Source organism: Nothoprocta perdicaria, unplaced genomic scaffold, assembly GCF_003342845.1.
Source record: "Nothoprocta perdicaria isolate Ctin4 unplaced genomic scaffold, notPer1 scaffold_4, whole genome shotgun sequence".
Lineage (NCBI taxonomy): Eukaryota > Metazoa > Chordata > Aves > Tinamiformes > Tinamidae > Nothoprocta > Nothoprocta perdicaria.
Window position 1 is genome coordinate 10,678,813 of NW_020455643.1, and position 287,055 is coordinate 10,965,867.

General features: G+C 42.9%; 4 protein-coding genes and 4 long non-coding RNA genes across 13 annotated transcripts; 6 read left to right on the plus strand and 2 right to left on the minus strand.

Annotated features, from left to right (window-relative positions):
* The first annotated feature begins 21,998 nt into the window (after positions 1 to 21,998).
* Positions 21,999 to 24,282, plus strand: LOC112952559. The gene is made up of 2 exons (XR_003250420.1): positions 21,999 to 22,295; positions 24,011 to 24,282. It is a non-coding gene; the product is annotated as an uncharacterized LOC112952559 (long non-coding RNA).
* A 9,527-nt stretch (positions 24,283 to 33,809) lies between these two features.
* On the plus strand, positions 33,810 to 36,905 carry LOC112952560. The gene is made up of 5 exons (XR_003250421.1): positions 33,810 to 33,860; positions 35,252 to 35,379; positions 35,464 to 35,676; positions 36,147 to 36,278; positions 36,666 to 36,905. It is a non-coding gene; the product is annotated as an uncharacterized LOC112952560 (long non-coding RNA).
* Positions 36,906 to 37,539: 634 nt separating this feature from the next.
* On the minus strand, positions 37,540 to 43,271 carry GMNC (geminin coiled-coil domain containing). The gene is made up of 5 exons (XM_026045254.1): positions 43,194 to 43,271; positions 42,429 to 42,531; positions 42,252 to 42,325; positions 40,793 to 40,945; positions 37,540 to 39,579 (listed from the first exon to the last, which is right to left on the minus strand). The coding sequence occupies exons 1-5, from the start codon at positions 43,269 to 43,271 to the stop codon at positions 38,932 to 38,934; spliced, it is 1,056 nt and encodes a 351-aa protein (XP_025901039.1). The 3' UTR covers positions 37,540 to 38,931.
* OSTN (osteocrin) lies at positions 43,064 to 129,231 on the plus strand. Of its 5 annotated transcripts, XM_026045393.1 has the most exons (7): positions 43,064 to 43,142; positions 51,487 to 51,677; positions 62,029 to 62,078; positions 121,226 to 121,367; positions 123,775 to 123,992; positions 126,341 to 126,437; positions 126,751 to 129,231. In XM_026045393.1, the coding sequence occupies exons 4-6, from the start codon at positions 121,236 to 121,238 to the stop codon at positions 126,423 to 126,425; spliced, it is 435 nt and encodes a 144-aa protein (XP_025901178.1). In that variant the 5' UTR covers positions 43,064 to 43,142; positions 51,487 to 51,677; positions 62,029 to 62,078; positions 121,226 to 121,235; the 3' UTR covers positions 126,426 to 126,437; positions 126,751 to 129,231. The 5 variants fall into 5 exon arrangements, with proteins under 5 accessions (XP_025901178.1, XP_025901181.1, XP_025901180.1 ...); XM_026045395.1 differs by lacking the exons at positions 43,064 to 43,142; positions 51,487 to 51,677; positions 62,029 to 62,078 and adding an exon at positions 69,752 to 69,786; XM_026045392.1 differs by lacking the exons at positions 43,064 to 43,142; positions 51,487 to 51,677; positions 62,029 to 62,078 and adding an exon at positions 79,854 to 79,948.
* Positions 129,232 to 130,613: 1,382 nt separating this feature from the next.
* On the minus strand, positions 130,614 to 137,400 carry UTS2B (urotensin 2B). Its single transcript, XM_026045352.1, has 5 exons — positions 137,277 to 137,400; positions 135,394 to 135,495; positions 133,218 to 133,255; positions 131,765 to 131,858; positions 130,614 to 131,113 (listed from the first exon to the last, which is right to left on the minus strand). The coding sequence occupies exons 1-5, from the start codon at positions 137,398 to 137,400 to the stop codon at positions 131,088 to 131,090; spliced, it is 384 nt and encodes a 127-aa protein (XP_025901137.1). The 3' UTR covers positions 130,614 to 131,087.
* A 2,543-nt stretch (positions 137,401 to 139,943) lies between these two features.
* Positions 139,944 to 144,374, plus strand: LOC112952316. 2 transcript variants are annotated; one of them, XR_003250368.1, is made up of 5 exons: positions 139,944 to 140,260; positions 140,830 to 141,022; positions 142,023 to 142,209; positions 142,304 to 142,650; positions 142,753 to 144,374. It is a non-coding gene; the product is annotated as an uncharacterized LOC112952316 (long non-coding RNA). The 2 variants fall into 2 exon arrangements; XR_003250367.1 differs by lacking the exon at positions 142,023 to 142,209.
* A 4,007-nt stretch (positions 144,375 to 148,381) lies between these two features.
* CCDC50 (coiled-coil domain containing 50) lies at positions 148,382 to 191,429 on the plus strand. Its single transcript, XM_026045144.1, has 11 exons — positions 148,382 to 148,438; positions 165,912 to 165,974; positions 167,130 to 167,259; positions 171,563 to 171,653; positions 174,636 to 174,753; positions 181,785 to 181,891; positions 182,476 to 182,520; positions 183,110 to 183,214; positions 183,673 to 183,752; positions 184,418 to 184,515; positions 185,573 to 191,429. Exons 1-11 carry the CDS (start codon positions 148,390 to 148,392, stop codon positions 185,590 to 185,592), a joined length of 906 nt encoding a protein of 301 aa, XP_025900929.1. The 5' UTR covers positions 148,382 to 148,389; the 3' UTR covers positions 185,593 to 191,429.
* A 48,240-nt stretch (positions 191,430 to 239,669) lies between these two features.
* LOC112952528 lies at positions 239,670 to 250,535 on the plus strand. The gene is made up of 2 exons (XR_003250415.1): positions 239,670 to 239,787; positions 249,574 to 250,535. It is a non-coding gene; the product is annotated as an uncharacterized LOC112952528 (long non-coding RNA).
* The last annotated feature ends 36,520 nt before the right edge of the window (positions 250,536 to 287,055 follow it).

Here is a 287,055-nt window from a genome sequence, read left to right on the forward strand (position 1 = left end):
TATATGCCTGGGAGATTGTGTTAGATACAGCGCTACAGATCATGCTTGGGTGGGGCTATGGCTCTAAGAAGGAATAATAAATGTACCATCCCTTCTAAAGATATTAACAACACACAACTCTTACAACATAGTTTGTAGAAAAATATTACTTAATTCTTCATAAGATCAAACAGGTTAATGCCAGCACAGGGGACACTACCTTTACATTGATAGGCCTTTAATCAATGTAGTGATTTGTATTTTGTTAAAGCATACACAAAGTCATTTGATGTTAATTTGAAAACATCAAGGAGTTTTCAAAACCAACAAGTTTGTTCCAGTGAATAACTGGCCTCATCTTTAAAATCTTGTTTGATTTTTGTTTTGCTTGGCTCTAGCCTCAAGGCACGGTGGTTGTTTTACCCTTCTCTAATGCAGTAGAGACTTCCCAGAGGGTATTTTTTTCCCCCTGTGAGGGTATTTGCAACCAGTTGCCAAATCTTTCAGCAAACCTTTGCTCATGGGAGTTTTGTTTTGTTTTGTTTTCTTTCTCAAGCTTTCTAAGCAGTTTTATTCCTTTTTTTCCTTCTTAATTTTTCATGAAGCTTTTCACAACATGAGTGGCAGAGATTGCTCCTGTTGGCTGGGCAGTACAAGCAAGTAAAGTCCCTGATCCTCAGTTACTCACTGCTTCCCATTGACTCTCGTTTGTGCCACCACATCCCAGTGGGAAATCGGATTTCATTGCTTGTCCACTTCAACACCTTTCCCAAGAAGGTGTTATAGTTGAGGATGCACCCTGATGCTTTACTGGTATGGTCATACATGGTTGTGTGTTATTCTGCACAGTATTTACTCGAGACCAATCCATGAAGCAATCCAGATCACATTGTATGCTCAGTGAAGCAGGAAACAGTGGTGATACACAATCTTTGGGCCATCTGCTCCTGTTATTAGCAAACCAAGTTTTATTTATCTCCAAAACGGCCGTGAAGACACTGATTCCCATTAGAAGCATCATCCTTAGTGAGAAGTTTCCTTCTTTTGAGATCTACAGGTTAACTGGAGAAGAATAAAGGATCTGCCATTACATAATGTGTACACAATGTGTTATTGTATGTGCACAATGTTATGTTTACAAAACACTATCTTCTGCTTAACAGCTGAGCTGGTAATGCTGTTGAAGGGAAAGGTCATTTGGGAATGTCTACCTTTATAGAGCCATGTTCACTACTTGTAATTAATTATACTGCTACCCTGCAAGTATGAGAGTGGAATTTCATACTTCTTTTTCCATTACTTTGATTCAATTTGGAAATGAGCCTGTACAGAATCACAAAGAATCAGGGCTTCCAGTTCATAGGCACTCCCACTGCTTTCTTTTTTCTCCCCTGACATCAAAACAGAGCAAAAATAGCACAAGAGAACACCAAATCTTTCCATAAAGCAAATGTTTTCATAGCAATTTGTATCTATCATAAAAGGAAAATACTTATTTCCCATTTTAACTTATATTTTATTTAACACAAACATATTTTGAAGGTTTTTTAAACAAAGCTCATAGTGTGCTATATTCAGTGCCAAAAATATGTTGGTATTTCATTTCTGCTTTGTTTATAGCATGTTTTGTTGAAGCTAATCCCCTTCAAAACACATTCAAACAGTATTTTCCTTTAGAAAGCAAATTCAATTATAAATATATTTTCAGGTCTGCCTCACTCATCAAACTTGCCCTTTCCTGCATAGTGCCTCAGCATTCTCATTTTTCAGTATCTGTAATTTCCCAGTATTCTAAGACTCATTAAAGAATTAGGCCAGTGGTGCCATGAGCTCCTCAATCAACACCTCAGCAGTTGAAAAGCTTCCTCCAACCATATTTTTACAGCTACCTGGAATAAATCAACATGTTTGCATGCCAGTCCTCAAATCTCATTCATGTCTGTGTTTTGCTTCCAACAACATGACTGTGGGTAGTTCCTTATTAACTCTTCTCTGTTATATATTGCAATCAAAAATGAGGGTGTCTCTACAGGCAGTAATCCATGCATTCTGCTTTCTTTGCGTGATCTTTCAGTGCACATTGTTGCAAGTTAAAGAAAATACTGCTCCATTCATGCTCACTTCAGCTCAACATCAGGTTTTCAACAAACTTGATGTCAACAAGTTTACACAAACTTTATGCCTACAGAGACCCAAGGGCATTACCTTGTAAACTACATCAAGATTATTCAGCTTTTTATGTTCATTGCTTGTTTATCTGTTCGTCTTTCTTGTTTGTTTGCACATGAAACTTCCTGATGGTACTGCCAAGCATACGACAAGCATCCAAATATTTCCAGCTGCTCAACACAGCAGTCTGAATATTAGATGAAGACAGACTTGATAGGTAGGAACTCAGCATTTGGCGGTACTCCAAGCTGCCTGCTTTCTTTGTACTGCCCTTATCTATTTGTCACTGAAGTACAGGCATCTCAATCTTGTCTTTATTCTCCTATTATAATGATATCTAGACACTCCATGTGTCTTCATGTATATGTGTCTTCATGCAGTTTATTTTTTTCCTCTTCTCATATAGATAAAGAAGTGTAGGCCAAATTGATGTCAGGAGCTCTACAGGGCCTCTACTCTTATTTTATGGATCCTCAGTTACCATACGTAGGCTGACAGTTAAGCTCCTAAAGTCTTCCCAGTTTTACCCTACCTACAATGAAGAGGTCAACACAGCAGATGCTTTTGAGCAGTGACTTCATCAGCAAACATGGTCCAAATCTGTGTGCAAATGTCCATCTGCTGCTTAACAAGATAATGCAAAAGCATCCATTCCTAGCAGCCTGGAGGGTGTCACCTCCTTTCCCTGGCTGTTTCAGTTTGCTGGGTAGGTTATATTTAGTCTCTGGTAGGTTGCATTCTGAAAGGAGATAGGAAAAGGAAAGAAGATGGAAAAAGGAAAGAAGGTGTAGCAAAGAAAACAGATCCTATGTTTCCAATTAAAAATGGTTTAATCGAGGTATTTCCAGTAGTACTTTCATTTTTCAACAGAATTGTCTTTTGAAAAAAAAGAACAGCACTTGGCAGGCAAATAGCAGCTCTCTGTTACAGCACTACAAAATGAAACTTTGGCCACTTATTTCACATACAACTAACGTGCAATGCTTACCAATGCTTCTACTGAGATACCAGTAGAGGAAGAACAAATTGCTCAAGTGCGAGATATGTGGTTATAACTGAGAATTCACAGGTGTCTGACTTAAGCCTTGACAGCATTTCCCATTAGCTACTATCACCTTTATAACCCAATTGGAATAACTACTACAGTGTTTGGTTTTCATTACTTTCCTCTCAGGTTGGCAGCTGACCTTTCCTTTTAAATACCATGTGCTGTAACCTCCCTCCCCTTGCAAGGATGGATAGTTAGAAGCTTGCCCTACTTCCAGTCTGCCAGAAAGAGAGGAGCCGAAAGGAATCAATATTACACAGCGGTTATATTAATATATTTCTTCCTTTCAAATGATAAGATAGCAGAGAAAGAGTTCTAAGCTCCAAGAGCAGTAAGAGCATAGCTGAAAGGATCAGCTATCCTGACTCTCTATCTTTTACATTGCATTATCTCCTTTGTCAACGTATTACACCATCCAAACACACCAACAAGCCAAAATGGTTTGGGTTTTTATTTTTATTTTTATTTTTTGCAGCTAGCATCTCTCATTAAACAACATTACTAGCAGGAAAAAGCCTTCCAGCAAATCCTTTATTGCCCCAGGCAGCTCCCTGAAGGTTCACCTCCTTAACTCATTAGTCAGTACATGCTAATAACACCAGCTGTGTTTGAAAAACAAACCCAGGACTGGGTCAGGGACCTATCAATCACTACAGATGTCTGCTGAGTCTTTAAGGTTAGGACCATAGGAAGTGTTTTGGAAACAAGAGGTGAAAAGGAGAGTCATGGGAGATTTTGTATCAATCACTGATGAGGTTGCTGTCATCCACCTTGAGAGAATTCTTGGAGAATTGGATATTTAAGTTCTTCCAGGTACTGTACTCTAAATGATTGCTGCATAGTTACTTCAGAGCAGAGAGTTGAACTTTTGCATGTGATAAATAGCTTGTTCTGTTAGAGTACAGTTTCTTTTAAGGAAATACTAGAGGCAATTGCGTCAGTGCTTTGCTCTACCATTTCCAAAATGATCCCCTCTGCGTTTTGGCGGGTCTGGGTTCCCAGTGTTTGCAGAGCTGACTAGAGAGGTTGCTTTCTCCTGTGTATCTTCAAGTCCTGTTAGGCTGCAAGTGATTGCTTTAACTAGTGAGCTCTATAGTCCTTAGAACTGTCTCCCAGCTTTTTGTGAATCTTGTCAACCTGATTAAGCCACCCTTGACTAGCTGACACAATGCATAGGCTATTCTGAATGATTCCAGTCTGGATCAGCCCAAAATATTTTTTTTTTCTCATGATTTTTCTGACTGTCTATAGCTCCTTTGCTGTTAGCCAATTGGCTCTGGTGAGAGATGCATACAGAACCTTTCAAAGGTTTGCCATCACACTCCTGATTTTCTCTGCCCAGGAGCAGTTGTGACTCCGTAATTGATAAATGCTTTTAAAATCTGCAGCTTGTTTGTAGTTTTAGTACCTTTCCCCACTGTGCCATCAGCTAAAGCTAGCACTGGCTGATCACTATACTGGAAAATGTATTACACTTTTCCAAAGACCCTGGAGTGGTAGAAAGGGGAAGGGGTATTTATTTTTATTTTATTTTATTTTATTTTATTTTATTTTATTTTATTTTATTTTATTTTATTTTATTTTTTTTAAGAGATATCTGAGAGGCCCTGGGCTCCTAATATATATTTTAATATACAAAGATGATGGGTTCGGCTTTTCTCTTGCTGCTTGATCCTCTGGCAACTGTACTTCTCTGTTAACCCTTGTTTTCTTTCCGTGGCAGGGCAATAATTTACAGAGATGATGGTGTTTTCCTCGGATAGAATCAGACAGTGTCCCCTCAGGTCCAGACTAAAAGGAAGGTTATTCTCAGGGAAAATGTAACCAGCAGCTTATCCTTCCCTCCGCATTAAAGAAACGCCACAGAGGTGTATAAATGGCTGGCAGGGGGCCTTGCAGACATGATGGCAACACAAGGCTGGGCTGCAGAGTAACCTGTTCAGACCGCTCACGCTTACATCCACCTCTCAGGGGCACTGGGTTCACTCACGTTCCTACAACAGGACAACGTATCTTGCCACTCCGATAAGCCGCTCCTCTGAGAAGACTTGCTTCTTGCGGACACGTTTTCATAGCCGCGTCAGCTCCTATCGCATTAATGCGCGTATCAGGAGGGCTGTGATATTTGCTCTGTCCTTAGGACAGGGCCTCTTCAGGGCACCCCCACCTACTTTACACACAAACACACCCATTTTAAGCTGTCCAGGGCATCTCGAGAGAGCGGAAAGTATTGCTAAAAATACTTATGCCGAAGTTATTTACGGCCTGGCCCACGTCAGCCCTGTGGCAGCCATTACACAATGCTGCACAGAGAAGCCCTTATCTGGGGGTGCACACAGCTGGTTTTACAGCTCACAAGCTAGCAAGGGGTAATATTACTGACTTCTAAGTCAAATCCTAGATATTTGGGATCTGGACCTTCAAATCATTACACAGCAAACCTCAACAAGAGGTTTATTTTCTGGCACCTGCCTCCTGGTTCAGATGAAGTTCTGGAAGAACGGAATAGGTAACGCGAGAGAACAACTTCAAGGCATGGTGCCATCCCACCACAAAGCTGGGGTAGGCAAAGCATATCTCCCCAAGTGGGATTTAGTTTGGAGATTACCACTATCTATATTTTCTCTCTCTAAATTTGGAGAAAGAATCTTTGCAGCCTACAGAACAGGGAAGGCTTGGCTGCCAGCAGACACGTACCCACAGTGGTAGGCCCAGAAATAAGATCTGGGTTGCAAATTCACCACAGACTTCTGGAGTGCCTAGCTAACCTAGATGGTTTTGGCTTAAGCCTTAATAAAACTGTAAAAACTTTATAACCTCCTTATGTTTACCTGTATCTAAGTTTGAAGAACCAAAAATGATTCAAAATTCAGTAAAGGGGAATCCAACTTTTTGTTTGGAACTATCTCCACCTGTCTGTGGCTTCTTTTGATTACATTTATATTTTGCAGTGGCCTTAGGGGTGTTGATCTTTAAAAGTCTATAATAAAATTTTCAGTGTGAGCTATTATGGTGAGGATATGACAAGCAAACTTGCAGGAGAAAGAAACTAGAGTGTGTTTTTGATATAACGGCACTGTTAGGATTACAGGAATCGTAGCATTTCATTGCCCTGTTGCTCACTGCTGGTGCCTGTGAGTCAGCTATGATTAGAGAATAAATTGTTAATTTACTTCTGAGATGGGATGGCAGAAGGAAAAGGTACTGAAAGAGTTCTGAGTAGTGAAGTCAAGCTAAAATCACACAACATCATTTTCCCCTTCCCCATCAGGTCAGTTATCTGGTCCAGGAAATCAGATTGGTTTGACACACCACTTCTCATCAAATCCCTGGTGGCAGCTCTTATAAACTTATTAGCTTTTTGATACTAACAGTGGTAGGCTCAATAATCATTTGCATGTCCAGGGTCTTGGAAAGGTTAATCTCTAGAGATTTTTTTTTGGTCTCCCTTTTAGTATAGGTTTTGCACTTGCCCTTCTCCATTCCTTTGGGACCTCTGCTGCTTTTTATGCATCCCCAAGTGCAATCATTAATGGTTCAGAGATTTATTTCAGCTAATTCCTTAAGCAGTCAAGGGTGGAGGGGAGTTAACAGTTCTTGCCAGCTTGAACACAGAATTTCTTTAAGGCTGTGAATTTCTTTAACTCATTGTGTCCCTATGCTGCTTCAGTGTAACCTGTTCCCCTTACTACAATTAACTTGGCTAATTGCCTGGTCAGAAGCAACTTGTTTGTGAGGAATGAAACAAAAATTGTTTTGAGAGCTCCAGCTTCTTCTTGTTTTCGGTTTTGCTCTTCTTCCTCACTAAATAATGGGCCAGTAGCACCTTTTGCTGCAGTCTGTTCCTCTTTCCCATGTACCTCCATTCCCTCTTCGCAGATGGCCCAGCCAGGGCATTGCTTTCACAAGCCTTTTCAGAGAAGTGATACAGAAAGAAATCCTCAGAGGTGGAGATCTGGGACAGATCAGCTCCCAGGCAATTCTTCATGGCACAGCTGGATTTGCCAGTCGCACTTGGATACAGATGAATTCTTGGCCTTTTACGCATTTGCGTATTTTGCTTGCTCATTTTGAGCCTAGTCTTATCTCAGCTGCTGTCCATCCTGCACAGCTGGGACTGCCCAGGAATCCCCACATGTTTTGTAGTGAGAACACATCTTTACAGGGTATGGGCAAGAAACCACCTCCCATTTAGATGCACATGTGGAAACTGAGAAGCAATTGCTTCTGATTAACCCTTCCCATTACTGCCTGGCATTCCTTAGTTGCTCTCCTGCTGGAGGGTTATCAGCTGCTGCTGCATATGTTTGGAAAACAGCATCAAATTTCTTTATTTCTGATGTTTTTCTACCTTCTGCAGCTGTTAAGGAGGGCAAAGGAACATGGTGTCCATATATCAGATGACTCAGTTCTAGTTCTCCTAGTTTAAATCACTTGCCAACTACTGAGATCAGTAGTAAACTCATGCAAGAGAGATTATTATAGATCTGTTGCTGTGGTTTTCCTTCCTCTGAAGTGTTTGGTTATTATCAGAAACAAGATCTTAAACACTTGGTTATGGGTTATAAAACAGTCCCTTGTATGTCTCTAAAGGGTGAAAAAACAAAAACAGGAAACAAATTTAAAGTGCCTCCAAATCATTGTGTTTTAACCAATCATGATTTTCATACTAATCTCCTGATTTTAAAAGGACTGTCTGCATTAAGGTGCTAGGAGATGGTAATGCTAAAAATAGTTAGGCATCTGTGTGCATTGTTGATAGTGAAAGCAGGTAAACAGAATTTGCATGAGTAAGAGCAGTCTATGACTTAGAGATACCTTTTAGGTGTTTTTAGTCATTTTTAAGATTACTTTTGGTGCTCATAACAAACAGGGCCGTGTTCAAAAATTAACCACCTTTAAACTTGGCTTTCTTGATGCCATCTAGTGGTTCCTTGAAGAGAATAGCTCTTAGAGAGGAGTGTGTGAAAACTGAAAGATAGCAAACTATCTTTTCAAAAATAGGCACTGCAAGTAATAGCTATTCCTGGCGTTTCAAAGCTAAAATCAGATGAGATGGCTCCTGATTATCTGCTAGAATTAATAAATCCACCGCATTCACAGACGAGCCCCAGCTTAGGTTCAGGACGTTAGAGATTGGCCAGCTATCTCCTTAAAAAGCATGGCATGAAGCGATCTGCAAAAGCGAATTCCTCATGGAAAATATAAAAACACAGAAATAATAACATTCTTAAAAAAAATCCATCTGTGAAGCTCTGAGCAGCCAGCACAGGTAAAGAGGCAGCAACCAGACAATTTCAAATACAGAGTCCTCTCAGATCCTTCCAAAATATCCTGCAGTACATTCTTATACATAATTTAATAAGAGGAGCCAAATGCTTCTGCCCTACCAAGACTATCTCTGCTGATGATGTTGGCAAAGTCTAATAACAGTTAATTACTCAGGTGCAGTTGTAGGCACCACAATGTGCAACAGAAATATACTTTGAAATCAGCAATGAAGCAAGTTATAAATTAGCTGAGGCAGACTTCAATTTTTACCGAGTCCAGTGAGTGGTTTGAGAGAATGGATTTGAAACTGTACAGATTATTCACGTTGATATGAATCTGCACAATGCTCAAGATTGTGTGTGGGCTTTAGCTTTGCATAAAAAATCATTTATATATATATACTTTTTTTCTTTACAAATTGTTTTTGAATTAGTGAATGATAGGATTCGGAGTATATTTTCAAACTTCTTTATTTAAGAAATGGCTAATCATTCATTAGAATATCTGAATTTATGTATTTAGAATTTCTGTAAATGGCTAGTTTATGAATGAAAAAGATTTTTTAAAAAAAGTTTCTTTTCCCATGATATGATTATAACCCTATTTTCTAGTCACAAGAATTGACTGTACAAGGTTTTCCAAATGGGATAGCCTCATTACTTTTCCTACATGAATGTTAAGAATTTAATTTTCCTTTCATTTCAGTGTTATTGGGGAATCTAATTCCATTAGCTTTCTTGGATTATCTGCAGGAAAAATCTGCATTGTGCTCTTTTTTTTTTTTTTTTTTTTTTTTAAAGCAGAGAGAAACATTTGCTTAAAAAAAAGAGTAACATTTTCAAAATTTATAACCTTTATGTTTAAAGGAAAAGGGTTTGTTTCTAAATACTATTTTCAGGCAATTTGCTGTCCATACAGCTTAGCTACCTTGATACCCCGTCTAATCATTCTTCCCCTGCTGCTGTTTGAACAAGATCAGTGCTATTATGTTCCCAACTAAACTCTTTGAATAGTCTCTTACATAGACTATAGATCCCGTAGTCTATGACCCCATAGATCACAAAAAATGAGCTCATGTTCTGATGAACTGTCAATTGTTTCCAAACGGTTTGTAGGCAACATGCTTTTAGAAAGGAATGTGGAGTGGTTATATTTGCTTCCCTTATTCATCCATTCATTTTTTTCCCCCCAAATAGCCTCTTTTCAGTTCCAATGCATGTGCAGACTAGAAATAGCATCAGCCCTGGAGGATTTTCCTTTGCACATCACCCAGACATTCATTCCCCAATTTAGGGTGTCTGTTCCCAACTTTTCAGAATAGCGTCTCCTTCCCGTGTCACTACTGCATGCCTCCCACACACAAGCAATGGCCAAGCTGCCTCGGGAGAGCATTAATCTCAATTAGGTCAAAAAAAAGTCACAGACTCTTCCACTTGCCAGCCAACCAGCACATGTAGCAAGGGGCTAATTTTATTAATAAGGAGAGATGGTGCAAAATTGCCTGTTTTCTGCTTAATAGTCGCTAGAGGGCAAAGCAGGTCTCTGTAAGGCACTCCTACAACCAGGAGGAGTTTTACCTGTTGCAGCTCTCCCTTTTGGCTCCCAGGGTCTAGTGTGGGGCCTTTGTGCAAGGACTGACCTGGCTGGGCCCACTTTGGTTCTTGAGGGGACAACCCGCTGGCGAGCAGCCTGCAGACTGGCAGACACTGAGCAGCATCCAGGCATTACTAGGAGTAATTACTAGTGTTAACCAGGCTTATTTGGTTTGGGGCAACATCAGTTTTGCTTTTCTCTCATTTTTCTGATTTTGTGGGACAGCATCAGCATGGTTTGGCTTGCTTTGTTTATATAAGAACATTTTCATAAGGTTGGGGCAAGGGTCCTTTCAGCCCAGGATCCATTTAGTCAGGTGTCTCATAGTGTCTAATAACCAAGACCAAGAGAATAAAATATTGAGCTACTTCCCCAGAGGAATCTCCCAGACAACTGTGGTCTGGTACGTGAAGACTTTGGTACTTCAATCTGTGATCTTTATAGTTAATACTCTGGCTGAAGCTTTCTTCTTGAATTTATTCGATTGCCTTTTGCAGCAACCTTTTGAACTTATATATTCTTGGTCAGAAAGCCCAGTGTTCAGTCAGCTGGGCATTGTGTGAAAATATGCTGCTTGATCCTTTCATATCAAATCCTGCTGTACTGGTGTTTGAAGAAGTAGAAAGCTAGAGTCACCTTTTCATCCTTTTCATCAGCAGGCCCATCATGAATTGAAGCAGTTCTACCATATTCTTCCCCAATTATTTCTCTTCCAGGATAAAAGTTCCTAATATATCTGCATATGGGGTCCGGATATTCACTGAGTCATTATTCTATATTGTAGATCAAGAATAACCCCTTGAAGTCAATGGGGAACTAACAGGGGGAAAAGTGAAGTGAGAAGGCAGAGTAGGGGATTGAATCCTCAGCAGATGACAACTCCAGGAGCAAGAGAATATTCTTCTTGTTATGGCTGTATCTCCAACATATTGAGTAAACCTGTCTGAGCATGCCTGTGCCAGGAGGGAAAAAAAGATGTCTAAGTAACCCCAACTGTAGTATATGTAAGAATATATATTGTTGATATGGTCCCAGAAGTATACTGCTTGTCAAGTCACATGCCCTGGAATGCCTTTGGAGAATGGCTATGAAACAAGAAGCCCTGACTTTAAACCCAACAGTTGTGCTTCTGATCTTTCCAGATGCTCAGCATTTAAGAGTATTAAGGCTCCCAAAACTAATAACAGAAATGTTTCAGAGTTTCTAAAATAATCAGGGGATTTCTACGTCTGCTGACCAAAAGAGACTTCAACCCAAGCTCCTCCAGTTTTGGAACTGACCTGAAAATCCATTTTTCAGCCAACTCTTCTACAAGCTTTTAAGAACCAGGGGTCAAATTAATGCCTGCAATTGATCCTTGTCACATCATACTCTCACCTACATTCATCATGCTCATACAGTGAGTGGAGGCTACCAGGGGTCACCTTACAAAGGAGAAATGAAGGTTGACTATCAGTCACCTGCCAATAACTGATACACATGGAGCTGGTGATACACAGATACACGAGACATGAGAGGGAAAGGGTCTGCATTGGATTGGCAAGAGATTTCATAAGAATAGCAAGGTTTTCCTTTACAGAATATGAGTATGTGAGTGTGTGTGGGTATATATATATATATATATTTTTTTTTTCTCTTGTACAGTAAAGGCTTTCCAGGACTTAGTGCTTCAGCCTTGAGATGTGAAGTCAACTCATAAATAGCACTTTGGGCAAACCAATATATCTGATCCTGAGCCAAAATCAACAAAGCCTGTGCCTGAGCATTCCTGAAAAATGATAATTGCTCTGATTTCCACATACAGCCATTTATCCAGCCGTAAGCTTAGATCTGTTACTAGTTCAGAATTGGTGAGATGAGCAGGGAGCATGTAATGGCTAGGAAAGTTCTGTGGCAACCCAAATGGGAATGGAAATGAGGATAAGCCAGTCAGAGTGGCTGTGGATTTACACCAGTTTGGAATATAGCTCCAATTCTCACATTCACCAGAGACTGGTGGATTATCCATGCACAGGCCTGGAGGCACAGGGGTGTCAGAGTGGATAAAAGAGGTTGTAGATAGGTGGAGGTTGATCTCTTCTCCAAAATAGCTACAGATAGAACAAGAGGAAATGGCCTCAAGTTGCACAAGGAGAGGTTCAGATTAGATCTTAGGAAAAAATTGTTCACAGAGTAGTCAAGCATAGGAACAGGCCACCCAAGGAAGTGGTGGAGTTGCCATCACTAGCAGTGTTCAAGAACCAGTAGATAAGGCACTTGGGGATGTGGTTTGACAGGCATGGTGTTGAAAGGCTTATGGTTGGACTTGATGATCTTGAAGGTCCTTTTCAAACATTATGATTTTATGATCTCCTGATCCCCCTCATTGGAGCTAGTCTGCAAGTAGGATAAGGATCTAAGGATACTTTTTTAAAAATTACTATTATTTTTACTTTTACCTAATTAAAATGAGACATCTAGCCTGGACTTTAGGATTGCTAAGCAGTCACGGTTCATAGTGAACACAGGAATAATTTTAAGTTCTTACCACTTCTGGAAAATGGACTTCTAAGTACAGTACATCCACGGAGAGGGACCTGGGAGTCCTGGTTGACACCAAGTTAACCATGAGTGAGCAGTGTGCCCTCGTGGCCAAGAAGGCCAATGGCATCCTGGCCTGCATCAGGAGGAGCGTTGCCAGCAGGTCAAGGGAGGTGATTCTGCCCCTCTACTCAGCTCTGGTGAGGCCGCACCTGGAGTACTGTGTTCAGTTCTGGGCACCCCAGTATAGGAGAGACGTGGAGCTTCTGGAGAGGGTCCAGAGAAGGGCAACCAGGATGATTAAGGGAATGGAACATCTCTCGTATGAAGAGAGGCTGAGCGAGCTGGGCCTGTTTTCTCTGGAGAAGAGGCGGCTCAGAGGGGATATGATTAATATGTATAAGTTCAGGAAGGGAGAATGCAGGGAGGAAGGGGACAGGCTGTTCTCACTGGTGGCCAGCGATAGGACGAGGGGTAATGGCCACAAGCTGAAACACAAGAAGTTCCGTCTCCAGGTGAGGAGGAACTTCTTTACTGTTAGGGTGACAGAGCAGTGGAACAGGCTGCCCAGGGAGGTTGTGGAGTCTCCTTCTCTGGAGGTCTTCAAAACCCGCCTGGATGCCACCCTGTGCCACATGCTCTAGGTGTGCCTGCTTGAGCAGGAAGGTTGGACTAGATGATCTGTAGAGGTCCCTTCCAACCTTAAATATTCTGAAAAAAAAAAAAAAAAAAAAAGCATTAGCTGCCTCATTTCAGCCAAACAGGTTAAAGAAATTTGTCTGTTGAAAGGCAAACAGGGGCTTAGATTAGCACCAAGCGCAGACCGGCTGGCCATACAGCTGTTTACTGCCATACACATGGCACTGTAACATCATAGGCAAGCTGGGAGTCTTCAAACATATGCTATGAAGTCTGCACATGCATTTAATAATCTGCTTTCTCTGAAGAGATCAATTTTTTTCAGAACTTGTGTTTATAAAACATAGAGGAGATCCACAAACTGAGAGAACTTCTGAACATGGGAATCGGAATTTTTCATTTTTACACCATTGATTCATCAGTTCAGGTTGGAAGGCCATTCAAACAGTAGCTCTTAGCATCCTGCTATGAAGTGGGCTCACCGTTGTCCCTTTGGAGGCTGTCTGCTCACAGGAAAAGGATCTTGTTTTCCCTTCTAAGTGACCATCAGTCTTCTATGACCACGAGAGTGACCATATTAACTCAGTCCAAAGGCCCATCTATCCCTATATCTGTCTCCAGCAATGACAAAAGCTATCTCAAGGATATATGACTTGCCTAACTCCAACAAATTTCTGTTCAGGAACTGCCAGAGCCAGAAGGATTATCTGTCGTCAGTAACACTGAACGGATTTGTCTTCTAGGAACTTGCTCTGGCTGTCATTTAGACTTTTAGCATTTATAGCATCCTTACACGTGGATGGATTATATGAATCTAAATCAAAAAAAATTAGAAAGAGTAGGTAGGATGAACATTTGGAAGCAGTACAAGAAAGAAAGCTCCCTCTGTTCAGGTTCTTGGTGATGCAGTTCTAAGGAGACTTTCTTTGCACCATACTGGTTCCTTACCACACCTTTGGATTTGCTGCAAAAGTTTGTGAAGAATCAGGAAATTAGGAAAAAAAATAGTAGTTGAGCATTTAGCATGAATGTGAGCAAATTATGCCAACAGTGGGACTATAAAATGACTCCACCCAAACCTGCCTGTGTTCCATAGGTCCCGGAAACAGAACTGAAGGCTCAAATAGCATCATTGTCCTACAGTGAGCTCTCTTTTTTTGAAACATTAAATGATAAATGTTTAAACAGCTGCCCTCATATGATTCAGGGAAGGAGAGTGGTAAGGCATTGTCTTCTATTAAAGCCACAACTGGAGATTGGCCAGAGCTGAAGAATTTGTAGGTGACCCAAGTACATTTTTCATGCATTTTGCTGAATCCCCTGCATGGCGTAACTTTCTCTGTGGGAGATTTAGCCAAACAGTCCAAAGAAAAGAAAGAAATGTGGGCTAACCAGTTTCTGTGATTTATTGCATCAAAGCTATTCACGGCAGATTGTCCCAGCTGGGCATAAACGATGCATTTCCTACTTCAGTGGTGGGGAAGGAGGGTACTGGATGCACATTTTGCCCAGATAGAGATCTCTATTCTTTAATTTATCTCATAGATTAGGACAAATGAATAGTAGTGTTGATCTTATCCCCCACATAATTTCTCGTTTATTTTTTTTTTCCTTATTCCTTCTCCCCTACCTACTGCCTCCAAGGTCAGGTGAGATTAACAGAAAGAGGAATAGGCCCATCCTTTATTTAGTGAGATGAGAAGTTTCTTACATTAGTTTTATATGTGGCTGGTGGGTTGATAACACTGATGAATCAATAACCTCAGTACTTCAGGCAGAACAAAGCTTATTCATCTCAGCTACCTAGTAACTGTAATGTGTAGTCTGGTATAATCTCAAAGAATACAGATATTCAAAGAATGATTTTTTCTTTTACCGCCCTAATTCTGTAATTCTCCATAAATGTGTATTGCGATTACACATCTGTTAATTAGGACCATTGCAAAGACCTGGAATTGTGTCTACAGGAGTGTTTCAGTTCATATCAGGAGCTTGCTTTGGAAGTTGCTTTGCATTGTGCAGCCACCTTAAGAGTACTCGAGTTAGTCTTTGGTGGAAAATAAAGTGGAAGATAAAACTCTAAGTCATTCCCTAGTCTTTGGGACCTGCTATCAAAAGGGAACAAAGCTATTTTTCCTCTGGTAGATCTGCATGTGTCTCAGGCCTTGAGTAGAGTGGCGCTGCACCAAGTTTCACACCACAGTCCATTTTGCCCTGGGAGGAGACTTGCACAGAAATCCCTGCGCAGAAATACAAAATCGTGCTCTTCAGACCAACCTCAGAGCCGCCTGGACCAGCAGCAGCTACAAGAGTTCACATGAAGGGACGAGGTGGTTCTCTGTCACCCAGCTGGCATTACTCAGTTCTAAAAAACTACATTGGTTGGTTCGGCTCTAAAAACAAGCATATGCTTCATCCTAGATCATAGAAACTGTTCTCTTAGCTTCTGGTTGTGGAGTTCAACTGATTTATTTATTTATTTATTTATTTTTTAGAGAAGGACCTGTGTTTTCCCTTCACAGCCATGTTAATGTATCAAAATTCCAAAATATTGCTACAGTTTGCATTTTTCTTTTATTTTCTGCTGGCAATATACCCAGAAAGCCATTTAACATAGGGGCATTTGTTTACTTGGGAGCAATCCTGCAAACCCTCATCCCAGCAGTGCTGATGGCCATGGGTTTTGCTCTGCATTTGATCTTGGGTCCGGTGACCCCCCTGAGCAGCCCACAAACACAAATCCCCACCTCTGCTCACCTCCCACATTCTTCCCCTCTGCTGCCACTTCAGATGACTGTAATTAAATCCCTCATTTGTCAGAGTTGCTTAAGGTACAGTAATTAGAGCTTTACAGGGGCACAGAGGGTGCTATGTGACTGAGCCGGAGCTGTCAGGAGTGGGATTAAGTGTTCTTTGCCATCACACCTGAGCCAGCCAACTCTCTGCAAACCAACCTCTTACTCTCACATAAATGTACACTCTTTGCTTTTGCTGGTGGCAAATAAGTGAAGTCAAATCATCTGAGACTGTTTCTTTTGAGAGGGAAAGAAGAGATGCCGAGTAAGAGAAGGTGAGCCAGACCTGATCCTCCTGAAGCTGCCGGTGGGTAGGTAGCAACCGCCCAGCAGCAAGTCCTGCCCCAAACTGAGTGAGGATGTGGAGGTGAAGAAGCAGATGCTAGATCCTGCACATCACTACTGCCTATGATCAAGTGTTCTACAGAAATGAGCCGGGAGGATCATTTTGTTCAAGGACTGGCAAGATCTCTGAGCATACCATGGATGATTATGAAATGTTTCTTGGTTTCTTCCATAAATCTACTGAATACAAACTTCTCTCTCTCTGTCACACACAAACACAATCACACTCATGCACACACATAGAGTTGATAACTTTCAACCTTATTTCCATTACCATTTAAATAATAAAAGAGAATTACTTTATCTTAATGTTGTAGCCATAAGCAACCCAGCTCCAGTAAGCATGAATGAAGTTCATGATGATGCTGAAAATTGGAACAAAACTTGGTGTCTAACTCTGCTATCCATTTTTATTAGAATGTTTTTAATTAAAAATGACAAATACGTAAAGTGTGTTTTTTAAAAGATTAATGGTTCTGCTGAGATTTGCTTCTGCAATAACTTTAAGTTTTAAATTTTGTTTTCTATCAGCTTTTAAGTAAATTACAGACAATTAAACTACAAAGAATTTTTAACACTTCTGACAAAATGTTATCCTACCAATTCTCTTTTGTCCTTCTTTGTTTTTTGTATGTATGTATGTATGAATGTATGAATGATAAACTGCTTAGGTAAACACAGTGGGTTATAATTGACCAAATTCTGCAGTATTCACTAACCTCCTGCAGCCCAGGAGGTTTCCAGACGTGGTTTCCTACCTGAGCTCCTCTTAATTTGCTCTTTTCCTATGGGGAGGCTTGTAGCACCATAATGTCCATGATATCCTTTATCTAAGAGGTGATAATAATACTTTACTTCACAAATGAGCTATTTCTTAAAACATGATGAGATTAAGTAACTAAGTGGGAGGAATTAAATGTTAGGGGAGGGAGAGGAGGGCAGAGACTGACTTCTCAGAGAAATCCTCCACAGTATTGAATTATTTCTGGCAAAGAAAAAAAACCAAACATTAGAAAAGTGATGCTCCAGTTCTCCACTGTTGCATTATCATTTTTTTTTTACTGCAAGTAAAGCATACTACAAGTATGCTGCCCTTCTTGGAGCAGCCTCCTTGAAAATTAGGTGTACATTTCAAAGACTGTGCACAATATAATTCTTTGAGTTTGGCTCGGAGAAATATTTTTTTTGGGAAGAAGAAGAAAAAAGAACTTCAGTACCTGGTAATAATCAAATATTTTACCCCTGCCTGACCCAAACACATTGAAAGTAAGGACTGGTTTTGGCCATGCTAGACAGGAGTATCATCTCATGATGTTAGAAAAGATCTGGATCTCTTTACAGGGTGCTGCAAAATACTTATCAGACACACTTCAAGAAATAGGTAAGTTCAGACTTGTGAATGAATTGATGGCACAGAGATGACTGGTTCCTCAGCATCTGTCTCAAGTCCTGGACAGGGTCCTAAGCTCCATTTGGCTGACATGACTGCACTGCTGGATGGGCATTTACTAGGTTGTTGGAAGTGGTGTGGCAAGAAGCAGTTGCAGTTGTATAATATGTGTTCTGAGAATTCCCCCTTTCTGTTCCCTTCATGTTGACCTCTCTATCCTCTCCAATCTTCTGTGAGTCAGAAAAATACAGATATCCTCTGTATATAGAGACCCGAAGCCCAACTCAAAAGCTACTACTCAAACATTGCCTCCAGTTTATACACTAGAAGTAACTCCACAATATCTACTGAAGTTTGTTGATTTAAAAATAAAATATAAAAAACATTATCTTAATTCCTAACTTTGCTACTTGACATTAGTAATTTTCTAAATTCTTGTTTCTTGACACCAATATTTGCAGCAGGGTTCTTCTGGCATGCCGGCAGGAGGAATAACAATGCGCTCGTCTCCCAAATGACACACTCTACTAGCTCTAAATTCCCCAGTCAAATCAGGGAGGACAGCTAATTCTGCCTGGCTTTTGTTTGCTGAGCAGGGCACTGATGGGATTGATTAGCTCAAATGAGTGGGTAGGACTGCATTTCGTACTATAATTTTTTTTCCTCATTTCTTTTTGTTCAGTCTCAGGTGCCAAAGTCTGCCAAATACGTTACCATGATGATAAATATATTGAAATATTGGTAAATTATAATTAAGCAAGTGTATTTTTTGTAAGTTGAGACATCATAAAAAAAAGAGAACTCCAACACCAGTGTAAATAGCTATCAACCCACTTTTGTTTGTGTTTCGGTCCAGTGGTCTCGGTCTGTTGTGCCTCATTTTTTAAATAATACCTGAGCTGAACTGATGCCAGGCTACATCCCTCTCTTTTTCACAATGTGTAAGTAGCACATTCCAGCTAAGGAGAACAGGACAAGCACTTAAGTTCTGTATTGTCCAAAACTTTTCTTTTTGGTCCCTACGCATCCCTCCCCGTCACTTTGTGCTTCACCTCGGCACGGGGTGAAACACATCTGGCTTCAGTATCTTTGGCACTAGACAAATCAACAGGAAGGATTTGGGGGGGGGGTTGTGTGTTTGTTTTGTTGTTGTTTGTATTTTCCAAGCTGACATAATTCTCTGTGAATTAGCATTCTCTTGAACATGCTTTTGGTTAAGTTAATACACTGGGTTTTTCCTAAGCCTGGACCTGAATTCTCCCATCTACTTTCAAAGAGTATGAAAGACATTCCCTAACAAAGTTTACTTGGAGTCTCAGTTTCATGCAAACCTTGAGAACCTCAGTTTCACATATGGAAAATGAATGTCAGTTACTGTTGGAAACCATTTTTAAAGAATATGTTAATTTCTCATAACTTGTGTGACTTTTATCTCAGAGCAGTTTGAGAATTATCCATTTTTTGACTGATTATGACTTGAAGGTGTCTCAAAGCAGAATTGAACATTCAGAAGTCTTATAATTTCAGAGTGCTTTGAATTTCATTTTGAAAACAGATGTTGCTTCCTTTGAAACAACCATAAAATAGTTAAAATAATTTCATTTTGAAAGGTTACTTGGCAAAATAAATGTTTAAAACATCATTTCAACATTTTAGAAAACCTTCATTCTGTTTTTGCCTTTCCTACACCACTCTTCATTTAAATGAAAACGATATTTTGATTGACAAAACAGTCATTTAAAATTTCTCCTCTAGTTCACCACTTCTCTTTGCTTTGGAAGTGCTTATTCCAGAAGGCATCTCTAGGTATGGATCGTAGCACTATCTGCTCTCTTGTAATCATCAAAAGTTACAGGAACGTGCCCTTGATGTAGGCAGGCAGTCTGTGTCTGAGGTCTGTCCTTTGAAGAGGCACAAGGCTTCATCTTGCACCCTTTCTTTGACACCCATTACCAAGGACTGACAGCAGGTCGTCTGCCTAGTGATCTCTGAGTTCAATAGGAAATATAGCAAGAGATCACCAGGGAAATCAAAAATGGCAAGTTCAGAGCCAACGAAAAGAACTACTTTTCCATTCTAGGTACAATTAGACTGAGAACTTGATATAATTTGTAGTTGTTGTAATCAAGTATATCACAAAATACACAATAAGTCCTGGACTTGAGATGAATGCATATTGAGTGTATGTATTTCTGTATGTACATAATTACATATTTCCAGAGTTATCATAATGAGTTATCATAACTCATTCTAACACATTTGAAAGTAATATTAAACCTTCTGCCACTAGGTTTCTGCTACACAAATTTTTAGGTCCTAATCTATACTTAGGATCTAAGTCCCCATTGAAATCCAGGAGCCTAGATAGGCTTGTATCCAAATACTTTTGTTCTCCTGCTGTGATGTGTGCATTAATCCAGCTCCATTAATCCAAGTACTGTGGCTCCAAGCAACGACCTACTGTGCCTAACAGTCCTCTTGGAGATGCAAAGTCTAAGTTAAACCCTAGCCCACCTGGTGGCATGTGTTGGGGTGGGAGGGCAGGCTTGCTGACTACCCTGGCACCGTGTCCATAGAGCAAGAGGTTCCAGTGAAGTCAAGCGACTGGGAGCTGCCAAGGGTTGCGCACACACACCCGAGCTGCGAGTTTCGAAGCCATTGGGAAGCAGTGAGTCAGCAAAGGGAGCAGAAAGAATCTGATATATTCTTTGTCAAAGGCTCGTTCCAGTCCTAGTTAATCACATTCAATAACAGTTCAATTAGAGCCATGAGTTAAAAATTACCAGGCTAGCTGCGTACACGGAGATGGACACATTCAAGGCTGAGATAAAAATAGCCTGGCAGAAATGTGAGGCATTGAATAAAGCTAGAGTCTCCTGGGACATTTCTGGTGATTGTTCAGATCTGTTTTCTGTGTCCTCATTTTGCTTCTAGTATCGCTTTCCTTCTCTGACCTAAGCCCTCCACAGTTTGCCTCCCACACCTTAACTCTTGCTGAAGAAAGAGTGGGAGCTGCTTCTGGTGTAAACATGGCAGGTTGAGAGCTGCTATGATTAGGTAGGTAGGCTGGAGCTTCTCTGAGGAATTCAGTCTCATTTTGCTAATAGATCTCTGTGTCTATAACAAAAAATCAGAGATGGAAGGGAAGACTTGGGAAGATAGATACAGACAAAATAGCAAGCAAAAGAAATACAACAAAATAGGAACAGGTCCTAAGGCAGCCAACAGTCCCAGCGGTTCAGCAGTCAGTCCTTTGGTTGTTGGATATTGCCCTCAGATTTACCTGTAGGAAATATGCTTCCTTCTCACTTCTCCTGTAGACTTTTCTTTTTTATCTGTTTTGTCCTAGCTTTTAGGCTCTTGAAGTGTGTTCACTGTTTATACTAAATCAGATGCAACAGAGTTCTGACTTGGCCCATTGGCTGATAAAATACCAAGTAAAGTGTGTGTCATCATCCTGGATTTTATCACTATAAAAATTCAGTAATATAAACACACTAAAGGAGTAGAGAATTCTTCTACCAGTGCCGATCAGAAAACACCAGATGCAAGATTTTCAGGGATTCTTTTTATAAGAAAATAAAAAATAAACAATAAAAATTGTAATCCTGAAGATGGGTCCATATTCTATGCTGCATCTTTGAGGTAAAAACATTTTTGCTCATTTCTCCAGGCGGTTCTATTTTTTATCTTTTTTTAATCCCTTAATGTCAGAGAAAAATCCTTCATTGAAGGAAAATGGAGCACAATCAAAATGTCAAGGAAATCTGAATTATAGTATAAACACACACACACACCAAGATGTCCATGTCAACACACCAGCAGTGTGTCTATATTGTCCCTGTAAGTATGAGGCTGTTGGAGATACTGACTCCTGTTTCTTGTTCTCACATGATTCAAAAACCACTCAAATCACTGCAAAGGAGCATTCTGTCAATTCCTTTGAGCTTTATGTTTGACTCATAGGGCCCACTGTTTCTTGTTCAAGTCACAGATACATAAAAACATCTTGCTAGGATGAATTTTGAAGGCTGTACAGCAATAGAGTAGAAGAATGTGGGAATTCCTAAGTTCTCAAAGCATGTTAATCACCTTCTTCTAGCAGCTAATATTGCTTATGATAAACACAGAACTACAATCTTTGAGATCCATTCTCCTAAACAGGTGTCATGATCCCAAGGCCACTAATGGGCTTTAATGGCCCTGACCAATCTCAGCTGAGGACTCCATCCACACCTTTTGCCCAGGCCTAGAAGACTACTTAAGCCCAGGCCAAGAGTTTGGAACCTGGTTTGAGCTATGGTGTTTGAGCTCTGCTACATCTACGTACTTGCTTGGCTAGAGACCTTGGTTGGTCCAGCTCCCTGAACTGTTTTCTTAGCTTGAGCTTGGACCTACCTTGTCACTATGGACTTATGTGACAGTTACTGGACCTGAACTGTGGATTGGCTTCCTGGTTTGACTTGATAGATCACTGTGAACTTCTGTGATGCTTCTTGGTGGGACTTGGCTGATAGTACCAATCTCCCTGCCTCATCTTGTTCAGGTAAACTGTGCTTCGGTGTCTTGCATGTTCTCTGATAGTATGCTTGATGTCAAGGATATTGAAGGTCTCTATATGCTATTTGGATTCTCCTATATGGTGTTTCAGCTATAGCCTTTTAAGAAGTCTTCAGACTTGATAAGTACATCAAAGATAGGTCTCTAATTTTGAGGTTTCCTTTCCCTTAGAGTAGGAGGCAGAAACAGGTTAAGGTATATGTCCCTCCTGTCCCCAGGCACAGCACTGTTCTGAGGAAGAGCTGTCCCCGATTTTTCTCTTTTTCTTTTTCTTTTTTTTTTTTTTTACATGTTTCTCAGCTGCACATGCTGCAGAAAATTCAGGCTTGTTGCAGTCTTGTAAGCAGGTCTGGCCTAGCCTTCAGAGGACTCTGCATTCACAGAAGCCAGCTTTGAGAGAGGATCAGGGCTGTGATACTTGGAGATATCAGCAGCACGTTAATAGGCTTAAGCAAGACCTCATAGTATACTAAATAACAAGCTCTTTTTGGCAAGGACTATCTCTTCAGTGTGTATGGAGCACCTATTATTGTGTGGTCTCAGTCACACTTCCAGGTGCTGTTGGCAGTGTAAATACTCATTACAGTAATAGTAATACCCAAGTTCCAGATGCCTTTGTTATTCTTTCCATAAGCTCACATATCAGAGAGGCCTGGAATTCAGAGTAACAATAATAGACCCTATTCTAAAAGTCATGCTGTCATCACTGGCAGAGAGTGGCAGTATGCAAAGGTGGGTGAGGTATGTTGGCAGGTAGTAGACACGGTTGCTCTTGGGGAATAAATAGCAAGGATTGCTTCCATGAATGCCTTGAGGATTGTTTAACCAACATTATACATGCTGCTCACTTAAAATATTTAGCTCTATTCATTAGTTCAGGAGGAACCTGTTCTCTTCACGATTAGTATTTGCAAATCTAGGTCTTACCTGGCTAACTTGCGGACAAAGTTGTGCTGTTTGACAGGGTTGGAGGGTCTGTCTTCATGGTTAGTACTGAAAAAGTAAGGGAGTTAGTAAATTTGAAGCAAACTACAGCACAAAAAAAATCATTTGACCATCAGATGCAGTGAGTTAATACTGATGAATTTTGGCAACGGGGACTTCATGCTTGCAAAGTGCTGGAGAAGCAGAGAATATATTGACTCCAATAACAACAAAGGGACTCCATGATCTAAAATGTCTTTTCCAGCTGACACGATTCTATGAAAAACCTTTGCATAGGGGGGCTTAGCTGACTAGACTGGGTTGGTACCTCTAGACCAAGTTGATATTGGCAGTCTTAGAGCTCTCATCATTGTGCTTTGTGTTATAAATATAGATGATGAGCTAACTGGTTGTATCTTGCTGTCATGATGAATATACTCACTGGGCTCTAAAGCAGAATGAACTCCAATTTCTTGGGATGGCCACGCTACTTGATCCTAGAATTGTAAAGCAACCAAGAACACGTCCCTGATTTCATCTGGCACCCCTTAAACCTGACCACAGACTATATTAGTGTGGTCTTGAAAGAGCCACAGGTAACCAGTGCTAAAATGTCATTACTTGTGTAAATGAATTGTTCTCCAAGTGACTTTGCTTTTTTCCCCTCTGCAACTTCCATTTTATTTCCACCTCTGACTTGGAAGCTTATCTGGTCTTAGAAAATAAGGTTTTTATTTTCTACCTCTTTCTGGTACAATTTCTTTCCAAATTTTCCAGATATGGCAGACAGTCTTAAGAGGCTCTTCAGCATTAGCAAAGTATCACCACGGCAGCTGGAAATGGACAATTTTGGCATTTGGGTTTTGAATTGGAAATCTGTTCCACGGATTTTTTTTCACCTCCTAAGAATGTTTCAGATGCTTTGGATTTGCAAAAATATTGTGATTGCTTTTTGTGGTTGTGTGATGAAGTTCAGCACAAGTACCTGTGCTGCTTAAATTGTGCCCAACCTGTTATGATGTGGGAGGGACTTTCAGCTCAATTACATATATGATGTCAAAAAGCTTTTTCACTTTAGAATATATATAGGCCTGACCCTCTAAATCTGTTACATGTTTTCCCATTGGAAGCAAATGGCATTGATCAAATGAGCCAAAATTTGCAGCAAGTACTGCATGTGTGCATGTATATAAACAAAAGTGTGTGTGTGTGTATATAAATAAAAGCCTTTGCTATCAATGCTCATTATAAGAAGTTAAGAGTCTTAGTCCCTCTTGCTAAGAGAGAAACCGATGTGTGAATGGGTGAATAAAAATGAAGTTGTAATGGTCTGGATTTCATTGAGTTTCTTGATCACATTTCCCAATCCTGTTTAAAAGATTTCGGGAGTAAGCCCAGTATTTCTTCCAGAAACCCCTCAAAAATGACTTTGTGCTGCATCTGGAGATTAGGTCTTATTATCAGTTCCAGTGAGGAAAATACAGCTCTGGGTTAGAAACCCTGTGATTGCACGACATGCTAAATTTCCAGGTTGTCTTGGAAGGACTGTGGGGTTTAAAAACTGGTTTGTGTTTCAAAACTTTTGTTATATAATGAATTATTTCAAGGGAAAAATTCCTTCAAATCAATCTACTGTGTTTTTAGACTAATCGGAGCCCATGCTGTGCAAACAATAGACACTGCAGTGCCAGCCTGTCTTGCTCACTGTAATAGTGTGTGCACTTATACTAGTGAACTGGAATCGGAGTGCTCATGTTACTGAGTTGTGCCTAAACTAAATTTAAGAAGGCTGGTTGGTTAAGAAGGTCTGGGATTGGAGAATAAGGTGAAGCATTGCAGTCTGCAGGGTGAGAGGAAAAGAAATCTGGATTTCACTTCTGGCCTGGGAGCTTTGGTAACGGTTCTTGACCAAGCACTTCCATTAGCAATGGAGGGTTTTGGTAACAGGCCAGATGTGAAAATTTTATTTACTTGGTCTTATTGTAATTTGTGCAATGGAGACTATCTCTGCAAATGTAACAAAGGCTGTCATAATCTTAATGCTGGTTGATGTTCTGAAGCATTCTTCCAATAATATATTTTCGTGAGTGTGCAAGTTATTACCCTGTATTACTATTAGTTTTGTTTAATGTGAATGAAACCTCAACTAGCCTACCATGGCAGCCTTAAACAAGGGGAAAAATTGACTTTCAAGGAAAAAGTAAAAGGTAAAATAACTCCTGGCCTGGTGTCTCCCTGCTACTTGATTTCAACAGACATTCTCCTTATCACTGTTCACTGATTTCCAAGCTTAGTGGGTTGTACAGTTCCCATAAAGGGAATGTAGAGGTGACATAATCTGTTATTTCTACTCAGAGGAAAGTGAACTAAGGACCAAGTGTTATCGCTTCACATGATAACAGCTTTTCCTAGATGTAAAGGCATATTACAGTGATGATTAAGAGACAATTTGAATGTTTTACCTAGTAGTGCCAGCTCTAAGAGACTCCAGTTGTTTGGGTGAGATAGATATAATTACAGATATTTGTTTATAGATCCTATCTACTTAGATAATCTATGTCTTTCTTTGTCTACTAAACTGTTTAAACAGCTAAGAAGCCAAGGTGAAAAGGATTTTGCAAGTTGCTTGTTTTCAAAGCAGGAATATGCAATTAGTTGTCACTCAAGTCCAGGGTTCAGAAAAGAAACTTGTCTTTGAATATGCTTCATAGTAAGAGCCTCTGTAATCTGTTTTAACCAAGCTTACATGTTAAAACTCTTACAAATCAGAGATAAGAGCAACATAATCCACAGTTCAAATTACTGTAAGAACTGTGAAAAGAGTAGTCAGCCTGAGGATATCAAAGGTCAGCCCTGTCGACTAATACATGAAGAATAATCCAGGCATTGGGAAAGATGTGGGCGCCAGGCATTTAAACAGTGTAGCTTTTATTTGCTGGTGAAGAGAGGGATCAAACTGAAGTGAATGGGCAGGGGAGGAGGAGGAGGGTGACAAGGTCTCCACGAGGAGCCCTCTTGCTGCCTGCTTGTGATGATGCTTGAAAGGAAAGCAACTACTTTTGAACTGTTTTCCCTGGAGCAAAGAAAAGAAATGGGGCTGCATGAACAGCGTTTGGAAGAACATTAGCAAAATGCCCCTGCTGCCCATTGCTGTGGGAAGTGTGTATGGACCACCCTTGGTGTGCCAAGAAGAGCTGCCTGGAGCTATCTCAGACTTTGAATTTATCAGATGTGTTTCTCCAAGAGGGGCAAGGAACTTGGCTTTTACAAATAAAAACCTTGCTATCATGTTTGCTTTCTCTCCTATGTCCTTTCTATTCCCCCTTTAGTTAAACTTGAATTTGTTCATTGTTCTTTTCTTTTTTTCTTCTGTTTTAAATTTCCATTTAAACGCCAGCTTGTTTAACTAAAGGCTAAAGGGTGCAGAGTTTGGGGATCAGCCAAAAACTGTCCCCATTATTATTTTGGACTCAAGAGTGTGACAGGTGTAAATATTCAACTGCTTCCCCTCTGTGTGACTCATGGCCACAGCGCAGGTGCTCCTTGACAAGGTGTATGCAAGTGTAGGACATCCAGACTTTAGGATATGCAGAGGGAAATCTGGGGAAATGCTGTTGTCTGACTCTGTCTTTCAAGAAATCAGGAATATGACCTGCATGAATTTTAGTGAGGTGTGAGTGAAGTTCTTGGTGTCATATTTAAGAAAGGAAAAAAGTGGAAAGCTGAATATGTGCAATGTTCTTCTTAAGTGATGTACAGGAGAGCAGCTCCTTCCACCTAGGCAAAAGGAGACTCACTTTGTGAAGATGAAGGCAATGGTAGCAAGGACTCATGAGACTGTGTTACTTCCCACTCAGGTGCCAGGCCTGGCATGATAGTGCCAGTGAACAAAAGTGACCTTAATTTACTTTTGAGTGAACAAAATTGACCTTACCCTATCTGTACCTGTTTGGATAAAAATAAATCCCCATTTTTGCCAGTGTTGCAACTCTGGGCATTGCTAGAATCATAGGTCACAACCAGATTACTGCAAGCTGTGGAGTGTGTATGCCACCACTCATGTGTTGGGTGCAGGTCAGATGTGCATGATGGGCATGAATTGTTCATTGAATGTAGTTCAGGCCTAAATCTGTCCCAAAGCTTAAAGTCAATGGGAGGAATAAGTCTGGCTAAGAACAGAAAATGACTTGTGAGTTATTTTTCTAAAAAGGTCCTTTGGCCTTCAGTCATGAAGGCACTGGAAGAACTGGTGGATAGCCATTTGAGTATTAAGCAAAGTACTGGAAAGAAAGGAGGTAAATGACACTTAGGGGTCTCAGTGAGCATTGCTTGGCTTTCAAACGTCTTCAAAGTATAAGCAGATTTTTTTTCACAAAATCACTCTTTTGAGCAGATGTTACAGATGCATAGTGAACCTGGGATACCCATGTTGATACCCTTCCCACACACAGCAGAGTTCTGCAGCCAGGAACAGTACTTGAGGTCTAAATCTCTTGCATCTCTCTGCCCTATGATTTAACTTGCTTCCTTTAGCAAGGAAAAACACTACACCCTTCTGACCAGAAGATGGCAATGATAAATGAGGTTTTAAACTTCATATTCTCAATCTCTTTATCAACTATTTTATAATGATGCTTTAGGCTATCTCAGTTTATATATTAAGGCCTTCCAAACAGATTTTTTTTAAACTAATAAAAAACATCACCTCTACAAAGATGGGCTTGTTACAGAAGGCTGATAACACCCAGCAGTATAGAATTCAGGAGATCATTTCTCCTATATTTGTTTTCTCCAGGCTGCCATGTCAATGAGGAGGCAGCTAATCAAAGCCTGTTAGGTTATCTTTAATCTGATCATTTACACTAATCAAAGCATATGCTTCCACAAGAGCCTCTCACCCACTCTGTCCTTCCTTGGTTTTCCTTTGGCATTGTCATTCACGCTTCATTTTGGCCATAATGGGCTGATGGCCACAACCTGATAGAATGACAGAATCGAGGTGCATCTTGTCATGTGTTGGAACTGCTAGTGAGCCTTCTCTGGCGACAGCAGGCAAAGGTTGTCTCCTGTAGGAAAGCTTGGATTAGAGAGCCCAGGCTTTTGCACACTAGGTTTTTTGGACACAATCACTCAGTAGCTCTTCAGTGTTAGGAACATAGGACTGGGAACATGGGAGCCAACATGCTCGGAGTGACTATAATGATTTGGGTTGGAGTCAGTGCTCAGCAGGGTAATGGACATGGGGCAGAAGCTTAGAGTTAGTACTGGCCTCAGGTTTGCAATATTTGGACCTTCAACATCAGAGGCAAGGGAGACTATTACCCCTGCTTATCCAGAGATGCCATAGATTTGTCGTGGAGTGGGACTAACTTTTGAATAAGAATCCAAATTTAGAGGCTTGTCTGTCCAAGCATTTAAGATCCTGCATCCTTCTGTATGGACAGGGATTGTCCCTGATCTTTCACCCCGTTGGCACATTTGATCTCCAGCCTGTGTGCCAATGGGCTGCAGCTTTCCTACATTATTTCAAGCCACAATGGGGAGACAAATCTGATCAGAGAATTCTTCTGCTAAAGCAAAGAGAACAAAGCCAGAGCTAGCAGTGCAACAGCCAGCACCCCGGAGTTCCTTTGACAGGGAAATACCATTAAAAATAAAAAATTACTAGTTCTGTGTTTATCTTTTTTTTTTCTATTTATCTTTTTTTCTTATCTATTTTTTCCCCTAATTCTGATTTTTTTCCCTAGTCTCTGATTCTTTTTCCTTATATTCCCTATTTTTGCCTTTCACATGTAAAATATGTTTCAGCAACAGGAGTAGCTACCCCGTTCTGACATTAGTTTCAATCTAGCAAAGCATTCCCTGGAACTGATGGGCTTCCTAAAGTTAAGAGTCTGAAAACTGAGTGTCTGGATGCAGAGTCAGGTATGCTAAGGTATATGTAGAGAAGCATGACAGTTAAGTTGGCAAAAGGGAGGTAACCAAGCAATCAAAACCTTTTTATACCATGGCAAGTACTAAATCAAGATTTTGATTTATTTTGGGCAGTAGATTGTGGCGTATTCATGAGGGAAAAATAGGAGTTATGCCAGCTATCCTGGTTATTCATCATTTTCTTCATCAGCTTAGTCTCGGGTATTCAACTTGTTCTTTCCCTCATTTTATTTCCCACTAAGCATTACTTTATTTTCTAGGGAGCACAGAAATTAGAAGAATAGAGAATTAATATAATGATGACAAATGGCTGCTTTGGCCTTCTCTGGAAAGCCTGTGATAACCTGGCCCTGCTCTTTGTGTGCTCCTCCTGCCTTGCAGTTGGAGCTCCCGGAGGTGGCCGTGCACTGGCAGCTCTCCAGGTTGGCGTGTGGCTCACATTGTTCGGTGGGAACGCTCCGTGCAGACCCAGACACGCTCCTCTCCTCAGCATCAGAGGAAAGAAAACAAAAGACTTTGGTCCCAAGTTTGGCCTCGTTTGCACATATTATGGCCTCCTTTTTCCAGCTTCAAAAGGCTGTTGCAACCAGATCCCTTGTGCTACCAGGTATATTCCTCTTCGTTTACTAGCACAAGATTACTGAATCACATGGAATTGAGGAGCTGTGTTTCTACCTTGCAGGTTATGACTGTAGAGAGCTAAACATAAGTAAACTGCTAAGCACTGTCATGCTCTCTCCTTGATCAGGTTAAGTGCTATTTTAGTTCAAAACTGTTACGACCATGGCCTCAGTAGAAGCTGCAATTGAAAGTTGTGTTTCTGCTATCCCTGCTTTCCTTTCAACCTGAGAAATCTTTCTAAAAAAAAAAAAAAAAAAAAATCAACAACTGTTTCCTATCAGAAAATGTAGTTATATCAAAATGAATCTACTGCAAGAGATATTGCTTTTGAAATTTTTTATTTCCATTGCCCTGTGTGCATCCTCATGCACACATTCAAGCCCCTTCCCTGGGGCTATGAAGAGCCAAGAGGATGCAACTTTGGGAAAGGTTTGTGTCCATGCTTAGATAGTGGCCAATTAGAGATGTTGCAAGAGGAGAGGCCTCCATCTGCATAAGCTTTCCAGTGCTGTTGGTTAGGTAGCTAACTGGGAAGTATTAAGAGGAATTAAAGCAGTTAATTTTTCTTCCTATGCTAATCTGGAATAAGAAGAGAGAAACAGTTATTCCACTCATATTAAACATTAGACAGGAAAGAATCCCATTAAAATACTCTAGAAGAAAGGAATTAACTTGGCCTTTTTGATCTGTAGATATTTCTTTTAGGAGATTTGACATTGGCTTGTGCCTGGCTTGGTGTACTTCGTTATATTTTAAAGAGTTGAGCCCGAATTATCCTTTTGAAAGGGAACAAACACATAGTCAGGGTTAATAGTGAAACCACAGAAGTGACTATCCTTTTAAAATACCTAGTGGAGTGGTTACAGGCAAACAGCTGGGATTTCGGGGTTCTCTTTTCAGGTGTGTTTGGAAACTCTATGGGATCACATGTAACCATAGGTGGAGGATTATGCTCTAGGTACTGATAGACAGTCAGAAGGCAGATGAACTCTGAATGGTTGTGTGTTCCAGTAGGTATTATTGAAGGGATGGCTGAATGAGCTGGTGAAATACTGAAAATCTGAGGCAGGAAGGGACCTTTGCTCAGAGTCTTGTCCAGCCAAGTTTTGAATATCCTCAGAGATGGGAATACACTATGTATCTAGCCACTTACTGCAGTATTTGACCTCCTTTGAGAGGAATATTTTCCTTATTTCTGGAAACAAATATATTCTCAAATATAGGTAAACATAGAAAAGTTTTTTTGGGTAAAACAAAAAGGACTGGAAGCTGTCAAAGAGAAGATGGAGCAGATGCTGTTGCTTAGGTGATAAGATCCATCTTCAGGGCAAGTAAGAAATTAAGGTAAGAGAAAGATATGTTACTGTTTGCTTCCCTGTCTTTGGGCTTCCTGTTGCCTTAGAATCAGAGAGAAGTGATCTTGGGTAAGCACTGTAATTCTTCAAGACCTGTCAGGGAAGGCAATGGGCTTCCAACTGCCTTGGGCAAGCAGTGTTTGCTGATCTTATGGGCTAGTGGCCAGTACATTTGCTTTGTCCATTGTAGCCTCCATCGGGATGCAAAGAGTGCCAGCCATGGATTTCATTAATTCCACCATCAGTTGGTCTGAATTCATTGCTACTAATACAATGCTTTGTTCTATGTATTGTGCCAGGGACCTTTTTCTTTTCTTTTTTTTTCCTTCATTTTTTTTGACACCATGTGTGACCTCTGTTATTTCTTGACAAATGTTGGCAGGCACAACACAGTTGGCACAGTGAAACAGCTCAGTGTGCCACAAACTGTGGAGTGCATCCATGCTGAAATGAACAGCCAATTCCAAAGTGGGCTGAAAAAATTAATCAATAAGAAATGAATGCACACAAATATTGCTCTCCTTTCCCGTGGCTTCTACAGCTGCCTTCCTTTTCATACATCTGTCTCCTGAGCTGTACGCAGATAACAGCCCAAATGAGGTTATTTTTGATTTCCTTTCTGTACTTTGAAAAATTCCCCAGGCTACTGTAAAATGATGCATCTGAGCTGGTCCCAAGCAAAAGTACCAATTTCTTTGTCTGAGCTGATGTTCATCCCCTGCTTTTCTGTCCTCAACAGGAGCGATTGACGTGGTCAAATCATTTATTGCAAGTAACATCCAAGGTAAATGTTCATCTCCATCATTGTATAATTCACTTTTCTCCCCTTCTTTTTTCTCTTGGGTTCAGGGTAGCTCCATGTTGCTCTCTGTGCATGGCTGTTCCTGTGGAATAGGAGAAGAGGATGATACGTTGCAGTTAGAGGCACAGGGAGCTGGAGCTTGCCTAGTGACTGAAGCAGTTGTCATGTTTAACGGCTCAGATGCAGGGCACAGGGCTACGCAGCGTTGTAGAGCACAACTACTGGGAGTCTGGGCTTGCTTCTTGATTACTTGCAACATGTGTCAAGGAACGGGTGAGTTTCTACTCCCACTTAGAGCATGACTAAGCCCTGCTTTGCTGTGCCCCTCTCAAACCACAGAGGAGGCTTCAGACATTGCTGTCAGCCTAGCGCTCTGATTACTGTGACTCGCATGTTCACTTCTGAGGATGTTCAAGAGGACTAACACAAACATGTCGGGGCTCATTTCCTGACAGGTGGTGTAGTAGCTTTCAGTTATGGGACAATTAATGCAGCATCTTTAGATGACTGTGGTGGGAGGCCAGCGCAAGTGTTTGTGGAGGGGATAGATGCTGGACCGCCCTCTGCACTCAGCTATGTGCGTATTTTGTGTGCTCAGAGTGGGGTGCCGCTTTGCGTCGGGAGGCACATGTCCCCCTGCCAAGATGCCTTTCGAGAAGACAAGGCAAAAAAGAAGAGGTTTCAATACAACTATCCTGTGAGCCTGGTTCTGCAGAGCTGTCTTTTTGGCACACAGGACAGCATTTTAAAGCTGATGAGAATCCAATAGGCTCATTTACTTGGATGCTTCAGCATTTCTTTGACTTTAGCCAGGGGAGGCCACAAGGGGAGAAGAGAAAAAAATGAACTATAATGCTGCATGAGGCTTGTTTGTATGCAGCAGGGCTTGCAGACACTTGCTAAACTTGTTACCTGCGCGTGGGCCAAGTGGAGAAGGAGGGTACACAAAGGAAGAGAAAACAATCATCCCTAGCAAAGGCACATTAACTTCCACAGTCTGCAACTCCAGGTGAGAATACGCAAGCTAGAAAAGCGAGCAAGGACCTTTGCTCTTTTTGTTGTTTTTATTTTTTTCTCTCTCCTCTCCTCTCTGCAATCGGACTTCCTTGCAGAGGACTGCAGCTGTCCTAGGCCGTCCCTGTGTGAGCGGCCTCTTGGGGCCGAGGACCGCCAGGTGGCACTGGCGACGTAACGTGGCCTGCGAGTGAAAAGCATAACTCCAAGTCAAGAATAGAAATAAATCAATTCCACACACCCCAAAACCACTTAGCCCTGAGCAAAGTGGATGGCGAGCAAAGAATCTGGATGGGGCAACGAGGCTCAGCAGATTGTGCTGCTAGCATGAACATCCCACCCCTACTCTATTTTCTGAAGTCAGATGATTTGCAGGTCACATTTGGCATGGCCACAGGGATGAATTTCACTGTTCCTCTTGCCACTGTGCTTAGGAGGTAAAGGATGACACAGGATAGCAATTAGGAGGTAAGAATAAGCGAGTCTGGAGATGGAGAACACCAGGCATTATTATTATTGTGCCTGGATCTTTGCAGTTCTCTCAGAAAAAGCCATGTCTTGTTTGCCACTGATTCCCAATGTCCAGTGTATTTGGGGAACAAGATCAGTTATGTCACCATGTAGATAGCAGAGTCAGTTCATGTGATACCTCCTTATTTGAAAGACTTTGGGCCAGTTAAGAGTGCAGAGCACAAACCTTGATCATAAGCACCTGCTAGTTTTGAGTCCCACAATGCTGTTGCTTCTAAATATGATTATATTATCTCTCCCATTTGACTGCCTTTACTGGAAAATGAATGAAACAAGAATTTACCTATCACTAGTCACTTATTTTCTCTGCTTCTCTTTTAGTTCCATCTCTCAACAAGGTCTGGAAGTGCTCTTGGTTTCTGGATTTGTGGTATGCTGCTAGGTTTCTCCCTGCAAAGTCTGAATTAGATTAGGACCAGCTTTATAAGGAATTTTAGATGATATCTGTTACTGTTCACAGCTTAGCCAGGGTGTAGCCCAGTAATCTGAATGGACTGTGATTTACTGCCACTGGTGGAACGAAACGGAATCACTTTCTCTGATTTATATTCTCTATTGTAGTTAAATATTTACACAGTATCAAGATCTTAGTAATTGAATGGCTAACAGATAGGCAGCAAATGTTTATACACTCTAAAACAGCCACAGGGCTATTGAGGTAATGATATTTCATACTGGTGAAAGGTCTTTCAGTAAGGAAAAAAACCTTAAATTTTCAGCTTCGTTTTGTTCACAGGAGTAGTACTAGCTCCTGCTGATTTCAGTAGGCTTCTGCATTTTTTACAGGTTATCAAAAAAAAAAAAAAATCAGAAAAATACTGTTGCTGAAATGACTTATGGAGCAACACAACTGCTTTTGCACAAAAGATTTTTAGAAAAATAAACAATGCCTACTATTAAATCAGGATGACTTTTACTTGCAAAAAAGCACCATTAAGTATTTCATGACCCACAGGGAGTCAGTTTATCCATGTATCTTGCTCCGGAGAAAAAAGGATTATTTAATTCCCGCATATTCTGTTCAATTCTAGGTCCAAATGAGGAAAATAGCATTCAAAGAAGGTGCAACAGTTATGAGTAAAACTGCTGGAGCAAATTCTACCCCATTTGCAGTAAAATTCAGAGCATGGAAGTAGAGCTGATCTGGGCTACTTTGGTTAGGATTCTGTCTGTGGTTAGCCAGGAGTGCACATCTCTGTGTCAGTGCAGTTACCTGTATCCTGGAACTGCATATTTCTCTAAGCAAAGAAATATCACCCTTGCTTAAAGCAGATCTGCATGGAAACATTCTATTTAGACAAATTTTCATATTCCACTCTCTTATTTTTAAGTACTGTTTGAAGTTGTTGCATAGTTCCGCAATGCTGAGTTTCAAATAGGGCTAGAAGGCAAAGAATAGGGCATCAGTGGAAAGGCAGTTCTTATGTTCTTTCTCTTGATTACTGGAAATTCTTAGCAGCTGACTAGCGTCTAAATATGAAGTGAATGTCGGGAAAAGCAGTGAACAGTTTGTGGAGCGGGGGTGTCCCTTTCACAATAATGTAGGATAGTCTCTTTCTGTAAAATGTTCTTTTTTTTTCTATCTGGTATCCTAATGAATGGAGCTGAGATCAAAATGAAGTCAGAACTATGACAGCTTTGAATGAAATTCCTAGTACAATAGAGCCCATATTTCTGGATAGTCTAGTTAATCCCATAATATAGAAAAAAAAAGATGATCTAAATCTCTATTAACAATTATGTTGCTGTATTTGAGTGCAGCATCTTATTAAGCTCGGTATCACATGTGAAATAAGATGTGTGGATGCTTCAGAGATCAGAAGTGATGAAGCTCTTCAGAGATCCAGATGTTTTTCGTTTCGACTGTCCTGGCTGGAGGCAAGCAGAGGGTATCTACACCTTCTCTATCTGCCTAACGCGGTGTGTGACCGCGGTAAGGGGAGTTTTCCAGGAGACACTCGCTCTTCCTGCAGGGATACGCAGCGGCGCTTCAGCACCTTGGACAGAGCCGGAGCGGCCGCGCGGATCCCTGCACAGCTGGACGGGCCACGGAACAGCTGGAGCCTCAGTGCACAGCTGGACCGACAACAGCCCAGCAGGGAAGTCCCTCCTTGAGGGGGTGCTGGGGCTTGGATGCTCTTTCACGTGCCTGGTGTTGTGCTGTGCAAAGCTGAACAGATATTTAAGTAGGTGGATATTAAGTTGTGAGAAGAGTTTTGCTACAGATAAACATTATTTCAAGTTTTATTAGACATAATTTATTAGAAATAGTAAAATCAGCTCATGTTATAACCTTATTTTCAATCACATGCAATCATAAACGTCAACATATAAAGTGTTAAGTTAGCTTCCATTTCTATTCATGTTTCCAAAGGCATGGATTGTTTTCAAATGTGCAGGTGGACGTGATATATTCACACAACAAACCTCAAATAAAAAAATAAACCAAACATGTTAATATAAGATGGATATTTACAGGCAATGAAGTTGGCCGCTGCACAAAGGACCTCCCAGTGCCCCTGGGGCATTCAAGCCATATTTTTCCTACCCCAAAAGTATATGGGCCTAATGATCCTTCTTGGAGAGGGGGAACCTTTCATACATTTTGCAGCAGCAAGAGCTGATTTTCTCTTCAAATCATTCTGTACTGTTCCAGCGCTGGAACTGGTCCAGCACTGGAACCAAGAGAAGCCCAAGGACAAAGATGAAGTGCGTGACCAGAAGCAACATCAGAACCCATGATTTTGCCCCATGCTCCTGTATCTCAGCTGCCTGATTGTTTTTGAAGGTAAGTTATTCATCAAACACTTCACTTGCATCTATAGTTTATTTGCTAAGAGACAAGGGGACTTGTCCTAAAGGCTGGCAAAGATTGAAGCACCTATTGGGATCCCTGTCGCTCCAGGGTTGTACCAAAGACATGACTGTCTCATTCCAGCTGTCTGCTGAAGGACGTATCCCTGCATGAAATGGCCTAATAATGCTGAAAGGTAGCGTCGAAGAGGGAGAATGATTCTCTCTTTATAAAATGGAACAAAACATGATTTAATATTTATTGAAGGGACTGAAAATACTTGAAATTGATGCTGAATCCATAATATCAAAATCCAAAAGGCGCAGCATTCAATAGCATTGGAATTGGATTGGAGACAGATCTTTCTCTGATCTTTTATAGCAGCTTTAAAGACGTGGCATATAGAGCTGCAGAGACTGTACTCCTCTAGTCACGCTGTCTTTTTATTCCCTGGATACTGTTTATCCCACATCATTACACAGATGGAGACTCCCATCACATAATTATGGTAAGGACTGGCATTTTCTGCACTCAGCACTACCATATACCACTATAGAAATTTTAGTATCAAGAATGTTTTCTTCAATGTACCCTTTATAGTAGGTAAAAAATAAAAAACAAACATAAAGAAAAGAAATAGTTTGGGAAAAAAGGAACTGTTTGTAAGACACCAGTATTTTCTGTTTATTTGTTTCCAGCTTTCATTTAAGAGCAGGAAAGTGCTTATAGGTACATTGGGTTTTGACCAGATCAGTTTTCTTCAGGTGGCCAAAATAGAACCCCCAACAAAATGTTTTCCTTAGGTCCTTTTATTTTTTTTCTTTCCCTCAATCCTGCACAATAATCCCTGCAATAAATCCTTTCAAGTTGCCTATTCTAGAAATCTGCTAACACTTTAAAGTTACTACCTAGATATATGAAATCGTTTATTTAAAAGTCTTCTTGGAAATGACTCTGGCTCCTAATGGATAATTCCAAATCCTGTAATTCTAAGGCACAAGATGGTATTTAGCAGATACTTTTATCTTCTAAAAATAATAGATTTTGTTTCAGAAAAATAAGCAACTTGGAGGATATCTTACATATATTCTTTCTATTTATGTGAGTGGTTCCTTAATGGCTGGGGCCATACTGAAAGAAATAACTAAATAATTCCCTTTATTTCTATGACTTGTACATCAAAGTACTGTAAAATAGAAAACAGGTAACACAACATTACTGGTGTTTACTTCATTTTAGCTGACCATATTATTAGTAGTGTTACGAAGAGCTCTGCACAGTGCTAGAGCAGAGATTTTAAAGCATTCTTGACACAGTGACGATCTTGGTTTCGAGATAGCACTGCCTCACAGGGATAGGGCAAGACAAGAGCTAGTGTTTAGAGCTATGGTTCCCAATCAACCACGCTAACCACTCTGTGATACTGCCTCCCAAACCAGGAAAAATAGGAAACGTGGAGGGAAGAAAATGGGAAGCAGCTCTGACCTGTTTATATTATCATGAATGTCTGGAGCACAGGTCAGGGATAATGGACTGATGGATCTCCAGAGATCATGATGAAAAGGTCAAGAAGTTGTTCCCTGGGAAGTAAATGTTCGGTTTCATGTGTGCAGCTCTTGATGATGGAAAAAGCCCCAGTGCAGCCACAGGAACTGCTTGTATAGCCATGAGTAACTCTCTTATAAGGGCTTCCAACATCAGGCAAGCAAACATGGAAGACAGGTGAAGGGAATGAATCCTAAGCAGGAGAGATGTGTACATAGTACATCCACCCAGGAGTGAATTCCTGTAACTCATATATTGGGCCAGGGCCTTGGCTGGTGATGGCAGTGTCATTATTCAGAATCTCTGGGTCTAGTTCCTATAATATAGCTAGAATGGGTGAGAAACAGGGCTCAAACTTTCTAAACTCCCTTTACCTGAAGGTTAAAATACCTTTAAAACATAATGCAGTAAACACATTAGTCTTTTAATCTCAGCAGAAAAAAAAAAATCACTAAACTTGCTGAATCACTTGTAACTAAGTAGCCTCCAGGCAATAGAAGCAAATCCTGTTTATTTTGAGGCATTGTCGAAAAACAATAGCTCCACGTGACTGCAGGCAGGTCAGTCTGGTGTAGCCCATTAACAATACCGTGGGTGCCTTAATCCAAGGCAATCTATGTAGCCAAGAGAGGCCTGGGTCACATAGGAACTGTTGATCCTCATCCACTGACCTATGCCTTCTTTGTTATCCATGGGCATCTGTGATAGAGGTGAAACTTCCACATTATATTCCCTAAATCCCTTCTAATTTGGTTCATGTGGAAGTGATTTATGGTGCTGAAAGCAGTCCCATACCTGTTGGCAAGGAATGGCTGGTGATAGGAAAAAAGAAATGAAGCAAATAAAAGTAGATGTTTCATCATAGAAACATGAGAAATAGATCCCATTTGTACATCTGGCTTGGGATAGATGTTTATCTGTGCAATCCAAGTGCAATCTGGAGCCCCTCCCATAAAACCTAAGAGGGAGTGAGGACTGAGTGGGTAAGAATATTGTTCTAACAGAGCCCAAAAGGGAAATCTTTTCTGTTGCCTGAACTGGTCTCAAGGACAAGATGAACTGTCTTCTGTTTTCCCTACAGGTGGCCCCTGAGGCAGGTGCTTTATTCAGCCTGCTTGGGCACCCAGGTGAATCTCCATCCTCCATCATCATCTCTGCGCACAAAGGCTTGTCCTTGGTGGAAGCTGTGTGTCCTCACGTTGCGGTGAGGACTCAGGGAGGTTGTGAAGGCCACCTCAGTTTTGTTAGGTGACAAGTCACTAGTCAGATAAGGCAACCCATAAGCTGGGAAGGAGGAGAGGCTTGGCACTGGTGAGGAGACGCATGGTGCTGAAGAGAGCTGAGGAATGAAGGGAGAGCCCTCACTGCACGAATGGGCACTGCTGTTGGCTGGAGGCATCTGGCCACAGCTGTAAACTGCTGCTGCACCCTCACTGTGGTCATAGTCTCTGGCTTCACTGGGGCTCAGGCAGTACGTGTCTTTTCCAAAGTCTGAGGACAAGGCACTGTAGTTAGCTGACAAGGATTCATCAATAGTGTTGATGTCTTTTAATCCTAAAGTCTGCAAGACCCAGCTGTCCACGGTAGGACTGGCTTGTTCTTCACAGGCAGTGAACTCATTAAAGAGATTCCTTCTAGCTTTGGAGGCATGTGGACTTTCCTGAGGAGCAAAGCAGTGGTCATCTTTTAATCTCCTTTTGGTGTTTTTGAGAACAGTACAGTTTTTCTGGTTATGGCAGGACAGCAGTTTCTATAAAATAAAATGAAGCAGAGAAAATAGATTAAAAGTTGATTCTTTAGTAATCAGAAAGCAATATGTTTATGTTCTCAGATTCTCAGATTTTAGATGGACAAGATGGTTACTATAACCTTTGTAAGATCTCCACTCTGTGCTCTTTTTTTGTTCCTTAAGCTTGCAGATATCACTAAATTTTGTGTCTTTATAGCCTCTGCAGCAACTTAGTCCCTGACAGAGAAGAATTTGACGGTGTCAATATGGCCTTTGTTTCGACTGCATTCTCACTGAGCAAGGCGTGAAAGGAGAGCTCCCGCCTTGCTGTACAGCACTCCTCTGTGCTGACGCTGCCAGCAGCGTTGGGCAGGGGAGTGGGTTTGAGGCTGCCTGACAAGGAGAAAAGATGTGAAGGGGAGTCACAGCAGGGCAGGTGAGATCCCAGTGAGGGATCTCTCTGAGCTGCAGACTCTGGGGATTTGAGCTCCTGAATCTCCCTCAGTTGCCCTCAGCACAGGACCAGGGTCATTCAAACATCCAGATGTGCATGACAAAAGCCAAGAGTAACAAGGAAAATACTCATGGGCACCATGAATTCAGCGCTCAGTCACCTCCCATGAGGTGCACACTGGACATCAAATGGAAGGGTGGCCACATTTTCCTCATATGCCCAGTGAAGGAGATGTTCTTTTACTGTCAGAAGGCAGATCTTTCTATGGGAGGGGATTTGCCACATTATCAACAGGGAATAAGATGGAAAAGGAAAGTTCACGGTTTGTTTTTTTTAATAAATACTTCTACTTCATGCCCATCTTTAGAGGTAAGCAGACAATGAATAATTTCTTCTCAATGGCAAGTCTAGAGTAGTAAAAAGTCTTTAGGTCAATAAGAAGAGAGAGAGAATCAAGATTTTTTTTTAAAATGATATTTAGTTTAGTGGAATGTATCAAGCAACTTAGTGTTTCATCTCAGATGCTACCTTTTAAAGTGATTCTTAACTACTAAAAAAATAACGATCAGTGTTCTAATACAAACGAATCAAAACATACCTTGGGAGATGTTACAACAAAATATATAAAAAGAGAAACCACCCATTGCAACTTGGTAGTTCTGTAAAGTTAAAATAACTCTCATAGTGCAGGTTTCTCCACTTTTCCATGTATTTTAATGGCAGGTGCCTATTCACCTGTTTCATGTGCATATGTCTATACAACAGGTTTGAACACAATACCTTGGCTTTTTCTTCTAAGCATTTAATGAGGGCAGAATTCAGGTACTGGCGGAGGTTGTTGTTTTCCTCGTGTAACCTAGCAAGTTCCTCTTCCTTCTGAAGCAAAGTATCTTGAAGCTGCGGAATAGAGATATTGATGAATAGATGTTGACTCTGTAACTTAATAGCAATTGCCCTATGGTACAGCCTGCTTGGATTTGTGATCTGGGTGTTTGCTTTGTGAATTTAACCCACCCCCTCAAGCCTCTTGTCTCTGTAAATCTAAGTGGCACGACTGTTCAATATTCACTTTTGACTTTCTTTATTCTTTGGCGAGTGCTTGAGAAGATAACTCTGAAATGACTATCAGAGAATAATAGCAGAACACAATTACGGGTAGCTCCATAAGTAGCCAGAAATAGTCATGGGCATGATAGCAGCTGCCAGGTCTCCGGCTTTGCTTCCCTCTCTTTCCAATGTACAAATGCCTGGCAGGAAAAAGGGAAGGAAGACAATGTAGACTAACAATTTATGTGGTTAGGATGCAGTAGGAAGATCTTACTGTCTGTCTCCACGTTTCCCTGACACTCAGGCATCCCTTCAGTCCTTGACTGGAGAGTGGAGATAAGCTGTGGTCTCAAGAGCCAGACCACAGATGGTTTCTGGTTTGCAGATTTTTTTGCAGACCACTAACAATTTTTCACGGGAACTCTCATACTCATGTATTAGCATAGAGCACTGCCTCTTGATCACAGGTCTGGAGATGCCTTTAGGAGGACAAGGGACCTTCTGCCAAGCACCGCAGGCATCTGCTCATGTAAATGGTTGAGACAAAGTCAAAGAAAGAAACACGCTGACATCTGGAGCTGGCCCCCAGTCCTACAGAACTTGAAGATAGGAAGTTAGCTGCTGCTGGCTTCAATATGTCAAAGTCTTATTCCAAGTGTTGGTTCTTGGCGATCTTAGTGGGATTCCTTCATCTTTGGACTGTTCAGTGGTTTTCCTATTGGTAAATCTTAGTAAATCTTACGAAGCAAAATTAAATAAATAGATAAATAAAAGGAAATAAGAGAGAGATAATGAAGATAATAGTGACGATTTGAACTGTTGGCCCAAACAGATGATCTTCCACATGAGTAACTTTTCTCCCGCGGGTAATCCTGGTGGGCTCGGGAGGACAAGTGCAGCCCATGCCCTTAGTCAGGAGCAGGGCCCTTGGTGCCGTCAGGGCCGGCGGGGCAGCTCCCAGGCGGCCTGGGCCACCCCGAGCTCTGAGGGGCTGGTGCCACGTGCTGCATCCTGAGGGGAGCCAGCCCCGCCACAGCCCTTCAGCTTCGTGGGACAGCACCGAGGGCTGGAATATCTCCACTAAGGAGCAAGGGCCATGCGAGCAGGGCGGGTTCCTGGTGCTTCCCACAGCCGAAGGATAGAGAGATGAGCGCGGCGGGCGCAGCGCTGCCCGGCGGGGCCGGCCCCTTACCTGCTTGTTGCGGTGGAGCTGGCAGGACAGCTGCGCGCCCCGCCACGCCGCTCGCTGCGGGGCGCGGGCCGGGCCTGGCGGGAGGCAGAGCGGCGCTTAGCGGGCCGCGGAGCCCCGGGCGCGCCGCGGAGCCCCGGGAGGACCGGGCCGGTCCGGGCGGCGGCCGCGCGCACTTACCGCGCGGGCCCGGGCCCTGCTCGGCGGCGCTGCTCTCCGTGGAGACGCCGGCGGGGGCGGGCCAGGGGCAGGCGAAGTCCGGCTGCGGGCAGGGCGCGCTGCTCTGCGGAGGGAAGGCGCCGTGGCGGGCGGCGGGGCGCCCGGCGGGAGCAGGCCCCGAGGGGCGCCCGCATCCCGCCCTCCGGCCCCGCTGTCCCGGCGCTGCTCCCGGCCCCCCGGGCCGACCGCGGGTGCCTGGAGCGGGGACAGCCCGGCCCGCCCCCCCGGGCCCGCCCGGCGCCCCGCGCCGCTCCCGCCGCAGCCCGCCCGGAGCGGCCGGCAGGGGCGGCCCCGCAGCGCGGCGGAGCCGCCACCAAGGGCGCTGCGCCCTGCGCCCCCCGCGCAGCACGAGGGCGCGCAGGACGGGCAGGGCAGCCCAGGCGCTGCCTCGGACGGTCCATGCGGAGGGCTGGGCTCAGCTCTAGGGCTGCGCACAGTCGGCAGAGTCACGTCCAGGCTGCTTGCCGTGACTTCTGCCTCTGCAGCTTTGCAGGGGTCCCGGCTTGCAAAGCAGCCAAGCCTGGGCTTGTCTCTGGAGACATCCCTTTCCCTCCTGCAAGTGAGCACAAGCTGCAGCAGCCCCGAAGCCCTGCGAGACAACGGCACAGCCTGGAGCCTCGAGCAGGGAACCTGCTCCTCCAAGGGAAGGCAGAGCAGCACCGCCTGCTCCTGCAGGTAGAGAGGAGCCCTCTTCCTTCCGCACCTTAAAGAGGGCACAAAACCCACTGCACAGCCCCGGGGCAAAGGCACCACCTTCTCCTTTCCTGCCTGCAGGTCGAGAGAAATGCAAATAGCACTTACCATGTTAGTGGCAGGATGGACTACAGGTCTTAGGAGCACGTTTCTGTTAAAGCCCCAGCGAGGTTTAAATGGCTCTGAAGGAGGGGGAGAGGGGGGAGACCGGGGAGGCGAGTTTAATCTAAAGGAGCTCCCAGTGACGCCTCAGAGCTCTCCTGAAACCCAGCAATCTGATTTGGTGTAAAGCTGTCAAACTTGTGACGTGAATAAACAGCAAACTTGCTGAAATCAAAGTCATTCCGGCCACACAAATCAACACAAGGAAGGAGGGAAAAGAAAAGTAGGAGAGGGGAGAAAAAAAAAAAAAAAAAAAGCCTCTACACACTTCAGGACTGCACTGAGCTGCTGTGCCTGAATTTCACTCTAGGAAATGAGCAGGGAATGATCCAGGGAAGCATCCCACGTGCTCAGAGCAAGGCTCTTGGTGTTAGTGGTGGGTTTTGTTCTGCTTGGTTTTCAAGCCTTTTTTGCAGTTGCAAAATCCAGCAGGAAGAAGCTAGTTTGACCAACTAGCTCAGGTTTTCCACTCCTTCCCAGGGGTGTGTTGAAGCAAACACCATTCGGGGCAGTTCTGAGGAAAGAGGTGTAGATTTCAAAGCAGTGGAGTCTGCACATGACAACTTCCAACAAAGAGCTTATTTAATTATTTACATTTGTTATGAGAAGCCAGGTTTCCAGGAGACATCAGGATATAAATGAGCTGAGAATGGAGTAAGATTTACCACAACACAGGATGTTAGAGCAAAAACTGTATGTGTGCATGTGAAAGACAGAAAAATTGTCTGTATATACAGGCAATTCTAACTCAAATCAGATTTCAATGGTAATTCAAGTCCCTGGATCAGCTTAAGATTTTTTTTTCCGGGATAAAACAAAACAAAAGCTGCACTGCTGGTCTGTCCTTGCGCAGCGTAAAGACTGGTGCGGATACGGCTGTGGGCAGAGCCGTCGTCCAGCCAGGACGCCAGGGGCTGTCACGCGAGGACCGGACCCGTCTACACAGCTGGAGCGCGGCGGCCAAGGGCAAGGCCGGGCCGCGGGCAGGCCAACCTGGCCCGGCGCATGGACTTCCTTTCCCTCTGGGTGGATACTCCGGGCTCCCATCAGCATCGCCCAGGGACTCTCAGAACCGAGAGCGCCCCTTGCCCTCCATTCTTTCCTCACTGACAGGCTCTCCGAGGCGGCTGCCCAAGGCAACGTAGCCACCATGCCAATTAAATCAGTGCCTCCTCCCGCTTGGACTTAGGTGTTTGGTTTTTTATTATTTTTTACTTATTTATTTATTTTTCTCCAAGGGAGGTGTTATATGCACAGCTTGTGCTGCACGTCCCCACCATGCCCAGCTTCTGCTTGGCTGTTTAAAGCAAGCCCAAGCCCAAGCCCAGTCCAGCTCTGCAAGAAGCACCCGCAGCACCCCAGGGGTGCTGACAGGCTTGGCGGCCCCCGAAGGGCCCGGAGAGGCGGGCAGGGCCGCAGCCCTCACAGGGGCTGAGTGGCGGACCCGGGGCACCGGCCTGCGGGACGCGGCAGCCCCGGCAGCACCAAGGCCTCGGCCCGTGCCGCCTGCGGCAGCCGCCATGCTGGGCCCGCGGCCATTGGGGGAGCTGAGCGCGTCATCAGCCCGCGCCCAGGCCCCGTGGGGGGAAATGGCGATCGGTGGGGCCGGCTCTGCTGCTCGGGGCTTAGCTCCATGCCCGGCCTCGTGCCCCTTCTCCCAGGCCTGGGAAGAGCCAGGGCACCGGGACCCCTCCCTGGGGACGGCTGAGGCAGCGGGGCTGCCCTTGAGCTGCTCCCGGTCTCTGCAGCGGGTGCCTGGGCGGGCAGGGAGCAGATACTGAGTGGGGGACGTTGGGGTGTCCGAAAGGAAGGTCATGTCAGAGCGGGGCCTGGGCAGAAAATGGTTCCTTTCTGCTTCATGGAAACGTTTCCTTTCTGCTTCATGGAAGTGGATGTGTGGTGGGGCACTGCCCCCTCCTACACAAGGCTGGGAGGGGGAATATGCTTTTGGGGTGAAAAATGGGCATGCTGGTGTTCCTGGCAGTGCCTTTTTATTTATTTTATTTATTTATTTATTTAATTTTATTTATTTATTTATTTTTTATTCCTCCTTTTTCTCCTGAGCTTGGCTACTTAATGTTGACCCTATGGACCATGGTTTCTATGCTTAAGAATGAAAGTTCAAGAGTAAAGGCACCGAGATGAGAGCTGAAGTGCCCCAGGGATTTGGGGAGATAACTGTTGTCACGGAAAGGCAAGTGCAGTTAGTGTAAGAGAGAAAGCCAATTTGCAGAATGGATCAGGGGTGGCATATGATGATGATAGAAGAGCTTGGAATCATGGAAGTGCTGTCACATCCATGTCTCGATCAAGGCAATAATTAAAGCAAGGTGATGCTAATCACTTGGCAATTAATTCTTTTCCTGCTGATGTGAGGAGGCCACTCTCTGAGCTCTGGCGTGTTTAAATTCCACTTTGCTTAGAAGACAAGTTTGGGGATGAATTATTTCTCTGAAAGTGATGATGATGTTGTTGGATTCAGTGGAGATAGGACTTCCCAGTGAGTTTTGTAACTGTACTTCCCTGAAGATCTAAGAACACACTTGCATATATTTATGCATCTAACTTGTGTTTTCAATGCCTATGACTGTATTGATACTACTGTTTTCTTCAGTGTTCTTTTTTTTTCTTATTTAAATGATAGTGATGGGGATGATTCTTGGATTTTTATGTAGAAATGGCAAAAAGTTGTGTTTGGCCTGCTGTGAACTGGCTTCCACTTGGGATTATATAGAGAAGAAAAAGATGCAACTGTAGAGTTGGAGTAATGTTAAAAATATTTTAAAAGGGTTTTTGTTAACTTCTACAGCAGATTTACCCCAGTGTCAGCATATTTTTATGACAATATATGTTCAAGGTGTCTTGAACCCCAAATATTCTTCACTTATTCTATCGTGTTGCTATATTGCTCCTCATACCTCTTGAGCCTGGTTTGGAGATCAGAAGCAAAGTAAAAGCACAGTTAACGTCTCCAGGTATTAGCCCTGTAATCAGGCACACACAGGTGTCTGGCATGGGCATGCATCTGTGCTGATGGCTGTGAGGTAAAGGTGTGATTAACTAATATACAAGAATACTGCTGAATGCAGATTTCTGCAGGTACAGGCTCTCCTTGTTCTCTCATAAGACTTCCTCCTGGAGCACGGGACTAAAAGGCTCTTCGCAAATCCAGTCCCCTTCTGTTGTCACTTTCTTAAACTTTCCACTCTCCCACTTAAGACTAATTAGGTTATTTTCCTTATGTTATTCCCACTGTGAGGCTGCTCCACAGCCTCTGAACTCCCATGGGTAGACACTTCCTAGTTTCCACTCTGAGTGCATTCATAGTGGCTATAATCCCTTTTGTCCTCGTGCCAACATTTTGCTTTAGTTTACATGGTTCTTCTCTCTCTATGCTGTTTATCTTTGATGTTTTTGTCAAGTACTGTCACGTTCTGTCTTTTCTGTTGCTTTTTAGGTCAAATAAAGCTGCCTCATTTAGTGTTTATGTTATAGGATGATTCTACGGGGACCCAGCCTGGGGAATATTTTTCAGGTGTTACTAACTAGTGAATTTACATATAATGTGATTGTGTTTCTGTGTTTCCTGGTGCACATTGGATAAAACTGATTCATGACCTCCTGCTCAGAAGTGATTTTGGTATCATTAGTGCTTGGTTCACTGTGATCAGAAAAGGGTTTCCCCCTGTGCTTGGGGCTGATGAGGGTGCACCTCAAATACCGTGTTCAGTTTTGGACTCCTAGCTCTAAGGGCACCGAGGTGTTGGAGTGTGTCCAGAAAAGGACAGTGAAGCTGAGCTGCGGGCTGGAGCACAGACTGTGAGGAGCAGCTGAGGGAGCTGGGGTGGTTTGGTCTGGAGAAGAGGAGGCTCTGGGGAGACCTTATTGCCTTCTACAACTACCTGAAGGAGACTGCAGTGAAACAGGGGTTGATCTCCAGAATGACTATGGATACGACAAGAAGAAAGGGCCTGAAGTTGCCAGGGAAGCGATATTAGGAAAAGTTTCTCCACGTAAAGAGTGGTGAAGCACCGGAACAGGCTGTCCGGGTAAGACGATGTCTTACCTGGAGTCACCGTCCCTGGCAGTTTCAAGAAATGTGTAGATGATGCCCTGGGGAACAACATGGCTTAGCAGGTGTGGGGATGGGTTTACTCATGATCTTGAGGGTTTCTTCCAACCACTTTGATTCTATGAAAATATGAAAATGTTTGTTAGCAGCAACATGGAAATTGGTAATGGATTATAATGAGATTTTGCATTACAGATATTTTTGCATTATTATAAAAATTATAAATAAAATAATTATATAAAATAAATATTTTAAAATGAAATATTTATATAAATAACAAGGTTATTATAATTTGCATTAATATAATGCAATATTTTTGCAAAATATTGCATATAATAATGCAAAATATTGCATTATAATCATAATTACAGAAATGTCATGGGTATCATTTGACAGTTTTATGTGATAATGTGTTTACTGAAAAAAGGTCATGAAAAGCCAAATGAATTTCTGTAATTTTCATTAAAGTGGATTGGCTTTGAAATTCCATGGATTTTTTTAAAAGTTTCTCAAAATGCGTAGCGTTCTGGAAGTTATATTCCCCCAGATTTGCAACTGTTTTTCACACTTGTCCTCTGAATAAGGACAACAAAGAAATTATCTCCCTATTTGGGCATTAAGATACAATTTTGGAGGGAGTTTTTTTATTGGGCGTGATGAATTTGGTAGTGGAATGTCAAGTTCTTATAGAAAGCTCTTATAGAAATCCAAAGATTTGCAGCAACTCTTCATTTTTTTTTAAATTTTATGTATGGTAATATGTATGAAAATGTGTTTTACTGTATACACTCAAGCCAGTTCCTGCATCTTTGCATTTCAGTGCCTTATCTGTCAAACAGGAGTGGTGCATCTCCTTAGATATTACGTTTGTAAACGCACCAATGTGTTCATGTATCCCCTAACAAAATGGGTCCCTCTGCTCTTGGCTGTAGCCCCTGGGATCCACAAGTGCAATGTTAATTTTGAACGGAAAATTTCTTTTACAAGTTTTGGACAATCGTGGATGGGAATTTTAATGCAAACCCTAATTTGGTTTTGGAACTGAAGCCTGTTTTTGATCTGGCATCAGCAGCATGTTACTACTCTCGTGTTTATGTTTCTCTATCCAGGGGTTACCACTGGACTGAGTTGTTGTTCTGTGGCAAAAAACAAACCCTTCCATCAGAGTGAGTCTGTGGTGTAAACAGCTGCACTCAAGTAGCCCCGTGGCTAAATGAGACATGATAAAACATAATTTCTGTTTCTCTGGACTGTGTTATGAGACTTGGCCGTCAGGGTTTGTGTGAAATTCCCGAGTCTATGGAAGAAAGAATGTGTGCTGAAAAGCCATGTTTTTCTCCATGGTGTTTTCTATTGGAGTCAAACTATTCTGCAGGGAGATCTGCCAGCAGAGCTTGGCTCATGAGTTTCGCCCGTGGTGGGATGACTTTCCCCAGGACCAGAGGCAGAGTTCAGAGGAGCTTTATGTCTCATCGGCCACTGATGCCTCCATCTCCCCTCTTTGTGTCCTGGCCTCTGAGCTAATCTTAATGGCCCAGTGTTGCCAGTATCTATGTACTGGGTTTCACCTATTTAATATTTTTTCCTACTTGGCTCGTGCTCCGGGGTTGGCAGTCTGGCTCTCCTCCATCTCTCCTTGCGTGTAGGAGCTGGGTACTTTCCATTCTTGGCTGGTAGCTGGGAGCTTTGGCAGAGATCTCGCATCTGAGTAAATATATGTGAGGGCATCTCTTCATTGCAGAGCTGCGCAGCGTCGCCTTCCGTAATCAATAATGGAAGAAGGATCCCGGGACACGTGAAAATGTGTCGAGGGGCAGAAGGTGAAGGATGTTGTTGTCACGAGCTGAGAAAGTTGTCAGGGCTTTTTAATGCACCATTGAAAGAGGCAGCTAAAACAGCAAGGCGCTGGGGAGACAGTCTGGTAAAACAGCCTTGTCCATGTAAATAATGTCCTAGTCCATGCAGGTAGCGTTCGATGAACGGGTGATGAAAAGGAATTAGTTGGATGGTAATTCATCTAAAAGATTGGCAGAGGATTTTACAGGCTTACACCAAGCTGGCTGGAGACAATAATCTCTTTTCTCAAGGAATGCTGAGGTCCTGATGCCCAGCTCTTTGGAATGAAACCTGAATGCTTTCTAGTTCTTTGTGAGAGATTTTTTTTTTCCCCTCTTTCTTTGGTTTTTGTTTCTAGGAAGGAACAAAATGTTTCATTGTGATTTTGTCAATGATTTTGATATAATGAATTAAAAGAGTAAATATCTTCTAAATCTCAAAGCCTTAAGAAAACGGGAAGATTCCAGTCAAAACACATCGGAGATGTTTTCTCCTCTGCTTTTTTGTTTTTTTGATGAAATTTCACTTTAGAGTAGAAGTTTGCACACTTTAATGACAGTGTAGATTCCCTATGATGTGCTCTGGAGTTTAACGGCTCTCAGGAGTTTCTGGCCAGTTATGCTTTACACCATCCTGGAGGTGAAGGTGGGAGGGAGAATTTCGCATTCGTTTGGCAGCCTTTTCCTATGGCAGAGCAATGTAAAAAGGCCTCAGAGTGAATGAGAAAAATGAGAAATCTTTGGGCTTTAGCTGCCCCTGGATGAGGGAGCAGGATTCCTCCAGGCTTTCCTGTGATTTTACTCTTGTGAAAATCCAGTGCAAGCTGTAGTGGTACAGTAGGAAGAGAACCCAAAAGTTCATCAAATACAATGGGACAGGCTTCAGCAATGAGTCTTTTTCTCTTGACCCCAGATTCCTGTGTTCTGGTCTCCTACCATGCTTGGAAGAAACAAACCTAAGTTGTGTTTTGTGAGAGTTATCCAGAGGCTCCAGCAGGTTCTGTTTCATCTTCATTTTCTTGTTCCTTTTTATTGAGACAGAAATGAGATTTTTGCTGCTCACTGAATGCTCAGTGACTGTGTCTAGCACTGAAACTCCGCAGCCTTCTCAGATGAGTGTTGGGACCCATGTTGGCTCAGGTTAACATCCACCGAGTTGTTCCTTAGCAATGGGAATGTCCTATTCTTTGAAAAGCAGCAGGTTCGTGTGAAATGAACCATCTTCATCTGAGATGTTAATATTAGCTGTTGTCCCAGAGCTTGGCATTATGACTGTCACCCATCAAGATGATGATGTCTGTCTTTTTGTGAAGAACCTTGAAGCACGAGAGGACCCAGGCACAGTCTAGTTCCAAGGACGATGCTGCTTGCTTCTTCCTCATGCAAGCTTTTTTCTTTTTTTTTTTTTCCCTCCTTTTTTTTCCCCCTTTTCTCAAAAAAAGCTGTTTGATGATGTGAATTTGGAGGGATAACGGATCCATGAAAACATTTTGGCTTCATGAGGTGTTTGGACACTAGAGGGCTTCCTAGCATCCCTCGCTGTGGTCCCAGGCTTGCAGGTCGCCAGTGGTGTTTATGGAAGTTAATCAGGAAGCTCTTACAATTGTGTCTAAGTTTTGAAGGGGGTGCTGAGTAATATAGAAGCAGAAGGCTCTGCTCACCCTCCATCTGAAAATTCTGATGCTCCCAATTGCAAAAGCTGGCAGAAAGGATAATTTATTTTTGCCTCTTTAAGAACTGCCTGGGAGCAGAGGCAATTACCTTCTATCTATTCACTGAGTTTGAATTTTGACAAGATTATTTCTCTTAGTCTATAACTTTTTCACAAGCAGCTTATGTTTTTTGCCAGTATTTTCCAAATTCAAAGGAATTAATTACTTTTGGTTGATATTATAAATCACTTGATTTGTTTATTTATCCTTGGGTAAATAAACCCTTGGGTAAAAGCTTGTTTTTTGTTTGTTTGATTTTGTTTGTTTGTTTCAAAATGAAAAAAAAGGCCTTATTTTTTCTTGAGAGTTTGTCTGTGCTAAAAAAGTTTAATATATATTTCTATCTATGTATATGTGTATATATTTCTTCTATTCCTGAAAAGGTTAGCAGCCATGATATAGATTGTATCTCATTGAAAAGGAGTCTGACTGACAAGATTTTTTTTTTTTAATATTTAATGTGAAACAATTAAGGCATTCTGGCAAAATCATTGTCTCTTTATCTTGTATTTTTTAGATGTCTGTTTTTTTTTACTTATGTCCAGGCTCCCAACAATCAACCCGTCTGAACAGCACTGCTGTGTTTGCCACAAGCTCGGGAATGAGCCGAGTTCAGGTGGAGGAGATGATGGCAGAGGAAGGACTAGAGGCTGAGCCTGAAGCGGTGGGCACAGGTGATGGCCGTGTGGATTGCTGGCAATCGTGTGGTCTGCAGGACGTGCCCCTGCTTGCTCAGGTAGGAAACAGGACAGGGCTCCGTGCTGCACCCTCAGCTCGGTGGCGTTTCCAGCCCAGCACTGTTGGCTCTGGTTCCTCTTCGCCTACTACCTAAAGTATTGCTTAACAATACGTTTGGCTTAAAAACAATTATATCAGTGGGTCTCCCCTTCTGTGTGTAACTAGAAACCTTTGACCACAACACTGGGAAATAAGCAGCAGAAGGGCCGTGGAAGTGAATGTGCTGCCACCAGCCAGCCTTGCAGCAACGGCTTAAGTGGGGCCATCCCCATAAACTATCACTCACCAGACTTTCTTAGAGTTAACCTGCTAGGATTTTTCCCTCTCCTCCCACCCCTTCCTCTTCTCTCCTTCTTTCTTTTTATTCTTTTGCTCAAGTCTCTTGATTTCATGCTGGCTTTTTAAATTGAGGATAAGGTTAATTCACCTCACAATGCCGCAGCTGGAATGCAATACGGGCAGCCGCCCGAGCGGAGGGGAGGGCTCGGTGCTGGCTGGGGGCACCTCACTGCATCTCCTAAGGCCACTGCGGCCTGTCGCGAATTTATTGATGGTGCCTCTAGCGACAAAGCAGGATGTTAACTAATTATGAACATATGGTTCAGCCCGTACTGGACTCAGCAGCCACCTTGTTAGCTTGGAGCTGGCTAGGTGATCGGATGGAGGAGAAGAAAGTTTTGGGTGGAAGGTGTGGTCCAAAGTCCCACTGACAAGCCAGAGGGAGATTTGATTGATCCTAATCTATTCTTTTTGTTAGGAGGCAGCATGCTGCTGTCAGGAACAGCTTGGTAAGAACAGATTTGTGGCCTCTAAGTCTTTGTGGTTATAGGCGGCACGTGACGCTCGGTCGGCTTCTTGCATGCTCTGTGCTTAATTGGTCTCAACGGTGGGGTCTGAAATGAGACGGTAGTTCAAGGTGCCACACATGCTATACCTGAAATTGCAGCCCGCGAGCTGCCGCACAGATGTCAGCTTTTTGCCAGCGGGCTTTCCATGGAGGAACCGGAGGGCCTGGAGAGAAAGGGACAAGGGATGTCTGAGAGGACCCTGCAGCTTTTCAGTGCTTAGTATGGAATTAATTAAAGGGGAATGTAGAGTGAGAATGAGCGGGAGAGGAACACAGATGCGCAGGACTTGTTAGGAAGTTCATCAAGGTGCTTTGCAGTTTCCTCTGCACTGAGTGGTCAGCGTGCAAAGCCTGGACACAGGAGAGTATTCAATGGGAACTGATACTAGCCACGACAGGAGGAGGGGGTCTTTTTCTGTCCATCTGTTGGCCTTTTGTACATGAGTTAGCCTATGACATAGGATTAAAAACACAGTGTGGTTGGTGACTTTTTTTCTTGTGGTCTTGGAAGAGTAGGGCTGTTGCTGTCCGGACTGTAGTGAATTTAAGAAAAATTTACTCTTCTAGTTTGGCTCATTACACATGCTGAGCATTGAAGGCAGCAGTTTCAATATTTTCAATAGCAGTAGTTGCTTATTATTGAGATCAGTAAGTCATCACCTCTGTTATGATGTATATATTTGGCAAGGAACTGTTATGAAATGGTCAGGCTTAAATTTTTAATATATTCTCATTTATACCACTGTAAGTGGGGCAGGGACCTGAATGAAATAGTGCATAAGCCTGACATAACACTTCTTCAGAGCATCTGCATGGGGCAGAGTGGTCTTGGAGGAAATAAGAATCAGGTTTTGGTGATTTCCCTGTATACCTCAGAATCCATCCCCAATCCGTTCCTTAACCAGAAAAGTAGCATGGGACAGTGGAGACCTTCCAGGAGAGTGTCCGCTTAATTCACTATGAAGACGACGCTGCTACGGTTTGTGACAAGTGCAGGTTATTTCAAAAGACCTGACTATCTTCGTGGAAATTCTAAAGAATCGAGCTCAGGTTGGAAAGTGTCAGTGCCTTCACACCTAACTCAGAAACGGATTTTGAGCTGAAGATTTAGAGTTCCATCCAAAATCCTTTAAATGCTCAAGAGTGTTTGAAATTGAGGCCCACTTTCAGACTTGCTGCCAGAGAGATGCCCAAGCTGCCAAGTTTGGAAGTTTTATTATTAAAAAGAGAGCCTGGGTCACTATGGACAAACCCTTCAGGTACATCCCCGGACCATATTCACCAAGTTTCCCTGCCCGCTGATTTCCTTTGGCTTCCCAGCTGAAGCCCACATCTTGGCAGCCACCATGCCACGCAGCGGCTCCTGTTTCCATACCCGTTGCTGCTCCCTTTCCCGCCTAAGGCAGATGCAGCCATCAGGATGGTTTGCATCCTGCTGCAAGCAATATGTCTGATCTTTAACATACAAAGGTGTCGCTTAAAGGGCTCTTAAGATTTTGAACAAACTGGCCTGGCAGGGGGACTTCTAACTTACCTTCCCTTATGGGCGCAACAGCCTGTGTTTGTAAACAGAGCCTTAGAGGACTAGCGTGAGTCACAGGCGAGTGTCAGCTAGTTAATTGGATGTCAGCTCCCTGCCGGGGATGAAGGCTAATGAGTCATCCTGCGTAAAGAGAATGGCCTGGAGAGAAAGGCAAAGATTTGTACAGCAATAATCACATATAGAGAGGGGCCTGGAGCCTGCCTGTTGGGATGAAGGCAGAGCTGCATTTGTGGACAGAGGGCTTCTCTTTTTGGTTTGGGTTAAACTGAGAATAAACAGGTTTTTGAATCTATAAAGATGAGATGTTGCTCTGAATGTGTTTGTTTACACAAGTAAACACACATGTGCATGCACGGGCAAGGGCTTAGTAATATAGTATTTTCAGGCTATATTTATATTGATTGTTTTGTGAAAAATATGTGCTTTGAAAAGTAAAGAAATTAAAGCAACCTGTTGATGGAGAGTCTAAGGGAAGAAAGAGGGAGGAACATTGTAATCATTACTTCCAGTTAGGAAGTTACTTTATCCTGTGAAAAGGTAAGTCAAAGAAGAAGTCGTTTTTATTGCAAACTGTCTTTTTAAATGATTTTTTTAAAACAGACTTTATTAAAGTTACCATTTTGTTCATAAATCCATTTTGTTTGAAACAGCATTTTGATTGAAAATATTTCTCAGTGTAGTTGCCTGGTAGAGTGTTATTTACATGTACTTCGACAGAGGAAATACAAATGAGAGAGCAAAAGATTGAATATATTGGCATTTGATTTCATGTGTGTGTATTACTATTTAAAACCTTTATGCTCAAGGAAAGGCTAATAATAGATTATTCAGACTTATACAAGAAAAAGGTAATATAAAAGTCAAAAAGCTCTTGGAAAAGAGAGTTGGAATAAATCCTGGGAAATCATTAGGCTTGTCTGCATGCCCCAAAACAGGCTCTTCTGTACTGTCTGGCAGATGTTTGCTTATGGAAAGACTAGAACCCCCCATGTCAATTAATTCTAGGGTCACACTGTTCTTATCTATCAAGATTTTCCCTGATGTTTAATTTAAGCTAATTAATTTAAGTCCATTGCTGTATGTCCTGTACTCCTTAGACATAAGACGATTCCCTTTCCTCTTTCAGCAGCCTTTTCCACATTTGATACCTCCCTTTTGTCTTTCTATAACCAAACAGTGCATGATTTTCTCCTTCATGATATCCAGATCCCTGATTTTTCTAGTTCCCCCATACCTAGGACCTTGCCTCCTATTGCAAAGAGGAAGGGACGAAGAAACAAAGAAAATAAAATGGGCTGCAAAGAGGACTTGTTAGTTGGGAGAACTTTGTGGGCAGGAGCTGTGTTGATCGGTGTGTGCCAAGGCTGTGGAGATGGTGTTGGCCACAGCCAAATCCCAGCTGCTCTCTCAAACCTTCAACAATCTTCCATCTGTGTGGCCCAGCCTCAGCCTGTCTCTATAGCATGTAAGTAGTATGCACCCTGATCCCATTATAGCTCGTGCAGTAGCACCAGGAAGACTTGTATGCCTCAGTGCTCATAGGTCATTCAAAAATGGTAACTTAATGGGCTGACAGCCAATTGATTAAAGGAGATATTGGCTCCTCTCCAGATTTATGCAACACATGGGATTTAATTGGTACTTCTCTGGAGTTTTTTCATTATAGGTTTGGAAAACAAATATCAAAGATGACGTTTGCACTTGACCTCTGGTCCTCTGTAGGTGTAGCAGATTCAGTCCAAAGATCTTCTGAAACAGTCGAGGAAATATTTCTCCCTTCATAAGTTTCTGGAGTTGCTGAAATACTGTGTGCTGGGCTAGGATTGTAGAGCTTCATGGTTAAGGTAGTGCTCTCTGTTTTGCTCATGTTTTTCTTGGACTCTTGTTGGTGCCTCTAGCAGGATAGCTCATTTGGAGATTAAGATCCTTAATGAACCGGTATCTATAATCAAAAAAAGGGCAATTTTCAGAAAAATTTTGGGGAAGCTGGAAGTGATGGTATAGTTACCCAATAGAGAATGAAGCACTGCATCATCCTTCCAAAGCAATATTGAGTCAGATTATCTGGCTAACGTGGTGTGTTTACCTTACTGCTGCTCATGTTAGGTCTTTTCTGTGGAGAAAAATCAACATTTGTCAATCTTGCACTAAATTAAAACCGAATCATGGGAATTAATGTGCTTTATAAATGCAGGTTAAGCAGACTATAAGCATGCTGTAATTACAGTCAGCTGCCTGGCTAGGGCAATCCAGTAGCACTGAGCTTAGGAATTAAGTTCAACATGCAATTAATAGGTGCTTATATTAAAGGTATTAGTAGAGTTACAAAAGCATTGTAACAACAGCGTGACCCAACCTTGCACACAGAAAAGGGGTTTTGTGGGCTATAATTAGAGCATAGAAACCCTTCCTGTTAATTTGACAGTTTTCCATTTGTTCTTTAAGGTTTAAAGCTGTGGGAAGCACTCCTGGCCCATCAAAAAATGGAAGTTGTGCCGTCAGGTTTGAAACATCAGGATCTCGAGGCTGTCTTCCTTTGGGACCTGGGCTGTGCCAGCTGGTCAGCTGGAAAACCTCAAAAAATAGTTTAGCTACAGGACAATTCTGCCCAGAAGCTGCCTGTGCAGACCTGAGTGATGCCAGGGCTGGTACAGAGGGTTGTCATCAGTCCTCTGCAGAGTCTTTTCTCCTTTTTTAAACCGAGGCAGGTTAAGATGCGGCGATTAAGACAGGATTTAGCATACAGTATTTTGAGGGTATGTTGGCAGGTATGTTAGCTAAGTCTTATGCTCCTCCTTGTCTGCTTCTTGTGTATTTGCTGTATTCCTGTATTATGATTTTTCCCCCAAAGAACCTCCCTTTTTAGGAGAGAAGAGATGGCTGAGATACCCTAGAGTGCCAGCAGTACCTTGTTGTGTTAGTACACAACTGCCTAAAGCACCTAAAGACTGAGAGATCATCCAGAGAGTAGTTCACAGTGCTGCAGCCCAACCACTGAATCAGTCTCTGCCTACTGTTTGCCAGAAACTCCATAAAGCCAATTCCAAAGTGTGGCTCTGTCTTGGGAGAACCACTTCTGAAATGGTTTCACTCTGATTTATCTTTTAAATATTGTCCCCTTTTCTTCTCTTAAGGTCGGATTTATGCCTAATGTCTCTCCGAAGTCCATCTGTCATCTTCAAGGAAGCTCTGCTTTTGTCTTTGGTTCCCTTTTGCAGTCATCCTCCAATTTTGTGAACAGGCCATCTCAAGGAATATCATTTCTTTCAAAACGTCTCTGCTGCATTGCATTGTGTTTGGATCTTAGCAGCGGTCTAGTACTTATCCAAGACTAAAGCCTTTGGATTCAAGAGCCCTGCTTAATAGATAAGGTGATGTTATCTTTTCCTGTTTAAAAGGGAAGCCTTCCTTCACATCAGCCTTCAAAATTTTGCAACTTGCAGGAAAAAAAAAAAGTTTCTAAGTGATTGCAGAGATTGGGCAAATTCTTGCTTCCTTTCATTTATATTAACTACATGGTCTGTGCTAGAGTTTTTATTAAGCATGCTTTGCTCACGGCTGAGGCTTTCCTGCAGAGCACCAATATGTAATACAAATGACATCTGTCATGTTTGATTTGTTCTGGTGCTTAAATGAGGGGCAGAATAAGGCGCTGTCATTTGTTATGGGAAGTTTTGAGTATCTCCCTATGTCAACCTACGTCTTGTAATTTTTTAGGGTCAGATAAGAGGACTTTAACTTTATTGAATTTAAAATAGAAGTTTTACTGATGGACTTAGGTGACTTACATTACTAATGCAAATTCATCCAGAAACATTAAATAAAAAGGGAGCGCATCTGGCAGTTCTTGAACTGCAAATTCCTAGCAACTAGGAGAGAATATGCTTAAAGTATTTCCTTGTTCTTAAATTCTTTCCTAGGCATCTACTACCAGCCACAGAAGAAGGTAGATTGTGGAGGTTATGTGCCCAGCTTCTTGGCTGCCCTCACGTGTTATTCCCTAGCCAGTGTCGCAGTCTGTATTTTGGGTGTGAAGGTTTTCTCCTCTGCAGCTCTGGTTCCCTCACTGCCTGTTTCCCTGTCTGCCAGCTTTCCTTTCGCTCCTTCTTGCCAAACCCTTCAACTTCTGTTATTCTACACTTTGTTCTTTGGTATTGATGTAATGCTTAATTAATAATTTTATAAAGTGATTTGGTGGCTGGTTTGTATAAAGTATATTAGCAAATAAATTCTTGTTTTGTCTAGATTTGGAGGGGAAAGGTATCTGTGTTATATGTATACTTTCATTTTTATATGAAGAATGTTTATATGTTCACACACACACATATATATATATATATATATATAAATCTGCTTTATCACATGCTTCTGTAAACTTCTGTTGTCTGCCCTGAGTCCAGATAGATTTCATACACACAGTCTGACTGTTTGATTGTTGCTATTATGCTTCAGAGTATGTTTTCAGAAATAATTTCCTGCCACATTCCTGACTGTATTTGTAGGCTCAGTTTATCCTCTTCCCTGCTGTTCCATGATCTGCCCCTAGGTTACTAACAACCCCAACAGACAGCCTGGCTCGTGCTACCTGCTGCTTCAATGCAGATTAACTCGCTACCAGCCATATGGGCTACGGACTTCACAAATTCCTCTCCTTTTCCTTTCTGCTCTCGGAAAAGTTAATGGACAGTTTGCCAGTAAAGAAAACACAAACCAACCCCCCAAACCTGTGACATAATCACCTGGCCTTAATACAACAGGCCTCTCCATCTGCCTTTGCGCGGTGACTTGTGCACAGAAAGGGCTCTGTGCGTGTGCAATGTGGGCTCCTATCAGTAACATAAATGTGGGCTGTTATCAGCAACCTTGTGCCATATTTAATTATTTAAAATGCTGTGAAATTAGAAAAAAGCATTATATATATTGCATATATACATATAATCATATATGCCCCAAAATATGACCTTTTTTAAACTTGGATTTATTTGATTATTTTAAAGGTGTGGACACTCTTAGACATTGGTATGAAAAGTGTTTTAGTGTGCTGTGTGCTTGTCATCTTGGGAGAAACTGGTCTCAATCATGTGGCATTTCATTTTGTACTGGCCAGGTCAGGTAGAGGAGCAGCATGTTTACTTCAATATTAAGCCATCAGCAGCTTATGGCAATATATTGTAAGGAAAAATGGGTTTCTGAACATTATTAAGTCTTTAGTTTGGGATTAGGAGTTTTTAAGACAGATTTAATTAAACAGAGCAGGGACACCTTTATAAACCTGACGCTGGGGTTAATTCACTCGTCTAATGTGCTCCATTTCTTGATTACACCAAGATGAAACAAATTCCATGTCCTACCTGGGGAGCCCTAGAAGGGAATGTGAAGTTTCATCTCCAGACAGTTCAACGACCTGGCAGTTGGGCCATGATTAATAACTGTGTCAAGGAACTCTTTAGTGATGAAATGCAGGGCACTTTCATAGAAGCTGTGGTCCTGGCTGAAGGGACAGGCGCTGACCTGATAAAAGAGGCACTTTTGGTGATTTTTTCACTAGATGCTTCTCAGTTTTGCTCAATTCTGGACCCCGTAGCTGTGTGACCTAATGGTGCAAGATTTACAGAGGAGAATGTTGGGTTACTTGAGTTGCATCTGGCTAGCTTTTCTTTGCTAAACCTGAATCTATGCTGAGTGGGCCTTAAATATGTGACTTCCTGCAAAATACCTGACAAACCAAACATGAGAGTATTTTATCAGGAGAAAGTGAATGAATGTGTCAGGACATTCAAGAATATAGCAAAAAGGAAATGTAGAATCACTCATTTTTGTTCTTTTCTCTGACATATGAGGAAAGACTGTCAGTTACCTTTATAGTTCCCTCTTTATTGAGCCTGTGACTCTGTATATGGCTAAAACATCCTTTTCCAAAGGGCATCTTTCTTGATTTTTTAGCTGCTCAGTGAGAAACAAGTGACTGCTTCTTCTAGAATCTTTTCCAGTGTGTAACTGGTGTTCCTGTTTGGAATGGGCCTCTTCTTTCCACTGTGAGCAGTAGCTTCTAAATGATAAAGGAAAGTTCCTGTGTCTAACAGGAATGGGAAGTGTGCTGGCACACTGCTATTTGTCCAAATCTCAGCCTTGAGAATATTGTATTGTTCTTCAATTTGGCCATTTTCTGTAATAAAATTAATTCAGATTGAATGGACCCTGTTTCTGAGTGGTTCTAGACTGTTTTCTAACACTTACTCTTCTGTCAGTCTCTGAGAGATCAGCACATTTTGTTATGAGAATTTTTTCATTTATTTCCATGTTATTGATATAAGTACTGAGAAATATTGGCCGGGTACCCAATCCTGCAGCCTATTAGGGCATTCTCAAATCAAGAAGTCAATGCATATTACTAGATATTAGGATGCTCATTGAACTTGCAAACCCAGCATTCAGCTTGCAATGCCTTTTGCTTTCTTGTGTCTGTGCTGTTTATTCCTCCAGCTTCTAGATTTAAACTAAGTAAGATCATAGTGCAAGTCTGTTGTTAGAAAATGTGGTTCTCAATCCAAATGAACCACAAATGTTCAAGATAAGGGAAAGATAAGGGAAAAATACATTCTCTATTTTGTGTTTTCAGATCTTTGTTTGAAGCATAGAGTTACACGTGATTCTTAAATAAAACAACAACAAAAACAAACACAAAAAAAAAGTCCTTCTGGAATCATCTGTGGGAATTGTAGATGAATGTGCAAACCAAGTATCTATCCTTTGGAACTGTTTTTCCATTGCTTTTTCCCTAGTACCTATATGAATCTGATACGAGTTCTTGGCATGGGCAATCACAGCTGAGTCAAGCCAAAGGAAGCCCAGGCTTTGAAATGTTACTTTGAAGGTACCCTGAAGCCTAATACTGATACTTTGAGTCAGGCCACTTCATAAACACACTATTCAGGGAAATTTTTAAGCTGAGGAAGAATCTGGATTTCGCTTTGTGTAATATTCTGAATGTGTCTTGTTGGTACAGAACTGTTTTTTTCCCCTTATTTATTCATTTATTTTGTTTCTGGAATACCAAATAGCTTGTTTGCAGCAAAATTGTATTGTTATTGCTATGCAGATCTGGACACGAGCCCTGCAGACGGTTAAGCAAGGGAAATAATGCCACCTTATGTCCTGATTTGTCACTGCCGAGCCTGATGTTTCAAGTCAAATGCATTATCAGCACGGACCGATTTGGACTGTGTTCCTCCTGTTCTGTGGAGTCATTTTCACTTGGTCAGAAAGAATGAGATGAATATGAAATACTTAATGTGTTAGTAATGATTTGGCTCCGACTCTGCATTAATTTGGCTGCATCAAAGCAAAAGCAAGGACAAATCGTCCCCAAAGTGCTAACATCAAACCGTGCAAATGTGATATTGCAGGTTTTCGTACTGGGGAATATTTACATGAAAGGCTTCCTGGGTTACTAGTAAATGAGATAAAGGTCATTAAAGCAGAACAACGTAAGTATGCATTGCATTGGTTTGAAAATTTCCATAACAAATTTAAAAGCGTTGAAAATAAATAACACTAAAAGTGGAACTGCATTGGAAATGTGCATCTACTGTGTACAGATGGTAGACTTGCCTGTGTTTATTTTGACTAACCCTTAGTATTTATGCTATTCAAATATTTTTACACAAGTTTAAGTTTTTTTTTCAAAATGTACTTAGAATCTGAAATAGTTTTTTTTTCAAAGCAATTCAAGTATTTGTTCCTAGCTGACGACTAACATAACAAGTTTTGAAATTAACATTCAAAAAGAGTCTCTGATAATTGATTTGAGCCCCAGTCATTTGTAGAGAGAAAAAAAAAGGTGAGATTTAAGAAATAAAGACTGCAATTTGAGTTTTTATACACACGTCACATTTTATAATTTTATTCTGTGTCTATGGAAGTTAAGGTTAATTTTTTTTTTTTTTAAACATGTGTGAGATGCTCAGCGAGCTCTGTAGCTCTGAGAAGTGAAACACTGAAGAGGAACAGTAAGTAATCTTGATATACTCTTCTCTTTGTTTAGAATAAGTGATTGTTATAAATTAAGACAACAGTCCTGAAGCCTGCTTCACCTTTAAAAACATTGTTTGTGTCCAGATGCTCCTCTTGATCTCCATCAAGAACTCTTTTTTTTTTAAATTATTTTTTAATTTACTTTTTAAAAAAGGGGATCCCTTTTTCCCCTTCCTGCTTTTATATGCAAGATTACCACCTGACCAGTGTATTTCAGTTCTTCAATTCATTCCTGATATATAGATACAGACATATATGGATATAGATCCTGTATATAGGTACAGACACAGCATTTTGGTTATGAATTTATTAGGGCTTCTCTTTCCTTGCTGAGCAAATTACGCTACAATTGTGAACACAAACTCCAGTGAAATATATTATAAGCAAAAATCTCCTGTTTTAAGGAGGAATTTTCCAGCTTGTGAAAGCAGTTTTGCTCTATTGATTAATGCTTATGGAGAGACCTTTCTGCTTCTCTATTATTTTGTTAAAGACTTGGAGAACTTTTCCTATCCAGCTGTTTGGCTGATGTTGGCCATGCACTAGGTGGAATATGTGAATTTCCAGTGAATCAACTGAGTTTTCTCCCTGGGTTTCATGTTTGAAATGATATGTTTGACAGTCTGCTGAAAGACCAGTTCCTGTGTTGTTCACAAATAGCAGGATCATGGCTTGAGTGGTGAAGTGAATTGTCTTGCATCCTCCTGTGAAATCAATACTTCACACAGGATTCAAATTGAGCAGAAATTGTAAGCAGCAGAAGTTGGACTTCCTGTTGATAGTTGCCTCCTCTTATTTTTATCTTCCATGTTTCCTGGATGGTTCATGGATACTGAAAAAACTTTTCAATTGTCTCCACTGGTGGGGGGAAAAAATTAAAAATTTTAAAAGGCATTTTTGATCTTCTAGGTCTACTACAGCACTTTTTTTTCCTTTTTTTTTTAATACACAGATTGCATGGTTGGAGGTTACTGTTGTCTAAGCAACTTGTTTGAGATGGAGTCCTATAAAGAAAGAAAGAAAAAAAGAACCCACTCTCTTGCTTTTGTAATCTCATTCCAGGCTTTTGGCATCATCTTTCTATCTGCTGTGCTGTTTAGAGAACATTTTACTTTGCCTTTGCTATCTTTAAACTTTTATGGGCTCTGTAGGTAACTCCTCCCTCTTGGATCAAATTTGTTTCTTTTGCTTTGCTCCTGAGCTCTTATCTTCCTTGGCTAAAGAGAGTGCCAAAACAGTTGGCAAACTTTGGGCATCTTTAATTATCATTAGCAGATTGTTGAGAACACAGTAGACAATTGAGGATCTGGTCTTCCTTGCGCCATTAAAATAGATTAGAAAAGGCTGTTTGTGCGCGTTGTACAAATTTGTTTGTTTTCAAGCACTGAGACTATAATGAAAATGTCCCAGCCAGGCTTAGCTGTTGCCGTAGTACCAGTCAAAGCCTGGAGCAGGAGTGAGACATCGTTGTTGTTGGATACCCAGGACCTTTTGGGTTACTAAAACTGGCCCTTTGGAGTGGAAGACCCACAGACCCCATGAATGACAAGCACAGACCAACTCCCCCACTTCTGCTCAATGCCCAGGGATGTCTGCTTATCCCTATAAACGTGTGCTGGCGCAAGAGTTTACAGGGTTTCACAAATTTTGGTGACATTTTCTGTGTTCTTAGTAATTCTGTATTCTTAGCTGGGCATCAGATAAAATCGCAGCTGAAATAATTGAATTCTAAAGCCATTTTTATATAATGACATTGCTTAATTATACAAATTGATAATAAATGGGATATATAACTTAGGTGAATGAATGTCTCATCTCTAGCAAAGGTCAATAAAAAAATACTTTAGTTAAGAATAAAAAAAAAAAAAAAGCACAGACTCAACCAGTCCTATCAGACTTAGCAAGTGCTCAGCTTATTCTCTGATACACAGGTACTTAGGTGTTTTTAAAGTGTTTCTTTTCTATTTTGTCTAATATAATAATACATTCTTCTATTACTATATGTGCAAGAACTCCTCTAAACATTTGGTGTCAGTAAAGCCTTATGTTTGGTGCATTCCCTAGGATAACTCTCTTGGTGTGCACCAGGCTGTGCAGAGAAAATGTGGTGCAATAGGAGAGGAACAAGTATGAGGGTCAGAAGGGGACTCTGCTGCTGGCTGGAGGTCTTCAGACTTGATTTAAATTCCTATAAAGTGCTTTGCTGTTTTGTATGTGTGTCATACAGAAGAGATACTAGAAACATCCCTCACACTTTGTAAGAATTCATCTGGCTTTTCCTTTTGTGTTGCCCATATGGTTCTCACAAAGAATTTGTCACTTCATTTTTGGATTCACACGTAAGTTTGAAGTATTGAAGCATTGACAAAATGTCTTAAATTTCTCACTTTCATCAAAATTCTGAGTGGTTGTATTTCAAATCAACAATAATATCTCTCAGGTTTCCTTGCAAATGTGCTGACCTCTAGCAAATGCTTACAAACATACTGATTTTCAAGTTTCTCACAAAGGCTGGTGGCATGATACACTTTCTGATACTGCTTTTCTGGGAATTTCACAGTTGTCTTGGTTGCATGAATATCATTGTCCAAGCTCTATGTAGGTAGCTTTCTGTAAGTTGGAATTAGCAGCTTCTAGAGAGGGTTTCCAGTTCCTCTAGTAAAATATGCTGTATTAGCTTTGGTATTCTGTTTTATTTAACTGCCTAATATATGTTGCTGTCGTTGCCTTTATCTTATGAGAGAGCTCAGATAGGCTGGAGAGTGAGCTCTGATTTCTGCTTAGGTAAAGTATTAAGGACTGTTCCTAAAAGAAGCCAGTCTGGCCTGGTGGCTTGATTAGTCCATAGCCACAAATACCAAAATATTTCAAACTTTCTGTGACTTTATGCAGTTGATTAACCAGAGATACTGTAACCATCAGAGCAGGGCTCAAGGCTGGAAGAAGTTTTGGCAAAACCAGGTTGGGAAGCAAATTTTCTTCTGTTGCTGCAGGTCTTTGTAAGGCGCCTTGGCTGCAGCGTATTTTTGCGCACACCCTGATGGAGCAGAGAGTTGGAGTTTCACATGGTCCTGCACATGATGTAGCCCTTCGGTCCTTACTCTTTTTGCTCCCACTAGTCATTTTTTTCCACTTTCGTTTGGGAAGAAATAAAACTTTGGAGGGGAGAGAAGCAATTCCCTTTTAATTGCTTGTTTGTCCTTGTCTGCTGCTATCCTTTCAGGTTCCTCTGAGCAGGGTTGGGAGTGTTTTGTCTCTCCTCTCTTATTTTCAGTGGTACCGATGGGGAAGAATGACATTTTCTGCTTGGATGGAAACCAGTCATTTCCCCAGATCTCCTTGAAAGAGCTTAATTTGCTCAACTTGTCAGTATTCAGTCTTCGTTAAAAACTCCCAGACTGGAATTTGGATTTAGTTCTTTCACTCACGTTTTCCCCTTTCTCCCCTGCCTTCCCCATTCCTACTTATACTTCCCGAGTACTTTCCCCACTGTTTTTCTTCTTTTTTTTTTTTTCTTTATTACTGTGTACTCAAGTTACCCTCAGCTCAGAGGAGAAAGGACAAAAAATAACCCCCTCCTCCAAACAAAAAACCCTCATCAAAATAAATAAATAAGTAGATGGAGAAAACAGACGGCTAGCTCGTTTTCTTCTGCCTTTCCCTTAAGGCATGAGGTAATGCCGAACTATTCAGTGCGTGATGCAACTGCCTCATGGACATGCAGAGAATCCCAGCAGCAGTAAAGACAGAGTTTACCCAAGCGGGATTTGGCAGCGAGGCCAGTCTCCCCAACAAGGGGCTATTTAAAGCCACAATGTGATGCATTTTTAACATTTCCATTCAGTGCGGGGTTTAATTGCTCACGGACAAACCACCTAGACGGTTGTGCCTGTGTGTTTGTGACTGGAATTGTTTGCTATCTGTGTGCTGTTTCTGTCTGCAGAGTTGTTCAAGCATCAGCTGAGATTCTGAAGCAGGACTGAGACAGGCTTCCCTCGGCACTCGCTGCAGGTCAGGATGGGTTTCACCCTTTGGTCAAGTCTTACATCTCCCATTTTTATCCAGTTATTCCTTTCCAGCAACATTCCTCCTGTCAGCCTGTTCACAAAGAGTGATGGTGAATAGAGTATGAAGATATAATTAGCTGTTTTATATTCACACAGAAATGAGAAACCAGTACAGAGAGGCTGAAGTCTCTTTCGGGGACACAGAGGTGATGTGTGACAGAGGCAGGAGGAACCACGTATCCTGACTGGGAGCCACCAGGGTGACAGGGACATGCAGGTGAGCTCTACACTCGCCACCTTTGCAGCAGCGGAGCCACAGCACAGGCTCTCTGCCAGTTTTGGGGCTTGCCCTGACACAGGTTGCACTGTGAATGTGACTATTGTAGCTGTCTGATGGTGGCACATCTGTAGACCTTGATTTACCAAGCCTTAAATGACTGTGCATGACAGAAAGGGAAGCATGTTAGGCATACTCCCCACCAAGAGCAAACTGTGATTCCCAATCCTATCAATCCTATGTGTGTTTCTGTCTTGAATTCTTACCTGTATCATGGGGAAATCTTGAAGCTGAATTAATTTTACCAAAAAAAAAAAAAAGGGAAAAAGAAAAAGATATGAGTGTAAACTGCATGAAGTCAAGTCATTGCCAAATCGTAGGACTCAAAGCCATGTTTCAGCACTTTGTTGAGTCAAGGCCTTGGTATTTGGCAAATATTTTGACGTTCTTGGGTAGGATTAGCTTTGTACAAATCAGGGAAAGATGCTGGAGTTACATACATGACTCAGAGCTTTCTTCCCTTAGAATTATCAAAGCAGATAAGCCTTAGCTTTCAGAGATCTCAGCAGTGAGCCAGTATTTTCAGCAACAAAAGAACCAAAGTAGTATTCATGACATCTGGAATCCACTGACCTATTTGTGTGAGCTCATGGAAATCACTTTATCTTTTGGTACTTCTATTTCCTCATCTGCCAAAAGCCAGTAATGATGATTGGTTTCCTTTGTGGAGCACTGAGAAATGGCTGAGCTTTCTGCAAGTAGCTTCTCCTGGTTTCCAGGAGGTTGCTGCAGAACTGGTCACCTGGGTACATCAGAGACAGGGAGCGCGTCCAAGAAATCCAGGCAGTCCAGCTCTCTGTAGCCTCCTCCCATCAAGGCACGGCTTCTGGTTCTCTTTACTTAAGTATTAATTAACAAATGAGCCCATCCAGAAGCACTTAAATGATTAGCTTGGGTGGATTTTCCATTGCCTTGAGGCTTCTAGGCTCTTTTTAAAACCAAGGCAGTGCCTCAAATGTGGTGAATGTGTTGACGTTGTACAATATAGAACCACGTACTACTGTATTGGGTGCTTTTACTGCCTTTACATAGGACGTTACTGCAGAAACATGCTGTGGGACGTTATACTTTCATACCATCTTGTTGCATGGCAGGGGTCCAGGCCAGCACCCGGGAGTGAGTCAATGTATGAGATTAGTTTAATCCTCTCTTAGAATCTTCTGATGGGGAGGGGAAGGACAATGATCTAGTGCCAACGTTTATTTTGTCCACAAGTTCGGTTTGAATAGAGACGAGAAGAAGGTGTTGAGGGGGAAACGGGGAAAAAACTTCCCTGGAGTTCATTGGGTCTGGAGCAATGCCAAGCCCTGGGGGCGGCCCGCGAATGAGTAGGGAAGAAAAAGGGAGAAAGAAGAGCAGAATGATGATTAGAAATCACAAATGAAAGAATCCCAAAGGAGGGGGGAGGAAAAAAAAAACACAACAAGAAAAAACTTCTCTGCTTCTCTGAATATGTGCAAAAAAGAAAAAAATTGCTTGCCTTTTCTAAGGGTCCTATTCATTAGCAGATGCACTTGTTCTGCTGCCAAGGGAAAAGGAGCACCCTGAACAGTTCTTCTCTTATTCCTTGGGAGGCACCTACTGGCCCAACCTCTCTGCAAGCAAAAGATACTGTCTCTCCTCTGCTGAATCTCCTTTCTCAGCCATTTCTGCTTCTTGCAGGACTTTTGGTGTCTACCTCTTTTTGCTACAACCCCACGCGCATTGGAGTTGTAATTCCTGTTAACAAGCCCTGAGTGACACCCAAACAAGTGCCTTTGTAGCCGCCTTCCTTTTCTGCTTTTAATCTTCCCTGATGCGCACAGATATAGGGCTTAGTGCATGCAAGGCCTGTGATCCTCTTCTGCAGGAAGGGAATTCCTTCCTGATTTCCTGAAAGAAATTCTAAAGTGATTTCCCTTCATTTCAGTGGGAAAACTGGGATGTGACTATCCCCAGCCTGCAGCTCTGACCCTCATGCAGAGACACCTTTCCGAGATGGGGAACACTTGAACCCGCAAGCACAGGAGGGACCTAGGCTAGGATTCCTACTTCTGGGCCCAGAGAGACCACTACATGAGCACCAAGAAAGCAACTGTTGTTCCCTCTTTTTCCCCTTCATGTGGTTTTGAAGGTGACTCCGGGTAGCCCATCTCTGTGTGGGGCAGATGAGCCTCCACACTGCTGTCTTGCGCTTTTCTCACCAGCATCTGCCCTGTGAAATGCTTCCTGCTCTCCTTGTGGCTTCTCTGTCATTAGCGCAATGAGAGCCCCATCTTGTGGCACTGCGTGTGCATGCCCTGCACAAAGAGACTAAACTCATTTTGCAGTTATTTCCAGGAGTGAGCTGGTCTGAGGATGCCCAGTGGATTTTCTTATGTGACTTTAGAGGAGTGTTCAAGCCTGGCAGTTCTGGGGAAATAAACCTGTTCCAAAGCTACAAAGACATAAGCTTGAATCTCAACAGTGATACACGTGTTCTTCCATGCCTCTTGCCCCAATAACACACACCACCTTCTCTTTGAAAATGTTGTGAGTGAGCAAAGAAATGAGTAGAAAATGCGTATGTTTTCCAACAAGATAATATTGAGTGCTTCAGTCACCAGTGCAAATTTGTGTGGGAGTGCAGATGTGTATGTTTTGGTATATTTCTTTTAGCCAGATGTGATGTTTGGATCTGAATTCATATCCGGATCAGAATTTCCTCACAGATCGTTTTTCTTTAGTCCTGAGACCCAATTTTAATTTGTGGACAGTTAGAAAGGCAGAAACACATATTTCCTGCAAGCGGTCTATGTGATGCTAGATCATTAAATATCAGCAGAAATGACTGAAATACCATATGTGTGTGTTAGTGGACTTAGTATCAATTTTGGCAAACCGAGGCAATCTTTTTTATAATGCAAGGGGAAAAAAAAGTAATTATTTAATCCAGTAAGGCAAAATAAATGTATTTGGAAGCCTCATTTATAAAGACCATGTTTCCTGCTGTTCTCACTTCCACGGTCTGTCTATCAAACAGGCTTATTATATTAGTTTTTGCTGTTCTTTTAAATTACCTTTTGACTACTTTTTAACATGACACTAGGGCGCTCTGAGATTGCCACAGCTGCAGTGGTGTAAAACATCTGCTCAGGCTGAGAATTATCTGATGGAAGGTGTAAGACTCCTCCTTTGCCATCCAGCTGCTGCTGGTTCCCACTCCTGTGTTTCATCTTCTTGCTCTTCATGTCAGCAGAGCGCTGAAGTCCACATGCTTCCAAATGATGTCCTTTGAGAATCGAGTTGCCTCGAGAACCAGAACTACAGGAGCTGCATATCCCAAAGAGTGCAGCGCCCTTGCTACTGGCAAAGACATTGGTAAGAAATTCAGGTTCATTTGGGCATCAGAGCCCAAACCATCCCCCCTTTGAAGGGGCCATGTGCAGTAATACTTAAATCTAGCACATCCTTGTGTGACAATGCAGGACATAGTTACCCTGGATTTTCAATTACTTCACAGGAAGCTGTCAGGAAAGAAATATTCCTGGAACAGCCCACTAAGTCTAGAGTTTAGTTCCTCTGTATATTTTTCTAAAGTGATCTCAGATTATAACTGAAAGTGGAAATCCAGGGGGTGAAATTTGCTCTACAGTTCTCTGGTAAAGAGTCTGGATGTGTGAAAGAGGCAGAGAGAGAATCCTACCCTATTTTCAGTACTTAGCTATCCACTGAGAGCTCTCTAGGATAAACATAGGATTAAACTGTACAGTGTGACTGATATTCAGTCATATTTGAATTATTGTTCCTTAGCTGTCTGCTGAAGGGGAAAAACATATCTCAAGACCCATTTTGTATTTAATATGTATTTTTTTTCCTAGTTATATAAAGTATGGATTGAACTTTGGTAAAGCTTTAGAGAGTTTTACATCCCTAACCAAATTATGTGCTTGGCTTACCCTAATTTTACATCAGTATAAATGTTAAAGTTCCAAGTAATGAAGAATCACATGCAAAGTAAACGCACATGCTCATTTTGGGTACTAACTTCAGATGTGGCATTTATGTATAGTCAGTATTAAGTCACACACAGAAATCAAACACTAACTTAGTACATGCATGGTGATTTTGTATAACAAACTTCACCATTATTTGCAATTTCTCATGAATGAAACTAAGGTAGAAAGGTGCATGCATGTGCCTAAAAACAGCACAGGAGTCCTCATTAGAGATATAGGGAGTTAATCTTCTGCAGATTAACACTGCAAAAGCCAATTTTGGTATTTTATCTTGTGTGAACATTCAGCTGGGAGATTGTTAAACATCCAGCCCTATTCTTTGCACCCTTGTTTCATTGCTACACAACCTACTCCAGGATGGGGTAGTAGTAACGGCTGGGAATAACTGCTGGCATTTTCTCTGTGTGGCAATAGTCCGTGTAATATGTGTTACTTGTATTGCATTAACACAAACCGTAATGTTTTCCCAACAAGTTAGGCACCTGTAGTCCTTCTGGTCTAATGAAGTAATTAAGGCTTTGCCTCCACCTAACTTCAATGAGTGACTGAGTGTGAGTCCTGGGGTTGTATGTGGATATTTAAAGCATTCAGGTTCAGTACTTCTTATCTGACCAGGAACCAAACATTTTTTGACTTGGTGTCTCCCACAAGACCAAAGACCAGCAGCACAGCACTGCACAGCATGGGACCATCCAGGCTTGTTCCTTTGGTACCCATGTCCTTGCTGTCTGCAGGAGGTCCACAAGTCAGATCAAGACAGGTATTTATATGGGCAAGGCACTTTAGGGAAGGGACATTTATTCCAGAAGAGTACAAATGAAGATGCATGTTTATCAGGATGGTGCTTGGATGCCAATTTTTCCCCATGCATAAACCTCAGAGAATACTGCTTTTATAACATAATCATTTCTGTGTGCTTAGTCAAACTTTGAAGTCCATTCAGTGTTTATTCAGCCTTTAATCTGCCTTTTGTCTGATTGTCTTTCAGGATACCCTAGACTGCCATCCTAAAACAATAGGAACCATGCACCCGCTTACATGTTTACCAGTTTCTATTGTCTCTGATGTGTCTTAATGCAAGTTAGCCTACTACTACAGCTAATCTCTCTCACCTGTGGCCACCTCAAGAGCATTAAGTTATGCCAGGTATGACAGTCTCCTTTGTGAACTATCTGCCTGCTGCAAATCACATGGAGACCCACCTGCACGGTGATTAAGTACTTCTCCTATGGCAGAAATATTGTGAGGGAATCCTGGCCCCAACTAACAATAGTGGGAGTTTTGCCATTGACGTCAGCTAGGCAGCAATTTCACCCAAGGTCCCTGATGAGATGGGATAGACACAAACCAGAAACCTAGAATAAAATGTTCTCTATCCCATTACTAGTGTTATGCGCCAGCCCATCTGCCCGCGTAGCACGTTTTAGAACCTTGGGATATTCTATAATGCCTAACATGCAGCAAATCTTCCCCAGGAACTGGAGATAACAGCAAAATCTTGGCTGAGTCGCCTCTCCTCAGCAGCTCATGTTCCTGCTCTGCTCTTGTTCGTGCTTTAATTTCCTACTCAGCCACATGTACTGACCTACATGGAATATCTGATGCTCCTTTGAGGATGTCCAGCTGATGGACCACTGTGTCAAAGTGTTTATATGTGCTCCTCTTTGTTTGTGACAGCTGTTTAGACAAACAATATGACTCCATGTGCTCCTAGTCAAAAAAGCAAAAACATCTATTTGAAAAGTAGTTGCCAAGGTGTGTTTTATTGTACTGCTTCAGATTGATTCTGAGAGGTTCTGAACCTGCTTAACAAAAGAACTAATAGCTATTTTTAGAAATGGTCTCAGGGTTGTCATGCAAAGGCAGCTTAATGTAAACTGTTGTATATTATTTATGCTCATGATGGATGGAGGAAGAGAAATTCTGGAAATGAGAAATGGTATTAGGCCAAGGGAGATGTGGTCCTGGGCTTTTGACCTCTAATGGATTTAGACATAGATCTTTCAAAGGGTAGATTGTGGGCTGGCATTAAATCTATAGGGTATTTTAAAATGCCAGCATCTTATTAATTTAAAATTAATGAGTGTCAATATGATACGAGTATGAATTCATGTGAGTGATCACAAATACGTTGGTTTAATTCCAGGATCCTTCTGCTGTGTAACTGGACTCACTGAATTAGGAGAGACTTTAAAATGAATGAATGAAGAAAAGATTTTACTCTGTATTGAAGCTGTGTATGGTAGCACACATATCTATTTTAGCAATTTTTATTTTTTTCTGTTCTATTTTCAGGTTTATATGACTGCTATCTAATTTGTTGGGGGTTGAAAATTGTCATGAAAAAAAATTATTTCTTTGCTTAAAAGATTTAAGGTCCGCTATTGTGATTGATGATGTTTGCCTCCCTGCAGCAACTATACATACAGGCAAACATAGAATTATGTGGTAGACACACTAAATGTTTATTAGTTTTTCAAGGCTAACCACAAATAGAAAATGAAAAATAGAAGGGGATATTCAACTGTTTTTCTTCAGGCTTTCCTCTGACTAATGGAAGGAAACATCCATGGGTCGGTTAATGAATGATGGTCCACAATGGAGGCCCAGGCACAGCTTCATATGGTTCATGGTTGAAATGACTATTGAATTCATCAAATCTGGCAATTCCTGCTCTCCTCTCTAGTGCAAAGTAATTATTTGCTCTTGTGCTCTAAGCTGTAGTTTGTGATATTTTCCTCATTGTATCTTCACAAATAATACATTTCAGAGTTCCCAGATTACCCAGAACCCACAGCCTGAAGAAAGGAAGGGCATTTCTTCATGAGCATCTTTCCAAAGTTGCAACTCAGGCTCCAAGAGCTACCTGTGCTTCAGCATGCATGTGCATGCTGATATAAAACCTAGAACTTCAGAGGGAAATGAGTAAAATACAGGCTTTTCTGCTACAGAACCGTGGTGTTTTTAAGTGTGAGTATTTTTCTTTCCTGCTCACAGTGCTTAGTGTCGGACACGGTAATCTTTGCTGAATGCAACTGCCTGCTTACGGCAGAAAAAAAGGGTGCACGTGAATGCAAGCACACGCACATATGCACATTCACACATACAGACACCACCACTTTGCAACAATACTTTGCATTACTTCCAAAATGATCTTTCTTCCATAAGAGCCATGTGCTTCACATTTCATTTAAGTCAAAAACCAAATTCATGCCAAAGATCAATATCTGTGATCAAGAGTCAGTCTTGGAAAATGTTCTTTTGGAAAAGTAGCTATAATAGCAGATGATTGTCATTGCATTGCTAATTAGATCTGCTGCTACTCAAGAATGATGTAACTGCTCACTAGATGAGCAAGATTAAAGGAGCTGAATGCTTTAGATTTCCTCCTCTATTCTTTGGTGAAAGACAGAAGGGAGAAACATGTTGAGGGGGGAGCAGCAAGATGAGAATTTGCTGCTTGTCATCATCAGCTCTAGAAGGGATCTGACCAAAATGAAGGAGGATTTGTACAGACAGATGTTAGCTATGCCTTGGAGAGAGTACAGTTAATTAGAAAGACAGAGCCAGGCTTGCAAAAATCGCATCTGTGCTGTCATGTACACCAAAGAACCCAAAAAAAGTGTGGTTTATTTCCACAGTGGTGACTTACAGGGCCAAATAACACTTCTGCAAACCTTTGGCTAACAACCATAGAAAATATCTTTAAACAGATGCTGTCAACATGAAAAATCATTACATATATTATTTTGGAGATATATATCTATATTAAAATTCCTAACCTGTATCACTAAAGTAACTCTTGCTTTTTTTTTTTTTTTTTCCCCCTCTTCTTTTCTTCTTCTTAAGTGTCACTGACTCTTTGCCATCTCTGTGGTCAAATTGTTTGGATATGAGGCTCAAATCCATTTGGATCCGAAATCTGACTAGTCAGTTCCCATTCAATTCTCAAACCTTTTCAATGACAGCGTAAGTAAAAGGAAAAATGACATCGTTGAAATCTGTTTAATCTCATATCCAAAGGTTTGTTTTGGGAAATTTTCCCCCAACTTTGGATTTCCGGCTTTTCATACATTAATTATTTGGTGTTTAATCACTGTAGACACTTTTTCTGCAACTTCAGCACCTGGCTAAGCAATCATTATAGTGTGTCTGTGATGTATTTTATTTTAAATTACTGGTTAGTGATTCCTTAGCTTATAGTATCATTTTGTCTTTAAATGAGCTCTTGGATGGGACTGTCTTATCCATTTCTTTTCTTTTTTCTTGATAAGCTGAATTAATCCATTATGTCTAATTTGATCATTGTCCCAAAATCTTACAATCTATAAAAACAGGTAAGCCTGAAAAAGAAAAATAGAAACAGAAAATCTGTTAACTGTTCCTGTAATGTTTGAAGGCAGTTTTTGGTCTTTTCTGGGCAAGGAGTACACGCAGGTCTATCTCCATGTGAAGTGATGCTATTTCCCATTTATCCCTGCCTACCACCTAGTGCAGACTGTGCTTACAACCATTCCTATTCACTTGTCGCATGGTGCAGACATTGGAAACCTCTCTTGCTGCTTGTCCAGGCTGTCAGGAAGCTGTCAATATACTGTGATATTATGTGCCATGAGGACACGGACCTGGAGCTAGTCCTGTCTTGAGCTGATCACTAGTCTCATGCTTGTGAAGTTCTGCCTAAGTTTAGAAGTCTGTTTTGTGAGCCAGGAGTTCAGGGACTGCACTTTGAGCCTGTGACTTAGCTGGATCTGGTCCCAGAGTCTGCTCAGTTATCATGGATAAGGAATCTCAGTGTTACCTTGTGGAGCTGCTCTTTGTGCTTGTTTGGCATATTTCAGTGCTTGGAACAGTGATCCCTCTTTCTGTTTGCTCTATCTGCTTTTTCTATTAAAAAAAAAAAAAAAAGGCATAGTAAGAATTTCTCATGCTGTTACTTTCTCAGGGAACAGTCAATAGGGTCTTCTCTAGCACATCCCTTCTGGTGTGGAAACCCTGGTGATCTGGACTGGGGCATCTGTGCTCCCTAAGATCCAGGGTTGCAGCAAGGTTAGTGTCTTGGAAGAAAGCCCCACAGCTTTCTTTATTAATGATGGAAAGGACTGGGGTGTCATATAGGAATCAATGAAGAAGAAACTGTCCTATCTCCCTTCTCCACTTTTCTGAAGGCCTCCTTTGTCAGAAGGTTGCATACATTTTATTCATCAATCCCTCATTTTTTATCTAGCTATGTAATATTTTTTTTTTCTTTGTACCCACTGTTCTATGAATTTCTTGAATGAAAAAGAATACTTTTATTGCTCACCAATATAGCTGCAGGGAGAACCAGCACAGCAGGTAATATATTTTGTTTCTGTTTGTGAACATGGTGTCCCATGTTCAGGTTGCGTTTAGAGGACAACTATTGCTTTTATTCTCTGAGTCTTATCCATTAGATGCCTTCTTGGGAATTCATCAAATATTTTAAATCTTTTCTGATACCAGATAAGATAAATAGTCACTGTCACCACAAGTTTCATCTCTCACAAGGACGAATGAAAGATTTTTTTCAGCTGTATCTTTCATTTGGTATCTTAGATGAAAATGTTTGCTCTCTTGACTATATTTCTCAAACTTCTGAGTCTAAGGCAGAAGCCATGACACAAAGGATATTAAAAGGAAGGATATTAAAAAAGAAAAAAAAAAAAAAGGAAAATGATGGGAGCAGGCTTGTGAGCAGTATGGCATTTATATTCCTCTTGGGTGACTGGTTTATGAGCAGAAGCTGTCCTGCAGGGAACACAACCTCAGTTTTTCAGTGTGCACCTGACAACACCTAATTTCAGTCATTTCTTCTAGCTTCATTGCAGGCAGGGTGGGTGCTTTGTGATATGTCACTTGGTCTCTCAATGGCCCAGTTCCCACAGAGCAGGCATCTCCATCCTCTTCTGTAAGCATTCCTCATAGGAAGCTCTGGAGGTTTTGGAATGGATCACGCATAGAACCTGAGCTAAAACAGCACATGCCAATGAGAAACAGCAAAGAGCAAATGGAGATGTACAAATACTTATCTTCTGTCTAGCTGCAGTTCCAAGAAAATATTCCTTGCACTTTTTTGAGGCTTCTCCTTTCATCACTGGGGTGCACCACAGATTTAAGAACTCTGCACTATTAATTTCATGGTTAGGCATTATTCATATCTTGGATTTGGGGTATTATATAATTTTGCAACAATAATTTGTGGAAACTGTGAAATGCAAACAGAAAATGCAAATGCGGTTTTAGATAATACAACTTAACCAGAAGTCTGTAGCTAGTAGAGCTTCAGTTCAAGTTTTGGATGATGGTTCAACTCTATTCTGACTGAATGGGTCCACTCCTCAGATATGAAATAAAATTCAGATAGTCTTAGTGGAGAATTCTTGGTAGAGTATATTCATCATTGCTGCAGCGTCTAATTCGTCCAGAAAGAAGCTGACCTCATAACTGAGTGGAGACAACATGAAGGATTATAAATGAGCAAGACTCAGCAGGGCCTTGTACAATCTATGGTCGCTTTGGTTCTGACTATAAGCACCCTTGTTCTGAGTACATTTTTAACTTTGATTACATCTTTTGTCTCCAAGAGTTAGTTTATAGTTTCTGCTTTGCAATCATTGTGGTGAACCTGCTGGACTGCATAATAATTTCAAATTTCCTGCATCAAAGCTTCTCTGTCAAGACTCTCAACTGCTGTTGTAACTTGTTGTTTCCTTACAAAGTCATGGCTGTCTTAATACAAAATCTAGTATGAGATGGAAGCAAAGGACAGCATCTTTGTTGGGCGCACAATATTTCTCCCACAAAAAATATGAAGCCTTTCTGTTTCATACAGGGTAATACTGAGCTGTATGAACTTAACATGTTTATTTTCTTCAACTATTTTCTTGTACCTCTGCAATACAGAGGTTAGGGTTAACAGATTTTACTTTTTTAACTGAGGAAGATGATTCCTTGATAAACAGACTTTTTTGGTTGTTGCTAAATTTTAGAGATCAGGGACTGGTATGGCAGGATTAAAAGAGAGAGAGAGGAAAAAAAAAAAAAAAGAAAACTTCAGCGCTTAAGCATCGGAGGGAGGGCCACAGTACTAACCAGGAATGCTTTTTTATCATATGGTTTCCATAGGCATAAAAATATTTTTTGGGGAAAAAAAGGCTACACTGTATATAAACAGATTATTTTGTAGTATTAGAGAAGACAGATGTCAACACCAAAATGCACTGATGTTAAGCAAGTCTTCGTAATATCTTAAGTAAAATAGAGGGGCTACAAAACATTCCACCAAAGGTAGTGTCTCTTAAATCTGAACCCCAGAGAATACGGTTAAAGAGTTATCTAACTGTTCTCTCTGGTTCTCCTTTGGCTTCAGCCAGAAGTGATTCACTGGTTCCCTTGGGATAGTTGTATCTATCCCAAGGGATAGATTCTGGTCTTATACCCATGTGAGGCTTTGAGCCAAAGCTTGCCAAATGGGTCCCTTTCTCTTGGCTTCAACAGCCTTTGAATCAAACCTGCTGAGGTGGCAGGATGAGCTCTATACCCCACAATCCACAGAAGTGAATGGATACATCCATTTAAAAAGAGCAAAAAAACATGAAAAACAATAAATCAGTAAATACAATTCGTATTTCCCCAAATGTTGCTTAGTTGTGTAACTGTCTGCACTGTTCTTGTTTCTTTAAGCTTTGGTACAATCAGTTCCTTGTGTATTATCCAACAGATTTTAGGGGATTTTAGAAAGTTTCAATATCAATAGAGAACATCTGGCTTTCTGACAATCACGTCTGCACAAAGGAGGATTTATTCTGCTCTTCAGAAGGATCGCTATAATACTTTTTCAGTATTTCAAGACTATATGTCTGCTCATCCTCAAGAATTCTGCAGGGATCTGTACTGTTTTCACTGTGTTTTTAAAGTTGCTGTGGTAACAAGGAGATACTCAATTTAGTCTTTTTCCATGTGCCAGATCGGTGCCCTGGTCTAATTCTACAAAATATTTAATTGCTCCCAAAATTGTTAGAGTGCTCTCAGCTTACAAGGAACCCAGGATTCACCGAGGACATTTATTCAACCTCAGTGTCATGAAAATGGGCATATACCCATTTGACAGAAGTGGAGAGATCCAAATTAGATGTGCTGCTTTGATTGCAGGCACTTGCCAAGTCATAAAGGGTCAGCTGGGTCTGTTGATAAGATGTAAGAGAAATCAGGTGGAATTGTCCTCTGTGGCAAGAGAAGCAAAGAAAAATCAGGAAAATCTCTAGTAACCAGAAGTTAATAAACTAGAAGTTTGTTTTTCCAGGCTGTGTTTCATAATACGTACCTGGATTTCCTTGGGCAGAATTCCTGAAAGAGTAAGTGCCAGTTGGGCTCAGCTGGGATTGCTACTGTTACCCTGCAACTTTGCATAAACTCCCATGCTCAAATCGCTGAATGATTCCACAATGATGGTTACCTTACTGTTATGAGAAAATAGTCTAAAATGCATCTTTAGGCTGAGAACTAACTCATGATAAGGACAGACACACTCTGTGCAACGAGGCTGGATCTCACCAGGAGCTTTTAGGTGCTAAATTCCTGCAGACATTAAGGAATGTGCATAAAGATCCAAATGCAGCATAGCATTGAGAAACTGTATTGGCACCAAACAACACATGGTTTCACGTAACTTTGTGTTGTGATGAACGTAGCTGACAGTTTTTCTCCTCTTCTGACCCTGCATGTAAAACACATGTAGGTCTTGTTGCTTGATGCAGAGATTGTAAGTCTAGTTAGACATTTCTACACTATGTTTGGGGCATGATGAACCCAAATGTCATCAGAAATTGCTATCATTGTATTTCTTAATTCGTTATCTGTGCAGAGCAGCTTTTTATTACAAGGTAGAATTACCCTTTCTAGCTGTGGGAAGTTGATCATTATGTACAAGCTTTTCTGTATTTAGCTATCAAAAGGTTACACAAGAACTTTCCTACAGCAGAAGATCCCATGGCAGAGAAGTTTCATCCTGCTTGGAAATTGCCAGATCAAAGTCCCCTGTAGTCCTAGCCTGCGATATATCTGCTTCTGAAGCATCTCATCAGTGAGCAGCTATGGCATTAACTAACCACACCTGGAAATTTCTTTTTGACCCCGAAGAAGTTTATTTCTAGAAAGGATCTTTTCCAGGCATTCTAATACAAGTCTTCTGTCCATCCCTATTGGTACAGGTCTGATACTTCCACTAGCTGTTTAAATGAATGGTACTTTAAAAACTACCGTGTTGGAGCAATTAGAGAAATACTGGTCATCTGATAGAGGATACACCTGAATGTTATTTTTCATTATCCAATGAAGAGGAGGAAGGCAGGCTTGATATTTGAGGCACTAGGAAGTGCTGTGTTCTGGTGTGGTTGGTTTTCCTTTATGAGTGTTGCAAGTTTGCTCAGAAGTCAGAAGAAAATCTCATGTTGCTCTACCTTAAAATAACCATCTATTATCTGAGCTATGGTGATTATCTCAAGGTGGGTGCTGGGCTCTTTGTTCATGTAAGGCTGTGCTGCTTTAGTGAAGTGTCTCTTATTATATGTCAAGCGAAGCCTTATTGCTTTGCACTTGCTATGGGCTAGGAGCCTTCATGCAGGTGGCTCACCCAGTTTCAGATGGTACCTGGTAGCTTACTGGTGCTTCTGGTCTCTCTGTCCATGTGAAATGTACTTTATAAGTCCAGATTAGCTCTACTGCTTGGTTCAAGCTAAATGCAGTGGTAGCCACATGGGTGATGTGTGGCTGTGTGTGATGTGTAGTCATATTGCTGCGTGGCTGTTCCTCATGAAGTGCGTGATCTTGAGTAAGTTGCATCAGATCTCTCTGCCTTCAGTTCCCACAGGTAAGATGAGGTAAAAAGGCATCCCACTGTTGCAAAGTGCTGTGCGAGCTAGAGGTGATTTGTTATCTTTAATGGTAAGCCTACAGTACACTCAGCTTAGCGTCACACGTATTGTAGTTCCAAAGACTTGGCATCCCGCCATTAGATGTTCTTTATATATGGAATGTGAAAATGTACTTGGAGACTCAGCTATCTTCATTTACCTTCCAGTTCAACGTGATTGATTTCATGGGTATCTCTATTGGAAAGAGGGGCCTAGAGTTAAGTGATGCACAAGTTAGCTGAGATCACGTCTGGGGAAGGCACGTGTTGAGTAAAGACCATTAGTCTCAGGTTTAGTTCCCTTAGTGATACTACAAATAGCAAAGCCAAGTCAGAGAAGAGTGCACAAGAGTTAAACTTTACTGCTCTCTGGCCATGAGGATGTGAGTCTGCTCATCTTGGCATGCAGGTGTAGTTTCAGCAAGGAAGCAAATGTGACCATGAAGAGAGAATAGCGCAAATAGTCTAGCTGCTGTTGAATCCCCTCAGCTTGGAATCTCTTGCTTCACATGGATTCCTTTCTCTCCTGCTTTTACAGATAAACAATGTAATTCCTTGTAATTTGCTACGATCACCTGTGAGAAACTGGTGAAATAAGCGTGCTGAAACTTCACCTGCTAGTAAGGCCTGTGGTTCCCAGTGAGCCTGCATTGGAGACTGCAGCTAATGCCAAGGGATTGCCCTCTCGGTGAGAATGGTGGAAGCATGGGCTTGTGCTTCTTGGGGAGGTGTGTTCTCCAGGTCCAAGCAAATAGCTTGGACTGCAAGTGGAAGCAATCTCCCATATTCTGCCTTTGGAATTTCTAGGAAAAGCTCCCCAGAATATGTTTATGCCGGTGTATTTGGCATCCACAAGCCATGTTGTTCCAAGTGCTGCCATCGCTTCTGTCTTCACTCGCAATGCCTTTGAACATGCCCCAGACCTTTCTGGCAGCCCAGCCGACAGATACCGCAGGAATTCCTGAAGGGTTTTCCTGCCAGGCTCTGCATGGAGCTCCTGTTAATCCAGGGAAACGAGAGAGCCGCTGGAGCAAGCAGCTGGAGCTGCTGGAGCAAGCAGCAAAGCTCCTTTACACTATAGAAGCAGAACAAGTTCCCCAGAAGCCCCGAGTCAGCATTGTATTTGGATAGTCTGCAGGACTTCCAGTTCACCAGTGTATTCTCAGTGAGCATCTTGAAAGCATTTTGGCCAGCACCACAGGTAAAATTTCCCCTCTGTTACTAATATTCTTTTTTTTCCCTGTATTTTAATTTAATTTCCCTATCATTCCTTCTTTTTTTTCCACTGCCCATTTCCCCTTGAAAGCTGAGATTCTACAAACGGATATACGTTCTTCCTCCCCAGGTGCATGTAGCCTCTGTCAGCTGTATAAAGAAATTAACAGGCATTTTCATTTGGGCTGAAGTGCACCTGCAGTTCCCATTAATGTAACAGGGTGAAACCAACCCACTTGTGGAGGAAAAAGAAGCTCTGAACTCTCTTCCTGTGACATCTAAACTCAGGAGGGAAAGAAAAGACCCGGAAGATGATGGGGAGGTCTAATTTTTTGAGCAATAGTGGCGCATAGAGGAGACTGGCTGATGATTGAGCCTGCTTGTCTAAATTCTGCTCATGTGCTATAAACTTATCCTTGCTAGTACATGCTTTTCTCTGAAAGGCAAACCCCCTGACTCTTATTTGGTTATTTACTCCTATCGAGTGCCACCATAGATGTGACCCAGATGGAGGAGCTAGAAACCTCTGCAGGTCAAACTGTTCACATTGAAGGAATACAAAGTAGGAGAAAAGGAGAAATGAAGGGAAGGATGTGCAAACTCTTCCTTACAGCCCCTCTCTTTTATTGAGTGGTAGGAGGTTAGCAGGAAGCATATGCTGGAGGTTGTTCTAGAGGTTGTTTGTGTCCTACCTGTCCATGGTAGGACATCTCATATTCCCCCAAAATATCTGATGATAAGAGGCATTCCTCCATCACCCACATATTCTGTGGTCTGTTATAGCTGTGTTTGTAAATCTATACTTGCAACCTAAAACTATTTGCGTATGGAGTCAAAGACTGGACCCTCTGGGGGTCCCTTCCAACTGAATACTGCATTACTTTGCACATAGACTGCACTATTATACACCGAATACTGCATTACTTTGAGCAATTATTGTCTTCGTGATCCTGTCAGAGTGCAGTTCAGGACTTCAGTGTTACATCCAAGAAATAGGTTACATCCAAGTGAAGCGCTTAAAACAGAGCCACACAAGGCAAATAGTGAGCACATGAGAAATTTTCTATTTGTTACCGTAATGCTAGAGCATAATTCTGGCTCCCAATTTAGTAAAACCAAATAAATTGTGACAATGGCTGTGCATGAAGTGCAGCTCAAAAGAAAATTTCCAGACAGTTTTAAGGATCATGTCTCAGTCAAGCTGTTATTATTAGCAAAGTCAAGTTATCCTTTTAAGAATAATGTTTGCAAGAATATTACTGTTCTGCTTTCTCCTCATTCATCTGTTCTTTCCTAATATACGTGTTGTTTTCCAAATAGTTTGGACAAGCACATATGTCATGAATTTTTGCTTTTGTTCACGCAAGCTGTTCCTCCTTTGATGTTTGCAGCATATCCAGATGATAGAGTATTCTTTTTCAGAGAGCAGTGACTAAAGTGTTGTAAAACTGGGGTGTTGTCAGTAGAGCTTGCAGAATTTGGATGAAGAATAAGACATTCAGAATCACCAGAAAAGACTGCGGGCTCCAAGGGATGTTTTGCATACTTGTGCCCAGCTAATAGTGCAGGTCCTGAAAATGCTGTGGGGACAGCAGTGACAGCTGCAAGCCTTATGAAAAGGAGAGGGAAAGATGCTGTACGTGCTGGGCTGATCTAGGATTTATCTTTCAGTAAACCTATATCTTCCCGTTCTCTACCTGACTTGTGAAAATCCATCTGTTTTGAGCTATTTGGCTGCCTCTGTTTACTGAAGATAAAACCAGCGTATAGGACAAAATTAGTCTTTCTAAACTGAACTGTGGACCTCTTTTTGGTTTAGGTGTTACAGGAGCTAATTCATCAGGAAAGGGTGAAGGAGATAGTTATCTGCCATGCCATGACTATAAAGTTTGCATAGAAGATCTTTTGCAAGGGATGTGAATGAGGAAATCTAGATTCTAGTCAATTATGATAGTGGTGAGGGCTGCATCTTTCCTTTCAGTCCGCTATGAATTAGCTGATTGTAATGAGATCCTATGCATTTCTCTTAGAACTCATCTCTGCAGTAAGTGCACAGAACCTGTGTGCATTTACTACCTGTTTTCTTAAAATGTATCATTTACAATAATTTTTCTGTCAAATTTGTAACGATTGCTCCCTGATCCCTGGATACAGCTTTATGCCTTTATCCTCCCACAAGTCAAAACTGACTAGGGAGAATTTTCCTTTTTCGAAAGAAAGAAGACAGAACTCATCATTGAAAGGGAAGGGGATATAGCAAGCTTTCCCCCTAGAAGGAATTTTTCTGAAATGAGGATCACAAATTGGGATTTTTACAATAGACCTGTAGCTTCAGTTCTATCATCTCTTAGACAGTATAAGCTTATAAAAAAAAAAAACATTTCTCTTTAATGATAGTATTAGTCTCCTGCTAGTTTTTTTTTAAGCGTGTAGTGGTTGAAAATCCTAAAGTGAAGCAAGGCCTCAGGAAATATAGCTGGAGTTTGTGTGCCCTGTGTCTGTGTTCACTGGGAGGGAGGTGATTGAACCTGCAGTCTTGTCCTCTGGCAGCAGAGCTGGGACCTCGAAGGGCAGGAGGAGTGTGAGGAGCAGCAACAGTTCCCACAGAGAGGCAGTGCTCTTGCAGTCCAGGGGAGCAGCTCAGTGCCCACCCTGAATGCAAACTGTTTTCTTGGGCTTTGGGGAGGCCTGGGTGCTGTATTGTGCTGCGTGCAGCATGTGAATTGGTCTCAGAGCAGGCTGTGGAACAGGCAGCAAAGATGCACTCGGGTAACCCAGACAGAGTGTTGTAGTCGGGCAGAACCTGAGCCTAAGTTGTAACCTCTGCTTTTTTTTTTTTTTTTTTTTTTTTTTTTTTTTTTTAGTGGGATGTATACCATTAATAGCCAGGATTGTAGTTTTGTATCTCATGCAAAGACAGGATTTCCACTTGCTTCAGCATCATACCAGGACAAGGTGCCCAAGGTGACCTGCCTCCTGTTGTGATAACCCTCTTACACCTGGAAAGCTTGCTTAGCCTCCTGATGTGAGCCTGACTTAGCTGCTGAGAGCAGGCAGGATCCAGCGGGACCTCTTGCAGCCTGGAGATGACAGAAGAGACAACTGAGCCCAGCAGAGTTTCTGTGGGGTGCTGCAGGTGGGCACAAGCTGTTTTCCCTGGTCACGGTGGGGGGCTGCCAGGCTGCTCTAGCAGACCTTCTTGAGGACAAGCTCAGCCGTTTCTGCTGTTAATGTCTGCAAGCAGCTGACTCTCTGTGCCATAAGTGAAGAAGAGTAATTTTGCCATTAAAAATACTAAAATCTTCCATATGGAAGAAAGCTTTTTTTTTTGTTTTTAATTACCATTCATTTTTCTTATTGTGCCCTAAATATATACAGAACTGTCCAGCTGGCTGAACCTCAGAGCAGAATGAAGTATCTGCCTCATCTGTAAAGGCACAAGCCTGTAAAGTGCAGATGACAGGCTGAAGTCTCAAATCTTTGCTCTGTTCACACATAAGGAATCTTTACCATTGGCCTCAATGAGACCAGAACCAGGATCTGGCTCACACGAAAAGAACATTAGCAAAAGAACTAGCTTGTGCACATGAGTCAGATGTTCTGGGTTACTGCCTCCTTTTCCCACTGTCTGGCTCACCCTACCTCAGTTTCCCTTGTTTGTCACAGTGCGTCATGAAGGAATAAAACTCACATTACACTGGTTTATATGTTAATGTAAGAAAACATAACTTACACCTACTGTGTCATTTCATAAAGGGCTTCATTCCACTAGAGGTGTATTTTTTGCTAGCATAAACTCTCCTTTTATCATAAGGATTAACAGCTTCTCATTGGGAGCCTGTCCCTTTTTGCCCTTCCTAGCAAGTGTATTTGCAAAACAAACCAACAAAAAAACCCAACCAACCAAACAAAAAAGCTACAAATCAATCCTTTAAGTGTCCTGATTCTGGAGAGGGGAATATATATATATATATATATATATATAAATAATAAAAAGATGAAAGAGCTTTCCATTTCCCTCTTGGTTTGTAGGTTGGTTTTGAAAGGTGTCCAGATAAAGAAGCTCCACAGACAAATAGCAAATAACATGGAGTCTCTGCTCCAAGGATATTGCTGTGGTTAATACAGGCACCATTGTGACCATCTAAGGAATTAAATGCTTATGCATGGCTTACTAGATAAAGCAAAGTGGGAGAATCCGCTCAGCTGGATGTAACTTGGTGTTATTTTTGGATGATTCTGTTTTTCTCTGAAATATCATCTTTATGCTTAGTGTACAGTTTATCTGGCTGTATTGCTGTGGTTAGAGTGCAATGCATAGGACAGCATAGTTTGTGTTAATAATAATTAATAAGGCAGTAACAGTAGCAATTGTTATGTCTTGGTTCACGCATAGCATCTGTACTGTTGGACAAAGGGTTTCCTCTGGGCTCCAGAAGCCTTGTGTTACTATTCAAAAGCTTTATTTTCTTATTTTTTTAGTTTTATTATTTCAAGATACCAAGGTTTCTTGCCAGGCCTAAATGATCTTTTTTATATTTATTTGGCTTCCCATTGAAACCGTTCATTCATCCAGTTTCCATAAAACCTCTAATAACTATTTCAAAGTTTTTGTTCTTGGCTCTTTCCAAACCTATAAATACTGGTTTGAAAGCCGAGGCTGAATTTTGTGCAAAGAATCCTCTCTACCACCCCTTCTCCCCTGGTTAGGAGTAGGACCCTCCCTGTTTTCCTTCCCAGCACTTGTTAATATCAATGGTCCAGATAGTTCTTGTCTGGGCTAAAAAAGTGGTATATGTGGCATGAGAGTAACTTGACTGGCCACGTTTCTGAAATTAGGGTTGCAATAACAAAGCAAAGAAATAGAAGGTAGATTAGATGGAATGCAATTGCACTCCAAATGTATAAATATATATATTCCTACGGTAGCTAAATCTCCTCATTAACATATAGATGCCTTGAATGGAGGAGACAATTATGCTTGTCAGCAGTTCTAGTTTTGTTGGGCACATAGACTAAGCACAACCCTTAACGCTTGTAATGTGGTTCTGGTGGGAGGAAAGAGCATTGGTGCAGCTGACCTCTGCTCTCCTGCAGCTTGTCAGGCAGTGTGAAGCACGGAGCAGTAGAGAGGTCCTCACTGCCAAGTATCACTGCTTTGGGGACACTTGATTCTTTAAAGAATAGGTGTTTGAAAAGGAATTTGGCCCTGTAGTCTCTTTCCCAAGTGTGCAATTTGCCACTTCTGTCTAGGGTGAAGTTTGATATGGAAAAACCTTGCTCTCCTGTCAATCACTGGACTATTTTATGCAAAGTTATGCCCCAAGAAGCTCTTCCTTGCTCTTGTATCAGTGATGGTATGGAGATAAATCAGGATACAGATAACTCGCATGATATTTTCACCAGGTCTATTAGGAGAGGATTGGGTTTGATCTCCTTTCTGTCCTTGCTGTTGTGTTGGCTCTCTGCAGACAAGCGTTGTGATATTGTGGCCTGAAGGACTTTCTTTGTACTGACTTCTGAGCCAGAGACACTAGAGTTAGCCCAGCTAACCAAGAGCAGCCCTTCATTTAGGGAGTGCATAAGGTTAGATGAAGGGAATCAGCCTCAAATGCCCACCTCATGTGCTCCGCAGATACTTCATCATGACAATTCTTCAACACAAATGTCTTCAGAAAAGAAAAGACTAACCCTGTGAGCAGGAGGCCAGACCAAGGGCAATTGAACTCAATGGAAAAAATCCTTATCTTCAAAAGTTTTGGAACTAGTAGAGTTTAAGCATCTTGGAAGAATTGCTTCTTCCTACGGAGAGACATTAAGTAGGGCCTCTGGCCAATGTTTGAAAAACTGGGGCCTAAATTTAGGCCCCTAAAATACCAGGAACAGTGGTTCCAACTGATACCAAGTTTGGAAAAAGGGCCTGAAATAAACAGATTCCTCAGTAACCAAGATCCTGTTTTTGAGACAAGTGCTCATTCTTACAAATCAAAATAAAAAGAAACCAAAAAAAAAAAAAAAAAAAAAAAAAAAAAAAAAAAAAGCAAGCTTTGGCTGATATCATAGGGATTTCATTTGAGTTGTCTTAGTAGACTGTTTTCTAAAGTTTTTCAGGGAGTGCTAGTGACCATGAAGAGGATATTGCCTTTTTCTATTTTTTTTTTTTTCTTCTGGAGTATTAGATTGAGATTTTCTGGGATGCACAAAATTTAATCATATAATAAATGTTCTTCTATTAAGTCAGTGTGCTATATTGTTCTTTTGTCCCTCATAAAGAATTGTCTTTTTTTTTTTTTTTTTTTCCCAGCTTTATCTTTTCAAAGGATTTTTGTTGTCTTTTGGGCTCTATGGTAGACTGTACTTTTTTATTCTCTCTCCCTCTAATTTGGTAGGTAAAATAAGGAAGGAATTAGCAGCAGTAAATACACTGTCTAGAGGATAAGACTGATGTCAGCATTTATGTGTATGTATATTTATGTATAAATGATAGCACTTATTAATAGATGCTACTAAAGGTGTATATCATGCACTGTGATGCTGTTTCCTGACTTAAATTGTTGAGAGTACTGGAATATGAATGTCAAAAATATTTATGGGAAGGACAGCAATCCTGAGAGCTCTTCAGCATTTCAAAGGTATTACTTGGATCTGGTTTGTAGCACTTGTCTAAGTCTGTAATGTTCTTGTCTGCAGATGATGAAATTGGCCATAATATTTCATTTTATGTTACTTTTATATCTTAATTGGGAACACATACTTTGTCTCTGAGTAATGGTTAACTCTTTATTATTGAGTGTATGATTATTACAGTGGCTTTAACATGTTGTATGTACTTTTTGTACCATAATTGTTGCATTGTCCCTGAGCTCCGCTTGTCAGTGAAGCTCTCACTGCAGAGTTACGCAACCAGGGAATAGTCTCTGACCCAGCAGGTTATATAGATGTGTGGCTCTAAGTACAGAGCGAGGGAGGACTGGTACTGGGCTGAACTAGTTTTGGAAAGTGAATGAGTGCAGCAGCAAGGGCTGTTTTTGGGCCAAAGCTTTTATATATGTCTCTAGAGCTCTTATAAGAATGAATGTGATTCCTAGTTTTGGCCTCATACTTTTACACAAAATTTTCTCGGTTTTGCCCAATATGATTTCTGAGATACTTTCTCCCTCTTCCCCCTCCCCTTATTTAATAATGTTGGTTCCCATTTGGTCCCACATTGCCACCACCAGATTGTCCTACCAGCTATAGGCAATGTAGAAGAGACAGAGCATAAAAAACAGCTAAGGTAAAACCAGAGCAGGGTAATTTGTGTGCAAGGGAGTCTGACCATCATTACTAATTAGAAAGCAGAATCTTTTTTGATTTCTCCCCCTGCTGTACCCAGATTATGGTGTATGTTCTGGTGTGTCTTCTGTAACTAAGGAATATACTAGTCTCTTATGAGTCTACTCTGATAAAACAAAGGGCTTTTCATTCCACTCCATGCAGTAGTACCTATTTTTTTACATTTAAAGTTCAAGCACAGTCATGATGGCAATAGTGACTTGTCTCATCCAGTGTCAATTTATCATGGAACATAAGTGTAGTTTTGAAAACGCATATTGGGTTTAAACACAGCTCAAAATGTCAGCATATTACTTTGTGGTCTTGAAATAGTAGTGATCTAATAAAATCCTAGCCCTTTAGCTTCTGGAAGGCAACATAGAGAATGATACTCCTCTGGTATTGTAGGTTATATTTTGTCTTTACAGTTCTGGCAAATTTCTTGGGTTTGTCTAACTTTCTTGAGTGATATCTAACACTATGTAGTGAACAGTCTAAAGAAATCATTTTACACCCATTTCAACATCACTCATTTTAACATAATCTTTTGATGATTGAAGGGTGTTTTTGTGTGTGTGTGTGTGTGTGTGGTAGTGGAGAGGCTTCATTCCTCTCCTTTATCCTGTTCAAGATAGCCTTTTTAATGCAAGCTGCCTTTTTAGTAGGGAGATACTTCTACTTGGAAGTTCTTTTCAGAGGTACCCAGGGTGATGTCTGAGCAGCTCAGATACCGTGTGGGACTAGCACCCTCCATCTGTCTCTGTGCTGGAGGTCTTGACTGTGCCATTGTTGCCCTTGCTTTCTTGTCTTGTTGTCTCCCTGCTTTCTAACACCTGTCTAATTTCCTTGTTCCACTCTGGTTCCCTCTCAGCTGGCTGCAGAGTCTTTCATCCAATAGGCAAACATTGTCTGACTTAGTAAAGCCCCAGGGTGTTACATCACCCTCTTGGCTACGTAACTCCCTCTATAAAATTGGTGAACTGGGTCCTGCTTTCCTTTTCCCCATCTGCTTTAAAAGAGGGTGAGAATTTTCCACAGAGGGGGTTTGTTGCCTCTTTCCCCTTGAGAAAGGGGAGATCCCCAAGATCTCTTGAGATATATTCCCTTTTTTTCATTGCTCTCATCTCTTCACCTGTGGAAAATCCTCTGTGCTTTGCTCTCCTGACTCTACCTGTTGCTTGGCATCATACAAAGCCATAACTTAACACAAGGTGGAAGGCATTTTGCACATGTTAGAAGTGGGGCACATCCATTTTGATATGCCTTTGTCAGACCTGTTCAGCATCTCCAAGCAGCTTTTAGTCTCTTGCCCTTTTCTTTCCCTTTATCACATTCTTGTGACTTGAATTGCTCTCTGCCATCTCCATCCACCTTCCTATACCTGTCTTTATTACAGGAAGCTACTTAATGAGCGGTTGATCTCATGTGGGCCAAGACATGAACAGAGGACACTTACTCAGATAGGCAAGCTGCATACTGTACTGCTGGGCTTTTCACCTTTCCAAAGATATAAGAGCTTAAGACAGGAAATATTCTGCCATGTGCAGCAATATTTTATGGCTGTTAAGGGTTAGACATCCTCTTGTCATCAGGAGCAAACAAGCTATATTTTTCTCATATAATGAGACTGGCTGGGAATGAGTTGCTGAAAGCCAGCTCATGGATGAAAGTAGGCAAGAAATCATCTGTCCTGTTCAGAGTAAAGAAAGGGGAAAAGTTTCTTGAACAGACATTTGGAGTCTATCCCATTTTACCAAAGATTTCTGCATTTATTCCATGTGTATCCTTAGTTGCGTGTAGCTGTGCTGGAAGCATAAGGCCTTTCCCAAGAATATCTCTATATAATCTGCTGTTTATGAAGGGAGCAGTCTTGTTTGTTCACAGATCACTCTAAGCCCACACTAACAGTGGGATTTCTCTACAGTTAATGGGAAGATATTGGTCCCTCTCAAGGATGATTATCTCATGCTTTTGTAGGTATCTGAGAGTGATAGCATGATAGACCTCTGCAGGTCCTTCTGTTACCATAGAGGGAACTTGGACTAGCTTATAGCAGAGAGCTAAAGTTATGTAAGATGATAGATTTTTCTTCCACAGTTTGTGTGAAATTATGGAGGATTCTGTGCAAAATCTGTCCCGGTAAAGTCTTTGGGGGGAATTGACTTTTTTGGAGGAAGGCAACTCTGAAAATCAGAAACTAAAACCTCCGTCTCCCAGTGCAGGATTCTGGCAAATGAGCCATTAAAAAGGCAAAATGTGCAAGTTATGTAAATCATGTGAGAATCTACTATGTGACACTGACTAGAACTGTGCAAAGTAAATCTCTTATCTTCTTATCTTTTTAGCAAGAGAAGTGCTGAATTCTGTCTGTCTGTGTCTACATATTCAGACCGGGCATCTCTGCTTTAGCCTAACACAAGGTACTGGATGCCACTTTAACAAAATGTAAGTGTCTGGCAACTGCAGAAATTAAGCCAGAGTCTAATTCTCTAGGAATCTATTAACTCTTCAGAATTTTATTTTCACCTTAAATAGTGTGCAAGTGCTTTGTTACTGACATCCAAGCAAATGCTTTAATGAGGTTTCTATAGGCAAATCTTTTTAAGTTGTAGGTTGTTGTTTTTTCTGGGTGGAGGGGAGGTTAGTTACTTGGTACTATAAGAACTAGGTTAAACTTTTAAAGCCAAATTATGCAAAAATGAGTTTCTGGGAAGAGAAAATAGAAATAGTACTAAGGAACCATTGCAGTTTATCTAGAGATTGCTGCATTTCTTGGTATATTGTCACTGAAGTTAAACACTTTGGAGTGCATCACTGTGACATTGCCTTACTTGAAGGACATGTGCCATTTGAGATATATGGTAACATGCTTTAAAATAATTTATTTAACTTTTTTTTTCCACAAAAATGTCATCTTCCACTTGCTCCAGAATGGACCAAATGTCACCTTCCTGCTGTGAAGGTAGCAGACCCAGTTTTATGAGTCAGGCTTTAATAGAGTTATGCTGATTTAACTGGCAGGAGATCTGAGCAAACTGAGAGTCATGGGTTGGAATGGGAACCTTAAACCATAGATCATTTCCATCTGCAGCATGTGGGTATGGCAAGAGGGGGTTCCATTGGAAGGCACATGCAGTATTGGAAAAGAGAGATGTGCAGCTCCATTCTGCTTTGTGGGTGCTGTTCCTGTGAGAGAAGTTTGTTGCTAGCACAAATCCTAACTAGCCTAACTTGCCTGCCATGCAGTTCCTCCTGGATCCAAGTGAGTCATGCAAGCTGGCTACCCCTGTCCCTGAGAAAGAGGAATGCAATGTTTCTTTCCCTTTCTTCAGGGACCTTGTCTCCTTCCTCAGCAGCAAGGAAACAATGTCCCTTTGCCAGGCAGAAAAGTCACCAAATGGGCTTTTCAGCCTGGAACCCATTCTGGAAATGGGAGAGTCCAGGCTCTGGTAAACCAGGAAGCATAAGCCATGCCTTCATTGCTTCTGAGGGAGGGAGCAGCCGGAATGCCAGGTTAGGACATTTCCCTGGCTTTCTGCTCGCTTTCTGCCACATAGGCAACATTTCTGATGCAATACTTGTATCCTGTATGTATTATGGTCTGTCTGTGCACACAGGTACTCAGACATGCACTTGTGTTCCAAAATTTAACGAGTTCCCACACACTGTCTGCCTGGTGCACTCTGAGCCTGTGGCCGCAGGGATTTAATGCTGCTTAGGTTAGTCTGTGATGGGGAAAGGCTAAGCTGAGTCAGGGCATCCTTCTGTGTAAACTAAGGGTATGCAAAAAAGAGATACTGCAATAAGCTAATACATGGTTAAGCTGTATCAGCAGCTGTGCCTTAGTCCTTTGTAATGCAGTGGGATGGGAGAATGTCTTCATGTTCAGTTTATACAGCTCCTGACATGGCAGCGCTGTGATCTGTATTTGGGACCACAAAAATTGATAGTCAAATCCTGTATCTTGCTTAAAACTACAGCATAAATACCTTTCTTTTTTGGGGGGGTGTCGAGCGGGGAAAAAAAAAAAAAAAAAAAAAAAAAAAAAAAAAAAAAAAGAGAGAGAGAGATAAAAGTGCTCAAGACTCTGGATCCCTAGCAGTACAGGAGGGGAGGACAGTTGGAGGAGTGCCACCCTGAGTCTTAGAGAAATATAGTGTTGGGATTGAGTTTAATGGTAACTTGAAGCCCTGGGGTCCTGTATGTGGAGGCTGGATGCACAGAGATGTCAGCTATAGGAAGGCTGCAGAGCTCGTTGTAGCGTACCACAGGACAGCAGCACCTAACCTGAGCCCATGCAGACTTCAGGGTTGTTTTTCACAAAGCACTTCCTTGTGCTTGCACCACCTGATGCTTCTAAAGATCCTTGGAAGCTTCTGTGTGTAGAGTGCACAGTCATTATCTCTTGTGGAGGAATAAGAAACTGCATGCTTGCTTTTTATTGTTGATAAGAAATGACTTGCTGTTAAGTGAAAGAGGGGGGAAAAAAAAGGAATGGAACCTTAGTTTTCATCTCAGATCAGATGCAGTAATTCTTTGAGGCTGAAAAACTAGAGATAATAAAGTACTTCATTCTTTCAACTTCCTTGGACTGCAGGAGTCCCTGCAAGCCTGGTTACATAAGACTTTCCACCTTGCTAATGCCTCACTTCAGGTGTTAAGGTTTTCCCCAAATGCGTTTGTCCCCGAAGAAAACAAATAGACTAAAAAAAGAAAAAGAAGGTAAAAAACCCTTATCTTCATTCCCTTGCCATGTGTGTGGAACAGAGACGTTAGCTTCCAGTGAGCATCTTGGTCCTTTTCTGTATCTGTCATGCATGCATGTTTGACTCTTTACCTCCAGCTTTCTGCACAGAAGAGCTAAGTTTTGATTTCTCTTAGATTTCTGGTACTATTTGTACCCATTTGTCCTGTCTAGTAAAATTCCTATGAAGTGAAGGGATGCTAGTGTAAAGTATATGACATAAAGAAGTCCAGAACAGGACCCCACAGAGTGGCCATGGGCTAAGGTTTGCCAGCTGTAAATGGAAAAGAGGGGCCACAGTCAAAGCAATTAATTTCTTGCCTCAGGGTGGAATAGCAGACTTCTTCCACTCACACTTATGCAGAGAGCCAACCCATTTTCCAAAAGCCAGCGTGCTCACGTTACACGGTGTTCAAAAGTCCTTGCTGTTCTCAGAATGTTTCCTTAGCTCGTTTGTCCAGCAAGGGGCACCAGGGAAAGCAATTACGGCAGCAAAGGTGGAAAATGGAGGTAACGGTTCAATCTAATCACCACCCCACCATGGAGAAAGCTACATCTCCTGTAACCGCAGAGGAGGTGTTTAGTGCTCCAGCTCAAGGCAAATATTTCCTCATCACTCAGCAGCAGCTAGGCAGGATGTGCCAAAGCCAGACAGGTCTTGCAACATAAGGAAAGCAAGAGCTGCATGGATCTGTCATCAGGAAATGAGAGTCCTAGAGTTTAGACTCGGCTCTGCTGCCTGCATTAAGATGGTGAGAGACTGCATTACACAGCAATAGAGATTGAAGTTCAACAAACTTCAAGGCAGAACAAGGTGCCAATCATTGCATTTGAATCTTTTAAAAGACACTAGTATGACAGGGTATGACACTGGCACCCTTTTAGCTAGTGACTAGAAGACACTACCTAGGAAGCCCTTCCAGGGCAGGTGTGACAGGGAGAGTGTCCCTTCTGCAGGCTCAGGAGATGGAGTTCCTGTATAGCCAAACCTGAATGGAGCTGCTAACGCAATGCAAAGAAGGGCAGCCTTCCACAGCAACCTTCCTTCTCTGGGCCTGAGTTTCTGTGCCCATCAAGGACCATGTTGGATTTTATGCCTTTGAAAGTCTTTGCATCTGGCTGACAGAGGGGTGATAAAGCAGGCCAGCTCAATCTCATTCATATAAGCTTTACCTCAGTAAAACTTCACTGTATTGATTTTCCTGATATTATTGCCAGAGTGCACTGAGGTCAGGACACTAGTGCTGGATTTATATTATGAGCAGGCATGAAAATGATTTTCTTCCAAGACCTTATGTTTGCAAAGCATTATTAAGTAAGAGGAGTTTCTTAGGGTGCAATTGCTCTAACCATGCTGCAAACCAAGATCAAATTCTTTTGTCAGTCAAAAGGTGGAGATCTTGTGTAGCATTAAAGTTATCCTGCTTCTCCTAATGCAATGAGTAACATGCATGTCCAGTAGGAGATAGAGTTCAGACCTTATAAAAAGATACAGGCATCCATTGCTCTAAGTAAACCATAACTTTTGTCTTTAGGAAGATAGGCCTGAAGGTTATCAAATCTTGCACTTGCCTTTGTAGGCAATCACATTAGATTATACTTTCTAAGAACTGACCTAGATCCAAGCTAGGGCTTTGCTTAGGCTACTGTCCTGTGTATTGAGCTATCTTCTCCGGCCAGCGGTAGTTAGTTAAGCTCTTTACTTTCTCCTTGGATCAAGTATGGGAAATGGTGTTCTTTTAATCATGGGTAAATGGCAACTTAGGTCAAATTTGTGACTAAAACACTTGGTGTAGAAGTTACTGAATAAAACAAGCCTTAAATACTTCAGGATAAAGCATTGTACCTTCTCTATGCGTTCATCAGTAAGTCTATATATGCTCTTATCAGATTGTGCTCACATTTCATGATTTTTCAGCACTGAGGCTCTGTACTGTTTGCTGGTACCACATACAGGTTTCCCAGAGATGTTATAATTTTTAAGTTCCTGAGATTTTGTTAATAACTGCTTAATAAGTACAAGGGAACTGATCAGGAAGCAATTTAAAACATCATTTAGGGACTGGCTATATCAAGTGGCAATTCATACATTTTCATCTAATAAAACTGGTTTCCAGTAGAGTTTATTACATCGTCGAGGACACCAGGCAACTTGACTGCTGTCGCGAGTAGTAAATCTGAGTAACTAATAGTATATTGAAGAAGAAAAGGTCAATAAATTCAGGAATGCATAACAAATCTAATCTTTCCTCTCTACTTATTATTCCACTCTCTTCACTCAACTCTGCTTTTGTAGTCTGTCACGTTAAACAGGTCGTGCTTTGTGAGAGCCCCATCAGGGCAAGTTTCTGACAAAGCTGCAAGTTTCTGATAAAGCTGCATCCTTTATTGCCACGCAGCATCAGGTGGACAAAAGCAATATATGATATCTGGGAAAGCACAAGGGTAGAACTGTTTTGGAAATGCAAATTCAAAATCCATAAATATGCATAAATATTAAATTTGAGAGAGAGATTGGAGAGATTATAAGAGTCAGTCATCTCTTCACATGCATTTTAAAAGGTTTCTGATGAGTTTGGTTTTGTTTTAAATAAGGTTCCTGCTGCTGAGTACAGAAATGACTTTGGATTCTGACCTGGTAGTCTTTCCATCTTCCAGTACATTTTTTCCCCGTAGTGTGCTTAACACTTTGCCTGGTCCAGAAAGAAATGACTCAGTCAAAAGGGCTTCCTCCATCTCCCTTGGGTGATTATTCCACAGCCTATTAGGTCTCCCCATTAGGAAATGTTTCCAACATCACTTTTCCCCTGCTCACTTTTAAAGCGTTATTCTATGACTAGATATTATCCTAAACAATACTCCTGTACCACTGGTGTTTCCTTTCCTGCTGTGTTTATCTCTGGTTATCATGTCCCCTTTAACATTTCACTGGTGTTCAGTTGAGCTTCAGATGTTTAATGTGTTTAACCTTTGCTTGTGTGCCAAGCATAGGACTGGCACCAGGATATTTATACACCATTAAATAAGGGCGGTGCCTGTTAAATGCAATTACTTTTCTCTGATGCCTTCATGGTAAAGGTTGTGTTAGAGAACAAGGGCAGCTTCTATTCTAAATTACATGGAAAATGTACAACTGCTAAACAAGAATGACTTATAAACAAACTATATATAGAAATGTATTAGTTGAGTATCCACCCTTGATTTAAGTCAACAGGGGAAATAATTAAATTTAATAGATGCTGGATTTCTTAAAGATGTTGCGTATATGCGTATGTGTGTAAAGAAGAAATTCCAACCAAACTGATGAATATTATCAGATTTACTAGTATTTTTACAGTAAAGAATATCTCTAAAACCACTAGAGTCTTTTAGACTGTGGGAAACATTGCAAATTTTACCACATTATGTCTGGATGCATAATATATATGTGTTTTTATATCTCAGCATATTTGGGTTTCTTTGAACTTGAAGGTTAGTGCTAGATTTGTTGAGTAGGCTAAGCTCACTGTAGGGAAAATTATATCATCACTGTATTGCATATTACCCTAAATTGCCTATGTGTACCACCTAGTTGAATCCAAATACATTTTTTGAATTAAAGGTAGGGTTGATAGCTCTGTCTGTTATTAAAGTTGGAAATGTTCGTATTTGCCTGTCTTTGATTACTTATAAATTTACTAAGCTTTAAGTCTTTGGATTAAAATTTCCAATGCCAACTCTGTCAGACACAATATGGTGTGTGCGTGTAAATGGTGTGATTGTCTCAGTCAAATTTGTTTAGCTTTTTTGGAGAGAAAGGCGACAGGAAAATACGATTTAAAGGGTGAGAACAGTCATGCCAGGTCAGACCAGCCGTCTGTCTAGCTCATATACTTGCTTTGACAGTGGCCAGTACTGCAAGCATATTTGCTGCTTCCTTCCAATATTCTTCCAGCCTCCAACAATTTGTGGCTGAGGGCTTTTAGAAACAGACATGGTATTTTGCATTTATTAGACTTTGAGGGATTTTCCCTTGGTGACTTTGTTTTTGAATCTGTGTACAGTTTTGGGACCTAGATCCTCCCTTATTGAGGAGTTTCACAGTTTAAATACATACTGGTTTAACAGAGTTCCAGTTTTGTTTTTTGAACATATTTGCAACTGTTTTCATATGAAGATGCCTAACTATTTTATTGGAGGCAATCATTTTGAATGTCTTCAAGATCTTTGCAAACCCTTCTCAGTCTTCATTTCTGGGGCTAGATGTTCAGCAGGAGCATGTTTTTCTTAAGTTAAAAATTTCAGTAATTTCCTTTCATCAATTGTGGCCTCTTCATATGATGGAAAAGAGGCTTGAAGTGGGAGGCAGATTGTGAATAATGTACATATAACTATCATGATGACCCAATTTCTTGGGTCATTTTAGAGAGAATTTGTAGAAATTCAGCGTGATTGAGGAAACTATGGATGTTCAAGTACACTGAAGATAAGTCCTTTTTGTTTATACATCTTTGAAGATTGACTTTAGATACCCAGGGTCAATGGGTACTGGCTAAAAAAAATAAATAAATAAATACCAGGCCAGGTTAATGTAACCCTGAAATAGAAAGTCAGGCTTGCTTAGAATTCAGTAGGGTGATTGAATGAATAAGAACTAGTGAATGAATAAAAACTAGTCCATTTAACTCAATGCCTAAATTTATATACTTGAGTAAATGTTTTCAGTGGAGATAGCTATTTGCTGAAACTGGAAACTGAGCTTAGATATTTTGCTGGACCCCTTTACCGTGTCTATAAATACTGTAAATGTGAATTTTTTGAAACATTTCTTTAAGTGTTTTCCAGTATACGGAAGTATGGCTGGGGCAGTTTGAAAATAACATATCTATCAAATGATGTCCAACTGTCAAATTTGACAGGACATTAGCAGTTTGCTCCTTTTTCATATCTCTCTACTGAAATGGCTCTCTCTGGAGCCTGATTTGGTTTTCACTTAAGTTAATAAGCAGCAATGTTTTTCAAAAATTATCAGCTGGATTTTTTGTATGTGTGAAAATAAGATTTCTGAATCTTCATTCCTTCCACCCCAGGAGATCCGTTCCACACAGAGCTTGGAATTTTGGCTTCTCATTCATTATAGGAGGAAAAACAAATTTCAAAATGTTGGAATTTCCCACAGAATAGAAATTCCTTTTTCCATCTAGCTCTATTACAGGGTCCCAATGGCTTCTGTGGCACCTGGGTTGCCTGTGCAGGACAGCTAGGTAGATGTAGCAACACCAGGATGGAGAAGGAGAAACAGCAGCACAATATCTGACTTGCCACTAGTCAAATCACCCCTCTGCCCCAGCTACTGAGCCTCCTCTTCTCCATTTCTCTGTAAAGTCCATCTCAGAATAATAGCTCCTGCACAGGTAGTGGATATCTTTGTTAGAATTGTGGAATTAGGAACTCAGAAGTTCCTAAAGGTTTGCTGTCAGGTCTCAAAAAAATTCAGTGGAAGTTTTTGATCCTAGCCTACTGGTAAAAAGGGATTTTTAAGTGTGCCAAAAGCTTTCGTTCCTTAAAATGATACTCTTTCCCCAACATAAAAGAGAGAAGGAGAAAAAAAAAAGGCAAAATAGGCGAGAGTCCAGATAACAGAAAAGGAATGAAAATAGTCCCAATGTCTTCCTTTGTACAGTCCGTGCAGCTATTGTTTATCCTTTCAGTGTGCTGTCTTTGCTATGTGAAGCTGTCCACTCTCCAATCTTTTGATATATTCTTGGGAGAAGAGAAAAACAAATTTATCTGAAGTTCAGTAGAAACAGGAGTGAAGGTGGGAGTGGGGCAGACCGAGCAGGAAGTTAATTTTCTACAATGTAGAAAGTAGAAAATGAAGAAATCTCAACTATAGAATGGCAAACCACACACACTGGGAACTTTGAGGAGACATCCTAAATCTGTCTCCTTTTCTACTGCATCCTTTTAATGCCAGTTGTGCACACTTAGCTTCAAGCACCATAGTGACACAGGTCTTCATTCTCCAAACCATGAATCTATTGTAGTCTTTTTCCATTTTCCATGGTGGAGTAGGGTCAAGGTTCAGAGCTACATAGAAGATGAGACCTCAGCAAGTTTTAAAGCTCTTTCTTCTATAAATGACAATGGATTCACTTTTCTTTGTTGGAAAGCATTGTTTGAAAGAGGCCTGGCTGATATAGTTTCTTTACAGCACCCTTGATCTTATCACAAAGTCACCCACAAAATGTTCTTAAAGCTGAGTAGTCAGGAAGGAATGTCAACGTGGAACAGTAGACTGAGCAATGGGTGTAAAAAGAAATCAAGCTATTTCTCATATTTCTTAGGGGAAAACAGAAGATATACAAACATTCAATACTAAAATTTAGCATATTCTAAGTTCCAAGTAATATATTAACGTATATTACTTGGAAGTCTGGACAAATGGGAAGGTTGTAGAGTTTTGCATTTTTAACTTTGAGTTGGTCGTAGGTGAACAAAGCCATAACTAATTTCAGAGAGGTACAGCGTGACGGAGTCTCAGTTAAAGGGGGAGATTCTGAAATATAGCATAATGCAAAAAATAAATAGTAGAAATAGAGAAAATTATTTGGGAGGAAAATAGAAATTCCTTGGCCTTGTGTATGCAGTTACTCACAATGTAGCAATGTACACAGAGTGTGTGGATCTTTGTGGGACAATGTTGTTCTAGCTCTTTTATCTCTTTTTAACGCTTAGTAATGTGAATCTCAGAGATTCAAAATTCTTGGGACAGCCCTCAGCCCTTTCTGCAGGTGCTACAGAGCTTCTCACCATGAGGTCCCTTCTTGCACCATGTTCTATGTATGGTGTTGTTTTCGGTTCAGGATAGGCTGCAATCTTATCTGAAACACCACCAGCCCAGGTTCAGCGGATGTTCACGTGACTGCTAGAAATGAATTAACCCTCTATCTATAGAGATGACAACCTGCTTATAGGCATGTTTCTCTTCAAGAACTTTTGCCTGTTTTGTTAGGGTGTTTTGTTTTCTCCGCTTCTCAGAGCATGCAAGTCCAGCCTGCAGAATCTATGTCCTTGGAGATGCTTCCATTCTGCCTGGGGCTACAGATCCTCCTAACCACAAAGCTGTGTTTGACCAAGGATACACTACCCCTCTTCCATCAAGCCTTCTCCTCCCCGGTATGCTGAGCACAGGTAGTTCTTTGTGGTATTGAAGAAGTGCGTTCAGCAGCAGTGACACCATGCCCTTGGCCAGAATTCCTATAAAAAGGAATTCCTTGACATTTCCAGATCACACATAGGCAACATTAGCATTTTGACCTTCATGAGCATTCTTGTCAAAGACCTAGTGGCACTGTGTGAAGTATCTTGCATAGGAAATCGGTGCTGCATAACAGTAACTCTCAAAAGCATTAAGTTTAAGTTTAAAATGTACAAGGATGAAAAAGAAAAAATGAAAACATTGCATATTGAATGGGAAATACCATTGCTGTAAGAGAGAACCTGCTTTGACTGAATTCGTGCTTCATTCTGCTTTTACTCAGGACAAACTTCTTGGATTACAGTAATTATTTTTTTCCTAACAGACAACAGTACAAAAAGGAGTGAAATCAAGTGATAAAAATCTCTTCCAGTAAGCTCTTTTGGAGCTGTTGTTGCCATTAAAGTGTTTTTTTTCACAGCAGGGTCTTAAGAAAGTTCAAGGAATGCATGTCTGTAGCTTCAGGAACAGGAACAACAAGTCTAAGTGCCTTCCTGAGCAGTGCCTTAAAATAACTCCGCCAATGGCCATTTGTGCAGTGACATTTTGGAAATGTGCACCGCCTTATTAGAAAACTCGCCCGTGAATACCAGGCAATCTACTGTGGTTCCTGGGATGTCAGCCCAGAATCCCAGCAGCCCTCCCATCTCAGCATGGCTCAGAAAGGCAGTTTTTAAATTAAAATCTTCATGTAAAATAAGAGATGTTGTGAGATGAGAAGCCTTATAAATGGAAAATAAGGTAATTTGATTTAGCAGAGGCAAATGGGTAGTTGCTTATTTATGTATTTTCACCTCATAAACATTTCAGAAGGGATTCTAGCACTTTGTAAAATTGTGGTCTTCTATGTTTGTTTATGTGTACCTAGTAAACTCCTTGTAGTAGCCAAAGGGCCTGTTTTCTACTTTTTTTTCTGAGAAAACTAGCAGTTTAAGTAGCCAATATTGTGTGTCTTCCATTTTATAGTTACAGCCAAAACTCTGTTTTCTATTTAGAGCTATTGGCCTGTATTCAAAGTCCATCCTGTAAGCAACCTACCTATCTTATTCAGTACAGATTGGACTAACACTTTGTGCAGGGTCCTCGCTGTAAGAACAGGATCCCAGACTGATGTGTGCCCGTCCAGCTCCAGTCAAGTTATTGGCCACACTTTCAAATGCTGGAAAGTTTATGCAATTCAAAGTCATTGTGAAAAATCTGCACTGCTCGATGAATTCATTTATTTCTACTTGGTTCCAGAGCACTTGTGATGATTTTTCTCACTGGAAACTTGCTCAGGGTAGAATCTTGTGTGATTTCTAGCTTGTCTGAGAGTGCTTTTTTTCTCCTCCACATATTGGTTTCAGTTGCAACAAAAATGTCACTAAGGATTGAGAAGTTATATCACCAGTATAATAGTGTGAGATAAAAAGCCTGTTACTTGTTTCTCTAATTTATTTTTCACACACTTTGTACTGTTTTAGTCTATCCTTCACCCTGTCCCAGAACAGTGGTATCCATTATGATTTTTCTGCCCCAACTCAGACTTTGAAGTCAGTAGTCTGACTCTGCCCATGGGGGATGCTCTGTAGTCCACTGGCAGTGGTTCTCAGGTACTCCTGTTGAACGTCTTCCCAAGTGTTTTTTGGTTAAGCCTTGACCTAATCAGTCAATTTGAGCCAGGGAAGTCAGAGATTTTTGGGCCAGTGACAGGGAGATAAGTGTCATGGGCTAAGGCTGCAGTACAAAGGTTTTTGCACGGTGTTAAGAGATGTGTTCTTGACAGATACAAGGCTACCAACTGTCTGGACAATATCTCCTCCTGTATTTGTGTGTGTTTTTTGTTCCATTTTTCTTGTTTAGCCATACGCCTCCCTCCTCTGGAATATCTCCCCTGGTTTTTAGTAGCTTTCTCTGAATTTTCATCAGTGTTAAGGAACATTCAGTTCATTGCTCATACTGCTGACACTGCCTTGACCCTGCATGGACTATGATAAGTGGGTCGAATATGGTATGGAAGTAGGCAAGAGGCCCCTCTGGAAATTTTGGAGACAGATTTTGTTGCAAATCCGATTATCTGCAAATCAGTTCTAATCAGTCTGTAAGCTGGCCAGAAAAGGTATCGAAACAAAACTGGCATAATGTGGATTTGCAAAATGAAGGTGACTTTCATTTCACTCTGTCTGAAGTGAAATGATATGAAATAAGAACTGTGGGGATATAGCTATCTGGGAAGAAAAAAAAAAGAGGGGAAAAAAGGTATGAATTTACATTAACTTTGGATTGAGTTGACAGTATTTTGGTGGATCTGCTGCTGCTGCTGCTACAGCCATCTGTAATATATGAAAGAGATAAATCACAAATGGTAGAGTAATTTCTCAGTTTCCCAGCTTTGAGGGTAGTAACTCAGACAGTGACATTCCCTGTGGCACATCCACAGGGAGCACTCAGGTGCAGTGCTTGCCCTGGTCGTATGCTGCCCAGAAAGCTGCTGTGACTGCTTGCACACCAATATTCAGTCTCACAGAGGCTTTTCCCAATAAAGTGCAGCTATCCTGCCAGTAATCAGTGTCTGTCATTCGCGTTTAACATTTGTGCTCTGCTGTGCACTGCTGGGCAAGCAGTGTTCCCTATCCCTGGCTCTCCGGGTAGGTGTGTGCCCTGCTACCTGGTGCAGAAGGGGAAGGGAATGTGTTAATGCCTGTATAACTAGAAGGGTGATTTTTCCTGGCAGTGCTTTTAAATTTGCTTCCAGAATATGTACAGTTATCATTTATGCTCCTTTAAATTCTTTCCTTTTCTCGGAAGAGGTCAGTGCATAGAAGGAGAATTTGGATTATCAGACTGCTGGCACTAGCCTACATTTTCCACTGCTTATGCTTGGAATACAGCTTGGGCTTGTGCCTCTCTTGACTTGTTTACCTTTTCCCTTCCCCTCTTCCTGCCTACCTCTACAAGTAAGTTACTGGACTCCTCTTTTTTTCATTGATAAGTGTTTTAAAATTTTAGTTGAGTCATTAAATCACTTCTGGCAAGTTACTTGAAAATCTTGGTACTGACCATTTGATCACCTGGAGTGTGAAAAGTTCAATTCTCAGAAGATATCAATTCTGATATCTTCTCTGCCACTGGAATGAGAACTTTGAAAATGTCAGATCTGATCTTTGATCCGGAGGTGTCAGAGCTGCTAGTGTAAGTTAGCCTACCTGTCAGTGTGGAAATGCTCAGCTTATCATTCCCTCTCTCACTCTGTATCACTACAGCAGTTGTCCTGGTTATCTGCAAGTCTTATGCCATGAGACATGGCTTAAGTGTTGCATTTACAGCCCTTTGCATGTAGGACAGGTAGCACCTCCCTGCTTTCTCTGTTGCTGCAGTCTCTGTTGCCAAAAAAAAAAAAAAAAAAAATAGTAGGAGGTAATGGATATTCAAAGGATTAAAAACAGGAATAAAAGCACCAGAGCTGCTATTTCTGACCCTGCTAAGAAGACCTCCAACTTTCTTTGTTCAGGATTTACATACCCTTCAGAATGGAGTATATATGGCTTGGTGGAACAGAGACAGGACAGCGCAGGCTTTACGTTGATTTTTAGTGCTTACAGAGAGATGCTCTTCAAACTTCCCCAGGCCTAAACATCTGAGTTTTAGTGCCAGTGCTCCTGATGTATGTATGAGAGATATAGCAACTGGAAGTTCTGCATTGTGGATTCTAATCTAGCCCCATAGGCAGCTGGTGGCTTTCTAGGATGGGAGAAATCTTAGCCTTGTCTATCTGAGATATTGTTGACACAGTGAGAAAGACCTTGTTGGTTCAGTCAAGAGTGGGCTGTTGGGTTTACCCGTGCAAGACCGCCTGTCACAATGTGATGTAGCTCTGTCAGCAGTTCTTAGTGCTGAGGGGAAATAGGGGGTTGCTCCCTGCACCCCTACATTGAGCTCAGAATGTGGAACTGAGGGGATGCCTATGATAGGATGCAACCTAAAACTATGGTAAAAATCCTATGGTACCTACCTAAATCCTATGGTAGGATGCAACAAAAAGTTGTGGTTGCTCGGAACCACAGAGCAAGCAGTGGAGACAATATTCCTTCTACCGCTGTTTTGCTGTAAAAGAAATATAGATATAAAAATAGAGTAATTTAGAAATAACTGTCTTGCCCCAACTAGCTGTCATGACAGCAAAAGCCCCAAAGCAGAACAAGTCCCAGAGCCAAGATTATTTCTAAACCACTTCTAATTCATGGAAACCAATTTGCAATATTTTGGGTGGTTTGGGAATATGAAATGCCACTTTACAAACCATTGTCCGCTTCAGGAAAAGCAATTGTCAGGGACTTGATATATTAAAAAAATCTATTATGATGTTATATTCTAAGTCATGTGACAAGTTAGAGGGCTACCAAATAACAATTTCAGCACAGTTCAACAGCTTATGCACTGCATGCATGGTGATTATCCTCTCAGTTTACACAGATCTTTGCACTCCTGTGGTGTTTTAATAACATCACTTTAAAACCCTGACATTTTGGTAACATGAGGAGCGGTGAATACTCACAGCACCTAGAGTCATCAGTCACTGTCAGCTCCAGGCTGAGGTTTTTCTGCTTTCTAGCTATGTGGCTATATGCTTAGCTTAAACTTCTTTTTCTGACACCGAATATTTCACACAGTCCTCTCAAAACGTCCTGAGGAGTCGTCAGCTGGTATGTCCAGCTGCTTTAGGATGCGAGAGTCAATGCAGATAGCAGGCTAAGGGAGAGCTACTCTTATAGTTCAGTGGTAAGTGCTGCTAATTAACCCAGCTCTTCCCTGGATGGGGATATGTGTAGGATAGGATAATGCTCTTTGCATTGCATTATTTGCCCAACAATGGAGCAAGGGACCTGCTTGAGATGGAGGAGAGGGGACCTAGTCACTGAATAGCAGAAGACAGCGATTGGTCTAAGGAACTTCAGGATAAGGTAGGAGGGAGGGAAGGAGGAACAGGCCAGAGCTGCTTCGTGTAATGGTTTCATATGGTTAAGGTCTTAAGGAGGATGCGTTGTGATTCCCCCTCGGTTCAGTATGAGTCAGACGGGCTTTGATTTCATTCATGAAATCATGAGTAGCTCCACTGACTTCCATGCAATGACGACACACTTTTCTCAGAGTTATTGACTCTGATGTGGTTATTCCGGTTAAAAACTGACTTAAGAGAAGCCAATCTTGTATCAGAATGGGATGACTGGGCCTGACTGGCAGCATTATCCTGTTGTTGACTCTCTACTTGATCTAGTAAGAAACAAATTCTTCCCTCAGTGAAATGAATGTTCCGTCTTCCTGGCAACATTGGAGGTCTCTGAGCCTTTTGTAGGAGCAATATTTACATCAGTAACTTTATTAGGTGCCCAGTAATGTCCATGTGCAAACAGTCTCATGGCCATTCTCCATCCCTTGGAGCCATCACGTTTCACTGCAGAGCACGGGGTCTCTCCCCAGGTGGGTGAGCAGAGCTGAAGCAGGTGTCTCTGGCAGTGTGCGGTGGTGTGTTCCCTTAGCTACTCACCGTGTGTGTGTTTATTCAGAATTTTCCTTGTGTTATTTATCACTTTTATTATTTGTAATTTTACATCAGTGTCTAGGAAAAAAATCTGTCTCTCCGAGGTTTACGCTAGGCACGTCTGCTGTGCAAGTTGCTGAAAGCATCACAATGTCTTTTTTCCCCAAATGCAGCTTGACTTCGCTGTAGCAGGGCTGGGCTGTGGAAGTACAGATGCTTCAGGCTCTTGAAACACCTGCTTGTGCTGCAATGTCCAAACTACGATGTGGTGCAAGGTGATGGAGGTCTGCAGAGCAGCTCCTGAACGTCTCCTCTCCCGTCTGGTCACTGCAGCTGTGTGCTTGTGAGCAATTTTCTTGATGCAGTCCTACAAGATAGAGCTCAGACTGCTTAGTCAGTATTATCTACTCTGTTTCTTTCCACTGGTTGGTTGGTTTAAAATATATCTTGGATGCTTAATAATTCCAACAAGAAATTTCTAAAAGAACATCAGAAAAGCCGTCCACAGTATTTAAATCACTATGTTAATGCAGCTGAGCTCATGCGGCTAAGAGATTGCAAATCATTTTCAGATGCCGTCAGCGTCTTTTCTTCTTGCGCTTGACGATGTCCTCCCGTGACCATTGCTTGGAGAACCCTATACACACTCGAAGGATTTGCTTTGAGGGGAGGGCTCAAATATCAAAGTGGAAAAAAAGGCATTAAAACCTTAAGGCTGACCATAAAGCCCAGCACATCATTTTCAGAAGCAGAATATTATTGTTACTCTGCTGACAAACTTCTTTTGAGGGCAGTAGCTCAGTCCAGCACCATTTTAGATTTGTCTCGAAGCCGCACATAATCAAAATAAATATATGGTTACATAAGAAACTATATTATGTTCTTGCTCCTGGATTCCAAGTCTAATTGTAAAGTAAGCACAACTACAGCATGTCTGCACTTACGGAAGTAGAGGGCCAAACTCCTCCTGTGTGCAATGCTGTTGATTTGCACCTGGGACAAACTGGCCAACTGGCTGGAAGGAAGGTGCCATGTCTCTTCTGTGGGCATCCTGTAGGATGTGGAGGTCTCCTGCATGGATGAGCAAGAGGACAGGTAGGGAGAGGCACTGAACAGGCTCAAGCTAAGAGCTCCAGTGAGCATTTCAAAGAGGGCAGTGTGTGGTTTCTGGACAGAGCCCAACTTGGTGTGAGTAACTGAAGCCCAGAGGATTACACTGCTCCTATGAATCAATAATGATTTATACAGCTTCATTAGTATGTCAGTAGCAATGGCTATAGTTATAATGACTTAATGTTCTTAATGTTGCACATGGTACAAGCCTGCTTTCTGCTGCTTATGACTAGAGGAAGAGTTATGTTGAGAAGCTGTGACAATCCTGTGCTTTTAGAGCTAGGTTTTGAAGTTTGGCAAGGGATAACTGTACTTCTTTGCTCCTGAAGGTGTTGTGAAAATATATGAATCATTGTTTATTTCCCCAATGCTTGGACACTATAGCTTTAAATGGGGTAGAAAATCCATGAAGGAATCCAGTTTTCTTCCAAGCAGAGATCCTTATGAAGATTCTCATGAAGTCAAAGCTAGGCTTACAGAAGGGAAGAATCTGTCCTTCTGGCTCGCATGGTACAGAGGAGGAGGAAGAAATACACAGCGAGAGTAAGTGCTTGAACCTCAAGTTTTCTGAAGTTGGCAGCCTCTCTGCTTTAATTGAGCACAAATTGTTCAGCTTCTTGCAGAAGTAGCTTTTACTGTCATGTACTCCATATTAGAACAAAAAAATATATATATTCCTGCCAGTGGTTCTAGGTTTCTTGGCTAGGCTGGATGAAGCAGCAACAGAAGCAGAAAAGTTAGTAAGATCTAAGGGCATTTTCTATGGCACTGCGTTCTGGCCAGACCTTTATAGCTCCTGATTATAGAGCACTGTATAATGCCACTGTATTGTCTTTTAATGGATAAAGAATAACGCCTGTATGTGTGTCAGCTCCTAAAGTAGGGGTATTGCAGCAGGGAAAATCGATTTCAAGCATGTGAGGCTCTAGGGCAGCAGTGTGGTGACTGCTAAGAAAAACCCTTTTGGAAGTTAATATTGTCAGTATGAAAGGACATATATTGACAGAGGAGGGTAAAGGTGAAGAACAAATAAAAGTGATACCTACATCTGATGACCAAAAGTTAAAAGCACTTTAGGAAGGAGGCCAATAGTGTGAAATTTTTACAGCTATAGACAGTAAGGCCCAGAGAGCTGAAGGGATTTATCCAAGGTCATCTAGTCAAGGGAGGCTGTGGAATCTCTATCTTGGAGATATTCAAAATCTGACTGGTCACTGGTCCTGAGCAACTTCCTCGAGTTGACTCCAATTTCAGCAGGGTTTCGACAGAACAAACTCCAAAATCTCTTTTTAAACTGCATGATTCTGTAATAGGACCCAGCTCTCCTAAGTTCTAGGGTAATGCTCATGGTGAAATGGTTACTGGGATTCTGGATGTGTGCTCTTTTTTGGTTAAAAGTCACCAAAAGAAATATGCTCAGTAGGTATATGGTGGACATGTGCAGAGCACCCAACACTACTCAAAAGGTATCGAGTGTCCTGTCTGTGTGGTGCCCAGATGACTTGTTCATGTGTGTGGATACCTGGAGAATCTTTGCATACACAGTCCAGTTCTTTTTGCTAGCATGCCAGAAAACATGTGAAAAATGATTGAATTCCAGTCAGAATTTGTAGCTGGAAAAAAGAGGACGTGTCTGGGAAAACGTGGACATAAAATAATCATCCCTCCATGGCCTTGTGCGAAGCCTCTGCATATAGCAATTTCTCCTTAAATGTACACTCATCTACTTTAGCAAGATATTTATATACCAGAAACAGTAAATTAATCATTTGATTGCATGAGAGGTTACTTGCTATTCATCATTCTTTATATTGTCCTGCTTAAAACCTTTTGTCTATTCCACCTTTTGGTTATTCCTACCAAGGAAAAGAAATAAGAGTACTTGGTTATTTTTTTACATAAAAGGCTTGCTATTTCAGTAGCACCAGGGCATCTGACTTCTGTAGTCTCAATTAGTTCATGCAGTTAGTCTAGTTTATACACATTCTTCAAGAAAAATAAGTCTTAAGAAAACACAGAATGGTCTTGGGTTTATTTTCCAGGCTTTTGGTATAGCTTTGTTAGCTTATCTGTCTGTCTATAAATCTGTTTCGACCTACTTGACAGAACCATGCCTACAAAGCAGACGCATGGAAAATGCTGCAAGTGCGGTGACCTCTCCATCAGGAGAAGGAAGGGAATAACCGAGGAACTGAGAATCAGCTCTCAATAATTTGTCTCTGTAAGTGGGATGTGCAGCAGCTCTCATCCTCCCGCAGCGTGCAGAAGTGCTCAGGCCATCGCCCAGCGCGTTTGCAGTGAGCTCGGTCAGCTCTGGCTGAAATGTGGCCACCTCTAGAGGGCAGGAGTGACTGGTTAATGTTTGCACCGTACTCGAAGATGATGGGCACTGGTCTGTGTAGGTTTGATATGGTTTGATATAGTTTGCTGTAGCTGCTTAGCAGATTAGCTTCACTGCAGAGAAGTGCAATGAGTCCAACAAGAGGAAGTTTCTGTCTGGTTGAAGTGACAGAAGAAATATGACCAAATAATATAAAAGGATTTGGCCAGAACAATAAGATAAAGCATCACAGGATCTGTAATTCTCAAAAATTTCAGAGACCTGCATTTCTAAAACAGCATTTGTTTGGGAGGTTTCTTGCAGAACCACATTTTATATTAGATACGTTTATGCTAGAGCAAGATGCAGAAGCAGCTCAAACCACTCGGCATCACTTGCTCTGAACTCCCAGATTTCAGCGAACTGCTTGCTCCTGAAGTGCTCCAGTACATCATGGTGTCACTGTGCAAGCTGGTGTTCCTAGGGCCAAGCAGACCAGGAATGGGGAGACAGTGCCTGATTTATTAGCATCATTTGGAGTAAATTCTTCCTGGGAAAAGCAGCTGTTCAACCCCACTTCTGAAAAGGCTGCAACTTCTCCTGTCTTCAGATTGCATAAGAAATAGTGGCAAAATTTCCTGCAGCATCCTCAGATGTTGTGAGTAGTTCACATGTGGCCCTGCTCACCTTCTGCACCCCTACTTTATATTTGAAGAATATCACTTGATTTCTTTTTTGGTGCTTAGACATTTTCTTTAATTCTTGAGCTGATTCTCAGAATTTCTTTAATTCTAAAGCTGTGGACAGAAAATGGGGAAGAGTTGCATGAAGAAAGTAGTTCTGAAAAGAGCAGTAAGCTCAGGGCAGAGTACTGTGGGATTTCTACTATATGTTTTTTCAGCTTGTGAACATCTATCTGGCTTTGAACCACGGCTGTGCGTTCAGGGCTGTGCTACACAGCCACAAGCTGTGTAGCAATCCTCCCAGAAGCTGCAGGATGTACTCTGGAGCGAAGGTGTACATCTATAGGGATTAATGAGTGAAAAAGAGTATGTTTTGGTGATAACTGGCATCAGCATAAATACTTCTTTTGACAGGCAATATGAAACAGGAGAACCACTCCATTTCTTTTCCTTATCCTTAATTCAGGAAGACCAGGCTAGCTCATTGTATGCCATCTTTACATATATAGTATTGACTTTAAGTAGCATGGCTACAGGAAATGGAAACACGAGCTACAGACTTTAATTTGGGGGTTGGCAGTGTGAATGAGGACCAGGCTGATTTGGGCTCAGAATTATTACTATTTGCTTAGTGTTCTGAAACCTCTTTGTGCTGTTTTGTTGCCTCCTGTGCACTGGCCTGTGGACCACTGTGTCCCTTACACAAAAGGGCCTGTCACTCTTAGGGATTGTCTTGGCCGTGAGCCAAAGACTTGAGCAGAAAAGGTAAAACTGTGGGGTTTTTATTATTTCCAAACACAGCCTTCTGCCTCATAGCATGACTGATACAGAAAAAGCTACATCTCAATGAGCTGCCCTTGTTTGGGATTTTTGCCTTGTTTTGCTGGTGTTCTTTTATGGGTTCTTAGATGTCATGACCCAGTTCCTATTACAAGCACGAATTCAAGCACAAAGGACTTTTAAAAAGTTCATATATAGAAACTGCTAAATAGCCTAACATTCCTAGAGAATGTTGACTTCATTTTGTGCGTTTCCTTCCCTTTGTGGTTTTGCTGCTCAAAATCTATGTAGCTGCAAGAAGTCATCTTAAATGGATATGACACAGCAAAAGCTATTTTGATAGTTTGCAGATTTAAAAATAGCTGTCTTGAGATAGCTTTTCCTTCCGAGGTAGAACGTATCTTTAATTGGAAAACATGAATTCGTGTTGTTAATATAGGGTCTTTACATTCCATACTTCTGTCTTGCAGTGAGTCATAAACTCTCTGGCTTTGTATAACCTACATAAAAAGGTGGGAATCAGCTTGTTTTATGAAAATCTGTGGTGATTAGTTTGAAATGTTTTCCCTTCTCTAGCCAAGTTGCAAACATAAGTACAGCAAAAGTAATATTGGATGTTCTCCCTTAACCAGTGATATTACTATAAAATGCTGGATGTTTGGTAAATCTAGTGGAATGCTAATCCGCTTTCAAATGGTCAGAATGCTTTTCAGAAGAGTTCATTGTCTCTGAAATAAAAATAGACCAGGAGGCACAGCAAGTCTGAATATCTCAATTGTTTAAACAGAGCCATATGACTTAATGTCAGCTGGGCACCTGGTTTGTTGTCTTTTAACAATTAGTCTTGTAGCTTTCACAGATTCACAGAATATTTAAGGTTGGAAGGGACCTCTACAGATCATCTAGTCCAACCTTCCTGCTCAAGCAGGCACACCTACAGCATGTGGCACAGGGTGGCATCCAGGCGGGTTTTGAAGACCTCCAGAGTAGGAGACTCCACAACCTCCCTGGGCAGCCTGTTCCACTGCTCTGTCACCCTAACAGTAAAGAAGTTCCTCCTCACCTGGAGACGGAACTTCTTGTGTTTCAGCTTGTGGCCATTACCCCTCGTCCTATCGCTGGCCACCAGTGAGAACAGCCTGTCCCCTTCCTCCCTGCATTCTCCCTTCCTGAACTTCCTGAACTTTCATTTCAAAGGAAAAATGGTTCTTGGAATATTATTGAAAAATTGGTGGTAATGCTCTGAAAGCCCTGGCAAATCCACCTTTTCTAACTTCAAAGTTAGCCCCATCCCTCACTCCCCTACCAAAACCAAAAATTATCTGTACTTTTTACAGTAAACTCATTGTTTACTGAAACTGTGATCTGTCTTAACCATCAGAATATAACAAACTATATGATTTTACTCTATCCATTCAATCAAAAGTTCCAATCTGAGAATAAGATCTACTTTTTGTCCATAATGCCTTTTAGGCCCATCACTATACACAGTGGCTTATAAATGACAGGTGTGAGGAAAAAGACTATATGTATGATTAGCAAAACCAACTGGTCCTAAGATTTTAAAGACCTCAGTTTACAAATCCAAATGTAGTTTCCACAAGTAAGGCTAATGAAGACCAGAATGAGTCAACACTAGCACATGTGAACCAGTGTTAACTCCAGCTCTAATGTTGAATAAGAACTTGCCTACCGAGACCCAGGCTCTGGTCCTTTTTTGCTAATCACTTGGGTATCTAGACACCCCTCTCAGCAGAGAGGGCTTAAATGTTTATGTCCTATGTATTTAATAGGAGAAAAGAGAGATGATGGCAGAAGTCAGGAGGAGGATAAGGCTGTGCACACATTTTGGTGACAAATCTTTGAAGGCAGTAGTGGATCAGTACGTGCATTTATACTATGTGGTAAATTGGTGCCTCAGTGTCCCAGTTGATGCTGAGGGCCCCATTTGGCTCCTTTTGATTCCCTGAGGATTGATTGAGTTTTGAGATTTGGCATTCAAGCATGATGCAATTCCTATGCGTCCTATCTAGCTGTCACCTTGAGATTATCAAGCGCTGCTGAGATGTTGAAGGCAGTGGAATATACTCCCTACAAAACTGCAAAATGTCAGAACAAATGACAACCCTGTGTATTTGATTTACAAGCAAGAGTCAAAATGGAATTAAGGAAGCTATTGATCCAATTTAGTTGATTTGCAAACTAGTGTTGAAAGTCTTACTGGAGATACTTATAAGAACATGAAGAACGTTCAACTCCTCTCAGCCTCATCAACACCAAACACAGTGACAGAATGGAGCCCTACAAAGATCCTGAGTACAGAGTTTGATAGCTCCCATAGTGAGTTCCCCAAGAGGAGTAAATGTCCATGACTTCTTCCTAATATCTTTCCAACTGGAAAAAAAGAGAAATAAGGAAATTCTGAAGTGGATAGGGCACAGTTGCTAGTCAGCTACGCCTCCTGGTCAAATGTATCAAAGGCAGCTGATAAATCTAATTAAAATACCTCATATTTAGTTATATCATGGATTTCACTGTGAATGCTCATGGGGCCTGTGCCTATTTTTGCAAGGTTAGACTATACTTACATATCTGCTTGTATAGGGTGATGCAATAAAAATACTTGCTTTTCCTTTCATTGTTTTCTGGAGCTATGCATTTGCGTTGCTTCCATGACCAAAATCAGGCTCTCATCTTCCATTTATACATATATTTAAAATATATATTTTTTTTTCTGAGTATTTCAGACAGTATAGCAAAAACCTGCTTTACAAAGAGCAATTCTGATTTGGCATTTTATATTACCTATCTTCATTTGCATTAAAATATGAATAAAATGTTATCTTCCCTTTTTCTGATCACTCTGAGACAGGTGATGAAAGATTTTCTTCCTGGGCTGGCAAATTTTAACCACATAATGGTTAAAATGACATAAGAAATTTCCTTTTATTAACTATTTCTTATAGGAAGGCTTCTGGAAAGTCATAGTAAAACCACATTCAAAGTGCTGTATCTATAATCTGTTTGGAGAAGTCCGCACAAATTGAAATTTTATACCTATGTACAATTCCTTGTAAATCCCTTGAGAAATGAGGAAAAGGGGCAAAAGACAGAGTCACTCTAGTATTCAGTCAAATGGAGAAAAATTTTTTACTCTAGTACTTAGACTTAAATTCTCGTGACTACTTTATGAAATACATTCCATTTTTACTGCTTATTTTACAATACTTTTTGCTAAAAAATCACTGATTTTTTTTTCTAAGGTAAATGTTGTCTCTCTGAAGTTATTGCTGTTATCTTGAAGAAATGCAGTTTAAAAAAAAGGGGGGAAAAAAGTCAGCTTTCTTTACTGTAGAGAAGGAGTTTAGAGGAATGGTGATGCTGCTGAAAATCTTTCTGCTTTCATGGATGTCTGATTATCTGAAAAAGTACCCCAGACCTTTAATTATATCCTAATCATCTTGATCAGAGCAATAAATATAAAAAGCGTGAGACAAGTATGTATGTTAGAGTGCAAGACAGAAAGGTTTAGGGCAAGGATCAGTGGAAAATCTTTAGAAATGATGTAAGAGAAAGCAAAGGCAGGGATTGGAGTTTGTAGCCTACACCAGAGACTATAAAAACTCTGAAAGAAAGCTGAACATTAGGGATAAGTTAGGGGGAAGAACATAGCAGGACTGTTAAGGTTGGAGTTGCTTGCATCCAAGGCAAGGTAAGATGAGTAAGGACAGGGATGGGTTTGGGATGTTTTTGTTTTCTTTACAGAAGCTTTCTTCCCTTCTGTGCTTTCTCCTTTTTATTTTTTTCCTGATTTTTAACTTTAACAGGCATGCACAAAGTATTCACGTACCCATGTCTGAAGGCAAAATTATAGCTCCTTTTTCCAGTTTGAGATTAAGATAATGTCTATAACCTAGTACTTTGGGTATTAGAACTAGTAGCATTCAGTGAAAGCATAATTTCTTTAACTAGTCAGCTAACATTTAAGCAGAATATGTCACTGCATTTTACAAAAGTGCCTAGCTGCTTTCATGCTTTTGCAGTGCTCTGAAGATGTAAACTGCTGCCTACTCTTACTGTTATGGATTTTCCTCTGTGTTCATTACTGCTAAAAGTATGCTACCTCTTAAAATATCCTGAAGAACTAGGACAGAATAGTTTATTTGCCTTACTAAATGCATTAAGACATGTTTGCTGCCTGTAATATCTTGTAAAACACAATATTAACAATTGCACTGGGCATATATTTTTTCATTAATTTGTAGTTGTTGAAAAGTTTCACTGTATCCCATATTAGATGGATAGATTTGTCACATTCCTGCAGTAATAGAGTAACCCTGCAATAGCATTCCTCTACTAACAGAGTAATTATCATTATCCAGTGATCTGGTTACTTCAGCCGTGCACCACTGGAAAGGAAGGCAGTCTCTGATGCAGTGATAATCGTTGTTATTTCTCCATTCTGAGTTCAAAACTGTTTCACATTCTCTTTTTTTTTTTTTTTTAACTTTTTTTTTTTTTTACTTTTTCCTCCCACACTGGAGTCATACAAGTAAATACAAGTGAATAACCTTTGGGTTAGATATCCAGAGGCTACTGGATATCTAGTTGGATCCCACTAGATTTTAAAGCACAAGCACATAGTGCCTTTAGTGTTTCTTTACTTGGCTTTCCAATATAAAATTTTCAAATATGATCTATCTCTAATTCCCATTTATGATGGATTTGCTATTGACTATTTTTCCATTAAAATCCTACATCAAAAGATTTAAGTATTTACCTTGCAAATCAACATTAATATATGATTGTTTTATTAATAAATTCCAATGCCATTCATGTCTCTTAAGAGCTAAACTTAAGGCATATTTTTCATATCACACATGAAGAACCTCCATTTACCATTGCAGGAGTAGAGTGGTAGATAGCATCAGGAGTGGCGATTTTTTTTTCAACAGAATATAGAAAAGCATAATGTATTTCTTGGTTTTGATTGTTGCTTTATCTTTATCTTAAATGCTAGAGACAATACTAAGAAGGAATAGTTTTTGGTTCTTAAGATGAAGGAAGAAGTAAGTGCGAAAGTGATTAGGAATGTTAAAAAAAGCTGACTTGTTCAGTCACTAAATACATAAATGATTTAGGGCTGAGAGTCTGTTGTCACTGTTTTCCATGTTGCATGACAAGAATACTGAACCCCACTCAATTATCTCAAATAAGAAAGGTAGAAACAAGCTCTTCTCTTTAAGATCTATTTTCTTATACTTTGTAACCTCATATTTCTAGCTTGTCCCTTTCCTGCTGGTCCTAAGGAAAAGGTGTCCTTGTTTGCTCTGCATAGTCAGAGTTGTGCTTTCCAACCTGTGGTACTCTGAGTTTCAGTTATTTTTTTTCCTGATTCATTCTCATTTCCATTAAGCAAATATTCACCAACAGGGCTGTGGCCACCTTGCAGCACAAGCACTTTTACCTTTTTGGTACTTTATAGTGTTAGCACACTGTGGTGCCACATTTTCAGCCTCTCTTCATATGTGAGCAGTATGATTCATGTTCTTCTCCTACAAATATTCAACGTTCAGTGAGTAGGATTGATGTGAGGTCTAGAAAGGTCCTGCAGTGACTAAGCCGTATCTGTATCCGTGGGTTTTATCTCAGTAAGGATTGTCAGAACAGGTGTGAACTTGAGCCTACTCTGACCACGTTTACTTCTTCCAATAGCTAAAATATCAGTAGCTGGATCAATGTTTTTAAGAGAAACATAAGTAAAAGGTAGGCCAGATTAACCATCGTGATGCTATGAAAACACAAGTAGTTAGGAGCAAACACAGCTAATCTTACTGTTGCTGTAATACTATATAACATTATATTGATAATGAAATCTTTGAAATGAAAACTTATGAAACCAGTGGTTAATCTGAGATACCCCTTGAGAAGGGTTTAAGGAGTCTCATTTGCAGGAAGCAGAGCTTACTTGTCCCTGAAATACCATATACTAGACAAAGTGTTTCGTTTGGGTGGCCCAAATACCTAGGCATACTCAAAATCACTTTAGTCTCTTGCATAACTTCTTGACTTTTAAATTCTTTGTGGTTACATCATATGTAACCTATCGGCATCTATTTATCTGCATAGTTGGAAATATATGAATCTTCAGTGCAGAAGTTAGTGTCTATATGGTGCATCTAAATAAAATATATGACATGGTTTAAAAATCCAAACCTTCGCTAGAAAACAGAATGCTAATAACATAAAGTGCCTGGCAATAACTGCTTATATTTCATTTTGCCACAAAATTCTCTACTTCAATATCTTGCTTCAGCGTCTTACATGATGGCTTTTTAGAAGGCCCTATATAAGAAGGGCTTCATACTTTTGTGAGATGAGAGTGAAAATGTCATTATAGCCTATTTCTGGAGTCTCTTTTCTCTTTGAATTTGGGGTTTGTTTTGATTTCTTTTTTTATTTTTCCTTCCTCTTTGATATTTCCATAGCCAGAAAATTACACTTGAGATTAGAAAGTTCCCTAAGGAGTTTCTGAAATCACTAAGACTGCTGGTATGGACATATTTTGGTTTTGTGGTTATGAATATGCTTAGAATCCAAAAGTAGGGCAAGTCTAGCACTGGCTTCAGCAGGAGCAGACTTACTCTCGGAACTGTGCATCAAGTTATTTCTCAGTTGCTCTTCTGATGAGACAGATGATAACCTTATGGACCATAAGGTAGGTTCCTATCAGATGCTGCATCCAATGCCCAGGGAGGCCAATGGTAATGCCCTGTCTGCACTGGCTCTACTCAGGAGCAAACACCTCAAAGAGTCAGGGCTCTGGGCTTAGCTACATCATGCAGATTTCAAGAGCAAGGTTGGTGTTTGCAGGTGAGCTTGGACATGTCCTAGACTGGTGTTGCCTGAACCAGCAGAGCTGTACGCAGTATATGGTGGCAGGAGAAATGAAAGATGACTCTGCAAGGCATGATGTCTTGCCTCGGTTCTCTTGCTAACAGGCCAGCAAGAAAAATAAAGCCCATGTGATTTATGCTAGTGGACTAATTTCCACAGTAATGTGAAATATGATAGTTCAAATGGTAAGAACAATGACAACTGGTACCATTTATGACAGGCAACAGGTTTGGAGCTTGGTGATGAATTACACACTGTCTGGGGTTTGTTCAGTTCACTTATCTTCAGGATGTCATTTTGTTTTGGTTTTTTTTTTTTTCCTTTAAATGTATTTTTATGTTGTTTGGTTTGATGTTGGGGACTGAACAGTTTGTGTTTGGTAAAGAATTCTGCTTTCCTGTGATCTCCTGTTGGAAAACAGCTCTGCACAGATTCTTAAGGAAAAGTTCTAAATGTTTATCCTGCTTTGATAAGGTAGAATAATGTTCTCTGTTTTATCTTTAATTGTATTTTAATTGGACTTGTAAAAAAGATGCCTGTTTATATGACCAACTTGAGTTTTGACACATTTTGAGTGGAAACATCATTAAAACACATAAATCTGTCTGAATTTCAAACTTAAAATTGCATTTAATGAGAGGTGAAACGTATTTTACATTTGCCAGGCCAGACTCAGAGATACTGGAGACGTGAATTAATGTCCCAGTTCCTTGACCCATTTCTGTGAAACTGCTGAAGAGCCTGAAGAGAATCTGTCCAAGTGGGAATGGTGCATCTTGTAATGGTTTGTGTGGCTCGCAGAGTTTTGCTACTTCCCTTTCAGTAACAAATATAGTGAAACCTGGTTTCAAATCTCCCTTTTGGAAGGGGACAAGGTAAAGTGTGGATGGGGTTAAGCAATAGCCAGATACTTGGCTAGGAGGAGAATGTACATTTGCAAAAAGACCCCTCGCTGGCAGGGGGGTTCTGCTCATAATGTAAGAGATGAGCTAAGGCAGTAGAAGCAGCAGCTGATTTTAAAATCCTGTGACATTGCTGAAGGTGGCCAGCCAAGCTCAAGGCTGGCAGAAAACGGTGTGATTTCATTTTACTCTTGCAGAATCCTTATTGCTGCCTTTAGTTTTGAAAATATTATTTTATGGAGAGACTGCTGCACTAGAACTAACCTGCATCTTTCTCCCACCCTGGTTACTACAACACAACAGGATCTTCCAGACTTAGTTTTGCACCTTTAAACCAGTGATGTTGCTTCTTAGTTACTGATTTCCATAGGAATTAGAGCCAAACTTTAAGTTATTACCATTTCCTCTGCTTCTAATTTCACTGGCATCAAGTTCTGACTGGTTAATCAAATGTCTTTTGCATTGCAGGTGCCTTAATATTTATTTTTATTAGTGTACCAGTTGCTATTTTTAGCTCTTTGGTCTTTGGGATGGATGAATACCAGCAGAGCTCTTGGACCATAATAAACGTGTTTTTAACCTTGCCATTTATTTTTATGTCCCTGTATCCAGATAATCAGGATGTGGTTATCTGTGGAGGTGGTAGACTACTACTTCAAAATTCAATGCACAGTCACATACAAAAATATACATTATAGAAGGCTGTAGGCCAAAAAACACCAGGACAGACACTTGTCTGGTTTTAAGGGCTGTCAGTTTTGGACTAAGAGACACTAGTACAACCTGGTTGCTGCTTTGTCTTTGTCCTTTGATTCCAGTGGACTTAGTCTGCTTGGCACCTCTGGATTAACCAGCAGCTGTCTTCCTCACAGCTGATGCCTCATGTGCTATATAAAGCAGATACATCACAGAGTAACCAATTAACAGAAGCATCTTTAGAGTATATTGAATAAACCAAGGTAAGAAGCAAAGTAGTGGGTATAAACGTTTTATCTTCACCTTTTAAAACTGTATTCCAAGCACTTTTGTTGCTTCTCTCTTTTACAGTGTGGGAAAAAGTGCAAAGCCAATTATTTTTTGCCATATGTTTTTTTGCCTGATCTTATAGAAGATTTGCTAAGCAGGGGATAAAATAACTATCATACATCATAAAAATGTATTTATACACCCTTTCTGTTTTTGCCAAGAGGAGAGTCAGCAAAGAATGGCAGAATCAGACTTGAGTTATACTCTGCGTCTGGCCCTGGTAACAGACTAATCAGTAAATTAACAGATTTCTTTGGCACTAGAGGCACCATCTATTTCTTATCAGTCAGTTGAATGACTCCCACCTGGTAGAGTCAGAGGAACGTTATGCTCTGTGAGCTGCATCTAGAAAAGAGCTTAAAGATTGCAACTCATATCCATGACCAAAGAAATCCCTGCAGCTGCAGCTTCCTGACCTTGCCAAAAATTAAACTTCTCTGCTTGACCTAAGGGCTCTGCGGGCACCTGCAGTTCTGCAACTGTGGTAACCTGGCTTGAGCAACAGGACTGAGCAATGGATTTTCATTGCCCAAGCTTTGGGAAAGCTTGCAAGCTTTTTCCAGATAGGGGAGCTGTATGACTCTCACGCAGGATCCCAAGGGGTCTATGGTTTTGACTGCTGTTAAATCACACTATGAGGATTTGGGGGGCTGGGAAAATCAGACTTACTTTAAAAAAGCTGCTAGGGAGATCCGTGATTTCTGTAAGAGATTTGAGACTCCTACCTAAGATGTGGGAAAGGTAAGGTCAGCCTGGGGAGCTGTGAGACACTGACTCTCTCTGCTTACAAATGATGGTCTAGTTCATCTGGTTTTAATGCGAGGTTGCTCTCATGACCTCTCCCCTTCTGCAAGAACTGGGCCACTGTGCAGAAAGGAATTAAAACATCTGTGGGGTCCCTCAAAGTAGAAGTCATTCAGCTAGCACAATTTTTTTAATGAAGTGACTGTGCATTAACTCTCATAAAACGTGCTAACAGCCATGAGAACAGAGTCTTCCTGCTTGCTTTCCCTTCTCCAAAGTCTTTGGAGAGAGAGATATTCTCCTCTTTGTCCTTCCACAAGAGCCTGTAAGGACTCTCACTGGTATTTGCCTCTTTCTCTTTCTCCCTCCTCTAGGAACGTGGCAATGGAGCCCTCAACAGCTCGTTCTCCTTTGCAGATGTTGAAGTTTCAACTGCTTGTGGTGCATGTGACCCTTGTGGTTACCCTGCTGCAGTGGCAGTCTAGTTCGGTGCTCCTGGCTGAGGCAGCTCCAGAGGTAGGTGAATATTCCCAATGGGCACCACATAACCACGCTCTTCCTAGGAGACCTCCCAGACATGGAGTGTAGAAGATACCATGGTCTCCAAACAGGGATGCCCAAAAGGGAGCAGATATTGACTCTTCAAGGGCAAAGCTGAAGCAGGGCAATTCCTGCAGCGAAAGGAGTGATGCACATTGCATGGCTCTGAGAGGGCTCACAGAATTCAATGGTGCCTAGATCTGCCTCTCCTGAAACACACTGGGATTTCTGTACATTAAAACATTGTGCAGTGTTTTGGATAAAGCACTTTGCAATCAGAGGTGGGGAGGAAATTTTTCAGCTAACCCTGAAAAGAATTCCAATCTTCTCCTTAAGAGACAAATAATAGTGCGAGTCCTCTGCAGTTCTCAGAATATATGAGAGGATTGAGGGGAGAGACTCTCCATAAGACTTGGTTAAAGGAGAGAGAGAGAGAGAGAGAGAGAAGACCAGGGAAGGAGCAGTAACTTGCCTAAGTTTGTAAAAGAAGACCTGTAGATGAAATAACACAACTAATGTCTTGTATTTCGTCCACTAAGATATGCAGTGATTGTACATGCAAATACTTCTGGTGAATTCTTTTGTTGTTGTTTTCTTGTCATCTTGACATAAAACAGATGTGGCAGCAAAGATGCTTATGTAATGGTTTCATGTCATGAAAGTCAAGGATCTAAAAGCTTAATCATGCATCACTATTTGGCTTTAGGGTCGTTACACAGATTTTTAAGACCAGCTTAGAAACTAGGTGCACATTGCAGAACACTGACGCACCCTCCTGCCTTGCTCTTTTCAAGTGAGCACGTCCTCACTGTGCTCAATAATGTCCCCTCTCCACATCAGTGCTGTAGCGGCTGCTGCTGTGACACCATGAAGAGCTGATCCTCAATGGCAGCAATGTCTGTGAAGAGAATATAAGAACAGGACATTTTCAGGCACGTCCCAATCCAGACTGGATCAGTGCATTTTTCAGCTGCTGCAAAACTGGTTTAGCTGCTTTAAACTTTTGGTATCTGTTACCACTTTTGGCAATACATTCTACTTCATCTATGTACTGTTTAAAAAGTAGCAGCTTGCATTTATTTTAAATTCACTGGTGAAGAAATGTGAAACTCTTTTTCCTAATAAAAGATTATTAGACTTTATCCATTTGCTTTTATATAAGTTTCTAAGCCTTTTACTGTAATCCCCTTGCATTCATTTCCTGGCTCTTCTGTGAAGCTGTGCTTTGTTTAGTTATTCATCATAGTTGTTCGCATCATAAGAAGTATTTTTATGTTCAAGTTTGAGCAGTATTGTAGATATTTATCCCCACTAAACAGAGTGGAGGGCTCATCCTTCTTTAAAGGCACAGTTTGGCTACAAACTTTTGGTAACAGTTGTATACTCCTGAAAAAGATCAGAAAAGACCCCTAAATGCTGCTCGAGCATCAGAGGAAAAAAATTAGAAAATATGAGATCCTTCCAAAAACATTAACAATGCTATATCATCATTGTGATTTTTCTTGTCACTTGATCATTATTATGTCAGTGTTGCATTTTCCTTTTATACACTGTCACACGTTATGCCACCCACCAGTTACCATCACAGCTATGGTGTGGACCATAGTAGATGTAAATATTTACATTATCCCTGTAATGTTTTCTTTTACATTAGTATTAAACACACTGTGTAGGAGTAAGAAAGATAGTGTCATGATTCTAAACAGAGAGGAAAGTCTGATTCAAGGCAGCTAATAAGAGTTTTGCTTAGGGTTTTTTGTACCTAGTGCCGTAGAGATCACCTTGAACAAAAAGATAAATGTAGTGCTTAACACCTACCTACGTATAGTAGCTGCTGTCCTTTGTCTTTCTGTGTCAAGTCTGTATATCTGTTGCATAAGCAAGAATATGTTCTTTACTTTCCAGCTTTTCACATTTTGTTGCTGTGTAACACTCACTTTTTTGAATGTCAATGAGTTTATTCTGTTTTGGGTTTTTTTCCCCCCCCCCATAATAATTATTTGTTGAATTTGGATGGAAAATACTGGATGCATTTTCATTACTATTTATTAACATTCACTTAAAACCGGAAATTAGTTTCCTGAAAAATATCAAATAGTTATTTTAATAATAAAAACATAGTTATTTTTAATAATATTTTAATAACAGTGAAGAAGGAGTTCAAGCCTATCAAATATCTCAAGCATTGACTGTAGCCTCCTCTGATCAGAAAATGACTAGGTTTCACAGAAGAAATATTAGTTTAAAATGTTGTCCCACGTTCAGTGTCCTAGCCTGTGTTTTTTTTTCTTTTTTTAATTATAGAACTGTTGCTTTGACACTTCTTAAAATGATTTTTCCTGGAGCTTCAGCAGCAAGCAAATATCCCTCTTTTCTTTTTCAGTCTTTGGAGCCTTCTAATGTGACAGGCCTGGGAACACATCCCCCTGCCAGTGAAGAGAGGTTGGACATTGACCTATCAGCCAAACTGTTCCTTCTTGATGAGTTAGTGTCACTGGAGAATGAGGTGACCGAGACCAAGAAGAAGAGAAGCTTCCCAGGATTTGGCTCCCCAATTGACAGGATTTCTTCAAGCTCTGTTGATACAAAAGGCAAACAGAGGTAAGATCTCTGGCTCCTAGCAGTGATCAAACTAGAAGGCCTCTGTTGGTAGGTAGGTTATCCAGGATATAAATGGCTTATTTTTAGTCCCTGGCAAATTCAGTAGGCTGTTACGAGGTGCCTCTATGTGAGGGCCTAGGATCTCTATGGATCTAGGATGTAGAGATCTAGGATCTCTACAAAAACCGCTCTGTCCAATGTGTAATTCTCCAGTTGTCATGAGTAACGCATGCTGTGGTTCACTAACCCTCACAGTGCCATCCAACTAACTGGAACATTCTAGGGCATGTATTTTTCTAGTACACTTCTTTCCAAGCATGTGAACTATCCTTGAGCATAAAACTGCCTTTTGGATCATGAGACTATTTACCACAAGAATGTATTTGAGGTTAAAAAACAAAAGGGGTGTGACTAGGCCTATTGTAATGCACATCCTGAATAGAAGGATGAAGAACACCTCACAAAACACATCACAAAACATGGGGACACAGATAACAAAATGATTCTCCAAAAAAAAGACACTTCTGGAACTAGAACTGCTCCCGATAAGCCAGGCTTAATCAATATAGCTGTGCTGTGTTATGATGAGCGTTAGTGTTTGGACCTTCTACCCTGGAAGATAGGCATGTTTATAAATATGAGGGCTAAGGAATGATGATTGATATGTCTGAGGAAAGCCAGTGAGTTTGGGACAAAACTGAAGGGGCTGTTTACCATATCCAAAAGAGCTAAACTGTCCTGTTTCTTCCATTCTTCTGGTAACTGTTGTCTTTTGGATGGAATCCCCAATGCCACAAAGTATTTAATGACATGCTTAAAATTTAATCTGGAAATGGAAAGTATTCATTGGAGTCAGTCAACATTACAAGTTCATTTTTTCTTTTTTTCTTTTTTTCCTTTTTATTCCTCCTTCAAGAAGAATTTTGCAATATTTTCATGGTATTTTTTTCCACTTACCCACCCAATCTGCTACTGGGAGTTTTTGACTGCAGCCAAAAGTGATAAAGTAGAAAAATCTTAAAACCTCAAGTAGGACTTCTTTTGTCCATAAAGCTCTGCATGAGATGAAAACCACTCATTCTTTATATTTTTAGCATGTTTTTCCTCTTAAGGGGAACAAATACTGGATGATTTTTGAAGTTACAGCACCTTTTTGCAAAAATGTATGGTAATCCCAGCTTGTAGTGTGCTTCTGGATGGTAAATGTGTTCCATTCTGTGTACAATAGAAAAAAATAACATGAAAAAGGAAAAGGGAAATTCTGTGGAAAGCTGTCCAAATTTTCTAGCAACTCTTTTTCTGAAATCAAATAAAGACATTGTGCAAACAAAATGACCCACTGCACAAAATCCTTCCTTTCCGATCATCATCTGCAGAGTTTTGCTTGAGGTTATCACTTTCAGAGAGCACTTGCAGGAGTAAAACAGAGAAAATTTTGAAAGCGCAATCTTATTTTGAACCTGAAAATTGAGCAAAGTGTCAGTGAAAGAAGCCGGGATTGTCCTGCTATGGCTTCACATGACCACAAGAGGGGAAGCTCAGCTGCAGGAAACCTCCCCATTTCCCCAGCATATTGCAGTAAAACTTCTGTTGAAGTTTTGAAACAAATGCTCAAAACCGCTGAATTCCGTTTTCTTTTTAAAAGCTGGAATTATGGCTGGGAACATTATTTTTTAACTAATGAAATACTCCTGCCTCTAACTTCTCTCACGTACTTCCTCAAGTTCTTATTCATCAATTACTAGGCAATGCATCATAAAGAGAAGGGAGATAATACTTTCAGCCTCATCAAGCGGATTTTTAATACTCAGTTTTGTGAACAGGGTATGGCAGGATACCCCTTAGGAAAATCCTGCTAGTGTTTTCTGACTTGTCCCATCTGTTAGTGTGGAATAACTGCACAATTAAATAGGAGGTTTTGAAGATCCAAATTAAGGTGTCACCTGAGCAATGTAATACCATACACAAAACAATCTCCTTTTATGCATGTAATGCTTTGCCTTTCTTTTATGAATAGCTGGTAATCTATGCAATTATTTGATTGTTGGTATTTATGAACAGGGTAGTAAATCAATATCAGCTTTTCTGTAAGCAGGTTGCAACTCTTACCTGCCTTCATTTTTGAGAGAAGTGAAGCATCCTATATTTAAACACTCCTCATTAGCTGCTGCTCTGAAACTGTTCTACGTGAAGAACAAGGTTGTGAGTAGGATGAATGGAGGAATCAAAGATGCAACAACATTTTGATTGTTGCTGTGGGTTTTTTGTTTGTTTTTTTGTTCGTTTGGTTGGTTTATTTTATTTATTTTAGTTCTTTACTGCCTTCTTTCTTTGCTTTTCCCATTCAGGAAAGTGGTTGAGCTGCCCAAGAGACGATTTGGAATTCCTCTAGACCGGATTGGAGTGAGCCGTCTCAGCAACACGAAGGGCTAGCAGCTCGTGCAGGTAAGCTGAAGCGCTGCAGGTATGGCACATTTGGAGCACCACACCTGTGGGTGGCTGCATGGAGGTACTCCAGTCTTGCCCATAGGTTGGTTAGAGAGGCTCGGGGAAGGCTGACTTCATACAATGTTTATTGTGACTGTGAATTCAAATGTAATACTCCAAACTAGGACTTAATATCTCCTCAAAGTAAATCCAGAATTCTTAGACTTTTCCATCTGCTGTAGATGACCTTACAGTGTCTTTACCCAAGCCTTCCACTTCCAAGCCTTACTGATTTAGGAAAATTGAATGTTTACTGTTTTTCTCTCTACAGGTGCTTCTGTTCTGAGTGATTGATGCTGTGTTGGAAACATTGCAGGGTTATGGAAGATGCATCCGAGCATGTCTTGTCATTGACTAATGATTCAACGTTCAAGGAATTGACCTCCTACAAAATCTGTTTCACATTGTGCTTTATGAACAGCAACAAATTGAATTCATCTGGTCAGAATGCTCTCACAGATATGCAGAGTGCCACAGATAGGAGGGAACAGAAAGTGTGTGTGTGTGTGTGTGTGTGTATATATAGTTTAATTGCATGGCATTCGTTTCTTAAACTTGCAGAAGTTCATAATCCTAGCAAGGACTTGTTAGAATTTTTGACTATAAAATGAAACTTTCAGAGATGCCAACAGAAGTCCATGAAAAGCAGACAATTTGCATTGCAAATTTCTTTCGGGAGGATGTTTGCTTGGGAGATGAAGAAAGAGTTTAGCAGTTATGGAATAAACCAAGGTTTTACTTGAACTGCTACTGAGGAGAAAACATCTGTTGACATCACTAGACATTTGTCTAAGGGAAAACTATGACAATACCTTAGAATTTGCCCTGATGTTTTTAGCAGAATTTCTCTTATCTCTGCACCAAATTTAGCAATGTTTTCATTGTATGGCAGATCCTGACATGTGGTGAGACTTACAGTTTCCTCTGCTAAGCTTATGAATACATTTTATTCCTCCCTATGTATAATATAGGAAACCATCCAAATATGAAGTCATCATCTATTTCCTAGGCCATCTGCATCATCAGCCTTATTGTAGTCTCTTAATGTGCATATGAGGTATAATCAGACATCCAACTGTAAAAGTTCAAGCATTTTTACCCTGATAACATGTAAAAATGTGCCTACCCTGTCCATTTCAATTCATTGTAAAACAGATTAACTTGAATCCTGGTTCATTCTTTTTCACTTCTTTCTAACTTTTAAAAATTAGCTAAAAAGAGATGCTTGCTGATATCTAAATGCTCAGGTTCCTAGCTGATCTTTTCTAAACCTCACACATTTCTCATTGAACTTGGGTTCATGTCAGTTAAAGTTCCTTGTATTGCTGCTCTTGGTAAATTGCTCTTAATTTCAAAAGATCTTCTTGGAGATTATATAGGACAAAGAGAAAAAAAATACATCTTGCTCTGACTTAATACTCCATTTTAGGCAGTGAGTTGCAGTAAAAGTGGGGATAGAAATGAAATGCTAACTTCCTAATCTCATGTGAGGCACAAAGCCAACTGACCATCAGCTGAAAAAATGGGGAAGAAAAAAAATCACTTTCTCCAAAGGAAGCTGAAGGAAAGAAGTTTGGATGTTGGTGAAATTTCCAAAACAGATCTATTCTGGGCAGTGAGACTTTCAGGTCATGGTGTGAAATAAGGCTCCCTATCAGAAGTATCAGTAGTAGAAGCAGTATCTTCTGAGTATTAGCATCTAATACTTGCCTGGGAGTGGGAAGTGATCATAGTGGTCAGGGAAGTGGTCCCCATGGTCATAAGAGGGACGCCACAGGTTTTCCCCCTCTCCTTGTTTCCTACAGCCCTGACTGGGTCTGGGTCCAGCAGCTAGGATCTTGACAACTCCCATCTAGGCTATTGCTGCTGCAAGCAAATCCACAAAACACCAATTCACTTCTAGAAGTGCTCCCATCTTTCCCTTCAAGAAGAGCTGCATCAAGTGGAGTTAGGTGGTCGTTCCTCCACAAATAGGTGCAGTGTCCATGCTTGTATGTGAAGCGAGTGGCAGAAGCACTGCAAATGCTTTCCAGTCCAAGATCTCAAAAGTTAGAAAAAGAGAGGGGCCATAAATCCCAATTGAGGATTCATCTTAGCTTTTTGCTTCTGACATTTCCACAAGCTCCAGTGCTCACATTCAATCTTAAAGATATAAAATTTAGACTAGATTACTGGATGGGTGGAGACTGTCTGAATGCTGGTCTGAGATGAGACTTTTCTGCCTGTGGTAGAAGCAAGTTTGCAAATACAAGCCCAGACCCTGTCTTCTGGAGTGCTGCAACCACATGTCCTGAGCCTGTCCTGCAGCTTAGCAGTTACCTTATTGCACCGAGCTCGCTCAGGCTGCAGATAATCTACTTGCAAGGTTAGCCGTGTGTGTGTGACAGGTCCAGATTATGGAGGCAATGTACTTCTGACCACTTCTACAGTTGCCTGTCAAGAGCAGCCGTGATCAAGACTCACTGTGTGATACATTTTGGGTAACTCTGGAAGAATCCAGTGCTGACATAGATGATTCACAAAGATAATAGTGGAATGTGAATGTATTACAGTGATTGGCTGATATTAGTCTGAGCAGCTTCTTAGAAAGGGGGATTTAAAGCCTACAGCTGTATGCAGATGTGCCCTTCATCTAGAGAAAAAACATGAAGGCACGGCAGGACAGATTTATCTGATTGTTAGTTGTTTCCTGGAACTGGGAGCTTGAAACTTCAATCCTGTGTTTGTCTCTCACTATGTTCTGTGCATTACCCAGCAGAAACCAGCAGCCATTCTGTTCCTGTGCCCCATCCTTGTCACAACGTGCTGAGGCCTCCTGTGATTCAGAAACCACTTGTAGAATCCATTAAAGAAGTGATGTCTGAAAGAAAGAACACCATATTTTTTTTTTTAAGACAGTACTGGATAGCCTCAGTCATTTGGGCATAACATAGAGGTTAATAAATGTGAACTGGGAGAATACTACAGGAAACATTGCATGCTCTTTGCCTTGTGCATTCTCTGTTTGCAAAACCATTCGATGTCAGTGATAATTCTCTGCTAATAAATCAACATGATCTGCTATAAAGTCTAAGGGAAATATCTTTAATTATTGCTTGTGAGTCAACTTCAGCCAGAGTGACTACCTATGCATGGGTAAAGTGGGAGCAGTACCTTGTGTGTAGCATAGTGGTTAGAAATCCTGAAGTGAGAATATGCTACAGCATCCAGTGCATGCTAACTTTGCCCTGTAATGTGGAAATGGCACCTGAGGACAGCAGGAGCTACTGCTCTGTGAGTTAGGAGGACAAGCAGGACCCTTGTAGTGACATGCTGAAGGTGAGTGTAGGGACAGCACTACCATCTTCACTCAGAACTGGTAAACAAATTGCACTCAAAACACCTCTGATCAATGGAGGTAACCCACACAACTTCATAGAGCACCATGAGGAGACCTGTGGTAGTCTGAGTACTGGGAGCGCATCCTATATACTGGTAGGATACATTAACTTGTATGGCCTCAACAGATTTATTTTGTAGTTGCACCTTTCAGAACCCAGCAAATATTAGCATTTTGTTTGCAAAAAAAAATTTGGTAACAATGCTTTAAGATAAATATATGTAGGAATCAGTGGTATAGTGTGACCTCTTCATTTTGAACAGGTGCAGACATAATTCTGCAGTAGAGAAAGTCAACTTGCGTCAGCAGTGACCAGCCAGAAGAGCCAAGAATCTCTTCTGAGATTGTCTATTTGAAGTGGAAGTCAGTGAGGCTGGTCCAGCTGCATGACAACTGCAACCCACACATATCCATGGGGAAGAGTCAATTTTTACCCAGTCCTGATCAAAAGGAAGGGCCTGCTCTTCAGGCACAATAAAATAGAGCTGTGTTATTGTAGCTTAGTGTTCAACAGGAGACTTTTTTACAGTAAACTTAACATGAGCTTATAGCAAGGAAAGTAGGAAGTTTGGGCATTTATGGGGGATGAGGAAAAAAATGACATGTGCTTTATTGCAACAGAAAATCTTTATTGGAATGATATCCAAAGGACTCCTAATTCTGTGCCTGTCCTCCCCCAAACTGACTGCATATGGTGACAGGACATGACAAGAGCGAGCTCTGTCTCAGCAAGCCGCGGTAGGCAGCCCTCAAACTTCCACGTTATCCCCACTTTGCCCTCCTGTTCTGACACTGTTGTGACCACTGCAGGTCATCACAGACCTCCCTTTAGGAGGCAAAGGGGAAACTGAGACTCCACCATGAGCAACATCTGTGAAAGCTCAGGGCAACGAAGTTAATGTTTGGTGCCTTGAGGAACCTGGTGGGACAGTGAAGGGTTTACAGTGGCAGCAGACTAAGTGGCACACACAGGGCTGTGCTGAAACTTGGGAAACATCTGCCGAGTAGAAGATCAGGGAAGGTTAAATCTGGAAGCAAGGAACAGTAGTAAGTGGAGGTTGGCTACTGGCTCCTGTCACAGTCCCCGTTAGACTTGGCTGTGGTGCAATTACAGTGGATGCATCCGAGTTAGCAGCACAACAAGAGAACAGAAGGAGCTCTAAGACATTAAGACCCAGCACGGCAGTTTGGGGAAGGGCTTGTCTTCATTCTTCATTCCCGACAAGCCTTCAGATGCAGTATTTCCAGAAGCAGGCTGGGGAAGGATACAAAAGAAGGATGTTAGCATCCAGGGTGCTTCTTAAAATTTCCCTTTGTGTTATAGAGATTTGCTTGGAGATCTTGGAGAAAGTATGGCAACGGGCAATCCTGCCTTGCCGGCAGAGCGGACCAACCGGGGGACCTATTAAGATCTTAGCTCCCTGCATACTTGGTTGCTTTCCACATCCATTATTTTTCCTCCAACAGCATAAACAATTGCTCTGCTTTGCTCTGAAGAGGGAGGCAATGACCTTGAAAGAGCAGTCCACTGCCTCATTATTCCCTGAGCTCCAGCTTTGTGCACCAGAGCAAAATGAGAGGCACACTGAAGGAAAGTGCTCACACACCTCCTGCAAAGGCAGTCAATACCCACATAACCCCATGGTCCTCTGTGAAAAGAGGGGTGCAACACTAACTGCCTCCTACAGAGTCTTGAATTTGCAGATCCACTGGGTCTGATCCAACAGCAGACAGGGTTTGGTTACACAGAGACCTTCTCACTAGCTGGTCAGGCAGTCATTTCCAAGAGAGGACCAGGACTGCTCGAAATGCTGCCTGGCCTGCCTGTGGAAGCAGATGTGCCAACAGAAGCCCTGGCTGGATGGCCACCGCTAGCCAGGCCCACAGACTCTAACTCAAAACCTACCGCGTTTTTTAGGCTGAGATGCTGACAGACTTTCCAAGGCATAGGCCACCTCTGACCCTTCCTCAGCTGAGAGCTGATCCTTCAACTTCTCCAGCTGTTGGAAAACAAATACAGCAGTGAATGAATGCCCCATTATGAGGAGCTCTGAGGCTTTCTGGAAAGCACAGTGCCATTCAGGGCAGCTGAACTGCCAAGCTGGCTGAGAGCATCACTGGGGAGGACAGGTTCTTCCCTGGAAAAGAGCCCTTCCAGGACCTCTGCCTTTGAAGTACTCACATTTACCACCATGGTCCCTGCTCCCCTTTGCTGTTTGCTTTATGATAGCAGTGTGGGCACTCTCTGCCCTTTCCTGTTGACACAATCCAAACCCTCTGGAAAAGAGGCTCCACAGAAGGATGTGGTACCATTAACACCCAAGTTAGTGTTTCTTCACAAGGGTGGGAGGTCCCAGGCATCCAGACACTGCAACACAGAGTGTCACACCTCTGTTCCTCTCAACTGTGGCTCCCACTCCTTTCCCTCTCTCTGCTCTTGCTAGTTTCCATTGGTCACAATGATAGAAAACCTCTAGCATCTCTTTTCCATCTGTGGCTACTCTTTTACAGTGGGCTGGAAATACTTATGACCATCATCTAGACTTATGTTTTGGCAACATCATTCCCAATGCGATGAAGCCCTATTAAATATCCCTCAGCCCTAGCTTGAGGTGGAGAAGGACTTGGGAGCTCACCGTATCTAAACTGCCACATTATTTTCTTTTATTGTTGTTGTTTTCCCAATTAGATCTGAACTGAAGTCTGATGGATGGAATTCAGCAGGATCTACATGAACACTTGTCATGAAGCTGGAAAGGGCTTCCACTGCCTGTGGAGACCAGGGCACAGTGGGAGCCACATCAAAGTTCCTGCATGGCTCTTCCTGGGCCTGGAACCTTGATGTGGGATGGGCCTTCCTCTTGTTATCATGGCACAGCAGGCCTGGTAGGTAGGCCCTTGGATAGGGCCTTCAATCGGGATTTTGTCTGGTGCAATGGCTATCCCTCTAATTTGAAATAATTATTGGATGCAGCCAGCTGAGATACCAGAAGGCAGCATCAACTGTCCTTCTCTCACCCTTTTCATCCATGGATATTTACCCTGCGTGAGCGGGGTGGTTGGACTAGATGACCTCTGAGGTCCCTTCCAACCTTAAGCGTTCTATGATATTTCCTTCACAGCTCTGTTCTCCTGGCTTGGCCCTTTACGGCCCTTCACTGCTGGCAGAGGCAAGAGGTGTCTCACCCATTACTACGTTAAGCCATAGCTTTGATGCCTTTTTCTGTGCTTGCATTGTAGGACCAGAATGAAGAGTGGAAAGATGTAAAGGTAGAAAAAAGACAATATACACATTTGTTTAGCTCAGCTACCATTCATGCAACAATGCATACATGCATTTGTGCATTTATTTCTCTCACCTGTTCGAGCTCTTCAAATTTCTTTGCCATCTCCCAGTCTGCAAGAAAGAACAGGGTAACATTAGTATCCACATTGCTTCCCAAAGCTCAGCTCAGAAACAGTTTTAAGGCTGCACTAGGCTTTCTAAAGCTGCACATGGCTAAATAAACTGCTCTGTGATATCTCATCCAGGATGTGGCAGGAGTGAGGTTGCATCCAAACAGGGAAGGACCCAGATTACAATAGAAAACATGGCAGGAAGAGAAATGGGATTTCAGCCTCAGTCCTGAAGGCTGAGGGACCTGAAGACAATCTGAGGTTTAGAAAGTGAAAGTGTTGGAATGATATAGCTGAACTGTAGGAACGATATAACTGATGCAGTGAAACTATGGGAAGCACCACCATAGGATGGGCTCAGGAAAAATCCCACAGTGAACACCATGGCAGTTTTCTTGAGCAAGGAGGGGAATGTAAAGCGATTGACTGGCTTCAAGTGCCGTTACACAAAAGAAGCAAAAAATAAGCAGAAGAGCTAAGAAAACACTAAAGAAACTCCCTGATATACTCTGCAAGAAAGCCAAAAAAACCAGCCCTGGAATTGCCTCCTTCTTCTGCTCTGGCAGTGGCTGCAGACAGTGATCTGGATCTCCAAAGGGATTTAAGTGTCTAATTCCCCTGACATCAGATAAGACTTCAGCACACAGACACCCTGCCAAACTGGGCTTTTTCTTTTGCCTTTGTAAATGAACAGAAGAATGACAAAAAAAAAAGCTGGCTGCACGCTCAGTTTCTCCTTCAAGAAGGGAACGATTTAGTTGAAAGATCCTGAATATTATCTGAGAGATATTCATAAAACAGAAAGAGTAACATATTATATCGGGGCTGGATTTGAGAGGCAGCATAGTGCTGGGGACAGGCTGGGAGGGAACATGGGACTCTTTTCCTGGCAGTGCCAGAAATGATCCATGGAGGATTCCTCTTAACTTTGCTTTACTCATCACTGAGGTACAAGCAAACAGTCATGTGCCTCTACAAGGGATTGGTGACATTTAAGAGCTTGTTGTTATTATTATTTTATACATTTTTACTTCTTTCAGATTTTTAAGTGCCTGTTTTGGCTCAACTTTACACAAACTGTAAGCTTGGCCAATGATGGCTATGAATAGAAAATGAACAGTGGTCGAAATTTGGAACAGATTGTCTCAGGCAGGGGGAAAGAAGCTAATTTATGGATGATGCCTTGAGAAACTGCCTGCTGTAAATTCTCTGTGCTCTGCTCAGAGATTCATTATATTCAATTGTCTGGCATAAAATGCAGCCTTTCCTCTAGGAGTAATAAGTGCATTAATCCATAAACCGATCATAAAAATGTTATTTTTTGAATGCATCTCCTTTGCATGAAAAATGCCTTTGTTAGTATAAGGACTTGATTTATTTGTATTTATTGTTTAACCACTGCCTCGCTGTATTAACAAGGGGCTCGGCTGAAGCACTAAGTGATTTGATGTATTGGGTTTTCATGACACAGTTTCTGCTGGGCCCCCTCTCTCCTGTTTTTACAGGAAAGCACAGCTTCCTGCCCCGAGACCACCACATATTGACCAAATCCTTCTCCGGCTGTAGTGGCCGTGGGAACAGACGACCTCTGCAATCTATGTGGACTTTGGGATTGTGTTGTCATGGATGGCTCGAGTTCTCAGTCATGTGTCTGCAAAAATGCTGCCCACTGCGCTCAAGAAATACTGGCCTGACATTGAGTTGTATCTCAAAAGCACCAGGGCTATACGGGGGTGCAGAGGGAAAGGTGACCCTCCAAAGATGCCCTGTACCCTAAACTTAATATTCAGCATTTATTCCAGGGATATCAGAGGCTCAGCATCATCTCTCATCGTTATTAGTCATGCCTCATATACACACATGCTCCCTTCGCAGCCCAGCGTTGAGTGTCTGAGGATTTAGGCTGTAAATTTTTGGCCAGTTTTGCATTGCATTGCCAAAGCAGCTCCCAGCAGCCCCATGAGACAGAACACCTGCTTTTAATCAGATAGAGGAAGCACACTGAAATGCAGGAGCTGAACTCTCGCCGCTTTGTGAGCACTCTGTACTCGCTAGCAAGCTCAACACGTAAGGAGCAGGCTCCTTGCATCCATATGAACACAGCTGCAGGAAGCTGGGGTCTCCACCACGTCCACTTACCAATGTTTTCTGGTCTCCGCCATGCGAGCTTCTTGTTCAGCAGCAGAGACAGCAGTGTGTCCTCGTGATTTGTGTCTTCTCTCTCCGGATGCACTCGGTTCTCTGCAGCACATAAAACACGCTTCTGTCAGGCCCTCACGGCAAAAAGGATGGACCCTCCAGCCTCCAGCAGTAATACCAAAATTAAGGCTGAGAAGTAGAAGTAAAATGTCTCTTGTCTTTCCCAATGTGGAAGGAGCTTGAGGAGAGTGGAAGATGGGTGAATGTAGAGTAGAGTGTCCAGGCAGAGAGGTCTGCTCACAGAAATGGTGCGAGATGGGGCAACTCGCAGCGCCAGTTCTGGGCTCCTGTCATAAAGCAATCTGGGGCTTACTGTGAGGTCCCTTTTTAGAACTTAATGTTTTCTCCCCAGGGGTTGTGGCTGTGCCCTCAAAAGTGCTTGTGAAACCAGTGGCTTAGCAGTATTCAATAGACACGGGGGATCAGGCTCTATTCAGAGTCCTGAAAGCTTTCAAAGAGCCTCCTAGCTCTGCCAAACATGTTTCCAGCATCATCTAACATTTGGATGTTGAATTCAGTATTGAGGGGGCGGGCTGGGAGCCAGAATTTTCAGGGAGAAGGGCCATTCCCTAAAACTTTTGCTCTGAATATTCTTGCCCCACAAAGCCTTAGAAGACACCCCTGGAACTTATGAGCAGGGCAAGAAAATGGTGCAGAAAGATGTATTTCTCTCTTCTCCAAAGATTTTTGAGACATCTGCTCACTCCCTTCAAGGAGGCGAGTAGGAAGAATTTGGTCTCATGTAACTGTCTACCCTATATAACTGTAAGGGTATGAAGACTAAAAGAGATACGAGACAAAACCAAAATGTGACATAGATGAACCTCAAGTGTGTGTGGGAATCAGCCCCATCAGTCACAGCCACATAAACCCTTACAAGCAGAGCAGTCCTAGCCAAAGTGGTCCAAGAGCCTGGCCAGCTCATCACTGCCTAATGCTACAGCTGAAGCTGATGACCCTGACTGTGATCTCGAGAACGAAGCCGGGGAAAGCGGCAGAGCTGCACGCTGAGCAAAACTCGCCCTTAGTGCGCTGTGCTGTGACCCTCTGTCCTCAGCTGGAAAAGCAGTTACAATTTCAAAATAGCTATTTTTAGTCATTTGGGGGATTTTCTACAGAAGAAAAAACAATATAAACACTCTGCGAAACACTAAATGATGGCAATATTTAGCTAGAATGGCCTCAGGAATGTTTTGGTTGCCATTACAAAAATAAATAGGTGATATACGAGGAAAAATCATCTGAAAAACAACATGTTATTTTCTATCCTATATTTAGCTGCTCTGATTTTTTTTTCTGCTGCCAAGTCTCTCTAAGAAAGAAGATTAATGATTGACATTTCCCTGACGAATAAGTCCAAGCTAAGATTAATTTAAATTGTGGGAGAAGAAGATATAAAAAGTAGTTTCCTGAATAAAGAAAGTTCAGCAACACCCTACCACTGACATTTATGAGCTGTCAAATCTCATATGGTGCATACTAGGATTGTTACTCTGCGATATTGTAATATATTTCCTTGGAAATTTTCTGTCAAGAAAGAAAGCGGTACTTTTACCAGACACATGCCATCACATCTGGTATTTTTTTACTGATTAATGGAATGTGTCACACAACCAATGCTAGACCAGAAGGACAACTATAGGTCAGGCTAATATAAGCAAGTCATCTATGGGTAACAGCCAGGTTAATTGAGTGTTTAATATAGTTCAAGGTTGGTTTTATTCCCTTTCATGGACAGATGAATGTTACTCGGCTACGACAAGCAGCAAAGCAAAGCGAAAATCAACACCTACCTGTGACATCTAGTCTGTGCTCCAGCTTACCTTGTAGTAAATAAGGCTCTCCACACGTAGATGGGACATACACAGTCATGGTCAAGATGGTTAGCACTCCAAGGGACAGCGGGACGGACCACATCTTCTCCATGTTCCCACCACCCAGAAGCATCTTCCTTCAGGCACGGTGGAGGACTTCAGTGCAACCCAGTGCCAGATGAGCTCACTTTTAAGAGGCAGTGAATGTGCCGTGATTGTAAATGGCCTTTGGAGGAGGGGAGGAAAAAAAAATCTCTTGAGATATAATTCAACCTGTCAATATGATTCACTCCTTTGGGAGTGGACAGAACAACCCAGTAACAGACGTCAGATGGAACCTGTTCAATATGTCTCGTATCAAACTGATCTAATGAATTCTGATGTTCCCACAGGCATGGACTGTCCACGCACATTGATATACATTCCATACGTAGATACATTAAAATATTTTTTCAAGGCTGTTGTTTTAATGATGTTCAGACATGTGAACTCCCACATTAGTGAGGAAGATTTTGTCTAACATACAAGTCGTCATACGTCACCAGTTTGGACAGAATCAGGTTAATGGGTTTTTGTAATTTATCATCGCACATTCTAGTGCCTATATTAATTAACATGCGAAAGAATGAGTGGTGAAATGGTGGGAAGCAGGAGGGCAGAGCTCTTTTCATTTAACTAATTGGAGGATATGGAGTGTGTCTCCTTCACAGTGACTTACAGCTTTGTCAATAGGAAAAGCGTCACACCCTATTTTGGGATTGTGTCTGAGTGGGGGAGTTCAGATTTGGCAGCAGACATGGAACACAACAAGGATGGGCAACTACCTCCAGTCTTGTCCAAAGGGAAAAAATAATGATGGTCAGATACAGTTCTGGTTGCACAGCCATATTTTACTAGTTGATATGTTAGAATAAAGCATTGAGGCATGTTGCACATATTTAGCCTCTGTTCTAAGGATATGACATCTCAGTTTGGCTTCTATTTATTGCCTGTCCATTTCTATTGATAAGAGACCTGCTATTCACATGCTATTACAAGCTCACCAAGAGACATGCTGTAAGAACTACAGCGCTAAACTTTGTTCTTCACTTTGGCTTCTTATGCCAATCATGGTCTGCAAAACTGAGTCATCTGTACTCTGCTTTGGCCAAGCACTGAGTTGTACACAGACTCCTAGTGAATCACACCATGTGCTTTTTTGACACTACATCATGCCAGATTACCCAACATAACTGTATCTGATGGTACCTGCATTTCATCTTAACACAAAAGATAACGCAATTTCCCTGCTTGGGCTTCTGGTCTTCAGTTCTTCCAATACCTTGCTGTGGAGCTAGAATGGCCATAGGATGACTAACCTGCTAATGTTGCTTTTAATAGTTTTATTTTTACTAAAAAATAGGGGAGGAGAGAGGAGAGAATTCCATTTTTTTTTTCTAATAAGTGTCTACAAAAAGAAATAAGATGATTCCATGAGGAGATCCTACTCTGCTGAGGAAATACTCCAGTTTTTCCCTCCAGATATAACATATATGAATAAAACAAACTTTCCTCAGTCTTGAGAACCAGATGAAGTACTTCCCATCATTTTTCATGATCTCTGAAGTTCTCTTTGGACAAAAAGACCTCCATCCTATTTGAGATCTTTTCCAGTCATGTCATTGTCCCCAAGCCCATTCTGGACTGGAGTCCAGGGTGACTCAAAACCAAACTCTTAAGGAAGGTCAAGAACAGTTTTGCTTGGTGTAGAACGGCATAAATGTCATTCCAGGTCCATACCAGTCTGTTTGCAGATCTGCTATGAAATTGGCTTTGCGTTGGTTTAGACGGTGGAATCCCTGCCTCCTACAAGTCCATGCAGAATCCATCAAATCTCTGACTGTTTTTTCTTCCCACTGTATGAAATCCCTACCACAGTAATGAGCGATTGGCAGGATTTTCAGGAAAATGAGCTATTCGTTGGGATTTTCTCAATCACTGCAGAGCAACTCCAGTTCTGGCTCACTGTCCCTGAAAGGATAGTTCAATTCCCCAAAGCAACTTATATATATATTGTTTCCAGTCCATGCAAATGAGGGCTCTAGGTAAAGTTAGGGACAGTCTTCTAGTTTTACCTATTAGAAAGGAGACTACTGGATGTTGTGCAGGGAATTCTCTGAGTGAATGGGTAGATATCTCACAGCCAGACACCAGCTGCCAGATGCTTGTGAACTTTTTGCATTTGTTGCAACTATGAAATAAATGATTTGCAGTGATGGGCTTTTCGTAAGACGCCCACTTAGAAAAGATTTTTGTTTTTATCCTATTTGTCCAGTCAGTGGGAAAATTACTACATTTTATTGTTTTTATGTATTTTAATCTCAATTAAAAGAAATAAAGTTACCATATTTTCCCAATTACTTCACTTTGTGACAATGCTTTGTACATCATCCATTGGTCACCTCTGTTTACAACTCAAAGCTAACCAGAAATTAAAAATCAGAGAAATTGAGAAAACTTGATCTATTGCTCTAATCTCAGCTGCATCAGCTCTTGAGTGTGGGGCACATGTCAGGGCCTGAGGACACTGGTGGGCCTTAATGATCCTGATCAGCATCACCTGGGAACTCCACCCACCTCCTCTGCTCGGGAGCCTTATTTAAGCTCAGCCAGAGACTTCCTGGCTTGTGCTGTGGGAATGTTGCTTTTTAGGTTGGCTCTGTCTGGTTATGGACCGGGTTGATATGGGCTCTGCTGTGCACGCTGATTTTCTAGTTTGACCTTAGTCCTACCTCATTGCTGTGAACCTGCCTGGTGATCACTGTGTTGTCTCTGACCGTGGTTGCCCTTGCTGGACCTGGTTATTATCTGTGGATTGTCTTCCCAGCTTGACCTCAGATCTGTATCATCATATAAATGTGCCTGAAGATTTGGAATTGTGGTCAAACCTGGCAACCATCTGCTGGTCTACCCTGATCCTGTTGCTCAGGGACTGTGGGATGGGACCCTGCCTGGTGAGGCCCCTACCATGTCACTCTTGTTACTGTGCTCAGCACTTCCTCCTTTGGGTGGTCATTGTTCTGTTCTGCTCTTCCTGATAATATCTTCAGCTCTCTTTATGCACTGAGCTCTTCTTTCCACCTCTTTCAAAGAAGTTACTTTAGCTCAATAAAATTTAATTATGTTTTATAAAAAACTGGACTTCAAAAAGTTGGTGTAGGTGGTATTGTTTCTTCCAATGAAGATAGAACAGTCTCTAGAAGAGATGGGATTTCTAAATGGCCTAATCTTGGTTTATGCCAGATTTGCTATGTGTACTGCTTCACAGTAAGCTTTGGGTGAAAAAATCAGTGTTTTTCAGGCAATTTATGTGTGCTCCTGTTAATTTGTAACACAGGAGGCAGTGTTAAACTGCTGAGAGCAGAACTGGAGGGACAATTTCCCATAACAAGATTGGAGTGGCAGATTTCCAGGGTGCTTTGCATGCCATACCTCTTAGATTTGAGGACAGGGAGGGTGTAATTCTCTACTTCACTTGTTTCTAGGAAGCTCTGACATTTACTGCATGTGGCATATATTTCAGATGAGCCTCAGGAGCATCCATGGGCTTTGCTGTGGTTTTACGGTCTCTCTTTGGTGCATTTTTGATGCCCAAGGTAAACAACCAGCTGTGGAAGATTTGGCCAGAAAGAATCTCTTCTTGCAAGTGGGGGAATGGGCTGTTTTTAACTCTGCCCTGCCGCCTGTGCAACAAGGATGGACTTGACTGAAACCAGGTAGTGAGAGCTGGTGGAGGTAAAATTTTATGCTGTATAGTGAGACATAATTTTCCCTTTGTGTATTTTTCTTGATTAGAGCACTTCTAAGACAAGGATGAGGAACCATAAATGGATTTGGAAGTGAAGAGGATTCAAGAGGAGGGAGAGGCACATTGTAGCTTAGATCCCTGGTAAATAGGAGATGAGTTTAGGAGCTTACAGCAAGCAATGGAGAGGTCCCCTCAGAGTAGCTGTGTTCAGGAAGATGACAACTTGTTCCCTGGCCTGGGCTCATGTCTTTCCATTGATTCACACTACACTGTCCTCTCCAGACATGTCCTACCCCCACCATTCAGATACTCTAGTAACTGTCTCCCTCCTCTGTACTCAAGTCCCTTTCTTTTCTCAAAAAATACTCTTGTTATTCTTCCTCCCCGCCCCCCCCCCCGCCCCTTTCTACTGTTGTAGGACCAGGTCACCTTTGTCTCTTCTATCCACATTGCTATTGCATCTCGGCCTCTCTCTCTCTGAAATGCCCTTCACCTGATAGGAATCAAAGCAGAAAGCACTGAAAACTCCATTCTATTCTGCCTACTCCTTTCTGCACTTTATACATGATTTCTCCCTTGTGTCACCTACACCCTGGGGCATTCCTGAGAAAGCAGAGAACCTGTTGGAGTCCTGTTATTCAAAGCACCACTGGAAGGCACTGAGATACTCTGCTGATGCCCCTGGTGCAAACTGACAGACCTCTTGACCACAAAAAGAGGAATTAAAATAATGTTCGCATAAGCCAGACAACAGCCCTCCTTGCAGTTTCCTGAGAAGAGCGCATAATGTAAAATGAGATTCTCTGTCTCTCAGGGGGATATTAAAACCAGTCAATATTTATGAAGCTTTTAGTCTGACTCATGCAATTTGCTCTCTTCCACGTGCTTGTCTTTGGGATTCAGCTGTTGCTTGGCCTGTTGCTGCCATAAAATGAGATGCTGTGGTTCAACTGTCTCCTTGCTTATAGGTGGAAGAGGGAAAGGTTTGGGCAGGGTGTAAAACTGTTCTACTTGTTGCCTACTGCAAGCAACCAAGGGAGGACACAAGGGCAAGAACCACCTGGAGCTCTTCCGCCTGCCGGTCTTCCATACTTACTGACCAGCTTAAGTTATCAACAGGCAATGTAGAAAACCTTTCTGCTGAAATGTGCTGGGGTGGGCTGGCTTTTAAGTAATTTTCACTGATGTTTTATCATGGTGAATATTGGTCATGTGGCTGTGGATGGACTAATCTCTCTCTCTGTTCCAGGATTCCATGCCCTAAGAGGAGGCATGGTCTGGATTGACCTGGTTGTGACTTAAGGCTTTCACTAACATTGATCTCTTCCATTCCGATTCATCTTGTGTTCTGCCTGGCTGATGGAATGTGAGCACTTCCATGAACTCAGCAGAGATTTTGGCTGTCCAGCCAGTGATGCTGTGGAGCGTTTTCATAACAGGAACACTATCCTGTCGAAGTTAATCCTCCTAGGACTCCTCTCAAGGCAGATGTGGAAGAAAAGATGAATGATTTGGAGCAGCCTGCCTGGTTCTCCAGAGAATCTTCTCATCATCTGGGAGTTTAGGGACCAGCCACTTGGGAAAATGGTGACTAAGGTAGGAAATCAGTATATTATAGCAATGTATGACCTCATTACTGGAAATGAACTTGCATTCCCCACATGCAGCTGACAAACTATCTTTTGCTGTTAATTGCAGATCTCAACCTCCCTATTCTTTCTGGTGATGGGCATGAGACTCTAGCTTATCTTGCTGACATATAAGGCCAGCAAACCAAAGTGGTGATCTGGCTGCAAATTCAAATGAAGCTTGCTGCTGTCTGGGTGGAAAAGGCAGACAGAGCAAGGTGTTATTTCTACTGTGTAGCAGAGGGCTCTGTGAGGCCACCTGAACTTGTCACCAGTGGACATACGTGTTTTTTCCAGCAAGTTAGACATCTACCTTGGCCACAGAACTTTCTCGAAACCTTTCTCAGTAACAGTCACACGAGAGAAGGTTTAAAGAGACACTATAGGTTACTTGAATGAGCTTGTGCTGATGCTATTTTCTGATATATCTTCTGTTGCCAGGAGTCTGAGATGATCTAGACTTTTTTTAAAAAACTTTTGATGAAATTTGCATGAGTAACCATAGTCTGGGGGCCTGCCTATTTTAGTTTCTTCATTTGTGTACAGAGCATCTGAAACTGGTAACTTCTGGAGATGCAAAATAGTGGTTTGCTGAGTGAGCATCAATGCACTGCATGTAAAATTTTATGTACAGAATCATGACTAGAGATAAAGGCTACACCTGAGAGCACAGGCTAATCCATCCCTTGCCTCTTGGCCTGCTTGCTGCCCTGCGATGAAGGACGCAGAGCTGGAAAGAGTGACGTGGGATATTGTTTAACTGGGAAGAAAAAAAAGATGGGAAGGTAGAAATAAAATGACAACTAAATGCCTTGAAATTCCATGCAGGTAGTAGTGACTGAGTAACTGAGTACGAGCCAAGGGAAGCTTTACCACAAGCTTTTTATTTGACTTTGTACTCCCATTGACAGGATTTGCAGGCAGTTCTCTGTAGAGCACTAATTGATATGTTTAGGTAGGTTTTCTTATTTTGAACTATAAGAGTAAAGGAAATGGCATGATTTACAGCAGGTAAAGGAAGAGTAAAACAGCCTATGTACCTATATGTTACAATATTAACCTAACCTCTTTTAGAGAGGTGCTTCCTGAAAGGCGCTTGGCCTTTCTTTTGCTGATGTAAAACTTTATTCTAAGTGCAAGATGCTTCAGTGGCTGTTTCCTTTGCAGGGTGAGGGGAAGTACTAAAACTAGAACCCTTGCAATTGTATAAGTAAAACTAACTTGCACACTGTGGCTTATAGGGAAATCTATACAAATGTTTGATACGTGCTGCAAGCAGCTTAGTTTTATGCATGGTACCTGACTTCAGGCTATATGGGTTATCTCCAACTTAAGTCAAGAAAAGCCCTTTTGTAAAACTGCAGTTCAGTTTTTCCAATATTTCTTTTGTTAAATGTAGACAGCAGTTTAGTTTCCTCCTCTGTTTCTTCATTTGCAACCACTCCATTTATAATACTGTAATGTGTTTTATTTTTATAATACTTTTATCCTTGCATGCCTCTGATCTCCAGGAAGCCTGAGTTCCCACAGGCAGCACTCAACTGCCTAAGAAATTGCACACCTGCTTCTGGTAGCTCCTTGCCAGGTGCTATGGTGCTTGCTGCCTCTCCCTGGCCTCCTCTGGCTCAGGACTTCAAACATCTCTGCAGTGCATCCTTGCTTACTTGGGAAAAACAGGGAAGTTAATAAGCAGGTGGAAGAAAGGAAAAGTTCTAGGTGATGTCTCCAGCTTAGGTGTTGAGGAAAAGCCAACCCTTGGCAGCAGTCACCACTGACCATGGTTTTTGGACAGAGGCTTGCATGGCACCTGATGCTTAGTATCATGAAACACGTGGAATGAATGTTTCAACTCTGCCTAGATTGTTAACTGATGTGTATCACCCTGTCTCTATAGGGTAATGATCATGTCTATTTCTGTCATGGCCTCACCCATGGGAAATAGCCTTGTACTCATTAAAGTAACTTCAACATAAACTTTTCTATGAAAAATGAACATCTTGATGGAGTCTAATTTATTTCACAGTTGCTGCAGACCTAAAATGACAGTATGACAGTGGGAGAGGTGCCCATTTAAGCAGCTTGTACAAACCCACTTCTGCCTGCCTGTAAGAGGAACCGAGCACTATAAAGTCCTCCCGTGGTCCTTAGCCACTGCCTGCCTGCTCAGCCTCTGCACCCAGAAGCTCACTGTGGCTTTTCTTCAGGCCAGGCTAGATCATTATGTTTTGCTTTGAGCATTTGGGTTAGAGCCTTGCAGATGTTCCCCCTGCCTTGCCCCAACCAGAATTCTTTCATGAAATAGGGGTTACGTGTGTGTGCCGTGCATTTGATCTCCTTCTGGTGCTTTTGTCTTGGGCAATGAGATGATCTTGTCTTCAGACAGAAGGTCTTATAGGATTAAATATCTGCTTTCATAAGATTGAAATGTTATCTCATCAGCTTAAAGAGAAGAGGGCAGTCTTTCCAGTTTTATCAAGATTAACTAGCCCACTACAATATAATAGATATCATATAACTTGTACAGGAAAAGATGATTTCAGTGTAGCAGAGCAACAAAATTCCACAGTTTTTGCCTAGAAGCAGCTTTTAGACACAAATGTTAGTCAGGAAGGTGGTCTGAGATCCACCACAGTGATAAACCTGGTGGGAACATGAGACCTGATTATGCTGCAGTGGTGGTGTCATCAATAACACATTTTCTGGATCTTATTTAATCCTCATTTGCAGTCCTCCTGTAGTTGTTTTTATGTTCGTTTTAGTTAAATTTGAATCCTTGTATATTCTTCATACCCTCTTTGACCAATTAATGCCATCTATCAGCTTCATATTACATCTGAATATCTCAAAATCAAACTAAGGTGAGGAGCCTAGGACCAAAACTGTGAAGTTTGCTGTGTACGATCCAGCCTTAGGCAACTGTGTTGATAAATCCTGATCACAAACCTTTTGACCCTGGTGTCCCTCCAAAGAGCCTGTTCTAGCCTTTCTGTACTCGGATAGTTAGAAACATTTCCTCATTTACAGCAATGGGGAAAATAGCTTTTACAGTATCTGCCTGAAGTTGTCCGCATCCTGGTGGAGCTCACTGACCCATTCCTATTGCCTCATTGCAATAAGTCTTGGAAAAACAAATACCACTGCATAATTAAAGGAGGTGAGAGAGGACACAGCCACATAATTTATGTAGTAGTTACCTAAGCCTAGTAACCTCGGGAATGACCTAATATCACGCACCAACCTCTTTAACAAAGTTTCACGTAAGCAGGCACATAATTTGTTTAGCATCAGTCAAAACTGTATGAATCCAGCCTGGTAGTTCTGCATGCAGGGCAGATTTTGATTGTTTTACGTTGCAGGTTTGGGCGTTAATCAGGAAAATTGATGGAATAGAAATTTATTGCTGAAGACTGAAGATCTGTCTATATGGCCTGAGATTCAGGATTGCTGCCACTGATGGCTTAAGTTACGCTTGTAAATGCAAGTACTTTGCAATGTAAATTGTGAAACTGGCTTTGTTGCCTTAGAGCTGCGGTATAAACGTTAGTGTTTCAGGCTTTCAGTTTCTGCTGTTTTCTGTTGAGTACCTTATACTAAGAGAAGGAAAACACATTTTTTGAAAGCCATGATCAGTATCAGATTTGTAAATTATGTGCTACTTCTTGGTTCTCTGGTCTCTGAAAGTACTTTCAGAGTGATTTCTTAAAAAAAAATGAGGTGGTAAAGAGTAAAAGATGTTCAGAAGAATATCATACTGACTTAATAAAAATGCAAACTTGGGGATAAATGGGAAACAGCCTTTCTGGCTGCTCCTGTGCATGGAGCTGGCTGTAGCCAAGGGGATTATCTCCAAGCAATGCCATCCTGCAGCCTGTGCTAGGTGCAGCTGAATGGCAGGGGATTACAGGGAGCCGCTAGGCAGAGCCGAGGCTGGCGTAGGAGATAATCTGCTGAGCTGTCCGCTGGGAGGGACAAGGCACTGACTAATCCCTATGTGTATGAGCACATGAAGGGCTGTCAGGATAGCTGGAGTGACTGAGGATGCCACTTCATACTCGGAGTGCCACCGTCCTGCCAGCCCTCAGGCTGTGTAATGACAAGCACGAGAGGTGCATTAGATGTGTGGAGGTGAGAAGGAGTTATGAATATGGATGATTCAGGGACTTTTCTCTGAAGGCTGGGTGGCTGCAAGAAAGGCAAAGGCAGTTCTGGTTACCTGTGAGTTAAGTACAGAGTCTGGGTGTTTTTGAGATGAGGAAACTTTTTTTGAAAGGGGTAGAATTAAGGGAAATAACTCCTGACTTCCAGACATGACCGGGAAAATCTGGAAGAGCAAGAAGCTAACATGTGTAAAAATCTTTCCCCTCCGACCCCAAGACAATTTCTTTCACATACTTTTTAATAAAATGGAGGTATTATTCCTTTTGCTGCTTTTGGAGAGTCCTCATTCCACTCCATCTTCCTCCCAGCCTGTTTATGGCACAGGCCTGGGGACTCTAGTCACCTGCAGCAGCAGCAGAGCCTCCCCAGGGGCTCTTGGTGATGGGAAGGCTGAGATAGGCACAGACCTCCTGCTCCCACACCCTGTGCCTAGAAACCTGACCCAGACCTGTGGGAAAAGCGAGTCCCCCTTGGCTGAGGCTCTGGAAGAGGCATCTGGTCCCAGCAGTGAAACAAGAGCCAGGGGACCATCGAGGCAGATGCTGCAGGTTGCTCATGATAAGTGTAGTAGGACTGACTTTGCTGCTTATGTACTCGGAGTCAGGCACTTATTTATGGTCAAAACAGTGCACGGGGTCTGCCTGAGCACAGCCTGGAGGGGCTTGGGCACTGCTAAACCCCCCAGCTGGGTCTTGTGGGGAAACGAAATCAGTTTCCTGCAGCAATTGGGTTAAAGAAGGTAATTGGCAGCTGCCGCCCCCCTTCCTGACTGCCTTGCTGTGCTGGAGGTTGGATCTGACCTGTGCCAGGTGGAGCATTGCCCAGGCTCCAAGGGCCTCCGGAGCTGCAGCTTGTCCAGGGCTTGGGAGCCCTTTCCCTGCATAGTGCTTATTCCAGGGCACTTTTCCACATACTTTAGCTTATTTTCCTTTCCTAAAAGGAATTTCTTCTTTAATTTCCTTCCCTAAATGGCAGCATGCAGGGCATGCAATAGCTGTGTTAAATCCCAAGGCATTGGCTCACCTGGCATTTGACTTGGGTGTGTTTTTATTTCCCAGTTTGGTGTGAAAAATACAAATCCTGTGTGTCAGATCCCTATGGGAGGGGTAAGGAGTCAGCAGGGAGGCTCTGGCACGAAGCCTGGTGAGTTTGGCACCGGATGGCTCAGCAGGCACCCAAATAAATGCCCGGGTGGGCGGGAGCTTCCTGAAGCAAGTGAAAAAAAAAATAAATAAAAAATAATAAATAAAGAAATAAAGTGAAAGTAACAGGAAATAGAAGCGGGGCGGCCTGGCGGTTCCCGCCATCCCTGAGTTCCGCCTGATGCCCGTTGGGAAAGGGGGGAAAGGGGTTAAAACAGCAGCGACCCCCGGGCGGGGCGGGGGCGGGTGGTGAGCGCAGCCCCCGCCCCGCTCCGCCGCCCCGCCCCGCTCCGCCCCGGCGCTTTGTGTCCCCTCTCTCGCGCCGTACGGCCGCCGCGTATCCCTCCGCGGGCAAGTTTGTAGCGCGGGCGCGGGCGGCGCCGCCGCGGCTCGCGGCCCCGCTCGGCATGGCCGGCATCGGCATCGACCACTCCAAGCTGCCCGGCGTCAAGGAAGGTAGGGGCTGTTTGGGGCGGTTACCGGGGGGGGGGCAGAGGCCGGGCGCCGCCCGCTGGGGTCGCTCGGGGCGCCGCTGTGCGCGGCTCGCCCCGCACGTCGCGGCGGGAGGGGAGCGGCGCCCGCAGCAGGAGGAGGCTGGAGCGGGTGGCGGAGCCCTTTGTCCGCGCGGCGGCCCCGCTCGGCAGCGGGAGCCTGGGGCAGCCCGGCCGGGCGGAGCCACGGGGCAGGGCCGCCGGCTCCGGGCGCGCGCGGGGCTGCCCGCGGAGCCGCGGGCCGCTGGAGGCCGCGCGGGGCAGCCCGGGGCGGGCGGCACGGGCCGCGTGTGCGCGGGGCTCCCGGCGGCTCCGCGCGGCCCTGGGCAAGGTGCCCTCCAGCCGCCGCGCTTGGGAAACAGGGCAGCACGCGAGGCAGCGGCTGCTCCTTCTGCCAGCACCGTAAATCCGTGCAAGTTCCACCAAAATCAGCTGCAGTTATGGACAGTACCGGCTGCCCGTGTAAAACTTTTGTCCTTTTGCTGGTTTCCGTTTGCTGTTTTGGTTCCCACGAAGTAACAAGCATGAATCCATGATCCAACTGGTGTGTGTGTCTGCAAAGGCAGCCCGTGGTGCCTCCTCATCGTTTAGTGCTTCTCTTGGTTGTTACTCGTGGAAGAAAAGTAATGGTCGTTTGCTGAGCTTCTAGGGTTTACTGCTAGCCCCATTAAGTCATTAGTAAAATTGTTATTGGCCATTTCAGCGTTGCCAGCCTCTCGTCCTTACAGTCTGTCTACATGTGGTTACTCAAGAAAATTAATCTCGTTAACCTTTCCAGCGGATTGATGAAATTGAATCAAATCCCTGTGTAGACGCTCTTATTCAGAATTTAAGTAGCCTTGATTTGATTTAGCTTAAATCACTTCTGAAGTGAACTCGCTGAATTGAATTAAGTTTGTCTACACGATGAATAGAAGTGTTTTTATGGGGAGGTAATGTCGTCCAGCTGGTTCCTTGAAATTTGCACCTTGTTTCCAAGGAGTGTCCTGGTGGAAAACCTCTCGCTGTGGGATGGCACTTGGGTTGCTCTCCAAAGGAGCCTCCCGCAGCATCCTCAGTGGCAGACGGGATGAGGCCTGAGCTGTGCTCTGCAGAGCCTGGGGCACCTTGCATGTTTTCAGTTTACTGATATAATTTGTGTTTCTTGTGGCAGAAAGTGTTGGGACCTGGTTCTGCTCTGCATTAGACCTTCTCGTGCTTGGCCTTAAAGCCAACTGAGGAAAGAAATGCATCCGCTTGCATACCTAGGGCAATATTTATTGTTCCTGATAGAGAAATCACTCTTGATCCTCCTTGAAAGCCTTTCCCTTTCTCTGTTTTGGGTAAAGGTCAGTTTAGTCATTCATTAACAGTGAGGAATGGTTGTGCTGCGTTTGTTTTCTGTGGTTCCAGTACTTTGCTCTTCACCAGCTCCCTTTGGTGGGGTCGCCTGTGTCTTCGGCCTCCTCAGCCACCATCCCAAAGTGTTCCCTGCTCTTTTGTTGTAGTCTTGACAGCTTCTGTATAAAATGGGGCGTTTCTGAGCAGCAAAGGCAATGACAGCCTGAGCAGAGCGTGCCACAGGAAGACTTGCTTGCTGTGTTTGTTAAAACAAAAAGATACTTATTAGCAAAAGAGCAAGTGTTGGATGCTCTTCTACTTGTGAAAAGTGTCCTGGCCCATCCAGTTTGCTTGGAGGGCCGGGATTACCAGAACGACGAAGATGATTAAGGGAATGGAACATCTCTCGTATGAGGAGAGACTGAGTTGGGCCTGTTCAGCTTGGAGAAGAGAAGGCTGAGAGGGGGTCTGATTAACACGTATAAGTTCATGAAGGGAGAATGTAGCGAGGAAGGGGCCAAGCTCTTCTCATTGGTGGCCAGCGACAGGACAAGGGGCAGTGGGTATGAGTTGAAACACAGGAAGTTCCATCTCCAGGTGAGGAGGAACTTCTTTACTGTGAGGGTGACAGAGCAGTGGAACAGGCTGCCCAGGGAGGCTGTGGAGTCTCCTACTCTGGAGGTCTTCAAAACCCGCCTGGATGCTACCCTGGGTGTCCCTGCTTGAGCAGGAAGGTTGGACTAGAAGGTTGATCTCTAGAGGTGCCTTCCAACCTTGAACATTCTGTGATCAAATGTAACCTCAGGGCTGGCGCTGCCTGGACTGCGGTGCTGCAGCCCCGTCCTGCTGAGCCCTTTCTCCACGGGATGTTAAGTAGTGGCTGTGACCGCTGTGGTCAGCGAAGCTCTTGCAAGTTGTTTGTTGAAGGCTTTGGTGTTAGTTGCAGTATGTGGGCTGAGTTTCTCTGCTTGTATTTCCACTTGCCATTTAAAAGCCGGTGACATTTTCCATTCTCACAAAGCAGCTTTTGCTTGTATGCTTTCTTGCCCCTCCCCAGGGGATTGCTCGGTTGTATGCGTGTAGATCTTTATTTCTAGAGAGACCTTATTTGTGAGCCTTTAGGGGACAAAAGCATCATGGAAATATTATTTTAATTAGCTACTTGTAAAGCAACCCAAAGAAATTTGCTTGAGCTCTGCTTTATCTCCCGCTGTTGGATCTTGTCTTTTGTGATCCCGTCACTGGTGGGTAGAGAAGAGGGAAGGAGGCAGTGCCGGGGCTGGCTGTGCCCGGGCCTGAGCTCTGGCAACGACTTTGCAGCATGGACACCTGCCTGTTGGGCCAGCCCATCATCCCATGTGGGCTTCTGAGAGCCCTCAGCTGCTGCAGGTAAATGGTGAGGATTTCCTGGTCCTTGTGCCAGCCTTAATCCTTGTGAGAAGGGGAAGAGAAAGCGAGACCCGCGCTCCAGTGAGCAGCATGTGGCAACTTGGAACTATGGAAAATTGCAGGGGCTTAATAAGCAATTTTATCTGTTAATAAATTGTGGGGAAATATAAGGGCCCTGTATTTGTACTAGTCATTGGAATTAACCCAGCCACGATGCTGTCACTTAAGCTTCAGCGTTGACAAAGGCTAATTGTGGCTGCCGCCCACGCTCCCGGGGACACAAACAATGTCTGCATTATGATTTCTACTCTGTGGGGCATCTAATTTGACTCCATGAAGATCCTGAGCTGTGCTTGCAAATGCTGGTTCTTGCCTGCTGACAGATAGGCCGGTTTCCCAAATGCAGCAGACGACGCAACCCGCCTGCTGCCTTGGGAAAACAGGAAGAGCTTGAGTTTTTATTTTCCAGCTTGGCAGGGCGTTTTCTGGGCCAGACAGACTAGCTGGCTCTCTTTGGCCTTAGCATAAGCTGAATAGAAGTTTGTTGTCTTCCTCTTCCCAATGACAACAGCTTCCCTCTGACCTCTGCAGCCAAATGGGACCTTCCCTGAGACTCTCGTGGTTAAAATCTCCTGGTTGTGGCCCCGGCATGTGGCACTTGCCCTGCATGGGTACCTGTCAGCTTTGAGGTCTGGAGCCTTGGGCCCTCCTGGAACACGCAGGTTGATGTTGCTGGTTACGTCTGGCTTTTCAGTGGCCATGTGTGCTCAGCAGCACGAGGGTGGAGGAAAGGAACTGATGTCGTTCAAAGATGGAAATAGGTTCAAGGAGTTTTGACAGGTGGTGCAGCGTTTGGTGAGGAATGTGTGGGGAGGGATTCTGCTTCAGGGTTCTTTGGGGAACTGGTTGTGGGGGATGAGGTGTTACCACTTGTGCTTCCCTCATGGGAAGCAAGGGTTGGCCTGAAGGGCCAAGGGTTGGAGCTGAAGATGAGCCTGGTCACAGCAAAGCCACCTGCACCGTGCCCCTTGGCTCCGTTTGCTTTGTTTGTTTGCTTGTCTTTGGTAGCATGATGTGCAGCGTCACATCCCTCTGCTTTGTGACTTCCTCTGAGAAGTGCTCTGAAAAATTCAGGCAAGCTGGATGGCCCGAGGGTGGCCAGGAGGTGGAGGGTGGTAGGACAGACTCAGCCATAAAGGCTTTTCTTTCTAGGTCACTGGTTCATGTCCAGCTCTTCTGCGTAATAGGAGTTTTTTTTTCCCCCTGCATGCATGAATTCAGTAGCAGAGGCTTCAGGACTCATTTCACTGCTGGCTAAAGCAGGACGAAAGTTTTATTACGCATTCGGTTGCTGTGTGTCTGCGGCGCTTGGCGGAGGAGATGGGCAGGATGAGCGTTTCAAGCCGCTGGCACCAGCGCTCAGCCCCGAGCAAGCAGATCTGCCTCCCGCTGACCCCCAAACCCACAGTGGGCTGTGGGGACACTGCACCACAGGTGACAAGATTGCCCCAAAAGAGGCCTTTAGCAGGGAGGAGCTTCCAGACTCAGGTTAACCTCCTCTGCAGGCAAAGGCGTTTCCTAAGTTACGGACAAGCAGTGGAGTTTTAGGTCTGGGGTGAGGGTTGGAGTCTATTTCCCTGGCTGTTGGGGTGGCAGGGGAGCCTGGGACCCCTTTCCCATTTGTGATGGTGGGACTTGGCTGTCACCTCTGTGGGTCTCTGAGCAGCAATCCCAGCCGGCCAGTGCATTGCAGGCAGCCCTGTGGCCTCTGTTTAATCTTTAATTTCCTGTGACCATGAGCAACATCTGAGGGTGCCTGTGTGCCAGGCTGGAGGTGGCTGTCACCAAGAGCTGGACAGACCAGCTGGACCCTCACTCAAACTGTGCAAGGAAATCTGTCCTGAGAAGATGATGGGACATGCCTTCAGGTTGCTGCTCTGCTGGAATGTGCCTTGTTTCTTGTTTTGCTCAGGGCCATCCAGCTTGAAATGAACGGGGTGATTTAAAGGACAAAGGGACACTTCCCTCCCTGCTTCCTCACCCCCTTCCCAGGGTGCCTCCATCTGGGCCGCTTTCCTGCTCCCTGAGCTGCAGCTGCTCCTCTGCGCTGGACCGAAGCCTCAGGAAAGAAACTGCCCTAGAGTTTAGGGGGTTAAAATCTGCTTTCTTGCATGGCACTCCGTGCAAGCCAGCTTCCCCTTTTGACTTTCTCTTTAAAAACCTGTTTTTTTTTCTCTTTTCTTTCCCTTTCTCCTGCTGGCTTCTTTTTTAACAGCGAGGCAGACACCCTGTGCTCCTGGTCCAAGAAGCAGAGCTCCTGTCTCCCCAGAGTCTGACGGGTGTCACTGATGCTCCACATTCACCTCACGGTGCTGGCTTATCCCCCAGAAATATGATCAGATCTCATGGAAGTCTCCTGGCACTTCATTTATTCCTCCCTTTTAAAATAGAAATTGGAGCCTTCCCAGGAGAGAAGCCTCTTTGTGTGAAAGAGGCATCATAGTAACATAGAGCCGGGCTTAGCAGTTATAAGCCCGGGTTCAGCCTCTACCATTCGGGCTGTTGGGGGCAGGAGAGGGTGTAGCCCCATGTTGCGCAGGTAGGAGATAACCCAAGGCAAGGCAGGGCTGTCGGGAGCCTTGCATGCAGCAAACATTGAGCTTAGGAGCTCATAAATTAATAAATAAATAGTTGCCCCGGTGCTGTGTGGATTCACTGCAAGATCATCAGCCCTTGCAGTGAATGTTACAGGTCCTGGGAAGAGGCACAGAGGAGACCCTGCTCAGACCCTCAGCATAGTCCTTCTGTTTGTGCCTGGGGGGTTTGTGTCAGGTTCTTGAAGCCTAGATGATGATTACTGCGCTTGCATGCTAACATGGTCTGCTGCTGATGTGATTATGATAATAATTAGGTTTTTTTGGGTCAGTGTTGGCAGTGGCTTGGTTTGGGTGCTCCTGGCAAGCCGTGCTGTGGTGAGTGCTGTTCAGGACGGAAAGCTGAAGTGGGGTGACAAGGCACTGTTCTTGCTTCTCTTTTTGAAGATGACTTAAATAACTGCACGCAGCAGAGCTTTGAGTTCATATATATGTATATATATATATGTATATATAGGGGGGGGGGTGCATGATTCCCCTCTCCCAACAGCTCTACTGAGCTAGGAATCATCTCGAGAGGAAATGGTACATGGGCTAAGTGCATAGCATTCAGTAAGTGATGACAGAAGGGAAGAAGACATGATTAGGCGAATATTTGAAAGAGTTGTGTGACAGGCATTTCTCGGGTCAGCCTGTCACTGTCCTGAAGAAATAATGGGACAAAAGATAGGAAGGAATTGAATGCAGACGTCAGTGTTTCCTGGCAGTGAGAGGTGCTTCTCTGCAGAAGCCCTTCCAGAAGAGGCTTTGGACGTGGCATGGGCCCCGCACGGCTAGACAGGGTGAGATGCTGCAGTGTGACCCAGCAGGAGAGGTGCCGGGCGCGGGGCTGTCCTTGCCCGGCTGGCCGGGACCCTGTGGGTCTGGCTCGGAGGCGGCCTCCTGCGGCGCACGGGGCGGCTCTGCGCTGTGAAAGCGCCTGAGCCTCTCCTCGGTGCCCGGTATGGCTGAGCTGAACCTGGGGAACCTGGTAGAAGGGCACTTCTCCCCTCTGTTCTGAAACCCGTTTTGTGATGGGGTGCTGCCTGACTCGGGAGGTGGGGGGGATTTTTGTCCCAAATTCAGTAGTGCTTCCTGGCATTTTTGGCAGGACCACTGAGTGAATGGCTGGGCTGGAGCGATGTAGGACAGCAGGGGAAGACCTGGGAATTTTCCAAGCGCCAGGGTGTGGGCTGTTTCCGTGGCACAACGAGCGCTGCCTCTCTCCTGCCGGCGATTCCCTCGGCGCCAGGTTTCCGAAGGAAGCCTATGTTGGGAAGAGGTTGCCGCTCCTGACCTTAGCTGCAGGGCTCGGGGCTGGACCGTGGTTAGTTCTGCATAGCCTGACTAGTGTTTCCCACATCCCTCATGCTCTGGGGTGGAAGGGAAGAGGCAAGGTTGTCTGCAGACCTGATCAAGTTACTCAGTTGTCTTTTACTCCTGGCACTGCCCAGACTGTCAGCTTTGGCTGCGTAACAAGAGAACTTGTTATGTCCTGGTTTTAATCTTTATAAAGGTGTGGCTGAAGCAGAGGTGTGTTTTGGCCTCGGGGAACAGACATTTACAAGGCTGACAGGCTGCCTCTGTCTCGTGCTTTGTGGTGCCTGGAGCTGAGCACGAAGCAGTCTGCTCCAGGTCTCTGCTGAGTGTTGCCTCGCTGCTGTCTGGCTGTGGGACCAGGGACATGTTCTTGTCCTCATGTGCAGTGGTTTAAGCCAGTAGTTGCTCTCAGGGCAGGGTGCCAGCGCACAGCAAAGGCAGGAAGAGGCACATGTATTGTTAGTGCTCTGACCCTGCAGAGCCGTGACTGTTCTGTGGATGGATGAGAAGGTTTTGCTGGTCTAGGGCCAGCTTTGGTACTTGGTGTTCTCCAGAGATGACTAATATAAGCTTGGAGAACTTACACAGGGGAAGTTGGTGGGGGGTGATAACCCAACGAGAGCTGACGGAGCAAGGAAGAGTGGTTTTTGGAAAGCAGCAGAGCATTCTCAGCGTGTGAGATGCAGGAAGGGTGTCCTCGTGGACGGGACCTGCAGAGAAGGTTCCTCTGCAGTGGGTGCAGAGGGGAGAAGCCAGGCAACCTGGCACAGCCTTTTAGGGAAGGAGCGTGTGGATAGGAACCTGTGCTGGACAGCAGCCCGACTGTGGCATCGGTCTGACACCTTCTACTGAGATGCAGCAGTTAACCAGGTTTCCAGCAAGGCCAGGAGGCTGCTCGGGGTCCATCCTCATGGAGCTTTGCTGGTTTGTCTGAATAAAATCTGGCTTGTGTGTGCTCTGGTGCTGCAGTCTGTCCTTCCAGCTGTGGCTCTGCTCTAGCTACCGGTCTCAGGCCTGGCTCTAGACAGCCAAGCACTGAAAGAAAAGTGGTGTTTTCAAGAAAGTCTTTCTTCTGCTTTGCTCCATGTAGAGGTGCTTATTTCTCCAAATGAGTGCTAGTGGTGTAAAACCACAGTGCGGGGTTTCAGGAGGAACTGGAACTCTTTTTGACAGCTGGCACTTCTTACGTGGGGGTCAGGTTTTCAGAAGAAGTTATTTTGATATAATCAGTCACAAAAACTGTCTGAATCTGTATCAGAGGAGTGGTGAGAGCTTTCTTGCTAAATCCCGTCTCCCTTGTGTTTTGCTAGGTTGTCTTTTAGGACGGAGCAAGAGGAAAGCTTGGGAGAGATGACACTTTGAATTAGCCAGGCTCCAGGTGCTCTGCCTCCCGCTCCCTAGAGCTGCCTTCTGAGCTTATTCCCTGCATCTTGATCCTGAGGACTTAGAGATGCTAGCAGAGCATCCACGCTGAGGTTGCTGGGGCTCCTGAATGCTGTCCTGAACTGCAGGGAAACTGCCAGTCCTGTGCAGGGAAGGCAGGAGCTGAGCAAGGGCTGTAGGCTTGCGTTTAGTGGAGAACAATCTGGGAAATCCAGCGTGTACCTCCAGTAGTTTTGTGTGAAAGAAAATAGCTTAAAATGCTGAAATTAAAGCTAGTTTTAACAGATAAAGCACAATGCAGTGATCACTGCTGAGATGGATGTGTGGAGAGGGAGTTCATGTAGTGCAGATCTCTTGAGATGCAAGCTCCACACCCAAAGAGTGTTTTGAGTGGGTGGCTACTCTGTGTGTGTTTTTCTTTCCCATCCTTTGTATCACTTTAAACAAGTAGTGTTGGACTCGGAGCTAAAAAACTGTCACAATGTCCTGTTTGTCCCTGCTGCAGAAAAGTGCAGTACGATGTGGTTGATGGGGGAGCTTCTGAAGGCACCTTTGACAACTTCAACATCTGAACCAGAATGTTGACCTTTCCTGGTGCAGACAGCTGCTGTCCCATCCTCTGCTGAGGTGCTTAGCAAACCCTTGGGTGAAGCGAGGGTAAAATGCAACTGGCGGCGTGGTGGTGTTCGCTCTGCTGTGATCTGTCATTGTGGGGCACTGGTGGAGCTTGACCCCTTGGAAAACTTCTCTCTGATTTTATTGCTAGTTGTTCATACCACATACTTGGTGCTGGCTCCTGAGTCCATGGGAGCTGGCTGAGTCAACTGCAGCTGTGTCAGATACCAGGGAGGATGACTACAGAGGAGAGTCTTAGTCTCCGTAGTTAAGACCAACTTCCTCTGCACAGAGGCTGAACTAAGTCACAAATATTCTGGATAAAATGTGTGGTTGCTTGGGCTCTGCTATCCAGCTGTCACGTCGAACTAGAGATCCGAGTGATGTATCTGCCTTGATTTTTGTCTCTGTGAGTTTTACTAATGGTCCGTGGTGCGATGGCTGAGTGACCTTTTCCTTTTGGGGCTGTGCAGTCCTGTACATGCTGATGGACACTGGACTGCTCAAGAAATAGCTCTGGAGAAGATAAAGTTGTGCTCTGAGTCTGGCAGGTAGTGGCAAGAGGCGCCTATGTGTTAACACAGAGTAGCTTATCTCCTTTCTGCATTAAAGTGACAAAAGAGTCTATATGTTCAGTAGCTCCCATGTGGAATCACTTCTGGAATAGGAGGCAGCAACTATAGCAGCAAGGTTGACTACAGGACTCAGGTTTTTTGAGAGGTTCCTGTGACTTCAGGGGCTTCATATCCAGGACTGAACTCGACCTTCCTCAAGGAGCTGAATTTTTGAAGCATATCTTGCTAGGACTCTTGATCAAGGATCAAGCCCATTTTCAAGTACATTAATGCCCAAGCCTGAAATGCTCCAACTCACCATTTTCTTCTGAAAACCACAGATGTGGCCATTAGCACTCCTGAGCTGTGGGCTGTGTTAAGCCTAGAGGTTGAGAGAGAGTTATTTTTATGCAGAACGATTGCAGGAGAAGTTATATAGGGTACAGTTATCTAAAAATGATGGGCATTTTCTGTAATAAAGGTGGAATGATAAACTTTATCAGGCTTTGTGGTTGGGGATTGATTTATTATGACCTCTTGAGGTCTATTGTGGTGTGAGTTTCTTTTTTCTTCTGTCTTGTGCATCTCCCTTTCCTGTTTATACCATCCGATGCCCTGGGGTGTTCAGCAGATGCTATCTCGGTTGGAGGACCATTCTACAGTACAGCGTGCAGGCACCTTTGCAGAAGTGAAAATGCTAAACACATTGCCTCAGAGAAGGCATTTCATGATGGGAGATTTCTGTAGACTTCTATTGTAAGGCAAGTTGACATAGAGGCTCGGTCCCTGAAAATAGGTTCCAAAACAAATAAATAGAAAAAAAAATATATATATATATACATATTTAAAGCATTGGCTGGACTTGTGAGAGCTTATTGATGGAGAATACTGCAGGCAGAAACAAAAGTCTCTGTATGCCCTTGACCTCAGAGCATTAGCTCCAGAGCAGAGAGATTAACCCACTTCCCAAATCCCGATCTCTTGGTAGCTTTGCACCAAGATTGCCCATAAAGCTCCAGTTCTACAGAGATGTTTCTTACTGTGGCCATTGGCCCGTGAAGGATTGGGCCACGACCCTGCGAGTCAATCCCAGCGGGGCTGCCTCCTTGTGCACCTCACAGTGCTGCGAGATGGGCTGCTCTGCGGAGCAGAAACCTTCTTTCACTTCCCCAGGCTGCCCAGCCCTGCCCTCCGCCTCAGAGCAGCGTTCTCCTTCCCTCTGGGAGCTTTTTGATTTCCTTGGCCCCGACTGCAGACGCTGAGCAAGGTCCCAGGAATGCCGGCTGCGCAACGCGAGCTGCTGGAGCCCAGACGTGTCCTGGGTAGCCTCCGCCTGTGCGCAACGCGGAGCCCGGGAATCTCTTGCTGCAGTGGGAGAAGCAGGAAGGAAACGAGCAGCAGCGAGGGCAGGCTGCTTATCTTGCAGAGCTGCTCTGCTCCTGCTTTGCTGGAGGTGAGCAGGAAACGCCCGGGTTGCAGGTTCCCTCTGGAGGCTTTCTTGCCTCCAGCTGGGTCACTGCTCGTTCACATTACCTTTAATTCAGGGAAACTTTTGGTAGATTTTGGAGCACTTACCTACTTTGGAGTGGCCTGACCAGCTCCGGCTGATAGGGAACTGTATGAAGCTTCAGCGTTTTTTTTGTGTGATCTGCAAGTTTTTAATAACTCAGCATCTTCTTGAGACCATTAGGTTGAGAAAGACTGCACCTGCTGCTCTCAGCGTAATTCCTCACTGATTTGTCAGCTTTGTGTGGGCCTTAGAGTGGTTTCTAGCTAATGAAACCATTTTTTCCTATGTCACATATTTTGTCTCTTCTCTTTTCCCTCCCTCCTGTCCTTCACTTTGGGATTCAGGACTTGCAGATGCTCTACACCAAGCATGACTCACACCACCTAGTTTATTTTGTCACTTATCCAGCACAAGATGAGGAAAGCCGGGAGTGCAGAGGCAGTGGGGACCAAGAGAAGGTTTTCAAGGCCCAGGAGAAATACTGGGAATGTGCATATGCGGTTCCTGGATCTCAAAGTGGCCAGTGCCTGTAGCTGGAAGGCTCTGTTGCTGCTGGAGAAGCCGATGGCCCTGACCAGGCCAAGTGTGAAACAGATTGGCTTTATCAGGCTCCCATAAACCTGTTGTTACCTTTCATGCTTTGTTGGCCTTGCTGGTTGTAGCTTCTCCGATTGCAGCCCTGCTGCTGCATGACCATCTGCTGGCTCTCTGCCAGGGCCCGGAGACGTGAAAGTCGAGTCAATTTACAGCGGGGAACATGCACGGGCTCCTTTCATAGACACACAGTTGGGGAATATAGAAATTGGATTCTTTTTTCCCCCCAGATATGAAGCCACTGGGAAAAGAGGAATTGTGATTTTCTCCGTTGTCTTTGGGCCATGCCAGTACAAACTCTGCAGAGAAGAGCTGGTAGCGACTACCCTGGGGCGAAGAGGACTAGGGGAGATGAAACTTGGCCTCACAAGGTCAGGCATGGTCAGAAATGGTGCACGTGTCAGTTATTTAGCCTTTACCTCACTGCTGGATACGTGCCTCCGAGAAAGGAGGGCTGGCTCCCTTGGCCTCGTGTGCGGCTGCACTCATGCCTGACTCAATGCCCCAAGCGCAGGGTCTGCTCTTGAGGGAAGGTTCTGCCTTTGCTATCGCCCCTCGACTTGCCAGGCGGTCGCAGGTGTCCTCCAGCTCTTGCCACCTGGCAGACTGACAGCCCTTCACCGCGTTCGGAAGAGGATGTTCTCATCCTCCTCTGCGCACTGTTCTCACGCTGACAGGACTCGGGAATAATGTGCTCGAATGAGCAAGAGGCAGCCAGACCGGCCAAGTTTCTGGTGCTGATGAAAGGTCTCCCCCGTGCCTCGTGCGCTGCCAGCGGCCCGAGCAGCACAAAGCAAGAACTGTGCGCGCACGCCGTCCTTTCGCGCCCTTGGAGGAGCCTCTGGACACGGTGTTTGCGCAGCCAAACGCAGCGTCCTCAGCAAGGCACAAAGGGGCCTGATGAGCAGCCCCCAGGAGCCACAGGAGTCCATGCTGCACCGTGTCCTTTGGGAAGCTGCAGTTGAGTCCCAGCACCCGGGAGCCTGAGCTCTGCCTCCACCCTGCTGCAGGCACATCACGAATGCTCGTCCCATTTTCCATCCCTCTGTACTGGAACTTGGTGGGATAATCATCATAGGTTCAAGAAACCAGCTTTGCAATTCACGTCGGGCAGTGGTTTGCCTTAGGGCTTTGCCCCAGCAGACAAACTGGCTTCATTGCTACTTGGCCCTGGCGAGGTGGATGCAGAGATGGGGCGGTTGGGGTGGGTGCTACATGGGGTCTGGGTCTGGGCAGTGCAGCGGGGCCGGAGCAGCAGGGTGCTCCGGGCCGAGGGCTGCGAGGGGCTGTGGGTGCCTGCTGCCTTGGGACCTGCTTTACAAGGGACCTAGACTGGCCAAAACACCAATCATGATTCCTGCCTTGTGGCCTGTGGCACTTTCAGCTCTGGTCTATAGGAAGTGAGGAAGGACCAGAAGTTGTGGGATTTTGGGGCTGTTAATCTTTGAGACCCAGGTACCATCTCTAATAGGTGCCTGAGGGACAAGCTAGATGAAGCAAGTCTGTGGATGCAGTAAAACACTACATGCACTTGACTTTTTTTAAAGGGATCCATGCTTTCTCCACAAAGCTTGTAGCAACCTATGCATCAAAAAGGATTCAAAATCAATGCTATATTTTTAGGATGAAGCTCAGTGTAGGAGACGAGACTTTCCTGGGACTGGTCAAAACCATTGCGAGAAGAGGATGTACAAGAGGATGTAGGTTCTGCCGCAGCCCTCCCACCTGCTTGCCTGCACAGCACACGTGTCTCCAGCACTGTGGGGGTTTGTTTGTTTTTTTGCAACTAAACAGTTAAAAATGCCTGGTTGTGGGTAGAAAGTACCCCAAAAAACCTCAGATACCTCTCTGCATGTGGCTCTTCTGTGTGGGGTGAGGAAGATGGAGCCAGTGTCTGCCAGAGACGTCATGAATGACAAACAGAGCTCAGATGCTGTGGGGACCAGAGCAGGGTGGGAGCCTGTGCAGCGAGAAGTCGGGGCGGGCTGGGGTGCACTTGCATCAGCGGGTCCTCCAGCAACATCTTTGAATATGCAGCTCTCAAATGGTCAGCCTTGCCTCTGTGCTGTCCCTCCCCGTGTTGCTAGTACAGCTGTTCGGGCAGCTGTGCAATGAACTTCATCAAGGAACTATTGCAGTTAAAAATAGCACTTTTTTTCCCCCTCTGTTTTGAACCTTCAGGAAGTTGTGGTAAAAACACAAACCTAGATTTGGGCAGACTTTTTGTGGTTCTGTTTTGTGTTGTCTTTGCTCAGCTCTCAGCCACAGCTTGAGCATTAGGCTCTGAGTGCACTTCCACTTTGGGGATCACGCTGATGTGAGTGGAGGCAGGTGGTAGTTTCACAAACCTATGGATTTCAGTATTAGGGACTACAGTGGTAACATTTCTCTGGACAAGATTTCCCCTCCCTCCCCTCCAATTCCATAAAATTCCATGTGCCTGAACACCAGGCACCCCGTGTGACACACTCGGATAGACAGCATCATTCCCGAAACTCAGCTGTGTGTTTCTCAGTTCTGTGGCTGAAGGAAGCGTGGGCTTTTTTTGTTTGTTTATTCTTGTTTTATTTATTTATACGCAGATGCCCATTGAAAGTGTTCCAGTGCTATTTAGAGTTTTGTGTTCCCTTTCCTTTTTTAAAGGAAGCTTCAATAAAAAAAAGCAACAACAAAACCTTAATTGCGTGGTCCAGAATTGCACATTGTTGCGGTGAGTCACGGGAGGATCATTTTGCTATAATCTCTGTCCTGTTGCTACCCTGCTGCTCCTTCCTCCCCTTGCGTTAGACCTGACCTGAGGGCTGGTGGCAGTCACCAAAAGCCCTGTCTTCCTTTTGTCACCCCTCCAAAGCAGCCAGGCCAAACCAAGAAGTCTTTTGAATATAATAAAACATTAATGTGACTGCTTAACATGCACAGTCAGAAGCTCCTCTAGATATTCAGTGAAGGTGCCAGGGTGCAGAGCAACATCTTGAACATGCAGCTGCCTTCTTGTTCCCTCGTAGTGTTTCCCCTGCTTTGCCATGATGGAAATGTCACGTCTTCTCGGATGCTGAGTATTTTCATGAATTCCCCTCATGCTTTCGGGTTGTTCTGGGGATTTTGGGTTCATTTTCACTTTCTCTCTGTTGCTTTGCTAAAGGGAAACCCTGGTCTTCCCCAGGGGTGGCTGCCTCAGGGTGAAATGGGAGCTTGCAGCTTTGAAAGCACTTCACAACCCTTTGCTTTGTGCCATACATCTCAAGCAGGACATGCTCCCCTCTTAGGTGCCATTAAGCAGTTTAATTTGTCACAGCCAGGAAAAAAAAAAGTTCAGAATTCCCTAGTTTCGATATTTCAGTGCCATTGCCTTAAATTCCCATGCCACAAGGCAGGAACGTGGTGCGTGGCACATGTGCTGTATTGCAGTTTCGGGGCACAGGTCGCGGTTTAGTCTCGGTTCAGCGGGAAGCTGACGTGTCTGTCCTAGTGCAAGGCTGCCCGGGTGCTGTGTATGCCCCTGCCACATTGCCGCCCCGGCTCCTGGATTTTATTGCCCCCGTGCCTATTGGAACTAGTTAAAAATAAACCCTTGTGTTTTCCTGCAGTGCACAGAGAGCATTCCCTGGGCATTTCAAGTGTGAAAGTGGCAAGCCCTTACAAAAATATTCCTTTTTCAGGCTGGTGCTAAATGGAGCTCATCCCTTTCCTGTTTAGTTGGTCTCCAGCTCATTTTTGGTGTGTCTTTTTAAGAAGCTGTGCTTATCCCTGCCCGTAATGCAAAGGGCTGATTGCACATTCGCTGAGCAGCCGCTGCTTTCGGCTCAATTCTTGTAGGGACTGAAATCAGCTACGCAGAAAACAGTTTTTCACCAAGAATGGAATTTGCAAGGGGTTTCCACTGAGAGTTTCCAGAGGGGGCAGAAAAAAACATTTCAAGCTTACCAAATTTTAGGCAAATTTTTTCTTGTGCCTTTTTCCCCTCCTCGCCCCACCCCCTTGAAATCCCTTAATTGTCCAAGAAACAGCTTCTGCATTGAAAATGTTTCGGGTAGCCCTTGGACTCTGTCAGGAATTTTTGAGCAGATGGGATTATATAGAAATACAACTTTAATGTAAAGGAGGCTGCATTGCAGTTGTGTTGGGCAGGAGATGTGTGAAAGCTCCTGTGGAGATGCCTGCGCTCACAGGGCTTCACTGTGGCACTGCTAGGATGTCTTCTTTGGAGAAATCCTCTTTCTTGGACTTGGTTCTGCTGACCATGCTGTTAAAAGCTTTGTACAACTGTGTTCGTGGACAAAATAAGCTCTTTTGGTACCAAGTTGTGTGGTTGCAGCTGCACGTAGGGAGGGAAGGCTGCATCTCCCTCACGTGCCAGGGCGCTGTCAGAGCAAGCCTGGCCTTGCTGCCCGCCCAGGCTCTGTGGAGAGAAGCACTGCAGCAAGGTTTTGTGCATTTATTCATTTGGTTGAAGCAAAGAAAAGCTCTCCTTAGTTCTCAGGAGAAGTGTGGAGATCTGGCAACTCACTTCTCGGGTTTAGAAAGTAAATGGATCAGCTCCTCGGACTGGATCCGATGGATCCGCATTGGACCGGGCCTGTGCACGCGGCTGGTCCGGAGGCTGGAGAGGGCCCTGCCTCCTGCGGCGCCGGGTCGGCTCTGGGCCTGTCCTTCCCCAGAGGAAGTTTCTGCTGCTTCTCGGGGTCTTAGGAGCTCGTAGCTGTTCAGCATTAGCAGTTTTTTCTCCCTCCTTGTTTTTGTGATTTGCTTATTCTGGAGTTGCCTTGTGGACTTTTTTTTTTTTCTCTAAGTTCTCTTTTGGTGGGGAAGAACAATCCTGGGAACAATGACAAAACCCTGGGAAAACCGATGGGAGGGTTTTGTTACTGTTTCAGAGCATGGAAGTGCGATGCTACCAGATAAAGTGATTTCTTGAAATGTGGATTGTGCCAGACTGAAATTCAGGTTGCAAGTTTCACCTATTGCAATTACTGTAAATTATGTTATAAGCCATTGAAATGGTGTGATCTTTATCTTTCTCTATTAGCAACTTCTATGTGCCCTGCCAGTAAAGATGAGTTAGATGGGTTAAAACATGTTTCGGATGTGATGCCTCAGCAATCGTTGCTAGTCCTAGTGCTATTTGATACTTTCCTCCTTTGGAAAAGGAGGAAATTGTTGCTGATAGGAATTTGTAATGACCCACAAGCTGCTCCCACGAGCTCTCAGTTCTGCCAGTTGACTTGGGTCACTTCGAATGAAACGTTCTCCAGCAGACACACACGGGACAAGGCTGGAGCCTGGTGCAAGGAACGCGGGCAAACTGGAGGTCTGTGTCCTGGAGAGCCAGCCGTGGCTCCCACGGGGCCGTGGGGAACACGCAGCCCTGCAGTGGGAGTTCCCAGTGCCACGTGGAGCGGAGTGACCTGGGCACCGGCTTGTGGCAGGCCCCAGCAGGGAGCTCACAAGGGCAACCACGGCTGCTTGGTTGACATCCAGCCTCGGCACTTTAAAGAGCTGATGAAGCTTTGCAGGAGACAGAGGGAACAGCTGTGAAATTCCTGAGCCCTTGGTAGTGTCTTGCAGCAAGAGACGTGGAGCTTGGTCTGCTCTGCATCTCAGAGAGGAGCTGGAGAGGTTGCGTGCTGGCAGTGAACAGAGGCTCTTGTGCAGAGAAAATGCTATCGTCAGGCTCCCCAGCCTGGCCAAGAAAGTCATAGTGAGAGCTGGTGGCTGCGAGGAGAAGCCAGATTAAGTTGATTGGTGATTTTGGCAGAAATGTTTCAGATGGGTTTTAGCTGGGCATGCTAGTGATGGGTTTTGGTGGAAATCTCAGGCTGAGGGAATGCAGGATGTTGTCCAGAAGGTCTGATACAGCTGTCCTATGGGCACTGTTGGCCTCAAACTGAAAAACCTGAGGTAGAAAGAAGAGAGGAGAAAGTTTGTTAGCAAACAAAGCCAAAAAGTAAGTGCATGAAGGCATAGCTGCAAGTGCAGGAAGGGCAAAAGACACCTGAGCCCAGGCCTCAGCAGATGGAAAGCAAGAATCAGATGCACTTGTGTGTGTATATTCTCCAGTATCTCTTTAAATGCTTTCTTTTATTTCTGATTTAATTCTCGTGTTTCTGTTTCTGTGTACAGTGTGTCGAGACTTCGCTGTTCTGGAAGATCATACCTTGGCCCATAGCCTACAGGAGCAAGAGAGTAAGTGGCAGCGATTTTTGGAGCAAAGTGACGCAAACTTGCCCCAAAATGTATTTATTTTTGTTTGGTTTTGCTAAGAAAAAATTTCCCTGCTTTTATTTCATTTCATTCTTTATTGACATACTGATTATTCTTCCTGTCTTCAGTGTCAAGTAGCACTATTCCATGCCTTCTACCTCAGCTCACGTTGTGCCCTAGGGACAGTTGCATTTCGGTGATTCAGTTTTGTGATCTCCATTAGAGCTAAGTTTGCTTATGCTGTTGATAGTAAAATTGCATATGGGAGTGCAGGTGAGATTTCAGCGCCGTGCAAAGTCTTTAGCAATGTCTAGGAATAAAGCACCATCAAGACTTTCAAAAGCAACTGGAGATTTTCTACATGCTTATCTTTTAGTTGGGGCATATTTACACTGTGGTTTGAGGTGTGGTGGTGTGTGTAGCTGTGCTTAGCTAGGTGCCAAGACCAGTAGTACCTCCTGGCACTAGGCACTAATACTGTTCTAGCTGATCCACTGAGCTGCAGCTCATGCTGGAGTAGTCCTTGCTGCTAGAACCTGAGACACAAACAAATAAACACAAATAAAGCTGCCTCTTGGCTGCAGCCCTTGTAGCTGTGTTTCCTTGCAGGCAATATCCTTGTATGGTAAAGGGCTTGCTTTAGGATAGAGTTGCTCTGTTGCTAAATATAAAGGTGGTGAGATTCTGGAACTGATTATGTGGGGGGAAGGAGCTCCATCTCTGGAGGTTCTTGAGAGTGAATTAGGGAATGTTTCATAGCAGTAGTTCAGGTTCAGCTCATTCCGAGTGGCCTCTGGTGGTCCTTTCCTCCCTTGCTTTTTTAATCTAAGATAATTTTCCATGCCCTTTAAATTAAATATAAGGTCTAAGGAACATTCACTATAAATCTGGCTGTGATTAAGATACGCAGATCTTATTTTGGTAATAAATGCTAATGTGCACCCTTGTCAGTGCTGAGGCAATCTCAGGCTGCTAGCGTAGTGTCAGTTCAGAACTCCCCCACCTCTAGAGATGTTTTTCTATTGAAAACTGTGTCTTCCTTTCAGCCTGGGATCTCCCTCCCACTTGCTTTGTCTTCTTCACACCATTAACTTCTGTAGGTTGATTTGGGGTATTCCTGTCTGTGTTTCTTTCCAGTCGAGCATCACTTGGCAACAAACATTCAGCGAAATCGCCTAGTGCAACATGACTTGCAGGTGGCCAAGCAACTGCAAGAGGAGGAGGATCTGAAAGCACGTGCTCAAATCCAGAAACGCCAAAAAGACCTGTGAGTGGTTGATGGAGCCATCAAAACGCTCATCCTGTTCGGTCAGAGCACTACAATTAGCTGCTTAGTTTTAACAGCAGTTCAACTGCTTCTGTTTTGTTTTCCCTGTGGTATCAATTGCTGTAGAGGGAGATATTGGTGATTGCTTCTGTGGCATGGAATAACGAGGACAGGGTGGAGTTGGTGGTCCTGACCCCCAGCCCTGCCTTGGCCTCTCCTGCCTGACTATGAAAAGGGAGCTTTCATGTCCTGCTGCATTTTGGCAAACGTTGCACTGTTGGCCACCACCTTTGGGCTTGACCTGACTAAGGTCTGAGAAGAACTTAGAAGGAACTGTGCTTTACTGAAATGCTGTGTCGTGATGAAATCTCTCTTGGGGAAATTGCAGTTAGTGGCATATTTCCATTGCACCTGGTGATGTGCTTTTGAGGAACTCAGTACAGTGCAGTTTGGTGTCCCACAGCACTAACCAGCTGAAAGCCTCTGCTTGTGCTGGCAAATACTTCCAGGGTGAAGCAAGCTGGGAAGAGGAGCTGCTGCCTCTGGCTGCTTGGGGGAGGTGGTGGGATTAGTGCTGGGGACAGACGACCTCCTGCAGGCACTGACTTCAGCAGAAGCTGTGGGAAGATCCTTAATAAATGCTCTGCACAGGTTTGTTCAAAATCTCAAGCCAGATTTAACTCCATAGCTCATTTTTTGGCTTTCTGCACACTGTGACCCTCAAAGTGAAACATGGAGCTGGGAAACCCAAACTGGGCTTCTGCAAGAGCTGACTTTGGTGCTTTTCTTGTTTTCATGTTGCCTTTAGTCTCTTGAAAGGCATGAAATGTCACCGGTGGGATTACAAGGTCACAAGGACAGATAGTAGCTTGTCCTCTAAAGGGCTCCTGGTGGATGTAGGACCTGCAAAGCAGGACACATCTCCTGGCTGCTGCGCTGTATCCTGACTGGTCCAGGCTCCAAGATGCCACCCACAAATCCTGCTGTTGCACCCAGCGTGGTTCGTCTGACACATACAGCAATGTAGTTGCAAGAGCTCTGGACTGCAGATGTGTGAGCTACAGGGCTGGCTTCAAAGGGACTGCTTGGAAAGGATTTGGAGTGTGGGATGCTACAAATCAGCCGCTGTTTTCCCTGTCACCAGCACATCCAGGCAGCGCTGGGAAGACACATGCACCATTGAAGTTTGTGCTACATTTCACTGACTCTATCCTAGCTAGTTTTTAGCTGTGTGAAATAAACAGCAACAAATAATATGAAGAGCAACAAAATGTATCACAGAGACAATCCCTTTTTGCTACCTGATGGAAACTATTTTTCCTCTTGTAGAATTTTCTGAAAGGGATTTGCTAGCTTCCTGATCCAGGCAGAACTGCGGATGCAAAACGCTGTGTCAGCAGCAGTTCCAGTCCTCAAAGCATGAGCTGTTACGCAAGATCAGTAAAAAGTTGGAGACTGTTTTGGAACTGGATCTTTTTCTTCCTTAATTCTCTGTATGTTCCTACTGTCTCTTCCTTGTGAAAGATCAGTGTATTCTGGCAAAAAATGATCCTCACTGAAGTTGCTTTCTGTTTTGTCTAGGGTAACTTGACATTGGAGGCAATAAAGAAGCAGAACAGGGTAGGCAGTTTAGAAATGGGGAGCATAAATGACCTCCAAACTCAGGGTTAGATGTGAATTGCATGTAGCTATGGTGGTAGTTTGGTTTTTTTTTTTATTGTATAAATCCTGGATTCCCCAAGAAAGAATTTGTGAAGATAAATGAGAAAATGGATTTTTCTTTTTGATAATTCTTGGAAATATCACACTTTATTTCCCTGCTTCAGTAAAAAGCCTCTCTCACATCTGAGTAGCTTGCACGGTGCAAAGCACAGTGGCATCAAGGATGCTGAAGTATCTGAAATAGCATGAGGGAATGCTCCTTCCTCTCCTTCCTTGTTTTGCTCCCAGTGCTGAGACAGCTCTGTTGCGCTGATATCAGCAGTTCCTTTGAACAATTCACTTAAACACACTTTTTTTTTCTCTCAGCATCTGGCAACAATTTTTTGCCAGAGTGAACAGGAATGGGAACTTTCCAGCTACCTTTTTTTTCCCCTTCTTTACTAGGCTGATGTAGAATTTCCCTGATGCTCCAGTATTCCTGGCTACCCAGCAGTAAAGGGCACCGTTACTTACATCAGTAGCTGGGATCTTCAGAGATGGCCACATTTCTGTTGCTGAGGCTGATTTCTGTGGCTTGATAGGAACATGAGTTGCCATTAAAGAAACTAAGGACGAGCTGTAAAAGCTCTTTGAATGTTTTCCTTATGCTCAGTCAAGTTGAAAGACTAGCCTATGTTGAATGACTAATCAAGTCTCAGTATTTAATTACATGCTGAGCTACAACCCCTCTTCCCCCCAATATATAATGCTGTGCTATTCAGTGGTTTTGAAAGAGCTTGATACAGCGTATTGCAAGGTGCCCACCATCAGGAACAAGAAAATGCTTTTGAACTGCTCCTACTGTTTTCTGCTGTCCATGAAGAAGCAATGACCTTGTTGCCTTGGCTGTAAAATGCGAGTAGCCTCTTCAGTGTCTTGTTTGTCTGCAGTAAGATGTATTTTAGACTCTTTGAGTCAGTCAGTGCTGGTGAATTTGGCCCCTTAGCTCTGCTCACAGGTGCCAGGAGGAAATAGAGACTTGCAGCATTTGGATACATCTGATCCTTATAAGTTATCTTCTACCTAGATTTATGTCTTCTGAGACTGGGGCCATAAGGGGTCCCATATCTTAGGCATGCTGACAGTTCGTTCCCCAGGACTTGTGTGTTCAGCTACTGAGTTTTGCTGGGGCCTGATTCCCTGCTTGGGCCAGGTTTGCCAGGATCTTTTGTTGTTTGGCAGATCTGCTGCTATAAGAGTCTCGCTGCCTTTGGATGTGGACCCAGTTACTGCCTGGCAAACTCTTGTGTTTTTCTCAACTGTAGCTTTGGTTTGCTGGGTAGGAGAAACTGTTACCTGAAGTTATTTGACCTATTGATAACTCCAGCTTTGCAAACACTGAAATTCGTGAGGGAAGGGCATATAAACAGCATGCAGTACTCAAGCAGGTCTGCTTCCAAGAAGCAGTTAATGGAAATAAAGAACCTTCCTTTCCAACCTGTTGGGTGTTCTTTTCCATATTTCTAGCAGATTAGATGTTCTCTGGTGGCATTTATCTTCTAAAACCTCTTTTTGATGCAATGACCTTCTCCCCTGCCCAACCCTGTATCTATTAATTTCTTCTGCTCCTTTCTCTCTCCTTGACTTCCTACAAAACAAGGGGCACCTGCCACGCTACTGTCTCCTCCAGCAGTGCCACTTCTCTCTGCTTCATTCTCTTTATTTCTGTCCTGCACTCGATTCTGGTCCTTTGCTTTCAAGTTTGCCAGGTCATTTGTGCCCTGCTTCTAGCTCAAGCTGAGAACTAATGTTCCAGCCAACCAGTAACCCCTGTGCATCCTTCAGGCCTCTTGGCTGGGCTGCTCTCCCTCCGAGCACACAGCTGAGCTTTGCACAGTTCTCGCAGATGCTTTTTGCATAACATTTCTGAAATACAGCCCTGCCTGTCCACCCACGCTGCCAGCACTTTCATTTCATGTCTTAATTGCTCTGGTATTTCTTCTGCTGTCCCCAAGTAATGCAATTGTGCATTGCTCCTGCATCCCTAACAGCACCACGGTGATGGATTCCTCGCCCCTTGTTTCAGCTTATGTCACTTCTGCCTTTTTGCCCTGGTTCTGCTTTCTCTATCTGGCCCCAGCTCAGCAGGAGCTCTCATTCATTACTGAACTGCCACCTCCAGCCTCCGCTTGGCCTATTTAATGCATTTTCCCCTAAGCATTTCTGCACTTTCTCCTTCCTGGCTTTCTTGTGAAAAACCGCTGCCCAGAAACAATTACTAACCTTCCCCTAAACTCTTCCTTTGGCACTCTGTGTGCAAAAACCCTTCAACAGAAGTAGGCTGTCTGCAGACTTCTGCACATTCTTTTGGCCTGCCCTATCTTATTGCTGCCATCTCTTCTAGTAAAGCTGTCTATTAATCTGCTTGCTCTTGCTTTATTCTTCAGTTATGAATGTTTTGGGACACATCTTTTCTATATTTGTCCAGCAGTAAGCACGGGGAGTCCTGCTAGGTGGTGAGGGTTCACAGATTCTGCAGTAATACTGAGTGATAACAGTTGTGTGTAAATCAGATGGATTCTGTCACTCTCTTTATCCCTGTCTCCAGGCTAGCTGATGTCTGACTTCAGCTGTGTATAATCCTTGTCTCTTTGCCTTCTAGGGAGCGCCAGGACTGCGAGATAGCTCAGGAGATCCAGGTGAAGCTGGTATTTGAAGCAGAGCAGCGACGCAGACAAGAAGAAAAAGATGAGGTAACCCTTAAAGCTGCACAATTGGCAGAACTGTTTGCACTGACCATTTCAGTGCAGGCATCTCCTAGTGACTAGCCCGAGGAAGTGGTGCCAAACCTGGTCCTTGCTGCTCACGCAGCAATGATACAGGGAATGATGCTGCACTGTGAAAGCTTTGGATGGCAGGGGCCAAGCGATAAGTAGGTCTCATTGTGATGCTCAAAGGTCTGGAGTAGGGAAGTAGTTGCTTCTGCAGCCTGGGAATTTTTTTCTCATGTGTAGGAAGATGTACTGCTCTGGGGACAGTCCTGCTCTGTGATTGCTATGGTTCTTAGTGACTTCAGGCTTGGGAAGGACCCTCAGTCAACCATCAGCCTTCAGCTTCTCTTTTGCCTTCTTTTAATTTCACTTTGTTTTTTCAGAGTATGACCCCTGAAAGTCTCTCTTCAGGTGCAAGGGCAGTTTTTTGCTAGAACAGGCATCCTTCTGCAACTGTAAAATGTGGTTCTGCTACCTGAAAGTGGTCAGCGTTGCTGGTCTGCTGATGACCTTCTAAAGATCTGGCTTGTTAATTGCTGTATCATGCCAGACTATTAGATTTTTGTGTTCAAGAGAGACAGAAATGTGACTTAAGCTCATATGTTTATACATTTATTGTTCTGGCTAGAAGAGGTTAACTTAGCCAGGGTCAGGGTTTTTTTTCGTTGTTTTTATAGAGTCTGTGTTGTCCCCAGACCCTTTACAAAGCTGGTTACCATTTAAGTCTGATCTGAATCCTAGAATAAGTTTGTATTTCAACACCTATCCAAAGTCCATTAATATTGGCAGACACCCAATGTTTTGGAGGGTGTTGGCTCTGACTTTGCATTTCAGTAATACTTTTCATACCTGTGGGTTCACTTTACATGCACAGCTCTGTAAAGATCCTGAGCCTCTCAAGAAGCTGTTTATTACTCTGTTTGCCAAGGCAAACCTGAGGCACAAATTGATGTGTGGCTTCCTTGCCCACTACAGCAAATTTTCCTCTGCTTTGGGGATGTTTAAAGACATTTGTTTCTGAAGTGAGCTTAGCCTCTATTACAAGGTCACCTTAATGAGCTTAATTAATTAATGACTTAAATGAAGACCAGGAACAGTGATTAAGTTGGAGAGAGTCTTTAGGCTAAGGGAGTGCAGGGAAAGCCTGGTCTTTGAAGCTGGAGTGGCTCTTTGATCAGAGTGACGTGGGATGGGGAAGACAAGATCTCCCCTTCCTTGGCCTCCTACTTCTGAATGAGGCTTCCTCTTTTCTGTTGCCTCTTCTGGCTCTGCTCTTGGTGGGGAGGGGTCTTTGGTCTGTAAGTCTAATGAAACAAACCTCCATTGCACCACAGCAGGGCCAAAGTGGCTGCTTTTGGAAGTGTTGCAAGGATTTTCAGTAAGGTTTGGCTCCCTGTGAAACACCTGGAGGGGAAGGACTGCTTTCCAGACATATCCATTGGCGGCATTAGGAATCAAATGTCTAAAACTCACCTTTGCTGTTATTTTTATTTGGACATCCAAGTATGCTTTAGCACACTTGTTTCTTCCACGTCTGTCAGTTTTGGCCAGCTTAAGTTTAGGGAGGCTTAAATGAATAACATCCTAAGACTTAACTTGCCGTGTTAGTATCTTCCAGCTTCTCTCCCTTCTTCTTTTCCAGTTCTCTCCAAAACTTCTCTTCTGACTCATGAGCTTTTGGGTCCCCAAACAAGCAAGCCCCAAGGAACTGATTCATGTTGCTAGGCCTTGTTGAGCCATTAATCATCTCAAAGGAAAACCAGTTAGGAAAATGGAGTGCTATTCTCTTTGACAGTATATCTGCCAAAGCTACGACAGAAGATAAACAGCCTACAGCCCATACAGCATCCCTGCATTGTGCTTTCTTACTAAGATCCCCTTCAATTTTGTTTCTCTCCAGTCTTATGTGTCAAATTGATATATTTCCCTGTTGGCACCTTACAGCTTTTGTAAATTACACCCCATCTGAAGTAAGTTCATGACATGTTCTGGGAACTCTTTTTAGTAAGAAGAGCCTTCAGCTTGAAACAGTCTTTGTCCCTTTTTTTTTTTTTTTTTTTTTTTTTTTTTTTTTTTTTTTTTTTTTTGTTTGTTTGTTTGGTACCTGGCTTGTGTTAAGTTCCAAAACCTGGCTGAAAGGCTGTGTTTGTACATGCAGTTCCAGAAAACCTCTATGGTAAAAGAGGACTGAAGGAGTCTTGCATAGGTGGAATAGGAACCTGAGGAAGCAGATTTTGGAATAGGAACCTGAAATGGGAACCTGCATGTTCCCATGTGATTCGAAGTTCAGCGATCAACGTTGTTGAGAGCAGATTCTGGTTGTTGAGATGGCTCTTTGCATCAGTGACTAAGCTGGATGCATCCTGCACAGAGGGGTTGCATTCAGACTTCCACATCAGTGCTGAGGTGACAGTGGGTCCTGGTAGCAGCATTTTGCGCAGATGCAGAATATTGGAAGTTACAGGCCTCCTGCACATGGGATATGGGGTACTACTGACAATGAGCAAAACATCTTGCCAGAGCTTAACACTAAAATGAAGTTGCTGCTTTTGTGCAGAAGGCATCCAAATACAATGGGGAAGGGTGATCATATGATGTGCAGAACCTAGCAGTGATGATGGGATGAGCAGACCTAAAAATGTATTCACCTGGAAGCATGATGAAAGGAAGAAAGATAACCTGCTTGCATGCAATGAAAGGTAAAGATTGCATACATAGCTGATAGTTAATTTGTGTGAGTCACTGCCACAAAATGAGGCAAAGGGCAAGAATGTAGGATGAGCATACAAGAGGAAAAAAATGTTAATTTATGCAGATCTCATGCAGATTTGCTGTGCGAGGAACAAGTAACCCTGTCATCATGAAGTCTGGAAAGTTAACCTATCAGAATTTTTACATGTGCATTTGAATAAAACAATCTGTACATGTCATTTTGGGAAAGGTAACGACTGTTTGTTTCTGCAGGACATTGCTCGTCTCCTGCAGCAAAAGGAGTTGCAGGAAGAAAAAAAGCGCAAGAAGCACTACCCCGAATCCCAGGGACACCCAGGCTATGAAGACAGTTATTATTCAGAGAATGGAGGTAACTTTCTTCTCAATAAAGGGTTGAAATCATGGTAATAGAGGTGAACTTTGATCAGATATTTCAGTTTGAGACACTTTCCTTATGCTGCTGTTGTGTGCTCAGCACAATAGTACATTAGTTTCCAGTGGTCAGGATCTGACTTTATTCTAGAGTAGGAAGAGCTAGGAAGGATCGAGGACAGATAAGTTCCTGTAAAGGTCCTATAAAATGGCCCAAGGGATTAGAGGTGGAGTGTGTGCATGTCCGTGCACATGCACACATACATGTTTTGAAGGGGCCCATGGAAAACAGCAGATGATGTTACATATGTCATGGCTATCACTGCATAGTATGCATAATAGACTACACATTGGAAGTGTGCAAAGGAGAAATGCAGTATTATTCCACACTTGTGGTTGAAGAGAAATGGTTTTGGGTGTTCCTCTGTGATGCTGACACTGGTGAGAGCATAAAGGAATAAGTTCTGGTTCATGGAACAGCTTTCAGAAATAATCCTTTGCAGGTATGTATCTAAGAACTAAAATTAGCATTATCACTTTGAGTGACTTACTCAATAACAAGGCCATCTCCACAGGGTATCTTCACTGTGATTACCATCTGGGACTGTGTGTCATGGAGAAGATACGACCCGCAGGGCTGAATTGCTTTCTTTTGGGCAGCTTTTATGATCTAATGCAGGCTTTTTGAAATTGGGAAGAGACAATCAGAGTGTGTTTAATTATGGAGCAATCTGGGGATTGCTTTGCTTTTTGCTGGTGGTGGTTCTTATGCTCTTTCTTCAGAACACATGTAGTGGGGAAGAAACAGACTGGTTTTGATTAGCAGATTGTCAAGATGGAGACCAAACCTCTTACTTTAGCATTCCTGCTATGGGTGATTTTAAATATGCTTATTTGGACTTGCACGTAGAGTATTTTAGACTCAATTGGGAGGCAGTTCAGTGGTGGCCGAGGACACCAACAACACAAAGTGCAGAACAGTAACTAGCTAGGAACTACATGGATATGAGTTGTGCTATGTGTGTAAAACTGGGAAGGATGTGAATTTGGGAGTCTTACAGCCATCCATCACCTGGTTTTCAGAATTGAATGGAGCAAGTCCCTGGCAGGGTGGGGAGGGGGAAAAAGCATAGGAAGTAGTCTTCCCATTCACACTTGGGATAATAAGGTGGATATTTTATGTATAGATATATATTTAAAAATATATATATAATATATATAATATATAAATATATATATACACAACAAAAAAAAAAGAGCTGACAAAAGACTGTGACTTTCTCAATCTAAACTGTAGTGTGGATTTGGAGAGCAAGGTATTTTATGGGTCTAAGTTTTCTTCCTGCAGTAATCAGGTATAGAAGGTGAGGTAGAAAACTTTCTGCTTTTTGTAGTAGCACTGCTTTTGATTCCCATGCCTTTAAAAATCAGAAAGATTGAAGTGAATTTGATACCCAGACTGTCTGGTACATTGATCTGGAGCCTCTTAAGTACTTAAGCACCATTCAGCTAGGCTCCTTGGTTTGGGTCATCTTCATGTGAATGTAAAAGCACAGAGTCCTTCCTTTATATATGTATATATATACATATATGTATATGTGTGTGTGTATATTTTTTTTTCTGTTTTTAATACAAATTTGCCCATATTGAGAAGGGATGTATATTAGGGCTGTGGCTTCAGAGCAATCCTGTTCTTTTAAAAAGAAGATAAACAGACATGGAGGAAGGCAAAATTCCTCCCAGCAATATCTGTGCCATGAAAAATATTTCTATATTCACCTGGCCATGTGCTGCTGGAGAAAGTAGCACCAGGACGTGAGGAGTGTTTACACTGTCCCTGCGGAAGGTATTACAGGAACTGGCACCTGCCTGGAAACTTGATCGCTCTGAGATTCGCCAAAAGCAAAATTCCTGCTCAGGCTGCCTGCCGTGGTTGTGTTACCTGCACTGATCCTTTCCCAATGCAGCCCTGCGTGCCCAGCCGCGCTCTGCTTCCTCCTTGTGTGATTTCCTTCTGGGTCGCTGTATTTATTGAGCTTAATGAGAAAATTGAACTAATTCTCAAGGATACTGAATTATAGACTCTTGCTGATCATTTGGAAAATGACTCTTGCTTTTAGTCTCTAATATTCAGTATTTATTAAGTCACCCAGACTACTTTTTGCTATTTGTAACAAAGTCGTGTTAGCGAACTAAAACCGAACAGAAAACCCAGGTTTTTGCTGTGGCTATTCTTGCAGTTCCTGACTCTTTTTTTTTTTTTTTTTTTTTTTTAAAGACCTATTCTGAATAAAATTCAGATTTATTTATTTCAATTTTTTTTTTACATTTTCAATAGGCTATATTTTTGTTGGCTTTGAGGAGAAAAAAATGTAAATAGTATAAATTGAAAGGAACCTTTTTTTTTCCTTGACTTTTCCCTCTCTTCTTTCTAAAATCTGGATGACTGTAATAAATAGCTCTGCTTTTCAAGACAGAATGCAATCCATGTGCAGTGAAATCTCCTATGATTATTTTTAGATGCTGTAAAAAAAAACTTGGGAGAAGGAATTCACTCCACTTGTGTTTGTATAGTTCTGTTTCAAATCAGCCACTGCTTCGGAGAAATTTGTTCTCAGAAATATATCTTCCCTCTGAAAAGCTGCTGTAGACATAATATTTCATTCTGTGCAGTGACTTTTCTTAGCAAATGCATTGACTGCAAAGCAAACTGCTTAGCAGCTTGGATGGAGGCAGCCTGCTGCATTCTTACAGTTATGTCGGTTTTATTACTGAAACCAAAACCGAAGAAAATTCCACCTGGTTTTTTGGAAAGCACAGAGGAAACAACCTGGCCAGTCTGCCTAGTTAACAGCTATTTCACCGATGTTGTTGAGGTCAGGAGCTCAGTTTTGGTTAAGTCTTATCCTGCCCTTCTGTTTCTGCCGACTTCTCTACAGTCAGAGCCTAAACTAGCGTTTTTGCAGGAGTCCCCAAGCTCCTGGGCCTGATGGAGGCAGGCAACAGTTTGTGTTTGTCTGGTGCTGTTATCCATGGGACCACGCTGACCGCTCTCCTCCTATGTGCCGTTTCGTGGGTTGTCTTCTGTAGTCAGGAGAGACTGATATTTCTGAGGAAACATCTCGTGGCTAAGACCTGGGCAAGGCACCAGCACCCAGCCTGACCCTCTGCTTAGATCTTCCCAGCCTGAATTATTCTGCCTTACCCCATCCCCTGCCAGCTCCCAGCTTCACTTCCATTTTATGTTCCCCTTTGCAAACCTCCATCTGGCATCCTGCAAGAAACACCATGTCTCTGAGAGATGAATGGCTCTGCTGTCTATTTTCCACCCCAAGTTCATCGCAAAAAGCCCTTCAGCTCATTACCAGCTTGGCCCTGTCCTGGAGGTGCTTAGATGCACTTTTGTGGTGCATCTGTGTCTTCTGCTCCAGCCCCATGGCCCGTCCCTTGCCCAGCTTGGACTGGCCGTGCTGCGCTATTGCTGCCTTCTCCATTGTGCTCTGCAGCACCTGCTGCCTGCATTCCCACTGTTGTTTCCTTCTGATACCTCCATGCAGCTGCTCCCCACTTCTTCCTACATTTCCATTTTTTTTCTTGCATCCTATTCCCTCGTCTGCATGCTGTGGGTCATCGTTTTGTTACCATTAACCCATGTGTCACTAACCAGCTCCCTTGTTTGTCCCCCCTCCATTGCTTAGCACACCTGCATGGTGACTCTAGAGAGCAGGTTTCTGAGCCTCGCAGAGCCCACAGTGGTGAGAGGCACCCACGCCAGCGGAGAGAGCACCAGAAAGTGCCCTCACCCTTGCCCGACAGCACCTCTGGGCACAGGCATCGCCCCTCGGAGGACCCTCGCTGCTCTCCTCAACCAGGCAAGGCCAGGAGCAGGCACCACCGTGACAGAGAGCGGCAGGAGTGGACGTCGCTCAGCCAGGGAGGCTCCCGGAGACCTCCCAGCCTGGACCTGGAAAGAGAAGGTGCCAGCCCTGACCGCTGCAATAGCTGGGAGCCGCGGGGCAGGGAGGCAGCCAGCAGAGAGAGGCCTCCGAGGCCTCTCAGTCTTAATCTGGAGTCGGAGCATGAACTCGCAAACCTGGTGAGACATGACAGAAAGCCTTCAAGGCAGGACCGAGAAAGGCACCTTCCCCTTCTTGATGTGGAGCTGGAAGCTGAGCAAGAAAACTGGCATCGTGGTGGCAGGCAGCTGTTGCACCCAGGGAAGCATAAATCCCGCCATCGCGGCCACACGTCACCCAGGACAGCTCCCGACAGGAGACTCCATGACTCTGAGTCCAGAGAGGATCATAGCAGGGGTGAGGAGAGAGATTGCAAAAGAGAAGGACATAGGAGAAAACCTTCTCCCTCTCCACACACGGCAACCCAAGGAAGGGTTGCAGACTGCCAGCAAGACTCAGGTAACCAGTATAACCAAGTAATGGGGACCGTGAACGTGCGTGTGGGGAAGGTGCCTCGCTGACCCCATCCTGTTGTTTGAAACCTATTCTTTTTTTTCTTTGGAGATTCATACCTCACCTATCTGTTGTCTACATGCAGTGAACTCTCCCTGGATTTCTCTCTCTACTCAATGTGATTCTCTATCCATTAAAACTTTCACTCTGTTTATTTCGTGATACATCACGTGACATCAAAGAGAACAAGTGAGAAGGCTTGTTAGAAATGTGGTCTTGGCATCCTATGGAAAACCATCGTTTACTTTCATGATTAATTAGTGCTGTGCTCTCCTTGCACAAGAACAAAAAATTAGGTGTGTTGTGGTTACACCCTTTGCTGTCTCTGATTAGATTTGAGGGCTGTAATAAAGGACAGTTTGATTAAGCCCTAACAAGGTACCATTTTCTATTGGAAATTGAAGTAATTCTTGTTGGGGAGTGTTCTGTGATTGAATTAAGATCTGAATTGGAGACATCTGGAAGACATTTTCTAGAAGATGGGTAGATTTTCCTAGAAAACATGTCCTGCTGTGGACTTGGTTGTTTACTAATACTGGGGCTTTAAAAATCTAGATAACCCTGATGATGACAATGGGAGTGGGGATGAGCTGTCTATCAGAATGTGAAAGAAGGGGGCTAGAGGTTTGCACCTCGTTAACCCTGCCATGGGGTGGGAAGCTTATGTCAAGCCATCTATCTGGTCTTCGCTTCTTCACTTGGAAAGGAGGGAATAATTAGACTATTATGTGTGTCCGTCTCTGGAGATGCTATGAGATTTTTGTGTGTGTGTGCGCCTGTAATGCAGAAGTTTCTTTTGGAATGTAGAAGGTGTTTGTTCAATATTTATAAAATCAAGAGGTCCTGGTTTGCCCTGATAAAGTGTGGGCTCTGATGACTCAGTCTCCTATCTCACACATATTGAGTTAAAATAGCCGAGACAGTGAAACAGAGCTCACATCCCTTTCCTGCAGGCAGTAATCATGGCAAGCTTTGTGCTTCCCTGAGCGTGGGCAGAGGTGACATGGAAATAATGTTGATCATTGTCTTCTGTCTAAGGCAAGACTGGCACCAGTTGAAGTGTAAAGAAAGCTCAGCCCAGCTTTCAGTGCTGCTCTCCAGCCAACGTTCCTGGAAACTCAGCCTTATCCTTCACGTAGGCAGTAGTGAACAGGAGTGTGTCAGCAACCTTGTGTTTGATCTAGCATGGCAGAACTGCATTTACTGCGGCCTTGGGAAGAGCCTGAGTGCTATAACTGTGTCCAAGCTGGTAGTTTTTACACTGGCCTGAGATGGCTGCTTTTCACATCTTGGGCTGAAATTGCTCTAAGAAAGCCATCCACTTGGCTATAACAGCCGATAAATTGAGTTGTTTCTCTTCTTGTGCTAAGACAGTTTGTAAGGGGGATGTTAAATGCTTAAGATTATCAATTGATTGACTTCAGTTTAAATAAAAACAAGAAAAAGCCATGCCTGAAACCCATGCCTCTGACCCTGTGTAGTCTGCAGTCTCAGGGGGACACGTGGCAGAGTGTGACAGCAGCTTGTTGACAGATGTGCAGAAAGTTTAGAGGTTAACTGGTTGCTTCTGTTCCTCTTTGGTCTTGCCTTATTAGAAAGAATCTGGTATCTGGCCCAGTAATATGTATTTATAACAAATGCACCAGCAGTGTAACTGGAGACATGAAAGCTTTGCGTGAAACTTCTCTTCCAGTTTTAGCATGGAAGAGCAACAGGCCAATGTCTCAAGTATCTCTATACTGTAGATAAAAAGCAGAAACCTCATTTAGATGTTGGAGATTACCAAACAATACGGTTCAGACTGCACATAGAAAGAGAAGGCATTCATTGTGTGTGAATGAAGCCATACAGTTTATAACAAGAGTACAATACGACTCTCTTGGTGCCCTCTTGCAAATAGACTGTGGAGAGGCTCTCAACAGCATGAGGCTGTGCAGTTTCTGATCATTTGGAGATGATTTAAACTTAAGCCAAACAGATAAATAAAGCTGTCTGCCAAGAGCAAGAACTGAACCTTATGTGAACTCTAAAAATGTTTATTTATCTGTTTTTCTCATAATGAATTGCAAAATTCATGGGCCAACTGCAGAAAAGACCTATTGGAAACTTCGAGAGCCTATCAGGCAACTTTTGCAGTCCACGCTGTTCCAGAGAGAAGTTTTACAAAACCTGCTGTGCTTGTAGCATGTGTTAAGCTGTTCTCCAGTGCCAAATTTTGCCAGGATACCTGTAGCAGTCCAGAGTGTGGAAAACCTACAGTTCCTTTGCCTTGCAGGCAAAAACCCTGGCAACAAGGATTTTCTTCTACCACATAGTGGTGCTTGTTATGTAGGAAACAGTGTAACTATGTGCATAGGTAAAACTCATTCCAAGGCATGTATTCCCCTTTGACTGAAGATCCTCCTAACATAGCTGCCTGGCAGGGACTCTGCCTTGATCTCAGGTCCCCTTGTGTGCAGTTTTGCAGGTGAGGAGCTGATGCTGAGGAGACAGTGGGGGTTTCCTTTCAGAAGCACTTTGGAAATTGGTCAAATGATTGTTCTTTCTCCTAATTTTACAGGAACTAAGCCAAGGGGATCAAAGCAAGCTATTTATGACAAACCTCGAAGGGAACAGGAATTATCTGATGCAGAGATTGCTCGAAAACTGCAAGAGGAAGAGCTGCTGGTAAGCAGAGGTTATGTTAGCTCGTGTGAAAGAATTAACATTCCCAGCAGTGACACTTTCCTCTTGCAAACTTTTTACATATGATGCTGACACTTAAAACCTCAGGCTACATTCTGGTACTCATCTTCCTCTCCAGTATATGCATGTGGAGTGAGAGGTGGTTTCTGTGTGTATACCTCTTGTCTGCAGTTTTCTTGACATAAATCTGTGCACACTTGAAAGTTAAATGGTCGGAGCAGGGTGACATTAAATGGAAGTTTCCATGTGGATAAAGCTGCCATATTGTCAGCATGCACAGATAGGCAGTATGATACTGTGGTGTGAGAGGGGGCATCGGAGTGGCCAATGTGTTGTGGTGTGACCTGGCAGAAAGGGCAAAATGCAGCTGAAAAGTTGAAATGCTGGTTTAAAGCAGGTTGTGGGGTGACTGTTGAGCTGGTTTAGTGTATTTGGAGAGGATGGTAGCAGATGTGTGAGCATCTTTCTGCTCTGCCCAATAGGGTGATGGATCTGAGTTATTTAGAGGGGTAGCTATTTTTTCTGTGTTTTCTTTTTTTTTTCTTGTTTGTTTATTTGTTTTTCAGGCCAACCAGATGGATGAGAAGGCAGCTCAAGTAGCCCAAGATGAGGTGAGCAAGAACACAGATGTTCAAACTGCATCTTTATTTGTAGAAACTGCTAAACCCCAATGCTCTAGCTGTTCCCTTCCCTCCTTGCTGGGGAAGCTCAGGGCTCTGCTGATGCTTGTTCCTAGCTGCTTTGCATGCTCAGACTGACCAAACAGGAGATTTTGCTGCCTAGTGCAGCCACAGCAGATCAGGGAGGTTCAGCTCTTGTAATCATGTCTCATGGAGAGTCTATGACATATGCTGTAAGGTGACTGGAAGAAAAGAAATAGGTTGAAATGCTCTGCACGTGCAAACCAGGGAAATCAAAGGTCCACTGAGTATGTAATATGTAACCAGACTCATTTCTGCTGTGTTGTTTGATCTCCAAGCACAGGCGAAGTTGAAAGCTTCTTTCAGCCATTGCATTCAGCCCCCATCCATTATGGGGTTCCCAGGGCCTTGCATGTTACAGAGGACACGGTGCAAAATGCTCTAGGCTTCTACTGGTGATGCTGTGTTAATATTTGTTTGGAAAGTGTTTAAACAGCTGAAACCCACAAGAGCAATAAAATCTTTTGACATATGGTCTTTATTTTTTTTTTTCTTCCAGGAAATAGCCCGTCTGTTGATGGCTGAGGAGAAGAAAGCTTTCAAGAAAGGGAAGGAACGAGAAAAGTCTTCTCTTGAAAAGAGGAGGCATGATCAAGACTGGAAGGTATGTCGAATTTTGGGAGGCCTTACAAATGAAGTGATAATCAAGTGCTAAAGAAGGTGTTGTGTTAATCTCAGAGCCAGATGGAAATAGCTCTGGTGTTTTCAGCTTTCTGATTGTGTTGAACTAGTTGGAGGGGCAGAGCTGAGTGCAGCCTTATGCTCTGCTAAACCATGTGTACGAAAGCAAATTTTATGCATTTGACCCCAGCTTAGAGATGGATCCTCCACTTCAGCATCATATTTGGAGCAAAGCTTCAGTTTCACTAAGCAAAGCTGGGTTTAAGATAGTGGAAACTGGAGCAGATCTTGCCCTTTGCAAGGTTGCAGTTAGTTGCATGAATGAACTGAGCGTGGAAGGACTGTGCAGAGCTGTGGAAACCTCAACACAGTGGTTAGGGCCTCGCAAGGCACGAGGACAGCCTGTTGGTGAGCCGCCCTCCCCTCTTTTTTCCCTGGCAGTACGATGGAAGTGAGTCGGCGCGCTCAAAGTCAAAAGAAGGACTTGAACCTCAGCGGCACAAAGGCGACAGGTCTTCACGGTGAGCTGAAGTCATGGCCAGGAAAAGGGGGGAAATGCATGCAAGAGGCAGCTCCCCCGGGGAGTGGTGCTTGGGAGACCATGCTGATCCCAAGGGGACTTGGGGGAGAGCAGAGGTTTCAGCACCTCTGAGGTGCTGAAGATATATGGAGGGAAAAGAGCCTGTGGCGTGTTCGATGACATGCGTCATTCGCTGCGCTAGTGGCACCTGGCCATCCCAGCCTGCCTGCCCAGCACTGACAGAGATTGATGAGCTTGTGCGGTGACATTTGTTAAATGGCAGAGAAGCCTTGACAGGGTTAAAGAGCTTCTGGGTATGTGAAAGCAGATGTCATCTCTGGTCAGGAAGAAGGAATCATGATGGGTTTTCGTGATTGTTCCCCTTGTGTTTCCACAATTTGGAAATTCCACAATTTCCAAATGTGTCCCCGTTTCCCAGATAAGCCCTATGTGTTATTCCCTATGTGAGACCCTGCTGCAAACAAGTGCATCATGCCTATGGGATATCTCCTTCCAGAGCTGACTGGAGTGTAGTATAGCATTTCTTCTGGGACAGAGCAGGCAGTCCAAGTGTTGCTTTAGACATGGTGCCTTTGGTATGTGGGTTTTCTATTTGTTTCTGTGGTGTGTCCCCATCTCAGTATTTTTTTTTCCTGTGTTTGGCAGGTCACAGCCTCTCCTTGATGACTTTGAATACCCTCGTTATTACACAAGCCAGCCTAGCCCCTCACGCCAGTTCCCCAAACACGAGCAGTCTCCTAAAGGTAGGATTGAGCTCACAGTTGCCCCAGAGCTTGAGTTAACTTGTGCTGTATTCCTCAGACAACCAGCCTGAAGGACAGGACTTTTGGATGAGTCGTGCTAATAGGAGGAATGAACATATTGCCCCAAGAGGCATGTGATGCTCTTCAGTGTTGTATTTGCTGAGCATGTTCCTACCTTAGAGAGGAAAAAACCTGAATTAGTTGGCCATGTCAAACTGCTCTGCTTACTTTATGATCTCTTAATGATGAATGACTGTAAATCCAGGCAGCAAATGAAAGAGAAGGTAACATGAAAACAATGACTTGGTAGTTTTCAGGTGAGTCACTGTATGAAGCGATTCAGGACAAGACAGAAAACCCTCACAGTGTCACATGTCTGGCTGCTGGATGACCAAGCAGAAGATTGTCCTGAGATGAGGCTTGGTTTGTTCCTGTAACATCTCAGCACTGTTTTGTTGGCTTGTATCCCAAAAACATTTGGCACCCAGTGCAGTGTGGGTGGGGATTTTTATTCTTCTTGTTTTGTTTGTTGCTGGTGATGGTTTTTGTCTGATCCTAGAAGTCTAAAAAGGTAGTTTTTTTATCTCTAGAGTCTGTGGGGGAACAGAGGTACAGCCAAAGTTCGACATGTCATATTTCATCCAGCTCCACTGACTATAATTTAAATGCGGAGTTTATTCTATAGAATTTAAAGTTTGAACCTTTTTTTTTTTTTTTTTGTTCTGTCTTCATCAAACAAGCTGGAAAGTTGATGGCAGTCTGTGTAGTTTATAAGCTCAGTGTTCCATCCGTGTTCTTTAGTGAGACACTGGAAAGCGGTTGTCATCCCATTCACACTCACTGGAAGAAATGCAAGTGGCTGCCAACCTTAGTGAGATATTCTTCCATTTACTGTTTGAATAATGTTATTACCACTTTGGCATTTGACTTCACCAAGCAACGTAAAATGACAGACAAGAGAGCAGGACAAGCAAGACTTCTGCTGGTAGCATTTTCTTCACCAAGACCCTATTAATTTCTTTTTTTTTTTTTTTTTTCTTTCTCTTTTGCTTTCTAGGTTCCCGTAGGAAGCAGTAAACTGCTGGCCTTGCTTTGGTACTGACTCTTCTGTAGCAAACTTTACTGGAATTGCCAGGCAACTTTCTCAACTCCTTACCCAACGGGAGGTCCACCCTCCACCCTCAGGATCTCCTCTTTAGCTGTCATCGTATTAATAAGGAACATTTGTTCATTTCAGTTTTAGTCATATGTCACCACTTCAGCAGTGCAGTACAATCTAGCCGCTATGGAGCTGTGTGAATCAACTAGCTGATTTAAGAGATTTTTTTTATTATTTTTTTTTTTAAACTTTGATTGGAGCTTGAACAAATAGAGATGCATGTACAGGAAAATTCCAGATACGAGTTGGGTTATGGCAATGCAGCAGAATGTTTGGAATACAAGTCCTTACCCTATTAGGATCACTTAATGCAGAGTTATAAGAGGGAACGTGTTTTTTCTATTTGCTGAGCCAATCCAATAGAGACACATATTAGTTTGCAGGGAGGAGAGAGCGTCTTTACAACATACACCAGAAAAGGCTAGAACTTGAAGCTGATAAGGAGGAATTTGCTTGTAGCACAAATTTTCTTAACTGCTGTCGTTCTTTCTAGGGTTTCCAGCAAGCACTCCTAAATTCTCCATGGGTAGAATTCTCCATAGGTGCAGCCAGACATTCAGCTCAAAGTTTTTGGATAGGAAAGCTAAGAGCACTCTTAACTTCTAAGGGGCTCCAGTGAGTTGCCAAAGCTCAATCCAATTGTGGATTAGAAAGAATTTTGGATTAGAAAGAATCACACACACTGACTTTAATGCTTAAAAAGACCTCTGTGGTCATCCGCTTTGGGCTTCAGTAAAATGCAAATAATTCATTCACGCCAAGCAGGGACTTCTGTTACTCCTTGCTCAGTTGCTCATGCACTGAGCCTGAACCTGAATATGTCTTGGAAACACAGGCCTGAAGGAGAATGCATGGGCACTAGACATTGAATCCAAAACCCACAGTAACAGGCAACTTGGAGACACTGAATCTAAACCAGTCAAGAAAATATCTGTGCTATCTGCCATCCTTCCACATTGCTCCATAGAGCATCCCCATCAGATTCCACCCTGGATTAAGTGATTGCTCTCTGGGGCATGGTTGTACCTGACAGCTTAAGTTATCTGTACAAATTTGCCCACACTGACATTTTTTTCCCTACACTCATTGAAAATCATTCTGCTCTTAAACAGATAATTTTGCCCTTGGCTTTCTCTCATTCTGTATCTTTTTATTAAGTCTTTGAGCATTTTAACCTGCGAACCTGAGCAGAGGATTAATGGCTTGGAGTCTGTTAGCCAGTTCCAGCTAGTTACTGGCTTTAGGAGCCTGGTTGGCAGCAGCAGAGCCTGCTTGTGGTGCCCTGCACCCCAGCTTCCTTATGGCCTGGCACCAAGTCCGTCCCGCTGTGCTTTTCATTCCTTGATAGCTGGTGCAATCCTGCTCCGGATTTTGGGGGCAGAGTCACAACTGTGCTCGTCCCCTCCCCAACCTGCTTCTCTGCCTGGGAAGGAGGAGGCTGCCAACATGTAGAGCTTCATAGAGGGGAAACGTTGGCCTGGAACATTGGTAGGAAATTGAAGAGAGAAGAGATTGAGGTGCTCGTCTCTTGCACCAATTCACAAGTCAAGGCCCAAGGCAGCTACGTGGCTTTGGCTGTTCATGAGAAAATTACTGTGAAACAAATTGCTGGAAGACAAAAGGTAACTTGTTTTTCACATAAATTGCAAGGCCATATCTAAGAGCATTGCAAGAACCTCTGCTTTGCCTTAACCCTGGTGAAAACCTTCCACCTCCTGCCCTTCCTGGGATGTTGCTGCCGGTTCCCAATCTACAAAATACCAACTAATCCCCTGACAGAGCTTTGTTCTAGGCATGCACTAGCCAGAAAACATAGCAACACAGGACCTTGTGCATCAGCAGCATCCCATTAATTGCGTGTTCTTGCTTGCAGACCATGAGCCTGCCCACCTTCATCCACCCCCTAAGTGACTTGCAAGCTGTCGCTTGCTTGCTGCTTCTTCTCAGGAAATATCCCAGCCCGCGGCTAGGTTTTACTGTCCTTGCATTGTGCCCTCTTCTCTCTCCATCTCTGTCCATTCAGAAGTGTTAATGTTATTTCAAAGGAACCGGGGGGGGAAAAAAAAATCCAACGTAGACCGTATATTTTTTATTTGATAACTTGGGCCAATGTGGCAGACTCGTTTGCAATGATTTCATTTTATAAATGTTTATTTTTATATTTCATGTAACAGTCAATTTTTACTGCTGAAAATGCTGGGAGTTTTTTGGTGAGTTTCTTCCTCCCTTGCATTCCACCAGGCTGTATTTATTGTTGTGAAATGGGTCTCCAGTGGGGATTTATGTACTGATACTTCTACAAATAACCTAGTCCAGGCCCTGCTGCTTGTCATTTGGTGCACTTGTGAAAACTGGATGGGAAAAATCTTGCCAAATCAGACTGTGGTTTTGTGGGCAAAATAGTGATTCTATGTGCAAGGCAAGGAGAAGTCAGCAACTAGGAATTCAGCCCTCCCTGGATTTCTGTAGCTGACTGTGGATTTTCTTGCACTGCAGTTGGCTGCTGCAACTTCTGTCTTATCTTAATCAGGGAAGTCATTAAGTCCCTGAGCCTGCTGACATCTGAAGAACCTGCTAATTCAGGGAAGATACTCGGGAGTGTGGGAGTTGTTGGCTTCAGTAGGAGCGGATAGGCACTAGATGGTGAGAGTGTTCTGGCTGACCTGCTTGCAACTTGGGAAAGTCCAAAGGGCATCCCAAAGCCTAGACTGTGATGTTGCAGGGTCTCCTTATGAGCCTCTTCTGGATTGCCGAGATATCTGTCCCTGGCACTGAGAAGAGGGAGGCCAAGGGAAGGATCCCAGGAGCATCTGGTGTTTCTGCAGATGCCTTCAGAGAGAGCTGTGCTTTAGGGGCTGTTCAACTCTTATGTTCCACTCCCCTTATTCTTAATTTTATTCTTACTCCTTGCCTCAGTTACAAGGGTTAGCAAATAACAATCTTTTTCCCCATTTTGTTTTTTATAGCCTTTCTGAAGAAGGAGGCCCTGAGGTTATGTTGGAAAGGACCTGCCTACACCTAGAGAGATCAACTTAAAATCAGTAACTGAGGAAAGCCTATAGTAAATAACTGTATGGATAATGAACTATTCCTCTAACAGGCCCTGTGGGCCTCATACAGTCAGCAGGCTAGAGACTTCCTAAGCCAAACATTGCAACTGAGCTTGCACATTTAGCAGCTATGTTGGGATCCTCCCGCAGCCCCAGTGAAGTCAGCAAGTGTGAGTTAAGGTTGTGGATCAACAAGGACCCAGTTCGCCTTGGGGCTCAGTGGCCCCAGTTTTGCTGAAGTCAGGGAGATGCAGCAGCGCAGGCCAGATGCAAAATCAGCACCTCGCATGTGCGTCCCTGGAAAGGGGCGCATTAAAGTCATTGTTTTAAAAAGATCCAACGAGAGCAATATTTCCTTTCCAAAACATTTTAATACCTTACACTTTTTGCTGTCTTTTGCCAAGTCTTTGTAGCTTTGCCTATGGTTTTGTTCTAGATTTAAAGTATACCTAGGCTATTTTGACTCTATATGCATTTCTCACTGTGCGTGTTAATAAGACAACCATAGTCACGTGAGAAGCTTGTCACCATGAAACCTTGTCCCTTCCTTACCTCCATAGCAGGCACATCCCACCAGCAAGAGCTCCTCCAGCTTCTCACCTCTGTCCGAAGCACAAGGACCTGCAGAGGAGAGGGCAGCGAGCCGAGAGATCGTGCCTTACGTGCGGGGACGCTCCGTGTCTCCAGTTTAGTCTGATCTGAGTCACCTTGCTATGAAACACTGTCTTAATTGTGGACTGTGCAGCTTCCTGCAGCGAGGAGCGGTAGTCATCGTGGGGATGGATCCAGCAGGGTCATCTCATGGGTTTTGGGGGAACTTTATGGTTTTGAATTTAGTAGGGGGAAAGGAGAATGCGAGTTGTTAGGGGGTGAGATTAAGTCTTTCCGTTGGATTTCTCCCATGGGGAGGAGAGAGAAAAGTTACAAATTGCTGCAGTCTGCTTCACTCTGTAAAAGGGATCTTATATGTACAGTATTTTTATATCTCTGCATTTCCACCTGCCAATCTTGGAATCAGAATTAAGAACATCTCTCAGTTAGGAATTTTTTCTTTTTTTTTTCTTCTTTGTAAGTTTTCATTTTGTGCCAAATTGCAGCCACTGTTACATTTTCTCAGTTTGTCATAAACTCAGTTCATTGCTAGTGATCAATGTGTATATTATATATATTTTTTATTATCCAGGTTTTTATTTTAATTCCTGTTAACCTGTATGCAAGCTAACTGTGGATTGCTAATTTATGTACGAAGCGGGGCTCGGAGGCGAGGGGAGCAGCCCCTGCTCGGTGCCGCGGCGCAGCCGGGCTGCAGAGCACCCGCCGCTGGCACCGGACGTTCCCCGGGGCTCTGCGGGGCGAAGCCGTGCCCGCTGCCGGCCTCGTGGCACTCGCTGGTGCTGCAGGGTGCCCTGCAGGCAGCAGAGCACAGCCCCTGGGCACGCACTGATGGGCAACGGGGTTGGCACCTTGGCCGCCCTGCTTGCGGCAGGGGCACCGGGGGAGCAGCCGCAGCAGCAGTTGTTGTAGTTTGGGGTGACTTTGGGGTGACTTTAGGGTGACTTTGAGGTTTACTCTGCCCAATCTCCTCTCCCAGGAGCCAGGTGAGGCTCTTGGGATGCTGCTTGTCTAGTTTGGCAGCAGCTTTGGGAGCTGTGTGGGGGATAGCGCCAAGGCACAGCAGTGCCCCTCACACCCAACGCACCACCACGCAGGTTCTCACTGCTGCGTGCAGGTGCCACACGGGCTGCTGTGCCCACGGCAGGCCACAGCTGCAGATTTTTGTCAGGAGATCACCCTGCCCTCGGCCTTGGGGTTGGACATTTCCTCAGCTGCCTTTTCCCCTTGGGTAGCACAAGGCTTAGGCCGTGCAGCTTGGACTCGTCCCAGGAGAGGACACTGGCGCACACGCAACTGAGTGTTTTCTACTTCACGGTAAACAAGTTTCACTGTATCAGTGTTCGCTCTAAGTAGACTCCACAGTGTGTCTCCAGCTGCCTCTGTGCACTGCAATATAGTTAACTTCCTCAGAGAAATACCTGCAGTTGTCGAATTTAGCTCTTTAGGGTAGACTTTCAGCCTGTGGAATCTAAATGTTAGCCATAGGATGTGACGGATTAGCCAAATGGTTTAAATTCCTCAGAGCTGCAAGTTTACTCTGTGTTGCAACAGCTAATCCTTAATTGCAAATTACGCACTGACAATAGTCCATCTATGCAAGCCTTCTTGTTCTTATTTTGAGCGTTCACTATAATTTTACCATTTGGCATAGAGCTTCTGAATGACATTTAACCAAAGTATCATGTCTGTGTGTGTGAATAGCATGTTTTGCTTCATACCCCCGAATTCATTGAATGTAAAGAGAACATTGCCTTGCCCCATCTTGTCAATAAACCCTTGTCTTTTGTAATCCACCACATCTGTCTGGCCCTGCGTGTGCTTTTCTGGGAGCAGTGAACCGGGTCCTTTTCCACCCATGGTGACTCAGAAGGTCTTCCTGCTGCATGCTCCACTTCGGTTTGGTTACACAAGGGCAAGGGAAAATGGTGCTTTGTTCCAGCCTTGCTTCCTGGAGTTTAGCTTCTTCTATCAATAATTATGTTCTTCCAATCTAATAGATGTAGCTTAATGACAATTTGTATTTGACTATTTCATGGTTAGAGCAATGGAAGGAGTTGTATATTGTTGTGGAAGGAATTTGGACTGTTACATATCCTGAGACTGTGATACTGAAAAATAAAGCAGTGTACTTATTCGCAAGGGTAGGTCATTTTATTTTTTTACTAGCAGAGCTTCTGGTTTGCAAAATGCCTGCCTGAAGCTTCCTGAGAACTCAGACCTACAGGGGCGCGATGAAAGGCGAGAAGGAAGCGTGACAAATGTCCTGTGACTGAGTGACGTCTTCCCAGGCAATTAGGAGAGGATGCCAGCGACACACAACTCCAACACCATCGACACGAAGCCAGATCCATGTCACGAATTCAGCTCATAACTGAACAGGCTAAAATAAATGTGAGGTTACTAAATATAACGCGAAGAGATAGAGACCAACCTGTTAGCTGTTTTTAAAGGCTTATTTACTGCCTGAATTCCTCCTTTTTGGTGGATGCAGCCATTGCCGAGGTAAGCACCATGCTGCTCCCATCCCAGAGCTAGTGGCCTGTGCCAGGGCGAGTGCTCTGAGTGCAGCACAGTTTGGTTTGGGGCTTGATAGAGCAGCCCAATGTGCTCAAATTTACATCTTTACCTCACAGCAGCTATATTGTAGGGTCCCTTTAGAATCTGTCTCTAGGAACTGGCTAGCAAAAGAGTCTGACAATTAAAAATCTCAGGACAAGACTATCAAGGGTGAGAGCCCTGCTGTATATAAAGCACTTGGGTTGGAAATGCCAAGAGCCCTGCCAACTTGCGGTTTATTGTTGTCTGAAGCATTTGGGTTGGTCTGTTTTCTTTGAAAACCTTCTTTCATGCCAGCCCTGGCTCTTGTTTAAGTGCTAGACTGAGCTGGACTCTGGTGCAAGGGGGATGAGGTGCCAGGGAGCGTCTTTTGCAGTATAAACAAGCACAGAGAAGGGTTAGACATGGGCACCATGAGGGGAGCATTTAAGAGCTGCTGCTGACTTTGTCCCCTAGCAGAGACCACGCTGATTTCTAGGTTTATGCCTCTTGGGCAGGGCTTGAGTTGTCTAAGGAGGTATCGCGCTATTGGTGATGGGTTCAAGCTTACCAGCTATCTTCCAACCATGAGAAGAGGGTAAGTTGGCAAAAATTGCTTCAAGCCACGGTTGCATCTCTTCGGATGTTCTAAAATTGGATGAAGGAAGAACAGAAGAGAGGGCGAGTGCTCACTGGAAGCTCACAGTAGAAAGCAAGGAAAGAGCAGGAGAGGAAACCCTTCAGACCCATGGTCGCCAAGAAGTGCTCGCTACCCAGGTGGGTAAACAACCCAAACTCCGTGTTGAACAGTAGCAGCCCCACATCTCATTCCTTGACACCATCCAGCTCGCAAGTGGCAGCTCCTGGCACTGATGGCTTCTCTCAGGTCAGAGGTACACGTGTCCATGTCTTTGCCCTTTCACAGAGGCAGCATCCTAAGTCCCACTGATTTTTATCCTGCTTTATCCCAGCCAGAATTCCTAGCACAGTTGATAATAAAACAGAGATTTAAGTGAGACCTAAGAGGCTCTGAGTGCAGCCACAAACAGCCTCTAGCTGGTGCTGCAGGTTCCAGACTGCCAGCTGGTCTCCAGGCTTGTGTCAACCACATCACAAGATGAGACACTGTGACAGTTTTTCCCTGGCTATTTTATATTTGGATGCTGTCTGTTAAGCCATGGTTGACATATACAGTGCCTCATCATGAGCAAGAAGAGCACGTGCGTTTCTCGCTAGGATGCTCCGCACCCAGGTGAGCCCGTGCAGGAGCCTTCTGAGGCCTCAGTGCTTGTAACTAAAGAGAGCAGCACCCTGCACCTCCTGGTCAAGAGGATCCGCTCGCACCAGGAGCAGGGACATCTCCCCTGCTTGGTGTAGATGGAAACCACAGGTCCATTTTTCCCCCTTTACCTAGCTTGATTTGTTGGAGAAGGGAAGGGACTAGGAAGCCCAGCTTAATGCAGCACAGCTGCGGGAGAGGCCTGGTCGGCTGGTCCCAGCAGGTTTCAAGACCCACAGACTGCTCATTTTAATTTGGAAGTCGCTTTCTGCTTGGCTGGAAACATCGGTTTGTGTAAATATTCTGCCTGTTTGCTGAAGAGCAGGTGTGCAATCAGAGCAGGTGTTCCCTGGGAGAGAGTGAGGTAAAATGAAAAGCGTGTGTCTGAGCACCTGAAACGAGGGAAGATTTCACCATCTGGGTTACCAAACCCACCGCGACCCAGACTAGCTCACCTGAATTCTGAAAATGCTCTAAATGATCTTCTTACCTGAAAAATCAGAGGATTGGAAGTTCTTTCAGAAATGAGTCCCAAATCATTTAAATACAACTTATTACCATTGCAATTGGTGGCTGGCATATTCACGTAAGCAGCCTCAGCCCGTCCAAATTGTAACTCTGTGAGGTTTGGACCTGTCCTAAACACAGGTCAAGTGCGTGAGCACAGCTCAGGCCTGGAGCAATGTGAGCCTAACTAGTCGCACGTAGGGCTGCACTGCTCCTGATTTTGACTAAGACTCCACCACAGCTAACCTTGCTACCTCTGCAGAATAGAAATGGAGCCACCAGCTCCAACGCAGGTGCTTTGGTGCCTTTGCCTTCACTTTCTTCAGCTGATCTCCTCGTGAGTGGAGTCCCCCTCAGGATCAGGGCCAGTCACTCTGTGCTTTGTCTTAATTTTAAGCTAACTTTTTCCCACCGAAGTCAGTTCAAGTGTTTTCTCTGGACTCGGGGACCATCCACAGCAACACATTTTATACCATGGCTCTCTCTAGTGGCTGGACTGTAGAAAAGGGAGAGACTGGAGCTTCTCCTCGGCTCTGCATCCCAAGCAAGAGATCGGGGACTTAGTGCCAAGGGCCGGGGGGGTTCAGCTGCGCTGGCGCCTGCAGCAGAGAGCAGCGGGGCAAGACGGGCTGAGGCTGCTTACGTGAATATGCCAGCCACCAATTGCAATGGTAATAAGTTGTATTTAAATGATTTGGGACTCATTTCTGAAAGAACTTCCAATCCTCTGATTTTTCAGGTAAGAAGATCATTTAGAGTATTTTCAGAATTCAGGCCCTTGTCCCAGCAAAGCCTCCTGCATGGGCTCCTGAAGCCACAGGGCAACAGGAAAATAAAGCACTAATGCATCTCTCCTCGTCCCAGCTGCTGGGTGTGCCAAGGCAGGAGTTGAACTTGGGACAGGTAAATGGAGAGTGGCTCAATCCTGCAAGTCCTGGGAAGCACAAATGGGCACAGTTAGATCAAGCCTTAATGATCTGGTGGATCAAATCAAGCTCGCTTTGCACTGTTTAGCCAGGACCAGGCCATGGTCGCTCATGTGGGAGCTGTGTCACACAGGTTGGGGGCAGATGTGGGGTTTGCTATCTTCATCTTAGCATCTTGCTTTCCTGCTCACCCTGGCTAGGAGCCCCAGCAGCAAGGATTCCTTGTCTAGCTTTGCCAGGGATCATTGCAGACGTCTGGTTGCTGGCAAGGCTGGCAATAGCCATCAGCACCTAAACTATGGATTGCTTTCAGGATCACGTATTGGGGCATTTCTTTTGGCAGGACTACACTATAGAATTGTAAAACTTGTTAAAATCATTTGCCAAAAATACAGATTTTAAAGAAATATCATTTATGTGGCAAAGCCAAAAAAGGAAAAATCAGGAAATATTAAGGCTGAACCTGCACAGGCAATATTTATTTAGCCCCTTTGCCCAGGTGAGGTTAATGACAGAATCAGTGCTCTCTGCCCACCATTTAACCTCTCAGGGCTGGTTTGTGCCTGCTGGGAGATGAGGAGTGATCAGTGCCTGGTTTGTGCTTGACCTACCTGGCCCTTTCACATGAGGAAAGCTTTAGTCTGGGTTTCTGATGGATTTAGACTTCTCTTGGATTTTACTGTGAGTACTTGGTTTCCTCTTCCCCTTTTCTTTCCCCTCTCTTCCTTACCCATATGGTAAATATGCTAATTTTTTTCTTCTTCTCTGACTATGTGTGTTCTAGCTACTAACATGCAATACATCATTGTGTGGCTCCTTAGGGAGAGATCTGTCTGGCTCGCAGCACCTTGGTGTGTGCTGGAGAGCTTCTCCTCACTATGCTGTGAGCGAGACCTCCGCAAAAACTGTGGCCCTGCTTTCTAAAGGGGTGTATGTGGTGCACAGAGATGCTGCTGGGAGCTGAGTTTTAGTCATGTGGATGCTTTTGGGGAGGATTGTTTTTGGGGTTTTTTTTTTCTTTTTTTTTTTTTTTTTTCCTATCCGTATGGTGCTTTTAGTAAGCCATGCTGCAAGCCTGCAGGCCAAGCAGCTCCTTGGAGGCCCTGTCTTGCAGCCTTCCCTGTGAAGGCTCCCAGAGTGGCTGGATTTACAGTACTGCAGTGACAGGGTGCAGCCCGTAGCAGAGATGGCCCTTGTACCCAAGCTCTTGTTCTGTGCTGAACATGACTGTTTTAAGGCTCTTGTTGAGTTACCCGTCCTCTGTAGGAGAGGTATCTTCTAGTAAAACTCAAGGCTCGTGTTTTGGAGGGGCGAAAAAAATAGAAAGGGATTTTCCAGAACCGAAGGAACTTTCCTTCTGCTAGGGAGCTCCCAGGTTCACTGAATACAGAAGTAGAAAATACATGACTGCTAAAAATGGATATTATTTGTATTACAAGGGTTTCCTGAGCTTTTCTTGACGCTGCACGAACTTGAAATGAAAATAAAAAATCTTTGCCCTAGATGGGTGGGTTGTGTCTTTCTAATCTCTCAGCTGAAGCCAAGGATAATGGCTACAGGTAACTGTCCATGTGGCTATAGGACATCTCCCTTGCCAGAGTGTGGGGAGGAAAGAAGGTAAAATAAAATAGGAATAGCAGGAATAAAAAAAAAATAATAATAAAAGGAATAGGAATAGCTGTTCTTACTGACATTCGCTTCTCTCTGTATTTACCTCTGTGCAAAAGTACTGCAGTGTTTATTTGCATCGTTCACGTGGATTTAAGCACATAACTGTTCTTGGATCTTGCCCTCCTCCTTTTTTTGCAGTGTTTACTCATTACAGCTTAACTGGGTTCTGTATTCCTGAAGGCTGCCTGCTACTTAAAGGTCCTTAGAGATTTGCGTTGAAATATTTATGTCCAGTGCATTACTTCATTAAGGAAATGATCTAAAATGAATGAGGATTGAATTATGCCCCAAGTGCCCTTAAAGCTGGATGCCAACTGATTTCTTAATGGTCTTCCTGATGCGTGATGCACTTGAGGACTATGTTGTCTTTAATTTTTCATAGAGTGAGCTATGTGTAACAGCAGCCCAAGTCTGTGGCTAATGGCATTTTCTTGTCATAGGAAACACCTTTTTTTATTTTTTTCACATACATGATGTATTAATGACATGTGAATTGAGGTGTCAACCTGTGTTTTGTGCCTGAGAATGTAATTGAGGTCACCAAACGAATTATCCCCGTTTTGGTTCTAGAAAGGCAAATCTGTTCAGGAGACACTTCTGCAGCCCTGGAGAGGCCACTCTCCCCGTAGCACACATAAGCTGCCTCTCAAGCATACCAGGATGTGGTGAGAGGATGATTCTGTGGTTAAGACTGAAAGAGCTTAATTCACTGCTAACCACTTAATAGAATATTTGGTCAGCTAAGCATTCTACTAGTTTTTTTTTTAGCTGCCAAGACTTTTTAGCAAGCTCACCTTAGTATGTACTTCACTAATGGAGAGTGAGTTCTTCCAGCTGACCCAGATACTAATCCCAATATTGCAAGATACAAAGAAACCATAAGGCAGGTGGAATTCTTAGTGTTTTTTTTTCCCAATTACTAAACCACTTTCAAATGTGGTGCATCTTCTTTTCTTCTCTGGAGTTTTCCTTCCTCTTATTACTTAGAGCCACAGGAAAATTGCTATATATTTCCTCAATGGAGAAACTCCAGCCCATATAGACTGGGCAAGGCTCAGAGCAAACCTGAGGACAGGGCAGCCTGCAGCAGTGAACTGCAGCCTGGCGTTTCTGTGTTGCCTGACATATTTATGCAGCAACAATCTTGTGTCTCATAACGTGCAAGTCTAGTCCGTGTGGAGTCTGTTTTCTAAGACCCATGCACTGCCTTTTTGAGATCTAGGAGGGATTTGCATTGTTGAGTGTTTCGCAAAGCAGGAGATGGGGAAGTTGGGATTATTGCGAATGTTTGGAATAGGGTATTGGGATAAAGGAAAACTATCATCATTTTTGTTGTGCTTCCTATTGTGTTAGAACAAGTCAGGGTCTTCACTCTGCGTTCCTGAGGAGATGAAAATATCTGCTCCTTATTTTACAATACAAAGCAAATTGATCCCAAAATAAATCCTCTGACAGTTTGGGATTTAACACAGTAAATAAGGCAGCATGCTTTTCCAAAGTCATAGAAAAGGATCTATGGTTAGTGGCAAAAGTTATTAATAGGTGTTCTCTTGGGCAGTGAATTTGGAGGTTGCCTCATCAGACAGTAATTACCAGCCCAGCGCCACCATTCCTGAGACGACTGAAATTTAGCCTCCTGACAAAAAATTGATTTTGAAGATTAATTGTCCCCTGTAGCACAGTTTTAGTCCAATCTAAACCACAGAGAGGACAATTGTCCTTTGAGTTTAATAGAGCTGTCTCTTTAATATTCACGAAGCTAAATCAGTCATATGCATTTGCTCTTGTTTTTGTCTTGAGCTTTAAGACGATATGAGGAAGGCTGTTTCTGAGAGATGTTTCTAGGAGAACAGGGCACAGTCAGAGGTTACTTCTAGTTTCACTCCCACGTTGGTTTCTATGACTGACCAAAGGTAACAGAAAGCAAAATTTGGATTTAAACAAGAGAATTTCCTCCTGCAGCTGTAGCTCTAGCCGTGTCAGTGCTACACACACAGCACAGCTTAGGCCTGCATTGGAAAGACAAAGATAAGTGGAGCTCTTTATCCTGATGTTATTTTAAAATATGTATTAGAGGACATAGCTCAGAGCTGTGGTGAGTCGAGCTCTCTCCAGAGAGGGTTTCTGGAACTTGGTAGTACAAGCTTTGTATTCTCTCATGCAGTCTTGTTGTCTAGTGCCTGAGGAAGCCTTGGCTTGTTGGCATAGCAAAATGCTCCTGGAGAGATGCTTGGTGGTGTCTGTTGACTGGTTTGGCTGTATTTTCAGGGGTTGTGTGTTTGTTTTAGTATAGCTTTCTGTGGTTTATAGCCAAAATCCCTCTACCTTTTGAACCTATGGGTGATTTTTAGTTAAAACTAGTAGTGTTCTAGATAATGTAGTATGCGCTCATCCTCATAGGGATGTCCGACCATCCTGACTTAAAATAACATCTTGAGACACAATGTTGTCCTTTACATTGTCCCTTTCTCTTCATAGTGGCAAACATACCAAAGCAACAGAGCTCAACTAGATGTGTTCTCAAAGTCTCTCGGTACTCAAGAGTGTCTCTTGGTGTCTTGTGTGCTGGGGCATGGTCCGTTTGCACCTTCAGCTTGGTCTCTTCGACTGGGTATCTGCAGCCTTCCTTCTCCTCTTCTCCTCGTTCCTATCAGGAATTGGAAGGGTTGAAGAGGGCTATTTGCTCCAAGCAGGAGGGGTTGATCATATCCCTGATGAACTTGCTATCTGGAGATGCTCACTGCCTTAGCTTTCGATTTGAGGGAGAAAAAAGTTCCCTCTGAACCAACTTCTTTAATAGAGAATTTAGTAAGTTGATACACATAAGGTTCTGCTAGGCTCAAGGGATGGCGCCTACCAGCATCTCCAGGCTTCTGGGCTTTCTGCTCAGTCCCCCCAGCTGCAACTCCTCATTACCAGAGGGAAAAGTGTGGGAAGAAGGAACAGCTGATGGGAGCTTTGCTAGGAATGGCTTTGAAATGTTTTTGAACTCTCTGAGATAAGGACTTCTCCCTAAGGTGCAGGCAACAAATGGGTTTCAGACTTTTCAGGCTGCTTTCTGGTGAGCTGTTGATAACTAGGCTTTTCTGAATCACTGCTTTAAAGTTGAAGTAAATGTACAGGGAAAGGGAGAGCAGAATTGAAGTAATAAAAGTTGGTTTATTTCAAGGTTTTATCTTTCAAGGTCTGCCTTGCCCAAATAAGAGCTTCGATGCCTGAATGCTCTTCAGCAGGCACCAAGCAGAACCCCCTGTTGAGGGGCTTCACTGTCACACCTGCAGAGCCAGCATATTCACATGGAGCAGCAGCATACAAACAAATCTTTAAAATCTTCATGGGACATATCATTGTTTCAGAATTTTCTTGCTAGGCTCACAATCAAAAGAGAGAAAAGAACTAAATGAAAATTTCAATACTGACAAAGGAGATACTGACAATACTGACAAGCATTCTTGCTAAGCTGTGAATGGTCCCAATTTGTTCAAGCTGAGTCGTCTTGGTTTTTTTGAGTTCTCTTCAGCAAAGTGTCTGTGGCAGCTGAAGAGGTGTTATTAGATTATTTGGCCGCTTGATGTCTCTGTGGTTTGTGAAGATCACTAAGTAAGTAGAGCTGGAGCTGGATAGAAGCAGCATTGTTGACAGGTTCGCTCTTCAGAGATAAGGTTTGATAGAGCAGCTCGCTACTCATCTTTCCCTTTTCATTTCTTTTAATGACTTCAGATTCTCAAAAGAATTGAAGTTCTAGGAAGATATAGATAACCAGCTTCCAAAGAGAGCCCGTGCAAGTGCTGCAAGTATAAAATATGCTGGGAGATTCCTGCAGAATCATGAGATTAGGAAGCCCTGACCAGCCCATGCCCCCATCTGCTTCCTCATGGGGCAGAATCCCATGGCAGACAAGGACCAAGATGCTGCAGTCAATGGCTCTGCTCTCTAACATGTCCCTTTCTGGAGTTGGAGCTGGTACCTTCTGCCCTGCCTCTTGAGGGGCAGATCTTTAGCAGAACTTAGAAAATTCACTGTTCTGTTGGATCTTTAAAGAGAGAGGAGACTGATGCAAAATGCTACCAGAAACATGAAATATGGGTCTGTCTGAGAGGGAAGGTGGTAGTCTGGGGTATTCATATGGTTTGCTGCAGGGGCACCAGAATGTCCTCTGAAGCTGATTCAGACCCATGCCTGTGACAGGTCCCATCTAACTCCCTAGGTGTCCTAGACCGTTGTCACGGGACTTCTGCTTAGGGGTGGTAAAAGCCTCGATCAGCTCTTGCTGAAGCCACATTCTGTGGCATCTCTGTGCCCTAGGACATGGAGAGATGGATGGGATTGAACTTGCTTTGGGCACAGTAGAGATAAATTGGAAATGATTGCAGTGACAAATCTGCACAGGGAAATGCCTCGGGGACTGAAATTTCCAATAGCAGTTTCCAGGGATCATGCTAAACGGAGCTGTGATAGCAGCTGAAGGATTCAACTGGCCCGTGTTAAATGCAGTTAATGCACAGTTAAGATTTCCTTCCTATCCTTCCAGTCCTAGAGATCCTGAAATTTTACTTCTGCAAACCCAGATCTGCCTAGATACAAGTCTTGCTCATGGTGATTCAGCAGCTCTCTTGCTGTTCCCTGGGAGTGTACAGAGCCATATATAAATCAGGCGTAATTAAAAACAAGTTGACTTTTTTTTTCCAGCCTGGGCAGAAGTTCTCTTAAGGCTTGTCTCAGACACCTTGCCCTCACCGCATGGGCTTTCCATCTGGTTTCTTTTGCAATGTTTTTGCCTAAAGTGCATCACCTTTCCCAGATCTTTCTTCTGAGGGCAGAGAGCGCTGGCTTGTGAAGGGGGGGGACCTGGAGAGTGTGTGGCTCCAGCAAAACAGCTTCCCTTGGCTGGTGCTTCCCAGCCCCAGGGCATGTGAACCAAGCTGTGCCCAAGGCTCACGCCACAGCTTGGTGTTCCTTGTGCAGGAACTTGGGATGCCTCACTCAACCTCCTAAGCTGCTCCTTGGGAGCAACAAAGGGCTGAGTATTAGAGGGAAAATGTATTTGAACTGAAATGCTGCTGCTCTGCCTCTGACCTGAGCAGCGGGGCCAGCTCTGTGGCCTCTCACTGAGCAGTATGGATTTATGGAGCTGAGGACAAGCCCTCTTGAAGAACGGCAGCAGGGCCATGGGGTCTGTCCCAGATCAAAGCAGCTCATGGCTCAGAAGTGAAGACCTTGGAGGGATGAGGAAATGGCCTGGGAAATATGTGGAAATAGCAAAGGCTTCTGTGTTTGCGTGCTTCAAGTTTCCATACAGCTCAAAAGACAAAGGTGCAATTTGTTTATTAAACAGCTTTCTGTGACTTATTAACTCCATTCATCTCGGGCTGGAGCGGCTTCCTGCAGACTGCTTGTTATTTCTTGCCCGGCAATCAGTCAGTGTCTGGCCATGAAATGACATTCTAGCTGAAATCGCTTGCTCAGTAATTTATGCCATTGCTAGGAGACTGCTCAGGTGGCCAAATGACTTCTAGTAACATAACTTTAATTCTGTGCTTTCAACAGAAATAATTCATGCTTTGTGTTTCTTCAGGACCATTTATTAGTCTAAGCCCAACTTCTGTGGGAATATTAAGGTTCTGCCTTTTCACCAGTGATTATTTCTACAGCTCATCTCTGAGACTAGAAGCTGCTTAAATATCTCACAGGAGCCAGCTCAGGAAAAGAGACCAGGTCTTGGCAGGTACCAATTCCTAAAGCCCCTTATCTTTCTGCAGGTTAATGTTTGTCTGAGGCTTCATTACTGAAGAGATGATCACAGCCAGGTTGGCTTCACTGAGTGGGTGGTGGTGCTTGGGTTGCAGCCTTAATGAACTCCCCCAAGCAAGTGTAAAAGGCCTTGTAAGCCTTGGCTGTACATAAGGTCTGAGGAAAAAGCAAAGAGGTCTGGGGAAGTTTCACTTCTTGATGCTACAGCAGTCTAAGACTAGTTGTAATTTCTTGTAATAGCTGAACCAGTGCTGGTAAAGGGCATTTAGATGTGGGTATTAGTGCTGGTCTGTTTTTTAGCTCTTTCTCTCTTTTTTTCCCTTTTTTTTTCCTCTTTTTTTCCTTCTGAATGTCCAGCCAGAAGCACATTCTGTAGTATTTGGAACTGCTGATGTACTGCATTGTTAATATACTTTCATATGAAAAAGTAATTTGTAATATGTTAAGGTGTGTGATTGATATTTGCTAGAGGATATTCAGCCTGGCTGTATCACCACAACTTGCATGGTTCAAAAGCCTCCAAATTGGCCCCGATCAGAACTGGGCAAGGTAGTTTCTGTAGCATTTGAGTGCTGACACTGCAGAAAGCATCACAAACATCTCTGATTTGTAATAGGTGGCTGTACTCCATGAGGAATGGCCTAGCTAAGATACTTCTGCCCTAAGCTGATCTTGACTGGTCTGGTTTTTCTGGAGCTGAACTCTTACCAGCTGCTAATACACTCAGAATTAGTAGGCAAAAGCATAGCCTAGGCACTCAAATTTCCAAGTAAATCTCCATGTCTCTTTTTGGGAGGTGAGGAAGGAAGTTGTAACAACTTTCTTCAGTGGTTCAAAAATTTAGGATGGAAAGTACCATAGATGTCAAGCTTAAAGCATGTGATGAAATCCTAATCTACTGTCTAGTATTAATATCGCCATTAATAAACATTCATATTAATATTACTGGCCAGTAGATGAGGGATTCAGTTTTTCCTTTGTGTGAAAGGAAATATCATGAACACAAGTGCCAGTGTGGAAAAATTGCTGAAATTGTGCTCTTTTTGTCCTCTTGAAGGAGGTGAAGCTGTAACTGATACAAAGGCACCATAGGCAAAATCCCTTCGGGATCCCTTTGGATCCCTTTCCCTGGATTGCTTTGCACTGCAAAAGGGGAAAAGTCTCTCTCCCGTTATGGCAATATATTTCAGCAGCCTGCACTAATGGAGTGTTGCCAGGGAAATTCTCTAATCATCAAAGAACATGTTAGTGTTAATGTGATTTTGCAGGTCTCCTAAGGGAATGGCTCGTGTCCTTCCAGGAGAAAGGCACTGCTGAATAAATTAAGCATTCCTTATCAATGAGACCCTCTCAAGTACATTGCATAAAGGAAGATTATTTTCCTGAAAGGAGAGGTGCTGCTCCACGCTGCACACCAGGCGTCCTGGCCACAGCTGCTCAGAGGCAGGTGAGCAGCCAAGACCTTTCCTGGGGACTGCTGGCCCCCCAAGTAGGCCAATGGACAAGTCTTGCGAGTGGGTCACTGTCCCCTCTGGGGGTGTAATGAAGGCTAGTGACAAACAATTCTGGAGAATACCACTGCTCTGTGCTGATCTTCCCCCTTATGCAGCTGATCCTCTGGCTATTGGGTTTTCTGTCTCAGCCTCTGCTGCCCCAGGACTTTCTTCTTTCTTGGCACTGCTGCAGGGCAGCATCCAAATGGCAGAGCTAGCAGCTAACCTGTGGGGTGCTGCACCAGGGCCCACAGCCAGCAGCTGTGTAAGAGGAAGGCAAAATCTGCCTTTTGCTGCAGGAGCAGCAGTGGAAATGGAGCTTAAGCGGGGATCTGGAGCTGCAGGGTGTGATAATGGATAGTGTACAGTTTATCCCACTGTCAGGGATGTGCTGCTCTGGGTCTGGGCTTTCAAGGGGGAACCCAGTGGATCAGAGCCTGTTTCATGAAGAATTCCCCCTTTTGGGTGAACGTTAAGGACTCGAGGACTCAACTCCTAGCTGGGAGGTTCCTGAAGTCAGCGACTGACTGCAGGGATAGGTAGACACTGACTGCCTTTGGTCCAGGGTCCTCGCCTCATTGCTGTGGGTGAACACATGCTCAGGCTGAGCGCTGAGGGCAGATGTCCTGGTTTGAGCTGCTGATTAGCTATGGAAACCCATCCATATCCTACTTGGCCCAGATGCTGATAACCCTTCATCTCTGTCTGGAAACTGGATGAAAATGGAGTGGGTGATGATGACTCCAAGCAAAGGCCATCAGATCTGTTTTCAGTCACTTTCCTTCAAAGTGGCACGAGCTGGCTGGGTGCCAGGCAGGGATGTGAGCATCCAGCTGGACTGGGTTTGAGCCACCCAGCAGCACTGCCACACTGATACTGCCTGGGGGCAGGGGCATGGGGTGCAGTGTCACCATTACTGGCAGACCTGAATCCTTTATTAGATTCCTAAATATTTCAGCAGTCTCACCTGCAGGTGGGAAGAGCTCTGGCTTTGTGGCATACTCAATCCTTGGTTTTGCTGAAAACACTGAAGCCAAGATGATGTGTCACCTATTAGGTGTAGACTCAATTGTATCAGACTATTTTTTCAGTATTTTTTTAGGAGGAGAAGATGGAAGAATACTTTCCATGTCCCCTTACTCCTTTTGGTTTAAAAGACGCAAATATCAGGCAGGCTGTTCTATATTTGATGCTGTGAGATTTGACCACAATTGCACATGAACAGATAAGCTTATGCTTTTGCAGAGCAACCATAGAAATAAGGTTAACCAGTGCGTTGTTTGCCACAGCTCTGTTAATTACCTGAAGAAGTCTTCTCTGGGTGGCTTATCTTGTTTGGTCCCTTCTTTTTCTTTCTAAACCTATATAAAACTAGCTTGACAGTTAAGCTAGTACCAGAGTAATTGCAACCACAGTGAAATCTTCACCCTGCATTGCTATGTCTGCCCACAAGTTATCCCCAGGTATCCTTGAGGTGTTGGAGGAGGGCTAGTGAAGGCATGTGCAGTTCAAGGGTCCAGTTCCCCCCTGAGGTGCTACCCACAGGACAGCACACTTGGCCACAGCAGCAGGACCACAGTTTTGGAGACTGCAGAGGATGACCCATCAGGGCAGGCAACCCAGGCAGCAGCAGCGTTGACGCTGACTGAGCTGGCCTCCTGCTGCCAGAGGTAGACTGTGCTAGAAAGCTCTCCTAGTGCTCTCATTCTTCATTGCTGCTGCCAGGCAGGGCTCCAAGGACACAGATGGGCCCAAAGAAGAATTGAAATAATTGATGTTAGGCAAAGGAGGAAGGAGGAGTGGGAAGCTGCCTCTGAGTTGCTGCAGCAGAATATGAATTTTGGAGATCTCCACCCTGAGGCTGGAGAGGAGCTGACAGACTCCCACACTGAGCTTGGGGACTTGCTGCATACTGTGGGAAATGGAAGTCATGAGGGCAAGTGCATAAAAGTCCGGCTGTTGTAGTTGTGCTGTGGAACATGCAGGAAAATTTGGCTTTTGCATCTAGCTGGAGACCCCCTGGCTGGCAAACCAGGACTGGGGAGTCTGCAAATGCTTCTCCTTCCCCTGGCCTTTGCTGACATGGGCCTCTAGCCCCATATCCATGAGCTTTGGGCAACTTCAGTCGTCTTCCATGAGAGTCTTCCTCAACAGAGGCCGACATCTGTAGGTATGGCCCATTTGCTTTCAACACAAAAGAAAACCTGTTCCATCAGTTGTTAAACTAATGCATAGTTGTTTTCTTGGTACTCTTACTGTAAGACAAACCATTCACAATATTAAACAGGTGTTTGTTAAAGGTTAGTGCTAATATACTGTATGTCTTCATCTCCTCACTCTCCTGCTTTCTTCTAAAGCAGCATTCATGTTTATACAGTGCTTTGCATATTTCAGTGTGCTCTGCAAACATTAACAAATTAATCCTCGCAGCCCTCTATACATATGCTTTAATTAATTAGCTCTCATTTACTTAACTTGCACTGTCTCATTAAATATAAATTGAATGTATATTTGGGAACTTTAACGAGAAACATTACTGGGAATTTATACAAAGCATGAATGCAAAATATGTTAATAGTAGCTGGAGGCAGTAAGATTCAAATACCAAGGTATTTAGCAAAAAAATATGCTATGGTATCAGTGAGCAGAAAGCAGTCAGACAACTAGCTGTTCCTATAAAATGCATATGTTGTCATGGCCTTACAGATATCATTCACTGTGTATCGTTACCATAGTAATCCCAGTATTTTGCTTTCTGTAAAGTGTGTCTGTAGAAGTGACTCTTAGTTTAATTTTTCAGACTGGCAGCACTGTGGGCCAGCACTCTGGGCTGGCAGCTTGCTGTGAATTACTCAGATCTGAGGGATAATGACAGACACATAAATGCTAAACCTTAAACTTACTATGGGAATCGGGTAGTCCTCTCCTTTGTAATTTACTCTTTGTAGAAGCAGCCAGACTAGTTAGCACGTGATGGGATAAGCGCCCTTATCTCCCTTGATGTCTGGAGTCTGTTATTGGCACAAGGTACCAAACCCAGAAATTGGGTTTATCTCAACTTTACAGCCCATTAAAGACTGTTTGCCACCCTCTGTAAGGACGGAGCATGTGCTACTGTATGCAGACCAATTCCCGTTTGGATTAATTGCATTGTCACAAATCCTTGAAGTTATTTAGGGCTATTGGCTGTGAGACTTAGAAATCAAGTATTTCTGAGGATTTGATCATTCTGCCTTGATGAAATTCTCTTAGCTGTGTCTCTTTTGTTCTGGTTGCATCCTGAAGTGCTTTATGCTACCTAAGAGGTAATTGTAGCTCAGTGATGACTGAAATGTTTTTCTAGCAATAAATTTGTAAATTAGAACAGGAGGAGCTGAAAGAGCTTTAATGTGACATGTGTCATTTGCATTTTGAAATATGGCTAAAAATGAAGCATTATCTAGTGTCTGGCCACCTTAGGTTTGAGTCATGCTCTACAAATACATCTTTATTTACAAAAAAGAGTTATTTGAGGTGTGGTGGATTACATGGTCTTTCTCATTTCCCTACACCTTAGGAAAATGAGAGTTTGACTTGTGATTAACAGGCAGATAGCTCCCAACAGAACTCCCAACAGATCTCCCAACAGATCATTTTCCCCATATGAAATGGAGAAATATTTATCTTAAGGCAAATCTAACTCTTTGTCAAGGACTTATCTTCATTTTTTGACTGTCCTGTGAGTAGTATGCAAGAGACAAGGTGTAATTTCAAAATATTGAATGAGAGTGTATGGTGAGAGGTGGAAAAGTGCACATTCCTGCTAAACTACTGGATGCTGACTGTCCCATGAATGATGACAATAAGTATGCCACAATTCCTGCAGGGCTTGTACATACAACTGTGTTTCTGACCATACGTTCATTTGATTGCACATGTAAACTAGTAAGAGCTCTGTAGGCACAGACAAAAGCACCCAATGAAGCCTGATCTCTTAATTAGAAATATATATTTCCTTGCAAACTTGATCCCTAAGAGGTGTCAGGGCCTTGAGAGCTATTTGGGGTATATTCCTTCCCTTGAGGTATCCTCATCAATATATAGAACCATCAGATAGTGTCAGATGCCTTTGGGAAGGTTTTCAGGAACACTGGACTGAATCTTGGCTATCAGTTTTCCTGGTGATACCCAGGAAAAATCAGAGTTTTTATTCCTCAAAACAAGCAAGGATTAAAAAGAATAGAGATTTGAGTCAGCAGGACTGTTTGAGGACACACAAGGAACAAAAACCTTCTATAAGGCATAATAGAATTTCAGGACAAGTTTCATTCAAAAGCATAAAGAGGACTCTGAAGAATGGGTTTAAGTAACTGCTGAAGCCAGAAGAAATATTACTACATTTTGGGAAGGACATCATGAACATCATTATCAATTGGTGTTTTTGGAAGGATAGTACTGCTTTCTTTATTGTTTTTATCAGAATACTGAAAGCATGCAAAAGCATTATTTCTTAACTTTGCTTTTCTTTACAGTATTTTGTGTTCTTGTCCAAAAATGCTGTAAGAATATAAGAATAAACATACTGGATCTAGCCCAGTGATTCATGTACAGAAGCATAGGAACAAGCATAGGGGTAGCTTTCCAAATATTGTTGCTTCCAGCAGTTTCTTGTTTCAAGGCTTTCATAAAACAAAGCACAGTTTTTCACTTTAACAGCTTAGTAGATTTGTCTTCCATAAAATCGGCCAGTTGATTTTCAACCTGTCTATACTTCTGTCATCCACAACACCCTGAACAAGGATTTCCCCAGCTAAAGTACACACTTATGAAGAATCACCTCCTGACTGTTTTGAACCTGCTTTATGGGGCTTCAATACCTGTTGTATTGGAGAAAAGTGTTCTCAGTCAATCCCTGTTGACCTTCTCCATGTCACTCCTTACTGCAGGGATTATTTTATACTTACCTTAGCCGCTGGGTTTCAGGGTTGAAGGAACTTGATCTATTTAGACTGGAACAATTTCTTTGACAGCTACCTCAGGATGAAGGTATGAGTTGATAATGGCAAAAAGCAGAATTGCCATTCAAATAAACTCACCAGCTTGTTCCTGCTTGGGAGGGTTGATTTACTGAAATCAGTGGCATGCTGAGAGAAATGAACTTTGGGTACCGAAAGTTTGGATCATTCAGATCGGGCCGTGAGGATGTGAATATGGTGCCTTTGCTGAATTTTCTTGATGCTTGTGTGGGGTGTGTTTGTGTGATATTAAGAGGAACTGTCTTGAAAAAACTAGCAGCATTCTCCTATTTTTTATAAGCAATTCTTCTACTGAAAGAACATAAACATACAGCATCACAACTACGAGCAGCAAATGAAAAGGCTACTTCTTAACACACTGAAAAGCATGTAGGAGGACTGATTATGTTGTTCTGCCCAGGGTGATAATATAGGTTTGGAAGAGATGTGAAACATGTTAGGATGTTAAGGGAGATTTGCTGGTGCTTTCTAATTTTCACTTTGATAGCTAAGAAAAAATCATTATGCTCCAGCTGGGAGCATGTGCATAGTGAAAAAGCTAAAATGCTGAATTAAAAACCTCTTGAGATACTGACACACAGTTGTAAGCAAAATGCATTGCCTGAGAAGATGCACAATGTTGGCCAGCTGCAAGTCAGTTGCTGCCTGTTCCTCTGTCCTGTATTATTTCAGGACCATTCCCTCTGATACATCTGTTGGTAATAAAATTTACTGTATCAGACAGGCTGTTCAATTCTCTTGAATAGAGCTGCTCTGGTGTTGTCTTGGGGGACTCTTGTCTATCCATTTCTGCAGTATCTTGTTCATCTTGTGCAACTAGAGCAGCACAGAACCTCAAGAGAACCTGCAAATGGTGTTGACTTAGTGTTGACTCTTAATAACTTATTTCTTAAGTAGTGGTATTTTTTTACCTTTAATCTTTATTAGAAAATAACAATGGAGAAATAGAGTAGTTGCTAGTGTGTTGTTGTCCTTGGAGTTGTCCTTGGTTCTGTCTTGTGATCTGTTGTCTGATCCTGAATGCATTTCTTACCGTTAAACATACATATATTTATAAAGCACCAATGTAAAGGTCTATTTATCACTTGCACCAATGACCCCTTTAAAACTGAGACTTGAGGGAGGTGTGATGCGAAATGCTCAGGATTTGTCTGGACAAAAGTAGGTTCTGCTTTGTGACTTCTCTGAGAGCTGGAGGTGGTTTGGGGACATTACCAGGAAGGGAGAAGTTCTATAAGGGGAAGTTTTTGCAAGTCATCCACACCACGAGTGGGAGGAGAAAAATGCTTCAGCCCAGGCCTCTGCCTAGCCCAGAAAATGTGGTAGATCATTGGGCTGTACTTGCCTCTGAGTTCTCCTCATCACCTAGACTCACACAATTTGATGGGTGATATTTAAGACTGATAGAAGAGAAACTTTCACACGGCTTCAGTTCAAGCCTCATTACTAATTTTTCTTTTAATACAATTTGTTACATTTAAAGCTCATTCAAAAGTTGCAAGAGTTTGTTTCATTTGGTTCTTGTCAGAATTCAGATCAGTATTTAGGTTGTGCAGTCTCCTTCTCTGGAGATCTTCAAAACCCACCTAAATGAGACCCTGTGCCATGTGCTCTAGTTGTCCCTGCTGGAGCAGGGGGGTTGGAATAGATGATCTTTAGAGGTCCCTTCCAACCTCAACCATTCCGTGATTTATCAAGAGACTTAATGTGAAATCATCCAGAAATAAACAAGAAATTGCTCTTTGTGGGTGTGTGAGAACATGCTCATAGGTATTTCTATATAAAGTTGAGCACCATTCTTGACCAGCTGCAGAATGGACAAATAATGCTAACATCTGCAAAGAATTTGTGTAATTGCATTTCAGAATTGGGTATGATCCCAAAGGAGGAGGGGATTAAAAAAAAAAAAAAAAACCCACTAAGCTCAGTTTCTTTTAAGAAAATCTGGTTCCCTGGTTTGAATTTGCCTGCTTTCTTCTTGGAATAAAGAAATGAAATATTAAAACCCCTTGTGTGTTGCAAGCAGTAGCACAAATGCAAAGTGCTAGGATTATCATTTGAAGATCTTTCTGAAGCCAAATTTTCAGACTTCAGACCTGAGCTGGAATTACCTGAGAAGAAAATTACTTTCTGCACATCTAAACCCATCCCAGGTGCATGCTAGTTTCTGCTGGGTACAGCACAGTGCTGTACTTCAAAGTCTACTCCATTCTGCAATGTTGCTTTAGATGTTAAGCACAGAGGACCGTGTTTTTCCCTAAAGTTAGCATCACTGGTACCTTGATGAATTTAGATATAAATACCTCCATAAAGCCTGTCTGCTGCTGCTTCTGTTTTCTCTATTTTCACCTTCCATTCTTTTTTTAATATTAATTTTCATTTTTCTCATTTCATTAAGAAGACCAATACTGTGTTTTCAATGAATTTGGATTTTTCTGCTCTACAAAGGCCCTCGGGGAGAATATGGTTAGGAATGGCATTCCAGTGCTCCACTGTCCAATTTGCTTGGTTAAATATTGGAAATTGTTTCTAAATGTTCTCTCCTGTCGTCCAAGTCCATGCTTCTTGCTCTGTACACCACAGAAAATGCTAATTTCATTTTCATACCTACCTTTTATCTGAGAACCATCAAGTGCTTCCCCTTTTTTTTTCCCTAAGCAAATTCTCTCAACCCCTATTCTCTCAACCTCTCCTAGCTCTTCATTTTCTATCCCTCTGACAATTTTTGGTCATCCACCTATTTCTGAGCTCCAGTTCTAAAAGTGGACATGACTTTAGCAAAGCTGTGTGAAGAGGGGCAATTCCTTCCTGTGTTCTGGGCACTGTGTGAGTTTCTTCCTCTCTGGATAATGTTGATAATGTTGATAATAACACCTTCCTATTTCGTGGCATCCCTGCCTTTGGCTTGGCATTGGCACTTGCTGCTCTGCCGCCTGGCCAGTGGCTCTCCAGTTTGCTCTTATGCCAATAAATTCTCATTGCCAAAACAAAGCTTTTTCACTTGCCCTTCATAGAATGACACTGGTAAAAACAGCCATTAATTTGTCAATATTGTTTTGAATTCTGTTTCTGCCCCCCAACATGTTTATAGCCCTTTCCATCTTATAAATGTCCTTCATAAAAAGAAATTATGTTGAAGCAATTTTGTTTTGAGAATGTAGTGTTAGTTGCTACTTGCTTTCTATCTCCCTATGTTTTGGCAGGGCTTTGGGGCAAGGTGACTTGTTTCCAACACCCCAGCTTCTTTTCTACTCCCTTTGTAAGGGGTACCCCTTTGCTGTCCTCTGCAGAGCTGCAGCCTTTTCTCTCCACTTGGGCTCTTAGGGGGAGCCACTTCTGCCTGTTCTTTAATTCACCTCAGTGCATTCTCAGGGGACTCAGAAGCTGAAAGCAGATAGGAGAAAAAAATCATTACAAATGAGAGAAAAGTCAGGACTGTTGCAAACAGCAAGACCTCAATGTTTCCTCCCTTGTGTTCTCTCTCCCCTCCTTCCACAAAGGAACGTTTCTCTCTTCTTCCTGATCTACTCAGCCTAAGGGAGCTGAGTTAGGAGTGTTTGGGTGTCTGCCGAGGGGTACAGGAAGGACAGGGAAATACCAACATAGGCTGGGAGGACTGAGTTAATACCTGATGATTCCAAGCTCCTAGCTCTTGCTTGGTGGGCTGAAGACCTGTGGGAACAAACCTCTTTCTTTGATGCTTGTGACTGGCCCCAACACTTTGCCCCCTTTTCCTTACTCCAAAGTGGGGGACTTGATGTCAGACCCTTGTAAAGGGCTTTGAGAGCTAGAGATGGGGAACACTGGGGACTGGCCGTGCTCAGAGCTGAGGTTAAAGCTTGCAAGCTAGGCAGCAGGGAATCAAAGTAATTTATGGGAATTCCCTAATTTAGGCCACACGGGTGAGGTTTGTGCTTGGGTCTGCCTCTCCCCTGAGGCCGTAAGCAGCCCTTCAGGGTCAAGCGAAAGAACTGCATGAGCTGTTGGTTGTTGTGTGACTGTTTGCAGGTCCTGCACAGCCAGCACTTCTGTAGTCTGCAATAACTGGCTCACAGAGGTTCGTGTGTATATGTGTGTGCATGTCCCCCCTGTTCCTCTGCCCCGGCATAAATCTTCCTGAAGGTCATATTTGTGCTGTATAGTAGAAGTGCTGTAGTTGCCTAAATATATGGGATTTGTACTGGGGTGATATAATTTGATTTACTACTTTTAAGGGGTAGCTGACTCGCCTTGCTTAATCAATGGAAAAAAAAAACCCTTACTATTCCTTTATAATACTGTACAGATTCCATTTTTCCCCATGCAGCTGTTTTGTCCTTCTGTATTTTAGTAGTTTATTTTCTTTCTAAGGTAAAAAAAAAAAACAAACGCAACTGATATAAATGAGTACCTCATTTTTCTTTCTAGGCTAGAGCCGTCCCAGAGCTGGGGCTGAGCAGCTGCTGCTGTGTCACATAATAGAAATCACAGCCCTGTTCTTGCAGCTACCCAGATGAAATCTCTGGCAAATTGTCAGCCCCTGAGCTCTTTATGCAGTTGCTGCACTGCCAGAGACCATTAGATAATGAAATGGGGAGGAAAATGGATTTGCTCGTAGGTATTCCCCCCACCCCATCCCAATCCCACTTCTGAGACGTGCCTGTGAATTCAGCCGTTCAGCTCGGCAGTTCCCCCCTCGTCTTTGGGAGGTGTTTGCGAGCTCTGCTCTGCCTGCTCTGGAGGGGGTTTCTGAAGGCAGGGAACGAGTCCTCTGCTTCCTTGCTATTCATTTTCCCTCCTCCGTAATGAAGATCACACAGAGCTCCCCTGTGGTCCGGGCGGAATAATAGAGCAGACTGGACAGGTGCCTGAATCTGACTTGCCATCCTGAAGGTCTCCATCTCTTCCCGGCGGGAGATGGGGGTGACGGTGACAGCGGCAGCCCCAGGCACGCACGGGCTGCGAGATGGACCTGAGTGTGATGGATTGCTCTCATGCAGATCCTTTAAAACCAAGTGGCAGACTAAACTGTTGTTTCAATCAATAACATAAATATCCCGCTCGCTCGGCATGAGGAGGGTGGGAGCTCTGTGTGGAGGGATAGGCATTTAGATTGTTTATTGTCGCGTTGCACAGAGGGGAAAACATTTGGCTTCTCCAGCAGATTAGTCATTTAAATTTTGTTTTGAAATCTAATTAAACTGGGACAAATGTCTTTGAATAGTGTTTCTTTACTGTAAGAAGGGCTATTCTCCACTTAGGAAATCTTAGTATTTTGATTAACTTAATGTAAAGGCCAGATTTGCTAGAAATTGTAAGTAGGTTGTTCTGTAAAAAAACATAAAAAACTCAGTTGCAGACTTTGCAGGTAGAACAAAATCTGAGCTGCTTTATGGATGTCTCCCATTTCCTCAGTATGTACTTCTTGTGCATGGCCCTCGGATTGTCCTGCTTCCCCTTCTTAGAGCAAGGCCTTAGTAAGGTTCAACCAATGTGCTGGAAAAGGGATTTTTCCCATGACAACCTGTCTCTGAGGGATGGCTCCTGGCAGCAAGGGCGGTCGTTTCCCCTCTCCTCCTTGGCTTGTGCAGTTTTCCTCCTGAGGTGTCCCTCAAGGTCTGTATGCTTCAGTCCTCCCCATGAACATCCTTCTCTTGCCATTAAATGAGCCTGGGGCTTATCCAGACACTTAGGAGAACTCCGATTTGTTTCTTGCTTGGCTGAGACCCACTGCCAAAATACATGAGCCCTGTTCGTTTGTCTGGCCACAGGCCTTTGAAGGATGTGCTGCCACAGAGATGTCATGAGTGCTGCTCCCTGCAGCAAATGAGAACAAATGAGAGGCAGAGAGACTATGGCCCGAGCAGCAGTAATCCTGCCAAAACCTGGCCCAATGTCCAATAGCTCTAAACTGGCCAATAACGTAGACTAAGCCTGACACCAGGTGCTGGTGACCAGCAGCTCTGCCCGAGTCACCTTCCAAGGGCAGCGCTGCAGGCTGAATCGCTGCCGCGTAGAGCGGGTCAAACTCATGTGAACTTCCCTCTGTTCATTTCCATCAGCTCAGGGGGTGTTTCCTCGTGCAAGAGCAAGGATGATGATGGTGGGAGCAATGGGAAGGCTGTGGCATGAGAAGGCACAAATAACTTCTCATATGGGGCTCTTGGGCAGAGGGGTCCTCAGGGGCTTGCAGCCGCTCTCTGCTTTGCAGGTAGCCTGCAAATAAGGAAGACAGGGCTGATTCCTAATGCCTTGGGTGGTATTTCCATATCTGCCAAGCAGACCATTTGATTAAGTATTAAACCCAATAAAAAGTAAACAGCCTATTTAAACAAGTTAAAGCATAACCTGTCACCTACTTAGATGGAAATTAAACATAACCTATTTAAATACCTGCCTCTAAGTCTGCATGGATTTGTTCCACTGCATATGCTCTTCAAATGAAATACCTTTTAATAAGAAAAATAAAGTGACAATATTAAATATCTGCTTTGTTTAAAAAATAAAGTGAAGAATGATCTGTATGTCGTATTCCCAGCACATGACTCTGTTGTTAACGTCCAAGAAAGCAATAAGTTCATTAAGCCCAGAACTTATTTCATTCTTTCTCTGGGACTGTACTTTGTTACTATAATTGCTGTTTGTTAGAGGCTTTCAAGCTTTTCCCTTCATTATTTCACTTTTATTCTAAATTTGACCTTAGAATATGTCCAAGAAGAAGCATGGACTGGAGAGCTCCTTTTAGACGTTTCTCATTTCTTTACACCCCGTTTTTTATGTGTGTGCCTGCGTAGACCAACCAGGCAATCCTCTTCACAAAACTTGCCAGGAGTTTTGTCTCCTCACACAAGCTGGAACCATTCAGTTTTCTCCCTTTGCTTCCTTACTTCCTGCACTAATTCAGGAAAATCTAATGAATTGTTTTGCAAGTTTTGGAGGTGGCCGTGCGGCCGAGGAATAGCAGTGTATCCAGCAGGATACATTGCTGTGAGGGGGGATTTGTCCCGCTCTGCCATGACCTTGCCCTGCAATCTCAGTCAAACCAGTTATTTAGACATGAATTCTCCAGTTTTTTGTAAGTATCTTAGAAGATCCAGTGCAGTGGTTTCATCCAGAGCAATTAAATGCTGTTAATGCTGTTACGACTGTTGTAATAAGAACAGGGGATGGGTCAGGAGAATCTGTGATGTGTTTCATCTCTCCCTCTGCACCCTGCAATTACCCAGTGTGGAGGCTTCAGTGGCAGGTACTGATGTTAAGGATTGCTTTGGACACCTTGAGTTATTGCAGTTTGTCTGTCTGTCCTGCTCTCTGCACCTCTGCTGCAAGAAGGACTCTCCAGAATCTCCTGTAAGCTAGGAATGGACTGTGACTTTTGGTAAAACTATGGATTCAAAACTGAATTTTATGCGAAGAGGGGGGGAAAAAAAATCTCATAGCTTTTGAGAGTTCACTGAAGCAGTCTTTGCTCTAGGTAACCATCTATTTGAGAATTTGAAAGGTGATTTATTGCCATTTCCATTAACTGTTTCTAATGCAAAGAGGAAATGTTAGTCTCCACTCTCTGGAGGAGAGTTGATGCTTGACCTTCTGTGGAAAGAGGGAATGAAGGAGGAAAATGCTACGAGAGGGAGATCAGCTGGGATTCTGTCATTGGTAATGGCAGTGACCTTTTCCCAGTGGTCAGCAGCTGGCATCATAAAGACAAATGGCTTCAGCTTGCAAATTTATAGATGTTCTTTGTACTAAGAAGATTAAACAAATCCAGAAGTTGAACAGTATTTCTAACTTTAGTTAACTCTTTCCATGTCCTCTCTGAAAAGAGGGATTCTGCGTGAAAATATCTCCTCATTTTCCTATCCTCAATCCTATCCTAATTTTATTTTTGTAGCAGAAGCTGTGGTGGTAGAAGCTGTTGTACTGTAGAAGAGATTAGCTTCTAGGTTGCCCCCAAATCCTGTTTGTCATTGAAAAGACAATGAGAGCTCTGGGGGGACATTGGGTGGCATCCTTAGGGATGAGTCTGCCATTGAAAGAATGCAGAATTTTCTACTAAACTTCAGGATCTCTTTAGGGAGAACACTCAGTGACAGTACATATTCCCACCTCACTCATATCTATTCTTCATTTCCAGCACTATACACTCGGTCCTGAACTGACCTATTCTGAGGTCACTATAAAATACAACCTGCAGAATTACCATGGCAATAGCTGCAGCTCCTCCTTTGTGGTTCCAGGTGACCTGAGGGCAGCGCTGGCAGCCACTTTCTAATTTACTGCTCAGCCTCATTTTCTGCTTATGGAGTTTATATGGAAGGTCACTCTTTGCATCTCATTTTTTTTAACCTTGTCCTTATTTCTTCCCTTATTGAAGAGCAGAGGTGGGAACAATCAGGTGATATGCCAAGGTTGGGGGGGTGGGGGTGAGGGAAGGCAAACATATCTGAGCAGTTGTGGATGTTTTCTTGCTCTAGATGTTGATACTGGTTTTCTGTCAGTATGTGTCTATATGAATGTGGGAAAAGGTGTGGAAAGTAGAACCCTCTGTGCTCAAAGGCAGCACACATGGAGTGCTCAGACTCCACACCAGCTAGAGAAGTCCCTTCAGTTAGCAGCTGGTTTTGACCTCAGAGGGACAACATCAGTTGGTAATTACACCGTGGTGTGTATAAAGCATCATAGGAGTGAAGAGTATTTGTATGTGTGTGTGTTTGGGTTTGGGGGGGAGAGGGGGTCACCAAATCCATCCTAGCTAAGGCTTCCTCTTGAGGAACGCTCAAGTGTCTACACAGAGAGTTAAGTGCGTGGACCTGCACGGATCACTACGCAGCAAGGATAGGCTGTGAGCTCAGCTTACACCTCTGGGCTGCTCACTGACTTTTGAGATGTGGCAAGAGCCTTTCAGATGAGTCCTTGGTTTTAGTGCCTCATAGTGAGGGGTGGTAGTGCTCTTTGTCTACTTCCAAGCTCAGACTAGATCACCTTATCCCTAGGAGTGTGCCTTATAAAAAAGCTTCCATTCATTTTATTGCTGTGAATCATGAGTAAGAACTACTGTTGCTAAGCTGGCATTGGTGTGCTCCAAACTAGAAGACTGGGAAATAGACTGCAAATACTGTAACGTGTGAAGATCTGAGGGCTTGAAGAAAAGGGCTGACCTGTCTCGAGAAGGAAAGAAATGAATCGGAGAGTTGTCATGCTTGGACAAGCCTGCAAAATGGTGCAGGTAGAGCTTCATTTTCGTTCCTTGATGTCTATGTTATCTTGAGCTTACATACATCTTTTGCATTTCTAGATCTATGAGAGTCAATTGCCTTAAAATGAAAATACTTCTCAGAGCTGAAAGAGTTAACTGCTTACATTTGAGGACTGCTCTCTCTGATGGGCAGAACTCTTCATGGAGTTGATATCACCAGTCCTGAGTACTAAGACTTACTATGGCTCTGACACTCTGAGTAGTCACTTGGCTACAGCCCGTGTATGCATCCACATCCATTACTTTTTGAAGAGAGTGAGAGCAGCACACTTAGACTGAAATCATTCAAAGGCTCTAAACCCACCTTCAAATGGCAACATTATCCAAAAGACCTTGCAGTGAGTGAGATGATTTGAGGAACCCCCTCTATGTCACCTTTCCCCTGCGTCTTTCGTGTCTCACCTTGACTGCAGGTGGTTGGATGTACCTGTTGGATGTGCAGAGGGAAGGGCGAGGTAGGGGAGAGCTGCTGTGACAGCAAGGGGACAAGCTGCCAGAGGGAGAGCTGCAGCCACGATGCTTTTTGTCAGCTCTGCCTAGCTGAGCAGGACCAGGATCTGCTGCAGGGTCCCCAGCCCTCGTTGGCTTGCGCAGCACGGAGCAGCAGAGAGGGCCCCTTGCAGGTGATGCTTTCTGAGCAGCCTGCTGTACGTTACGGTGCATGTGCTGCTCAGGGCTCCCTAAATTTCTCTCCATAAGCACCTGAATTGCAGTGATGAGAAAAGCAATTTCCGTACACATCTGAGAAGGGTCTTGAGGGATTTTTTTCAGATCGAAGCATCTCCTGGTGCTACAAAAAGTAGGACAGTCTTCCATTTCCTGATAGATTTTTAATGTGAATGGATTTTTGAAGACAAAAGCTGTAAGTCAGCCCCCTTTCTCTTCTGTTTCATATATAAAGATATATGCTGTATGTGTGAGTCGGGTCTGTGCAGAATTCATTACAATGAAGGGAACTTGGCACACACACTGCAGTATCATCCCTATTCTGCAGTAGACGGTGCTGTAAGAAAATGAAATTCATTGTCTGTTCCCAGAGGGAGCTTGTCCATCCATCTGCTACCTATCTCTGTCTGTCTGAGAAATTTAAACAACAACTTTTCTTTGTGCCTTTCACATAGAGGCAGTAATAATAATAATAATAACCTTAGACATGTCCAGCCCTTTTCTCTTCCTCTTTTCAAAGCTCTGCTAAGAGCTAGACTTTCCTTATGGAGAGAAAAGAGAATAGGCAGAAACTATGCTTGGGTTGTAAGTGACATTGTGAAAAGACCTTTCCTCTGACAGAGAAGGGCACTGCAAAGTCATCAGGGGAGATGGTCATTTCTGGAATATCAGTTCTTACCTGGGCTGGTTGCCTAGATAATCCTTTTTTCCCCATCTCCCACAGGTTGTGTTAAGAGCTTTGGGGTATACAGCATCCTAGAGCAGCAGGGCTGAGTGCACAGGGTACGTTTCATAGAGTGAAAAGGCATCGATATAGCCAGGGATTAATCTGTAATGAGTATTTTTTTTTTTTTTTTTAACACATACTTATCCAAGAGGAGGGGAATACTGTATCCTAGGAAGATGGGAGTGTAAAAACACAGACTGAAATCAATGCTTTCTACTCCTTTCAGCAGAGAGCCCTGCTAGACCCTAGGGCTTCTCAGTATTCAGATCCATGTGAGTTTCGGAGCATCCTAGGAAAAAACAGAGAAAACATATTCTAATCCTGAACCCTATCACTTCAGCCTTGAGTGGGTTCAGCTTCAAAAGCTGTTCTTCATCCAAGAGCTAATTTCCTGGGGGTGTGCTGACATTTTAAAAGTGGTTGCATCATTTGAAAATGAGGCTTGTAGCTGAATTTCATGGGCACAGTGTTGGCAGCTTGTTCGTTCTTGTTCCTAGTTGAGGCATGTGGAGAGGCAAGGACAGTATGAACACCCTGGGATGCAAGACGAGCCTTTCTTTTACAGTGCATTGTCTGAGTTATCTCTGAAACCTCTGAAAGCGGCTACTGGTAGCACATATAGGTACCAGCTTCATGGTAAGGTGCTGACTGTCAAGGACTCTGCTTGTGCTTGACCACTTTGGTCTAGGAGTTTGAGTGAGGGAATAAGACTCAAGACTCCTGGGTTTTCCTTCTGTAAATGTCTATCTCCCTGTAAGCCTTATAAAAAGATATTTAATCCTTTATTTGCTACTGAAAAATGGAATATGTAAATAATAAGAGCAGTAGAACATGAAGGAGAACTTAAGTGGGTTAATAAGCAAACATTTCATTGTGGAGCATGATGATTGAAAAGATTATAGTGACTGAGTGACAGCTCACATATTGTGAAACACTGGTCATACATACCCAAAATATTCCCAGAGCAAAAAAGTTATAAATACAAAGACACAGTAGTACAGGAGACTTTGCTCCTTTGTGAAATAGTTTATTCTCCTGGAAAGAAAAGTTTCTTAAAGGTGCTGAATGGTGTTTTTTGAAAACTAAAAGGTAGTTTGGAAAGACAATTCCACGTTAGAGAATCTAAGAGCAGCATAGATTAATTCCAGAATTCTTCAGCTTGCTTTAGAGAAACATGTTCGTAATGCCGCACTGTGGCAAGAAGATGGCCAGACTCATCAGACGGAATAAGAAATGCACTGAGTCCAGCTGATATTCTTACATTTTGGTCTTTCTCGATGGATAATTTCACTTAGTACTCCCTCTGAGGAGCAATTCATCAATGAGAGGGTTTGAAGCTTGGCTCTGGGCTCCACTTTTCAAAGGGCTCTGCGAAGGTTCTGTAAAAAGTGGACCTAAAGAGCTGCACACAGCAGGCAGTTGTGGGCATGCCGAGTGTGAGACCTCGTGGTGCATCAGGATGTAGTGATGATATTTGTGCAGCTGGAGGCCCTCCTTGCGCTTCGCTTTGTGCTGTGGAAAACAACTGCTGGGTCACAGCGTGTTGCTCACACAACGAGCAAAACCAGCTCTGGTTTCTCAGAACCGAAAGACTCCGCTGCGTTCAGTGTCTTGGGCTTCACTGCTCAAGAAGTGCATGAAATTCTGAGCAATCTATTGCTTCATTTGCTTCTGAGAAAGAGTTCCCTCCACACCAGACCCAGCCGTAAGAAATTGTGGCCAAAACTTGAACAAGTTATGAACTTACAAAACCCTGCCATTCTTTGGGTTGTCCTTCTAAAGTCTTTAATTACTAATCTATTGAATGAATTTCCGTGACCATCTCCTTAATAAACACTGGAAACCTGCATAATCTGTTACTGGGATCCACGGGACATTTTGTACCTGGGAGCAAATACAGATTTGGCTTGTTTAAGCACCAGGACAGAAGCCTTGCAAGGATGAGCCTTTTCAATGCCAAATGAAAATTGCTTGAAAAATAATATATTAGGGACATTTGAGGAGTTTGGGTAATAATGTATTTAATAAAGAGTACTCTTGTACTTCTGCAATGTCTTTGATTGGAGTAGATTTCCCATTAGTCTGCTGCCCAAATAATGTGAGGAAGGGTGTACTAGAAATGCAACAAATATTAAATAAAAGATTAAGGCTTATTCTGGTGTATACATATTGATAACAGATTCTCATAGTACTCCTGTAACTTAGGAATTATATAAGACACCAAAAATAAAACTAACTGCAGTATAGAGGGCTACAAAATATCTGAATTCACTCCCTCAAAATGGTGTACACGGAATCAGTTCAGTTCTTTATAAATGATTTGCACCTTTTCTGATGAACTTAATGTCTCTTCTGGGAAGCAGCATTAGCTTTTCTACAAGCATTTAGCAGTTCTTCCAGGAACACTTTAGACCTCTAGGTATCTAATTTGAATGTCTTGCCCAAAATAGTTGTTGGAGGATGGAAACCTCATGCCTTGGACTCTAAAGGGCTTTAACCACTGCCTTTTGATTTTTCCTGTATTAAGTCAAGCTAGGATTGCTCTGTTCTTGTATGACATGCACATGCATTCTTAACGCTCCCTTTTCCACCTACTGGGACTTCCAGGTATGTGAAATGCTCTTATTTTTAATGCAATCTATAGAACTTCATCCGTTATCTTTCTAAATGAATCCTTGACATCACTTCTTCATCTTCCGCTTCATTTTTTCCATCCCTTTGGATCGAGTCTAAATGATGTACACATATGCGTGTGCGTAGACATATGTTTATAAAGTTCAACATGGTCAAAAGCAAGTGTTGAAAAATATCAAGTCTATTACTCAGAGCTCATAAGTGGATTGAAATTATGAGATCTTTCTTGAGCATATGTTATTTTGACTTTAATGTATACTTGCTCCAAGCTGCTCAGTGCAACCATAGGGACGAGAAAAGTACTCTAGAAAATGCAAGCTGGAAATTTTAAAACAGGATATTTCCAGTAGCTGGCAACATAAGAAACATGGAAAAAAATCTTGAAACTTAACAAATTTGCCATGTCAGTTTGTCAGTGAAGATGAAATAATACATTCAAGGAATGCTATTGTGCGAACCCCTTAACCTGTCTATCTGCAGTATGTAGATTCCACTTTACCAGTTGATGGTATATTTTTAAGTCTCTCTATGTGCTATTCTCTTCATTGTCCCCTTAGTTCTTATGTAGTGGAACTGATGAGAGGTGTTTTCTGTTTTTGAAAGAGCCGTGTCTAAAGGCAATGTACTGATGAGCAAACTGAGTCTGTCTGTAACAGTGAGCCTGGTTGTCTGGAATGAAGTTAGGACAGCAACAGAGAGCACTCGGGGCGTGATGACATCAAGTGTTATAACAGCTCTTTGAGAGCATATGGTTCTAGGAAACTCAGGTAAACCTAGGTCACAGGATTGAAGGAAAGGGATAGTGAGGAAGTCTGGGGTTAATATCAGAGGTTGACAAGCACCAGAGGAAGCCAGTCAAGAGGGTAAACTTTGGGGCTGGAGTTCATAGGGCATTTGCTTCATGAGTCTGATCTGCGAGGGAAGATCCTGGGAGCTCTGTGGGATGCTCTTGTCACACAAATGTCCTGTAACAGTAAATTGTAGCACAGAGATTCATGACAGGTGTCTTACGTCATCTGAATCTGGGCATTTTCTGTGCCACGTAATGAGGAATTGTGTATTGAAACCTGTAAGTCTATTAGAGATGATGCAGGAGGCTAATGTGCTAGGAAAGAGCACATTCAGCTTAAGCTGTTGGTGAACTGGAGGAAATCAGTGTTTGTCTTGGGCCACCCCAGTCCCCTTTCTTTGAAGCAGTCAGTGCTTCAACCCCAGCAAATAAGCCCAAGAGAACATGCTACAACTGGAAAGCTGAAGAGCACAAACATCCTAAGGAGGGCAGGGGAACTGCAGCCCTGGCTGTCAACCCTGCCTGGCACTGTGCATGTCTCTGCACCACAGGACGTGGGAGTGCACAGGGGGCCAAACCTGCCTGCAGAAACTTCCTGAAATAGTGCAATGAGCCCTCAGTCCTCAACATGCCGAGGCCCCAGCAGGAAATGTCCTACAGGAGACACGAGGCAGTCACCTTCAGACTGCACCCCGGCTCCCAGCTGATGCCAGAAGCGCCCTAGGTACCTGGATGCTGTGCCAGCCCCTCGCTGCGTCTGTCGGGAGAAGCTGTTGTGGGCTCTGATTCTGCTGCTGGGAAGGCTCCTGCAGTGCCAGGACTCAGTGGTGCTGAAAACGCCAGCTCACTATGAATATGTGAGTAGCTCAGTGCATTCAATTAGCAGAAAATTTGGGTTGTCTCATTGTTAAACAATTGCAATGTGGAGAAATTTAATTTTATGGTGGCTGAGATCCTTTTGTGTGCAATGACGAGCTAAGGAAACTCCAGCAGTAGAGCTATCTGTCATGGAGCTATTTTAACAATTTCTTCTACTGTATAAATGACACAGTGAAAAATTTCCGTATTAGTTTAGACAGCAAGAGTTCTCTCTCACCAGCAGTAATGGATTGAAATTAGTTGTGCGGTCCTTGTATTGCCCAGTCATGAAGGAAGGTCTTCTCCATTGAGAACAATTTGTTTGGTAGGAACCCACGTGCTTCTGAGCATCACAATCATCAGTTAGTCCCTGGCCCTGGTTCCTATCAAAGAGGAGGATGCAATTGTGTCGTGTGGTGATTTTTTTTTTTTTCTCTTCTTTCTGTTGCCAAGACATTTCTTGAAGAAGTTCCTGTGAAGGTTAAATTAAGTGAAAAAGTGAGTTGGGATGACCAAGGAAGGAGAAAATGCAACAATATATTTTCATTTACCTGCTTCGTTATTGACTTTCTGGAAAGCACTTGCCTCCAGCTTAGTAATTCTGGAAGGAAATAAACCCTTCTGCTCCAGGACTTCAGAAGCAGTGAGCATTAAAAAGAAAAAACTTTAATTGTGTGAAGCTCATTTCATAACTGTCTTCTGAAGTTCTTCTGAAAGTATTGGTATTGCTTACCTACTTTTACCACTTAAATTGATCGTTGTTAAAGATGGGATAATGTACTGTGGCAATCTGTGTCAATACTATTACAGCAGATATGGTGTACCCAGACAGAGGGATAGATGAGCAAAGTGGCAGATTTTCCTGGCACTTTATAAATCTTTTTTGCAAGTAACAGGTATCACCTTGGATATTAGCATCTGATAGAAATGCTTGCATTTTTCTTCCATAGCAGTGCTGTGTACAGTAAACTACTCTTACAGCGTTAGTGGGAACCCTAAACATAAAGCTATGGATGTCAGTTTGGTCTGCAAAGTTTGGATCTGAAATAGGCTGTCTGTGTCATAAGTTTCTTATAGTGGATGGCCTAACCTCAAAGTTTGCCTCAGAAGCTACTGTATATTGCAGCTTCTCCTAATGCAGCAGATGGGTGGAACTGAGGCCAGCCCATAGCTACAGAAAGAAACAGAGGATCAGAGGGTGACCTGGATGTGACATTTGAAGGAGACGAGAGGAAGCACATCAGAAAAGCTCTGTGAGGATCTCTGTGTGGACGGAGTCTTGTTCTCATTTCGATATCCAGCAGTTAGAAAAGGCTTCCAAAGAGAACTTGTACAGAAATACAAGTCAGAGAAATCTCCTTTGAGCTTAAACTTATGGGAAAAAAAAAGAGGTCAGAGGTGACTTGTTCTCAGTCTGCATGGGAAAGAGAATTTTTGAGAGCAAAGGCTTCACTAATTGAGCAGGTGAAAACAATATTTGGTGGCTAGAAGCTGAAGACTTGAACTCCAGACATGAATTATGTAAGTTAATCAGTGAGGATAATTAAAAGCTTATCTGAATATGTGTGCAGATTTAAATTTTGGCATTTTTACACTGAGAGGTTCATGAGCTCAGCTATGAGACGCTGAGTGTCATGGGCAGTCTAGGCGAATTTTCCGTGTTAATGGCTTGCAGGTTGGGGTGGGTGTTCACAACAGTTATTTCTGGTGTGAAAGTTTTATGCTGCTGTTGCTCAGAGCACAAAGGCTCTGTGGAGAGATCCCTCGGTCTCCAGGGCGCTCAGCAGAGAATCTCTGCCAAGCAGGGAATGAACTTTAAATATACACTGCAGTACAATGGAGGTGTCTTGTTGGCAGTGCCAGATGTATTAGCCTTTGATAAGGGATGCAAACGCCTTAAATTATTTAGATGAAAAAGGTCATTTAGTTTGTCTGAATGTCAGATCTCCCGAGTGAGAGCAAAGGATATATTTATAAATAAGAAAAGGGCTTAGTGAGTCTGGAGGGGATATTGATTAACGCATATGTTGTAAAGGAGATTGAACGTAGGACAGGATAGATGACCGACAGATTAACATAGGTTAATTCTGAAAGGAAGCAAGTAATGCATTCCAAAAATGAGTGAGAATGCAGGAAACCAGTAGAGCTGATACTCGGGGAAAACGTTCAGATCTGTGAGAAGTGTCATTTATTTCTCAAACACGTTTTCCTTCAGAGATCAATGGGTATCAATGGCTGCAAAGGCTCATAAAGAAGGAGCAGTAAGAACGGTCAAACCAGGCTTGAATGCTCAAGGAGGACCCACTCTTGAGAAGGGAGGCACAGCTAAGTGTGGGGTGAGGCAAAAGGAAGGAAAGTGTGGGGATGGAGGCTGCGTGCAGTAAGATTTATTTTGGAGAGGCTGCTTGAATCAAATCAATGAATCTGGTTTGCGTGATCGCAGTAGCAACAGGCTGTGAGGTTCTTAGAAGTTTTCCTGTGTTTATCCTCTCAATACCTTCCTGGAGAGGCTGGGATCTTTACGATCCTCTATATCCCTTGTACCATTTTTACAGTGAGAATGTAATTTACTGAATGTACTTCTGTGCAGCAGCACCTGTTCCTGTGTACCAGGAGAGAGTAATCATTATGTGAATTACTTCAGAGGTTTTCAAGCTGTGGTCCGTGGCACCCTGTCAATCGAAGGATTACGTTTTACAAGCCCATGGAAAATAAATTGGAAAACCATAAAGCTTCCCATCTGTAGACTCAAATTTGTGACCCCAGGGGGGCGCATTTCTGTCAGAACATTTTTAGGAGTCTACAGATGTAAAGAATTTGGAAACTTCTCATAGACTGTGATCAGAATGGAAATTTAGAAAAGCTGGTGTAGATTTTTGAGAGGCATGGGAGAAAGCTTGAAAACCCCAGGATTTTCACAGTTCTGGCTACATATTTGGTAGAGTCAGAATGACTGTTGCACACCAGCTGACTAACCAGTAAATGTAAATATGGGAAGGACTGCACTTTTTCTCTTAAAGAATATTCTCTAAAAATACTACAGTGATGGAAAAAAAGAGCTTTTGAGGACAAGATCTAATTACCTGATTAATTTTATATATCTTGCATTTATAAAAAGAAATAAAAATCAAATAGTTGGTCTCAGAGAAGGAAAATTTGAAAGACTGTTCCTGTTGGGAAATTTTCTGTTTTTGTGGAATATTATATAATATGTACATTACACACATTCACATAAATAATGTATTAATTACATAGAGATATCTTAAGTGTCTAACATATACAGTAATGTGTATATATGCATAATTAATCTGCATTCTTAAATAGATATTCATTTTCTGATTTGGGGATTTTGATTTTTCATAAAAATTAATGTTAATCTTCAATAACTCAGTCAAGAGATCTAATTTTGATCTGTTTGACTAAGTATGGATTTGCTCTACAGATAGTTATGAAGTTACTCCATTTTTATATCATTTTGGCAGAAAAATCAATTCTAGTGAAATTGCTTTGTGTGTGTTTCCTGTTACCTGCAGGACATATTGTTAATGAATAATACCATGCCCAAGCTAGGTGGAATACCAGAATCAGACAAACCTGCTTCTAAACGGGAAAAAATGAGCCCTGGTGAAGAGCTGTACTAACACTACATTGCTGCTTATATCTAGTTCATACACTTCAATGTATATATTATATATATTGTATAATGGATCTCTGGGTGAATGAGAGATTTTGAAGACATACATAGAAGCAATTCAGTATGTTCAGTTATTTTCCACAGAGCCTGGGTGCTTAGCTATATTTAAGATCTTTGAAAATTATCTTTGATATTCTGAATGCAAAGGCAAAGAGCTTTTCTTAATTTTATTTAAAAATGACTAAATAAATCTAAAAATATATTGCTGCCATCAGCTGAAGGGGAAACATTTGTTTACAAAGCCTACATAGACTTCTGTTGAGCTTCATTATCTTAATAAAGGATGCAAGAATAGGTGGAAAGAAGATGAATGTGTGACCTCATCATCTGAAGTTAATCAGGTTGCCCTCTTCTCGGAAGCCTGTTAGCCAGCGATGCAAGAAGGCTACCTGGGACCTTTGCACTTCCAGTTCTGAGCATCTGTAACATGGTGCTTCTCTCATCACAAAACTGATTAAAAACAGCTTGATGAAACTGGCGAAGGGAGAGGCAGGGGAGAGAATACAGGTTTCCTTCCTTTGCCCTTCTGAGGTGGCTGTGCATCGCCCTGCAAATTGGTCAGAAAAGGTATTAGATTTGTGGCTTCCAGGCAGACAAGGTGGGGCAGAGCTGGCAGCTGATCTGAGTATCATTGAAAGGGGACTATTGTGGCACTATGTTTGGAGAGGAAAGACAACCTTGTGAGAACGGCGTTGACACAGACGGGGCTGGCGCGTCTTGTGTGAGGACAACGTGACCCCGGAGCTGAGAGCTTGAATAGAGTCACGAGAAGCTGGCAGTTTGGCACAGTGCTACGTGTCTGAGAAGGGTTCAGGGGGCTCTGATGTGAGGCAGCACGTGTTCCTGGAAAAGTGTCATCCTAATGACACGCTATATCCTAAAGTAGGCAAGTTCATGCTTTCTAAATTGTCTCTTTATGGAAAGCATTAGAATTTTGGACCTTCTAATCTTTAAAACTTCCATCCTTTTCCTGAATTTTCCTTTCCTGTAGGAAGTTATTGGACTTTGCAACTGTTCTAGCACCAGTTAAACTCATTCCTTCTCTACAGACACATAAGTGGCTGAATGCTCTCCTCTTCTCCTTTGCTTACATATCTGAGTCAGGGTCACAGTGGTTCTCTGAATCTAGCTCCCAACATCCAAATTATATTAGCAGCTGTATCCTTTAACTTTTTTTTTTTTTTTTTTTTTTTTTTTTTTTTTTTTTTTTTTTTTTTTTTTTTTTTTTTTTCAGACGTGTGCTCTTCCGATCGTGTGTCAGCCTTCTCTCCAGCTCCTGGGAATTCTGGCTTTGTAGTTACGGTCTTTGTGTACAGGGTGAAAATCAAGCAAGGAGACATAGACTTAGCAAGGACTTAATTATTCACAACCACTTTATTCTTAGAAAGCAACCAGGAAATTATAAATATGTACATGTTCCAACATGTTGGTGAAATGACCCCTATTAAACTCTTTTTTAAGGCTGTCGCTTATTTCACTGTTGCTGTGGGCTTACACAAAGGAATTTTCATTTTCCTCCTTGACTATACGGGAGTGCAGATACTGAGCGGTGAACAGCTCTGCAGCAGAGAGTCCATCTCAGTGGCTCAAGTGTGCAGTGCCTGGAGTAGATGAATTCTTTAATCAGGAGTGTTTTGTGTGTTTTGCCACAGCAGTACTATCATTTTAGGACATTAAAAAGTACATATGCGTTAGCTGACATCAAAACATGTCAGATGCATGGACATAGGTACAAAAGAAGGTGATTTCACCAGCTTTCATCTGAAGAATTGTTCTAACTAATCTTCTTTTAGGAAAAGAAATATGCATAATCTCTAATTCTTCCCTCAAGTGGAAGTCTATCTGGTAGGATGGCCCAGTTCTTTTCCTTCACTCTCTCTGTGGCAGCTTGTATCATTTCATCTAGAGGAAGCTGATAATGAAGTCCTGGAACTTGCCCTTCCAGCTCAGATATCCATCCAATTTATTGCTGTCAGTGTGTGAGAGTCCAGTCCAGGTTCAGGGTGAACAACGCTATGGAGACTGTGTTTTTTGAACCTCTGGCAGCGATCAGTCCAGGGCAGGACTGACCCACCCTCAAGAAGCAGTTAAGTAGATCTTTCTTTCTGTTGCACTGCATCATATGGTGTTTGGGGAAAGGATATGGTTTTATTCTCCTCAGATCTCAGTCCAGCCCTCACATCTAATATGAACTTTGTTTTGTTACAAGTATGTGGCATAAAGGCAAAAAATTTTCATCCTAGCTGCTCCTTACCACAGGAAAATAGGTTAGTGGTCCCTTGAGAGGTTCTTACTTGTCTCTTCTACTCTTCACTGACCACTTGTCTTTTCTACTGAACATGGTTGTGGCTGACAATATTTATTTAGAGATGAATTAAGTGAGCCCTAAAGGGACAGGACAAGCAGTTCTCATTTGCTGTCCTCATCACAGCCCATGGTCTATAGTCTGATTTTGTATTGTTGAAGGAAGAGAATAACAACCGAATATAACAGCCGGATTCATTGACGGTGCTCACATATATTTCCTTTTCACTGAAAGGAAGGTCACTTATTCGTGACAACTTGTTATAACATGTTCTTCACAATATTTACATTACAATACGAAGACAAAGATCAGATATTTGGAACCTGTAAAGAGATTTTTTTCAAAGGCTGTTATTGAATTGCACAGAATTCTATACTTCAAAGAAAATGCATGAAAGAAAATTAGCTTTATTCTCTTTATATTCATTTTATTTTCTTTAAAATAAACTTTACTGTCTTTAAAAAGAAAACTGACAGAAACTTCAGTTTCCTGTACCTTTTCAATGAAAAAAACCTCAGAAAACTAGTTATTTTATATTTTCAAAAGCATAGCAACAAACTTAAGCCAAACGCAGTAAAAGCTGAGTGACAAAAATGGAAGTTTTGACTGCTTTGACGTTAGAGGGAATTTTTTTCATTATGTTTCCCAAGAAAGGCTTATCAAGTTGTGTCCAGTTCTGGTGCTGTCTGGAGAGCCGGAGTTCCCAGGGAGCTGTGACAGCAAGTGGTACCTCCATAGTATCAGCAGTAATCAGTCTCTCTTGTGCACCAATTGCTTTATTTTTTTATGATTTCTGTTGTTCTTCATGTTGCTACTCTGCTATACTGCATTTGAAAACTTGGCCCATGCAAACATTTATTTAAGAAGCTTGCAGAGTTTTCCAGCAGTTCCACCATCACTATGGCCTTTCCTTACTTGATAGTTAATTAGCGTAGGTAAGGAAGAGATACCTTATGTTCTAATTAGTTGCATTGGCCAAACTGTCTTGTACTCCCTGTGGAAGAGGTGACCTGATAAGCTGCAGAGTAGCTTGGGAAAATACACAATTTTCCATTTTCCAATGGGAGTTATAGGATAAGACGTCTGGTGCTGAGCCAGCAAAGGTAGGAAATCATTCATTTCAAATGAACTTTGCTTGAACTTTTCCTCATTATAATCTCATTATAATGCCAACACACACCTCCATCCCAAAAGTTACCTGCCTCCAAGGCAAGACCACTCCTCACTGAGCATCCTCTCTAGATTTTCAATAGACTATACCTGTAAGTGAAAGCAAGTGAAAGCGCTGTATTCATGAACAGCCTGTCGACTGTAGGTCCGACTGCCTTCAAAACAAGTAGTCCAGTTCACAAACAGTGTGATTAGTTACAGGCCTGACTCCATGAACCCGATGCTGCCAGAGCCTGGCCTATAGCTAACACTCACTCACATTGCCCAGGTCAGCTTAGGACATAGCTCCTGTTAGCAACATAGAGCAAAAGGGAACTGAAGACAGTGTTTGGAGAAGGGGCTGGTGTTTCCCACTGATCCAGGATGGATGGCTATCATCGGCCTCCCAGTCTGATGGGGTATTTCTCCTTGTCCTCTAGAGCTACAGGACTTGTTTCTGTGGTCATTGCTCTGCAGTTTTGCCTCATTCCACATATATTGTGTCTGGGCAGTCCTCCTGGGAGTGGGGACAGGAAGGGAAAGGCAAATTGTTCTTTCAAAACTGTGCTACCGTGAAATTGCTAGCTAAGCAGAAAGCCCTCGGTGCCAGAACCAGGCAGCGTCACTGTCAGTCTGGAAAAGGGCTAGCGTGAAAATTGAAGCCAAGACTTTTTTTTTTTTTTTTTTTTTTTTTCAGTTTTCTCATTCTAGTTACTGTTTTAAAACTTGAGTCTTTTGAAATAAGGTAGGAAATTACTTAAGTAGGAAAGAGCAAGTGTAGGTTCTGCTCCCTTGCCTTTCTCCCTGCCTTATCAAAGAACTGCTCCAACTAGCAGAGACATGAAGAGCTGGCTCATTCCATGTCTTACATCTCTCACTGGAGCAGTACATCTTTGCAGGGAAACCCTGGTATCAGTTGCTTTGAGGGTGTTTTATTTCAGCTAGTTGGCACCTTCTGGTGAATATTTTAAAATTACTCTGTTTATTTTTAAACAAAGAAAAGCTCTGGAAAAAAATGGTTAGGATAAGAAAGGAGCTATTCTGCAGCTCCTAGAAAGTGATCTTAGTGAGTGGGTATTTTTATATTGGGGAGGCAAAGAGGCCATACCAAGCAGAATCAAAGCAAAAATTGGAAGCAGAAAAAGCATTATATTTAGTGATGGCAATACTGGCTATGCCCAAAAGGATACAGCCACCAAAGTATGGCAGAGCTGCTTGGGAAGCTTTGGGGCATGCGGCAGAAAGAGGAGGAGTCAGGTCCTAGAGCAGGCTGAAGGCCTGGTACAATAACATGAGCCTTGTTGGTTTCACAGCCTAGCTGCAAATGTTCTGCATGTCTCTCTAGCTTAATTGTCCTCTTATCACCTCTTTTCCATAGCACTTGGATTCTACCAAGAGCCTTTGCCAGTGCCTGTGTCCAACCCATCCATGTTTTCACAGGGTCTGATGTTAGAGACACGTCGTTCTTGGATGTGAATGACTTTTTGAGACAGGTTGAGCAACCACCGCATCCACAGTGTCAAGTGCTGGATAAATCCAGCTATGACATTGCTGTGGACCACAGCGGCTCAGCTCTGCATGTAATTCTGGACTTTTCAGCACATGCCTCCTACTTTCTGCGGGATGCTCTGCACCCTTTCTGTGCTGGACTTAGCTCCCAAATAGGCCACTCTTCGGCAGTATGTTTTCAAGGTAATTTGGGACCAAGGCAGGGCTGATATGCTCCAGTTATTCACAAGGAAGTCTCATGCTGATGTCTGCAGGGCTCCTGCCTGCGTTAGAAGTCATTTCATCTCTGTAGGGCACAGGCAGGGCTGTTTGATCGCAGACGCCCTGGGGTCGCTTTGCAGCCACTGGCGCAGTCTGTCCTTGAACCCCCCCTGCCAAGTCTAAAGGTGCGTTTGCAGATGACAGGGTGCCACAGATTAAAAAGGGGTAGGCAGTGGGACAAGAAAAGGGCTAACGTGGAATGAGGTGATGGGGACAGCCCTGCATCCCGAGCTACACTGCACCCCACCTGACCCCTGCAAGGAGCAGGACCTGCAAACCATGGATGTTCCTGGGGGGAAAAAAATTAAATATCTCAGCCAAAAGAGGCAGTGTGACAGGACTGGGTGTGAAGATTAATGAAACACGTATCAGAAGCTGGGATGTTTTAAATAAAACCGGTTGTTTATGGTGGAATTAAGAGTCTCTCATTAATTCCCTAGGCTGGGGCAATGCCATAGTACGAAAACTTAACAGTTCTCTCTCAAAACATCCTGTTAAAAAACAATTAAGGAACTATTAGTAGGTATAGAGAACAATGAATAGTTAAGGTTGTTTATTTTCATGCTTCAGAATTGACAGCTAGAAATGGAGTGGCTGCAAGCTGAGTGAATGGATATCTTTAAAAGTAAAGACATACATATCCCTTGTGCAAATTAATTTTAGGCTATTTGCATATTTTGCTTTGAAAAGTAACTGAATAGAGTCAAATATGGTGCTCCTTTTAAAATCCTCTGAGGAAAGAGGCAGGAAAAAGTGGCGGCTGCTGCTACCTGTCTCTCATGTCAGTCCCCCTGAAGCACTTTGCAGACCTCATGCCCAGAAATCCCTCTTGGCAGCTAATGAAGTCGCACTATGCAGCAGGGAAAGGAGCAGATGTCTCCAGTACTGAGGAATCACACAAAGTTTAGATAAAGTGTCAAGAATAACTTCACTCGCTGTCTAGCAGACTGTAATTTCAGGCAGGCAGAGCATAATAACTGGACAAATGTTGCAAACTAAAAATGTCTATTATCCTTCTTTCATTTAGAAAGGCAATTACTTCAGCAATTCTTACGAACATTTCCTGCTCACCTTCCTCTTTACTGGTAATCTAGTTTAACTGACATGAAATTTTGGAAAAGTAAATTTCAGAGGTAGAGGTAGTGCTAAAATAAATTTAATTTTTTTCATGGGCTGATTATCGCCTTTCCCCAGGACAGAGAAATCACATTGCAAGTCGTTCTGGCCAGTCACAAAGAAGCAAATCAGTCTCATGGATTTCAAATCATTAAGGGACGGGCTTACAAGCCAACTATAAACTGTATACCAAAAAATAAAATATTTCGATGAATGTAAGGAATAGAATTGAATAAGAAATATATGTGAGAATATTAAAATCAGCTGATGTGGAGTTTTCAGAGAGAAAAGCAGCAAAAATCATGCTATAAACTGATCAGGGGAAATTATTTACTCAGCTCTTAGGACTGACAACCCTGGAATGTCACCAAAACACTATGGGCTTATTTGTTTATTAGAAAGCATACAATGGTGAATGCTGCTTTGGTATTGGAATAAGCTTAATGGACTGATACTTTGTCAAGTTACTCTTAGATATTTAAATTGGCCTAAGAGCAATGTAAAAGCTGTGCAATACAAATCAGATGTCGCATCTGGACGGTTAGAGGGATAAAACCTCTTTCCTTGCCAAAAGTGTCTGTGAGTCCTTACTGACCACTAATCCCAAAGTAGCAGGCTCTGCTCTCATTCTTCTCGTGTAGTAGCACTGTAGTGCTCAGAGTTGCTGATATTTAGGAAACTACATGCAAAGTGTGGTGTCAGAAAGAACAACATGTGTAAATTGGATCTGACGAGAGAACATCCTCAGCCAAGCTCTATGCTATTACAAATGATCTGTGCCATCAGAAAATGATCTGTTATTAAAGCCAACTGATTCAAGGAACCAAATCCTTGCAAGTAGGTGGTTTTCTTCTTTGTGATTGCTTTGAAGAAAACATAAATGCTGTTTCCCGCCCCCGCAATCCCTCCTCCATGTGAATGGATATACATTTCAATGTTGTCAAATAAGGTATTTTGCATTAGGGAGGAAAAAGGTTAACTGGATTGTCTGACCTGCCCTGATTTACTAGTGATTCACAGAGAAAAGTATTGCTTTTGAAGCCACCATGATGAGATATTCGTGTCCTTGACTCAGGTCTAGAAGCATTTCTTTTTATTGACAATCAAGGTATATTATTAACTCAGCTTAGAAGCCTAAGTTTAAATAACTAGTTTAATTTAACAGGAATCCCACTCTAGTGGTAGGTACATTTCCAGCTAGAAATGGGATGAAAAGGTTGCCCTTCTGTTTCAGGAAAATTTCAATGAGAGAAAAATAATTGTATATAAAAGTTGCCAAAATGATTTGAAATAATGCAGTTTCAAATCTGTTGAGTAATTCCTTTCTGAAAAAACGAGCAGGTCAAAATTACAGATATGGGAATACCTTCTATCACTAAAATCCTCCCTGTTCTTCAGGATCTAAGCACAATTCTGTATTCAGATTGCAACTGAATTTAATTTACATGCTTAATGATCCAGAAACACAAGAACACAGCTATGGGCAAATAGGAAGTTTGGCAACATTTGGGAAATAAAGAATGGGTAATCAATGAGATACCTTAGTTATAAGGAAAGGAAAATAAAGGCCGGCAATGAGTGTTGGTTCAGAACTGGAGGATGGATGGATGGATGAGACTGGACAAGTAGCCAGAATGCTGAGAGGGACTTCAAGTAAGAGCTGAGAAGCAATGCTAGATACAAGCCTTACTTCTGTTGCACATTTTCAGTATAATGATGATTGCTAATCCTGCTTTACCCAATAGGACACTGAAATAAGCCATTTTTGGTTTCACTATGGCAGTTTAAAAACTTTTTTCAAAAGGTGCATCATTTTGCTGGTGTCTATGAAGGGTAGTGCAAATGAGATTCAAATGAATTTACACAAGTCCTGACATGAATTTGCTGTTTTCTGGCTAATTTTGAAATGAAAAGGACTGGACTAACAGGAAGGAATCACATGAGTTGTTCTGTTCTAGCAATCAACGTTTCACCAAGGAAAAGAGAGTCACTAGCAAAACTTCCCAAATGAGGGCTACAAAATTGCCTCGCAAGAGAGATCAGGACAAGTAGGGTGGGAAACTCAGTCTTAAGGCATTTTCAGGAAAGAAAGAAAAAACAACTTTAAGTGGAGAAGGATAATTCTGTCTAGAGATCTGAACTGTTTTCTAGATTACTGATCATGGGAGAATATTATATTGCTAGTCATTGCAACAACTGATTTTCTTTAATTCCCACTTGACTCGGTGAGAATTTCAGCTTCTATTTTTTAGCTTTCAAGATTGGGGAGAGAGCCTTAAAAACTGAGTTCTGAAAGCTTAAAAACCCAGAAAAGATTAAAATGAACCAAATGTGTATCATTGTGAAAATGTCATGATTTTTTCAAAGCAGCTTCATATGTTCTGAACTTCTAAAATACACATTAGGGATACTTGGAGGTAGGCAATCTTTGTATGAGCAGGAGTAAATCTTTGAAATATAAAAGTTCTGCTTAGTCTCAGTCTAGTAATCTGTGGATTGCTATTGGCTTCATCAAGATCATCAACTCACCTAAGAAATCTTGTTCAGAATCTAATCAGAAAATGAGGATAGGACGGTTAATGCTTTAGGACTGATCCCTGAGGGGCAATACTGAGACACAGTAGGAGAAGAGTAAGAGGAATTCACACTTTTTTTTGATGTTTTCACACACTAAATCTGACTTTCCTCTTGCTTCCGAGCTTCCCCAGCAGAGTAAACATATTGATTTTAGAAAAATAAGTGTTGGTATACTCCGAGCTAAGTGAGAAGAGTGAAAAACTCTGAGATTTGTTATAGCCACGGAACTGCAGTAATTTTAGAGAATGTTTTAAGTGTTTGATCAGTGGTATAAAGTTACTGTTTACTGCATCATCAGGGCTTCTTGTATAAAGAAATTGCCTTTGCTTAATAAGGAACAGCGGGGTGGTGGGGAGAGAGAAGTAGGAAGCTGCATAACGGATCCAGACACCAAACGTTAGTTTGTTGAAAGTAGGTTACAGGATCTATTCAACAATTCTGAGGTTTAATAGATAAAAGCCTGTAAATAATGAGAGTAAGTCTATAGATATTTACTATTGCATGTGACAGTGATGCCTCTGTGTGCTTGAACTGCTGCCGTCCACCTCAGCTTTGCACCTGCACTAAGTTTATCTGTGGCATGTTCCAGTTTTGAGTAGGGACAAGCTCCGACTCATCTGTGTTCCCCAGATTACATCCAGTTCCTAGAAGTTTCATAGGAACCATGAGGAGGTCAGATGTGCCAGGACTTGTCTTGAAAAACTGTCCAATACCCAGTAAAAAATGTGTGTTTTTCTGTTTGCTCGTGCCTGGATTTGCTTTGCCCTGAAATGCAACATGTTAAATGTCACTCCTGCTGCAGCCAGAGGACAGTGTCCCAGGTGGGACAGATTCTGGCAAGGGAGCAGGGGCTGCAACCAGCCTTGTGTGGGCTCAGACAGGGCTCTGGCCTCCCATCCTGAACCTAGAAATGAGGCTGAAAGAGGAAAAACACTTGACAAGATGTGGATGAGTCGGCAAAGCAAATAGCCTAGTGAGGCAGCCAGTTATCTTGCTTAAAGTGGCAGCTCCATTTACATTGCTGGCAGTAAAATTTTGAGTCAAAAACACACATTTTTGGTCACTGCCTTGGCAAGAACAAGTGCAAATACCACGCAAGTTTCCTTTACACAAACTTCAAATCGCTTTCTGCTTTTACGTTCTTTGTAATAAGGTTATTTAGGTTCCCCTTTATTGTTATGTTTTATCTCCTCTTTTTCCCTATCTCTTCATTTCAGGAGAGCAAGAAGGTAAAGGGAACCAAAGGGAGAGATTTCAACAAGATCACATCTGTTAGTGGGAGAAACATAACCAGAATATTGCTGGAATATTGTCTTGTCATTTGCTAGATGGTGCTAATGAAAACATTATGCAATTTGCTGTGGGTTAAGAGAGGCTCATCGTGGATGCAAACAGATGTTTCAGTGCCAAAGGAAAAATGCAGGGAATAATTTCAGGTGTAATTAACACAGCACACATTATAACAAGTTTTTACCTTTAAGAGTGTCTTGAAGCATTAACCTTGAATTATAAGATTGCTTTATGATAGGGGGAGCATTGTGGAAATTTCCTCTAGGAAAGGCGAAGACGCTGCATTTACTTTGCTCGCTTTAAAAGGGTCTGCTGCAACTGTCTAGTGCAATCACTGCTCTGTAGTTGTGGCTCCACTGTGCATTTCCCTCCCTGCCTTCCCAGCTCCATGAGCATTCCAGCATCTACCTTTTTGCAGCAACCCTATCGAGGAGGAGAGTCTCTTTCTCATCCCACCTGGTGAACAGCTCAAGCCCGGACGCCTCATGACTGATTTGACCACCCTTGTAATTTCCATCCCGCCTAGCAGTAATGGCCATTTTCTAAGATCTGTTTTGCAAGGTGAGGGATGAGAAATGCCATTTAGAAGTTTGTGCTGAGAATGCAAAGACATCAAGAAATGGGTGTTTTACAGCAAATCAGTCTCCCTGCCAGAGAAGGATGGATGCTGCTCACTGTCCAAGCACAGTGGTGCGAGCAGGGTCAGTCTCCTGTGCCAGGAGAGCAGCAGCCTCATTAATGTCAGCGAGAGATGCTTGCATTAATAACCCCACATGATCTACTTGCTGTGCCAAGGCAGCAGGGATGTCCTTTTGTGCTAGGAAACAGCAGTCCTGTGAGTTATCGTCGCAGAGGGTATATCCTTGTCAGCCTTAATGGTAATTTATGTTCCGAGGTCAGGTGCTCACGGGAAGTCAGCAGTGTTGATAGGGGATGAATCAGCAGATGCTGCGTTTTGGAGAGCCAGCCTCTGGAGAGCACCTGGAAAGCCGGCTCCCTGGGGCTGTCACGCTGCCTGCTGGACTCAGAAGGATGGTCTGACATTCGCTGGCAGAGATGGGCAGAAACTACCTGCAGTTTGTGGACGTGGGCTCGGGCAGGTCTGCCTGGCCTGGGGCAAGGGCAGGCTGTGCTGATGGCACAGCAGACACTGCCTGTCTGTGCATCTGTGTGTGACATATCTGTGCTGCTTTCCACGCATAGCAGTGGGGATTTCAGCAGCGCAATATTCAGGAGTAGCTTGGTCTTTGTAGATGTTTTCCTTCCTGATATTGTCTCTGTGTTAAAAGGTCTCAGTATGATCCCCGCAGCTTACAACTTCTCCCTGCTTGTGCTGAGATACAGAGCATAGAAGTAAAACATAATGAGAATTCCTATAATATCATTCATATTGCTATTCATCCACCCAGAAGCAAAAAGGTCATCAGAACAGATAAAATCCAGCCTGTATTGGTACGGATACTAATCTGGCCTGAGACTGCAGAATGGACTCATCTGAACTTGTCATATATTTATTTCCCCTGAATATCTCTTGACCAAGGAATGGGAGTGCCCTAGATCCACATGGTTGTACTGTAGGCATTGGCCATACTAATACACTGAAATGTATTTCAGGGGAGGATGGGGCTGAGGCAGGGGCTAGCACTGAGTAGCTAGAAATATAAGTTGACTAGACCAGAAGAGGACCAAAACACAACTTTTACAGTATGTCTACACACTGATTGAAATTAGTCACAACTCAAACAATAGCTTTTCATTTGAGTTTCCTGTTCTATTTATAAAACAAGGTTAGAGTTACTTAAAGATGTTCATTACAGAAGTAGTCGACCTCCATCCACCTGCAATGAAATCGAGCATGGATTGCTGCTTGTCTGAAGCTAAGTGTCTAAAACTTAGTGTCAAGAATTAATTTACTAGTAAATAGCTATTATTAGTTAATAGCTAATTAATTACTAACTAAACTAGTTTGTACATCTACTTTTTTGTGGATTCCTCCACACCAGCCTCTCTCATTTGCCTTAGGTTGACCCTGTAAATGCAGGCTAGAAAAATGATGGCAACCTGACTGTGTTTCAAGTCTCTTACAGTTTCCAGTATGAGTTTTTCTAACTCATACCATCTAGCTCATCTGCACACTCAGACTGCTGCAAACACTTGTCGAAATGCCCATTGCAAGGCCAGGGGCCTCTGCAGCAACAGGGCTGAGCACAGGCCTGGTGGTGCCCCTGGCTCTGCCGCCTCAGGTGTTTTCAATCACATGGGCAGTTCTGAGAGCCTTAGAAATCCCAGGATTCAGCTCAGCCTCCTTGTGTGGAAGGCAGTTGTGCTGCCCTGCCTTTGTTCTGCATTTTGAACTTTGTGTTGGTGAAGATTTCCTGAGAGCTGCTCAATTTGCTGGTGCAGCCTGCCTGGAGTCCCTGCACAGCTGAGAGGTCTGTGGCCTAACGGAGCCTTCCTAAGGTATGAGACAATCCTCAGAAAGACTCTAGCATATTGTGCAGAAATCTTAAAAATAAATACCCAAGTGTTCAAAAGGGAGTGGGACAGAGGAGGGTGAAGGATGGTTGTAGAAAGGAAAATAGTAAAAGAGATGGTAACTGCATTTGGTGGGGGAAGCACTGGGGAGAAAAGAAGTGTTTGCACCGGTGGGAGGTGTAGTAGAAAAGCAAATGGATGTCAGCTGTGGATACTGCTATGCTAAGAATTGTAAGGAGGTTTCTGCGTGGATGCTGAACAGTCCCTAGTGCTGGTAGAGATGAAGCCTGCGGCTACACTGGGCCTAGCGCAGCCAGCTCACTCTCTTTTGGAAGTTTGGAATGGAAATAGCCCTACTCAGCATGTGTGGTAGTTGCTACCTATGTGTTTTTATATCCATGGACCCTTGTCCCAAGCTTTTATTCATTGGGATTGGTAATTGCTGGACCGTTATCTAACAAACAGGCCTGAACTTAAACTCTGGCTAACGTATCTTCTCGGTTGTCTTACTGTGTGTTGTTGAAATGTAAACTTTCACCCCAAGTGACTATATTAGATGCTGTTGTACTCTCCCTTGCTTGATTTTTCTGATAGCATGGCCTAAGATTCTTTTTTTTTGGGTGCTATGCGTGAAATGTTGTAACAGGAAGGGTTGTGGGAAACCAGAGCCCCCTCTTTCCCACTGCTTCCATTTAGATGAGAAGAGAAACTAGAAACGTTCAGCTGCAGCCAACACTGCTCCTGGACAGCATTTTTCCTAATTCTTTGTCAGCTTCATTTACCACGTCCTGGGCTGTGCCAGGTGGAGGTCCCCAACAATAACTTAAAGCAGATCAGTCTGCCTGGCATAAAAAAAGATTTCTGTAATATAGGGATGTTGTATACATTCCCATCTCTAAAGACCAAGTGGAACAGAGAGATTGTGTAGGAGGATGAAATCAATCACTATTTTGATGTCATGAGCAGGAGCAATAAGGATTTTGATGGTCTGATCGGTTGTAGCGACCCTGAACTACCAGAACTCCCTTTTTCATGCCGTACTAGTGTGTCTTTTACTGAAATGGGTGCAGTCTAATAGAGCATTGCTAGCAGGGATTTGATTCCGGCAGAAGCCAAGGAGCTGTGGGAGAAATAAAATCTGAAGCAGGGGAAGAAGCCAAACAAGAGGAATAGGTGGTGTCATTGCACAGAAGGGTGGTTTCATTCTGACTGTTTGGGAAAGCAGGAACCACATGTGCAGGCAGCCTCTGCGCCCTAGTTGTTAGCTGTGGATCAGATGTAAAGCGCTGCAGTACATTTGCAGCAAGCTGCTGATTCTTGAATTTCATGAACATTTTAAAAACAATGATGCATATTGTAAAAATCCATCCTTTGCACCTGGGCAAAAGGTTCATTCACTTGCACTCAGCCTCAAAAGCTGAGAGGAATGAATAGTGCCTCACAGATATGCTGGTGGACAATAACCATAGATCTAGATCTGTAGTTACTGCCCTACCAGTTACTGCCCTGCCCAACAAGGACCATTTCATTGTTTTCTGTACCGATGATCCGTCCATTGAGCTTCCTTTTTTTTTTTTTTTTTTTTGTGCTGTCTCAAATCCTTGTCTTTCCTCATCCAAAAAGAAACCAAAATCCTGAATGTAACTCATGGTAATACTATCTTTCCCACGCCCTGTGTTCATCTTGGTGTGTTCCCCGCTGCCTGTTGCCTTTCTGCACAGCTGAAATTCTGAAGCGTCACTTCAAGTCAGAGACCATGCTTGCGCAGTAGGGAAGTCAGCTCTTCTTGCTATGTGAGTGAGGGTCTGGAGGGCAAGGAGATGGACTGACGTTGAATGGGCAGGAAGGAGGCCAGAGAGCACAGACTGCTCCTAGCCCAGTCCATGCCTTTGTGGTGAAGCCTTTCTAGCTCCTGAAGCTTCTGAGATTCAGCCAGGAGACTGACAAAAAATAGGGAAACATCTGGGAAACATTTCCAAAGGTGTGGTTACCTCCCAGTGTGATGCGCTATGTAGTCTGGGATATATTACGTGTTCGTGAATGCACTCTTGGACTGAAGAGCAAGACCACTTAGAAAAAATGACGAGATCCAAATGTTTTCTCTCATACTGAGAGAGAGCAGGATTATTAGCAGCAAAATAAAAATCTGCACTGTCCTTTGCATAGTGAAAGGAGCTCTGAGCACTCAAATAGGAGCTGAAGAGAAACAAAAAGCAAAGGCAGGCTGCTCCTTCAAGATAACTCACCTTGCTTCTCAGCCTCCAAAGCCTTGGTTAGCTTAGCTACATAGCTCAACTTGCGATGCTTCAAACATCCCTCTTGTCATCCGCACTACATCCCTTGCGGGAAGGATTTTGAGGGTCAGTCATGATAATTTTTCCCCAACTTTTCTTTTTACTTGCTGGAAAGGGAGGTAAATGGCAGAGTGATAAGCAGAAAGTCTGGCTGGATATAAGCATACAAAAGAGAAGGCTTTGAGACCAGTTTATCTCATCTCTTTACACTCCCACAGTGCCTAACAAACTGCAGAAATCAAAGCAGAACCAAAATAGTTTTTCTTCTGTCTAACACTTTCAGGTTTTAAAAGTACACTTTAAAAAGTGAGGTTAACTCTCGCGATTTAAGATATCTGCAGTAAACCCCCAGATGCCTGCAAAATGGCTCATCTTTTCATTGGGGTAGGTAGCTATTACCTTTAAGTGTAATTATTCGGTTTACTCGAATAAAATAATGGCATCTGGAGTTCTGTGACTAAGCAAAATGCCCTAGTTCTCATTTTTTGCCCCTTGTTCATGCAAGAAGCACAGCGAAAACATGACTAAAGTGAGTTCATGATGCTGAAGATGACACTAAATGGTGCTGGACTGTATTTTGGAAACTGAAAATTTCAAAATAACTTTAGAATCATGCCAAATTTATTCAATGTTTTGGTTAAGCTAATATTTTGCTCATCTTTTAAATAATCTTTTAATAGCATCTTTAGGCTGCTGATATAGAAAGCTGTCAGTTTTGAAATAATTTTGTTGCTCTCCTACCTGGATTATAATATTACAGTGGGGTATTTGCCATATTGCAGGAACGGATTTTAGCAAACAAGGTATTTCATGATGTAACTTAAGAGCATGATGCTAGGAGTTCAAGATAGTAATTTTGCAGAGGACGTCACTGAGAGAATTACTGCTGCTTTTTAACAGTCTACTTTGGTGCTAGGTTATTGCCAGTTTGCTACTGGCAGGTATCGGTGATGAGGGGCTACCAAAGGAAGGGAAGGACTGAAGCAGGTGCTAATTAGCTTATTTTAAGTACATGTGCAGGTATTGATAACTATTACATTAAATGTCTCAGGCCTATAATAAGGCATATGTTAGAGAACATCTTTTAGAGAATCTTCTCCTCTGCTTGCTGTGCCTTTCCCAGTGAGCAGGAAACCTTAAAGGTTCAATCTTAAAGGTAAGAAATGGCAAATAGTCTAGGCTTTTCTGCAACACAGGAGCCCAAGGGGCTACCTTCACAACCAACTGCTTCATATCTTTGTCTTTCAGGCTGGTTGTGCCTGTTAGACAAAAAGTGCAGGGCACAGTGAGCAAAATACTGCTGGTCTGGCAGCCAGCAGAATCACATTAGGGCTGCAAGCTCCCTGTGCGCTCCGGTGCGCGCGTCTCTTCTGTGTTACTTCTGCCCTCTGCTATTTGTATGTTATAGTGAAAGGGATACATTTTTAAACATCGTGGCATTATTATTTAAAGTTTTTCTCTTTGTGTGCGTGTGAAGGGTTGCTTGTGCTTTCAGGACTTCTGGAAAAATCTAGTTAAATGTCTTGATGGGTAAATCACAAGGGTGGAAGTATTTTCTAGCACTTCCTAGGCATGCTTGTGGAGCATTTAAGCTTACCAGGGCTGGAACAACTCTGTAATAGCACCCTATGTGAGATGCTTCTGGATCAGTTAGCAAGACAGGGATCAGACATCAAAGCTAAGAGGCCAGCCCATGGTTTTGCACAGGAAGATGAAACAACAACTGTGATTTGCACCATCCACTGTCACCTAGACTAATTTGTTTAAAGCTAGGACTTGTCCTGAAGGAAGGGCTTGGCTACAGAGATCCTTGGAAAAGGATCATTTTGCTCATGGGAAAATCATCTTTTCACTTACGGATTTTGACAATGGATGTAACTTTGTACCATGGCACAATCCTGCAACTGAGCATAAGCAGTTAGAAATGCTGAAGGAAGGATTTCTGAGAGAATTTGACTGAGGACAGGAAGCAGTTGCCCAAATCTGAGTGATGCTGAACTAGAAGCTGGTAAATTGGCTGAAGCTGGTAAATATCTCCATATTTCATAACGAGCTCGTGGTCATGGCTGGTGCATGAAAGCAGAGCTCCTTCTCCATTGCTCTGAGCAGCAGGAAGGCTGCGACACCTTCTTCCCATCCTGTCTCCAATCCTTGTATTTCAGCCTGACTCCCCATTGCCTCCGACCATTCTGCTCCGTCTGTCCAGGTTGCTCCATTCCCAGCTCGCTTTAGCATCCACACAAGTTTTTGTTGCTCCCACTAGAGGGTTAACTTGCCTGTTTTGTGGAGAATTGTGGAAATGCTGATCAGGTTTGTCAGAAAAAGCAGCTTGGAGGAGTGGAGGATAACAACCCTGTTGATCTTGCCAGATCAAAGCCTGTTTGAAAGCGGCATTGACTTACCTGCATAGTCTACTGCTGATAACAGAAAGTTGCCCATTACCTGTTAGGAATATATAATATATTCACTTTAAGGCTGCGTGGGGACTTGAGGTTGGCTGGTCCTATTAATAATGTAGGGGATGGCTGGGTTTAAGAAATAATTATGCAGAGTATGGTGCAGTGACATATTGGTGCTGAAAACTGTTCCTTCAGTAGGCTTGTTCCTTTTGGCTAGATCCCTTAGATAGTTAGTTTGTTTGCTTGACAGGTTTATTCTTTTTTTTTCTCTCTCTCTCTTTTTTTTTTTTTTTTTTTTTTTTTTTTTTTTTTTTTTTTTTTTTTCCTTTCCCCTCCTCAATTTTCCATTAAAGCCCAAACACTTTTGCTTGGCTCTTGCATCGACTGTCGTCAGGCCTTCCAGGGGAGCGGGGGGTCCAAGCTGATGCTGATGGGACCCCTGTGGCCTCCCTGCACACTCTGGGAAGCCAGGAAGGGCAGAGGGAAGTGCCGGAGCGCATCCGGCTGCTGCATCCGCAGTGCCCAGTCTGTGCTGCACATCTAGCAGCTCCTGCTTGCAAGCAAGTGGCAAGGAGCAGGAAACTGAATCCCGTGAAAATAATATGTGTTTTAATTGACTCAGGTAGAAGAGGGAAGAGAAATGAAGTGCAAATTGAGGACCTAAGAAATGGCAGAGTCCTGATTCTTTGTATTCCAGGTTCCCAGGGCGGATACAGGAATATTCCAGTCTTCAGCAGGGTGGTTTCTTTATGTGCATGTTTCATGAGTGCTTTGCAGCTTTATTTATTCATAAACTGCTGCCCTCACAAGACAGCGTATCTCAAAGTGTATTGTCACCGAGCACAGCCCGCTCCCTTGCACACCGCCACTTCCCCTGGGTTAGCCAAGCTGAAACAGTGCAGAAAAGGGGATCTTGTAGAGACTGAGCATTAAAGAAAATTATATTTGCTGGTCTCACCCTTGTGGGATTACAGCTTGGTCAGGAATTCTGGAAAACTTTTGCTTGCCCAGAATCATTCCGTTTTTGTTTTCTCTTGCACAATATGCCATATGTTCAGGGTATAACTTTCTCTTCACTAAGTGTAATAAAAGATCAAGCAGCAGCACCTGACAGAGCTGCTGATATGACACAAACTCTCCACGTACACCAACCTTTGATTCTTTCTCCTTTGTGTTACCTTCATTGTCAGCCAGGCAGTTTCTTCTGGAGAAGAGGGTCTAGGAATCCCATAACCAGTTTGTGGCAATCTGGCCATCTTCAGTTAATTAACTTGCCACTACCTCTTAGCAGCTTGCCTTTTTTTCTTTCTTTTTTTTCTTTTCTCCAGACATTTTCATGCTAGATCCAGGTTCTCCCCCCTCACACACACACACACACACACACACACACACACACACACACACACACCCCGAAGCCCCACAGTGTGTTTAATTGAAGATATGGTAATTGCAAGTTACTTTGCTGCAGCTGTTTAAAAAGGGAAAAAATCCATTAAGACTATCGGAATTATATCACAGGAGAAAGTCTGCTTTTTATTATATATGCTACCCTTAGGCTGAGCTAAATTACTACTTTCATAGCTCAGCTGAGGGTGGTTACTTGAGCATTTTGTACTCCACTGAGTTTGCATTGAATGCTTCAGAGATAATGTTAATGTCGTTTCCCAAGTCAAACAAATGAAGAGAACATGGTTGCATAGACAAAGACAAGAAAGAGTCCATCTGCTTTTTTTTTTTAAAGCTTATATTGGTCATTTCTTGAGTATTTTAACTTAAATACCAAGACTCTGTGAAACGGTTGAGTTGGAAAGTGGAAATAGTGCCCTGGGTCAACCTGGTTGTTGCCCTGGGGAGTTGAGCTGTCTTCTGCCCTTGGTGAGCAAGGAGGGCAGGTGCTGGGCTCTTTCCCTGCATCACTGCCTGTTCTGTTGGTCAATCCCTTGCTAATAAATCTTCTGAAGGAAGGAATGGGCATATTTATCTGTAAAAGGGATCTTTCAGCTGGATCCCGCTTTAGGAACTCGCATGAAGTTGCATTGGATGACGGCCAAGGCAGGACTCCTGGGGAAACTCAATGTCCTCAGCTTCATTGCAGTCAGCAAGCTTAAGACCCCACATCCCACCAGGAGGCTCAGCCTAAATATAGGCTCTCTGGGAGGGGTCCTGCAGAGAAAGACTATGAGTTTTGGTAATAGAGGTTTGTTGCAAACTGCTAATTCTATGTAGGAACAGCAGGATAGGCCCTAAAGCTCTGTTATTTCTCATTAATAAGGGCAAGCGTACTCCAGCCTCAGGGTGCAACACCAGATTGTGGTAAAGCAGTGTATATGTGTGTGTATTACCCTTTCACTGTGCAATTTGTTTTAATAGTAGAGAGAGCTGATAATGAACAAGAATTTTAAGGTTCCGCTGCCTTTAGTTAGAAGAAATGAACTCCTTCCTTCATTATAAAACTAATTTTCACTGAAAGCCACGCCAATGTACAGGTACCAGGTACAGAGACAAAATTTTTAAAGTTCTGAACCACGTGTGATATGGGAACCACATATGATATGGGATGTGGTGAGAGATTTGCTTCCAAAAAACAACACTGCTCTGAAATACAACACTAATACAGATGCACCAATATAGTCCTGAAATGCTTCTGGTAGCCCCAAAATGAGAGGGCATTGACTATGCAGGACCAGCTCCTACCTTTTACCTGAAACACTAGGTCTATTACAACTGCTCTACACACTTGCACCTTGCTTGTGCTTCCCAAGGACACACTACCCTTCTCTTCAACTCAGTGCCCAGGATGGCTTGGGACCTCAGAGGGATTGGCAGTAAAGCAGCTTGCTCTATCGTGACCACAAGCAGACGTATTTTGTCCAGAACAATCTCCATTAGAAGGAGGTGTTTGCAGGAAATGTCCAGGACCTTCTTCACAGTGATAATGAAGTGCAGTGAAGGAGAGTGTTAAAGTGTAAAATATCTTGTGTGAATCACACTCATTTTCCTCCCCCCGTTGTAAGGATGAGACATAGGCTCTCCTCTCATCCATTATCAGTTTCCCAAAATGACAGCAGTTCCTAGGGGATTAAAGGCAAAATCAAAGATGCCTTAAGATTTTTGTTACAGCCTCTAAGGAATAGCTGTTATGAACGGAGCTTCCTTTTGTAAGGAAGCTCTAGGAATGTGCCACAACTCAGCCTTGAGGGTTGTTTGCAAAGGCGTAACATTGACATCTTTCTGTCTGCTTGCATTTGAGTTTAGTACTTGTGAAATAAAATTCCCTTCCCTTCCCTCAAATGTATTTTTAAAAATTAAAATGCAACAGATCTGGGCTGGAAAAGCTGCCATTGCACAAAAACTTGTTTTTCAGTGCTTTTTTATAACAGAAATGATCAAAATTGTCAGCATCCTGCCTTAGTGGTGTGTCATGTGGCGTGTCATGTGGCTTCCAATAATATATAAAGACTAGTCCTGAGCAAGGTTTATATCTGGTGTCTGCCAGGGCATCATTGCTGAGGCGTTGTCCTTCAAGAGCAGGCTGCCTACGGTTATCTAGGGCAGCTCTTAAGTAAGAGACTGTCCTCTCACTGGGCTCCATTTTCTCCAGTGCTAAAATGCAAGTCTCTCAACCTAATGTGGGGAGGGGAGAGCATTTTCAAGATGGAATGGAAATGTTTGCAAAGCATGCTGAGATTCCCCAAGAGATGCTACAATAGAGTGCTAATAGCAGGCAAAAAAAAATCCCTAAGCCCATGATTTGTAACACCTTGTCCTCTTTTCTAGTCACTTAGTAAAGGCTCATTCGATAGTTTTCAGCATCAAGAATTAGCTAGGCCATGATTTGCAGAGAAAATTCATGACTTGTATCCTGCAAAGCACTGCTTTTCCAGCAATAACTGGAAGCTGGGTGCTGACAAAGTTCATCCTTCCTCCAGTGCGTGCACTTATTTTGAGGCATCATTTAGGAGGTTTTGTGCTGTACTGTGATCAGTGGCATAGCCTAAAATGTGGGAAAAAAATTAGGCTCAAAGCCCAAGGAATGGAAATAGAGCACAAGTCGCAAGCAACTTTTTCATTAGGACACTGTGACATTGGTTTTTAAAGCAACTTTCCAAAGGAAAATTGTGCCCTGCATGATTTGAACCACCTTCTTGACTCCATCCTGGCATAGTCAAAAGTCAAAGAATGCTCTGATGTTGGCAGCCTAACAAAAGTTTTTATATATATGTGTGTGTGTGTGTGTATAAATATATATAATATAAAGGATGATCTGTTCTTGAGTTATTTCTTTAATAGTCAAAAATAACCTCTCAGTGATAGCGTGTGGACATCTTTTGGTATTGTCATCTTCTCAGAGCAAAGTATTGGAAGAATAGTGTCTGGTGGGATTTATATCATGTTTCTTTACTATCCCTCTGATTCCCAATGAAGGGATACAGCTTTGTGTTTTGGTAGAAAAGACCTTATCAAAAGCAAAGGTGTCCTGGGGTGGGGTTGGCTCTCTGACCATGCCCATCCAAGCAGCAGGAGGTGCTGGGCAGCATAGCCACGTTCTTGGCCTGGCACCAGTGCCCCCCATTCAGCCCAGAACTAACCCCCTTGCTGCACTGGTGCTTCAGAGCAGTGTCTCACCACAAACCTGACCCAGGCTCATCCAAATCCTGCTCCTTTTCCTGGAGAATCTGTAACTTTTGAAGCCACCTGAGACCCTACGTGCTTGTGGAACCTTCTTCTCTTTATTAGCCTGGCAGCTGGTGTTACCTCAGCTGAGCTCTTTGGCAAATTAATCTCTCTGTAATCCCCGAGGGCTGAACACGGCTTTCCAGCAGTTTCCTCTCTCTTTCTTCATTGATCCAGCAGGTATTTTGCTAAAACTCCCCTTTATAAATGGAGATGTTTCGGGGGGAAAAAACTTAAAAACTGTGGCATGTGTAATCTAAAATCCAGAATTCTCCAGTGGAAAAAAAAATGCCCTATAAAGGATAAAAAATTGATCCCAATTTATCCACTTTGAACAGTGACTCTTATGTGTTCTCAGCGCAGTCATTCCGGTTGTTAACTCGCCCTGTTTTCTGACGGAACAGATTAAGACGACGTCTCGGCTTATTCCGCGGACGGAGCGCTCGGCTGCAACCTGCTCGTGCCACTGAGTGCTGAGGGCTCCGCAGCGCTGTCGGGGCCACTCTGTGCCGCACACTTGAACGAGCTGCAGCCACAGAATCCTGTCCCAGTGGGTTTGAAGTCCTGTGGCCCCCACACAGGTGTAGGCCAGACCCGCTGGTGAGGAGCCAGCATCCTGCTCTCCTCAATGAGCTTGAGCACTCTGTCGATGTGAGCATAGGACATCTATTTCTCTCTGTAATATGATTCTTCTTTGCTTTTTTATTTCATTTTGAAGACCCCTCAATAGTTATTTACTGCAAAAAGTCATTGGTGAGTGTGTGTCTCCGAGTTTGAGCAACAGAAAGGAAAACAACAGGTTCCTATGTTTGGACTCCAGAGTAGCAGTCACAGATCAGGACATTTCTCAACAAGCAGGGCCAGCTCAGGATGACTCGGATCTTCCATTTGCTTTCTGCAACACAAACCACCCTTGCCAAGCACAGCCTTGGGAGCTGGGTTGTCACACCTTTGCCACAGACCAAGATGTCCCTGCAGACTATCGAAGGTCCTGCATATGAAGATGATATTTTTATAGCTACATCTCAGTTCTGACATCCCAGCCATCTGCCCTAGTATCTCTGTGGTGGAATCTTGCCTGGTTGTGGGTGGACCTTTGGAAGAGCTTCTTGTAGGCAAAGGCATATTCCAACCAAAAAAAGCCTTTCTTAAAAATATATTAACTAATGTAAAGCATTACTTATTCTCATAAAAGTGCAGAAAATCCTTGTAAAAATAGATACAAATGCTCTCAAAATTAGTGGTCTGTAGACCAGGGCAGCCTTCAGTGGATGTACTTGAACAGGACTTTATGTATTTATTTGTTTTTTCTCTGTTACTTCTTGCTGTTTGGATTTGCCCTTGAACATAGAGGGAGATTTTAAGATATTTTCATGCTTTCCAGCTTTTTTTAAGACCAACTTGGATCATTGGACCAATAGATTTTATGCAGAATGGAGATTTTGGTCAGTCACAGGAATCTATGTGAGGAATCTATGTTTGGGCAGTGCATCTAGAGCTCTCGGGTCCTTTTATTTTCACCAAAGAAAGTTATCTTTTCTTTAAGTCTTTGCTGGAAAACAAACTTAATGTACACTGTTTAAAAGGCCTGCAAAAAGTCCCTGAAAAAATTTGGCTATGTCCAGACTTGAATGAAATATTTGTATTTTTTCACTCAAACGTTTTTAATAAATACATCAAGGTTTTGGGCTGTATTTTATGCTAATTTCATCAAATTTGCAGGTTTAAAGTCCTCTAAATTTGCAGAGGAAATACAGCCCAGTTGTGGAAACAAAATCTTCTGAACTGCTCACATTTTAAGAGTCATTTTTGTTTTTTATTTTCAATTTGTCTGGAAATAATATTTTAAAGAAAAAGGAAATTCTGAGAAGAAATCATTTCTCTTCAAATAGAAACATCTACATAAGCAGTATGGGAGGGAGATATGGTCTGAGTGGAGCAGTTTTGATTCATTGTAGAGTAAAAGTGATATACTTCCTAAATTATTCTTTAGTATGTGTGAATAAACTTATTGCTTAGGTTTTAACACAGCTTTTAGCCTTGGAATTGAAGAAATCTTGCCTATAGCCCCCAAAGAAAAAAAGAAGGCTAAAGCTGAGAGCAAAAACACTGTGAATCTGCAGATGTTCCTGTTGCCGAAGCGTCTGTGAGATCCTTCTGCAACTACAACCCCTATGAGAAGGAAGTATCAGGGAGCTGAAGTGCAGAGAGGTGAAACAAGTGTCTGAGTAATCAGGGAAAAGCCTGTGTAGATGAGGGTAAAAATTTAGGTATAAACTTTTCCCAAGCCCAATTCCAATATCTCATTTGCCTGACGGGATCTGCAATTAATGCAATTTTTTTTTAAATATGTTTTCCAGATTTAAATCACAGGAGAATGATGCAATTGGTGATTGTGGAGAGAAACAGCCCCCTTCTTAGAAATGTGTTGGGAAATCCTCTTGCTGAGTCATGCCCTGTGCAGACGAGATCTGCTGTGTAAGCACCAGCGAGGAGACAGAGCCAAGACTCCCCTCTCCTCTAACGGCTCCATAAATTGGAAAGCCTCATTCCGTTGATTAGGTTGATGTCAGGGAAGCTTCAGCTTCCTTCTGAACCAGCCTCATCCTCATCCCTGTGCCTCTGACCTCTCTTTTATCTGTCTGCTTTCCTCTAGATGGCATTGCAGGAGAAAGGTAATTCAGGCAGAAAAGCAGATTTTACAGCTGGCGAAGGAAAAGTTGAAGGAGCTGTTTTGCATTTTGATGGCGCTCGATTATTTTACCCACTCAACAGGCACATACAATATTAATACCTCCCTTGTCTATCTCAAACAAGATGCAGATAAGTATTTCTTCTCAGTAGACTTATTGATTGGTCTCACATTTAAACTGTTTTTGCAGCTTTCTTTTGTTTGGCTCATTTGCCTGCGTTTTCCCAGAATATTAGTATTTGTGCAGAAAAAAAATAAAAATCATATAAGTACTTCTTTTGAGATAAAAGGACAGTGGAAACCTTTAAAAAAATCTCTCATTTTATCTTCTCTGTTTTTTTTTTTCCCCAAGTCACTTTGAGATTGGAGAAACAATTTATTCTGCTCTATTTTCTCCAGTTTGTTTTCCCTCCTGCATTTGACAGTACTATCTGCATAATCAATTTTGCTCTTTCACCGTAGTAATTCCTCTTTTTATGGGACTTTCAGGCAAGCTGCAAGAAGGGAGAGATTTAGAAGAACAAGGAATACGACTGCTAAAGCTGCCCGTATTGGCTGCAGGATTGCGATGCAGTTACTGAATTCTCCAGATAACAATCTTGTGGTCCTTGTAAAAAGTTCAGTACATTCTCCAAATATTTTCTTTTTAAGAAGTTTTAGGGGCTGATGCCTCAGGTTTCCCCCATCAAAGCAGGCAAACGATTCAAGTCTGTTTATCAAGTGACCAAATTACAGCATGGAGCAGGTTGAATATTTTCTCCATTCCCGGTTGTCCTATTAGATGACTAATCCAGAGACCATTCCTTGGAGAGCTGAAACCTGCCTTCCAACTTCCAAACTCAACTTATTCGCTGTCTGTTTTATACCCATTTGACCTTATGCACTGTCTCTTTGCTTAGATAGGTCTTCTCTTTTCTTACTATTTAATCCAGAAGCAAAGGGAATGCATCCTCCCCTCAGCATTCATTTTAACACACTGAATCAACACAGCTGATTAGTGGCTCATAAGAAAAGAACAGTCCTTCCATTACTCACACCATCCTAAGGGTCCTCGTCTATCCCTGCTATGGGATGAGTTCCTCTCTTCTAAGCTGTATTTGAACAGCACACAATGTCTTCTCAGTAAGTATCTCCCGGTGCGTTGTGTGTGATGATGAGAGCTGCCGTCCTCCTGGGGCAGCATCTCCCCTGACTCACTCTGGGACCACAGTGACCTTCTCATTCTTCTCCCTTAGACGATGTTTTCTCTGTTACCACTGCACTAACCTCGCTGCATTAGGAAGTGAGGAATGTGAGTGTCACCTAAGGCCTTGCCAAAGGCTCGGGTGCTGGTTTTGCCTTTGCCTCCATGTCAGTAAAGGACATTGGGCCAGCCAAATTCAGATTAATGCTTGCTGTTTTTCAGTCTGTTGTCCATTTACTTTATTTTGCTTAAAAAAATCTGAAATCTTAAAGGCTATTGAGTCAGGCTGATGCATCTCTTACCAGGTGTAAGACTTACTGGGCTAAACAAGCTGCATGTACTTTTTTTGTTGAATTTTTTTGTTGTTGATTGGCCCCTTTGTTTCCTATGCTGTGGAAGGGAAGCAGTGCAATCGGGATTGTATGGAACTATGAAGAGTCTCTATGGAAACAAAAGATATTAAATCTGAGGCAAGTTCAACTTCTGTATCTTGTACTGGGAGTGTTCACTAGAGATATCAAAGCAATTCAAGTTTTTCCTATTTAATTGCTCACAATTCACATCAGATAACTTGACAAATTCAGCCATATATAATCTTTGTCTCGGCTTTGCATGGTACATTGTATCTTGATTGAATTTAGCATTGAAAACGAGGACACTGTCTTCCTGCAGTCCTGTCAAGGCTGCTGAGATGTTCTTGTTGGTGCTGACACCTCACATCTTTCATGGAGATTGATACTTGCAATTGGGACTATTCTTTTTGCTGTGGCTTGTTACTCCTCTCCATCAAGGACGTTTGAGTCTCGTCAGGGATCTCGTGCATGAGTGGATAGGAAGAACTGAGAAGCAGAATTGGTGCAAAAGCTGCTAGTGATGCCCTATCCTTTACACTAAGGAAATGATGGACCATGTGTGGGACATCACAAACGTGGGTCCAGCACTTAGCTCTCAGCCTTCCTCCCCACCAAAGTTTGCTCTGCGAAAGCAAAACGTGCTGAGCCTCCCTGTGAGGTGTTGAGTGGAGCTGGTAACACAGCGTTTTTGCTCGTCTTCCCCGCTCTCTTGAAGTGGGGTTGTGGATTAGACGGGTTATAAATGGTAGGGTTTTGTTTTCAAACTCTAGAGATGGATTTGAGCCTTGATCCACCTCCAAATCCTCTTTAGAGTTAGCCCAAATCCTCATAGTGAAGGGGCTGATTCCTAAATCAAAAGAAAAATGTCTCTTTTGACCTTGTGCTCGGCTTGCTGAGTGAAAAGGAGGCGTAGAGTAAACTCGCCAGGAAGCTTCCCCCAAAACTGCTTGTTCTATTTTATTCTGTGCCGGGAAGCACTCGCTTGTCCCAAGGGAAGAAACAGTGTCGGTCACACAAATATGCGGAACCAGGTGAAATTGAGGAATTCCCTGCTAGAATGAGCAAGCTGCATCCCAGCAGGGTGTGAGGAAGCAGCAGCTAGAATAAAAATGCAGGCTCGCAAATTGAAGCCGCTGTAAGACGCATTTGTGTTGTTTTATGCAGCATTTTCTGCGACTGGTGAAGCACTTAATAGGAAAGAGACTGATGTTAAAATCAGAGCAAATGAAAGGTGGAGGTTAAAAAAAGAAATTGCATCACACATGATGCAAATATGGGCACATGAGCTAATTTTCTCCTGTCTGTGTTGACAGAGGAGCCTTTAAAGTCAGAAGAGGGGAGGGTTCCTGGTTTCCTCCTGGTTTCCCACCTTAGTGCTACCCAGGTGACTGGTCTCTGCCATGGGGGCTGCCATGGACAGTGGCAATGTCAGGGCTAATTTTGGTGGCCACCACAGACGTGGTGATGATGAGCCTTGGGTACCTATCATGGTGTGAGGATCGTTCCTCCAGGGAGCTAGCAATGCACGGCGGCGTGTGTTGGTTATACCTGTGCAGCAGCTGGTAGGATACATTTGGCCTGAAACTTGTGTTTATATCCTGCGTGAACTTGTTTATGGGCAAAATGTCTCATTTTTGGTATTTGGGTTTTCTCTACTGCAAACAATCCTCTTCCCCGTTGGAAATCTGCATGCAGATTAAAAAAAAAAAAAAAAAAAAAAAGAAGATGCAAACTGAAATATTTTTCTGATTAGCATTAATCTTTTTGGTCTGAATGTTGAAGAGGAATGAAACTCGATTCCAAACTTCCTGTAGCAGATGCTGCTTTCATTTCTTGGTGAGAGCTGTTAATGTTGTTCAAACCAATGTTACCAGAAATGAGTCCTTTAGGGCTGTTTCTTCTGTTTATTAGTATGGTAGAGCTATCTGGAAAAAAGTGTGTTCTTCACAGTTTGTATCTTTGACCATGCCTTTTCTTGCCCCTTTTCTTTTTTGGGTGGGGATAAATTGGCAATTGGAAAGTCAGAAACTTACTCCATCTGGGTAGATTAATTGTTGTATTAAAATTGTCGCTTATCCAATGCATATCTCCTGTTTTGGGGGAGTCAAAAATCATGTAAAAAGCACTTGAATGAAGCAGTATTTTTTCACATATCTTCCCCTCCTTTTTTTTCTTTCCAAACTACTTCAAACTAAAAACTCTTTACCAAAAGAAAATGTGCATTAATCATTCATTTTAGCAGCATCTGTTCCGAGCCACTGCTTCTCTAAATAAATATTGTTTTTCTTCCACTGAAGGTATATTTCTAATGCTAGATACAGTATTATTTTGCAGAACCTTAATATTAAATTTCTTTTCTCTTGAAAATACAGAAATGTCTCCCCCCCAAAATTAACGTTCTGCGGTTGTTTTTTGTACTGAATACATAGTAATATAGATTCAAATGGATCATCTTAGAGACATATCATTAATATGTATTAGTCGGACAAGGTTCACATTATGAAAGTTAAAAAACATATAGTTCAATGTCAAATTCTAATGCTAACACAATATTAAGGCTCAGTGGACTCATTTGATGAATGACAATAATTAGTAAATATGAGCTCTCGTTGGTTGCTTCGGGGAATTATATCCAATTGTAATAAGCTGGTGGTTTTCTCAAAGATGCTCATTCAAAATCCTGTGTTTTTTTTTTTTTTTTTTTTTTTTTTAGCTCCAAAGGGAAACTAGGAGTGCATGCCCTTCATCAGAAAGGTTTCTTTGCATGGAAGACCAGGTTAGTGAACACAGAGCTCATTAGTACAGGTCAAATTCTGCAAAGCAGCATTTGCAAACATTCCCTTCTCTTCAGCAAAGCTGTTTGGTCCAACTATGTTTATCCTTGTTGTTTGCTATTCTTGAATATTTGCACATATGTTCTGGGGAAGCCTGCTGTTCCTGCCGATACCCAATCTGCATTCAAACCAAGAGATGTGTCAAATAAGTTCATCACTTCTTGATTATTTATTATTCCCCAGGGTAGAAACTAAGCGAAACTTTAGTCTTTCAGGGAAGCAGAAGGAAGAAGGATCTTGTGACCTTCCTTACAATATACATCACAAATGGTTGAAATTGTTGTGAGTTGAATCCCGGATCTCTGAAAGGAATTAACTGCAGTCAGCTGGTGTGTGTTGGCCCAACGTCATCCTCCTGAGTGCTCCAGCCCTGCTTGGCTCTGAATAAGCGGGGGCTGATCCTCATGGGGAGGAGGTAGGTCTGGTACATAAGGAAACCCTCAGGAAAAAAACAGGGCCAAGGAAAAAGGTAAGGGAGGATTATGAAGAATTGGGTAAAGTGACCTGATAGATATAAACAGATCTACCTCTCTTGCTAAAGTGCAGGCATCTAAATAGCATGCCTGTGACATGTCAAATAAGGTTGGGTGAAAAAGGTATGTGTTAGCAAACTGTGTTTGCTAAGTGGCAGGTCCAAAGTTGCCACCAGGTATTGAGCAGGAATGCTGGGCGGATGTGAGGCTGTGGTAACAGGGGAAACGGTCTGCTTGGATGTGCAGTCTTGGGGTTGTTGAGCAAATTCGCTTAGGTGTTCGGTACTTCTAGTTCTGGCATCCAGGTTTCCAAAGGATATAGAGAAGCTGGCAAACATCCAGAAATTGTGGTTATTCCAAGGTGAAGAGTAGCCAAAAGTGACTTATATTTGGAGCTCAAGAAATGTCCATCCATCTTTCCTGAACCTTGCTCCTGACCTTAAGGAGAAAAAAGCCTCAGGAAGCATTTTCGAAATGTTAGGCTGTGTTCTTGAATGCAGCATGCAAGTACCACAGGCCTTCGCCTGCTGATACTGCAATGGAAAGGTCTTGTTGGCTTTCATTCCTTTCGGGCAGTGTTAAACTCCAGCAGGAAGGTGTAGGAGGTCCTTTTATTTACAATCTGCATGTATGAGATAGGAACTGACCGTGTAGCCAAATGTGTTGTAAGTATTGATCTAAAATAAAGTATTTCTAGTGAGAAGCAGTGGTAAAGAATCGGTGAACACCTAATCCGAAAAATGCTATGTTGGCTCTGAGCCCATGTCTTCAACTCCTATTAAAGTCAAAAGGCTGCCAGTTACTGTCATACCTCTTTGCTGAGAGAATGCTGTCTTCCTAGGTTGATAAAAAATTGCATGTAGTGGCATTTAAATATGTTTTCCCTGGTGTAAATCAGGAGTAATTCCATTGACAACAGCAGCAGTGTCCTGGGGAGAGCCAGGTATGAGATCAGAATAAAACATGAGGGAGATCCTCATCCATTATCATCAGGGCTGATTCAGTTCTGAGTGCGTCAGAAGTTATTGTTATCTTGGGGGCAACAGGTTTCATTTAAGCCCTGAATAAACACCTAATGAAGCATAGAAATGCTTCCCTATACAGTTTTCCTCTATAGACTCATGCAGCCTAAACGGAGCAGGCAGATGAGAGCTGGGAAGGGAAGCAGGGCAGATATGAACCGGCTTGGCCAAGGTGGTGCAGGGTGTCCATAGCAGCTGGGAAAAGAGTCCCGAGACTCTGTACCAGCGCTAGACCATAATCCAGTAAAAAGAATGTTTCCGAAGAACGATGTATTTGCTTTTGAGAATGTTTTAATTGGGTTATTATCAAGCAGAAGTCCCTGTTTTATCCACATAATGATATCAGCCAAAGTGGCTCTTTCCAGCCATATTCTTGTGCACTGATACCAAGATCCCGTCCAGTGTAGTGGTGGGCTCAAGTGCCCGGGTGGCTGCACAGCCCAGGGAAGACATGAAGGTAAGGAGTTAACGGCCTCAAAGGTGCCATCCCACGTGCCAGATCTGGAGATCCCTGGAGGGGCTGCGGCCAGGCTGAGGACCAGCAGCTCCCTCAGCTCCCAGGGGCAACACGGCCCTCATCGTGTCACATCAGTTGGTTTCATTGCAGCTGGCACAGGGACAGCGCGAGTGTTCAAGGGGAATTCTTAAGTATATACATTTAGCAGAGTGTTTCTATGAGGGAGGGTTTGAGTTTGATTTGGTCCAGAGAGTATTTTATTGTTCATATAAGCAAGTAGTCTTTTGGCTTCTTTAGGTGGTTTATGTCACTTCGCATATAAATTTTGTTATTGAGGGCGCCATGCACTTCAGTGGATAAAAACGTTAATGTTTGTGATCTGAACTGAAGGCAGAATTGGTAACGGTTCCCCCAGGTCCACAAAGCAGCAGGACCTGGAGCTGGGAGGCATCCCATCTCATCTGTTCCCCTGTGACAAAGCCAACATGAAGAACACCTAAGCCACCCCTTGCAAATACATGTCCAACTGTTTTAAAATCTTCCAGATGAAAGATATATTGCAGCTTCCCTGGTTTCAGTGTTTCAGCATCACAGCAGAAAACACCCCTTGCTCTCCAGCAAGGCACACACAGTGACTTCCTCAAGGTCATAATGGGCTCACACTAAAACAGAGAGATGGAGCCCCATAATCTTTAACTCCAGGTCAGTCTAGCACGTTAATCCTGTTCTTTCTCTGATGCTTCTCTTTTGGATTTTACAAGTAGTTATTCTCCAGGTCGGTTGACAGTCTATCGCCCCGATTGGGTATATATTTTATTATTATAATATTATCTTCTGGGAAGAGCTGCCCTGCTTCTCTACCCAGATGTATTTACAGTCTTGGTAAAATGTGCAATTTCTGTGGATGGGCCCTGTCTTGAAAGTATAAGTGGCAACCATTAGAAGAAATAAATGAGTTCATACTTATTCAAATACACTTTTTTTTTTTTTTTTTGAGGTGAGGGGAAAACTTTATTGTAAAGCACTTTTATTATGAAAGAAGGGAGTTGGCTTTATGAAATAAAGCCATTAAGGAGTGTACAGCGCCTTGTATAAGGGCTTGTGTGTATGCATATGACTAAGAAATATACATGAAAAATTACCATGGGTGCTACAGTCATTTTTCAGATTTAAAAAAAGGGGAAAAAAAAAAAAAAAAAAAACTTCAGAACTGCCTAACTTCCCAAACTTGCTAGAATTTTTTTTGCCTATAATCAAAAGCAGAGTCTGCATCAATGTCAGAATAGCACTTAGGGGTTTAAAGGCAAATAAAAGGGCTTGCAAAAACCCCAGGCAGCATAGATTATTTTGCCAGAAATATAAATAGAGACAACCCTAAAGCTAAAAGAAAAAGACTCAAAACCTTCTTTCATAGCACAAAAATGCTCAAAACCAGGAGGGGTTGTTAAACCTGTGAAGACAAATTATTTCTGTTTAACCACCGTGGCTTCTCTCCATAGCTGGGCTTTGCAACCCTCCCAAACCCAGATGCCCATCTGCATCTTTCTAGGTGGGCTTTGGGGTCTTCCTTGGCTCTCTGATACCGCTTGATACTCCAGTGCCCCCTCCACCGTGTCAGGGTGAGCAGGGTGGGTCTCCGTTTATTCCTCCGTGTGCACTGAGTTGGGCTGTGGCTGTAGGAGAGGTGCCCGTGGGCCCTGTGCTCAGGGCCGTGGCAGCCACGGGGTTAAGTGACTGCACCAGCTCAAATGTGCTAAGCTCAGCTGATGAAAGAGCCCTCATTTAATCTTTGGAATGATTCCCCTGAGCTGCAGAGATCACCTCCTTAAATCCTGTTTGCTTTTCTTTTGTCTTGCTTGGGGGGGAAAAAAAAAAAAAAGAGAACTCAAATCTGGGAAATATTCTACCTTTAGTTATTAGAGATTTGCAATGGGCTTCCCCGAGAGGGCAGGCGGGCGGGAGAAGGGATGATGGGATTTGCCAGGGATGGCCTGCTGAGTTCATTAGCTTGACTCCTCCGTTCCCAGACCAACAGAGTGGAGCAGCAGCCAGCTGAAACCTGAGTTTTCTCCTTTCTGGAAGTGGTGTATCTTTCTGATTTGTATTTATTTTTTTTATATTTAGTTGTGATGCAGGTAAGAGCCACCAGCACAAGACAGCCCCTGCAAGGAGGCAGCCCGTTGCTTTACTGCAATATGTAGCCCCAGAGTGACACAGGACACACCACCCAGGTGTCAGGTGATGTTTAATAGGAGCACTTTTAAATTTCTCTGAGGAAATCCCCCCCTCCTGTGCCTGCTGTCTGAATGTAGGAGACCAGGAAAGGACCTTGCTAATGTCCCCTGATGTCCCCATGGAGGGGTGGGTCAGCTGAGAGAGGTGACAATGTAGATGTGCCAGGAGTTTGAGTTTTCACTCTATCTGAAAAAGAGTGCTATCATGAGTATACATTTTTTTTCTGCCTTTTTGCTTAGAAGTTTGGCCTTGTAAAGAAGGAAAAAGACTACTTGGCAAAAAAAAAAAAAAAAAAAAAAAAAAAAAAAGCAAACCAAAAAACCCCATGTATAGACCCTTAAATATTTAAACAGTATCTGGGAAGGGACTGAAATTTAGATTTTCTACCTTATTTCTATCAGTTGATCTCAGTGTCGTGGTTAAAGGGTAGTTGTGCACAAAGCATCTGTTTTACTGAGTTCTTTTTCATGTGACTGTAAAACTTTCAGAAAGTTGAAGGCAGTGCTAACTTGAAGCCGGATCCTACTGAATTCATTTCTAAACCTTGGAAAATTATTTTTGACTCTTTCAGTCATCCTGTCTGCTGTGAGGAAAATTTTTCTTTCAACCTGTTCATGACTGAAAATGCCTGGTTTTTATGCCTGCCAAGTGAGTCTCAACTGATGGCACTTCCTCCTTCCCAAACCACACCTGAGCCTCTGTGCAAAGCCAAATGTGACTCTAACAAACCTGTTGTCCTCTTTCTCAAGGTTATGAAGCCTGCGAGATGCAGCTCTCTTGTGCCAGCTCTCAGGTGATTTAACACAGTTGTCTCCTTCCCAGGTGGTTTTAAATGAAGGATTGTGCGTGCCTGGTGGGATACCTTGCTGTGAACTATGTGCAAGCAGGTGCTTGGGCCAGATCTGCAAAGTCTGAAGCCATGAGCTGCAGCAAATGAGATTTCTTTACTGGTGTAAAGACAGCAAGGAGACTCTTGGCTGCTTTATAGATATATAATCTTCACCTTCACAAGTTTTTTGGGTCCCGTACTCCATTTTCACGCCCAGTGCTAGGTGCGGGGTGGGGAAGAAGAGTCAGCGCATCTTCAGAGCGAGAGGGGACAGTAAGTGCAGGACGGTGTAATGGAGAAGTCAGCCTGTAACCCAGGGAAGGTGGTTCATCCTGCAGCAAAAAAGGCAAGAGGCTGTGCCACTTGTTACCTCTCATTACTTGCTGAAATAATTGTTTTCACTTCTGCTGAGATTCAGAGGAATCCAGCTACCTATTTGGCTACCTTATTTAAAAGCATAGAAAAGACTAATCAGGGAATAAAACTTTATTTTGTGTTTGCACCCTGCTAAGCCCAGTGATCAGCCGACAGGCTCCCGGGTTCAATCTCGATGCACTAGTAGTAATTCATATAAGTAGGAGCAGTGTGCAGCACTCTGCTCCAAGCATCACTTCCCTGCACTGCAAAGTGGCAGTCTAACATGAACCCACCACTCCAGAAAAACCTATACTGTGTGTAATCAAGGGGTTCCTCCTTATTTTCAGTCACTACATGCAAAAAAAATGAGCCTTGCAGTGCAATCTGTAAGTGTGCACCCCTGGATTGTCACAGAAACTAGGAAGAGTTTTGCTCTTTGGTGACAAGTGAAGAACTTAGCCTGTAACCCCTAAATTACATTAATTCCAATCCTATGCCAGGGAAAGAGAAACCTTGTCCTCTATATAGTCTTTTTTTATGTCTTCACACAAACAAAGGTAAGATTTCAAAATCAACCTGCAGTAATACCAGATCATCAGAAATCTCAAGTCTTTTGGAGTCTACGTATAACACAGCGGAGAAAGTGAAGTCTCAGGCCTATCTTCATTGATCACTATAGAGAATGTTTGTTTCTTTTTAAGTATGACTTGTTTGGAGCTTAGTTTGTGTAAAAATGAGATGGAAGGGATTTTCTGCTCTTTGGCTGTCGATGAAGCTGAAGCTGTGGAGCTCCACCTTTTGGGTGCCAGGACGTGAGGTGTCTGTGCAGCTGGCCTAAGGCAGGTTGAGTGGAAACTTGTTTTAAGTTGTCATCTTTGCTTTCATAGACTGCTTTGGATGGATGTTTTCTATTTTTGCTTCATAACTTCAATTCTTTTATTAAAGATTTTGGGTACATTTTCTTTTTAGTGAATGGCAGAAAAAAATAGCATTCATTTTTTGTCCTTTTTTTTTTTCACCCTCCAAAACATCAGTATTTTAAGCCAGCTCTGCTCTGTCCTCTGTCACTAGGAGATAGGTTTCAAGTGAGTGAGATAAGAGAGATGAGGGAAGTATGGGTCATAGCATTTGTTCTCCTTATGCCAGGTCTGTCCTGCAGGAGATCGGCAGCTGAAAGGCAGGCAGCCTGTTTATTCTGAGATTGTGCTGATTTAAAATCAGTCCTACACATGCCCATCTACAGCTGCCAAGTAGGTGAGGGCTTAACTGGAAATTGTATTAATATCTGCAAATGAGAGATTGAAATATCTGCTTGACACTAACAAAGAGAATGAAATTCACTCAGCTGGTACCAGTTTAAGGCAGTATCTGGGACACGATGGTTTCTGTATCAATTTGCTGAAAAAAATGGATATTTCACTTTTTTTTTTTTTTTTTTTTTTTTTGTCCTGGCTAAAGTCCTTGAAAATTTCTGTAGCTTTGAAACACACCTAGGGCTCTGCAATTTGTGGTTCAGGATGACAGCATAACCATAGGATTCTCCTCTGCCTTGGGCTACTCCTACCTTAGCTTAATAAAACACTCCTACAGACAGAGGTCTGACTGATGACTGTAATGGCTCCTTCCTAAAATTAAGAGCTCAATTCTGTGCTTGTGAAGCTGAGGAATTCTATGTTTTGTACAGTAGGCTGGGACCTATGGCAAACTGAAATGAATTGTGCCAATGGCAACTCATTCTCAGCAAAGTAGGCCCTAAAAAGTTTTGGGTTTTTTTTTTTTTCCTCCTTTCTCCCACAAGTTAAATTTAATTTTAAACAAATCTTAAAAATACCATTTGCCAGCCAAGACTCCTCTGAAGGCTGAGACAGGACTCAGGGCTAACAACATCATCTGGAATGCAGCAGAGCCCTGGATGCTTTGTCATGGTTATGCAAGGAGTTTCTGTAAAAGTATTAATAAATAGGTGAGCTTTTTTGTCCTGTTTTAGACAATTTCATTCAACAAAAATATGTATCATGTTAAAAATCAGTAATTCTAGCTCTCTGTTGATCCAAAATGAATGGAAATAATAACATTAAACACTTCCTTAGGCCAGTCTTATCAACTTCTAAAAGACTACATCCTCAACTGCATTAAGAATGATAAGCTTTTCCAGCAGATTAAGACATTTTCAGAAATAAATACTGAAAAAAGCTAGCAACCCAATCTCAGTGCCCAGTCATTATATTCTTTAATAAAATTGAATAGGGAATGGGATGATGCCAAAACTGTGGAGATGTTTCCAGTAGGTTTGGGGCTGTTTCTGCTTGAGAAGTGCTTCATTTTGGAGCAGATCCATCCATGCTGGCAAGTTTTGTCTTCTTTCCAACTGCTATTAATGACATTATTCTCTCCAAAAGAAGCAGTCGTGTTGGAAAACCCATGTGTCTGATAGCAAAACAGCCACTCTACAGATTAGTAGATCTTGATCTTTTTTCTTTTAGTCCATGTAGCCTGGTGCAAGGTGTGCAGCCTGGACTCTGTGTGCCAGCAGTTCAGCCTGCGAGGGCTCAGCCTTGGTGCCTTCAGGACTGAAGAACAGGGACTGGAACCAACTGTGTGGGTTTTTTTTTTGCTTGTTTGCTTTTTTTGTTTGTTCCTTCATAATGAACCCAAAGCTGCCTATGAATTAGGGTTCAGGGCACTGATCAAGACTCTAAGGGTATTAATGGATTTTTCCAGTAGCTTTTCTATGGGCTGGAGTCATGATGTATTTTTTTTTCTGTTTTTCTTTATTCTCAAAGGCTCTCGAAGCCAGCCCTGGGATCAGGAGAACAGATGGGATGATTTCGGTCTCTGTGTTCCTAGCAGGTTGTCTTTGCATTCCTAGAACTGCTTGTGTGCTTCCAAGAAGCTATTTCTAAGGCTGCCTCTTCCATTCCTGCGCAGGAAAAGTCACACCTGTGCAAAAAAAGTGATGCAGGTGTTGGGTATCTGCCTTGCAGCTCTTGCTGCAAGTGCCAGGTCTCTGTGCTCACTCTTCTTGTGTTAGAGGTTAAGGAACTCTCTGAGTCTGTCCAAATCTCTCCAGGTTTCATCCTTGTGTATCTTAAGTTTGCTCTTCTTTGGCTCTCTGGATCCAGAGTGTGAATTTTGTCCCCAGATCTAAGACACGCCTTTGAGACTAGAACACTTGCTTCTCTTCCTTTTACAGAAGTAGTGGCTGTTCCTTTCTCTAAAATCTGTATGAAATCAGTACGTCTCTCAGAAATGCCATTCCTCTGAACATAAAAAAATCCCCAAATCTTATTCTCTTGCTGCAGCAAGTCAAGATCTATTTGATGAGAAAGCTGTCCAACAGTATCTTAATGTCCTGAAGAGGTCACTAGGATTGGAATGATTGAAATTTTCCCTTTTAAATGCATGGTTTTTTTCTGGTGTTAAGCAAAAATATTTCAAGTGAGCCTTGTAATTTTTTTACCAGCCTGAGGCAATCAGCTCCTTTAAATGGTATTTTTTATTTTAAAATACCATAAAATAGGAATAAGTGCATAGGGAGATATACAGTCCACCCTCTAGTGATGGATGCCTTCATGGTATATGCATATATTATATGCAAGCCTATGTGTCTGCCAGCTGCTCAGCTTATAAGACTTTCAGGCTTTCCTTTCTAAATCAAATTTTATACAGAGAATTGTGAAATCCCAGTGAGATATGCAAATAAAAGGATTTTTCCAATTAATTTAAAGTAGAGCAAAGCAGAGCATCAAAACCTAGGACAAAAAGATGCCTTTCTGGGTTTTGCTTTTAATACTTTGAACTTACAGCTTCTAGAACTGAAGAAAAGGAAAGGAAGGACTCCAAGACTTTAGCTCCTTTTCATATTTCACAAATCTCACCAGTTAGAATCTCGGGGGCAAGGTAACTGGTTTTCTACAGATTGAGGATGCCAAGTAAAGAAGGCGCCCACACAACCTGGGATGCAATCCGTACTGATGTAGACGTGGGTGAGAGGCCCAGCTCTCTGAGTATCTGTCCTTGCTGAGGAAGCTCTCCACCTCACTGTCACCCTGGACTGCAGCCTTCTATTTCATACCATAGGGATGGGTATTAGACTGGTTCCGCAGGAGTTTTGAACCTCCTGAGCTACCTGCAGATCTGTGGCTAGCTCAGAGCTATAGACATGTTGTGAAGGTGGGAGCAGGGCTCAGGTTTGACAGGCACTCGGTCAAAACTAGTTTCCTTTTGCTTTAATAGGGATTACTGATGATATCGATAGCATCCAAGACATAATAAGAGAAGCCACAGAGTAAGGCATAGGCCTAACTTCACACTTCCCACCTCGCAGACTGATTTTGAGCATCTGCAATGATTAGTCCAGTGTAGTCAAAAGCAGTTCCTTCAGCAGCACACAAGCACTCCAGGATACAGTGATCATGGTCTTGGATGGATGAAATGAACCTCCCAACAGGTGAATTGACAGTGTTACCCCAACTTTGCCTGAGGCAAGATCCGTAAGTCTTGGTGCCAGTTTGTTAGAGAAGCACAGGAGAAAGCAAAGAACAACAGAGAGAAAGTAGACCCTGGGGAAGAACTATGATACCTAGAAACAATCATGAACAATAGTAGAATTAATTATGGGAGCAAGGTCATTCCTGTAGTTTTGAAGTGTTTACAGTGGGGGATTCTGCTGAAAATGAATAGCAAGTTACAGCCCAAAGCTGTGATTTAATGTCCATTTTTATTGTCTTTAATAAAATGAAATTGTCTGTAGAGTTGAAATCTCCAGATTTGGAGATCGGAGAAGACTTCAGCACTCCCTATGGCTTTTACACTAACACAAAATATATATCTTTTTTTCCAAAGAATGCTGCTGCATTCATTGCTTTCCACTAATGCAGTAAGGCTGCCCAAAGCTCAGGAGTCTGCTGCTCTGGATGTTGTAGGTAAAAAATCATGAAACTTTGAGCAAGTTTTATGGAGCTGCAGCAGTGATGTGGGCAGTTCAATTGCATCGGTAAAAGGCAAGCTGGAAGCACAGCGGATGTGGAAGCAAGACCTATATGAAAAGGGGCACAGAGAATGTAGAGCCAGAGGTTGGTGAACTTGCTCTTATGCCTTGTCCGTAGAAACTACATCTGCTGCTTCAGGTTGCCAGATTGTCTATAAGAGAAAGCCCAGCAGGCGCTGAGCAGGGTGTTAGGCAGACCTGAAAAATATAACTTCAGTGATGACTGCAGTTGGTTTCATGCTAGTCATGAGATTTCACATCATAATTCCCCCCGGAAGCAGCACGGGGAGCAGCCATGAAGCACATGAGGAGTGTTAATTGCTTTGTGTTGTCCTGTGCACTGTGCAATTAATATGTGTCATCATCTATAATGTACGTGGCAAAAGGGGATGAAAGCCATCAGACAGGGAACTGAGGGAAGTATTTTTTTTTAATTATTGTTTTCAGTTTCTCCTTGTTTTAATTTGTCTCCTTAGCAGAGGAAACTGAATCAGACAAAACCACAGCGCGAGCAGCCAGACAAGCAGATCAACAGTGAGCAGAAAAAAGTGGTAGAGCAATTTAAGGTGTGTGGCTGAGTTATCACTTAAAAGTTTACTTGTCATCTTGAAGCTTCTAATGGTCTGCTGTGGCACACAGGCTTTGCACTGTTAATTACATCCGTGTCACAGAGCAGAGATTTAGGCGCAGCCCTACAGAAACTTCTTCCTTTTGACGTGCCGTGCGTGCACAGGCCATTGGGGATGTGGGGGATCAGTTCCTGCTGGTGCCTGCAACACGTTGCACTACACAGGCTTGCTTTTTGCTTACAGTCTGCCCCAAACCCAGCTGTAGTTGCTAAAGGCTCCTACATTCAGGGCAACAGAGCTCTCGCTGTGAAGCTCACATGCCCTGGTTTCAGGTATTAGACAAGAGGCAATTGCTTATTTCTTATGTGTTTCTGAATTTCAGGAGTGTGTTTCTCCCTTGCCTCCTTTAGCTCTGTTGCACTGACTCAGCATAATGAGGCAGTTATGGCAATAATAGGTCTGGATGGTATACGTGACATCATTTACACATCAATGTCTACAGACATCAAAGAACAGGTTGTGTCTAGCATTTTGTGTTCTTGTCAACAAAGGAAGCCAAGGAGGCTTTGTCATTTACCAGTTTAATTTTGTTAATTTGTAATCTGATTGTATGTGAAGCTGTGTTTGCCCATCAGTTTGTATCTACTGGTCGCTGCCTCCCTCACTAAAACTCGACCATTTGCTACCAGTGCAAGGCACTCTGCAACAGTATTGAACTTAACTGTAGTCTTCCCCTCTTCCTGCTCCCCAAATTAATTCTATGGTTTTTGAGCCCTATGCTTGAAAGATTTTTATCTTGTAAGGTCTATCTCCGTGGCAGAAGAGAGGGTATCTTGGCTGGTGAGCACTGATATCTATTGTCAGCACACTGCATCAGTAGTTCAAAATAGTCTCAAACGCAATCATAAATAAATACCTTTCTAAATGAGACCTAGTCAGAGATGGTTTCCTCCTCCCTTTTACTGCTGAAGCTGCAGTCTTGTGGGTGCACGTGTTGTACTGCAAGGATGATCTTTCCCCATTTCAGCATTGCTCATCATAAATCTACTTTATTTAAAATTAATATTCCGCAATAAACTTGATAAGCTCAAGATGTGCTCACTGGCTTTATGAACAGTGCAGCCCCTTGATGACATCTGAGCATTTCCCACGGGCTGATGAAGTTCTCTGCACAGTATTCCAGAGAGGAAGAAAATATTGCTCTTCTGTAGTGGAAAGTGAACCCTGATTTCACAATTTCTTCACTTGGAAAGGCAAGAGATTTGAATCCAGTTCTGACATTCTCTCTGGCTATAACCATGCTCCTCTGTTACGCACCTAAAGAGACAAGCCCAAGTGACAGGGCCAAAGGCAGCAATGGCCTATTCCTTGTAATAAAATAGCCTCTGTAGGCTAGACAAGCAGGACTCTTCCGCTGTAGAATAAAGCAGAGGCTGTAACCATGCTGCCTTTGAAACACCAGCCTGAACGTCTTATCCAGCGGGGTACTAATCTATTAAGAAAGGGGATATGACAGTCTTGTTAGCTCCCCAGGAAACTTGTCTGAAATAGCCTTTCTAAGGAAGAGCTAGAAGTGCCTTTGTCGTAGGTACTTAAAAGAATGAATAACCGTCTGCAAAGCATTTAGTAAGAAAGAGTTCCACTGATAGGGGCAAGCTGATGTGCCCTTAATGGCTTTTTCTATTTGATTCTATCACTAACAGTTAGGCCCGTGTATGGGAGAAGCTAACTGAGTGACAGTCTTACCTTTTGTGCAACACTGATCGAGAGAGATTATTGCTACTGAGATAAGAAATATTCTGACAGTCTCATTACCGTCAAGTGGAAATTAGAGCAGTACTGAAACTGCAAGTATTAGCCTGGAGTATCTATTAATTGATGCCCAGATGGAAAGACACCCTCCCTGGACTGTAACAGACTCCTGCATCAGAGATGAAAGAACTTACCCAAATTAATTACTCAATTCAAAACTAGACACAACCCTCTGAGAACAGAGAAATCCGCACTTTTTTAGTGACAAACTTTAGGGACAAGGGCAGTATGGTAACCTTTGGCATCTAAAAAATACCTTTAAAAAGGCATATTCCCAATTTTATTTTTAGCATGCAGTTTATGGGTTTATGAAAATACAATACAATACATACGACTAATCCATTTTTAAGAGTCTCTACAGGCAAATAATGAATGTGTAGAAAGTAATTCTGGCCATCTTTTGCCCTTTATCCTCATCTTTTTTTCTCGGGAATGGTAAATGCACCTTTCCTAGTTTGGGTGTAATTCTCAATAAGGTAAGCGACACTTTCCTTCGATATGGCTAGTACTGAGTATGTGACAAATTGCTGAGAAAATACTGCTCTTTGAATGAATGCTCTGCAGGATGTTACGAGTATCTGTAGTCACAGCTTTAATATGTAACTCCATCCAGTCTCGCCTTAAGTGCTAGAAAAGCAGAGTTTAGAAAGGTTACAAAGGAGATTATAAACTTACAACTGAAGTATGAAAGTGAGGCCTTTTTTTCTCTCCCTGTTTTATTCCAGAAGCCCATTTATAGGAAAGTTTGCATGTATTCCTTGAAATTTTTCATTTTTTGTCTTTTTAATATGAGGACCTTCCCATATCTATTCATCCCGTTGAGCAGCTCAGGGAATGGAGATGGGTTTAGCTTTCCAGTAGCTCTCCTCTATTTCTAGAATGTTTATGGAATTCCCAGGGTACCTGCCTTTTGTGTTTTACTGCGGAAGGGAAGGTTGTCTACATTACCTTGGCTCATCTCAATGAAGTAGCAAATTGTTATTTTGCTTGGAGATGTGTATGGTTTCAACCAGCTGCTTTTTATCCTTTCATTCCCTTTTCTGCTCCTGAATACATTGCCTCTAAAGAGGCAAATATGACAAAATGGTGACATTTGTGATTTATTGGTACCTTCTCCCTCAGGCACATTATACTTTGGGGAAAATTGGTGCATTAGGAATATAGGGAAAAAAGAAAGGTGAAAGAAGAATGATTTATGGAGAGACTGTTTGATTTCTTTTACAAGTCCTAAATCTAAGGCTGCAAGCTGTAAAATTAGCAGCCTGTGTCTCATAAGACCTACCCTCAAACCTCCAAATTCATACTGGAACATCATTCTGCACTCATAGCATTCTGTTAAGATATCTTGAACTTATTTGCCAGCATACTCATCCTCTGTGAACTCTTCCAGGAAAATCTTCTTCCATCTCACCTAGAATTTGTGTTTCCATATTACAAAATACTGTGCCACTATTCAGAAGGGCAAAACTTGCAGTTAGAGAAATGCACCATAGGTTAATACACTCCAGCAGATAAATGGCACAGCCCAAAGGGATTTGGGATACCTGGAGTCTTAGAAGACAGTTTGGGAAGGGTTATAGGACAGTCTGGACCTAGCTGAGAGGAAGCTCCAAAACCCTCAGTGCTTATCAAGACTTGATGCCCTCTTGATCTTCTGAAATTGTCCCAATGAAACTGCAAATGCAAGAAACAAAGCCTATTAAAACTCACTATTCGTGCATTAAAACAAATCACATCTTCCCAGCTTGGGAAGTAATTGACAAACTCAGAGTGCATGAAATCGCTGCCAAGCTGAGGGCAAAGTAAGAAGTGATGAAAATATCAGTCTCCAACCTGTGTGTTAGCGATGCGTTGTGAGCCATAAATACCAATTACTGAGCCACCAGCTGTAAGTCAGCCTCATAGTTCAGAAACTCCCTTTCTCACTTCCTTTAGTGATTAAAAAAAGAAGAGAGAAAGTAAAAATAATAATAATAAGGAAAAAAATAAATGAACTTTTAATCTCCATTTTTTTTGTCTTTATCACTAGTGAATTGCACAAGCAATAGTGGTAGAAGTTAATCTTACCAGAAACCTCTTGGAACCCTTTGTGGGAACCACCCACAAAATAGTCTTGTCCATGATCCATGTGTGTTTGAATTTGAATCCCAGTAGCAAAAGGGCATCAAACCGGGTTTATTGCTAAACTAATAAACTCTGTCCCTGAGCCACTGATAGAAAATCTTTCATTACTTTAGCTCCTTCCTCTATTTTTTTTTTGTTTTGTTTATCCTGCTACCAAGCCAGTGTCTGCATATTTATTACAACACTTAATGCTTATTTAATTCCTAATACAATCCTCTAAAATCCATTAATAACATGAGATCTCAATCACCCTCCCCATCTGGTTTTGCCTAGTGTGACAATGATTAAATGTCAAGGTTTGCAGTGTCATGTTTGCCTCCTTAAGGAAAAAGGTGGCCTCGGGCTGTCAATGGCTTTCCATCAGTTCTTGTCTCTTTTATGCCACCTTTTAATCACGAGAGAGTATTCAGTCTGGACTGGCTTCCATTGACTTTCTGCTTTATGTAGGCATGGTCTAAGAACCAAAACTGCTAGACTGAATCCAAATGGGATTTTGTATAACCTCTGTGACACTGCTCTGTCTGCCAGATCCAAAATGCTGACGAACAATCACTCTCAATCTTGCCTCTTTTGAGGCATGGAGAACTGCAGTTTGACCACCTCAATGCTCTCACTTTGGCTTCTTTCTGAAGGCTCTACTAACAATGTCGAACTAGGGTTAGATCTTTGCAAACTTTCCCAGAACGGTCTGTTGAGCTAATGACTTTCAGTCTGAGCTGCAGCACACTCTAAAATGACAAGCAGAGGCTTGGGGACTGGGCCCTGAGGAGATGCAGAGCTGTCCTCGTCCATTTAGATGTATTAGACGAGGTTGATAATATTTGCAAACCCAATGAGCTGAAGTTCTAGTCAGTAAGGAGCTCATGACTCACATCATGTGCTGGTGAGGATTGGTTTCCCTTGCAGAAACTACTTGTGAAAGTCCAAAGGACTGATATTATCTCCTGTTTCTTTAGTGTACAGGCATAGCTGTTCAGCTGCAGAAGCTTTTGCTCAGAACTGGAGATTTTTTGGAAGTTAGCGTTAACTCCCAAATAGTTCTGGCTTGGTCTTTGCTCCAAGTTCTTGTGTCCTGCCAAGATTCTTGCTGCAAAAATGTTGACCCAGTGGGAAAGGATGAAGGTAACTCTTTAGCAGTGACAATCCGGACCTCAGTTGTTACTGAAATCGAATGTCCATCCATCGAAGTGCGCTGCATAACAGATCTATGGGACTGTAGAGCATTTCCAAAGAGGACGGCCTGTTTGCAGGGTTATGGGACTGTAACACCACTAGCGTGAGTATTATTAATTCTACAAGACTGTTGCTTTGTCTTTCACAACCTAAAAGGTAAAACTAGGCATTTATGTAAAACGTTTCTGCAAGCGTTATTATTGCAATAGCGCTTTTAATACGGATGATTAAGTAAAACACCTTATAGGGTGCAGTATGTTTAAGCTTTCCTCAGGAGAAGCCATGGTCCATTGTGTTTTATAAAGGTAGAAATCTTAAAGCATTTTTTTATTGTTCTCTTCAACATGGGCCATTTAAACTGTCTTTTTTTTTTTTCCCATAAAATTTTTGCTCTGCTGACTTAAAATATTTGTAACAAACAAGAAATGTGGATGAATGGAATGCTCAGGAATTATCTTCCTTATGTTCATAAAAATAGAAAAATATGTATAGAAAAAGTCTATATTGGAAACCTGTATGTGTTCTTGCTGGATGCATGTGTTCTTGCTGGATGATCTTTGCATCTTCTCATTCTGCATGTCTCTGCATTTGGAGGATGCAGATTGTGTTTCCTGGTCAACGCTGTAATGGGTGGAGATGACAAGGCTCATCAGAAGGGTGTTGCTGATACTCATCTTAGAATCATAGAATCATAGAATGCCGAAGGTTGGAAGGGACCTCAGAGGTCATCGAGTCCAACCCCCCTGCTCACGCAGGGTCACCTAGAGCACGTGGCACAGGGCTGCATCCAAGCGGGTTTTAAAGATCTCCAAAGAAGGAGACTCCACAACCTCTCTGGGCAGCCTGTTCCAGTGCTTTGTCACCCTCACAGTGAAGAAATGCTTCCTTAAGTTCCTGTGGAACTTAAGGAACTTCTTGTCAGCAGCACTTTTCTTTCAGAGTTAGTTCCTGACTTAGTGCCGGAAGAAGGAGGGTTATCAACATTCTTTGCCTTGATACAGGTGACTACTACTCTTTTCCACTCTTAAGATACCTTGCTGGGTGGATGGCTGCGTGGAGCCAAAGCATTAGAGATGGGAGGATCCTGAAACATTGCCCTCTCCGTGCTTGTTGATGCATTTCAAGTACCAGATGCCTAAGCCAACAAGATGGATTTGTGTTTTGAGCAATAAAAGAGAGAGAGACTTGAGTTAATTTCTTGTTTCTTCCTGTGTTTGCAGACATAATATTTATTTTTAGTCCCATTTCTTTTCTAAAATATCTATGCCTCGTTTGTCCATCTTTGTAGTCACAGCCATGCTATGTACCTACTCCATGGGAGTCTTGGGAGCATTATCATTGATAACACACTGTGTGATTCATTGATGATCGTGGCTGTGCATTTATGTGTCAAATGCCATTACTTCTGTCCTTCTCTTAAATAATGTTTCTCTAGCTATGAGCAGTGATGATGGGGCTTCATATGAACACCATCTCCCTCTATAGATCATCTGCTGGATGCCACAGCAATCCTTAATGTAAAGCTAATGACTTTTTCAAATGAATTTAAACAGTCGAACAATGAGATGTAGCAGAGAAAATTACGGATGCCATTGTGTTCAGAGGCTAAATGGATGTGGGATGTGTAATAGGATGTATAAATGCATTGTTAACCTCAAATTGCACATTCGGATCCGAACTACAGCTCCAAGCTTTATTTGAGTAGATAATAACAAAGACAAAGAGGTCTGCTTTTCTCCTCAACAGAGACAGAGGAAGGTATTGTCTAGATGCACTAAAAACATTTAGCTTCAGATATTGCTGGCTCATAGTTTTAGTTTGATTACTTTTTTTAACTGAAAAAAGTCACGTTTTCTAGTGGTAGGTGGGAAAAGGAATCATTACCTAGAGCTACCCAGCAATCAGTGTTTTTGTATTTTCTTGGGCATTTTTAGAAGCAGAAAGGAATCCAACATACATGAATTTATGGTCTAGAAGGCAGTGTAATTGATTTTTGTTGGAGATTGTTTGGGGGGAGAGAAGGAAGAATAATTTTAAAGCATGTTGTCATGAAAAGTTGCATTGTACTGTTTGCTGCAGGTAGCCAAGTGTTTCCAGTGGAACAATCTCAAACTAAAAGTGCTGCTATTTTAATGTTGGTGGTAGGAATTAGAGTTGACGGGTTATTCAGCTCATTGGAAGTTATCCATCCCTCCAGCAGCTGTTGTCTCTTTTGGTCTGTCCGCAGCCCTGGACGAACAGCCTGACGTTGTTCGAAACCCACCAAATGCACCATTCACAAACCACTAGACACAGAGGAGATGTGAACCTGAAAGATACAGAAAAGTTATAGCTAATAGTGATTAAGCGATTAAAACCAGACGTATTCTGAATTACACAGATCAGGTGTTAAGCACAAGCAGTCTATTGCGGTCTACTTCAGACTGGCCTCATGCAGAACTTCTCTTAGGATGTTTTAAGGACTAAAGTACCACTTTTATTTGATGACCTTCCCATTATCTACAGCAATCTTAAGTCTGCTTTTTTTATTTTTTTTTTTTTTTATTTTTGTTCTGCATCACTTAGGATGCCAGTGAAACACTGGGAACTCGGTATCAGGTTAAAGCCAGACATGCACCGTGTAAATCAGCCCAAAAAGTAATATGTTTGTTCTGAAAGCACTTATCGATTGCATTAGAAAAAGTGTTAGACTCATTTTCTTATCAAGATAGTGTTTTCCAGGTAGTATTTTACTCTGTTTTTTATTTTAGTGCGTTTTATTTTGTTGAGTAGCAAGTCTTCTAAAGATTTTTTTGCCCCCCTTTTCTGCTCCAGGTTGGCTTTGTTTTTCTTCTCTATTTTTTCATTGTTAGAAATAATTTACATTCAGATCAAGTGCTGTTATTCAAATCCTGTTCATTGTGTTATAAACCTCTGCGCTTGCAACTTACACTGGATTTATCTGGATAGTTGCAGGAATACAGGACATTTAAAGGCACTCAGTGACTTTTTAGCAGTTGCTAAAAATGAGCACGGTCTCTGCTCTGAAATCCTCCCATTTCAAAGTAATCCTGGTTCTGCAGATATATTCACAGATAAATGTTCCAGTCAGATAGAACATTTTATCTCTGTTAAGTAATGTAACAGGTATCATTTTTTATGTATTTTTTTTAAATTGGCTAAGCTTTTCTATCTACTTTTTCCAAAGAAAAAGTAAACACGATTAAAAGGACTTCGAATAATTTGACAAATTTTGGCATGCAACTAAATCCAAATCTGGAAAGAGGGAGTTTCTTTGCTGCCAGTGATGAGGTATTTGTGTTGGCAGAGGTAAATTGATTAATAGCAGTGGCCTGTTTGGCTGTTGATATATGATGTGTGAGTTATTGATGTATCTTTTTTTATGGTGTAAAATACTGTGATACTTGAGGGGCTGATAGTCAATGAAATATACCTACAATTAAGTAACATTAGAGCTTTAGGAAATCCAGGTTGCCATTTGTTCTGGGTCTGGGACAACCTTCATGGCAAAAGCAGGTCACTTTCCACTAAACAAGTTCTTTTTTTGAGACTCTGAGGAGAATTCAGACAAAAAATAAACACAACAGTTGAATAAGGTGGAGGATGGAGGAAATACAGGAAAGACAGAATATGGAGAGTTAGCTAAGAAAGAGGGGATTCTGGAAGGAGAATAAGAACTTACAGAACTATAGATCATCATCAAGAGAGGGAGGACTTACCAGACTGAAAAGGCCTAGGGTGGTAGTAGCAGAAAACAGAAAGCAGGAATTCATCATTTTTAAGTTTCTGCAGCCTTGCAATAATGAGAGAGACCCATTCCTCTCCTAGTTCCTGTCTTTTGTACCACAAGGACATTTGAGGACCCTCTGCTATGCCAGAGCATCCCCTGCGCCCTGTCAAGGTGACAACATCGTTACTCCCAACAAATTCACTTCCTGTAGTATATCAAAGGATATCCAGTTCATTCCGATGTACCAGATTTAAGTGTATCTTAATTTATGACTATGTTCTAATCACCAGAAGATGATGAATATAATTAAAAATAATGAATGGCCCCATTAGTCTTGTGCTTGCTGTGATAATTCTTTAAGACAGGCACTTCCTTCATCTCTGTGTGGTGTGAAAAGATCCCTAAGCAAGAAACTTGTCCTCCTGCAGCAACTCCTCATCCCAGAGTTCAGGAAGTAGATTTAATAGCAAGAAAATGAGCAAAGAAAAGAGAAGGTTCCTATATTAAAACAATAAGCAAATAACTGCTGAAATTTGAGGTAAAAAATGGCTATTCAGCCCTATAATTCTACAATGTCTGCATGGAAATCTTGAACCTCCCATGCCTTTTCCAAACCCTGGTATTTTACCTCATACTTTCTCAGCTTTTAATCTTCTGATTTTTACATATCTCATGGAAAACACTACTGAGAGCTTTATAACATCCTTCACTTCCAGGCGTTCCAGGCTGGCTTAAGTTTATACATCCATCTATTTGGCACCATGGTTTTCCGTCTCTCTCATGCAGTTACAGACCCTGTTAAGCTCATATACCGCAGCTGCATGACAAACTTCAGCTGACGTGACTGCAGGCAGCTCAGCTAAAACTGTGGGACTGTTCCTAACAGGCCGAGCTGTACCTGCAAAATGTAAGCCATGATTCACAAACCCTCCTTCACGGCCATATGATGAAGTCCAAGTGTAAACACTTGTGTTTAATTTAGCAGAGAGTGGTGAGGTGGTAAATGCAGGCATAAAATTGAAGTTTCTTGGTGGTGGAATTTGTCTGGAATCATGAAGATGGGAGCTGGAAGTCTTTTCTGTGTAGCATTGTCTGCAGGGTCATGAGTTTGTGTGGTTTGGCGCAATCCCACTAGTCAATGAAAATCTGGAACATACAAAAAGGACCGTGGAAAAGCTTTATTCAAAAGAGCATTTGGGGATGGCAGCAGCTCTTCCAGAGGCCTCTCTGCATGAGGTCTCCAAACCACATTGCACTTCGTATTCATCTTGTCTTTTTTTTTTTTCATTAGTTCACTAATGGAGGCAATGCCAAGCAGCCTCTTTCTGCCCCAGAATAGCTCTTGCGAGCACGTTAAGCCTCAGAGGGAGGGCTTCAGCCCTTTCGGCCTGTCTAATAGTTTTTTTCCTCAGTCTGGGCTTCCTATTTGTCTAGATAATGACACTGCAAAAGCTGCCAGAGAAGGTGTTTCTGGATTATTCAGGAGAATGGTCTGGCTATGGTGGTACAAGCGAGAGGCTGACTGTCCACTGCAGGTCTGTGGCTGCCTGGGCTGCTCTTCTTGCTTCCTGTCTTAAGTTGTGAAGTTTTTTCACTAAGCTGCAGAGCTTTTCCAAAACACAGCCATGGGAAGGAGGAAATGCAGCCCCCACAGCCTGAGACCACACAGACCAGACCAGAGCACTTCTGCATCACGTAAGAATTACTCCAGCCAGAGAGCAGGAGATACTACTAATCTCCCACTCTTCAACTCTATCCCTTCTGGGCTGTGCTCAGCAAATGTTTATGACTTAAACCTGTCATCTGTGCTGATCTGATGTTTCAAATCTCTTTCTAGTCCCAGCTGGAAATGTAATATCCCTAGATGAGGTGATTTTGAGCATGTTCTGGCTCTGAGATATCAGATGTGCCCAAACACAGAACTTGAGCAGTTGACTTTTGAGTTGGCATTTTCTTGTTAATGCTTGTGCAGAGATTTTATAAAAATATACAGGCGGCATCTTATGCTAAACTCTACTAAAATCATTAGTCAAATTCTTTCCAGCATCGAGGGAACAGGGCCAGACCTGCAGCAATGGATATTAACTGAGGTGACAATACAAATTCCCCAAAGAAAAGCTGGAGTGCAGTATCTACATGAATTGAGTTTTTGCCCCTCCTTCTCTTTAAAGGGGAATTTTGAGTATGAATCCAACTTGGGGAATTATTCAAACATTACATCCATCACAGGCTGTGATATTTTGGTGTACCACAAATCTAAGCCTCTCGGAGAATGGGAATGCTACATTCACTTCTCCATAGAAAGCTACAGGTGAGTGAGCTTGGGAAAAAATGGGAACTAAGAGAGAGGGAATAAGTGAGCAGAGACAGAAAGCGAAAATAGCAGCCCAGCTGTGATCTGGGATACTACATCCTTGGATACTGGAATTCCCTTGTATGATTTTTGTTCTATATGGGCTGAGAAATATCCTTGTGTTGGAGGGAGCTCAACTAACAGTTTGGTTTTGGAGACACCAAACCTTTTTGTGAAACGAACTCTTGCTCAAGAGTTTCAGTAAAGAAGCTTTTTCAAATGACAAAACATCTAGTTTCCATGTGGAAAGAGAAAAAAAAAATAGTTCTAAAATGGGTATATCTCCTCTTAACAACAACTAAATTGAAAAAAACAATCATGAAGAAAAACCTTGAAAGGGTATAACCACCTCACAATGGAAGTAAATGTTTTCATTTCAGGTTTGATTTACACACAAATTTTGCTTTAACTTTCATTTCTTGAAACTGTGAGGAACAGGTTAGTTTTACCCAAACACACCCTTTGTTCCAGTTGTCCCAGTCTGCCTGTGTACAGAAAACTCTCCATTTCCCGAGCCCCGCTCCTTGCTTTCTCCTCCTATAGCAAATAGCACTATTTGCTCTTCGCTCCCTTTCCAGGTTTTTTACCATTCTGTACTGAGAGCTTGTAGGGCTGCAGAACAAATGTGTCTCGCTGGAAGCCAGAATGAGGGAGCGGCTTCCCAGGGAATAACTATCCAGGGAATTGCCCAGGCTGGCTGTTGGTGCTTGTGCATGGCAGGGGTCACTCGTGCTGCTCGCTCCATCCGCATGGGGACCCAGCACGGTGCCCTGTTCTCCAGCCTCGCCTGCCACGCTCGTCACTGCTCCTGGCAGTTGATTAATTCCTCAGCTCTGGAGTGACAATTCTGCTCCGCACCTTCATCCATCATCCCTACCCCGCCTCCTGCGGGCCTTGGGACCCTGGCAGATTGTCATGTAACCTATCAGGGACTTGCTGTTCCTCCAGTTGTCTGCCTGAATAAGTGTCCTGCTTTTCTGGAAGCTGCAAGAGGGAGAATAAGGAAGGGCTGGAAAACAGCTCCAAAGCTTTCTTTAGGAAAAGGGGATAGGCATGATTCAGGGAGCTGACTCATTTAGTTCTTAAAGGTTTTATCCTGCCCGTGTCTGATTCACGCCGGCTGTGCCACGCTTGCCTCTCTGTTCAGAAGGATAAGGTCTGGAGTTTGCTTTTCCACTTTAAAAACAAGAGGGGCTCCCTGATCCTTTCATTCCAGGGTCACGTTGCCATTTTGCATGGAGTTGCTCTGCTAGTGCCCTGTGAAAGCAGGATGAGGTAGAGAACCATTTTTCTTTCTGCATTTTGCTTAGGGTGCCTAGGTCACCATAGAAAATCTCACCCTAACCTAGTTCTCTGTTGGTCGCCAGACTGTGACAGGGCTGCACAGCTCAAAGAAATTCCCCAGTTTTCTCTGGGCTCCAGAGGGACACCACTGGCCAAAGAGATGAGTCTCAAGTGAAGTCAGGGTCTGGAAGTGAGAGAGCAGAGTGGAGTGCTTTCTCTGGCAGCAGCAAGTGGAAGTGCTGAGCAATGAAAGTGGCAGTAATATTTTCATCTTCTCCCCACTCTGAAATATTAATGCACTCTGAGTGATAACTCTGAGTGATCCCATTACTGGACATATACACAGCTTCTTTTTCTGCCTTCAGCCAGATCTGCTGGCTTTTTGTTCCCTTTCTGGATCTTGCAGCTCTGCCAGTGAGAGCCAAGTGCTTTCCAGAGTGTAGATTACTTATAGCTTCACAAACTGCTGCTTCTGCCTCTCAGATCCAAAGCTGGGTGCTACGAGGTCAAGCTGCGCTGTCTTCTCTGGAGCCAAGCTAGGTGCTCCAAGATGAGAACTGCCTCTCTGACTGTCCCTGTGAGGATGGATGTGGCTGTTTCAGTCTCATCACTTTGTAGCTCCCTCTAAAACAGACCTGTGGGAGAGCGATGCTGCAGCCGTGTGTGGGGTGCCAGTCCCAGCCACTCCGTGTCTTCCTTTTCTGGCTCCTGAGTCCTGCTTTTAGACATGGGGAGCACATCCAAAAACAAATGTCAAGTTCGAAAGTGCACCTGCTTTTAGTCTGAATAAAGCCTAAGAGGCACATATGTACTAGGATGGGAGAAGGAAGGAGCAGAGATAATGACAGGGTGGAATCAGTCATGCATCGCTCACATCATGTTTAACTGGATCCAGATTTAACTGGAACTACAGGACTCAGATTTAACTGGAAAGAAAAGAGGTCTGCCCACCTTCCAGACCTGACTTCTGGGGAATGGAGTCATCCCAGTGTTATCTTTAGGAGTCATGTGAATATCACTTTGGCATCTCCCAATGTGGTCTCAGGTGGAGGAAACCAGGTCTTCTCTTCTCCCTTCTGCTACTCTTTCGCTTGGCCATGTTTATCTCATAGCATCTCTGTCGTGTTTGTCATGTTTGATTAGAGGAAATGTCAACAAAGCTGCAGGCGTTATTAGGAGACGACAAAGCAATACGCGTCTTTCATTAACAAAACTTCTGTCCTTTCCTTAGCAGGTGCCCTACATCCTCCCTTTTTTGTTTAAATAATATGTATGGCATTTTGAGGCTTTTGGAGGTCTTCCAGTCTCCCTCTCTTCACTTTTGTACTTCAGCTGCTTTCTGAAATAAATGAACCCCCCAGAGCCAGCCGCATGTCTGAGAAGGGGTGTTGCCTGCCTACCTGATCAGAGCTGGGGTACTTGTAGTTTGTTGAAGTTCTCCTTAATTTGGAAACAAACTGTGGATGTAACTGTGTGTAGTAGGATATTGGGATTTCTTGGACTTATTTTAGGAGAATTCAGAAATACCCTTCCCTCTGATGCCCAATATCTTTGTGTACATGATATGGTGGGACTTTTTAGAGCTGTTGCCCATGTCCTACGCCTCCACTCCTGCAGTCAGGGTGGAAGTAAACATCCTGGTCCACAAGAGAAGGGAAAATGGTGCTGAGTGCTCTGGGAAATCCCTGTGCAGGAAAGCTCATTCGCGTCCTGTGTGCCTTTGATCAGATCTGGAGTTGACAGACGTTGCTGCTAGGTTTGTTGTTGCTGTCGCTTCTGTTTGTGTTTCAAATTCAAAGGGCAAATTTGATCCCAATCAGCCATGGTCACACCTAATCAAAACTAATGAGCAAGCTCCTATCTCTATTAATGTACATAAATAATTCAATAATTTTCAAAAATATTCACCAGTGACTTAGTTTGTATTTGTCCAGACAGAGATGATATTGCATATCTAAACAAATCAAGTCAAAACATGTGTGAGAGCACGCTGAGTAGGACTCGCTTGGGAGCAGCTACCATCTGGAATCACAGTTGGTCTCACAGCCAGAACAGGGAGAAAGATGCTCTGGAAAGGGAGAGATGCAGAAGTGAGTCCTGGGAAGCTCCTCTTAGCTCTAGCAAGGAGGCAATGAGGAGGTGCCTTGTTTTTTCCTTAGTGTGTCCACTTCCCTGCTCTTTGCTCTCTGCACTGCACATTGCTTTTCCAGGGACACTCACAGCCACTGCTCCCCGTACCTCTCAGCGTGTTCCTGCACAGTGACACAGAGGTGACTTTGCCTCTTGTGTCAGGCTGTGCAAACCTCAGAATGTGCATCCTTCCCTTGCAGACAAACACCAGGGTAGACCTCACAGCCCTTTACCCCTCCATGGGGACACCTCCACGGCAGCAACTCCATCAGCTGGCAACAGAGGCTGCAGCTACTAGGTGGAGAGCCACGTACAGCCTTGCAGGTCCGAGGATTTCAGTGTGGCTGTGGGCTGGGCAGGAAGCATATGTGGAGTTGATGACTGGAGCCTCCTGGTTATTTGAAGGCAGTTTCATGTCCAGCCACGACCTGGCACTAAAGGAGTTTGGTGCAGCTTCAATGGTTGGTTGCAAACAGCATCTTTAAAGAGGGCATTTCTTGTGCATTAAATGCAAAAGGACAGAGAGCCCAAGCTGCGTTAGTCATTTTTATTATGCATCTGTGCCAGAGTCCTAGATCAGGCTCTTCTGCTTTATTTTTGAGTCCTGTTTTTCAAGCCTGTTATCATCCCTGGCTAGTTCCTGCCTCTCTGAGTTGCAACCTGTGTCGTTTTGGCTTCCATGTATCTTGTTTGCTAGCACCATTGCTGAAAGATAACGAGGTGGGAGCGTCGTTACCTAGAGAGCCTCGGTGGAAAAATACTGTACTTAAATAAGAATTTGAGAGAATTATCGCCACTTAGAAAATGCTTGGAGGAGTGACAGCATATGCTGTTCTGTCATTAAAACAAAAGCTGTATTTCAAAGGCTTTTTTTTCCCCTAACAATATTATGCAGATACTGCTAGTCTAACAGGAATGCAAAGTGGAAGAACAGCTGAACTGAGCCGCTGCCATTGAGAGAGGTGGGAGGCAGGTGATAGGAATACAGATTTCAGTGGGATGCATTCAAGGAGAAAGGCAGCAATATAAATTGCCAAAGAGGTCTTGGAGACAGTTAAAAATCCCACAGAATACTCTTCTTCCCAGAAAAACAAAACAGCATGGGGCAAGGTGAAGGGTGGATTCCAATTTTTTTTTGTGGCAGGCAGAAGGTGGTGGACTGTTTTAGCCCGGCTCAGTTGTGCAATAAGTATCCCACCTTCTTCCCAGATCTGGATTCTGCTGACTCACTGAAGCAGATTGCTGTCCCCTTGCTCCCCTGCCAGCAGCAGCCCTGCTCTCCAGGGAAAAGAGGAGGGAGCAGATGGGCAGAGCGGCCCCGAAGGAAGATGCTGAGGCAGAGCCAAGCCTAAGGAGGAGCTCTGAGGTGATCTTTGTTCAAAAAAGGAAACTGCAGAGCAGAGTTTGAACTTTGCAGTCGCACTACCAGGATTGGGGCAGTGTGGAAAATACTTTTTTCTCGGGAAGTTACATGACATGAAACACTGAGAACAGAACCTAGAAACACAGCACAGATCAGTCCCTTAAGGGCTTATGAGATGGACCCAGTGCCAGTTCAGATTATGCTCCTCCAGATAGAGAGCTGCTTGAGCTTTATCCAGATTTGGATTCAGCGCTCCAACAGCTTCATAATCCCCACCAGGCTCAGTGGAGTACATTGTATGGATTGATATCTTTCAACATCCAGATTTTACTGAAATTACTTTATTTTTGACTCACTTGGGATAAGAAAGGCATGAAAGTAGGTCATAGCTTGATTCTCATACCAGACAACACAGGATCTAAAACATGGAATGATGCTGCACACTAATAGATTGTGCTGCATTTTCCCATTGCCAGGCTATGGATGGTTTCAAATACTTGTTTAAAGGAAAAAAGGAGAAACCTTTTCATAGGGAATAACAGCACACTCTGAATACAGGCTCTCTTTTTTTATTTCCCAGTTAGTTCTGCGCATGTGAGTAGAACATAAATAAATTTGCAGTCCACAACACTTGAAGAGCTGGTCTCCACCAATAATTCTTAGCCCATAACTTCATAAGACAGTCTCCTAAAAGATAGTCAAGTCAGGTTGGTTACTTTAATCATTTTAAAAGGGCACAGTGCTGCAGGGCAGGCGCTGGGCTCTGTCCAGGCTGTTCCTCCCCACCACCAGCAGGATTTCTTCAGGGTTTGGGGAGGAAGGAGCCCTCAGGACTGTGGCTGGCACGTGGCACTGCCTGCACCTCTGCTTCCCTCCAGGCTCGACTGCCCACTGCCATGAGCAGCTTTTGGCTGAGAGGCCCTTTCCATGGTTGCTTCCAGTGCGCCCTGGCAGTTACCGTGCCCAGCAGCTGCTGGGACAGGTACATGTTGGGAATGATCCGTGTTCGGGAAGTTTTCGTGTTCCCTGGGCTATTGGAAATGCTATTTCTGAGCCACAGGTGAGCAAAGGAAATGAGCATTTTGAAGACTTTTCTGTGCTGTTCTGGAGTTGCAGATCAGATCTTGTGTGCTGTGGAAACTGGGAGCTTGCCTTAGAATCATGTTTGCTGGGCAAAGCTTGGCGTGAAGTTCATGTGTTAGATTTTCAGAGTCAAAGCCAAGGCGGCGCTCCATCCCAGGCAGCAGGATTTCAAATAGTAATGATTATCTGAGGAGATACTAACATTAGAACTGTGGTGACTTGAACCTTAGGGGCATCTGCATGTTTGGCCCCAGTCCTGACCCGTGGGAAAACGTTCGGTTGAGGGACAGCAGAGATCAGCTCACTTTTCCTCTAAATTGTTTTTCCCATCATTAACAGAGTGATTTTCAGCACATTTAGACGACTAATAAGCACCATGTAACATGTCTGTGGTGGGCTAATTTGGATGGCTGGGAAAACCTGCACTGGATTAAAGCAAACGTCTCCAGGGACGTTGAGGGACCCTGGAGTTGATGATCATGGATGACAGGGACCAATGTGCTCAAAGGCTAAAGGAGGGAATGTTTCCAGATCCACCCCAGATAGCCCCAGCAGAGCTGAAACTGCAGAACTCCTGCAAAGCTCCAGGAATAAGAGGAAATGGGAATTTCTGTTTGAGCTTTAAATGCACCGTTTCCAACGCTGTAATAATCAAATGTAAAAAAGAAGGTTGTCCTTCTTTGTAGTCTTGCTGCTCAATACTGCTTTCTGGCCTCCTCCTCCTCCAGATTTTTTGAGCACTAAAGGTGTGTTTATGTAAGTAAAGAAAAAATGAAGCTAAATGCTTGGAAATTAACACATTTTGTTATTTTCACTCAGACTTACAAGCCAGACTAGCTCTGAATTAGAAGGGGAAATTTGTGATGTTTTAAGGTACAGTTTTACAGCTGCATTTTAAAATACTGCCAGCCCAATTCTTCCCCCAAGTATGTTCCTGCTGTGCAATAAATGAGGGTAATGTTACGGATCTTCAAAACAGTCAGGCTTTTGCTAGGTGAAAGATTGCTTAAATGTCTGTTAAAGACACTTCAGAATCTGTGATGGATTTTTCTTCTACGTGCTGTATTTGAAGCAAGGTGAGCACAGGGAGGGCCTACAATGTGCAAGCTAAACTAAACCATGAGCTTAGTTTAAACCATGAGTTTAATTTAGGTCCCTCCTTACGTGATGGATGGATTCGTGCTGCTCTCCTCTCAAAGGAAGAAGTTGGGAGCGCAGAGACTATGGAAGGGACTGAGCATCTGCGAGGTGCTACATGCTCAGCAGCCTGGAGAGCTACAATCCCGAAAGCACAAAGTGGTTGCTGACTGGAAGACTCTTTCCTTCAACAGGAATTGGTTGAGTTTTCCGGCCCAGGGAGTTTGGAGAGCCCCTAGATACGACCTGGATGATCTGTTGTAAACAGCCCGTGGCCAGAGATGGTGGCCTAAGAGCCACGCCTGCCAAGAGGTGGTGTGGCTGTCCGAAGGGAGCTCTGCCCAGGTTTCTTCCCATTTTGCAGCTTCCATTTGGGAACCAAAACACCACATAACAGACCTGCCTGTGCCCATGGGCTCCTTCCACAAGGCCCAGATGTGTGGAAGGCTGCAACGTGCTGCGTGTTGCTCCACAAATGCAGGTGAGGCCCTTTGGAATTTAACCCTTCCTGAGGCCTGGATCCTGGAGTGAAAATCGTGTTAAATGAAGAAGAAAATGAATTTTGCATTTGCCACATCTCAGCAAACATTTACCCAACCCTGTTCCTCTCCTGCCTGTCCGCTAGAGCCACCACAGCTTAATCCTTTCTGTGCCTTTTCAGGCTGGTTCCACCAGCAACGTGTTGCTTTTCTGTGCTCCTGACCTCTGCGTACGGACCAGTGTCCTTGAGGTATAAGGTAATTTAAAAACTCTTCCCTGTGCACCTCACAGAAAGCTCAGCGCCGTTTTCCATCAGCCCAGACGCTCGTGCTTGATGAGTAACATCCATTCTCATCAGGGGTGACGCTGCCAGCACTGCCTGGTGCTGAGCGCCGGGAGGAGGGCTCGGGAAGTCAGAGCTTGGTGTCTGCAGAGCAGCTGGAGGTTGGGGATTTCTCCTTCAGCACCTCGAAAGGGCTTTTTCTCCGCGAGGCATCTGATCTTGCTCGCTGCCTTGTGTCTTTATGCTCATCCGCGTTGCTCTTTTTTCTTGCTTTCAAGGCTTCTCTCTGGAGATGTTTGGCGTTAGAGGAGGTGAACTGTCCTGAATTATAGATGCCTTTTAGCTTGCATCCGAACTGCCAGAGAGGCATCTGCAAGGCGTGCTGCAAAGTGCCGGTCAGCTCTTAATCCAGATCATGTCCCTGGCCAGATGAGGGTTATTCCGGGGGGTTATTCTGATTTTAGCTTGCAGTGCCCAGCCCTTCCTGTAAAACCCAGTGTCTGACACAGGGCATGGCGTGTGCCTGGGGCTCGGCACCAGAAGGTGGGAGATAGCAAGAGTGGTTCTGTGCCCTGAAGTTCAGACCCGTTTGTTCCCTTGGGGAGGTTCTCAAGTGCCAAACAATGCAGCAAAAGTCACAACTGTACTGAAAATAGAGAGGCAAAACTTGTTTTGTCAGGATCTTCAAAATAGGAATGCTTGGGAGAAAGTTTCCATTTTTGGATGAAAAATCAAACAGCTTTATCATTTTTAAAAATATTTTTGTCTAGTTTAGAAAACTTAAAATGAAGAAAATTGGAGGCTTAAAAAAAAAAACAAACAAAACTATTTATTTGAATAATGTTTGACAAAAAAAAATATGTTTTTCTATCTCATTCCAATAAGAATTTTGCCATAACTGAATAGATAAAAAATGTACTAATTCCTCTCCCAGCTCCAG

Bases quoted from the DNA above. Each gene is read 5' to 3' on its own strand.
- GMNC (XM_026045254.1), bottom strand. From the start codon at position 43,271: ATGGTAAGTGCTATTTGCATTTCTCTCGACCTGCAGGCAGGAAAGGAG. The intron at 42,532-43,193 runs GTGGGTTTTGTG...TTCCCTCCGCAG, and splicing joins CTTTGCCCCGGGGCTGTGCA to AGCAGCGCGCCCTGCCCGCA. The intron at 40,946-42,251 runs GTAAGGGGCCGG...ATTAAGTTACAG, and splicing joins AGCTCCACCGCAACAAGCAG to AGTCAACATCTATTCATCAA.
- CCDC50 (XM_026045144.1), top strand. From the start codon at position 148,390: ATGGCCGGCATCGGCATCGACCACTCCAAGCTGCCCGGCGTCAAGGAA. The intron at 171,654-174,635 runs GTAACCCTTAAA...TTGTTTCTGCAG, and splicing joins GACAAGAAGAAAAAGATGAG to GACATTGCTCGTCTCCTGCA. The intron at 182,521-183,109 runs GTGAGCAAGAAC...TTTTTCTTCCAG, and splicing joins CTCAAGTAGCCCAAGATGAG to GAAATAGCCCGTCTGTTGAT.
- OSTN (XM_026045392.1), top strand. The intron at 121,368-123,774 runs GTAGGTGAATAT...TTTCTTTTTCAG, and splicing joins TGGCTGAGGCAGCTCCAGAG to TCTTTGGAGCCTTCTAATGT. The intron at 123,993-126,340 runs GTAAGATCTCTG...TTTCCCATTCAG, and splicing joins GATACAAAAGGCAAACAGAG to GAAAGTGGTTGAGCTGCCCA.
- UTS2B (XM_026045352.1), bottom strand. From the start codon at position 137,400: ATGCTTCTGGGTGGTGGGAACATGGAGAAGATGTGGTCCGTCCCGCTG. The intron at 135,496-137,276 runs GTAAGCTGGAGC...TATGTGCTGCAG, and splicing joins AGAGCCTTATTTACTACAAG to AGAACCGAGTGCATCCGGAG. The intron at 131,114-131,764 runs GTAGGTTTTGAG...ATCCTTCCCCAG, and splicing joins ATCTCAGCCTAAAAAACGCG to CCTGCTTCTGGAAATACTGC.